We start from the raw sequence: 205,000 nt of genomic DNA, 5'->3' as shown, positions 1-205,000 counted from the left end.
CATTGCGTGTGTGTGTATCTACATCCGATATTTTCGGCATTGCCTGTCACCTATTCAACAATATATCAGTCTGACAGTCATGTGTGCATAACGCCGAGAAGCATAATCTCCTGGTCTTTATAGTAAGAGGACTATCGTATAATGGGGAGGGGCACCAAAACAATTATGTTACATAGTGGGTGAGTGATATTGTTCTTATAATGGCAATGGTATGTATTGTTGTTTAGCCATGGGATATGATATTGACGTATAAACTGAGTCATGTTGTATCAGAGAGTTATCACACGGATATATATTACAGTTCATATTTACATAAAGGTATCATTATTTTATAAAAAGAATAATATATGCTTCATACCTTTTCTTCTATCTTCACTGTTGAGCCCCGTGATGAAACATGAAATGACCAACGTCATAACCAATTGAGACATCTGTCCTTCCTTCTTTTGTGAAACCACAGAACAACACTTTATATTTTTTAAATATAAATCTATTCCAGCAGTCTCAAATGGTCTTCACAAAATGTCTGCATTTCATATCTACATGCTTGTTCTTCACAACCTCACTTCCTGGCGTGAAGCACGTTTGTTCCTGGTCCTGGATATGACCTAAAACTATATCCGATGGTGAGGCCCACCTTGCAGGCCTTGGGGAGTGTGGAGCCACCTTTTAATTGCCATTGCTCCCAGGTCCACTCTGATCCGGAGTGGTAGTACCTGTTAGGGTCCTAACTATGGGTTAAATAGAATCCGACTTAAAAAACAAATATACTCCATTAAAAATCGTTCCTCAAAATAACTAGATTCAGCATTAAATAACCTGAAAAAGGTTGATATGCCGTAAAACAAAAACAACCAACGTCTGTTCACTTCCGTGACCAAACTCAAACTCTTCCCTCTCTCTAACCTTCTCGACCTCTTGACCTCAGTTCCGTTATGTCATCATTCCAAAAAGCACACGTCTCTCAACTTGCGACCTTTCCACGTATACCTGCCCAAGGTTATTTTGTTTATATTTAACCTAGCTAATTTATGTAAACATCTTCAGCTAAAACCCATTGCTATGCTTTATTCTCTAAACAATAACTCCCAATATAAACTATTTTAACAATATCACTGGATAGATAGATAAATAGATAGATAGACAGATAGATCGATAATAACTAATTTCATTTTTAACCATGTTATTTATTTTTTTTTTTTTTAATTACATTTTCACCCCAAACAAGGCACATTGCCACTTTGATGTAGGGGGCTACTATCAGGGACAAAAGCTATAGGGGTACTATGTAGGGAGTTGGGCAGCAAGATGTCGGTTCACGTTACACTTAACTTCTGCATGTCAGTACATTTAGGGAAACAGGGACCCGGAAGGGAATTCCAAAGTCTAGCAGTTCTGGGGAAGAAACTACTGGAGTAGAAGGCTCTTTTACATCTAGGGATCTCTACTGTGAAGGGGTGGGATTTAGCTGCTTGTCAGATTTGTCGGGGGTATTTATGTCGGGGAGGTACAAGTGCTTGCAGTTCGTCAGAGCAAGCACCGTTAAAATACTTGTAGAACAGGCAGAGGGATGCAACATTTCGTCAATGGGACAGAGGCTGAAATTTAGATAACAGTTCAGGACCTATTAGATTGGCGACTCTCTTTTGAATCTTGTCTAGGAGCGAGAGACTAGTAGCAGATGCACCAGCCCAAATATGACAACAGTACTCCATACATGGAGTAATGGTGGCCTTATAGAGGTACAGGATACTTTCGGGCATTAGTAGCTTTCTAGCACGGTAGAAAGAACCTACCTTCTTCGCAGTGGTCCTGGCAATACTCTCAATGTAATTGTTCCAATTCATGTTTCCTGTGAACATTAGGCCAAGGAGTTTAAAGGATGTATTTTCAGATAAAGAGTCATTGGCCATTGCTATTGGTGGTAGAGAAGGTTTCTTGTAATTATTGAAGGAAACAAGTTTAGTCTTGGCAGCATTGAATGTGACCATCCATTTTTGTCCCCATTGCACTACAGATTGGAGGTCATCTACAGATTTGAACCTTGGTATATGGGAGATTTGGATCTGTTGAACAAATTTGATTTGGTTTTGGTAAAAATAGCTACTAATGGGTCGAAAAATAATTGGAACTTGCCGACTTAGACTAGATGAGTTATTTCTACGCACAAACGTACATTTATATCTTTAACAATTTTAAAAAGTTTTTGAATGTGTATGAACTTAGCTCAAACAGTAACGAATGCGGTTGAAGCACTAGTTGTGGTTTCGATTTTAGCTGATGGTACCCAAGTCATTTTTCTTTTTAACTTTTGATCTCATTACTATATATAGGGTACAATATAATAATCAATAGAGAATTGCCTCTAAAATAACAGATGCAAAGTCTGCATGAATTAGAATATCTTATTTAAGTGTATTATACGACCTGGCAACGACGGGCGGCCCACGAGTATATATATATATATATATATATATATATATATGGAGAGAGAGAGAGAGAGAAATATAAAGGAACAAACTGAGTTATAAAACATCGCTCTCTCTCTCTCTCTCTCTCTCTCTCTCTCTCTCTCTCTCTCTCTCTCAATATATATATATAAATATATATATATATATATATATATATATAGGGAGAGAGAGATAGATAGATAGATAGATAGATAGATATGTTATTATTTCAAAAATATTCGTTAACTTTTCCTGTTTTATGTTTAAGATTTCCAAAATTTTTCTTCATTATCATTCACTTATTTTTTGTTTTATTTATTTTATTTTATTTTTTTTTTTTGCATGAAGGCGATTGCTTGGACAAATGCAGCCCATCGGTACAACCCACGTCTTTGCCCCCAAAGTCCAACAACACCCATCCATATCCGAACAATGCAACAAGCCACGGTTGCTTCCCCAATCGAAACAAAACCTTCTCGCAGTAAGTAACAATTCTAGAAAAATAAGCTTTTTTTGAACAACAACAAAAAACTTTTGAACAACAAAATAAAATAAAAAATATTTTTAAACAGCAAAATAAAATAAAAAACTTTTTGAACAACAAAATAAAATAAAAAACTTTTGAACAACAAAATAAATAAAAAACTTTTTGAACAACAAAATAAAATAAAAAATATTTTTAAACAACAAAATAAAATAAAAAACTTTTTGAACAACAAAATAAAATAAAAAACTTTTTAAACAACAAAATAAAATAAAAAAACTTTTGAACAACAAAATAAAATAAAAACTTTTTGAACAACAAAATAAAATAAAAAAACTTGAACAACAAAATAAAATAAAAAAAACTTTTTGAACAACAAAATAAAATAAAAAATATTTTTAAACAACAAAATAAAATAAAAAACTTTTTAACAACAAAATAAAATAAAAAACTTTTGAACAACAAAATAAATAAAAAACTTTTTGAACAACAAAATAAAATAAAAAATATTTTTAAACAACAAAATAAAATAAAAAACTTTTTGAACAACAAAATAAAATAAAAAACTTTTTAAACAACAAAATAAAATAAAAAACTTTTTGAACAACAAAATAAAATAAAAAAACTTTTGAACAACAAAATAAAATAAAAACTTTTTGAACAACAAAATAAAATAAAAAAAACTTGAACAACAAAATAAAATAAAAAAAACTTTTTGAACAACAAAATAAAATAAAAAATATTTTTAAACAACAAAATAAAATAAAAAACTTTTTAACAACAAAATAAAATAAAAAAACTTTTGAACAACAAAATAAAATAAAAAACCTTTTGAACAACAAAATAAAATAAAAAACCTTTTGAACAACAAAATAAAATAAAAACTTTTTGAACAACAAAATAAAATAAAAACTTGAACAACAAAATAAAATAAAAACTTGAACAACAAAATAAAATAAAAAATATTTTTAAACAACAAAATAAAATAAAAACTTTTGAACAACAAAATAAAATAAAAAATATATTTAAACAACAAAATGAAATAAAAACTTTTTGAACAACAAAATAAAATAAAAACTTTTGAACAACAAAATAAAATAAAAAATATTTTTAAACAACAAAATGAAATAAAAACTTTTTGAACAACAAAATAAAATAAAAAACTTTTTAAACAACAAAATAAAATAAACACTTTTTAAACAACAAAATAAATATTTTTAAACAACAAAATAAAATAAAAAACTTTTTGAACAACAGAATAAAAAAAATTTTTAAACAACAAAATAAAATAAAAACTTTTTGAACAACAAAATTAAATAAAAAACTTTTTGAACAACAAAATAAAATAAAAAAAACTTTTGAACAACAAAATAAAATAAAAAACTTTTTGAACAACAAAATAAAATAAAAAATATTTTTAAACAACAAAATAAAATAAAAAACTTTTTGAACAACAAAATAAAATAAAAACTTTTTGAACAACAAAATAAAATAAAAAACTTTTGAACAAAAAAAATAAAATAAAAAACTTTTTGAACAACAAAATAAAATAAAAAACTTTTGAACAACAAAATAAAATAAAAAATATTTTGAACAACAAAATAAAATAAAAAATATTTTAAACAACAAAATAAAATAAAAACTGTTTAAACAACAAAATAAAATAAAAACTTTTTGAACAACAAAATAAAATAAAAACTTTTTGAACAACAAAATAAAATAAAAACTTTTTGAACAACAAAATAAAATAACAACTTTTTGAACAACAAAATAAAATAAAAACTTTTTGAACAACAAAATAAAATAAAAACTTTTTAAACAACAAAATAAAATAAAAAACTTTTTAAACAACAAAATAAAATAAAAAATATTTTTAAACAACAAAATAAAAAATATTTTTAAACAACAAAATAAAATAAAAAACTTTTTAAACAACAAAATAAAAAATATTTTTAAACAACAAAATAAAATAAAAACATTTTAAACAACAAAATAAAAAATATTTTTAAACAACAAAATAAAATAAAAACTTTTTGAACAACAGAATAAAAAATTTTTGGAACAAGAAAATAAAAAAAAAATTGGAAGTTTATTGGGGCTTTTTTATTTAAATATTTATTTTTTTATTTTAATATTTAATTTTATTACAACTGGCATCACACATGCATTTCATGCAAAATTTGATGCAATTTGACCAAATAGTTTTAAAGTGTATATTACTATCATTACTATTGAAAATTGGGTTATCTTCAAGTTTAGTCACCCTGTGTTTACGAAGGCTTTGTGCAGAGTTGTTGGCTGCAAAATGAAACAAGTTTTTTTTTCATTGTTTGTTTTCAACTATCAAATGAACAAAAAATTGAGTGCATCGAATCTTCAATTTTTCACAGAAATAATTTTTGCTACAAATTCAAATTCTATTTGTGTCTCCTCCTTCCCATCCTCCTCCTCATCATCATCATCAGCAGCATAATCATCATCATCAGCAACAACATCTTCAATATCATCATCATCATTAACAACAACATCAGCATCATCAACAACACCATCATCATCGTCGTCATCATCATTAACATCACCGTCACCATCATCATCGTCATCATCAACATCATTATTAACAACATCATCATTAACATCATCGTCATCATCATCATTAACATCATCATCATCATCATCATCATCAACACCATCATCATCATAATCATCATCATTGTCATCATCATTAACATCGTCATCATCGTCATCAACATCATCATGATCATCATCATCCTTATTAACAACATCATCATCATCATTAACATCATCGTTATCATCATCATTAACATCATCGTCATCATTGTTATCATCATCATCATGTTTAACATCTGCTTTACATGCTAACACATTTCTTAGGAATTGACTTTCAAACTAACCGATCTCTGGCCAACTATTATTTAGCTCTTTTTTTCTCTTATCATTTCCTCGCATGTTTTTCTTGTTTTTTTCCTCCTTCAATTTAACCTGTAACCTCAACTGTTCTAAATCTACTAACGCAAGAACTCTCATCCATTCTTTCAACGTGACCATACTATCAAAGTCTCCTGTTTTGCTCACATCTTCCTATACTCTCCAAATTTAAACTTCCTCAGGGTTCATCAGATCCAAGCCTGTCTTCAAGACATAATATCATTCTCATATTATTTCTCTCCATGCAGCGCATGTCCTCAATCCTTACTGACCAAATACATTTGCATACATCATCACACTGCGTACACATGCCTGATAAATCCTTCCCTTCATTGACAACGGTAACGCTATGCAAGTTAGTAATGACACAAATTCTTTGAACTTACACCATCGTTTTTTATTCGTTTGTTTTTTATTCATTGTGATCGTATGAAAATTAAACTTATGATGATGATGATGACGATGACGACGATGATGATGATGACGAAGACGATGACGATAATGATGACGATGATGATGACGATAATGATGACGATGATGATGACGATGATGATGACGATTATGATGATGACGATGAGGATAATGACGATGGTGATGACGATGACGATGATGATGACGACAATGATGATGATGATGACCTATAATCGCTATTTTTTCTATGTGTTATTCGTTAAAAATGAAAAACGAAAATTGATTGTATACTGTTTCTCTCACAGGAAATAAAGTTGCTCTCGAAGTGCGGACACCTTCTCATGCATGGAACAAGAATTCAATGTTTCTAAAAAGGTAAAACTGATCAATTTTGTTAGAATGCAAGACTAAATAATAAAATCAGAGAAAGTAATATATATATATATATATATATATATATATATATAGAGAGAGAGAGAGAGAGAGAGTCATCCACATACAGTACTGTTTCACTGTTTCGCAGCTCATCAGTGTGGCTAGACAGGCAACTGCTTCAAGCCAGGATCGAAACCCGACCTCCCAAATGACAGTCAAGGCTTCTCACCATTACGCTATACGGCTACTGCTGTGTGGGTAATGAATTAACAATGTTTTCACGTTGTCCAAATGCCTCCGCTCAATTTGTTTACACGCTTAATACGCTAATGGCAGTTTGTTTATCACTTCCCAATATGCTCAACTCAAGATAGGGAGCATTATAGTCATCCACATGCAGTACTGTTTCGCTGTATCACAGCTCATCAGTGCAGCTAGAAAGGCAACTGCCTCAAGCCAGGATCGAATCCTGGCCGCCCAAATGACATCATAATAATAAATCATAATTTAGTAATTTAAATTTTATGATTTGAAACGGTTAATTTTAAATCTAGAATTTTTATTGTATGCAAAACAAAGAATACGTTTTAATAAATATATTTCCTTAACCCATGAGTTTTCGATGTTTATTCATCTCCTCATAGGAAAATATTAGCAAATATTATAAAGGGTTTGCAACTTATTGGCTAAAGGTAATAAATAGAGAAAAAAAAAACAATTTGGTCATGATTACTGTAATGATTTTGGGAGAGACGGGGAACAACTAGAGAAAATAATAATAATTAAATAAAACAATATCAATGCAAATAGCAAACCCCCTCCTCCTCCATATCAAGCGTAAAGCCAGATTCAACTCTCCTTTCCTCACGCTCAACATCGTCAGCAGTGAGATCTTCCCCCCTTTCACTGCTATTCGCCTTTCTTTTGCTGACCCCCATTTTTTCCTCTGTAAAGCATCACGTGCGAGAAAAAACTCAGAAAAAAAGAGGAAGAAAATATCTTAGCGGGAGAAATCAAAAAAAAAAAAAACCGCCTTCATTTTGGTGTGAAGTAGCCACAAGACGAGATGCAAAATTTATTGCTCCGTCATTCCGATGCCAGGATGGAGAATGTCCATCGTCCAACCGGGGAAATAAATGCCACAACAATTCACACAAAGGTGATTAAAGAGAAACGGACAGATACCACATGTCTTAAACTGGACGAGAAAATTAAATTTCAAGTTGCCTAAAAGAGAAACTACAAGAAATGTTCATATAAAAATGTTACTCATAAGAGACGATATAAAAACGATACACAGCGCGTGAAATTCTCATGTTGGTGAAAACCGCACCAACGAAACAGAAGAGAAACTGGTATATGGTGACATGTTCGCATTTACAGACTTTTATAAAAATCAACACTGGCCATTTTATTTGGTTTATCTGCAGATAAGTACCCCTTTATAATAACCCATCTACCAAACCCCGGCCTAACCCCCATCCATGAAGGATTTTCACGAGATTGGTATCATTTTGAAGCTCAACAAATATCAAAAAATTGGCCCCAAAATATTAATTCCTTAACCCTCAACTGGGCACTTTTCTATGCCGATATTTTCAAAAGTCATTGCCTCTTTTCGATTGTCTAACACTAATTTAAACCTATGTCACTTCCGGTTTGGCGATGGGCGCAACAGCTAACGTGTCATTTTTTTTTTTTTTCACTTTCTTTTCTGTCTTTGCGGTATAGGTTCAAGCTTGCATGCCTACTACCACTTTTTTTTTTTTTTTGCTCACAATTTTCCTTTTTTTTTTTTTTTGTTCAACCAACACCTTTATACGTACTTCCACTTTCCTTTCAACCTTCGCGTCACAGGTTCAAATCTGCCTACCTATTACAACTTTTTTTTGTTTTGCTCAACACACACCTAGAAATACCCGGGCAATGCCGGGCACTCAGGCAAGTTATTATTATTTCAGAGTAGTCTCAACTTTTGGATGCTTTTAGTTGGATTGCTTTTTTTTTTTCTTGAACATCAGGTCAATTCCTTTGACTTTAACGCAGCAAAAATGTAAAGGTACAGCTGGAATGCCTAAAATCAAAGGAATTGATCTGATGTTCCAGGAAAAAGATCCAATTAAAAACATCCAAAATTTGAGACTACTCCGAAATAATAATCATAATACTAAATGGAAACTATGTAGTTATAAGTTAACTCCCCAGCCCCCTCAAAAACTATAGTGCCGGTATCAACTGACGACACACCAAAGGGTCGAGGAGGATGGAAAGACCGAGGAGAGAAAGCACGAACCAGACCTCCACTGGATAAGTGTGAAGATAATTGGGACCTTGCGGAGGCTTATTGTCACCCAAATTTCAGTGATGATCAATGGTCGCTAACGAGGGATACAATGTGCAAGAACATTGTAGCATAAACTACTATGAATTAGGGGACAGATTTACAAGAGCATTCTAAGGGAGGAATCGAGATATTTGTTCACATTACATTTAATTTTCTACAGGTGTGTACAGTCGAAGAAACCTGAAGCAAGGGGGGACTTACAAAGGCAACATTTTTTATGAGGAAGTCACCATTTATCAAGACCCAAAGGCCACTAGAGGATAGGGGTTAATGAGTGTAAGGTAGTCATTGAGACAGCAGCATAGTGATTGGTAGTGATGGAAATTAAGGGGACGGCTCTACAAGAACTTGTTTACATTAGACTTGAACATGACTATGTTGTAGTAAGCTTGAAAGCAGGCTAATGGAACAGAGCTCCACAAGTGAGCACTTCTAGGAAAGAAGCTTTGTTCATGTAATTTGTATTTAGATTTAGGCACTGATAGAGAGGTGTGGAAATTGTTGATAGTGGTTGTAGAAAGTTGAGTGCTTGCTATGAAAATCTGTTGGGGAGATCATAGATTGAAGCTAACTTTTGACTAGCGCCAACCCACGTTACCTCAATCATATATCATCCTCACCCTCATCACTTGATGTGAAAAGCTGCATTTTTATTTTTTTATTTTTTACTAGGATGGCCATCACTTATTAAAGGACAGAGGTCATCTATAATATAAATCTCACCTGTCTGTTTAAATGCATGTATGTATGTATGTTTGTATGTATGTTTGTCACTGGCGACTAAACTGGTTCCCCCACCACACTTGTTTGGTGAGGAGGGCGGCTAGTCTCCCTGAAGGATAAAAAACAATACCTTCCAAAGGGCGAATGAACTCTTTTTCGGGTCAACGGCCAACTAGCACGGTGTATATTTGTGCGTGTGTGTATATGTGTATTGGGGTGGAGAGGGCTCCCGTAAGCCGTGGTGAAGGCAACCTTTCTAGGAGAAGCAAATCTCTGATTTAAAAAACCATAAAGCGGAAGACCATTACCCGCATTAAGCTGGTCTGCAGTTTAATTTGTTGCTGGCTATCTTGCTCTTGCTTGTTGCTGGATCTCAACATTTTGAACCGAGAGAGAGACTTAGCTGTCGTACAAAGCTAAGACTCTGTAACATCATATTTGTATAGATACTCCCTCAGGCATTTGGGCTCATGAATTTTAAATGTCTGAGGCAGTGGCACTCGTCTGACAAGACGTTGCAATCATCATGTTTGTCTAAAACTTTTGACAGAGGCGACGGATCTTCATGAGATTAGTATCATTTTGAAGCTCGATATCGAGGACAACAAATATCGAAAAATTGACCCAAAACATTAATTCCTTCACCCTCAACTGGGCACTTTTCTACAGGAAGGGGTCGCTTTTTCGTCGATATTTTCAAAAGTTATCCCCTCTTTTCGATTGACTAGCCTTAAATTGTCACTTCTGGTTTGGCGATGGACGTAACAGCAAAGGTGTCACTTTTTTTTTTCACATTCTTTTCCTCCTTAGCGGTACGGGTTCAAGCCTGCCTGCCTACTACCACTTTTTTTTTTTGCTCAACGCACACCTCCAACTACCCGGGCAACGCCAGGCACCCAGGCTAGTTCTAGTATAAGGGATAAGTGTAAGGTAGACGGTGAGGCAACAAGATCTGTAATGTTGGAACTTGAGTAAGGCTCGATTATTTAACTGGGCGACTCCACAGGAACTTATTCACAGTAGATGTGAAAATGGCCGTGTTATAGTCAGTCAAGAAGCAGACCCATCTTATCACATTCCACAGACGGATACTTCTAGGAAAGAAACTCTGCTCATGGAATTTTTGTTTAGTTTTCGGCATGGATAAAGAGTGAGGGGAGTTGTTGGCAGTTGTTGTAGCAAGGCAAGTATTTGTTGCGAATGTTTTACCACTTGTTTCTATGCAGTGATATGCACAGTTTATCCACCTTTGATTTGAAAACGACCATGTTGTAGTCAGTCGGGAAGTAGACACAGAAATGTCGACTTTATGTACTTTTTTTTTCTTTTCAGGGAGAAACAGATCCCGACTCGAATGTCCTGTGCGAAACATCCTTACGGATTGTCTCCTGAGAATTACGCTCATCCGTGTTGCACGAGACAAGACGACAGAGGATCGCTGAGCGATGCTTCCATTCCGTCCACCATACCAGAACGGACAAAACCGTCCAGCAAACACTTAGCTCAGCGTTCCAGCAGTAAGTGAATTGTTCTAAATGGATGTTAATGTTAATTTCTGTTAATAAAAATCCGTCAATCGACACTTTCTGAAGCTGGGGTTGCACCAAAAGAAGGTCATGCTGACTGTTTGGTGGTCTGCGACAAATCTCATCCATTATTTTTTTGAATGCAGGTTAAACAATTAGAGCGAAGAAGTACTGTCGATAAATGGATGAAATGCATCAGAAACTTTAACAACACCCAGCATTAGTCAACAGAAAAGACCCAATTCTCCTCCAAGATAATGCCCAACTGCACGTTGCTAAACTGACCCAGCAGAAATTGAATGAATTAGGTTTCAAGCATCTCGACAACTTTCTGCGTAAAAAATGCTTCAAAAACCCAAGTGATATCAAAAACATCCTCAGCGTCTTCATCGGTACCAGAACGCAAGACTTTTATGTTACTCACATAAATACATCGGCAAAAATGTGTTGATTCTGACGGTGCTTATTTCTATCAATGAATTTTTGTTTGAGCTGAGATATGTTCATCTGAATTTCAAAGTTAAAAACCACAGGAATTTTATTGTTAACCTGATATATCCCACAAAAGAAAGGAAAATCATTAAGGAAAAATGATGAATTGAGTCAAGATGAGAAGATAGAGCTTTTTCTTTTTACATGGAGGTCACCACTTATCAAGGCCTGGAAGCCACTCGGGGATAAGGGTTATTGCATGTACAGTACAGTAATCAATGGGATAGTATTGTAGTAATCGTTAGTATTGGAGATTTGATAAAGTGTCTTACTTAAGGGGGTGGTTCATCAGGAATTTGTTTATGTTGGGCTTGAAGACATCCAAGTTGTAGTCAGGTGGGAAACAGGCAAACGGAACAGAGTTCAACAGGCGTGCACTTCTAAGAAAGAAGCTTTGTTCATGGAATCTACGTTTTGATTTAGGCACAGATAGAGAGTGGGGAAAATTATTGACAGTGGTTTCAGCTAGACGGGTGTTTTTCGTGAAAGATTGGGAGGGGGAGCAGAGATTGGAGCTCAGACGAACACTTCCCATGGAAATAACGAAGCTGAAAAAATTGACAAATCAAATGATGCGGGTATCTACCCAGACTCAACTAAATGTATTGTCTGACGTATGTAGAATGAGTAATATTGAAAAATCTTCTAAGATGAAGTTACTCTTCAATGCAAACAAATTATTACTGAAGTTAAAATCAAGGACAGGTTCAAATCTTTATCCCGAGCTTGAGAAACCTTCAAATCTGATGATTATTGTTTTAAAATAAAATAAGTGTCTCATTAAACGGGTGTTTACACTGAGAGCTTGTGTGATAATAAAACTTCACCTCAGCAAAAATAACCTTCTTAGTAATATGCAACATGGTTTTCATTCTGCTGGATCTACAGCAAATGTGCTAACAGTTATATCTCATAGGATTAGCGAATCTCTCGACGGAAGCTTCCTTTCTTGGGCAATTGCTCTTGACATATCAAAGGTCTTTGATAGGTTATGGCATAAAGGTCTACTCCACAAGATCTCCAGCTATGGGCTATGGTATAGCTGGAAATGTCTTTTCAATTATTAAATCATTTCTATCTATAAGAGTAATGGTTGATGGGCAGAAATCAGAAGCTCACAGTATTAATGTTGGAGTCCTTCAGGGGTCCATCCTGGGCCTAACTCTCTTCCTGATCTACGTCAATGATCTCCCAAATCACATCCTAAGATCATTTGTAGACATTTATGCTGATGACACTACCATCTATAGCAACACATCGAAGGATGTAAACGACCAAGTTCTCTCTGATTCTCTCTCCTGATCTTGAGCACGTGGTACAATGGGAAAAGAGGTGGCTGGTTACTTTTAATGCATCTAAGACCAAGCTTCTATCTTTACATTATTTATTCTCTGATCCCTGTCTGGCATCAATTGAAATGAATGGCTCTCATCTTGGAGAGGATTCATATTTTGATAAATTTCTTGGTCTGATCTTTACTCCTGATCTTAAATAGAATATGTATGTCAAACTTGCTGGAAAAATGCTGGGATCCTTCTACCGCTCCAGTAGATATCTCACTGCTGATGCAATTCTCTACATATAAGAGCCAGGTAAGGATGGAGTACTGTTGCCACATCTGGGTAGGAGCTGCTAGAAAGGTCTTATCCTGCCTTGATAGAGTTCAAAATAAACTTTGTAGCCTAGTGGAGGATGCCCTTTTCTCTTCCCTGCAATCACAGAAGAGACGTTGCAAGCCTGTTTCTGCTTTATCGTTATTTTCATGACAAGTGCTCGTCTGAACTCTAATCTATGGTCCCCTCTCACCAAATTTTCATAAAAAACACTCGTCTAGCTGAAACCACTATCAATAATTTTCCCCCACTCTTTATCTGTGCCTAAACCTAAACGTAGATTCCATGAACAAAGCTTCTTTCTTAGAACTGCATGCCTGTGGAATATGGTCATCTTCAAGTCCAACATAAACAAGTTCTTGATAAGCCATCTCATTAAGTAATCCAATTTACCAATTTTCACTACTAACGATTACTACAATATTGTCCCATTGACTACTGTACACTTATTAACCCTTATCCTCGAGTGACCTCTGGGCCTTGATAAGTGGTGACTCCTTTGTAAAAAAAAAAAATGCACTTGTGATGTTAGGCTGTGTAAGGTATTAACTTTGATCAAAATTGCTTGTTCCTTCTTTCGAAGATATTCCAATACAAAGCCTATTTAAGAACACTGCCGGATACATAAAGTGCATTTGTGTGAAATTTCATAAAACCTGCTCAACCATTTCGGAGTCTATAGAGAATAAACGCACACACAAAGTTCCTACTATTAAACAATAGTAGAGATTCTAATATCGGAGAGGATTGAACGTTGCCTAAAGTAGCAAAATGTCAGTATCCGATACTCTTCAAAACTACCATTCGTCCATGCATAGAGGATTGTTGCCATGTCTGGACTAACTTCCCTCTCTGACAGGGTCCCTAAAAAAGAACCTCTAATCTAAAAGATCCCATACTGTCTAGCAAGCTCCAGTCCCTGTCCCATCACCACAATGTTGCATCCCTGTGTCTGTTTTACAAGTACTCCAATGAAATGTGCTCCAATAAGCTTGCTATACTTGTGCCAGCTCAACCAACCCGACAAGCAGCAAAATTGCACCCCTTCACTGTAGAAGTCTGCAGATTCCAGAAACATTTCTATTCTTATAGCTGTTTTTCTCAAACTGCTTTTGGAATCCTCCTACTTCTCCATGTTTCCCTGACTGTACTAACATGCAGAAGTTTAAATGTAATGTGAACAAACATGGAAGCAACTAAAATGGCAATACCAATTCTTAAAACTTCCACATCTCTCTCTCTCTCTCTCTCTCTCTCTCTCTCTCTCTCTCTCTCTTTATATATATATATATATATATATATATCGGCAGCCGTGTTAAACGCATATGTTATTTTTCTTTCATTAATATTATTGGAATTTTTTCCCCTTTTCCTTGTACATATTTGTGAATTATTCCACGGAGTTCGGCCTTTTGGATTATTTTGGACCATCTTCCAATTACGTGATTTCCTTGGATTTTACTTGTGCGAATGGAAATTCAATTAACTTTCTTGGAGTTATATTTTTGGATTTTACCATCATCGGATTGTTTAACTTTCACCAGACTATCCATTCACGTGAAATCACCTTTTTATTCACCATGTTCTCTCTGCTTCACTTTTTGTCATCAAGTAAGATCTTTGCCTTACTTGCAGTTTCATCAAATACTTTTGTATGCAAAATCCGATCCTGCATTTTGCTAATTCCTGCCCTCTGATGAGAAACTCCGCGGATTAAGGACTATCCACTTATCAAGTGTTTTCTTTTTCAGATTAAATATGTTTTTAACTCTTTTTCAAAGTGTTTTTAACGTGTTTTATTAACTATTTGCTCATATATATATATATATGTACAGAATGGGGTCTCTATCAATCAATTTTTGGTTTAAAGACTTGAAACTTGATATATAGAAGATTTAGACGTGTGGAACAAATTCGGTTTGGTTTTTAACCAACAAAAATAGCTGTTAAAGGGGTAAAATCGAAAATATGAGAATTTGCCAGGCATAAGTCGATTGAACGTATTACTTCTACACATACATAAATATACATTTTAACAATATTATTTTTCTTAAGATTTTATATGTGTATGGATTTAACACTGGAGAGCTAAATATTTTGGTTTTGATTCTAGCTGATGGCACCCAAGTCATATATTTTATTGTACTTTAGAAATCACTAAAATATATTTGGTACAATATAATAATCAATAGAGAATTGGTTCTATAATAATAAATACAAAATCTGCATAAATTAAAAGATACTTTGGACTACTGTCCTCGTCCTGAGTGTCAAGTTTTGATGTAGCCTCCGACCTTCTTCAGGTAGAATGTTTCCGTCAAACTTGGGAATTTGGACGGAATTTTGAGCAGAACCCTTTATTTACTTCACAGGGGGTAGCATGTTCTTGTTCCATCAGCCATGACTGGATTAGCGGTTTTAAGTAATTTGCAATTGTATTTTTTTTTTTTTTTTTTTGTCGGCCACCCACATTGAGAATTGAACCTTCAACCTTCAGGAGAATGTCACCTTTGCAAAAAAAGGTCCAAAATTACATCGAACTGAAACATTGTGAAAATGATACTCACGATGAGAAGCATAGTTCAAAGAATCCAAATAATACGAATAACCAATCCTCATTTGAAATATCCAGAAATGTAATATTTTGTGACCGGGCAACGCCAGGTTTCCCTGCTAGCAATTTACAAAACTAAGATCATACAATGCATGAAAAGAAACATCAAAAACTTGTCTTCCTACCACAGGTACAAAGAATTTTCTTTTCTACTTCCATGTGTCACATCTGAGGAGATGCCACTCAGCACACTCTCTATTGCCTCGACAAAGTACAAAATCGACTTAGAAATCTAGTGGGAGAATGATTTTTTTTTTCTTCTCTCCAGCCCATTTCTCACAGAAGAGATATTGCTAATTTTTCTCTACTTTATTGTTATTTTCATGGAAGGTACTCGGCTGAGCTCCAATCTCTTGTTCCTACTTATAAGACATTCACAGCAAGAACTCAACTAGTTATCATAACGATATCTTCTCTCTCTTTCTCTCTCTCTCTCTCTCTCTCTCTCTCTCTCTCTCTCTCTCTCTCTCTCTCTCTAACATCAAATGGAACTTCCATTAACAGAGATTTTTTTTTTTTATTCGCATTCACCCCTAACAAGGCATATCGCCGCTTGGACGTAATGGGTTACTATTTGGGACCATGCCTAAGAAAGATTAACAAGATGTTGGTTTACATTACATTTAAACTTCTGCATATCAGTACAGTAAGGGAAGCAGGTAGCAGGAAGGGAATTCCAAAATCTAGCTGTTCAAGGGAAGAAGCTATTAGAGTTGAAAAAGAGTTTCTGATTATAGTCAGCTAACGTACTTCCTAACTTCCAGCATAGTGCTACCGGAGGCATTGACAAGGCAAATCAGTTGCTTCACTTTAATTGTTATTCAGTATTTCGATTGTAAAACGATTTATTGAAATGAAATACAAGAAAATGGACATTATTGAAAAGTATAAAATAAAAATTAACAAAAATTAGAAAAAGATAAAAATAACACAATTAGTCTTTGCACCTTTTAATAACAAAATTAAAAATAAAACTTTTTATTTTATTGGAAATTTTATAAGAAATATGTTTATGAAATTATAAAAATGAAAGTGTTTTATTTTAAAAATAAAATTTGTATTATTTGAATTTATATAAGAAAGTATAAAAATAAAATTACTGAAATCAAAATAAACAAAATTTCAAACACAATTAGTCTTTGCACCTTTTAATAACAAAATTAAAAATGAAAAGGTTTTATTTTTGAAATTTTATTAGAAATATATGTTTATGAAATTATAAAAGTAAAAGTTTTTTGGGTTTTTTTTATTTATAAAAATAAAAGTTTTCTATTTGAATTTATCTAATAAATATATGTTTATTAAACTAGAAAAATTAAATTATTGAAATCAAAATAACAAATGAAATTATTGAAATCAAAATAACAAATTAAATTATTAAAATCAAAATAACAAATGAAATTATTGAAATCAAAATAACAAATAAAATTATTGAAATCAAAATGACACATGAAATTATTGAAATCAAAATAACAAATGAAATTATTGAAATTATAATAACAAATGAAATTATTGAAATCAAAATAACAAATGAAATTATTAAAATCAAAATAACAAATAAAATTATTGAAATCAAAATAACAAATGAAATTATTGAAATCAAAATAACAAATGAAATTATTAAAATCAAAATAACAAATGAAATTATTAAAATCAAAATAAAAAATTAAATTATTGAAATCAAAATAACTAATAAAATTATTAAAATCAAAATAACAAATGAAATTATTGAAATCAAAATAACAAATAAAATTATTGAAATCAAAATAACAAATTAAATTATTAAAATCAAAATAAAAAATTAAATTATTGAAATCAAAATAACGAATAAAATCATTGAAATCAAAATAACGAATAAAATTATTGAAATCAAAATAAAAAATTAAATTATTGAAATCAAAATAACGAATAAAATTATTGAAATCAAAATAAAAAAATTTCAAACATCATAAAAGAAAATAAAAAAACGTATCCAATACATAATATTCCCTTAATAGTTGGCTCTGATTCTCCACTGTCACAGAAATTCTTGCAGATGACTATTTAAAAAGACTAATTACTACAGAAGTTAGGAAGTACTTTAACTGACTATAACCAAGTTTCTTTCCAAAAACACAATGCCATGAGCTTCCTTGTTAACTACAACATAATCGTCTTCAAGTTTAATGCCAACAAATACTTCTTATGCCCTTGGCTTAAATAATCAAATCCTTCCCTTTTTTACCTATCACTTCAAATTATCAAATCGTATTGTTTTGTATTCAATTAGCAATCTCATTGATCCTTATCCTCGAGTTGCCTTTGGGTCTTTATAAATGATGACTCATTATTATAGCACAATTCAGGGTGCTCCTTTGTTTGAAGCTGGATTTCTCCACATTAAAAGCTAACTCTGTGCTCGACTTTGCCCTCAGAGGGAGGTAAATATCTTGTGATTATCATAAAAAGTCTGGTGTCCTACTGATGTAGGCTCATCAAGAGAGATTTATTTCGTTCCATTAAAGCATCGTTTTAATCAATTTTCTAAATTGAAAGTTGTTTACAATATCGAATGCTTCTGAGTTCATCGAAAGGACAAACTGTCAAAACCTGATAGCTAATGCCAGAGACTTTTTGATAGAATTCAACTAGTGACTTTTGATCTTTTTCTCTTTCTTTTTTGCTATGTATTCTTGTTTTGCTCTTTTTGTTGAGCGTTTTCTTCCTCACTGTCTCTCTCCCTCCTTTTTTGGTTGCCGTCAGGGAGAAGCAAGAAAGTAGTTTGTGGGATTTCTTCATATGTAGCGATCAGTCACATGCCAAATCAGTCAATTGATTTTTATGTTTTTCAGAAGCCAGGATGAATAAATAAAATACTATTTTTTTTTTTACTTAAATAAGTTGTTTGTTCATTTTTTTCTACTAAAAATTCAAATTTCAGCACAACTAATTAATTCTCTGGAGAGAATTAATTAGTTGTGATTAAACTTCATTAAATATAAATATGGCTTCGATTTGAATTCATTTATTTAAAAATAACTTATGTTAATTGAACTATCATTCGTATCTGTGTTTTTTTTTGTTTGTTTGTTTTTTTTTTTTTTTTGGCAGATGTGACCTCTAACCTTATTCAGGTGCATCTTTTCAAAATTGGAAATCTTCAAAAGGTTTGATTAAAAAGGTTCCAAAGTCCAGATAAAATGGATATTTCTTTTTGTATTGGATAAAATGTATGGAAGAAAAAACTTTAAAAGGCATTTCTGTTCTTTCACCACCAACACTCGGATCCGTGTTCTGCTCCGGCTAAAATGAAATGGTCACTCATTAGGGAAGTCTCCTACTACAGATTTAAAATTTAAACTGACGGGTTGGGTGTTCCCAAATTCGAATCCAGTTTGTTCTACAAAAATCACTATCAATTAGTGTTGCATAGGTGGCAGACAATGCCGGAAAATATCGGAGCAAAAGCAGTTGTAAATCGGATTGCTAGTAATGACATCAACATTATATTTCAATCAAAGAATTGAGATCATGAAACAATGAAAGAAATATTTAACCCTGGATTGGAATTGCTAAAAATGCAAAATGCATAATACAATAAAACAGGAATTTTAAATATGAATATTAGTCAAAACAAAGGTAATGATAGAGAGAAGAGAGAGAGGCTAGTGACACACTTCTGCCTTTGTCTGACCGACCAACCATGTACTATCTCTTATACTGACCCAAACTCTCTCACTTGTTAGATTATCACCTGTAAAATAAATAAAACTTTGTTGATTTAACAAGTTGTTGTTTGATTTAAAAAAAACAAAAAAAAACACGATCATCAGATTGTATATTCTTTCGTATGCATTTTGTGAAAGACCATCTAAAAATTATGTAGACGACAATCTAAGAATTATGTAGACGACAATCTAAAAATTATATAGACGACAATCTAAAAATTATATAGACGACAATATAACATTAGGATGTTGGCAACCTTCTTGTGCTCACTCCTGTAAGTACCCAATGTCTTTCTAGAAAGAATTGTGACTAGAAAAATATTGGGGAAACCAATGCCAACAATAGAATCTTTTGATTCGTACGATGATGATGATGATGCTGATGATGAAGTATTGTATCACTTTGGTATAAAAAAACAAAAATTTTCATCGTTTCTAAGTTTTATTTCTTGATGCTGATGTACCATTATAAGTAGTGATGGGACGATTCCAATATTTTTCCCAATTCCGATACAATTATTGATTCCAATTCCGATTCTTTGTAAATCTCTAAATATTTAATTATAAAAGTGTTATCTTGTCCCGATTACCGTAAAAACACATCTTAAATATGCCTATGTTTTCTCAAACGTAAAAATACATTTGTGGGGTGGAGGGTGATCTAGAGATTTTAGTCTTACTGAAAGTTTAAATCAATAAATATTTATTATTTTATTATTACTACAAACAGTGGAAAATGTTTTTTTAAACCAAAATTAAATAAAAAAATAATTTAAGGAATCCGTTTTGGCATCGGAAAAAGGCTAAAATTTTTCCGATTTCGATACCCAAAAAAGCTCCGATTTTTCTGATTTCTGATTCCGATTCCGATTAATCGTCCCAACGCTAATTATAAGTAGTGTCGGGACAATTAATTGAAATCAGGAATGGGAAAAATCGGAACTTTTTAGGGTATCAGAATTGGAAAACTTTGTATTTATTTTCCGAGGCCAAAACCGATTCCTTAAATTATCTTTTTTATTTGATTTTGGTTTAAAACAAAATCTTGTATATATGATAGTAATTATATACTGCTAAATATCTATTTATTTTAAACTGCCAATCAAACAAAAATCTACGACCGCAAGTGTATTTTCACATTTGAGAAAATATATGCAAACTTAACACATGTTTTTACGGTAATCGGAAAAAAATAACAACTTTACAGTAAATATTTAGAGATTTATAAAGAATCGGAATCGGTAATTGTATTGGAATCGGGGAATTTAGTAAGGAATCGGTAATTGTATTGGAATCGAGAAAAATATTGGAATTGTCCCATCACTAATTATAAGGTTTGTGTTATGGGAGCTCATCAATAGTAATGATTAATTTCTGAGAGAACCATACCTCCTTCTCCTCTGGGAACATTTTTTTTTTACAAGGAAGTCATCACTTATCAAGGCCTGAAGGCTACTGGAGAATAAATGTTAATGGGTGTACGATGGTCACTGGGACAAAAGCATAATAATCGTTAGTGGATAGAAGAGGAAATTGAGGAGAATTTGATTATGCATTAGAATGAAACAAACTCGAGTATGCTAACAGACATGTGACCAACATGTCATGACCATGTGTGCTAAAAATAGTGACGATTTTTTAACAACAAAGAAAATACATAAAACATCATTTTTGTTCAAACTAAACAAAGACTTTTATTTTGAACCGAGATTAATATACATACAGACAATAAACACACACAACATTTTTGCCTGTAAGAAATTTGGTCTGAAATAGTCATTTGTTTGTTTATCAAGCCAATTCCTGTAACTTGAACATCTTTCCATGAAGTCAGTGACTTCACAGTAAATCTTGAGTTTGGCCTAGGAGCTAGGAGACTCCCATCCTAACTTGACACGCTTGTAACCAGGGGAATAAGAGGCAGCAGCAGCAGTACCCAAACACTCCTTTTCAGGATTAACTACCAAACTATTAATCAGATTTAAACCGTCCTTTTAAGGATGACTCAAAAACTATCAGTCTCTCTGCTGCCTGCCTCTTGGGACTCCCTCACAATTCCTGCAGCTGGCGGTGACTCCAGTAGCTCCAACTAGCTCCTGCATCTTCTTTTCAGCGGTTTCAACCACTAACAGCAATTCTAGCTACATGTTCCAGTGCCCATTGACATGTAAACTACCCATTCCAATGCCCGCTGACGTTCAACTATCTGTCCTAGCTATCAGTTTCAGTGGCCACTGATGTCCAACTATCAGTTTCAGATTCAACATTCCATTACCAAGGATGTACAAATTTCAACACCACAAGACACCCGCTCACTCCAAACGATTTGGATTCACAACCCCTATTGCCATACAATCTACCGCTTTCTCTTGATGAAATAAAACAGATATCTATCGTCTTTTACCGATCATCAGTGTTTGTTATCGTTTTGCTATTGCCATTTCTCTTTGTCTTGTGTCTACTTTCTTAGTTGTATGGTCGATTGGCACTTTTATCTTTTGACCCTCTGCAACGAGCTTAACAAGAACTTGTTTATATTGGATTTGAAGAAGACAATGTTGTAGTCAGCAGTTTTAAAATACAACTTATGTCTAATTACCTCATCAAACTGAAAAACCCCATGAAAATAGTTAACATATTTTGTCTCCAAAGATTTATCTGAATTTTAAAGTATTCTTTGTGTAAAGAAAAAGAAGGAATTATTTCTTTTATTGTGAAGACATTTTAGGAAAAATGAAAAGCTGTTCTTATTTCATAATAAATGAATCAATAATTAATCAGGCTAATGAAGTACAGGTCTCTGTTGCATGGGAATAGAAATCCAAAATCAAATGAGCTTTTTCATTCATTCCACATGAACAGCCATGTCATACATCTCTTCTTTTTCTTTTAGTTTTCATTCTGGACGTCTTGTCATCTTTCACATTAGTGATTGCTGAGGGTGCGAACACTGGCTTACGAGTATAAAAGTAGAACAGCGCAAACTTGTATAAATCAGTTGTGGTTCTAAATGCATGTGTGATAAATGACCATCAAATATTGTCTGTTAGCAAATGTCTGTCCAGGTATGTTTGTCGATCAATTTATTTCCTGATCTGCTCTGAGCCACAAACTGTCATCAACTGAAAACTGTTTTAAACTAACTCAAAATTTCTAGTCATCTAGATTGGAAATCCTATGTCTGGATCTTTTGTTTTGCTCAACTACTCCCAGCTGACTACCAATCTTATTTCCAATACTCATCCCCCTGCCTTTGTGAATTATTTCTAATCATTGTCATGACTTTTTCTACTTCTGACAATTTTTCCCCCCTTTTTTTGTGAATCAATTCCTAACACTCCCTGAGATCCTAGCACTCACGTCAGTGATCACTGAAGACAAGGGCATTGGTTTACAAGTATAAAAAATATATATAACAATGCAAAATCACAAAAGAAAACACAACTCCATACATCCAAGCCACAACCTGTCATCAAATGAAAAACTGTTTGTAAACTAATTCTGACTCCTAAATTTATTGACTTAAAATCGGAAATCCTATATCCGGTCTTTTGTATAAGAGTGACTGGTAATTGGAAAATGACTCAGCCTATTGGCCACTCCCAGCACTCATCCCATTTTGACCGCCTTTGTATATCTTGATGAATTATTTCCTATCATTGGCTTTATTTCTTTGTTTGTTTGTTTGTTTACTTCTAACAACTTTTCCTTTTTTTATTCCTGACTCTCTTTCTTCACTTTGAAGGTGGGGAAACGTCCATAGTAATACAAACAGAACAAATAGAAAACTATTTACGCCTGACAGTATCCTATACCTCTATAAGGCAACCATTTTCCCATGTATGGAGTACTGTTGTCACATTTGGGCTGGTGCATCTGCTGCTTGTCTCTCGCTCCTGGACAGAGTTCAAAAGAGAGTCGCCAACCTGATAGGTCCTAAACTGTCATCTAGGCTTCAGCCTCTGTCCCATTGACGAGATATTGCATCCCTCTGCCTGTTCTACAAATACTTTAATGGTGAATGCTCTGACGAACTGCAAACACTTGTACCTCCCCGACGTAACTACCCCCCCCCGACAAACCCGACAAGCTACTAAGTCTCATCCCTTTACAGTAGAGATCTCTAGGTGCAAGAAAGCCTTTTACTCCGATAGTTTCTTCCCCAGAACTGCGGGTCTTTGGAACTTCCTTCCGGGATTCTGCTTTCCCAACTGCACTGATATGCAGAAGTTCCAGTGTAATGTTAACAAACATCTTTCTACTCATCCCCCTTCATAATGACCCCGCTAATTAAGTCCCTGATAGTAGCCCCCTGCTTTAAAGTGGCACTGTGCCTTGTTTGGGGTGAAAATTGAATAAAAAAAAAAAAAAACATAAATCTTTGGATTGTCTGCTTTTGTCTTCAGCGATCGCCAATATGAGTGCTAGGACCTCAGGGAGTGTTAGGAAGTGATTCACAAAAAAAAAGGGGGGAAAATTGTCAGAAGTAGAAAAAGTCATGGTAATGGTTGAAAATAATTCACAAAGTAAAATAAGTTTCAGTCATTCTAGTATTTCCACAATATCATCGTTTGAAAACTTTTTCCACATAGATCCTTTCTCCATTCCAGGTGCTAAAGGAAGACTGACATGCAAAACTCCAAGCTGCAATGATATGTACTCCATAAACAGAATTAACTCTAATGAAATCGACTGCAAAAAGCTGGTGAGTAGGCCATTAACTTAATAGAATTGTTGGTTGTGGAATTATTTGAGTTGTCTCCCTTGGATTTATTCTGGCTAACTTCAAAGCAGATCGGCAGTATCGCTTTCATTTTATAAGGGCTTCTTTGCTGTCAGTCTGGGGTATAGTTTTGGTCAACTCTAGGAGGTCCCTATTCCCAAGCTTTACCTTCTCACTTTTTTAAGAAATGGGTTAGTTTATTGCTAATCCTCTGAGGCACCCTACTGGAAATGCCAACAGTGCTGCCCGGGCAATTTTTCTTAGACCTAAATGCTCTTCCATTTCAAATCCTATTTTCATAACCTTAAGTCTAATTTTCCCCTGCCATCGTAGAGAGATAGATAAAAAATCTCTCTTCAAAAAAAAAAAAAAAGAAAAGAAAAACTCAAGAAATATTTATGCACATCTACATTTCCTATAGGACACTTTCTTGACCTTGTGTTACATCTTCCCTGACCAGGCAATCAACAAACTTCAGAGAATACGCTCTCTTGCTTTTTTTTTTCTTGCTTTTTTACACGGTGGTCACTACTTATCAAAGCCCGGAAGCCACTCAGGGATAAGGGTTATTGCAAGTACAGTACATTAGTGTGGAGATTTAATAAAGTGTTTACTTAAGGGGGCGGTTCATTAGGAATTTGTTTACGTTGGACTTGAAGACATCCAGGTTGTAGTCAGGTGGGAAGCAGGCAGACGGAACAGAGTTCCACAGGCGTGCAGTTCTAAGAAAGAAGCTTTGTTCATGGAATCTACGTTTTGATTTAGGCACAGATAAAGAGTGGGGGAAATTTTTCACAGTGGATTCAGCTAGACGGGTGTTTTTCATGAAAGATTGGCGAGGGGGGACCAGAGATTGGAGTTCAGACAAGCACCTGCCATGGAAATAACGATAAAACAAAGATAGGCTTGCAACGTCTCTTCTGTGGGAGAGAGGTTGCAGGGTAGAGAAAAGGGCATCCCCCACTAAGCCATGAAGTCTGTTTTGTACTCTGTCAAGGCAGGATAGGCTGTTTTTAGCAGCTCCTGCCCAGATATGGCAACAGTACTCCATCCTTGGGTGTACTTGGATTTTATATTTTATTGGAAGCCAAGAAAACTTGTTCCGCCCAGATACCGAATTTAAAATGTAATCTTATCCTTATTCTGGCATGGTTTTTAAATTTCATTAGACATAGGCAAACCAGCCGTCAATCTTTGCATGGTCGTTATGCACCCTCTATCTAGGACCCTGGTGCACAACAAAGTACTGCCTCTTAACAACCACCACCTCCAATGCTTGTCTGCGGTGATTTTGTTTTTCTTCATTTTCTATTCTTGATATGTCTTCTTGTCAACCGCCAAGGACATGGGTATTGGTTTACAAATATATAAAAAACAAAACAATACAAGAGAAAACATGAAATCATATCTCAAGGTGCATATGTGTGATGCCATCATGGAAAAACACTTTTCAAATGCTTATAACCACATCTGATACACTGAAATTTAACCCTAACCTAACCCTAACTCTAACCCTGAACCTAAATTAATAGAATTTCTCTGTCATGGTCATTAGTGTTGCTTGGTTGGTTAGCTCACAAGTTCATCAAAATCTTGGATACAATACGTAAAGGGAAAACATTAAGAAGATTGTCAAATTAATATATAGAGAATAAATGACAAAAAGTTATATTCCAAAATTCATTATGTTGACCATCTTATAATTTATTCCTTTAATTCAGTTGACTTGTACAATTTGGAATAAAGGAATAAATTATAAGATAGTCAACATCATGAATTTTGGAATATAACTTTTTCTCACTTATTCTCTATATTGCTCTGCAATTACATTGAGCTTCTTATATACGGATTGATATATATAATAAGAAAATATATTTCTACAGAAATATGCATATATATAAAGTGAGAATGTGTGCGTGCATGAGGACACTTCTCAACCTATATACTCAACAAATTATTGATCGACAGACTTGAAATTTGGTATATAGGATATTCAGACATGTAGAAAACTTTTTAATTCGTTTTTATCCATTAAAAAAGAGCTGCTAAAAGGGCAAAATTGAAAATTGAAAATTGGTACGTGGGGGGGGGTCATCTGACTTTTATCTGTTTGTCAACTGTTTCACAGGGTTCGAAAACACTTTTTAAAGATCGTGGCAAGCTGGTCTAATGGTTATCGTACTCGACTCACTGTGTTTTGGTTTTGGTCTCAGCTTGCATATTTTTTTTACTTACAAGAATTGAACTGTTTAGAAAAAAATAATCCTTGTATGCACATGTCTTAGTTTCTTTCCGTTTTTTTTTTTTTCTTCATTTTTTTTAAAAGAATTTAATGTTATGTTTTATACTGGGCAACGCTGTGTACATTTTCTAGTATATATATATATATATATATATATAATCATGATACCTTTCTGTCTAATAAAACAATGGCGTTCTACATCTAGTCTGGTGCACTGCAGCATCTGCTGTGGTGCACTACAGTTCAAAGCTTGAATTGGCTCTCCGGATGTAGGTGTAGGCGAGCAATAAGAGGCCTAGGTTTGACCAGTTACCAGGCTCCCTCTCTCGGCATTGCAGACAAAGTCCGATGGAAAGGCAAGCCAATACGGTTGGAGCCAACACAGCTGCAGGAATTGCTTGAAAGATGTTGCAGTGCTTCACCATCCACCTATTGGAGTCTAATATATATATATATATATATATATATATATATATATAGAAATAAAAATTATATATATATATATATATATATATATATATATATAAATAAATAAAAATTACAATAAGTTTACCAAGGTAATCAAAATGATAAACTTAAAATATATTATAAATATTAAAGAGTTAATATTTACAAGTAAAATAAACTCAGCCAGATGTAAAAGCTCAATAAAACCGAAAAGGAAATAAAGCTTATAATATGAACAAATGATTAATAAAACATGTTAAAAGACATCTTGAAAAAGAGTTAAAACATATTTAATTTTAAAAAGGAAGCACAAGATAAGTGGATAGTCCTTAATCTGCAGAGTTTTGAAGAAATACTCTCCTTCTCATCAGAGGGCAGGAAATAGCAAAATATATATATATATATATATATATATTATATATATATATATATATATATATATATATATATACATATATATATATACATGTTATAATATAATACATAATATATTATAATATACATTATGTTTATAATTAAATAATAATGATTCTCTTACACCTATAAACACTAGTGTTTCATACTTATGCAAGTATCAATGTAGGAAGTGACAATTCCTGCCAGTCAGGAAATTCGAACACAGCTATGAAGCCACCTTTGACTCCATTTGCTAAGCTTTTACCTCCAAGCCACAAAACAGTTGCCACGAAAATGAAGGGAATTAATAACTAATAAACACACATTTCGGGCACAAACATTAGACAATCCAGAGTATTTGAACGAGTGTAAGTCGTGAACGTTGCATAAACACTAGCTGACTACCTCTTAGTTTAGATACATATATATATATATATATATATATATATATATATATATATATATATATATATATATATTACAGCGTGGCCACAAAGTCACGCACCAATGTTATTATTTATTTTTTATTAATATATAAAGAACTTTGAATTTGAATAAATGTTACTACTATAACTTTTTTAACTTTTTTAATTAACATTGGTGCGTGACTTTGTGGCCACCCTGTATATATATATATATATATATATATATATATAGAGAGAGAGAGAGAGAGAGAGAGAGAGAGTTAAAGAATTCAGATAAATTCTTTAGTAGGGATTCATCAGGATATATGAAGCTCAACACTTGACGGTGGTCCCAAAGGGTTTTATATGTTTGTTCATTATTTATATGTATGTTCTTTTTTTTTTCATTTCTATTCCTCTATTCAGTATGACATATTATTTTCCCTTCTTTCTATTTCAACCATTTTCTCTATAATATTTTGCTTTAAATCCCCTCCTTCCATCCTTCTAGTAGAACCCAACTCATAATATCCTTTTGCTGCCTGTTTGCCTGATTTACTATGCGGCACAAACTGCCACAAACATAAACTCCAAACTTCTAAATATAAAGAATCAGGACCAGAAATACTATGTTCAGTCTTTTGTCTTAGTCACTGCTATCCTTGATTAATAGAAACTGACTACTTCCGCGTGCTCGACCTATCAGCCATTCCTGGCTGACTATTCTTCCCACTGCCTTTATGCACTATGGTGCATTATTTCCTACCATTGTCATGAGTCATCACTTTGTGCTTGCCTGTGATGGCATTCACCCAGGGATAGGTTGAGCTAGCACCAAGTGAATTCGCTGCATCATGAATCAAGGCAGTCCATCCAGATCTGTCCGCTGCCAACTTTTTAGCATATCTCAGCCATTCGCAATTCTATCATAGCCCGCCAAAGATGCGAGGGCCAGTCATAGCTTCTAAGTCAGCTGTGTTATGAGCCACGGGCCACCTCCTCAGTTGCCATTGTGTTAATGTTATCACCTTGCAAATCAGGTCAATTGGGGGATGATCAAAAACGTGTCCAAACTATCAGAGTCTCCTGATAAAAAGTGTTTCTTTAAGTTTAGAAAGCTTAGGTTGTGTGTGGATTGTGGCATTTTGGACGTGATCAGAGATACAACTCCCGAGAATGCACTGAAGACACCACCAATCGAAGACTTCCAACTTTTGAATGCCTGCTACTCATAGTGGCCAGGTCATGGCTTGTACTTCTGACAACTTTTCTTTTTTTTTTTTTTATAAATCACTTCCTAACACTCCCTGGGATCCTGGCTTGGATGGAGGGAACATTTATAGTATTATGCTCATAGCATATGTTCTTTATTGATTTCAAAGTGTGTCAGATGAAGCCTCCCAGAATAATCGTTTTTCACGTTTGTGTGGGTAGAGAAATTAAATTATTTCTCGACACACATGAAGGTTGCTAAAACTTTCATATGTAATATTCACATGGTCCCCCGCTTGGCAACATCCAACTGTTTTCATAGATTTCTTCTTTTTCATCTCCTATTCTGGTCGTGCTGTATTCTATTCCACGTTGGCAATTACCGAACGGGGGGGGGGGGCAAACATTAAACAAAACTAAACAAAACAAAATACAAACTTTGACACATTCTTCAAATATCAGTTGCACTCTGAGAGTGGGTGCATGTGTGACACCATCAACCCTCTACACGTTAACGTCTACATCTTAGTTGTCTGTCTAAGCAGGGTTATTAGTCTGTTGGTCAATCCATTTCCCTATCTGCTCTGAGTCACAACTTGCGTTCAACTATGTCCAAACTGACAGCTCACATCAATTTCTGGATTTTATAGATGAGAACTGTCATCCAAAAAACCCAAATAACTCACATCAACACTAAAACTGTTATCAACTGATTCTGATTGTCGTAAAACCCATTGTCACTCCTCAAAGTGCCAGCCAACTAATTCTAAATTACAATAGAAAACTGTGAGCACAAAAAGTAATATGGTTAAGCTTAAACATGGAAAAGTAAAGGACTAGTTGTTAAAACTGGAAAAGAAAAGGACAAGATATTCTAGTAAAAAATATAATAAATTTATAACTACTTAAAACATTGCAGCATTAAGAATTGATTATATAATGTTATAAATTAAATTTAAAAAATTCTTAACGCTGCAATATTTTAAGTTATAAATTTATTATATTTTTTACTAGAATATCTTGTCCCTTTTCTTTTCAGTTTTAATAACTAGTCCTTTACTTTTCCATGTTTAAGCTTAACCATATTACTTTTCATGCTCGCATTTTTCTATTGTAATCCAGGATTTTTCCAAACTTCCAATAAATTCACTTCTTTGTTTAATTTCAGTCTTACTTTTTTGCCCCCATAAACATAATATACACATATATAATAACAATGTACGGCACTCGTCTGCTTTCAATAAAATCCACCCAATTATCTTCCTTTCATTCTTTCATTCTCTCTGTTTCACTTGTTACTTCTCGTTTCGCATGCACGGGGAACTGGTAGCAACAGTAGTCGCTTAAGCGACGTGGTTGCTATGGAAACCAGTCATAAAAAATGTTGTTCACCTCCTTATGTTTTTTTTTACGATGTTGAACACCAATAAATTGATCATAACTTTTGTTTTGCTGTCTGGTCCTTTTGTTTCTGTTCATCTCCACACACTGATTCATAATCCTACCTCAGCTTTCTTTTGTGTGTATTAGTGAACAAATTCCCATTCATTGTCTTTCTGCCAACCCTATTTGCTGGTTTTACTAATAACCTTATTCCCTTTTGTCTTCTGTCATTTCTTTTTCTCGTTCTCTTCCCAACATTTGACTTCCTCCGTGACTTCCTTAGGGGAGGACAACATTTTGGAATTCAGCACCACTTCCATTGTCTTCCCCCAGGAAATTTTATCCATATGATTTCAATTTCAAGTTTGCAATTATAAAAAACAAAATAAAAGCAAAAGAAACAAAAGATTCCAACACTTTCTGTAAATATTCGTTGCATTCTGCGTCTATGCATGTGGGGGGGGGGGGCACCATCAACCCGCTAAGGTCCGCATCTTAGTATTTATCAAACGGAAACCTCAAAAACATATAGTGAATTAATCACAAGCACCATTTAACTGATTAAACGATTTCATTATTTTTAACTGTGGGTGAAAGGTGATAACATATGTAAATGAAATGTTTTAGCCTATTTTTATATGGAGTAGTATTTCCCATGGAAAGTTCATGGAATGAGAAATATCTTTAATCAACAAATGTCTTGATAAAGCTGATATTTTTTTGAATAGCATAAAAAATTTGTTTTTTTGACAGAAAAATCAATAACACACAGCAAATATGAGTTTATTAACATTTCTAAGAAAATAGTGTCCATTGTATTTTAAACTAGCGGGGGTACCCGGCGTTGCCCAAGTGTTTGTTTCCGGGACGGGGGGGGGGAGTTTTAAAAAATGTTATGGTAGGTAAGTAGGAAGGATCAAACCCGGAGTCATGAGTAAAAGTAGGAAAATAAAGTGTGAAAAAAAAACAAAAAAAAAAACATCTGCAACGTTAACAGTTCGGCCACCAAGAAAAGTCCATTCCAGTTGTTTAGTAAAAAAAACAAAAAGAAAAAAACGACTACGGTAGGTCGGCGCGAACGTGAAAATATAATGTGAATTGTCCAGCACGCTAACCACTACGCCACAGAGCACTGCAGCTTAGTTTAGTGATTTTAAATAACTTCACATGAAAGAACTACGAAGCCAAACCGGTGTTCTCTTCTCAACTGTTCCTTGTGAACGGTCCCCAAACGGTGTTAAGTGGTGGCAGGGGGAGGAGGAATTTATTAGAGAGAAAATATTTTACCGCTTCCATTGATCTTAACCGATTTTGGCCGTGACTTCTCAGCAGAAAAAGTATAGAAATCTAAGATTATCGAGGAATTTGAGAAATAATAAGCCTATAACACACCTCAGATATTGTTCTGCCGTTTGTGCATATTATATTTGCATGAAATATCTTGATTTTTAATCCTATTAATGTCAAAATCCGACGGGAAAAAATGAGTTCATTTTATTTATATAGAGATATAGAACTGATTCAAATGATATAAATCAATAAATATTAATAAATACTCAGAAAGTAGTATTGTGCTACATAGTTCAATACAAATAATAAAATCACATTGTAAGAGACAATTTTTAATTTACAGTGCAGCACCTCTGGCACACAATGTTCTTTTTTCCCCTGTTTCTTTTGAATGTTCCCTTTTATTATGTAATGTTTTGCTGATTTCTTTCTTTGGTGAAGACTTATTGCATATCAAAATTATTACAAGTTCCTTCCTAACACCTTTACAACAATGATCATATATTATAATTATAATGATATTCGAAAACGAGGCTACATCAAAGGGAGGTCTCTCATTCTTGTTCAGGTTTGCCAGATTGGTCTTTATGGAGCCAATTTTCATGAATTTGGCCTTTTTTTAAAAGCGGGTTAGCTTTTAAAAATTGTATTTAGCCTTTTTCAAAGCATAATGTGAGTATTTATAGGGCTGGATTATAGGGCTGGAGTATTATAGGTTCAAATGAAAAGATTTATGATTGATTGCCTTGACTCTATTTTCTACCCCCTCTCCATCTTTTATAGGATGCTGCTTTCATGAAACCCTCATCCCAATTGCGACATGGCTTGAAACTAATCCAATCCCAACACAACCTGAATTTCAAACCACCCATGCCACGCCTCTCACGATCAGCTAGGTGACCCACATGAAGCCGTAAGGTATGAAGTGTAGCAAATATTTTTCCATTTTTTAATTCTTTTTTTGTGATTTTCTCTTTTACTTTTTAATTTCTTTCACATTGTCGACTGAAATATGAAGTTGAAAAAGAAAGAAAAAGTGCTCGTCTGAGCTTCAATCTATGGTTCCCCCTCACCAAATTTTGACGAAAAACTTGTCTAGCCAAAACCACTATCAATAATTTCCCACACTCTTTATCTGTGCCTAAACCTAAACGTAGATTCCATGAACAAAGCTTCTTTCTTAGAAGTGCACGCCTGTGGAACTCTCTTCCGTTTGTAGTCAGCTGGAAAGCAGACAATCTGATTGTCTTCAAGTCCAATGTGAACAAGTTCTTGATGAACCGTCACCCTAAGTAATCCAATTTACAAAATTTCCACTACTTATGATTACTATGCTATAATCCCATTGACTAATGTATACCCATTAACCTTTATCCTCGAGCGGCCACCGGGGCCTTCCTTTGTAAAAAAAAAAAAAAAATCCTAATCCCATGGAAATTCAACTGTAAATGTAAAGTAAATACCCAGACGACATTAACCGGAATTATCTCCCTTTTAAATCATCCAAATATGTGTAGAAAGATTGTGTGCTCCGGTTTCGGCTGCTCATTTGATTAGATAATGAGACATGGTCAAGAAACCCATTCTTAACATAAAAGAAGGAGAAGGGCTTTTTTAACTATTCTGTACTTTCATCTAACAATTTAATAAAGATATCTGCCACAGATAAACTGTCATATATGCCTGGATTGTCCACCAAATTCCAGCCATTAATATCCAACTGTCTTTGTGCTTTATTGCTGTTCAATGGTAAACACAATTGTCAATAACTAACACACTCCTCTCTTGGCATTGCTCTCATTCAGGATGTGATGACTCGTCTGTTCATGAAAATAGTTTGAGGATTGTTTGGAAATAGTCAAGATTGTTGGCTCTTTTTGACTTCCTGTTTCTACTGTCCGATCAAGTCGATAAGAAAGCCATTCTTAACATGAGGAAAGTGAGAAAGAGATTTGACATTATCTAAGAGGAAGATAATCATTAAGAAAAAAAGGATCATATCTTGCTTGTTATCATCATCCCTCTGCGGAGAAGAAACCAGAAGTCAAAAAATGCAGAAAACCTTGATTATAACCAAATTTTTATTTAAAAACGTCATTTATCTGCAGTTGACAAGCAACCATTTTGTTTTCTCTTTCAGTTTTCAAAGAGGATGCTCTCAAGCTGTCCACAGGCAAAACCATGCAACGAACACTAACAAGAGTACCACCTTAATGTGAAATCAGATGCATTTCATAAAGACAGAACAAGAGCAGGAGTTTTAGTTCTGCTAATATTTCAATTCTAGCATATTCAAGTTTCTTATTCAGCAATGTCAAATACTTCTAGTGATTCTTTAATTTTTTTTTTTTTCATTCTAATTTCTACAAAAAAAAAAAAAAAAAAAGTTTGATATTTGCTGTCAGAAAAATTTAATCAAGATATCTTAGAAAAAATTTTTTTAAAAAACTTCCTTTGAAAAAAATTCTCATTAAAACAAATTTAAAACCTAACTTAAATAACTTTTATTGTTTGACAAATTTCTTTGTTTTTTTGGTGAAGGTCGGCATAAATGTGCATAATGGTCATTCCAGACTATGGGATTGGTTAAATTGAATTTGAATTTTTTTTTTTTTTAAGATCATCATCGTCGTCGTCATAATCATCATCACGTTTCACTCCATCTCAAGATCAATCGTCGCACAGTATCTTAGTAATCCTCTCAAGCCCACATCGGAGAATGCCTTGCTTAGGGGAACGGTCTGTGAGGATATGTGATAGTCTGCATGTCGGTGCTACAGGGACACCAAGTGTCCTGTACATGGCCTCACTTGTGTAGATGGTTCCGTGTTTTGAAAACCTTCGCTCGTGCCCAGTTGAGTGCTACTCACTCTTTCCGATCTACATTACAAAGATTAATCAGACAATTCAATGTTATCTACACGTTTCAGTCACTGTAACCTCCGACAGGTTACAAAGTCACCATGTTTTTGGCATCAGTATTAGCTCTGCAATCTAAGGTTTCGAATTTTCGGATCTTGTTGGAAGTAAGTTTACACAAGTTAATGGATTTGGTTAAAAATTTAATCATAAGATAAAAATTATATCTCTAGGCTTCCCTGATTATTAAATTATCTTTATAATTCGTGTAAAATTTACTTCCAACAAGATCCAAAAATTCAAAATCGAATGCAGAGTTAATCCCCCTTTTATCCTGCTAAAATATGGCGACTTTTACACCTAAAACAAAGTTAAAGGTTACATCAACCAAAACGTTGTGCAGATAGCACTCAAGGTGAGAACAATTGTCTGAATAATCGAAATAAAACAAATAGTCGTCTTCTTGTTGTCATATGTTGTATTTCATTGATTCATCTCACTAATAATGCAGGTGGAAGGATGCTGGTATTATTAATCCAAAACCTACGACAGTGACAAAACTCTTATGAGATGGTAGTTACTGCGACGTCTCTTGATGTCCAAATAGGTCATGTGTACATTAAACGAAAGAGCTCCACTCTAGAATGAATTATGGAAAAGTTAGTAAAGCACGTGCCTTTTGCTAGGGTTCAGATGAAAGTATTTGAAATAGTGGTTTGGTTTGGTTGTTTTTGTTTTACGGCATATCAACCCTTTTCGGGTTATTTAATGCCGAATCCAAAGATTTTGAAGAAAAATTTTTTTAATAGAATATATTTGTTTTCACGTCAGTTTCTATTTAACCCATAGTTGGGACCCTAACAGGTACTACCACTCCGGGTCAGAGTGGACTTGGGAGCAATGGTAATTAAAGGGTGGCTCCACACTCCCCAAAGCCCACAAGCTGGGGCCTCACCACTGGATATAGTTTAAGGTCATATCCAGGACCTTGAAATAGTGAGGAAACTGAGAAAACACGAGACAGCAAATAGCAAGTCAGACAACCACTTCATGCCCACTGTTACCTGAAATACATTCCAAAACAAATCCTACTTAAAAAAAAAAGAAATAACGCATTTAAATGCAGTTAGTTCATTCAGTACAAGACTTTTGTATTCATTGTTACGTGTCACTTTGAACTTCCTCTCCACAAAGCAACTTCCTGTACACATAATTCTGATTTTACTCTCGATTCCTAATAGAATTTTCTACTCACTTTAACTTTACTTATTCGAATATTCTGGAGAGCTTTGCCACATGCTTGAAAACAAAATTCCACCACTTATCACAGTGTTGAGCCAGTCTTTCAGCTGTCATAATGGCAATGTCAGTCTCAACCTTTAACTTGTCGGCCCAAACTCTTTGGTGGTTGTCTTTTTGATCTTTCTTCAATAAAATCTTGATACAGTTTCTTTACATAGCTGAAGTTTTATAGCCAAGGAACTTTTCTCAAATAAGGCACTAATTTTATTTCAAACAAGGTGCAACGTTACTATTGTGTGTCTTCAAAAAAAATGCATTACAGAGAAAAACACTACATACTTACAGGTCATGTTGAAATAAGTATAAATTCCAAAAATTATGAAAATTGGTCTTGTAGAAAAATAATTAAATAAAAACAAATTTTTTTTTTTTTTTTGAAGTCGCGATTTTTCAGAAACTTGAAATCAAGGGGAGATAACTGATGCAGTATTTTTTAAGGAAGGTTGCCATCTTGCTTTTTATCGAAAAACTGCACCATTTTTTCCAAAATTTAACCCTACCATATTTATTTCTGGACCATTTTTCGTAATTTTTGGAATTTATACTAATTTCACCATGACATGTACGTATGAAAATGTTTTTCTCTGAAATGCCTTTCTTCAAAAATAAATGATTGGGTCGGACAACACGCTATAGTAAAGATGCACCTTCAAACAAAAAAGAACATCTCTTGGGTGGTCAGATTCCAACCAGAGATATTTTCAATTCTCTGTGCCTCAATCTTTTTATCTTTTAACTAAGTAAATATTGCTTGCAATGTCTACCATTGCTATGCATCACTAAACCATGCAATACTTTATTTAATGGATTGCCCCCCTCCCCCCATCTCTCCATGTGGCTGGGACCACTAAGAAAATACAAAAAAAAATAATATAAGCATACAGGTGTACTGCTACACATGTTTACATGTATGGGCCCAACACGTAGTAGACTCCATCACAAAAGAGATAAAAACAAAGAACAGGAAAGAAATTCAACTCACTGTTTCAGGTCTTAAGAAAAAAAAAAGAAATCTTCATTCTTCAGTTACACGTGACTTCTCATTCTGGCTGTGACGTCACCCACGTCTATCATGATCTTCGGTTTGCACACATTTTTCTTTTTATAATCTTTTTCTTTTTCCTTGCCTTGACGTCACTTTGCACACAGCTTGGTTATTTGCACACAGTTGCCATACGCTCGTCCACTGTTATACAAGTGTTAGAGAAGCCAGCAAATATATTGACGGATAGTGTTTTGATCATTAGTGAACAGTTAAGGGCATAGCCAGGAAGGACCAAAGGGAGGGTCCAAACTTCCGTAGCAAAAGTTTTTATAAAATATAAGGTTTCGTTCATTTTGTAAGGTTTTACTTTTAATAAAGTTTTTAGTTTCATTCGTTTTTTATCATAATTAAAGCAACGTAAAAATTGCAATTAACGCATGTTCTTATAACGTCAAATTTAAATGTTTTGATTTCTGTATTTTTTATATAAATTACTTTGTCAAATTACTTAACCTGATTGATAAATGTAATTTTTGGGTTTTCCTAATTATAACTTTTCATGTTTCATAGTTTTTTGTTTAAACTTGGTATCTTTTGCCACATTCTAATTGTAATTAAATACTTATAGATGTACGAAGCAGAAAGAAAAATTAATGAAATGAAACGGTACGAAAAGTTTCGTTTCGTAAAAAAAGAAAAAAAAACAACACAGGATGAAACGAAACGAATCCAACCCTGCAAAATTTCCTTATAGGTAGATAGACTTTGAGGCATAATTGTGAAATAAGCAAAATTGATTTGCAAGCAGTAAATAATTCCTCCCCATTAGCAGGCAAATTATGTAGAAGGCAAATACCTGCCTATCTCTGGCTACCCATACTGGCACTTTAAGTTAAGGAAAAAAATTTCTGTTGACTTCTCCGAGAGGAGGGAGGGGTGGGTGGGTCTAAAAGGCACAGAAAGCATGTGAGCATTTCTGGATGGTCAGATAGTGGTGGGACTAGAAAAGAAATTAATGTAGTCAGTTCTAGTAACGAGAAAAGTGACTGAGAAAAAAGATCAGATATTTAGGATTTCCAGTCAAATGTGAATATAAAAAGGAGACAAAGCAAACAAAGGTCAATCAGTTCAGGTTAGATTTAGATCAAGTCTAACACAATAAGATGCTTTTGAGCGAGTGAGAATGATGGTTTCAACAAATTGTCAGTTTTTATATGACATATTTTAGGCAAGGGATGAACTTTACTTTAAAAAGGTGAACACTAGCAACAGGGCCCCAACAACACACACACAAATACACATCCATTACAAGCAAATATGCATTTGTGTTCGCACTTTTATTATGTGAGTGCATCGTTATTGCTTTGAACACAACTTATAAATTAGAGCATGTGTCTTCTGCGATCGGCAATACAAAATGACACAATCAGAACAAGAGAAGAAAACCATGGCACAAACGCTAGGGGTTGATGGTCATCAGAGAACGGTAAGTCTTGCATGTTTTTGACATTATTGTTACATGCTCGAGTTCACTATCGCTGCATAACGATTCCACAGTTCTACTTGAATTAATTTTTTTGACATTTGCTTTAATTTAATTAATGATTCCAAATGCGGCAAAGTTGTACAAACATCACACCCTGCGTAATTTGTATACTGATAGGTTTTTTGAAATTTTTTCACCGGATTATTATTGATTGAACACTAATTAATCAGATTATGAAAAAAAAAAAATTTGTATACTGATAGGTTTTTTGAATTTTTTTCACCGGATTATTATTGATTGGACACTAATTAATCAGATTATGAAAAAAAAAAATTTTGTATACTGATAGGTTTTTTTGAAATTTTTTCACCGGATTATTATTGATTGGACACTAATTAATCAGATTATGAAAAAAAAAAAATTTGTATACTGATAGGTTTTTTGAAATTTTTTCACCGGATTATTATTGATTGGACACTAATTAATCAGATTATGAAAAAAAAAATTTTTGTATACTGATAGGTTTTTTGAAATTTTTTCACCGGATTATTATTGATTGGACACTAATTAATCAGATTATGAAAAAAAAAAAATTTGTATACTGATAGGTTTTTTGAAATTTTTTCACCGGATTATTATTGATTGGACACTAATTAATCAGATTATGAAAAAAAAAAATTTTGTATACTGATAGGTTTTTTGAAATTTTTTCACCGGATTATTATTGATTGGACACTAATTAACTCGATTATGAAAAAAAAAAAAAAATTGAAATCCTTATTTCGACATTTGAAAGGGGTGCTCACTTTTTAGTTACAATGTTCTGGTAAATCGGTCACCCATTTTGTAACCAATAAAACATGGGAATATCAAAACCATAGAAAGTAAAAATAATTTGAACCTACCAGCATTTGTAAGTCAGAAATATTTTTGTTCCTCAAAGAAAAAAAAAAATAGAATGAACATGATTTTTTTTTTTTAATTTTTTGTTTTTATGAAAATGAAGTTTCAAATTTTTTTTTTAACTTAGTTTTTGGTTGATGAAAAGTGAGTTTGTGGGTGTTTTTTAATTTGTTTTTATGAAAGATGAGTTTGTGGGTGTTTCTTTACAATAATTTATCTGTTTATATGAAAGGTTTTATTTTTCATAACTTTTTATTTTTTTTATTTATTATAAATTTCACTAACATACTCGAGAAATGTTTCATAATTCACTTTCGTGTTTTGAAAAAAAAAAAAAAAAAATGGGTGACAGATTTACCAAAACGTAACTAAAAAGTGAGCACCTCTTTCATGTCGAAATAATTTTTTTTTTTTCAAATTTTTTTTCATAATCTGATTAGTGTCCATTCAATAATAACGCAGTGAAAAAATTTAAAAAACCTATCAGTATACAAATTACGCACGGGGTGATGGTTGTACAACTCCGCCCCAAATGCAAAAATAAATTAATTCAATGCATAAAAATAAATTAATTCAATATGTAAAAATAAATTATTAATTCAAAAAAATAAAGAAACAAAACTACATAGATGTATTAAAATTTATTTCTGTAAAGAAAAAAAAACAAACAAAAAGTCCTGATCAACTGAAAAGAGGCAAAGCGCCAGTGATCATCATCGCAGCAGAGAGCGGACAGACACGCCACAGCAATAGGCGTGCGTCCACTACAAGCGAAGCATGTATCAGTACAAGCGCAACAACAACAGGAAAGCCATCTCCCGAACAATGGAGAAAGCAGGGGAGAGGGACTATTTTTTTTTCTCCCCTAGAGTGTCGGACTTTTCATTCACCACAAAGGAAAATGTAAGTCATCTATTGTTTGGGAACGGCTACTCCATTGAAAAGAGCAGATTCGGAAGTTGTCACGATTGCAGCGATACGTACAACGACGAAGAGTGGAGGTTGCGCACCTCCTCCCCACTCGTAACGTCCTTCACGGGAGAATTGCCGTCAGCTGTCGTACTGAGTTTTACTTTCTTCTTACCATTCAAACCAAAAATGCTTTTTACCTGAAAAGCAAAAGACAAAGTTTAGACATATTGGAAGACTTGCTTTCAATATATATATATATATAAGGCAAACGAGCGATTAAAACAGAAAAACGAACGAACGTTACGTGAAAAATGGCTTAAATAATACAGGGTTCAATATTTAAATTTAAAAAAAAAAATCGAAAAAAAAAAAAGACATCTCACGATTCGAACACAAAACGTTTAGATAATAAACCAAGGCCTTAACTACCTGCGCTAAAACGGAGTTATAAAGTTTGTTCGGTTTATCAACTATTTAAAGTAAATGAGGTCATGATGTCATCTGACGCATGCGTTGTAAAAAGTTAACGTTTTTCTCGTTTTCTGTCTAGACATCTCTCTCTCTCTCTCTCTCTGTTTTCGTCTCTCTCTCACTTTGTCTGCCTTACTCTAAAGACTGGAAAATGGCATCTGGCTGGTTTTATTTTTTAAAAAAACTTTGATCGTTAATATTTTTGTAAGTATATATTTTTTTTTTTTTTTACTTCACATGTTTGGCTTGTTACCTTCGTTTAACTATCGTATCTAACTATTTTGAATGTGGTAATAACTTTGGTAGAAGTTCATAGTTTAGCTTTAATTAATTTTTTTTTCCCCGATAACAACATTTTTAAATTGTAAATTCAGACCGCCATTAGAGCTTGCTGATGTCAAGATCACGTGACATGACTCAGCGGGTTTTAAATACAAGTTGACTCAAAATAAACGGCCGCGTGTATACTTTATGTAGAAGAGTTGGCGGCCGTATTTTTGGGGGCAGTTATAAATCGATTTAAAAATATGTAATGTTTAACATTAAAATGTCACTTTTTTGCCCCCCCCCCCTGCAGAAAATCAATCAGTTGACGCACTTCTGATGGTCACTTTGGGCCAATTTTTCGATATTTGTCGTCCGGAAGGTGGGGCTTTCATATGAGACCAAGTTTGTGAATTTTTGCTGTGTTTGTCGAAAGTTTTTAGCAGACACACAAACACACATACATTTTCGCTTTTATATTTATAGATAGAAGATATGTCAAATTTTTTTGTTGATTTTTAACAGTACTTAAATCTATCTATATTCCTATAAATTCGTTTCCCTTTTGTGTGTATTGATATTCATATTAAAAACCCTCTTTTCTATTTATTTAAAAATAAAATACATTTACATATTCTTTTTAACATTCATTTTAATTAATTCCCTATTAGTTGCTTTGGTTTTCTAATGGGATGATCATCTTTAGTTTACTATAACATGTAATTATATTCATGCAGATATTCTACATGATTTATAGTTGCATAATATTTGTGTATAAAGTTTATAGTAAACACAAAATTGGTTCCATATATATTTATGTACACGTATATATTTTTGTTTAACAAATTTTGCCTACCGAACTCCTCCAAGAGTTTTTGGTCTACAGACATGAAACTTCATATGTAAGGTATTTGAATCCATGCAAAACTTTATATTTGGGTTTCAGCCCGGAAAAATCGGTGCAAAAGTGTGAAAATTAAAAAAAATGAAAATTGCCAGGTGAAGGTCGAAAGCCGGCATTACGAATGCATGACATAGTAGCTATTAGTTAATGTTTTAATTTTTAACCTTGCAGTAAACATGTTTCCATAGCCCAGTCATTGACGGCAGAGGCAAAACAAATCATGAGCTGAACGTGTTGGTGTCGATTCTCGGTGGTGGCGCATGAGTCTTCTTTTTAATACTTTTTAAATCATTACTATATATTGCATCCAATCTGATACAAGTGAAAATTTCCGTCTGTCTTTTCTCTACGGTAGTTAAGGAAAACTATTATAAAGAAAGGCATTATTTTACATATTCACAATTTTTAATATATACATATGCACATAACCTTAGTACATAGGGCCCGAGCAAAGCCGGGCAGAACTGCTAGTATATCTATAAAAGTGAAAGTGTGTGTGTGTGTGTGTGTACATTTCCCTACACAATAACTGTCAATTTTAAGTCTACAGACTCTAAATTTGATATACAGGCTAGTGAGATTTGAGAAAATCTTTGTCATCCATTTTCGGCTAGAAATTTGGCTGTTAAGGGGTCAAAGTTCAACAATTTGACCTTTGAGAACTCTACCAAACTCCTCCACCAATTTTGGGTATAAACAATTGAAATTTTAGATATAGGTTCCTTGGACATGGATCTAACTTAACAACTTGATTTGAGCCCAGGACAATAAATTTTAAGGGGGTCATAATAGGGGGTCAAAGTTAAAAAAAAAAAATTGACCTCTACAGTCTCTACCAAATTACTCAGACAATTTCTGGTCTAAACATATGAAATTTTACATAAAGGGTATTCGGAGATAGGGTAAGCTTTTTAATCGGTTTGGGTTGAAAATTTGAGCTACCAATATATAAATGTATGTATGTATGTTTGCATGTCTGCCTAAAACTTTCAACAAAGGTGACAAATTTTCACAAGATCAGTATCGTTTTGAAGCTCGACCTTTCAGACGACGAATACAGAAAAATTTGTTAAAAACATTAATTTCTTCACCCTCAACTGGGCACTTTTCTACATGGAGGGGGGGATCGCTTTTTTTCGACGATATTTTCGAAAGTCATCCCTTCTTTTCGATTGTCTAGCCTTAATTTAAACCTACGTTACTTCCGATTTGGTGGTGATTGTAACAGCAAAGACGTCACATTTTTTTCCTCGTTCTTTTTCTCCTTCGCGTTACGGGTTTCAGCCTGCCTTTCTACTTTTTTTTTTTTTTTTGCTCAACACACACCTCCAAACACTCGAGCAATGCTGGGCACCCATGGTAGCATTCAATATTAGCGTCTTCTTCCTAGGGGATCAAGAAAGATCGCCCATATTTTTGGGACGTAAACAAATATTTATTATTTATTTATTCTACTTATAAAACAGAAATCTATGTACATGTGTTTCACAGTACAACAACTCAGTGTAGCTAGACTGTACTTGGGCTCAAACCTTGAACCATAGGTTCTATGAGTGCATAAACTGTTACACTGCAGGCTCCAGCTGAAATTACGTACTATTTTTACTGCTTTAAAGTTAAGTTGATTTTTTTTTTTTTTTTTTTTTTTTTTTAATGATAAATATTTGGTATTAGTGTCTGGGTTAGGGGGTTAGGAAAGTAGTAAGTGCACTTTTTAAGGGAAAACTGCTTCCCTCATCTAGAAAGAAGATGCTAATGCCGAATTCTTTCTTTTTTGAAGGTTTGTAAATGTTGTCCCCAATCTCCACGATTAATTTTTTTGTGAATAAATTTTTTTTTTTTTTTTTTTTTTTTTTTTTTTTAGATAAATCGGGGATGAATGTGGAATTTTAGTGAGCGGGTCTAGTGTAGGGTAAACTCAAAAGTTTCTGACAAAATTGAATGACTGTTAACCGCCCCACCACCACCACCTCCAAAAGGATTCAGGCTTTATACCAATGGCAGGCAATGAACTTTATGATCATTATTAATGAGAAAACTCAAGATGAGAACATTAATTCAATCAAAATAATACAAACAATTTCTCATCTAATGAAGCCGAACATCCATATAATGGAAATACTTTCAAGTGTGTCTGTAGTATACAAACAAAAAATAAATTGTGGAATTTCCATAAGCCCCGTTGTTGCAACGAAGTACAAAACATAACGCAATAGAAAAAGAATGTCAAAATAGACAGTAATTCCAACCAACAGAATTTTTAATATAAAAACAAATCAAAACAAAGACATTCATACAGAGAGAAGTGAGAGAATCCAGCAATACACTTATGCAATCGTCCAACCAACCACACACCACCTCGTACTGACCCAAACTATCATCTGTAAAATAAATAAAACTTTGTTGATGTGGCAAATTATTGTTTGATCACAAACCCTGACAGTCATCAAAGTGCATATACTATGCTTTTTATAAAAATGCATCTATAAAATATATAGACAACAATATAACGCTGTTAGTTCTTATATTATTACCATACAATTTTATAACCCAATTTCTGCCTGGTTAAAGATTCTAAAGGAGAGCGATGTGATCTTTAAAGGGGCTGAAATTCTTCAGGATACAAAACCATTAGGGAAAGACAAACACGCTAGAGGTCCTACGCCACAAAAAGGGCACAGTGCTATTCAAATCTACATGAGGAAAAGTGCAAATTTACCTGAGATTCCAGTTGTTTAAGGTTGAAGAAACTGGATTGCGGATTTTCCAGCAGAATGGTGCCTTTTTTGCCATTTGCCGGCTTGTTGTCAACGAGTTCCACGTTAGCAAAATGGCAGATGGGTGAAGTTACAGGGCGATTCGCAACAGAGTTTGCAGGAGGCGACGATTTATTTGTACCAACGTAAAGTGTTCGAGAATTGAGAAATTCCGTGAGATGTTGAGGTTTCAATTCATCCGTCAATGTAGGGTCCAAATAAACAGAGATATCCCGACCCCTCAGGCCAAATACCGACTGGATCTAAAAAAAATCGAGAAGAACAAGCAAAATGTATTGTTTTTGGATAACCTGATAGTCATCAGAATGATTAAAGTGTAGTATCCGCTATTTTTTGCTCTTAATTTATTTTTTTTAAAGTAGGACATGGTTATAGGGGGAAAAGTTTCAAAAACAAAAAATAAATAAAACTAATAAATTTAAAATAAAAATTAAATTTAAAAAACTACAAAATACGAAAACTATAAAATACGAAAACCATAATAAAATAAAAATATAAAATACAAAAAACAAAAGTATAAAAAAATATAAAAAACACATGAATTTATTGTTCAACAGAATGCTCAAATAAGAAATATTAAGATTTTGAAAATCGCAGATTAAGGAAATCTTAATATTTCTTATTTGAGTAGCCTATCAAACAATAAATTCATGTAAATTATAATTTACAGTCTTTAATTGCGTTCTTCTATGACAAGCTCTATTTCCTATTTTGGTTGAATTATTGAAGAAGTCAGATTGGTCGCGTTCAATGCCGCCAAGACTAAACTAGTTTCATCCAATAATTACAAGAAACTCTCTTTACCACCTATAGCAATGGCCAACGGCTCTTTCTCTGAGAGTACATCTTTCAAACTCCTTGGCCTAACGTTCACAGGAAACATGAGTTGGAACAATTACATTGAAGGCATTGCCAGGGCCGCTGCAAGAAAGGTGGGCTTTCTCTACCGTGCTAGACAACTACTAACACCTGAAAGTATCTTGTACCTCTATAAGGCCACCATTCGCCCATGTATGGAGTATTGCTGTCACATCTGGGCTGGTGCATCTGCTACTAGTCTCTCGCTCCTTGACAAGGTTCAAAAGAGAGTCGCAAACCTGATAGGCCCTGAACTGGCATCTAAGCTTCAGCCTCTGGCCTATCGACGAAATGTTGCATCCCTCTGCCTTTTCTACAAGTATTTTAGTGGTGAATGCTCTGACGAACTGCAATCACTTGTGCCCCCACGACGTGAGCACCCTCGACAAACCCGACAGGCTGCTAAATCCCACCCCCACACAGTAGAGATCCCTAGATGTAAAAGATCTTTTTACTCCAATAGTTTCTTCCCCAGAACCGCTAGACTCTGGAATTCCATTCCAGGTCCCTGCTTCCCCAACAGTACTGACGTGCAGAAGTTCAAGTGTAATGTGAACCAACATCTTGCTGCCCAAATCCCTACATAGTACCCCAGTAGTTGTTGCCCCTGATAGTAGCCCCCTACACCAAAGTGGCAATTTGCCTTGTTTGGGGTGAAAATGTAATAATAAAAAAAAAAAAAATATTGATATAATTATAAAACTCAAATGACCTTGTAACGGGTGTTGTATGTTCCAATTGCACATGCGTACATAAACAAACCCATAACAGCGTAAATAAATAAACACAAATCGCTGGACCAGTTTTGTTCAAACAATCAGATGTCCTTAGAAAAACGAATATCTTAAATTTATTGAATAAAAAACTTCAAGATATGGGAAGCAAACACAAAACGTGATTACAAATACGTATAATCATCGACCTGTTTCATATATAAAATATATTTTATACTAAATAATCAATGTGACAATAAAACATAGTTTTACTGTGTACATTTTCAGCATCCCAATTTTTTTTTTTGCGTTTTAATTATCCAAATTAACAATCGTTAATACTTTCTGCTTTTTTTTTTTACATTGTTCATTTCCATATTACGTTCAAGTTATTTTAACGCAATTTTCTTGCAAATAAATCTACTTTAACCCATTGACAACCATAAGAGTATTTTACAACGGCGATTTACCCACTGCCTTCAATTTTTTAAAAAATCAATTCTCCATTTTTTAATACACCTTTTTTAAAAACATTCATACATTTTCTTCTACACTATAAACATAAATAAATCACCCAGAAAATGTTTTTTTTTAAAAATTGCATTACAAATAAATAACCAACGCGACAATAAAACGTATTGTTTTACTGTGTACATTTTCAGCGTCCCACTTGTTTTTTTCGCGTTTAAAGTAAAAGATATATAAAAATTTGAATTTAACTTTAAGTATTATGGTATCTGTTCAGTGCAAATTTACCGATAAGTATGGCAAACCACTTATAATTCAATGGCTGTATTTTTTTTTTTTTTTCAAAAATAAACAATTATAAACAAAACGACTCATAGAAATCTATCTATATTCTTTTTTCATTTTAATATACTTTCATAGAAATGTTTGTTATGTCACAAAAAACTATTTTCTTTACGTCACAAGTTGTTGCATCGGGTGTTATTTTTAGAAGGTACCATTGTGTGTATGTTACGCGAGTTCTTACTTAGTGTTCATATTTGTGAGAGTCTTAGTAAGATAGATTAGAGTCTTAGATGTGTTCATGTGTTGTAAGAGATGGTATATTGGAGACATAAACAGGTATATATAAAGAGAAAGACAATTCTGTATATATATAATAGACAGCGTACATGTTACTACAAGAGAACCAATTCAATGAGAGGATATTTATGAATATCTTGACAGATAGACCGAGAGACTTCTGTATATATATAATAGACAGTGTGCATGTTACTACACAAAGTTCATATTAATATTTGTGAATATCTTGATAGATAGACCGAGAGTTGTAATGATGAACACAGAAGATGCAGATACACAAAGATGATGACGTCCTTTATTCATGACCGGTCTATGATTTCGCATGAGGAATTCAAAGTTTCTTTACATGGTTATTTCTAAAACACTCCTCGCTTCCAGAGGGTGCCAAGAATCGGTCTGAACCTCTTTGCTCCCCTGATCTGACTGATCTAACTCTCCCTAACTTCAAACTCTTTCCTAAATTGAGAAATCGTCACATCATCGCATGATTAAACATGTGCTCACGTTGCCAAACTTGACATGACCCCCCCGAGTTCAGTAACCTATTTTCCAAATAACATTTTTACAAAATATGTTTACAATTTCAATTGACGATTAAATTCCTTAACAGAAACAAATTTCATTATTACATTCGTTTTGCATATACAGTTCTGTTTGACGGGAGTGTTTCTATAACCAATGACACATATATTTCTTACCTATTTTTGAGATGATTTTTACAAAGTTCTTATAATATAAATGGACAGTACCTTTTCTGTTGAATTACAACATGAAGACGCAGATACACAAAGATGATGACGTCCTTTATTTCATGACCGGTCCATCCATTTCTCTTGAGGAATTCAAGTTTCTTTACATGGCTTTTTCTTCTCTAACCTTTCGCTTCCAAGGTTTAACGTCAGCAGCCGTTTCTGACCTCTCTCTCTCTTGGCTCTTTCTCCCTGACTCTTCTCCTCTTCTCTAAGACTGCATCAAAAACTCTACCTATGTTGAGAACTCGTTACATCATCGCATGATTAAACATGTGCTCATAAAGCATGTTGGATGACATGCGTCACGTTGCCAAACTTGACATGACCCCCCGAGTTCAGTAACCTATTTTTCAAATAACATTTTTACAAAATATGTTTACAATTTCAATTGACGATTAAATTCCTTATTTTAATTTTCACAGAAACAAATTTCATTATTGCATTCCTTTTGCATGTACAGATATGTAAGCTAAACAATTGCAATTCCTTATTTCAATAACATTCTGTATTTATTTTAACTTATGATTGGAATTTTCAATTCCAAATCTAGCTTCGCAAGTTCGAATCCTTGACTATCCTATTTCATATTTACATTTAACTAATTCCCTATTTTTTTTTTACTTACATGAAAAGGGGACAGCCCTTTTATCATGTAACAAAGTGTCACGCTCATACATTAATTCCATAGTTAACATACTGACCCAACGGGTCACTGTAGTCTAGTATTTATATAAACATTAATATTCACGTTAAATTTACAGAAGCTTTGGCTTATAAACTTAATTTTTACTTGTTTATATATATCTCATTCGTAAACATTTCAAAACCACAAATAAATTCATATAACATTTATATTTTACTAGCGTCGTTGCCCAGGTGTTTTTAGGTGTGTGTATCTAGATTGCTGGAATTGTACATCTTACATATGTTTTACTGAACGGTATAGATTCACCAAGCAATTGGATCAGAGACACATATAAATCCATTAGAAAAATTATAGTTATTTTTTTTCTTTGGATTGAAAATTAAAAAAGGTGGGAAAATGGAATAGAGTTCTTTGAAAGTCATGAGAGTAAAAGAAAAAAAATTTTCAAACCTTACTTGCTATAGGTTATTTAGAGATCTTTCCAGAAAAAATACTTTAACTATACATGCCATAGGGAAAAAAAAAATTAATGTGTTTATGCCGCCATTCAGGCCATCAAGAATTATCACAGGAAGGAAAAGAGAATTGTGAGCAAATGGATACAGAAAGCTAAAAAGATCATTTTCAACAGCATTTTTGTTTTTATAAAAAATTTGATCGATTGTCCATTTGTTCTGACATCTACAATATAAATCTCACCTCTGTTTAAATGTATGTATGTTTGTATGTCTGCCTAAAACTTTCGACAGAGGCGACGGATTTTCACAAGATTGATATGGTTTAGAAGCTCAACCCTTTGGATGACAAATATTGAAAAATTGGCTAAAAACATTAATTCGTTCACCCTCAACTGAGCACTTTTCAACAAGGAGGGGGGGGGGTCGCTTTTTTCGCTGATATTTTCAAAAGTCATCCCCTCTTTTCAATTGACTAGCCTTAATTTAAACCTTCACCACTTCTGGTTTGGCCATGGATGCAACGGTAAAGACGTCACATTTTTTTTTCCACATTCTTTTCATCCTTCGTGGTACGGGTTCAAACCTGCCTGCCTTCAACCACTTTTTTTTTTTTTTTTTGCTCAACACAAAACCTCCAAACACCCAAGTTAATCTGATATATAAAGAAAATAATTCTCTTTCTCTTCCTGCAATAACTCTTAGTAGTCTGGGTGCTGAATACTGGACTGCAGAGTCAAAGGTTATTTTGTGTGCCTGAATTCGAATCCTTCAACTGGCAGTAATTATCACTTCCTACATTAATGATGGCGTAAGTATGAAGCGCTATTGTTTGTAGGTAATTAATATTCACTTATAAAAATATAATTCATACACGAAGAGGCACAGAAATTATTCAGGATTTTTAATCCTAACCTGTTTTACAAGTTCCTTGTACTTGACGGGGTAACAACCGCTCGGATTCTCCAAGAGTAGAGTGCCTCGAGATCCACGGCGGCGGCTCTCATTTGTGGTCACGCCACATAATTCCAGGTTTACAAACTTGCACGTGGGGACAATTCCATTTTGCACCGGGGCGGCTGTAGGCAAGTCACTGGGAATATTCTCACACTCCTCGTGGCGCTTGATAATAGTCATTTTTAAATCGTCCGACTTTATCTACAAAAAAAAAAAAAAGAAAAAAAAAAAAGAAAAAGAAAAAAAAAGAAAAAGAAAAAAAAAGAAAAAAAGAAAAAAAAAGAAAAAAAGAAAAAAAAAGAAAAAAAGAAAAAAAAAGAAAAAAAGAAAAAAAAAGAAAAAAAAAGAAAAAAAAGAGAAAAAAAAGAGAAAAAAAAGAGAAAAAAAAGAGAAAAAAAAAAAGAAAAAAACAAGAAAAAAAAAAAGAAAATGAGGAAACAAAGATTAATGCAAATTGAGATGCGGATGACTGATGTAGTAGTCATTCCACCCTCTCCCAACTGAGGAGTTATATCAGAAATTGAGGCAATATTCAATGGTTCAAATAAGATAAAGGGTTCGTACAGATTTTCAAGCTTTTTCAAGGTCTTCTCCAGATAAAATTAAAGTTTTTCAAACAAAGTTTGAAATACAAAATTCAAACTTTAATGGTTTTAAGACCAAAACTAGTGCAGACATTTTTAATTAATATATTTATTTATTAAAACAAATTCAATTTTCGAATTATAATAAATTCTTTATCAGGAATATCCAAGAGTTTTATTTATTTATTTTTTTTTTTTTTTTACATCACATGGTGGTGATAATCCTTGGGGCATGTTCATTATAGTCTGAACATTCGAGACTTCAACAACATCTGAAGACGTCCCAAGAATTATCACCACCATGCAACGTAAAAAAAAATAAATAAAAATAAAAACACATGGATTTTCCTGATGAAGAATTTATCATAACTTGAAATATTGAATGTGCTTTAATAATTATTTTTATTTATTAAAAAAAAAATGTCTGCAACAGTTTTGGTTTTAAAACTGTTAAAGCTTGAATTTTGTATTCCATATATCAACTATGCTTTAAAAAACAGTGAATTTCTATATTAAATTTTGATATATAAATAATGATATAACAAACCAAAAAACACTTAATTGACAACAGGAAAAATCATTTTCATTTACATACAAAACAATGTCTGTGTACATTCCCTGGCCAACTTATATTTGGCCAACCAAGCACAATTAAATATTATTTTCTCCGTTGTAGATTGGTCTATGCTGTGTTCATTTTACTTTTCAATTTCGTATATTGTGGAAAGAGTTATGTCCCTTTATCAGAAAACTACCAGATGTTATATGGAAAACGTTTTTGCAATTTCAGAACAATGTATTTTGATTTTATATTCAATATTTAAAAAATATCTAATTAATACTTAAAAAATAATTTAATAGCATTTATTTTTATTTTATTTAAAATATTGCAACTCAAATTTTTACTGGATATAAAGAATACCATTTTCAAGGTCTTTTCAGGATATTTTTCATATTTTTATTGGACATAATTTTTAAAGCTTTTCAAGGATTTTTCAAGGTAATAATAGAAATAAAACGTTTTCAAGACAAAAGTCAAAATTCAAGAACTTTTCAAAATTGTACAAACCCTGAGATATTTAACTTGAATCTGTAATCATTTTTAAAACTGTAAATTCAATACTAAAATAAACAAATAAAAATAAAGAAACATATCTTTTTATTTGGATACTTCAGAAACTACCGCTTTCATTGTTAGTTTCATTTTATTTTCACAACGTTTCAGTCGACCTTCAAGTGTGTCTTGTCAAACTCGAATCTGCATGGAACCCTTTATCGATTTTAAATCAACAATAAAATTAAATTGTTTAAAACTTATCTTTAGTCCCAGCAATATAAAATTAAAATGATAAATATTTATTGAGTTTGAATTAACAATAAAATTAAATTGTTTAAAACTTATCAGGAGCAGCATGTTCTCGTTCTATCAGCCATAACTGGATAGAAGTCCTAAGTAATTCATAATTTGGAGTGTGGCCCACACTAAGGTTCAAGATACTTAAAATTCATATTAGAATGGTCCACAAGAACCCATGGCATAGTGGATAAAATACTTTGTAAAATCTAGGTATAAATTACACACTTCTGGAGGTTGAAGGTTCAATTCTGAACGCAATGGATACTGAAAATACTAATTGCAAATTGCTTAGGGCTTCTACTTAGTTACGGCCAATGGAATGAGAACATGCTACCTTTTTGGATTAAATAAAGGGTTCCATTTGAAATTCTGTGCTGATTCCTGAATTTGACAGAAAGATTTCAGAGTTCGGCAAGATACATCTGAAGAAGGTTGGAGGTTACTTCGATTGAAATGTTGTGAAAATAAAACTGGAGATGACAACAGTAGTCCGAAGAATTCAAGTAATACGAATAATCGATTCTAATCTCAAATTCACAAACATTGTTCTATGAAGGAAAGTCATTTCTGTTTGCACGTCCGACTTAAAACAAAGAATTAACACAGAAAAACGTGGAAACTATTCTCCTGAAAATTGAAGGTTCAATCCTCAGTGTGGAGGACCGAAAAAAAATATACATTTGCGAATTACTTAGGACCTCTATCCAGTCATGGTTGACGGAACAAGCGCATGCTACCCTTGTAAAGTAAATAAAGGATTTCGTTCGAAATTCTGTCTAAAATCCCGAGTTCGACAGAAACATTCCTGAGTTTTACAAAATACACCTGAAGAAGGTCGGAGGTTATATCGACCGAAACGTGAAAAATCACACTCAAGATGAGAACAGTAGTCTGATGAATAATAATATAAATAATCAATCCTCATCTCAAAAATTCAGAAAAATTCAGAAACGTCATAACTGTATTCTGCTTTAGTATAACTTCACAAAGACTGATACAAAAACAAAGGTGCTTATCGAGAATTCCCTTGAAAAAAAAAAAAAAAAAAGAAAAAAGTCTGTACGATGAATGTATCTGATAGAACTCTAAAATATCGTATTCCTATAATCGAGTAAATTGACCAACTAGTTTTATGGTTAAACCAGGGAACTACCATCTCATGACAGCACCTTGAAAGCAGTCTCAAGTGAAAAAAGGCAATAACTCAACAGAATTTAAATTTGCAAGATTTACGTTGTAATGCCTATGGATTCTTATTAATCGCTTAAAGATTATTTTATTTATAAAAATAAAACTACTTGATAAATTAACATGATCTTTGAAATACAATAATTTCTTTCTGTTATAGATATGTGCATCATACAGATTTTTTTTTTTTTTAAATAAGGGGACAACTACCAAAAAAATAAATAGTAATATTCATTGACTTGGGGGAGGACTAAGTTTTATTTAAAAAAAAAAAAAAAGAACACTGACAGTAGGTCAAACAAGCTGATAGGTTTTGAACACTTGTTTGGAATAATAATGAAACTCAAAAATTTTAATTTCAACTAAAACCAATGGTATCTACTTAATTGCCATGTCGAAATTAGTAACATATCCAAAAATTAGGAAAAACGATAAAGTAGAAAATTATTAATGAAAATAGTTTTTGAAGAAATTGCAAATTTTAATTAAATAACAAAGAGGAGAGTTGGTAATTACATGCAATCAGGAGATAATTGCAGCCTGTCTCACTGCCACAGCCCACTCGAAAATATCCTTAATTTAATTAAAGAACTTTACTTGAACATAAATTTAAAATAAATAAGACAATTCAAACAGTTATTTTGATATAATAAAAAATTTCAGTCATTTTGATAAACAAAAAATTCAATAATTACCTAAAAAATTGTTTACTTTGTTATTTCATATTTTATTTTTATTTTGATTGATTCTCGCTTCATTTAAATTCCAAACTAGGAGTTGCTTCCCTTGTTTCAGTTAGATTTAAAAAATAATAATGGCAGATCAGTGGATTGTGAAAGTACATGTCCTACAGGCACAACAATATTATAATAGCTAAATTTGGAAAACAAAAAATTGATTAAAAAAATAAATAAATAATGATATCTATTGACTTTTTGTGTCAATTTCAACAAAAAGCGATAATATTTACTTAATTATTGGCAGAAGTACTTAAATATTACTGCATTATTTAAAAAAAAAAAAAAAAAAAACGAGATTTTGATCTTTATCATAAAAAACTCGCCATATTTCTTTGGGAAAATGTGATAATTACAAGGGAAGTAACTCAGTTATGCTAAAAACAAGGCAAGTATTACATATTTGTGTTAAAGCACAATTTACTAAAATAATTGGCCATAGTTACACGCTACTTACCTCCCTTTAAAAATCTCTACTATTTTTTTTAGCCAAACATTTTATTTTTGCTAGACAATTGAGTAGCTACGATTGGCTCGCTTGAAATTCAATATTAAAAATTTACAATTTTGCTTTTATAGTGCAAGTTGGAATATGATTGCTTTTAGATGAAATTCAATTTTTCGAGTTTCATTATTATAATTTTGAACAAGCACAAACCTATTTTCAAAACAAAAATACAGAAAAATCTTTAAAACTCTATGATGTAAATACCCATTATGGAGTGACGATGTCATATTCCAAAAATCATATTAATTGATCAAGTAGATTTTTTTTAATTAAGAAAATCAAATTTTATGAGTAAACAGGATAGCTTGATTGAACATATTTTATAAATAAGGGGAAATAATTCAAACTATCAAGATTAAAATAACCCTTGTAATGGCTACAATTTCCTATTAAAAATAGCTAAAAATCGTAAAATAATGATTTTCTATATTAAAAGAAATACTTAAGTTTGTAATTTGTGATTTTTGGAATATGACATCTTTATTCTGTACACATATGTAAATAATAAAGATTTTTCCGCAACGTTTTTTTTAAATGGGTTGAATAAGCACAGAAATTTTGTTGTGCTTACTGACCTTCATAGATTCTTCGATGATAATGTCAGATTTCTGGTAGGATTTGGACGAATCAGGCAACAATGGCTGTTTGATGGTTGTGTAAATAAAATCTGAAAATTTGTCGATGATGTCAGCCAAATTCGGACTTGCTTTGTAGAAAATGGTGATAGGATTTGACGGCACCAAATGAGCCTGAAAGAACACGAGACAGATAAAAAAAAATGGGAATATATTTGAAAAACAGGATCGGAAAACCCTTGGGTTTTCTTTTTTTTGTTTGTTTTAAATGCTCAGATTGTCACATGAAAAAAAAAAGATCAATTGAAACGATAAACTAATATACGATGTCATCGAATAAGAATAACAGTAAACAAAATTTTGTTTATTTAATCCAATTGTAAAAACAAAAACGTTGTCTTCTCGTTTCCATAGCAACCGGCAAGAGTGTCCTCGAGAGGGTTGGATGTGATACAAAATAGATTTAAAATATGGGAGATACCAACTAAATAATAATTTATGTAAATAAATCTGTATTCCTTCACTAATATATAACGGTATATTCTCGTCATAATTATGCGACCGTTGCTTTTCAAATCACCCTACTATTCAATTCATTAATTTACATAAACAGACCATCCTGTCCTCCTACAAACGTTTACAATTTTACGTTTGTGAGTACTAATCATCCCCGAATGTTTCAACAATACATATTTTCAGTGATTTAATAATATGTTCAAAAACTTTCTTCCAAATTTTCTAAAATAATTATCTTTAGAATCATTAGGACTACAGATTCTGGAATATTGTTTTTAACGTTATGCAAAAGTCATCATGATGAAGCTGAAGATGAGGATGAAGAAGACGAAAATGATGAAGATGAGGATGAAGAAGACGAAAATGATGAAGATGAGGATGAAGAAGACGAAAATGATGAAGATGAGGATGAAGACGAAAATGATGAAGATGAGGATGAAGACGAAAATGATGAAGATGAGGATGAAGACGAAAATGATGAAGATGAGGATGAAGAAGACGAAAATGATGAAGATGAGGATGAAGAAGACGAAAATGATGAAGATGAGGATGAAGAAGACGAAAATGATGAAGATGAGGATGAAGACGAAAATGATGAAGATGAGGATGAAGACGAAAATGATGAAGATGAGGATGAAGACGAAAATGATGAAGATGAGGATGAAGACGAAAATGATGAAGATGAGGATGAAGACGACGAAAATGATGAAGATGAGGATGAAGACGACGAAAATGATGAAGATGAGGATGAAGACGACGAAAATGATGAAGATGAGGATGAAGACGACGAAAATGATGAAGATGAGGATGAAGACGACGAAAATGATGAAGATGAGGATGAAGACGACGAAAATGATGAAGATGAGGATGAAGACGACGAAAATGATGAAGATGAGGATGAAGACGACGAAAATGATGAAGATGAGGATGAAGACGACGAAAATGATGAAGATGAGGATGAAGACGACGAAAATGATGAAGATGAGGATGAAGACGACGAAAATGATGAAGATGAGGATGAAGAAGACGAAAATGATGAAGATGAGGATGAAGAAGACGAAAATGATGAAGATGAGGATGAAGAAGACGAAAATGATGAAGATGAGGATGAAGAAGACGAAAATGATGAAGATGAGGATGAAGAAGACGAAAATGATGAAGATGAGGATGAAGAAGACGAAAATGATGAAGATGAGGATGAAGAAGACGAAAATGATGAAGATGAGGATGAAGAAGACGAAAATGATGAAGATGAGGATGAAGAAGACGAAAATGACGAAGATGAGGATGAAGAAGACGAAAATGACGAAGATGAGGATGAAGAAGACGAAAATGACGAAGATGAGGATGAAGAAGACGAAAATGACGAAGATGAGGATGAAGAAGACGAAAATGACGAAGATGAGGATGAAGAAGACGAAAATGACGAAGATGAGGATGAAGAAGACGAAAATGACGAAGATGAGGATGAAGAAGACGAAAATGACGAAGATGAGGATGAAGAAGACGAAAATGACGAAGATGAGGATGAAGAAGACGAAAATGACGAAGATGAGGATGAAGAAGACGAAAATGACGAAGATGAGGATGAAGAAGACGAAAATGACGAAGATGAGGATGAAGAAGACGAAAATGACGAAGATGAGGATGAAGACGAAAATGACGAAGATGAGGATGAAGACGAAAATGACGAAGATGAGAATGAAGACGAAAATGACGAAGATGAGGATGAAGACGAAAATGACGAAGATGAGGATGAAGACGAAAATGACGAAGATGAGGATGAAGACGAAAATGACGAAGATGAGGATGAAGACGAAAATGACGAAGATGAGGATGAAGACGAAAATGACGAAGATGAGGATGAAGACGAAAATGACGAAGATGAGGATGAAGAAGACGAAAATGACGAAGATGAGGATGAAGAAGACGAAAATGACGAAGATGAGGATGAAGAAGACGAAAATGACGAAGATGAGGATGAAGAAGACGAAAATGACGAAGATGAGGATGAAGAAGACGAAAATGACGAAGATGAGGATGAAGAAGACGAAAATGACGAAGATGAGGATGAAGAAGACGAAAATGACGAAGATGAGGATGAAGAAGACGAAAATGACGAAGATGAGGATGAAGACGAAAATGACGAAGATGAGGATGAAGAAGACGAAAATGACGAAGATGAGGATGAAGAAGACGAAAATGACGAAGATGAGGATGAAGAAGACGAAAATGACGAAGATGAGGATGAAGAAGACGAAAATGACGAAGATGAGGATGAAGAAGACGAAAATGACGAAGACGAGGATGAAGAAGACGAAAATGACGAAGACGAGGATGAAGAAGACGAAAATGACGAAGACGAGGATGAAGAAGACGAAAATGACGAAGACGAGGATGAAGAAGACGAAAATGACGAAGACGAGGATGAAGAAGACGAAAATGACGAAGACGAGGATGAAGAAGACGAAAATGACGAAGACGAAAATGATGAAGACGAGGATGAAGAAGACGAAAATGATGAAGACGAGGATGAAGAAGACGAAAATGATGAAGACGAGGATGAAGAAGACGAAAATGATGAAGACGAGGATGAAGAAGACGAAAATGATGAAGACGAGGATGAAGAAGACGAAAATGATGAAGACGAGGATGAAGAAGACGAAAATGATGAAGACGAGGATGAAGAAGACGAAAATGATGAAGACGAGGATGAAGACGAAAATGATGAAGACGAGGATGAAGACGAAAATGATGAAGACGAGGATGAAGACGAAAATGATGAAGACGAGGATGAAGACGAAAATGATGAAGACGAGGATGAAGACGAAAATGATGAAGACGAGGATGAAGACGAAAATGATGAAGACGAGGATGAAGACGAAAATGATGAAGACGAGGATGAAGACGAAAATGATGAAGACGAGGATGAAGACGAAAATGATGAAGATGAGGATGAAGACGAAAATGATGAAGATGAGGATGAAGAAGACGAAAATGATGAAGATGAGGATGAAGAAGACGAAAATGATGAAGATGAGGATGAAGAAGACGAAAATGATGAAGATGAGGATGAAGAAGACGAAAATGATGAAGATGAGGATGAAGAAGACGAAAATGATGAAGATGAGGATGAAGAAGACGAAAATGATGAAGATGAGGATGAAGAAGACGAAAATGATGAAGATGAGGATGAAGACGAAAATGATGAAGATGAGGATGAAGACGAAAATGATGAAGATGAGGATGAAGACGAAAATGATGAAGATGAGGATGAAGAAGACGAAAATGATGAAGATGAGGATGAAGAAGACGAAAATGATGAAGATGAGGATGAAGAAGACGAAAATGATGAAGATGAGGATGAAGAAGACGAAAATGATGAAGATGAGGATGAAGAAGACGAAAATGATGAAGATGAGGATGAAGAAGACGAAAATGATGAAGATGAGGATGAAGAAGACGAAAATGATGAAGATGAGGATGAAGAAGACGAAAATGATGAAGATGAGGATGAAGAAGACGAAAATGATGAAGATGAGGATGAAGAAGACGAAAATGATGAAGATGAGGATGAAGAAGACGAAAATGATGAAGATGAGGATGAAGAAGACGAAAATGATGAAGATGAGGATGAAGAAGACGAAAATGATGAAGATGAGGATGAAGAAGACGAAAATGATGAAGATGAGGATGAAGAAGACGAAAATGATGAAGATGAGGATGAAGAAGACGAAAATGATGAAGATGAGGATGAAGAAGACGAAAATGATGAAGATGAGGATGAAGAAGACGAAAATGATGAAGATGAGGATGAAGAAGACGAAAATGATGAAGATGAGGATGAAGAAGACGAAAATGATGAAGATGAGGATGAAGAAGACGAAAATGATGAAGATGAGGATGAAGAAGACGAAAATGATGAAGATGAGGATGAAGAAGACGAAAATGATGAAGATGAGGATGAAGAAGACGAAAATGATGAAGATGAGGATGAAGACGAAAATGATGAAGATGAGGATGAAGACGAAAATGATGAAGATGAGGATCAAGACGAAAATGATGAAGATGAGGATGAAGACGAAAATGATGAAGATGAGGATGAAGACGAAAATGATGAAGATGAGGATGAAGACGAAAATGATGAAGATGAGGATGAAGACGAAAATGATGAAGATGAGGATGAAGAAGACGAAAATGATGAAGATGAGGATGAAGAAGACGAAAATGATGAAGATGAGGATGAAGAAGACGAAAATGATGAAGATGAGGATGAAGAAGACGAAAATGATGAAGATGAGGATGAAGAAGACGAAAATGATGAAGATGAGGATGAAGAAGACGAAAATGATGAAGATGAGGATGAAGACGAAAATGATGAAGATGAGGATGAAGACGAAAATGATGAAGATGAGGATGAAGACGAAAATGATGAAGATGAGGATGAAGACGAAAATGATGAAGATGAGGATGAAGACGAAAATGATGAAGATGAGGATGAAGACGAAAATGATGAAGATGAGGATGAAGAAGACGAAAATGATGAAGATGAGGATGAAGAAGACGAAAATGATGAAGATGAGGATGAAGAAGACGAAAATGATGAAGATGAGGATGAAGAAGACGAAAATGATGAAGATGAGGATGAAGAAGACGAAAATGATGAAGATGAGGATGAAGAAGACGAAAATGATGAAGATGAGGATGAAGAAGACGAAAATGATGAAGATGAGGATGAAGAAGACGAAAATGATGAAGAGGATGAAGAAGACGAAAATGATGAAGAGGATGAAGAAGACGAAAATGATGAAGAGGATGAAGAAGACGAAAATGATGAAGAGGATGAAGAAGACGAAAATGATGAAGAGGATGAAGAAGACGAAAATGATGATGAGGATGAAGAAGACGAAAATGATGATGAGGATGAAGAAGACGAAAATGATGATGAGGATGAAGAAGACGAAAATGATGATGAGGATGAAGAAGACGAAAATGATGATGAGGATGAAGAAGACGAAAATGATGATGAGGATGAAGAAGACGAAAATGATGATGAGGATGAAGAAGACGAAAATGATGATGAGGATGAAGAAGACGAAAATGATGATGAGGATGAAGAAGACGAAAATGATGATGAGGATGAAGAAGACGAAAATGATGATGAGGATGAAGAAGACGAAAATGATGATGAGGATGAAGAAGACGAAAATGATGATGAGGATGAAGAAGACGAAAATGATGAAGATGAGGATGAAGAAGACGAAAATGATGAAGATGAGGATGAAGAAGACGAAAATGATGAAGATGAGGATGAAGAAGACGAAAATGATGATGAGGATGAAGACGAAAATGATGATGAGGATGAAGACGAAAATGATGATGAGGATGAAGACGAAAATGATGAAGATGAGGATGAAGAAGACGAAAATGATGAAGATGAGGATGAAGAAGACGAAAATGATGAAGATGAGGATGAAGACGAAAATGATGAAGATGAGGATGAAGACGAAAATGATGAAGATGAGGATGAAGACGAAAATGATGAAGATGAGGATGAAGAAGACGAAAATGATGAAGATGAGGATGAAGACGAAAATGATGAAGATGAGGATGAAGAAGACGAAAATGATGAAGATGAGGATGAAGAAGACGAAAATGATGAAGATGAGGATGAAGAAGACGAAAATGATGAAGATGAGGATGAAGACGAAAATGATGAAGATGAGGATGAAGACGAAAATGATGAAGATGAGGATGAAGACGAAAATGATGAAGATGAGGATGAAGACGAAAATGATGAAGATGAGGATGAAGACGAAAATGATGAAGATGAGGATGAAGACGAAAATGATGAAGATGAGGATGAAGACGAAAATGATGAAGATGAGGATGAAGACGAAAATGATGAAGATGAGGATGAAGACGAAAATGATGAAGATGAGGATGAAGAAGACGAAAATGATGAAGATGAGGATGAAGAAGACGAAAATGATGAAGATGAGGATGAAGACGAAAATGATGAAGATGAGGATGAAGACGAAAATGATGAAGATGAGGATGAAGACGAAAATGATGAAGATGAGGATGAAGACGAAAATGATGAAGATGAGGATGAAGACGAAAATGATGAAGATGAGGATGAAGACGAAAATGATGAAGATGAGGATGAAGACGAAAATGATGAAGATGAGGATGAAGACGAAAATGATGAAGATGAGGATGAAGACGAAAATGATGAAGATGAGGATGAAGACGAAAATGATGAAGATGAGGATGAAGACGAAAATGATGAAGATGAGGATGAAGACGAAAATGATGAAGATGAGGATGAAGACGAAAATGATGATGAGGATGAAGAAGACGAAAATGATGATGAGGATGAAGAAGACGAAAATGATGATGAGGATGAAGAAGACGAAAATGATGAAGATGAGGATGAAGAAGACGAAAATGATGAAGATGAGGATGAAGAAGACGAAAATGATGATGAGGATGAAGAAGACGAAAATGATGATGAGGATGAAGAAGACGAAAATGATGATGAGGATGAAGAAGACGAAAATGATGATGAGGATGAAGAAGACGAAAATGATGAAGATGAGGATGAAGACGAAAATGATGATGAGGATGAAGACGAAAATGATGAAGATGAGGATGAAGACGAAAATGATGAAGATGAGGATGAAGACGAAAATGATGAAGATGAGGATGAAGACGAAAATGATGAAGATGAGGATGAAGAAGACGAAAATGATGAAGATGAGGATGAAGAAGACGAAAATGATGAAGATGAGGATGAAGAAGACGAAAATGATGAAGATGAGGATGAAGAAGACGAAAATGATGAAGATGAGGATGAAGAAGACGAAAATGATGAAGATGAGGATGAAGAAGACGAAAATGATGAAGATGAGGATGAAGAAGACGAAAATGATGAAGATGAGGATGAAGAAGACGAAAATGATGAAGATGAGGATGAAGAAGACGAAAATGATGAAGATGAGGATGAAGAAGACGAAAATGATGAAGATGAGGATGAAGAAGACGAAAATGATGAAGATGAGGATGAAGAAGACGAAAATGATGAAGATGAGGATGAAGAAGACGAAAATGATGAAGATGAGGATGAAGAAGACGAAAATGATGAAGATGAGGATGAAGAAGACGAAAATGATGAAGATGAGGATGAAGAAGACGAAAATGATGAAGATGAGGATGAAGAAGACGAAAATGATGAAGATGAGGATGAAGAAGACGAAAATGATGAAGATGAGGATGAAGAAGACGAAAATGATGAAGATGAGGATGAAGAAGACGAAAATGATGAAGATGAGGATGAAGAAGACGAAAATGATGATGAGGATGAAGAAGACGAAAATGATGATGAGGATGAAGAAGACGAAAATGATGATGAGGATGAAGAAGACGAAAATGATGATGAGGATGAAGAAGACGAAAATGATGATGAGGATGAAGAAGACGAAAATGATGATGAGGATGAAGAAGACGAAAATGATGATGAGGATGAAGAAGACGAAAATGATGATGAGGATGAAGAAGACGAAAATGATGATGAGGATGAAGAAGACGAAAATGATGATGAGGATGAAGAAGACGAAAATGATGAAGATGAGGATGAAGACGAAAATGATGAAGATGAGGATGAAGACGAAAATGATGAAGATGAGGATGAAGACGAAAATGATGAAGATGAGGATGAAGACGAAAATGATGAAGATGAGGATGAAGAAGACGAAAATGATGAAGATGAGGATGAAGAAGACGAAAATGATGAAGATGAGGATGAAGAAGACGAAAATGATGAAGATGAGGATGAAGAAGACGAAAATGATGAAGATGAGGATGAAGAAGACGAAAATGATGAAGATGAGGATGAAGAAGACGAAAATGATGAAGATGAGGATGAAGAAGACGAAAATGATGAAGATGAGGATGAAGAAGACGAAAATGATGAAGATGAGGATGAAGAAGACGAAAATGATGAAGATGAGGATGAAGAAGACGAAAATGATGAAGATGAGGATGAAGAAGACGAAAATGATGAAGATGAGGATGAAGAAGACGAAAATGATGAAGATGAGGATGAAGAAGACGAAAATGATGAAGATGAGGATGAAGAAGACGAAAATGATGAAGATGAGGATGAAGAAGACGAAAATGATGAAGATGAGGATGAAGAAGACGAAAATGATGAAGATGAGGATGAAGAAGACGAAAATGATGAAGATGAGGATGAAGAAGACGAAAATGATGAAGATGAGGATGAAGAAGACGAAAATGATGAAGATGAGGATGAAGAAGACGAAAATGATGAAGATGAGGATGAAGAAGACGAAAATGATGAAGATGAGGATGAAGAAGACGAAAATGATGAAGATGAGGATGAAGAAGACGAAAATGATGAAGATGAGGATGAAGAAGACGAAAATGATGAAGATGAGGATGAAGAAGACGAAAATGATGAAGATGAGGATGAAGACGAAAATGATGAAGATGAGGATGAAGACGAAAATGATGAAGATGAGGATGAAGACGAAAATGATGAAGATGAGGATGAAGAAGACGAAAATGATGAAGATGAGGATGAAGAAGACGAAAATGATGAAGATGAGGATGAAGAAGACGAAAATGATGAAGATGAGGATGAAGAAGACGAAAATGATGAAGATGAGGATGAAGAAGACGAAAATGATGAAGATGAGGATGAAGAAGACGAAAATGATGAAGATGAGGATGAAGAAGACGAAAATGATGAAGATGAGGATGAAGAAGACGAAAATGATGAAGATGAGGATGAAGAAGACGAAAATGATGAAGATGAGGATGAAGAAGACGAAAATGATGAAGATGAGGATGAAGAAGACAAAAATGATGAAGATGAGGATGAAGAAGACAAAAATGATGAAGATGAGGATGAAGACGAAAATGATGAAGATGAGGATGAAGACGAAAATGATGAAGATGAGGATGAAGACGAAAATGATGAAGATGAGGATGAAGAAGACGAAAATGATGATGAGGATGAAGACGAAAATGATGAAGATGAGGATGAAGAAGACGAAAATGATGATGAGGATGAAGAAGACGAAAATGATGATGAGGATGAAGAAGACGAAAATGATGAAGATGAGGATGAAGAAGACGAAAATGATGAAGATGAGGATGAAGAAGACGAAAATGATGAAGATGAGGATGAAGAAGACGAAAATGATGAAGATGAGGATGAAGAAGACGAAAATGATGAAGATGAGGATGAAGAAGACGAAAATGATGAAGATGAGGATGAAGAAGACGAAAATGATGAAGATGAGGATGAAGAAGACGAAAATGATGAAGATGAGGATGAAGAAGACGAAAATGATGAAGATGAGGATGAAGAAGACGAAAATGATGAAGATGAGGATGAAGAAGACGAAAATGATGAAGATGAGGATGAAGAAGACGAAAATGATGAAGATGAGGATGAAGAAGACGAAAATGATGAAGATGAGGATGAAGAAGACGAAAATGATGAAGATGAGGATGAAGAAGACGAAAATGATGAAGATGAGGATGAAGAAGACGAAAATGATGAAGATGAGGATGAAGAAGACGAAAATGATGAAGATGAGGATGAAGAAGACGAAAATGATGAAGATGAGGATGAAGAAGACGAAAATGATGAAGATGAGGATGAAGAAGACGAAAATGATGAAGATGAGGATGAAGAAGACGAAAATGATGAAGATGAGGATGAAGAAGACGAAAATGATGAAGATGAGGATGAAGAAGACGAAAATGATGAAGATGAGGATGAAGAAGACGAAAATGATGAAGATGAGGATGAAGAAGACGAAAATGATGAAGATGAGGATGAAGAAGACGAAAATGATGAAGATGAGGATGAAGAAGACGAAAATGATGAAGATGAGGATGAAGAAGACGAAAATGATGAAGATGAGGATGAAGAAGACGAAAATGATGAAGATGAGGATGAAGACGAAAATGATGAAGATGAGGATGAAGACGAAAATGATGAAGATGAGGATGAAGACGAAAATGATGAAGATGAGGATGAAGAAGACGAAAATGATGAAGATGAGGATGAAGAAGACGAAAATGATGAAGATGAGGATGAAGAAGACGAAAATGATGAAGATGAGGATGAAGAAGACGAAAATGATGAAGATGAGGATGAAGAAGACGAAAATGATGAAGATGAGGATGAAGAAGACGAAAATGATGAAGATGAGGATGAAGAAGACGAAAATGATGAAGATGAGGATGAAGAAGACGAAAATGATGAAGATGAGGATGAAGAAGACGAAAATGATGAAGATGAGGATGAAGAAGACGAAAATGATGAAGATGAGGATGAAGAAGACGAAAATGATGAAGATGAGGATGAAGAAGACGAAAATGATGAAGATGAGGATGAAGAAGACGAAAATGATGAAGATGAGGATGAAGAAGACGAAAATGATGATGAGGATGAAGAAGACGAAAATGATGAAGATGAGGATGAAGAAGACGAAAATGATGAAGATGAGGATGAAGAAGACGAAAATGATGATGAGGATGAAGAAGACGAAAATGATGAAGATGAGGATGAAGAAGACGAAAATGATGAAGATGAGGATGAAGAAGACGAAAATGATGAAGATGAGGATGAAGAAGACGAAAATGATGAAGATGAGGATGAAGAAGACGAAAATGATGAAGATGAGGATGAAGAAGACGAAAATGATGAAGATGAGGATGAAGAAGACGAAAATGATGAAGATGAGGATGAAGAAGACGAAAATGATGAAGATGAGGATGAAGAAGACGAAAATGATGAAGATGAGGATGAAGAAGACGAAAATGATGAAGATGAGGATGAAGAAGACGAAAATGATGAAGATGAGGATGAAGAAGACGAAAATGATGAAGATGAGGATGAAGAAGACGAAAATGATGAAGATGAGGATGAAGAAGACGAAAATGATGAAGATGAGGATGAAGAAGACGAAAATGATGAAGATGAGGATGAAGAAGACGAAAATGATGAAGATGAGGATGAAGAAGACGAAAATGATGAAGATGAGGATGAAGAAGACGAAAATGATGAAGATGAGGATGAAGAAGACGAAAATGATGAAGATGAGGATGAAGAAGACGAAAATGATGAAGATGAGGATGAAGACGAAAATGATGAAGATGAGGATGAAGACGAAAATGATGAAGATGAGGATGAAGACGAAAATGATGAAGATGAGGATGAAGAAGACGAAAATGATGAAGATGAGGATGAAGAAGACGAAAATGATGAAGATGAGGATGAAGAAGACGAAAATGATGAAGATGAGGATGAAGAAGACGAAAATGATGAAGATGAGGATGAAGAAGACGAAAATGATGAAGATGAGGATGAAGAAGACGAAAATGATGAAGATGAGGATGAAGACGAAAATGATGAAGATGAGGATGAAGAAGACGAAAATGATGAAGATGAGGATGAAGAAGACGAAAATGATGAAGATGAGGATGAAGAAGACGAAAATGATGAAGATGAGGATGAAGAAGACGAAAATGATGAAGATGAGGATGAAGAAGACGAAAATGATGAAGATGAGGATGAAGAAGACGAAAATGATGAAGATGAGGATGAAGAAGACGAAAATGATGAAGATGAGGATGAAGAAGACGAAAATGATGATGAGGATGAAGAAGACGAAAATGATGATGAGGATGAAGAAGACGAAAATGATGATGAGGATGAAGAAGACGAAAATGATGATGAGGATGAAGAAGACGAAAATGATGATGAGGATGAAGAAGACGAAAATGATGAAGATGAGGATGAAGACGAAAATGATCAAGATGAGGATGAAGACGAAAATGATGAAGATGAGGATGAAGACGAAAATGATGAAGATGAGGATGAAGACGAAAATGATGAAGATGAGGATGAAGACGAAAATGATGAAGATGAGGATGAAGACGAAAATGATGAAGATGAGGATGAAGACGAAAATGATGAAGATGAGGATGAAGAAGACGAAGATGAAACTTAAATGATGGCAATTTTGCCGAAACTGATTACAAAAAGATTTGTACTGTATATACATATGAATGAAATGACGAAAGCAAACTTACTTTTTTACGTAATTTTTGAATACGGTTAACGACTTCTCGCGCAATTCCTTCATCAAGCATGGATTGGTCGGGAGTCACATCAAGGAGAACAAGAATCTTTCAGAAAAAAAAAAAATCAAAGTTTCATTAACTTTTTTAGCAAAACATTTAGTGAAAAAAAAAAAAAAATCAAGGTTTCATTAACTTTTTTAGCAAAACATTTAGTGAAAAAAAAAAAAAAATCAAAGTTTCATTAACTTTTTTAGCAAAACATTTAGTGAAAGAAAAAAAAAAAAATCAAAAAGTACAGATGAAACATTTTTTGCCATTAAATACAAAGTCTTTATCTTATTGAACCAAATACTTTTTTCTAAATTAAATAAAATCCAAGAAACAAGATCCATTTTTGGAGTACAAAACTATCAAGCTTTCCTGAATGTCCGTAGCATTTTTAAATTACATGTTTGTGAAGGTTCTTAACAAGCTTATAAACTGTTTACTTAAATCACAAATGAAACTTAGCATGTGTTACGGGTATTTTTTGCGATTGCTGACAACATTTTTCACTTTTAGTTTCACATGCCCTTTATAAGAAAATAAACTGCTACAAATTTCATGTTCGGATAAAAGATGAAACTGTTGATAAAATTTAAAAAGGAATTTGTGAAGTGTTTTTTTTTTTTTTTTTTACACAGTGATCACCACTTATCAAGGCCCGGAAGCCACTCAGGGATAAGGGTTATTGCAAGTACATTACGTTAGTGTGGAGATTTGATGAAGTGTTTGCTTAAGGGGGCGGTTCATTAGGAATTTGTTAACATTGGACTTGAAGACATCCAAGTTGTAGTCTGGTGGGAAGCAGGCAGACGGAACAGAGTTCCACAGGCGTGCAGTTCTAAGAAAGAAGCTTTGTTCATGGAATCCGCGTTTTGATTTAGGCACATACAGTGTATCGTGATGGTGCTATAGGATAATTGTTCGGAAATGTTTTGCAAAATTCAAAACGGAGAAACATCAGTTTCCTAGATGACAATTGCAGTGGAAGACCCTAAAAAATTTTATGTGCCTGTTTTGAAGACAAAAATTGAAGAAAATCCAAATATCACAATTAGAGCATTTGTGCAAAAGTTGGAAGTTTTAAAAATTACAGTTCATGATCATGTTTACTGAATAAATCTTGCTAAGAAAAGAGAAAACTTTCCAGACAACGTAATATTTCATTATCAGATAGTCTTACTGCATGTTCATAATCATCTAATATATAAAACAGGAAGTTTGTATGTGTGTCCTAAAGCAATGAATATGGGTACATGGAACTTTTCACAAGGAAGTTAAATATGTACATGAAAACTACAAACTAGTACATAAAGTGCTCATCCCAATTGGCGGGATCATCGTTCGCCCCTGGATATTGATGTGCTTGTACCCCTTCAATGTAAATACCACTAACCAACCTGACAGCAAGATCACACCCCTTCACTGTAGAAATTCCCAGATGCTGGAGGGTTTTCTACTTTAATACTAGTTGCCTTTGGAATTCCCTCCTGCCCCCCCCCCCGACTGTACTAACATGCAGAAATTTAAATATAATGTGAACAAACATCTCACTCCACAACTACCAGCTTAGGATGCTTGTATAAATCTGGTTCCTAATTCATAGTAGCCACTTACATCTCATTGATAATGTGTATATTATGTGTACTAGGTGAACGCCCAGTGTTGCCTGGTCATAAAATTTACTTAAATGTTTTAATTCAGAGATTTCATATTTATTATTATAGTCAATTTTTGCATTCAACATATATAGTGGTAATTTAAAAAATAACGATGACTTGAGGTAGAATCAAAACCAAAACAGTTTTAATCATTTGAGCTATTGTCAGACAGATAAAAAGTAGTTACAAATGAACTGATTTTAACATAACTGTATATTTGTGCATGCATACAAATAACACGTTTAGTTGACTTACGTATTCCAAGTTCAAATTTTTTCAATTTTGACCCCTTAGCAATTATTTTTACTGGCTAAAAATCATAAAAGAATGGCTCATAAAAATGCAATCATTAGACCCTCCTCGCGCCGCTTTGTGACCTTGCGTCTCGGAGGAGATGCAATTTGAAAAAAAAAATAAACAAGCTGCAAGTGTATAGTTATTTTTATTAATCGCCTTTGTTTCCTTTATTTCCTGTACTTTAATAACACAAACATGTGTCTGAATGTGCAGTGTTTATCAAAGAAATGAAATTCTTTTGTCATTAAAAACAAACTTTATTTTGACAATTGACACATGTGGTTGTGTAGGAGAGAGAGAGAGAAAGAAGTGAGAGACATGGTAGCAAGCAAAAATTGTTCTTCGTAACTGTTTCTCTCTGTCCGACTTTAAAGCATTTGTTTTTATTACAATTGTATCTTTGTACCACTGACGTTTCCATCTAGGTCATAGGTCAGAATTTGGGCTGGTTTCTCTCATTTGCCCATTTCTGGAGGAACGTGGCATCGTTCAGGATTTACTTCAATTCCCAAACCTGCCCATTCCGGTGTTGCCCGATGTTATTATTTAACTTAAATTAATTGTCCTATTGTTCTCATTTAACATCATATCTTGATGGTCGGTTGTTTTTGTTTTACGGCATATCAACCCTTTTCAAGTTATTTAATGCCAAATACAGTGATTTTGAAGAAAAATTTTGGAAAAGAATATATTTGTTTGTTTTTTTTCAAGTCAGTTTCTATTTAACCCATAGCTGGGACCCTAACAGGTACTACCACTTTGGGTCAGATTGGACCTGGGTGCAATAGCAATTAAAAGGTGGCTCCACACTCTTCAAAACCTGCAAGCTGGGGCCTCACCATCAGATATAGTTTAAGGACCTTTCATTTTGATACACTTAACTATGCAATATATATATATATATATATATATATATATATATATATATATAAAAAGCAGAATCTCCTTGGAACTAGAAGATTAGCATAAGTTGCATGGCTCCTATTTTACCCCCAACATAAAACCCAAACAAAGTTTTTAAAAATTTATATATATATATATAAATAAAAGGGGGAAAAAAATTGAAAACTATCGCCTCTGTCTCACCTGATCGTCTGAATGGGCTTCATATGAACTGCTTGAACCGGAAGATTTGGAATCAAATTTATACATCAGATGCAACTCTCCTTCTGTTAAGGTATTTCCAAGGACTTCAACCGTTCCAGTCTCTTGGTAACGTGACAATTGCTCATCTGTCAGAGATTTTATTGCAGTGATCAAGTCTTTGTATTCTTTTTTATATTTTGTGCCCAATTGCCTGTGGTCAGGCTCAGCGGATAAATGCACGCCATATTTTTCTTTGTTATTCGTGATGGTCAGTTGTCTCACATTCAGTTCCTGGAGATAAAGAAAAAGAAAAATTGTAATTTTAATTTTTATCAAAATAATTTTAAAAAAATGTAAAAAATATAATTTTATTAAATTTTTAAGATAATTTAATAAAAATGTTAAGTATAATTTTATTAATTTTTTAAATAATTTAATAAAAATGTAAAAAGTATAATCTTATTAATTTTTTTTTAAAATAATTTAACAAAAATGTAAAAAATATAATCCCATTAAACGTTTATCAAAATAATCTACAGTGCAAGGACAGATCCATGATCGGATGAATCACGAATATGAAATCTCATCAAATCCAACGCATCAAGTCAGACGATTTGATGAGAGCTCTACATTTGTTCATGTTTGTCGTAAGGATGAATCATTTATGCTTGTATAGTCATGTGGAAGCATGAATGTCCTAAATCGCAGGAAGAGTGGTCAACCAAGGCAAACTTAGAAACAAGTGATTAGACAAGATCAAAGCATAGTATCATAAAAACATCTGACCGCTGAACATGGGAAAAGTGACGTTATTAAAAAAAAAAAATTAGCAAATTTGAATACAATTTTACACTTTTATCAAAATAATTTAAATTACTTTTTGTTCATTTCTGTTCGTGTTACTTTGAGAAGTTATTTAAATGTATCGACCAATTTTGGTAGAGTAGAAAGTGGGCATTGGCAGCGTTGTGTACTCTTGCTTATCTTGTTTTAGTCTTTAGTCCTTATATTCTATTAGCCTGGTGTTTGGAAGTGTGTGGTGAGCAACAAAAAAAGTCGTAGTAGGCAGACAGGCTCGAACTCGTGGTGCAAAGGCAGAAAAGAAAATGGATGTGTGTGTAAGGGTGTTCGTTGAGCAAAAATAAAAGAAAATTGCAAGCACAAAAAAAAAAAAAAATACCTCGAACTCTTAACGCGCCAGAGGAAAAAGAGGTGGAAACTCAAACTGTCTTAGCGATGTACCTGCTGTGGTTGTGACGTCACAGCCGATCGAAATAATGCCTTTTAAGCAACGTCATGAATGTGAGGGTTGAAGGACTTGCAAAAAATGTCAGCAAAATAAATCAACCTTCCTGTACATATGTGCCCAGTTGAGGGTGAAGAAATTAATGTTTTTGGCCAATTTTTCAATGTTCGTCGTCCGAAGGGCCGAGCTTCAAAATGATACTGATCTTGTGAAAATCAGTCACCTCTGTCAAAATTTTTAGGCAGCCATACATACATACATTCAAAAAGACAGGTGAGATTTACATTATAGACTAGTGGGGGGTACCTGGCGTTTGAAGGTGTGTGTGGTTTTAGGTAAATTAAAACACCCGGGTGTTTGTGTTTCGGTAGGTAAGCCGAACCCTTGAGTCGAAGTTGGAAATTAAAGTGAAAAAAAAACGTGCGCCGTTAGCCACTGGGTCACCACGAAATAATAACGGAAACATATTTGAATTTATTTAAGTATTAAAACTTGGCAGGTGCCCGTACTTAATAAGGTCAACTTTCACTGTGGGGCAGTATTTTATTTACTGCGGGGCAGTATTTTATTTACTGCAGGGCAGTATTTTATTTACTGCGGGGGCAGGATTTTTTTTTTTCCCCCCAAGATGTTGTGGGGAAAACCAGCTCCCCATAAAAAACAGATTGTCCAAATTGAATAGCAATTGTCTGATATAAGGAGAAACTCCACATTGATCAAATCTGATTGCTTTCGAACATTTCCGGAAAAATGCCGCCAAAATTAGTTTCGCTTTTTTTTTTATGAAAAAGCTTAATGCACATGCGGCGATCGAAAATTGTTGAATATTTATCTTTTGAAAGTCGAGCAAATTAAATAGACAGGCGACCCCCGTTGTTAACTCGTAGATATTATCATTTAGACGTGATATAAAAGTTTTAAAAAGTGAGTCAACCGATCGCTTCTCGGAAAAAAACCTTTCTCGAACATACACAAAAAGCATACACACCTTTTCGCTTTTATAATTTATAGATGGCCGATGTTTTTGACATTGAAGTAGTATTTTTTTTAGCTTCTTATATCAAGTAGATTCATGCTTTGTCTCAAGTGATTTCCATAAAAATTAAAAAATTCATGCAAACCTCCAAAATATAGGGTTCCAATGACTTGACATCATTTAAGGCTTCAGAATCTTTATGGATGGCAACGATTTCTTTTAATGGATACTGAAATTCAAAATTGAAATAAAAAGATGAATAATTTAAAAAAAATAAAAATCAATCAAAAAAAAAAAAAATACCTTAAATAATATTGGTGGCCACATTTGCTAGTATAAATACTAATTAGAATATACATTTGCTCATAAGTCATCAATCAAGCACCACGACCAGGCTAAAAGAAACGTTGCGGTGGTGGCCAACTCAAAACCTGGCTCAAGACAGTGAAGCAGGATGCTGAACTGATTCTGGGCCATCATCTTTTCGGTGTCCATTGCTGAAACCGTGAATGGTTTGCACTCTTAACAGAAGCAGTCTTGAATCACTGTGCCTGGTAAGCCAGTGTTCGGGATGTGATGAATTTGTTGGAAAAAGTTGACCCAACCGACCCAGGGTAGATACCACAAGCATAACCAAAGAACTACATAGTGAACACAAAATTCACTGTTATCTTACGTGAGATTAATAATTTCTTAATCATGATAACACTCAATTCAAAGTGGCTGAACTTCTGGAATCTACATTAAAGATCAGTAATTTCTTTATAATCTATCCATTTATTGTCTTCTCTATTGCAATAAATCTTCATTCTGTTCTTTAGTAAGCGGGTACATTTGCTAGTATTCATTTTGTTATTGTAATTCACGGGCCAATATTGGCATGTACACAGGTCATCAGGTACACTTTGAAAACAAATATTGAACCACTGTGCCACAAAGAGATAATAGCTAGAAGCCATTTAATTTCATTTTGTTTAATAAAGACATTAACCATGGTGACACCGCTCAATTAAAAAATTATTGAATTTCTGAAATCTAAACATTTCATGTACACTAACTGGTAAGATTTTTTTTATGGTTTATATTAGTGATGGAACGATTAATCAGATTATGCAGAAACAATATGGAATATCATCCAAATGAATGTATTCTAACTTGTTGGTGGTTTAAACTGTGAACAAATTTTTTTTTTAAATGATCATTTACACAGGCTGTAATTTTTTTTTTTAAATGATCATTTTACACAGGTTGCAATTTTTTTTTTTTTAAATGATCATTTACACAGGTTGTAATTTCTTTTTTTTAAATGATCATTTACACAGGCTGTAATTTTTTTTTTTTAAATGATCATTTTACACAGGTTGCAATTTTTTTTTTTTAAATGATCATTTTACACAGGTTGCAATTTTTTTTTTTTTTAAATGATCATTTACACAGGTTGTAATTTCTTTTTTTTAAATGATCATTTACACAGGTTGTAATTTCTTTTTTTTAAATGATCATTTACACAGGTTGTAATTTCTTTTTTTTAAATGATCATTTACACGGCTTGCAATTTCTTTTTTTTAAATGATCATTTACACAGGCTGTAAATTTCTTTTTTTAAATGATCATTTACACAGGCTGTAAATTTCTTTTTTTTAAATGATCATTTACACAGGTTGCAATTTCTTTTTAAAATGATCATTTACACAGGCTGTAATTTCTTTTTTTTAAATTATCATTTACACAGGTTGCAAGACAAAAGTTTTTTATGTCAATAAAAATTCTCCTTATATAAGTTTTTTTTATTTTGTTGACAAAAAGACCTTATGAGCAGAAAATATTTATTTTTGGGGCAAAAATAAACAAGCACTGAATCTTTTCCAACCAACTTAGCACTAAACTCACAAATTTCCCTCCCACCACCACCCCATCATTTACAATCCTCTCACAGTATAACTCATCACTCAATTGACAATCTCATTCACACATATTCTCGAGTGCCTCTTGGGTCTTCGTAAGTAGTAACTCATTAATATTCAAAAGAAAAAAAGTTGCATCAAAAATGTTCTTTTTATCTAGTAATGTGACTATATTTGGTCATTGTCATCCTACCTTCAGAGGTAAGGTCTTGCGGTCTCGGACAACTCGGCCAAGTTCAATAACAGACTGCATTCGGAGAACAGCTTTTTCAACATCCGGTTTGATGAGATTTTCTCTGAAAAATAAAAATTGATTATTTTAAGAATTCAAATAAAATTGATTTTAGAATTTTTAGGATGAGGATAGTTTGGATTATTCAGACTACTTTCCCTTTTTTTTTTTTTTTAAAAAACATTTTGACCGATATAAGTTCCAACTCTCTTCAGATGCACCCACAGCCTTTATTAACTTCATGGAGGGTAGATTGCTCTCATTCCATCAACCATGACTGGGTATAAGTTTTAAATAATTATGTTTTTACTACCACCATGAGGATTAAACCTTCAACCTTGACAAGAGTGTCACTTAGAGATGATTATTACTTGGTATGGGTTAGGCATGTACTGATTTGCAAATTGGCTGATTATCGATTAATTGGCCTTCGATAAATGTTTGTGTGCGTGTGTGTGTGTTCATTTTCGTGTATGTCCAAGATTGGCTGATTATCGATTAATTGGCCTTCGATAAATGTTGGTGTGTGTGTGTGTGTGTTCATTTTCGTGTATGTCCAAGATTGGCTGATTATCGATTAATTGGCCGTCGATAAATGTTTGTGTGTGTGTGTGTGTGTGTGTTCATTTTCGTGTATGTCCAAGATTGGCTGATTATCGATTAATTGGCCTTCGATAAATGTTTGTGTGTGTGTGTGTGTGTTCATTTTCGTGTATGTCCAAGATTGGCTGATTATCGATTAATTGGCCTTCGATAAATGTTTGTGTGTGTGTGTGTGTGTGTGTGTGTTCATTTTCGTGTATGTCCAAGATTGGCTGATTATCGATTAATTGGCCGTCGATAAATGTTGGTGTGTGTGTGTGTGTGTGTGTTCATCTTCGTGTATGTCCCAGATTGGCTGATTATCGATTAATTGGCCTTCGATAAATGTTTGTGTGTGTGTGTGTGTGTGTTCATTTTCGTGTATGTCCAAGATTGGCTGATTATCGATTAATTGGCCTTCGATAAATGTTTGTGTGTGTGTGTGTGTGTGTGTTCATTTTCGTGTATGTCCAAGATTGGCTGATTATCGATTAATTGGCCTTCGATAAATGTTTGTGTGTGTGTGTGTGTGTTCATGTTCGTGTATGTCCAAGATTGGCTGATTATCGATTAATTGGCCTTCGATAAATGTTTGTGTGTGTGTGTGTGTGTGTGTTCATCTTCGTGTATGTCCAAGATTGGCTGATTATCGATTAATTGGCCTTCGATAAATGTTTGTGTGTGTGTGTGTGTGTGTTCATTTTCGTGTATGTCCAAGATTGGCTGATTATCGATTAATTGGCCTTCGATAAATGTTTGTGTGTGTGTGTGTGTGTGTGTTCATTTTCGTGTATGTCCAAGATTGGCTGATTATCGATTAATTGGCCTTCGATAAATGTTTGTGTGTGTGTGTGTTCATTTTCGTGTATGTCCAAGATTGGCTGATTATCGATTAATTGGCCTTCGATAAATGTTTGTGTGTGTGTGTGTTCATTTTCGTGTATGTCCAAGATTGGCTGATTATCGATTAATTGGCCGTCGATAAATGTTTGTGTGTGTGTGTGTGTGTGTGTTCATTTTCGTGTATGTCCAAGATTGGCTGATTATCGATTAATTGGCCTTCGATAAATGTTTGTGTGTGTGTGTTCATTTTCATGTATGTCCAAGAAAGGCTTTTTTCTGAGAACCGATCGGTCGCCTCACAACTTTTTATATTGCGCCTTAATGATAATATCAATGAGTTAACAACCGGGGTCGCCTGTCTATTTAATTTGCCCAGAGAGATATGCATCGTCTACACCATATTATCAAATAATGGTCATGATGCATAAATGTTGATGTGTCAAAGCTATCTGATGAGTCACTTAGTAGTGATGAAATGATTTAAATTTAATAGGAAGGAGAAAAGTAATTAATCGGGTGATTAATTGGCAAATCAGCCAATTACCGATTAAGTGGTACATTTCTAATATGGACTGATGATGCAACAAAGTAATAATCAGTGACAGTCTTATGGAGGCCGAAGGTTTAAGCTTCAGTACAGATAATACTAAGAATGATTTTTAAAGCCAAATTTCACAAATTTGGCTTTAAAAATCATCAATAAAAAGCCAAATTTCACAAATTTGGCTTTTTATTGATGCTGTTTAGCCTTTAAAAATTGTATTTGGCTTTTTTAAAAGCGTAATGTACGAATTGCCGAAGAAAGGAACAAGCACAATATTATGTAGATAAGTGAGATTACAAAAACACCAGAAAAACTCTACGTGAATTAATTTAATGATTTAATCGTCTTGTCAGGGGTTCAACTTAACAGTGTGGAATGTAAGTCAATCCGCACAGGTTTTTCCAATGTTTACATAATTTTTGCTTGTAAAAACTTTGTATTGAGCATTTTTGTTTTTTTACATTGTTTTCTTTTAATACATTTGAACTTATTATACATATATTTCCATGTATTTTATTAGTTTTCTTTGTTTTTAACTTGATCCTGTAAATAAAAAGACTGAGGCAGAATCAAAATTAAATTTTACAAACATAATTTTAGATTTCCACATTTTTTTAAAAAAAATAAACAAAAACGCGACTTACTGTACTTTTGGGAATAAAAGGAAGTGAACACTTCTCGTATCAACTTTGGAGTCTTTCTTTACTGCCACTAGGTGGCGCAAGTTCTGGTACATGTGTTCTGTGAGGAACGGAATAAATGAAGCCTAAAAGAAATAAATAATTTTTAGGCAAATTACATAAAAAATTGTCAGCCAAATATTTGGGATGATGGCATCAATTAAAATAGTGGTACTTGTACAGTTTAGTGAAGACATTAAAAAATGAAAATATCGAAAAAAAAGGTTATATTGTACGTATCCGTTTTGGACTGAAGATCTCTGAAAAAAAATTTAATTTAATTTGATTGAGTAGTTTTTATTTTACAGCAGAAAAACACGTTTTTATGAGAGCGCGTTGAAGCCAGCCATTATGAGATTTGTTGAACACGCCACGGGGAGATAACTCCAGTTAAAGCGCCGACACTCCCTCCCCATCTTTAATATTAGCTTTTCTTCCTAAAAATCGAACCCTTTGCTCGGTATCATAAATTGTTTTTTGCTGTAAAATAAAAACTACTTGATGAAATTAAGTGAAATTTTTTTTTCGGAGAACTTCGTTCCATAACGAATACGTACACTATAACCTTTTTCAATATTTTCATTTTTTTAATGTCTTGATTAAACTGTACAAGTATCAAAATAATAAATAAATTCAAATAAAATTACAACTCCTGACTTAATTAAAGAAAAAAAGGAAAAGTAAAAAGAAAAAGAAAAAATACCAAAAAGAAAAAAAAAGAAAAAAAGGGGGAAAAAAAAGAAAGAGCAATCGGTTAAAACGTTAACATCAACATTCACACACACATATATATATATATATATATACATATATATATATATATATATATACATACACCCCCACATATACATACATACATTTTTTACTGGCTGCATCGTTTACTTACCATGACTTTAGTCATTGTAAATAAGACACTAAATAATGTCTCCAGTGCATACATGCAATCTTGGACACCTCCATCGCCCTAGAAAGAGAAAAAATTAAATGAATGAAACAAAAATGTGTTAATTGATTTATAATTAAACGCGTTAAAGATCAAATCCTGCTAATAAACAAACAACTGATGAAGACAAACTTTGTCATTACTGTACCGAAGCAGTTCTCCTCACCCAAACAGGTTGAACCAGTTTCCTGCGAAGGAGGAAGTTTCATGAGAACAAATTCATAAGTGATCCCCAGTTCCTTGTATATGCCTATTAGGGGACATGATGTTGGGTTTTTACAGTTTCTGCAGGGCAGCGTTGACATCCTCCTACATACAGCACCTGGTATTCGCAAATGGTTGCTCATCTGGTACTGACCACGTTTACAGTTGCTTAACTTTGGTGATCTAGCGAGAACCTGTGTGTCCATGTGAATATATCATTTGTCATTACTTTTGACTCCCTTTGTCCATGACAAGTACAAAACAAAACGCTGTCTTAAGGGGAAAATCAAGAGAAAAGATTTTTTTTTTTTTTTTATTAGCAACAAGATTGAATAAATCAGACTGGAAACTGTAATGAAAAAAAAAAAATTTGATAAGATGCAAACAAATCAGAAGTAATTGATTTTAAATACATTTTATTGATTTTAAATATATTTTATTGATTTTAAATACATTTTATTGGTTTTAAATATATTTTATTGGTTTTAAATATATTTTATTGATTTTAAATACATTTTATTGATTTTAAATACATTTTATTGGTTTTAAATATATTTTATTGGTTTTAAATACATTTTATTGATTTTAAATATATTTTATTGGTTTTAAATATATTTTATTGGTTTTAAATACATTTTATTGGTTTTAAATATATTTTATTGGTTTTAAATATATTTTATTGGTTTTAAATATATTTTATTGATTTTAAATATATTTTATTGGTTTTAAATATATTTTATTGGTTTTAAATATATTTTATTGATTTTAAATATATTTTATTGATTTTAAATATATTTTATTGATTTTAAATATATTTTATTGATTTTAAATATATTTTATTGATTTTAAATATATTTTATTGATTTTAAATATATTTTATTGATTTTAAATATATTTTATTGGTTTTAAATATATTTTATTGGTTTTAAATATATTTTATTGGTTTTAAATATATTTTATTGGTTTTAAATATATTTTATTGATTTTAAATATATTTTATTGGTTTTAAATATATTTTATTGGTTTTAAATATATTTTATTGGTTTTAAATATATTTTATTGATTTTAAATATATTTTATTGGTTTTAAATACATTTTATTGGTTTTAAATACATTTTATTGGTTTTAAATACATTTTATTGGTTTTAAATACATTTTATTGGTTTTAAATATATTTTATTGATTTTAAATATATTTTATTGATTTTAAATACATTTTATTGGTTTTAAATATATTTTATTGGTTTTAAATACATTTTATTGATTTTAAATATATTTTATTGGTTTTAAATATATTTTATTGGTTTTAAATATATTTTATTGATTTTAAATATATTTTATTGATTTTAAATATATTTTATTGGTTTTAAATATATTTTATTGATTTTAAATATATTTTATTGATTTTAAATATATTTTATTGATTTTAAATATATTTTATTGATTTTAAATATATTTTATTGGTTTTAAATATATTTTATTGATTTTAAATATATTTTATTGGTTTTAAATATATTTTATTGATTTTAAATATATTTTATTGATTTTAAATATATTTTATTGGTTTTAAATATATTTTATTGATTTTAAATATATTTTATTGGTTTTAAATATATTTTATTGATTTTAAATATATTTTATTGATTTTAAATATATTTTATTGGTTTTAAATATATTTTATTGGTTTTAAATATATTTTATTGGTTTCTGTTAAGGGAGATAACCAAGATTATAATTCAAACCAACATTTTTTTTTACTGCCAACAAAAAAACAAACGAAAACATTATTGAATGATTTATGACTAACGATTATTAAGACTAATCCAATCATATTAGAGACAGCTCTAGTATCTATATATTAATATCATAGTACCTATAATATAGGTGTGCCACGGTTTCCAGATTATAAATTATTCGATCAGGAGATCCTATTTATTAAAAAGGAGTGACAACATAATATGAACATTAAATTAGTAGATAGATACGCTAATTTAATGTTCGTAGTACGCTTTCATCTTCTATCCTCCTTCTTAATAAATAGGATCTCCCGATCACCAAAGATGCAATGTGAAAAAAAAAAAAAAAATTTAAACAAAAAATAAATGATGTTGCTTTTGAGTCGTACATGCAACTAAAATATACATTCTTGGTTTTCTAGCTAGGATCCAAGGATAGTATCTGTTCTGTCTAAAGATGGTATAATGATATTGTGGTGTTTTCATTCACGCTGGGCATCCATACAATGGGAATATGTCACAGACTCCTATAAGGATATTGGAGATAAACTGTAATAAGAAAAGATATTCTTTACACTACATTAACCAGATTGCTTAGATAAATATTTTTTTTTATATAGGCATCACAACTTATCAAGGCCAAGAGGCCACTCGAGGATAAGGGTTAAAGAGTGTACAGTAGAAATTGGACAATATAGTAACAAAAGCACTACAATAATATTGCGGGGGCCTCCATTCATGGTGAATGTCCACAAAATGCCCAGCAGCAATATATTATATATGAAAGATGCCGCTGTGAAATTTCCACAGGTCCCAGTAGTTTGTATTGATCTAAGAATAAAAAAAAATAAAGAATGAGCAACAACGAGACATTTGCTTACCTTTAATCTTTTTCTGTTCATGCGGACATACCAGTTGGTAAGTTGGTCCACAAATTTAACAAGACGTGGGATCACAGTATACAAGTGATATGCTACAAAGAAAATGAACAAAACATTTATTACGAACCTTTTTTAATCGAGAATTTTGTTAATTTGTGAATTAAAAAATGCATTTTGATAAAAATTGAAAAAAAAATTTTTTTTGTTTGATGGTTTGACTGTTTTGTTTATGGCATATCAATCTTTTTTTAGTTATTTAATGCTGAATCCAATAATTTTGGAAAAAGTGGGTTTTTGGGGTTTTTTTTTACAAAATAGTCACCACTTACACAGGCCCAGAGGCCACTCGAGGATAACAGTTAATGAGTGTACAGTAATTAATGGGAAAATATAGTAATCGTTAGTAGTGGAAATTTGGTAAATTGGATTCTTTAAGGGGACGGTTCATTAAGAACTTGTTTATGTTGGACTTGAAAACAATCAAATTGTAGTCAGCTGGAAAGCAGGCAAACAGAAGAGAGTTCCACAGGCATGCAGTTCTAAGAAAGAAACTTTGTTCATGGAATCTACGTTTAGGTTTAGGCACAGATAAAGAGTGGCGGAAATTATTGATAGTGTAACATGATCGTCTTGAGGGAGCGAATTGCATGGCTGGCTTTGATTGGTTCAGCAGATTTCCAGACCCCAACCCGTAATCATACTATAAAAAGCCAATAACCGCTCGAATCAGACAAATTTTGCGCCAAAATCTCAGAAGAAATAGCTCCTAACACCTGACGACCCCACCCCCATCTCTGCCATCCTGATCAGCATCCATTGACAAAGAAGAGAGATTTGTGAAACTTGAAATATTTTAGTAACTAAACGTTGTACATATGTAAAAAAGATCTGTAACTTTTGTGAAATTAACTTTTAGTAGTTAGGAAACTCTGATTTTGTCTGTCTTTCTTGCCGACGCATGCAAAGCTTGTTTTTGCTTTTCAGCAGAATTCTACACAAAGGCATTGAAAATTCAATGTGGAGGTCTCCCGGTAGATTTGACATCACGAGCCACAGTTTCCGAAGAAGTTAGAGGTCAGTTGCTTGACTTGAGCATAGGAGGTCCAACCATAATAGTGGTTTCAACTAGACGAGTGTTTTCCATGAAAGTTTGGTGAAGGGGGGGGCATAGATTAGAGCTCAGACAAACACTTGGTATGAAAATAATAAAGCAGAGACACGCTCGCAACGTCCCTTCTGTGGGAAAAAAGTTGCAGGGAAGAGAAAAATACATCCCCCACTAGGTTACAAAGTCTATTTTGAACTCTGTCAAGGCAAGATAAGCTGCTTCTAGCAGATTCTGTCCAAATGTGACAATAGTACTCCATCCTTGGACGTACTTGGCTCTTATAAAAGTAAAGAATTGCATCAACAGTGAGATATCCACTGGAGCGGTAGAATAATCCCACCATTTTTCCAGCGATCTTGGCAACAGATTTGATATCTATGTTCCATTTCAGATCAGGTGGTAAAAGTCAGACCCAGAAGCTTGTCAAAACATGGAGCCTCCCCAAGACGAGAGCCATTCATTTCGATTGATGCCAGATGGGGATCAAAGCATCGATGATGGAAAGATAGAAGCTTGGTTTTAGATGCAATAAAATTAACCAGCCACCTCTTTCCCTATTGTACTACGTGATCAAGATCAGAGAGAGAATCCTAGAGAACTTGGTCATTTGAAGTGTTGCCATAGATGGTAGTGTTGTCAGCATAAATATCTACGAATGATCTTAGGATGTGATTTGGGAGATCATTGATGTCAATCAGGAAGAGAGCTGGCCCAGAATACACCCCTGAGAAACTCCAGCATTAATATTATGAGCTTCTAATTTCTGGCCAACCACTACTCTTATGAACCTATCAGAGAGAAATGATTTAATAATTGAAAAGACATTTCCAGCTATAATGTAGCTAGAGATCTTATGGAGTAGACTTTCATGCCATACTTTAACAAAGGCCTTTGATATATCAAGATCAATTGCCCTAGAAAAGAAGCTGCTGTTAAGAGATTCGCTAATCCTATGAGATATAACCGTTAGAACACTTGCTCTAAATCTAGCAGGATGAAAACCATATTGCATGTCACTAAGAAAATTATTTTTGCTGAGGTGGTTGACTACTTCTCTATTTAACACACATTCCAGCAACTTACCCATGACGTACAGGAGACTTATTGGTCTGTACTGAGAGGGAGGTGACCGATCACTGAATCCTTAAATGCAGGGCAGCATTATAATTGGAATGCCGTCAAGGCCAGTTGCTTTACTGGAATCAATGTTTTTGATTAGCTTGGCAACATCACGCACAGATATTTGTATGTTGCATAGCATGATATCAGATACAGGAGGACGTTGGGGGGGGGGGCCTGATCGCATACGGTAGAATTAGTTGCAAAGTTCTTGGCAAAGAGTTTGGCTTTGTCCGATGGTGACGAGATTACCTCACGTTCATTGATGATGCTAGGGATAGAGCACACCTTCAAATATTTATTCATAGTGTTTGGTTTTGTTGTTTGGGATTATGGCATATCAACCCGTTTTGAATTAATGCTGAATCCAATAATTTTGGAAAAGATTTTTTGCTTCAAGTTCATCATATCATGAAACACAGAATTTGGTTTTGTTGAGGAAAATTGTTAGTTCTGACCTGCAAAACATGACCTAGTTTTGCAAATGCAAATGAAAAAAAAAGAAAAAAGAAAAAAAGAAAATGTTTGCTGCATTTTAGGTTAAGCCAGTATCTTCAGACAGCCTGATCTAGTATGAGCAAGTATTGTTTGATGGAAATTCTGGAAAATGGATTAAGTAAAGTTACTTCTTTTAATGGCATATAAATTGTAAATTCTGAAAAAACCTTTTTCATTAAAGACTTTATGATTTGGGAATAAAAATGAAAAAAATTCTGATGATAACAAATAAAGTTTTAATGAATTTAAACCTTGATTGATATATGATCTGTGAAATGATGAGGTTATGACTGACAGAATGAGAATAATCTACCCCAGTGGGTTTAGTTTAAAATTCTATTTGAGATCCCAAAATCAACTAGAAGGTTCGTAAGTTTGAAGAGATGCACCTGAAGAATGTTCGAGTTAACATTGGCCGAAACGTGAACATAAGTGGAGAATAGTAATCCGAATAAGGGGCTTCTTCATTACGAGAACGAAATTCGAAAATCAAAATATTGAATTTCAAGTAAAATCAATGGTATCTACTTAAATTGTCGTGTCACAGTAGTGAACATATTCAAAAATTACAAAAAACGATGAGGTAAAAAATTAATTATTTTCAAAAGCAATTAACTAAAATTTAATTTTGCTAAATCGGCCCAAGATTTCAGAAATTAATTACCTCCCTTACGTGACACGACAATTTAAGAATATACCATTGGTTTTAGTGGATATTCAATTTTTTACTCTAATAACAAAGAAGCACCAAGACTAAAAATAAAAAAATATTTCCCAATTACCTAATAAGGAAAAGTTGGGAGGGGGGAGGGGCAACAAAACTTACCTGCCATCTCTTCCCTGACAAACTTGACAAGGGATTGTGTGAAAGACAAGATCCAGCTATCCATATAATTTGTTGAAGGTTTCACCACAGCTTCATCGTATAAGAACTTTATACCTTCTTCCTATAAAAAAATTTAAATCAAAATTTGTAAATATGAAATCGAAAAAAAATTTGATGCATCAAAATGTGGTGAAGATGTGTGTTCCTATTTGGAAGGAGAGAGTTGAAGGGGGAGAGAGAGTTGAAAGATGAGGGGGGGGGAAGAGAGTTGAAAGATGAGGGGGGGGGAGAGAGAGAGAGTTGAAAGATGAGGGGGGAGAGAGAGAGAGAGTTGAAAGATGAGGGGGGAGAGAGAGAGAGAGTTGAAAGATAGAGGGGGGAGAGAGAGAGAGAGTTGAAAGATAGAGGGGGGAGAGAGAGAGAGAGTTGAAAGATGAGGGGGGAGAGAGAGAGAGAGTTGAAAGATGAGGGGGGAGAGAGAGAGAGAGTTGAAAGATGAGGGGGGAGAGAGAGAGAGAGTTGAAAGATGAGGGGGGAGAGAGAGTTGAAAGATGAGGGGGGAGAGAGAGAGAGAGTTGAAAGATGAGGGGGGAGAGAGACAGAGTTGAAAGATGAGGGGGGAGAGAGACAGAGTTGAAAGATGAGGGGGGAGAGAGACAGAGTTGAAAGATGAGGGGGGAGAGAGACAGAGTTGAAAGATGGGGGGGGAGAGAGACAGAGTTGAAAGATGGGGGGGGAGAGAGACAGAGTTGAAAGATGGGGGGGGGGAGAGAGACAGAGTTGAAAGATGGGGGGGGAGAGAGACAGAGTTGAAAGATGGGGGGGAGAGAGACAGAGTTGAAAGATGGGGGGGGAGAGAGACAGAGTTGAAAGATGAGGGGGGAGAGAGAGACAGAGTTGAAAGATGAGGGGGGAGAGAGAGACAGAGTTGAAAGATGAGGGGGGAGAGAGAGACAGAGTTGAAAGATGAGGGGGGAGAGAGAGACAGAGTTGAAAGATGAGGGGGGAGAGAGACAGAGTTGAAAGATGAGGGGGGAGAGAGACAGAGTTGAAAGATGAGGGGGGAGAGAGACAGAGTTGAAAGATGAGGGGGGAGAGAGACAGAGTTGAAAGATGAGGGGGGAGAGAGACAGAGTTGAAAGATGAGGGGGGAGAGAGACAGAGTCGAAAGATGAGGGGGGAGAGAGACAGAGTCGAAAGATGAGGGGGGAGAGAGACAGAGTCGAAAGATGAGGGGGGAGAGAGACAGAGTCGAAAGATGAGGGGGGAGAGAGACAGAGTCGAAAGATGAGGGGGGAGAGAGACAGAGTCGAAAGATGAGGGGGGAGAGAGACAGAGTCGAAAGATGAGGGGGGAGAGAGACAGAGTCGAAAGATGAGGGGGGAGAGAGACAGAGTCGAAAGATGAGGGGGGAGAGAGACAGAGTCGAAAGATGAGGGGGGAGAGAGACAGAGTCGAAAGATGAGGGGGGAGAGAGAGAGTCGAAAGATGAGGGGGGAGAGAGAGAGTCGAAAGATGAGGGGGGAGAGAGAGAGTCGAAAGATGAGGGGGGAGAGAGAGAGTCGAAAGATGAGGGGGGAGAGAGAGAGTCGAAAGATGAGGGGGGAGAGAGAGAGTCGAAAGATGAGGGGGGAGAGAGAGAGTCGAAAGATGAGGGGGGAGAGAGAGAGTCGAAAGATGAGGGGGGAGAGAGAGAGTCGAAAGATGAGGGGGGAGAGAGAGAGTCGAAAGATGAGGGGGGAGAGAGAGAGTCGAAAGATGAGGGGGGAGAGAGAGAGTCGAAAGATGAGGGGGGAGAGAGAGAGTCGAAAGATGAGGGGGGAGAGAGAGAGTCGAAAGATGAGGGGGGAGAGAGAGAGTCGAAAGATGAGGGGGGAGAGAGAGAGTCGAAAGATGAGGGGGGAGAGAGAGAGTCGAAAGATGAGGGGGGAGAGAGAGAGTCGAAAGATGAGGGGGGAGAGAGAGAGTCGAAAGATGAGGGGGGAGAGAGAGAGTCGAAAGATGAGGGGGGAGAGAGAGAGTCGAAAGATGAGGGGGGAGAGAGAGAGTCGAAAGATGAGGGGGGAGAGAGAGAGTCGAAAGATGAGGGGGGAGAGAGAGAGTCGAAAGATGAGGGGGGAGAGAGAGAGTCGAAAGATGAGGGGGGAGAGAGAGAGTCGAAAGATGAGGGGGGAGAGAGAGAGTCGAAAGATGAGGGGGGAGAGAGAGAGTCGAAAGATGAGGGGGGAGAGAGAGAGTCGAAAGATGAGGGGGGAGAGAGAGAGTCGAAAGATGAGGGGGGAGAGAGAGAGTCGAAAGATGAGGGGGGAGAGAGAGAGTCGAAAGATGAGGGGGGAGAGAGAGAGTCGAAAGATGAGGGGGGAGAGAGAGAGTCGAAAGATGAGGGGGGAGAGAGAGAGTCGAAAGATGAGGGGGGAGAGAGAGAGTCGAAAGATGAGGGGGGAGAGAGAGAGTCGAAAGATGAGGGGGGAGAGAGAGAGTCGAAAGATGAGGGGGGAGAGAGAGAGTCGAAAGATGAGGGGGGAGAGAGAGAGTCGAAAGATGAGGGGGGAGAGAGAGAGTCGAAAGATGAGGGGGGAGAGAGAGAGTCGAAAGATGAGGGGGGAGAGAGAGAGTCGAAAGATGAGGGGGGAGAGAGAGAGTCGAAAGATGAGGGGGGAGAGAGAGAGTCGAAAGATGAGGGGGGAGAGAGAGAGTCGAAAGATGAGGGGGGAGAGAGACAGAGTCGAAAGATGAGGGGGGAGAGAGACAGAGTCGAAAGATGAGGGGGGAGAGAGACAGAGTCGAAAGATGAGGGGGGAGAGAGACAGAGTCGAAAGATGAGGGGGGAGAGAGAGAGTCGAAAGATGAGGGGGGAGAGAGAGAGTCGAAAGATGAGGGGGGAGAGTGAGAGTCGAAAGATGAGGGGGGAGAGAGAGAGTCGAAAGATGAGGGGAGAGAGAGAGAGTCGAAAGATGAGGGGAGAGAGAGAGAGTCGAAAGATGAGGGGGGAGAGAGAGAGTCGAAAGATGAGGGGGGAGAGAGAGTTGAAAGATGAGGGGGGAGAGAGAGAGTTGAAAGATGATGGGAGAGAGAGAGAGTCGAAAGATGAGGGGGGAGAGAGAGAGTCGAAAGATGAGGGGGGGGAGAGAGAGTCGAAAGATGAGGGGGGAGAGAGAGAGTCGAAAGATGAGGGGGGAGAGAGAGAGTCGAAAGATGAGGGGGGAGAGAGAGAGTCGAAAGATGAGGGGGGAGATAGAGAGTCGAAAGATGAGGGGGGAGAGAGAGAGTCGAAAGATGAGGGGGGAGAGAGAGAGTCGAAAGATGAGGGGGGAGAGAGAGAGTCGAAAGATGAGGGGGGAGAGAGAGAGTCGAAAGATGAGGGGTAGAGAGAGAGTCGAAAGATGAGGGGGGAGAGAGAGAGTCGAAAGATGAGGGGGGAGAGAGAGTCGAAAGATGAGGGGGGAGAGAGAGTCGAAAGATGAGGGGGGAGAGAGAGAGTCGAAAGATGAGGGGGGAGAGAGAGAGTTGAAAGATGAGGGGGGAGAGAGAGAGTTGAAAGATGAGGGGAGAGAGAGAGTTGAAAGATGAGGGGAGAGAGAGAGTTGAAGTGGAGGTCTTTATCTTTCAGGTCCATTTTTATCCCTTTCTAAATTTACTTTGGCTGTCTCCTGCTGTCTGAACAAGTTATTTGAACGATTTAGATGTAATATCATTGCTTTTAATAAATAAAATCAATTAAAAACATTTTTTTTCTTCATTCTGATAGTGAATCGGCGCCTTGTCGAGAGTGCAAAATATACGTCCGATCTTGTTGATAGTTGTTGTGAAGTTTGAATTTGACATGGTTGACAATAATTTTGAATGGAAGATAAACATCGGATTCAGAATTTACAACAACTGTCAACAAGATCGAGCATAATCATGTTGACACACCTGTTCTCACCAGATCACCAAAGTTAAGCAATATTGTGCCTGGTCAGTACCAGATGGGTGACCATTTATATATACCAGGCACTTCCCTGCAAAATCTGCAAAAACCTGATGTTGTCATCTTCCTCGACGAGTGATGTACATATGATTGGGGACCGCTCATGAATTTCACACTCCCATGAAACTTCCTCCTCAGAAGGAAGCCAGTTCAACCTGCATAGTGTGAGTGCTGCTTCGGTACACTCTCGACAAGGTGGTGCTTACTACCAGCAGAATGAAGAAAAAATATCTTTGGAAGGGAAAAAAAAAAAGTATACATTCAAAAATATCAAAATAAAATTCATTTAGTAAAACAATTATATCTATATATATTTGTTTTCCTAAATTTTTCAAACAAAATTTTCAAAACATGTGACCAAACACCTGCTACCTCAACTGTTCTATATATTTATTGAAATTAAAATGTTCAGTTTAATGACCATTTTTTTACATTCTGACACATGTTGAACAGCTTTTAAAAAATCGACTTCCGAACTTACCTATCTTCGGCTAGATCTTTAACACTTTTATGACCTGAATTATGTAGTGGATTAGAAAAATTTTTATTGTTTACTTTAAACTAGCGAGGGTACCCGGCGTTGCTCGGGTGTTTGGAGGTGTGTATGTAGGAGAGGGTGACCCTGTTTTAATATTATAAAAAAAAAAAACACAATGTTAAAAAAAAAAATTGGAAAAACCAAAACAAAGCAAAACAGCGATTAAACATTTAAAAAAAAAAAAAAAAAAAAAAAAAAAAGGTGTAAAAGAGAAAAAAAATTTAAGTAGGAAGATAGGCTCGAACCCGAAGCATCGAGGCTAAGGCGGAAAAAAAAAAAAAGCCTGACACATTACTCCTATGCCAAACAGACAATTGAAAACGAATAAAATTAAACCTTTAAAAACACTTGCAGGTGGTTTAAACTAACGTCAATGTTTCTAGGTCAAACATGATGTCATTGTCGAAGTAGCAGGAGGAGAGAAAATGAAGGAATGATTTTTTTGGCACCCCTGCTTGTAGAAAAGGGTCCAGTTAAGGGTGAAGGAATTAATGTTTTGGGCCAATTTTTCGATATTTGTCGTCCAAGATGTCAAGCTTCAAAATGATACCGAACTCATGAAAATCCGTCGCCTGTGTCAAAAGTTTTTGCGAGACATACAAACACACACACACACACATTTTCGCTTTCATATATATAGTTTACTTTAAATGGCAACATACTAAACGTAAGCAATGGACACTTGCATGTTTTAATCAATTCCCACTTTATTTATGCCATTATATTTATTTACGACTGAATGAATTAGTTCAACCAGACCATACAGGGTTAATTATCCATTTTACCGTCAGGTCCATGTTTCCCTTGCTTTCCTCTAACAATTGACCCTGCTATATCATTTATTCTACATTTATTAACCCAAAAACTCACATCCATTTCTTTGTCAATGTGACCATACCATTCAAGTCTAGGCTTCTTCACACATCTCCCTGTACTGTCCAGATATAATCTTCCCACATTTAAAAAGTGGCATTTAAAGAAGGTCAGAGGTTAGATCGGATGAAGCATTACAAATATAACATCAAAAATAAAAATGGTAGTCTAAATAATCCAAATTATCAATCCGTACATCTGGGTAGGAGCTGCTAGAAGCATCTTATCCTACCTTGACAGAGTTCAAAATAGACTTTGAAGCCTAGTGTGGGGAATGCCCTTTTTTCTTCCCTGCAAGCTCTTTCCCCCCACAGAAGAGATGTTGCGAGCCTGTCTCTGTTTTATCGTTATTTTCATCGCAGGTGCTTGTCTGAGCTCCAATCTATGGTCCCCCCTTGCCAAACTTTCACGAAAAACGCTCATCTAGCTGAAACCACTATCAATAATTTCTCCCACTTTTTATCTGTGCCTAAACCTAAACATAGATTCCATGAACAAAGCTTCTTTCTTAGAACTGCACACCTGTGGAACCGCGTTCTGTTTGTCTGCTTTCCAACTGACTACAATATGGTTGTCTTTAAGTCCAATGTTCCTTTAAGTTATCCAATTTACCAAATTCCCACTACTAACGATTACTACAATATTTTCCCATTGACTACTGTACATTCATTAATCCTTATCCTCAAGTGGCCTTTGGGCTTTGATAAGTTGTTACTACTTTAAAAAAAACAAAAAAAATTCAAAATCAGATATTTATCGAAAATTTTAATTGGAGATTAAAAAATTTTTTTTTAAAAAAGCTTAACTTTGGATTATATGAGATTAGCAATCTCAACAAAAAAGTTACATTCTACTAATCTGGGTCAAATGAAATAATGGACCAAACAAAATAAGGTGCTTGTTAAGATTTAGTCGACAAATATAAAATTAAAATTTTTTTTTTAATATCGTTTTAAACAAAAACATTTACATACTTTTCATGTTGAAAATAGTAATATACCCAAAAATTACAAAAATTCATCAAGCAGAACCACTGTTGTGTTTTTAGTAAAAAAAAAAAAAAAAAGTCTATCGATATAAACAAATATTGCAGTCATGCCACAAGTAATCTAAAATATTCCTTTCAGAGTTATGTCGCCTGTGTGTGAACTCTTCACCGTCTTTATAAAATCTAAGAAAAATGCGAATTTACCTAATTTTCCATAAAAATGACTTATCTATAAATAACTTTCTACTTAATGATTTTTCATAATTTTTGGATATATTACTATTTTCAGCATGGCAATCAAGTATGTAGTATTATACTTGCTTAAAACAAGATTATTTAAAAAAAATCAATCTGTCGACTGTCACCCAAAATGAACAGTTGCAGAATTTTTAAAATTCTTTTTCAAGAAAAAACAAAACAAAGAAAAGATAAAATTCTTACTCGTTCCAAGCGTTCTACATTTTGCATAAGGAAACGGTACGCATTGTACCATGGCAGGAATACATCTTTTAAAATTTCGCGTACACCTTCTTCCTTGAATTTGAGCGTTTCAGCACGTACAACAGGCGAGTTGATCAAGTACAATCTGGAATAAGAAGAAGAAAAAAAAAAGAATTAACGTTGACAAAGGATTGAGCTAATACCATAATACTCTCTCCAACTCTCTCTCTTTTTCTCTCCTCAACTCTTCCTCAATCGATGAACCCATCTTCTGCCAATGCTCACATCAACTGCATCAGCTTTGTGATCATTTCAATTTTTTCTGCAATAATTATCTTTTAAAAATCAAAAAAGTAAAACAAAAAAATTTTTTTTTATATTTTATAGGATTTATACAGATTTTCAAAGACTTTTCAAAATTTTTTCAAGACCTTCTCCAGACAAAATTCAAGTTTTCAAAACAAAATTTGGGATTTGTTTTACAATCTACAGTGATTCAAAAAAGTGGTAAAAAAAAAAAAAAAAAAAAAAAAAAATCAAATGCGCAACAAATAAAAGTTATTTTGCAATCTGCCTGCATCATTTTTGGAGTTTTTAAGTCGTTTTAAATCCTTTTTATTTCATCACAAATATTAACTCTCTTTACAGCTTTTAATTTCCGACCAAGATGGCTGCCATCTTGTCCATTTTTGTTTTTGGCTTGGCTGGCCTAATCATAATTTTTTTTGGGGGGGGGGGGGGGATCTCCATTAAAGAGTCTCGTCCACGCAAAGTAAAGTATTTTGTACAATGTGGAGGGGAGATTTTTTTTAAATATTTATGGCAGTCGCCACTACTCCTAAAAAAACATTTATAAGATTAAATTATAAATGAGAACAAAAATAGACAAAGATTTCAATTTATCACAAAACTACCTCAGATGTATAATTTGATGTCGTTCTTGTATCCACAATACTATGCAATTTCAAAACAATGTATTTCGATTTTATCTTTAATATTTAAAAAATATTTTAATGTTATTTTTATTATTTAAAAAATACTTTAATAATATTTACTTCAATTTTATTTTTAATATTTCAACACAAATTTTTACTGGACATAAAGAATACAATTTTCAAGGTCATTTCAAGACATTTTCCATATTTTCAAGGATTTTTCAAGGTCATAATAGAAATAACGATTTTACATGGCAAAAGGTCAAAATTCAAGGACTTTTAAAGTTTGTACGAAATCGTGTTTCAAATCTGCCAAAACAAAAATAGGTGATGGCCGATAACATTGCAAATAGACTTCAGTAATTAATCGGTTTTAGGCATGTGGGGTGGTAAGACAAAATGTCATCTTTGCAATCACATTTTCTGCTAATTTCACATCATTGACAAAGCATGAAGCCACTTGATGTAAGGTCAAAGCCTTTCCAATGATAAGTACTAGATGAAATAGATTTTGAACCAGAAAACAGAAATTCTTCTCTCTTTGTCAGAAATGTCACTTATGGAACGTGAGGACTAAAGGACATAATAAGGGAAGCGAGAGTTACGTGGCTGTCGAAAGAAAACCCAAAAAACATGAAAACTATATTTTAATAAAGTTTCTTTTCCTTTGCATTAATTTTGAACTATGGCGTAATCTGTAGAAATAGTTTTTTGTTTCCACTCAACATAATTACAGGATTGGCCTGTGTGAAGACCAGTTTTACCGAGATATTTGTGGAGGACATGATAACAAAACACCATAACAATGAAATTAAACTTTCAAAACACTATTTTTAATGAAAAATAAAAATACATACTAGACTTGTTCGCAAGGACCTGTGGATAGTGTCAGCATTAGTGATGGATTGGGGAGCTTGGTCAGCTTTCATGCGACATGCGTTGAATTCATTTGAAGGAGCGTTAGGCTTAACCAATCTGAGGTGAACGTCACCTCAAGACAAGAACAAGACCTGAGGTGTAACGGATAAAAGTGCTCAGAAATAATCCGTTCCAAGTGACAGTCTTCTGGAGAGTGAAGGTTCAATGCTTGCATGTGGGCGATACAAAAAACAAAATTACAAATTAAGAATTCAACCCAGCGATGGCTGATGGAATGATAGCAATCTACCTCCATGGATTAAATAAAGGATATTGTTTGAAATTCATAGAAATTTCTTAGTTTGACAAAAAAAATCTTAAGATTAAGAAGATGCACCTGAATTTCACATCATCTGAAATGATTTGAAAACAACATAATAGTCTTATGTAATTTGCAACTGTAATTTGAGTGTCGCCCGCGCTAAGGATTGAACCTTCAACCACCAGAAGAGTGTTACTTTACAACTGAATTTTTTCCTCGCAATGACCCATGGCATAGTGTGTAAAATACTAGGATTTTTCTGCATAGTCACCATCATTCTCAATGCACTTTTGCCAACAATAGGGGTGGTGGCTGTACATGGGTGTACCGAGTGAGTTTGGTCACTTTACATCTGTCACCACTCTGAAATCGATGAACCCATCTTCTGCCAGTGCTCACATCAACTGCATCAGCTTTGCGAATGCTGATCGTTTCAATTTTTTCTGCATGGAAGAATTCAATGAAGCATCTCCAGGATAGAGGTTGTTTTCTTAGTCTCACACCATCAACAGAGAGATGAAATTTTCAGATCATGAATGCATAGGAGCAATCATCATAATGCAAATTTGCAATCCCCTTTCATCCATTCGGACAGAATATGAGAATAGTAGTTCAAATAATCCAAATTATCAATTTCCATTGAAAAATGAATAAAAATAAAAAGAAAAAAAATATTTGAAAGAAAAAATAAAAATGAATAAATAGGCTAATGTTTAAAATATAAGTAAAAATATATAGGCAAAGTTTTAAAAGAAAAAAGAAAAATATATAGGCAAAGTTTTAAAAGAAAAAAGAAAAATATATAGGCAAAGTTTTAAAAGAAAAAAGAAAAATATATAGGCAAAGTTTTAAAAGAAAAAAGAAAAATATATAGGCAAAGTTTTAAAAGAAAAAAGAAAAATATATAGGCAAAGTTTTAAAAGAAAAAAGAAAAATATATAGGCAAAGTTTTAAAAGAAAAAAGAAAAATATATAGGCTGATGTTTGAAACGAAAAGAAAAAAATAAAAATTAATAGGCTTATATTTAAAAGCAAAAAAAAAAGTAGAATCTTACCGAAGGGCATCAGCACCAAAGTTGTTGACAATGCCAATTGGATCCGGATAATTCTTTTTCCGTTTACTCATTTTTGAACCATCTCTTTGAAAAGGGAAGAAAAAAAAAGCAAAGTTATTATACAAGAACGGGTTAGACAGACACAGACAGACGGAGTGCATGCATTGGGCGGGTCCAGATGGGTAGGGCACACGTATTGGGTAGGGACGGATGGGCGGGGCGCATATTTTTGATGGGACTGGACAGAATAGTTTTAGTAGTACCAACCAGAGAGCAAAAACGTGTATGCGAAACAGGAACAATACTTACTCGGCCAGAACCAATCCATTGACAATCAAGTTTTTGAACGGAGGTTTTCCAAATAAAATGGTCGACAAGACAAGCAATGTATAAAACCTGAAACAAATCAAAATAAAATTAAATTTAAAGAATTTAAATCAGAAATTAGATATCTTTATTTATTTATTTTTTTTTTAAATTAACTCTCAAATAGAAATTCGAAAATCAAAAACAAAACTAAATCTCTAAAGAAACAAGTCGGGTTGAATATCCATTCTCAATATGAAGCAGATGAAAATAAAATGGTATTTTTTTTTTCAACTCCATTAAGTCTATCGTCATGTTCACTCCAAACAAGGCATATCACCATTTGGACGTAAGGGGCTACTATTTGGGACCTTACCTAGGAAATATTAACAAGATGTTGGTTTACGTTACATTTAAACTTCTGCAGGAAGGGAATATCAAAGTCTAGCAGTTTAAAGAAAGAAACTATTAAAGTAGAAAACTTTCTGGCATCTAGGGACCTCAACAGTGAAGAATGAGATTTTGTTGCTAAGTGGGTTTGTTGGGATACGTATGTCGAGGGGGCACAAGTGCAAGGAGTTCATCAGATCATATTCCATTAAAATACTTGTAAAACAGGCACAGAGATGCAACATTGCGGCAATGGAGAAGGGGTTGGAGCTTAGTTGACAAAGTGGGACCTATTAGATTGAAGACTCTTTTTCGGACCCTATCCAAGAGGGAAAGACTAGTGGTAGGTGCACCAACCCAGATGTGGTAACAATACCCCATGCATAGGTGTATGATGGTCTTGTAGAGGTACAGGATACTCTCAGGTGTGAGTAGTTTTCTAGCATGATAGAGGGAACCAACCTTCTTTGCAGCAGCCTTTGCAATGTTCTCAATGTATTTGTTCCAGTTCATATTGCCCATGAATGTTAGGCCGAGGAGTTTGAAGATAGAATTCTCAGATACGGTGTTATTTGTCATGGATATTGGTGGTGGAAAGGTGTCTTGTAATTGTTAAAGGAGAGCAGCTTAATCCTGATTGATGTGCAACTTACCATCCTCTCGTCTGGTCAATTCCCTCAGCAATGAAATCAGCGGGGAAATTGTTAAGAAAGATTTCTTTATTTTCAAATGGGAAATGCACTTGGGCATAAGGCATGCAACCACTCTCGAACCAGCAATCAAACACTTCGGGAACACGTCGCAGGACACCTTTACCCTGCGTGGATGGAATTGTCAGATGATCAATGCTGAAAGTTTTAAAGAACAGAACATTAAAAAAAATGGTTAAAATAAGAATTTAAAAGCATAAAATGTTTCATGTTTTTTTGGGGTTCTTTTTGTATGTCTTGAATTAGAAAAATCAAAATGGAGGAATGAATGAATAGGAAAATGAATAAAGTTTTTGGGTTTTGCGATAAATAAAGGAGGAATGAGGATTCATGCGAAATTTTTTTTCTTTTGGTCAGTAATCAATCTTTTATTATATAATGAAAAATCATTTTTTTATTTTTTCTATATATGTTAGACTGAAACTCAGATTAAATATTACATCATTAAATTATATATGACATGAAGTTGAGGAAAAAGAAAAGGAAGAAAGGGAGAGAATGAGATGGGGGAGAGAGAAAGGGGGAGGGAAAGAGAGGAGGGAAGAGAGAGAAGGGGAAGGAAACGGGAGGGAAAATAAATATGACTGGAAGGAGGGAGTAGAAATATGGCGGGAAAGAGGGAGTAGAAATATGGTGAGTTGGGAGAGAAGAGAATTCAATATAATGATCAATTCCCATCATTTCAACATATCATTAAAAAATAAATTTTAAAAAAATTACTTTTCCCTGTGAAGATCCTCAACATAAACACCAGTCAGCTCTTCCAACTGCTCACGGCTCCCAACACACACAACCTGAAAAAAAAAAAAAAAAAATTTTTTTTCATATATCTTCTACAAACCATTAAAATGAACTATGGAGAATTTGTAGAAAAAAAAAAAACTTATTATCCGTTAGCCATTGAATCATAAGTAAAATGATCGACACATGGATGAGAAGATGCGATAATGTTTTCTCTTTTCAGTTCTTTCCATTTTTTAAAAAAATGTTCATGAGTAACATTATACAAACAAAATTGAAATTATTTTATTAAAAAAATTTTTGAAACAATTTCTCATCTACATGAGTCACATTTTTTTTTTTTTAATATCAATTATTTATTGGACTTTTTTTTTAATATCAATTATTTATTGGATTTTTTTTTAAACATCAATTATTTATTGGATTTTTTTTTAAACATCAATTATTTATTGGATTTTTTTTTAAACATCAATTATTTATTGGATTTTTTTTTAAACATCAATTATTTATTGGATTTTTTTTTAAACATCAATTATTTATTGGAATTTTTTTTAAACATCAATTATTTATTGGATTTTTTTTTAAACATCAATTATTTATTGGATTTTTTTTTAAACATCAATTATTTATTGGAATTTTTTTTAAACATCAATTATTTATTGGAATTTTTTTTAAACATCAATTATTTATTGGAATTTTTTTTAAACATCAATTATTTATTGGAATTTTTTTTAAACATCAATTATTTATTGGAATTTTTTTTAAACATCAATTATTTATTGGAATTTTTTTTAAACATCAATTATTTATTGGAATTTTTTTTAAACATCAATTATTTATTGGAATTTTTTTTAAACATCAATTATTTATTGGAATTTTTTTTAAACATCAATTATTTATTGGAATTTTTTTTAAACATCAATTATTTATTGGAATTTTTTTTAAACATCAATTATTTATTGGAATTTTTTTTAAACATCAATTATTTATTGGAATTTTTTTTAAACATCAATTATTTATTGGAATTTTTTTTAAACATCAATTATTTATTGGAATTTTTTTTAAACATCAATTATTTATTGGAATTTTTTTTAAACATCAATTATTTATTGGAATTTTTTTTAAACATCAATTATTTATTGGAATTTTTTTTAAACATCAATTATTTATTGGAATTTTTTTTAAACATCAATTATTTATTGGAATTTTTTTTAAACATCAATTATTTATTGGAATTTTTTTTAAACATCAATTATTTATTGGAATTTTTTTTAAACATCAATTATTTATTGGAATTTTTTTAAACATCAATTATTTATTGGAATTTTTTTAAACATCAATTATTTATTGGATTTTTTTTAAACATCAATTATTTATTGGATTTTTTTTAAACATCAATTATTTATTGGAATTTTTTTAAACATCAATTATTTATTGGAATTTTTTTAAACATCAATTATTTATTGGAATTTTTTTTTATCAATTATTTATTGGAATTTTTTTTTATCAATTATTTATTGGATTTTTTTATCAATTATTTATTGGATTTTTTTATCAATTATTTATTGGAATTTTTTTTCTATCAATTATTTATTGGAATTTTTTTTCTATCAATTATTTATTGGAATTTTTTTTCTATCAATTATTTATTGGAATTTTTTTTCTATCAATTATTTATTGGAATTTTTTTTCTATCAATTATTTATTGGAATTTTTTTTATATCAATTTTTTGGGGGAATTTTTTTATATCAATTTTTTTTGGAATTTTTTTATATCAATTTTTTTTGGAATTCTTTTTTATATCAATTTTTTTTGGAATTTTTTTTATATCAATTTTTTTTGGAATTTTTTTTATATAATTGTTTTTATGCGAAGAAGAAAATTCTAGAAATATTTCCTTACTTCCTGTCCATCGTCACTGACCCACAATGGAATCGGAGTTCCCCAGTACCGATTTCGGGACACCGCCCAATCTCTGGCATCTCGCAGCCAATTAGCAAATCTCTTTTCTTTGACAAAATCAGGAACCCTAAAAGAAAAAGAAAATAAAAATATGTTTAATAAAAAATATTGTTTGAAGAGACTCAACACCACTATCCATGGGCCACAAAGACGATCACAGTTGGATTTTGTGGTCTTATAACAACTATGAAGATAAAGATAACAGTCTAAAAAAAATAAAAAAATAAAAATCAATACATAAATTATGAAGCTTGATCTTAAAGGATTCAAAATAAAATAAAAAATAAAATAAAAATAAAATAAAAAATAAAATAAAATAAAAAATAAAATAAAATAAAAAATAAAATAAAATAAAATAAAAAATAAAATAAAATAAAAAATAAAATAAAATAAAATAAAAAATAAAATAAAAAATAAAATAAAATAAAAAATAAAATAAAATAAACATAAAATAAAATAAACATAAAATAAAATAAAAATAAAATAAAAATAAAATAAAAATAAAATAAAATAAAAAATAAAATAAAATAAAATAAAAAATAAAATAAAATAAAAAAAATAAAATAAAAAAAATAAAATAAAAAATAAAATAAAAAATAAAATAAAAAATAAAATAAAAAATAAATGAAATAATAAAATAAAATGAAATAAAATAAAATGAAATAAAATAAAATGAAATAATAAAATAAAATGAAATAATAAAATAAAATGAAATAATAAAATGAAATAATAAAATAAAATGAAATAATAAAATAAAATGAAATAATAAAATAAAATGAAATAATAAAATAAAATGAAATAATAAAATAAAATGAAATAAAATAAAATAAAATAATAAAATAAAATGAAATAATAAAATAAAATAAAAAAATAAAATAAAATAAAAAATAAATGAAATAATAAAATAAAATAAATAAAAATAAATAAAATAAAAAATAAATGAAATAATAAAATAAAATAAATAAAAATAAATAAAATAATATAAATAAAATAAATAAAATAATATATAATACCATTCAGTACAGACCCAACAATGGAAGATCAGATTAAGTACAAAAACTTGGATTTATAAGACAATAAAATCCAACCTGGATCCCTCTTCGAGGCCCATGGCACAGCGGATAGTGGCATTGAGTCTCTATGGTTCCAGTTGAATACTGTCTTAAGATAGCAGTTTCAATCCTATCCAAAGCAGGCCAGACAATTAGTTGGGCAAAAACATACAACAACAACCATGGAAGGATATAGTTACAAGACTCAGCATTCCTGTCTCGTCGAAGTTAACCACCTGAAGAAGGTCAGAGGATGAGTTGTCTTAAACGTAGCGAAACAACTATGAAGATGAGGATGAAAGTTCACAATAAAATCAAGGCAAAGGATTGATTATTATTTCAATATCCGTGTACCGTGTTTAGGAAAAGAGTGGAATCCAAGGCCATGAAACAGTCTACATGCATTATAGATCAACAAAAAGTAAAAATGCTTATCTGGAAAGCTGATACGACTATAAATGAAGAAGGGGCCACTTGATCTCCAGCCTTGACTGAGGTGAAGTTGGATGATTCCCCTGTAGAAGTGGTGGATTCCTTTGGTTATATTTGCGATATACTCACTGCTGTAGGTGACGGAGAATTTAGATCTCCCATTAAGGTAACATTGGCATTGGGTATCCTATAAATTATTGCAGATTATTCCTCCCACTTTTTGGAACATGATGCTGTACGTACAGCATCATCTATCGAGATACATGATGCTGTATGGACAGCATCATGTATGGACAATCCTAACTTGTGCTCTCCAGCATAATAACAGACGATATGCAATGTCGGAATTTTTTTTTTTTTTTTTTTTTTTTTTTTACATAGGAGTCCCCACTTATCAAGGCCCAGAAGCCACTCGAGGATAAGGATTAATGAGTGTACCGTAGTTGATGGGAAATTATTGCCGTAACCGTTAGTAGTGGGGATTTGGTAAATTGGATTACTTAAAAAGGAACGGCAGCATTAAGAATTGATTTTATAACGTTAGAAATTGAATTTAAAAAAACAAATCTCAATGCTGCAATATTTTAAGTTATAAATTTATTATAATTTTACTAGAATATCTTGTCCTTTTCTTTTCCATGTTTAAGCTTAACCATATTACTTTTCATGCTCGCATCTTTCTATTGTAATCCATGATTTTTACAGGCTTCCAATAAATTCACTTGTTCTTTTGTTTAATTTCAGTCTTATTTTTTCGCCCCCATAAACATAACATATGTAATAACAATGTACGGCACTCGTCTGCTTTCAATAAAATCACCCCAATTATCTCCCTTTTATGCTTTCATTCTCACTTGTTACTTCTTTTTTTGAATTAGTAGCAACAGTCGTTACTGAAACGACGTGGTGCTACACAAACCAGTCATAAAAGCGTCGCTCACCTCCTTACATATTTTTACGATTTTGAACACTAGAAAGTTCATCATAACTTTTGTTTTACTGAACAGAAATTGAAAAATTTTTTTTTTTTCACAATATAGCTGAGAAGGTGATTTATAAACTGTAATGATTGTTTGAAATTTGGTTGAAAAATGAGTGAGCAGTGAAACTTTAAAGCAGTTCTAAATGAGTAAAATTGCCACTTAACCATATATTCAAACACAGTAGTGTTTGAATGATAATAAAGGTTCTAAGTAATTCACAATTGTATTTTTCGGTCGCCCACACGGAGGATTGAACCTTTAACCTACGAATTTACAGGCGTTTGTGAACAGTTCTGGTACGAATTTTGGAAAGAATCCAAATAATACAAATAGTGAATACTCATCTAAAAAATTCAGATGTAACTTTGCAGTTTTGTCAAAGAATAAAATATCAAAAAAGCACACGGCATCATCATCATAATCGGTTTAACATCTGTTTTACATGCTGGCATGTGGTGGACAACTCTTAGAAATTGACTTCTAAACTAACCTATCTCTGACCAGGCCTTTATCCTCTCCTTTTCTCAAATCTATTCTTATCAATTCCTCCTGTTTTCCTTCACCTTCCACTGTGGACTGAACCTGCTACCTCAACTGTTCTACACCTACTACCCCCCCCCCTATCTCTCATCCATTCTCTCAACATATTCATCCCATCTGAGTTGCCTCTTCGGCACACATTTCCATACATTGTCTAGATTTAAATCTTCTGTGGTCATCAGATCTAAGCCTGACCCCCGACCCCCATTAGATATCTATCATATCAGTCTATCATTTCTCTCGATGTAACAACCCTTACTGGCCAGGTTTCACTTCCACACATCATCACGCTGCATACATTGAACAAAAGTGTTGTTTACATTTTTGTTACCACATTAAAGCTGAAGACAAAAACTTTGGCTGCTGCATCATCATCGACCATCTTTACAACTAAATATCACCACTCATTGAGCCAACTACTTGTAAAACGTCAACAAAAGACAACTGTTATTATGTATTAACAAGATTATAGCCCATCTATTGTGGACTAAAGAGGTAAAGCTTGAGTTGTGTCCCTTAGTTTTAGACTAGCCTGGGTGCCTGGTGTTGCCCGGGTGTTTAGAGATGTGTGTTGAGCAAAAAAAAAAAAAAAAAAAAAGTCGTAGTAGGCAGGCAGGTTTGAACCCATGACGCAAAGATGGAAAAAAAAGTGAAAGAAAATCTGACGTCTTACTGCTACTCTATGACACGACCGGAAGTTCGGAATGTTAAAATTAAGCAAAGTCAATCCAACCGATACGATGACTTGCAAAAAATCGACCCCTTCTTGTAGAAACCTGCTCAGTTGAGGGTGAAGGAATTAATGATTTTGGCCAATTTTTCGATATTTGTCGCCCAAGATTTCGAGCTTCAAAATGATATCGATCTCATGAAAATCCGTCGCCTCTGTCGAAAGTTTAGGCAGATATACAAACATACATTTAAACAGACAAGTGAGATTTGTATTATAGATCTGTTAAAGAATTTCAGATTTGCCATCTTTAAAACTAAATCTTCCTCTTAAGATTACCAGATCCAAGTCCGTCTTTACGACTCACATTTCACATCTATCGTACCATTCTTATATCATTTCTCCACATGCAACGCATGTCCTCAACCCTCATTGATCACATCAACACCACTACCACCTTTACAACTAGATTTCATTATTCATTGAGCCAACTATTTAAAATAACAAAAGATGACTGCTATTTTCTGTCAACAATATTCGATGATAGGCCATCCATTGAGGTCCAAAGTGTCGATGTTACTGAACTTAACAGTTGTGTCCCTTGTCTCTATATTGAGTTGTATTATGCCTGAATGTTAGAAACAGTTTATTAGTGCGGCACATTACCTGGAATCTGCTAGCGAATATCAAACTGATCATTGACCATTTTTACAACTAAATGTCACTACCCATTCAGCCAACTATTTGTAATACTGATCACTTCATTTAATCTATTAATTGGTAATCAATAGATTTTTTTGCTATTTTCTTTTTCGATGCTTGATCAATTTACTTGAAGAATGTAACATTTCTCTGTCATTTTCCACGTAACACGATGTAGACTCGCAAGGTTCTTTGCCGAAATTTCACAAAATACGTACCAATAAGTTTCTTGGTTGCATTCCAGAAGTTTTGGAGCAACTTCTGCCACCCGGATGAAGATGCTTGGAACAGCTTTGTAGATCAAAGGAGTATCAGATCTGGATTGAAAGAAGATAATTTTTTTTTTTTTTACAATGTTTTTATACAAATTAAAAAAAAAAAAAAATTTGGATGGGAAAAAAAAACAACAAAAAAAAGAAAAAAATCGATTTTTACGAGTTCAACAAAAAAATATTGTATCAAAATGTTGTAAAATGATGTAAATTAAACTAATTTCTCTCCGTCACATCCGACATACCAAGTTTATGAACAATGATTCTTCCGCAAACTCCTTGCAAATCAATTCTATACAGTCATACGTTATGTACGATATGTTGCATATTCCATCGACTTTGTAGTATTTATGTGATGTATTCATTACATGGCACGGACAAGTTCCAAATCATACACTGTTTCATACTGTCAGAATAAAGTCCGTTTCGCAAATTTTATATTTTGATCTCGTCTTATAGTTCATCAGTCATCCATTTCATGTACACAATCATTTTTCCTCTTTGCCCCTCCCCCTCCCATCTATTACTTTTCCTAATTCATTTGTAGCGCTTTCTCTCACGGGCAATACATTTTTGTGAAACAACATTGCCAACACCATCATCCTACAATGCCCATCACTGCCTCCTCCCTCTAGTGAGGTACGATATGCAATGAAATAAAGACAGCCCACCAACCTCCAGCAAAATGGGTAACTATGCAACACGGTTCCTTGATGCACAAGACGTCCTTCAGATTTCAACCATTTTATTATCTGCTTGTCTGCATCCTATAACAAAAAAAATCAGATTAAAATGTACACAAAACAAAGACGGTCAACCATGATTTCAAGGCATTCGTTTTAGGATCCCAGATACAATAAACACCTCTAAAATGAGATATTCAAAAACAAAAATGGTTACCTTGAATATTTTACTCATATTTTTTATTTCTCATTAATTTGTTAAACAATGCAGTGTGCAAATATTTCCAATGCAATTTCTCCACACAGAGTATTTATTTTAATAAAGAATTTAGGTACTTGTACAGTTTAATCAAGACATTAAACATTGAAAATATCAAGAAAAGGTCATAATGTACGTATCCGTTTTGAACTGAAGATCTATGAAAAAAAATTTCACTTAATTTGATCGAGTAGTTTTTTTTACAGCAGAAAACACGTTTTTATGACAGCATGTTGAAGGTAGCCATCTTTGAATTTTTTTAACACGCCACGGGGAGATAACTCAATTAAAAACGCCGACACTTCCTCCCCATCTTTAATACTAGCTTTTCTTCCTAAAAATTGAACCTTTTGTTCGGTATCACAAATTGTTTTTTCGCTGTTAAAAAAAAAAAAAAAAAAAAAAAACTATTTGATGAAATTAAGTGAAATTTTTTTTTTTTTTTTTTTTCCCGGAGAATTTCATTCCATAACAGATACACACAATATAAACTTTTTTCGATATTTTCATTTTTTAATGCTTTGATTAAACTATAGAAGTACCAAAATTTAAATCACATTTTTATATTTTTTAATAAAACATAAAAATATGTCATCATAGACCAATATTAGCCATTTATCATCAGTTGCAGCATATTTTGTAATGAAGTTATTGATCACAATGACACAGCAAAGTAAAAACAGATTTTTTTTTACGCTTATTCACTGCAAATAATGCCACTTGGATATAAGGAGCTATTTGGGACCATATCGACAGAGACACTATATAGGGAGTTGAGCAACGAGATGTCTGTTCACACCACAATTAAATTTCTGCATGTCAATACAGTCAAGGAAACAGGAGACTGGGAGGTAATTCCAAAATCTAGCAGTTTGAGGGAATAAATTATCAGAAGACTTTCCAGCATCTACGGATGTCTACAGTATAGGGTGGGATTTTGTTGCTTATCAAGTTGAGGATATTTATGTCAAGAAGGCACAGGTATTAAGAGTTTATCAGAGCACATTCCATTAAAATAACTTGTAAAACAGGCATAGAGATGCAACATTGCAGCGATGGGACAGAGGTCGGAGTTTAGTTGATAGTGCGGGACCGATTAGGTTGGAGACTCTTGCTTAAACTATTAGTGAGAAACTAGTGGTAGGAACCTTGCTTGAGAGGGAGAGATTGGTTGTGGTAGATGCACCAGCCAAGATGTGATAGCAATACTCTATGCATGGGCAAACCTATGCATGGCCTTGTAGAGATAAAAGATACTCTCGGGTGTGAGTAACTTTCTAGAAGGGTAGAGGGAGCTCAACTTCTATGCAGCAGCCTTGGCAATGTCTTCAACCTAATCGTTACAATTCATGTTGCCTGTGAATGTTAAACCAAGGAGTTGAATGAAGAGCTCTTGGTGGTTGAGAAGGTTTGTTGCAATTGTTAAAGGAAAGTAGCTTAGTCTTAGTAGCATTATTCATTTTTTTTTTTTCTTTACATGGAAGTCACCACTTATCAAGGCTCGGAAGCCACTCAGGGATAAGGGTTATTGCATGTACAGTAATTAATGGGGTAGTATCGTAGTAATTGTTAGTATTGGAGATTTGATAAAGTGTCTTACTTAAGGGGGCGGTTCATCAGGAATTTGTTTATGTTGGACTTGAAGACATCCAAGTTGTAGTCAGGTGGGAAGCAGGCAAACGGAAGAGAGTTCCACAGGCGTGCACTTCTAAGAAAGAAGCTTTGTTCATGGAATCTATGTTTTGATTTTGGCACAGATTTATGTCCCCATTCCATTACAGTCTGGAGGTTTTCCTCTAAGGTTTTAGCTATTGCCTTAAATATGTGTAGATTCATTTTCCTCTTATGTCTGTTATAGAGCATGATGTCATCAAAAGATTTTGGGGATGACGATTGTGTTAAGATTAACATTTAAAGATTTTAGCAAGTTCAGAAACACACAATCAAAAAAAAAGTGTTCAATTTCGGTTTACTTTCGGCAGCCGTGTAACTCTTGCTTCCTTTGGCCTTTAGTCTTCACTTTCCAGGAGCAATGTTTCTGACAAAGAGGAAAGAATTGCTGTTTTTATTTTAATCAGAATTTATTCCATCTAATACTTATTGTTAGCAAGTTTTTAACCTTGAAGTAGTATTTTTAGTTCCTATATTAAGTGGCTTCATGCCTTGTTTGGAACGATTTCCATTAAAAAAAAAAAAAAAAAAAAGAAAAAAAAAAGAAGAATTTGAGGGTCTCAGACTATGCAACATTCGCTCAAGTTTGAAAGCACAAATAACCTTAGATACTGCGGTATGTTCAAAATGATTAAATAAGATCGGTGGAACGCAATGAAAAAGGGATTCCGGGGGTCACTTCTACTCATATGTCACTGCCGTACATAAATTTTAGTTTTTTTTTAAATCTTACCTTCACGTACAATCCCTGGAAATCTTTCACTTCCTCTGTAAATCTTCCACACGAATCGACTGGACAGATACTGGACATTTCTTTCGTAATGAGGCCATTTTCAAAACACACTCGGTAATCGTCCTGGAGAGAAAAAAGAAAAAAAAATCATAAAAAAGATTTTATTTGAAGCAAACTAATAAAGAGAATATTTTTACGTCTGGACAAAAAAGCCAATACAAAGTTGGGTACTTATCCAGATTGGCACTTATGGAAGTAATTAAAAGTAAAGAAAATACAGAAAGGTTTGTAGGATATACATACCAGTCATGGAACAAAGATTTCATATTCCAAAAATCACAATTTGAACAAGTAGTTTAATTTTTTTTAATTAAAAAAAAAACAAAAAAATTTATTGTGTCGATGAGAGGGAAAAAGTAGCAGCTTTAGCATATCAAGGGCAGACAACCGACTTTCATTTCATTTTTCTTTTTTTGATAATATTGAAAAGACAACCAAAACATAAGATTTAAAACCAAACAATTTATTAACATGTGTATTTTTTTATTTTTTATACTAATTTTCATAAAATAAAATTTTCAAATTATGAAACAATTTTTTAGAATGGTTATTTTATATAAAAACAAAATTTGAAGAATATTAAAATGGTCTTGGCCTTCACTTATCAGTAAAAAACAGCAAATTTGTTTTTTGAAAAAAAAAAAAAAAAAAAAAATTACTTGATCAATTTATGTGATTTTTGGAATATGCCATCTTCATTTCATAACAAGTAGGTACACGGTAAAAGTTTTTCTTCATTTTTGTTTATCACCATAAGTGCCAATCTGAATAAGCATCTAAAGTTTATATTGGACACCACAAGTGTAAAAGATTGAATACAAATTGCCCAAATTGTTCACATTGGCAATTTGTTTGTTTTTTTTGTCATTCAGCAATTAGTGATTGGTTAAAGAGAAACTTTGAAAAAGAAAATTAATTTGAGTTTTTTTTCCTTTTTGCAACTCTTAAATTTAATAAATTATACAAAATTCTTATATAGAACAAGCAGCATGTTTCCGCCTGACAATGTAAGAATGAGAAAAAGTCTTATCTCAGCCTTCTTTCTCCATATTGTATTAAGTATTCCCAAAGTTATGCCATGAAAACATTGATGATTGAAAAATTATTTAACTAGCAGGGGGCACCTGGCCTTGCCCGGTCATAAAATATGCTTAAATTTATTTTAATTCATGCAGATTTTGTATTTATAATTACAAAGCCAATTCGCTATTGATTATATTGCACCTAATATATAGTTTTTTTTTTTTTTAATTCAATTTTCACCTCAAACAAGACACAGTGCCACTTTGAAGTAGGGTAGGGTTACTATCAGGGACATAAGTTGCAGGGATATTATGAAGGGAGATGAGCAGCAAGATGTCTGTTCACATTACACTTGAACTTCTGCATGTCAGTACAGTTGGGAAAGCAGAATCCCGGAAGGGAATTCCAAAGTCTAACAGTTCTGGGGAAGAAACTATTGGCGTAGAAGGCTTTCTTAAACCTAGGGATCTCTGAAGGGGTCGGATTTAGCTGCTTGTAGAGTTTGTCAGAGGTATTCACGTCGAGGGGGTATGAGTGCTTGTAGTTTGTCAGAGCATTCACCATTAAAGTACTTATAAAACAGGCAGAAGGATGCAACATCTCGTCAATGGGACAGAGGCTGAAGCCTAGATGACAGTTCAGGGCCTATCAGGTTGGCGACTCTTTTGAACCCTGTCCAGGAATGAGAGACAAGTCGCAGATGCACCAGCCCAAATGTGACAACAGTACTCCAAACATGGGCGAATGGTAGAGAGAGCCCATCTTCTTTGCAGCAGCCTTGGCAATGCTCTCAATGTATCTATTCCAGTTCATGTTTCCTGTAAACGTTAGGCCAAAGAGTTTAAAGGAAGTACTTTCAGGTAAAAAAAAAAATAAATTGGATGCCATCAGTTAGGATCAAAATCAAAACATTTAATGCTCCAGCCACGTTCCCGACCGTCCGACAATTAGATAAGAAAGATATAAAATCAAACCACTTCAAACTATGATTGAATTGCGCACATGCAAAAGTAATAGAAATATATCGGCACATTGAAATTAACATTTTGCATTTCCACTTGCATTTTTTACGTGTTATTCATCCAAACAAAGATTTTACTTGTTATAACTCGTCTAGCTGAAACCACTATCAATAATTCCCCCCCACTGTGTCTAAACCTAAACGTAGATTCCGTGAACAAAGCTTCTTTCTTAGAACTGCACGCCTGTGGAATTGTCTTCTGTTTTCCTGCTTTCCAGCTGACTACAATCTGATTGTCTTCAAGTCCAACGTAAACAAGTTCTTGATGAGCCGTTCCACTTAAGTTAACAAATTTACCGAATTTCCATTACTAACGATCACTATATTGTCCAATTGACTACTGTACACTCTAAATCCTTATCCTCGAGTGGTCTCTGGACCTTGATAAGTGGTTATGCCTATGTAAAAAACAACAAAAACATCTTTGGTGTATGATTTCCTGTTAATTTCAGTGTTATGTGACCAGTAGTTTAAGTGTTTATCAGTTAAATATCTTCACACAGATACACACAGACATATACATACATCTATTGCTTTATTTACATAGATTATGCTGAAGTTTGGCATCAACAACATAAGGATAGACCAAAGCTTTACTTCAGTCTTACTTCTGCATATTATATGTAGTCTTCCCAAAGCCATGGAAACGTTGACAATTGAAAAATGATTTCATTATGCTGAAGTTTTGCATCAAGATTGAAAAGCATCAGATTTAAGCATGAAATTTCAAAAACTTGTACATTGAAATTCTATCAAAAGTTCAATCTGATACAGACTTCATTGGCTACAATGTGGGCCAGGCAGTGAGTCTCTGAAATGAGCAAATGAGATGTCAAAAATGCGACTTTTTTTTTTTTTAGATATCCTAAAATCAAATAAGTTCTATGCTAGACCAAGACCGATATTTTGACCAATTAGGAGTCAAGTGATGCGGATGCAAGGATGCACACAAATATAGTGCCAAACAAACCCAATTGAAAACATAACCTCCTACGCAACATTACTAAAGTTAAAGAAAATTTTCTTAAAAAGAAATAAAAAAGTTGGGGAAAAAACTTACTTCTCCAAAATATGGCGCCTGGTGGACAATTCCGGTACCACTCTCTGATGTGACGTAGTTATCACACATCACTTGGAAACAACCCGTTTTCTCTCGCATCTAAATTAGAAAGATGAAGAAAAAAAAAATGTTCACAAAATTCAAATTTAAATTCATCGTCATTTGCTTATTGTAGTTAAAGCGAGAACATACTAAGACCTCCTTAAAGGTATTGAACTCCCTCCCCCACAGAGATGCAAGTAGCTGATGACAAAAACAACTAAAATCAAGATGAATTTCCCAATCATGATGGGTGCGTGTATATGGGGGGCAGACAACTCAAATGAACGTGTTTTCCTAATCAACTGAATCGAATCGGTTTCAACTAAAAAAGTAAAAAATAAGAAAAAGACACCACGTGGATACGAATGTGGAGATGAGGAGACAGGAAGTCATTCTTTGCTAAAACAAAATTAATCTAACACTTCTAACCCATCATGAACTGAAGTTTTAACTTTCATAGAAAAATTAACTATTTCAGTTTTAAGAGAGAACTGTCATACAAGAGAAAAGGAAGGCAAAAAAAAAAAAAGACAGAAAAGAGAGAGGAAGAGGAGGAGAGAACAAAAAGAGAAAGAAAGAAATGGCAATAAAATCCAGCCAAATAACAATGGAAAAATAAGGAGGTAAAGCTCTAGCAATTTGGCCGAAATCAGATTTAAGAGAATTTCGCGCAAATATTGGTGAATCCACAAGAAGCACAAGCAATTTAAGCAAAAATCCACTTTTTCTGAAGTTCTAGAAAATCAGAATTCTGCTAAAAAGTGGAGAAACCATACATCTCTTCTCATGAAAAGATGTGACACAAGGTCATTAGGTGGGAATTAAAAATCTAGTATATAAGAGGAAGTGCACTCATCAAGTCTGAATATCCCCCGAAAGGAATGCCTCAGACAATTAGATAATAAACTACTCTCTTCTAAAGAGAAGGAGATAAAGCCTGGGATGGTGGACCTCCTAGAGCTGCACAGTCTATACTTCAGCTCAACAAAAGCAAGATAATCACCTACTTAAAAATGATTCAGACTCGGTAATTAATTATAAAGAATTATTTTTTTCATGTTTTTAATTATAAAAAATTTTTTATATATTTTTTGCAAGTAAATATAAAAAATTTTTTAATATTTTTTGCAAGTAATTATAAAAAATGTTTAATATTTTGTTGCAAGTAATTATAAAAATAATTTTTTGCAAGTAATTATAAAAATTTTTTATATATGTTTTGCAAGTAAATAAAAAAATTTTAATATTTTTTGCAAGTAATTATAAAAAATTTTTAATATTTTTTGCAAGTAAATATAAAAAATTTTTAATATTTTTTGCAAGTAAATATAAAAAATTTTTAATATTTTTTGCAAGTAAATATAAAAAATTTTTAATATTTTTTGCAAGTAAATATAAAAAATTTTTAATATTTTTTGCAAGTAAATATAAAAAATTTTTAATATTTTTTGCAAGTAAATATAAAAAATTTTTAATATTTTTTGCAAGTAAATATAAAAAAATTTTCAATATTTTTTTGCAAGTAAATATAAAAAAATTTTCAATATTTTTTGCAAGTAATTATAAAATATTTTGTTAAATATTTTTTTGGAAGTAAAAAAAAAAAAAAAAAAAATGACATACCTGCTCAAAATACCTGAACAAAGGTTTGTATTGTTTTCCTTTCAGGGTTTTACCTTGGAATCTAAATACGAAAAGAAAAAAATTATTTAATTTCAGAAAAATCAAAATCTTAATAAAAAAAGATAATGAGCGAGTTTATTCCTGATGCATGGCGGATCATACGCAAGGTTGTACAAGATAGCTAACCAATCATGGTTACACCACTGAAGATTGACCACTTGTAGACCTAAACATTTTGTTTTTATTAACAAATTATAATTTATCAGTGCTCTAAGGATAAATTCATCTTCAACTGACCTTTGACAACTAAATATTTATATTTACTGGCTAAATAGAAAAATTACTAGCCGAACACCACATGATTTTTGGAATATGACATCTTCATTTTGTGACAAGTACGTATATTAAAGATTTCTCTGTTTTGTTTAAATATGCACTAAATTTTACATTCAACATTCTTCAGATATTTTTTAAACAGCCTTCATTAAAAAAAAAAAGTATATTGTTCCGTTAAACCTTTTGTTTAAATAATTTGACTTTAAAAAAAGAAAAGTTGAAAAGACATTTCTTATTCAGTAATAAACTTCAGAAGATTATTGGTGAAAAAAAAAAAAAAACATTGCTAAAAAGTATTTTATTATTTCTATCTTTCATTTGGAAAAAAATCATTCGCAAATGCGACTGTTTCACTCGCAACGTAAAGCCCTGTTTATCAAAGTTAAAATTTCATCAAAGATTAAAGAATTAATGAGATTAATGATGAAGAATATCATGAGAGAATTGAAAATGATGAATGGAACAAATAAAATTTACTTATGTGGACGGTTTATGTCAAGTATTTGTTTGCATTGGCCTTGATTTTTGTCTAGGTCCTTAGCTGGCCATCAATATGCATGCATCATCCAGGAAGACATACAAAAAGACATAAGAAAAAAAAACTCACTTTTCCAAGACTGTATATTCTTTTGGGTTCTTGAACAAAGCTTCTAATCGCGCTTCCATCATGATGTAGATCCGTTCTGTGGAATTGTCTAAGACAAAAAAAAAAAAAAAAAGTCATTTTTGCCATAAAATTCAAATCAAATCCAATTTATTGCCAAAAATAGCAAAGTGCAATGAGCCATGTAAAAAGAAGCATACATCATACATGAATGTTGTCCAAGGCGGCTTTAAATTTTGCTATCATACGCATTAACATGACCTTCTCTGATAGGCTGTTTATAGAAGCAAAAACACAGAGAATGCTGCCTTTCTTCTACTGAAATAAAAGTGGAAAGAGGACATCTTTTGCTGGCGTTCGTACAAACCATGACTTTGCATTGGAGTGAAAACTGCTCGAAAAGGTAGATTTAAATTCACTTCAGTCAACAGAATATTTAGCTTGTAAAATAAAAAATGGCAGTAAATAATCCTGGATGTTTACTTCTTGTTAACACTCCCACTCATCTGTGATATATAAGGCAACCCTCACCCCCATCTTAAGTGTTGGGAAGCAAAAGAAAAAAGAGGGAAAGAAATGATAAAAGAAAAAAAGAGGAAAAAAGAAAAAAAGAGGAAAAAAAAGAGCCAAAAAGAAAGAAAAAAGAGCAAAAAGAAAAAAGAGAAAAAAGAGCAAAAAGAAAAAAGAGAAAAAAGAGAAAAAAGAATAAAAGAAATAAAAGAAAAAAAATAAAAGAAAAAAAAAGAAAAGAAAAAAAAAGAAAAGAAAAAAGAAAAAAGAGGAAAAAGAAAAAAAAGAAATAATAGAAAAAAGAAATAGAAAAAAGAAATAATAGAAAAAAGAAATAATAGAAAAAATAAAAAAGAAAAAATAAAAAAGAAAAAATAAAAAATAAAAAAGAAAAAATAAAAGAAATAAAAAAGAAAAAAGAGAAAATAAAAGAAAAAAGGGAAAATAAATAAAATAAAAAATAAAAGAAAAGAGAAAAAGGAATAAAAAAATAAAAGAAAAAAGAAATAAAAGGGGAAAAAATAAAATAAAAATAAAAGAGGAAAAAGAAAAAAGAAAAAAGAGGGAAAAGAAAAAAGAGGGAAAAGAAAAAAGAGGGAAAAGAGGGGAAAAAAAGAAAAAAGAGGAAAAAAGAAAAAAGAGGAAAAAAAGAAAAAAGAGGAAAAAAAGAAAAAAGAGGAAAAAAAAAAAAGAGGAAAAAAGAGGAAAGAAAAAGAGGAAAAAATAAGAGGATAAAAAGAAAAGAGGAAAAAAAGAAGAGGAAAAAAAGAAAAGAGGAAACAAAGAAAAGAGGAAAAAAGAAAAGAGGAAACAAAGAAAAGAGGAAACAAAGAAAAGAGGAAACAAAGAAAAGAGGAAACAAAGAAAAGAGGAAACAAAGAAAAGAGGAAACAAAGAAAAGAGGAAACAAAGAAAAGAGGAAACAAAGAAAAGAGGAAACAAAGAAAAGAGGAAACAAAGAAAAGAGGAAACAAAGAAAAGAGGAAACAAAGAAAAGAGGAAACAAAGAAAAGAGGAAACAAAGAAAAGAGGAAAAAAGAGGGAAAAAAGAGGAAAAAGGCAAAAGAGGAAAAAGGAAAAAGAAAAAAAGGAAAGCAGAAAAAAGAAAAAGAAAAGCGGAAAAAAGAAGAAGAAAAGCAGAAAAAGGAAAGAAAAACAGGAAAAAAGAAAAGAAAAAGGAAATAGGATTTATAAGTAGACAATTGATAGGAAGGGAGACAAAAGAAGCTTGGCATGAGATTGTGCAGACTAAGGCTATAAGACCATAAGAAGGTAAAACAAAGAAATCCATGGCACACAATGTTGTGCCTGTCAAGCAGGGGACATTTACTCTTTGCTTGGCCGCATGTGTCCTATGGATAGCAATCAGAACAAGATATGACTTTCTTTACAAAATTATGAAGGTCCCATTGCTTTTAGTGCCTCGCGGATTTCGATGCCTCATTGGTTGTGGTCATCTTTGATAAAGTCATTTTAACTCTTACCCCTTTCTCGCTTATCCTCATAAATGTGCTTTTCTATTTAAAAGTTAAGAAAAAAATTTTTTATTTTTTTTAATTCAGAATATTTATAAAAAAAAAAAGCCATTTCCCGCAACGGAAATAATCGTGCTATCACGATTCTGACATTTCCTTGCAAAGAGACATTTTATCTATTTTTTTAATTATTTTTTTCTTCATTCATAATGTCCATACCAGCTGACTAGAGTGCAGACACTTTCAGAGTCAGAACTAACGTGCACACAACAAAGCCACTGAACAATAACTATGACAGTGGCTAAATGGTTAACAAGACAAACCAAAAACTTTGGCATGTCAAATTAATGATCTTCCAAATCACATCCTTACATCATTTATAGACATTTATGCTGACGACACTACCATTTATGGTAGCACATCTAAGACAGTAAACGACCAAGTTCTCTCCGATTCTCTCTCCTCTGATCTTGAGCACATAGTACAATGGGGAAAGGAGTGGCTGGTTACTTTTAATGCATCTAAAACCAAGCTTCTCTCTTTACATCATCAACATTCTGATCCACATCTGGCATCAATTGAAATGAATGGCTCTCGTCTTCAGGAGGCCTCAAGTTTTGACAAGCTTCTGGGCTTGACCATTACTCCTGATCTTAAATGGAACACGTACATCAAATCTGTTGCCAAGGCCGCTGGAAAAATGGTGGGATCTTTCTATCGATCCGGTAGATATCTCACTGCTGATGCAATTCTCTATCTATATAAGGGCCAGGTACGTCCAAGGATGGAATACTGTTGCCACATTTGGGCAGGAGCTGCTAGAAAGGACTTGGCCTGCCTTGATAGAGTTCAAAATAGACTTCGTAGCCTCGTAGGAGATGTCCTTTTCTCTTCCCTGCAACCTCTATCTCACAGAAGAGATGTTGCTAGTTTGTCTCTGATGTATCGTTATTTTCATGGAAAGTGTTCAACTGAGCCCCTCGCCTAACTTTCACAAGAAACACTTGTCTACCTGAAAACACTATCAATAATTCCCCCCACTCTTTCTTTATCTGTGCCTAAACCTAATTGTAGATTCCATAAAAAAAAGCTTCTTTATTAGAACTGCACGCCTGTGGAATTGTCTTCCGTTTTCCTGCTTTCCGGCTGACTACAACATGGTTGTGTTCAAGTCTAACATAAATAAGTTCTTGATGAGCCGTTCCATATAAGTTATCAAATTTACCAAATTTTCATTACTAATGATTACTATATTGTCCAATTTCTACTGTACACTCTTTAACTCTTATCCTTGAGTGGCCTCTTGGCCTTGATAATGTGGTGATGCCTATGTAAAAAAAAAAAGTTCAAATCCAGTTCCACAGAAACATTTCATCAAATTAACAATTAATTTTGTGTCTAAGGAGAGAAGGAGCATGATCACGTTTTATTCTGGAATGTACCCGGAAATAAATATCGTTTTTCAAAAAGAGTTGAGTTATTACTTGTTCTATGTTCCTTGCGACATACTTTGCTACAATGTGTTGAGTCCCGGGTGTTTACATGCTAATGCACGTGTAAACGTGTGTAACGTTACACAATGAATGAATAAATAAAAGTGTAGTATCTGTTCTGTTCTTGGTCAGAGAAAAAGAAACGCTTCTAGATTAAGACATTTTTTATATCTTTATCCAGATTTACGAAGTTCAGGATTTTTCATCATTTTTAATATCAGCGTTGTGTCAAATTTTGCCATCGTAAGCTACACAGATTTACACCGAATAACCAATGTCTTTGGCAGGATTAATTTTTAATGATAAGTCTTCGGCAGGTGCCCATCATTTCGGAACTCGCTGTGAATGTTCCCGGTGGCGCTTGTTGCCAGATTTGTTTTCTTCTAACTGATACTAATTACGCTGTGTTTATCTGATTTGTTTGAGATATTCTTTGCGGGCATTTATTTCTTTAGCCACGCTAGTGTGTTGGTTGGTTGTTTTTGTTTTACGGCATATCAACCCTTTTCGGATTATTTAATGCCGAATCCAAAGATTTTGAAGAAAAATTTTTTAATAGAATATATTTGTTGTTTTCAAATCAGTTTCTATTTAACCCAAAGTTGGGACCCTAACAGGTACTACCACTCCGGGTCAGAGTGGACCTGGGAGCAATGGTAATTAAAGGGTGGCTCCACACTCCCCAAAGTCCGCAAGCTGGGGCCTCACCACTGGATATAGCTTAAGTGGGAGCCCAACATTCATTCACGTGTAACATGCTGCTATGCACATATACACTGTTGTAAATTCAACCTCCAGTAACAAGTGAGGGTGAAAAACAGAATAAGATGGTAAGAATCTCACCAAACTTCCTTTATGCACTTCATACACGCAAGATCAAACATTATTCACATCTCTGACGAGTACATATCATATTGCGAAGATAGTGAAATGAATTCACAAATTCTAACTTCTGTACGTCTGACTTTTAATGGCACATCAAAGCTAAATCTGAAAAGACGTTTCAATTATACCAGTCATCATAGGAGCAACTGGGCTTATGAAAAAGAATTTTAAAAAGTACATAGCAAGCATACCCGGTGAACCAAGTGCAAGTGAAATACAAACGATTGCACTGAAAGGGACGGCTAGAATCCTGAAAAGATCTCTTGGTTGGACTCATTAAAATAGGGGTAAATGTCAGACATCTGGTTGGATGTCCTATCCCCTAGAAGAAAAAGTTTAAGAAAAATGAAAAAAAAAAAAAGATATAAATCTCACTTCTGTTTACATGTATGTATGTTTGTATGTATGCCTAAAACTTTCGACAAAGGCGACGGATTTTCATGAGATCAGCATCATTTTGAAGCGCGGCCCTTCAGACAACAAATATCGAAAAATTGGCTAAAAACATTAATTCCTTCACCCTCAACTGGGCACTTTTCTACAGGGAGGGGGGGTCGCTTTTTTCACCAATATTTTCAAAAGTCATCCCCTCTTTTCGATTGACTAGCCTTAATTTAAACTTTCGCCACTTCTAGTTTGGCGATGAACGCAACGGCAAAGACGTCATGCTTTTTTTTTCAAGTTCTTTTCCTCCTGCCTACTACCACTTATTTATTGTTTTTGTTTTTTTTGCTTAACACACGCCTCCAAACACCCGGGCAACGCCAGGCACAAATATGATGAAATAAATGGATGAAAATGATTATCAACAATATAAATTCAACAATTTTACAGAATTGAGAGAATTACTATGAAATGAGGTTTTAACTGTCATTTCCTTTTTGTTAGAACAATTCAGAAAACGGATTCAGTTCACAGGTTCAGGTCAAAGAAAGCAGAAATGATGAGGATAGATTTGAGTGAAAGAGGAATAATGACCTGGTCAGAGATAGGTTAATTTAGAAGTCAATTTCTAAAAGCCGTCCAACACATGTCAGCATGTAAAATGGACGTTAAACCGAATATGATGATGACGATATTAATCTGTCACACTCGAGTTTGAAATAGTTGATTTGCTGATTGGTTGGTTTAACCAGCACATCAACCTTCTTTTTGGTCATACCTTCCAAAGAAATCTAATCAGAGATGAGTTCGAAAGTCAATTTTAAAAAGCTGTTCAGCATGTGTTATTTATCCCGCTTCATCTCATGTTCACCCTAATTACTTCCGACCAGGTTTTCGTTCGCCTACACAATCTTAATTGTGTTACATATAGTAACCAAAGAACTCTCATTACTTTGCTCTTGGTAACATTCATTCTCAGACCAACAAAAATGCTACATAAAACTTAAGCAAGATAGTTGTTGTTGTTGTTGTTGTTGTTGTTGTTGTTCATCCACGAGAATGATGAGGACCATCTAATTATTCTGGAGGCATGGACGGTGTGGAGAGGTCATCATTGGTGCGTGCAGAGATGGCCAATAAGCCCAATCTTCATTTGGAAAGTTCCGCTGCAGTGATAACAAGAAATGGTAGCAGATGTTGCTGACTTCAAAGTATTATTCTATCTGTCTTGCCTGCGCTTTTCTGCGGCAACTTTCCTGTCACTTTCATATTGGCAGACACCGTTGTGAACAGTTGGTTCTATTTGAAGCTGTATGCTTCTGCAATGACAGATCTACATTGAAGGCCTTCGGTGACCCCTTCCAAGTGTCTTTCAATAGGCTTCTCGTACTGGAGATCACCAAAGAGAAGCTTCTTGCAAAGTTACACTTTCATCAAGACAGTAAGGACGGTTCATAACTTGCATCCATAAAGTAGAGTAGGGTGATAAGTAGGACAGTTTTGTAGAATTTAATTTTTAATGCCCCTTCTTTCCCATACATTCTTGTGGAGTCTGCCAAAAGGGAGCACTTTGCTTCGGCAAGTTGGGTGTTGCTTTCATCGTCAATGACTACATAGTGAGACAGTGTAATGCCAAAGTAGGCAAACTTGTCAACCGCATTGAGTCTTTGCACCTTGAAATGTTGGGTTCGGCAGGATTGTAAAAATCACTCAGATACGCAAAGATCCCTCTCCTTTAAAAAGAAAAAAAAATTGTCACACTCACCTTTGATCTTGACGTAATCCATATCAGCATTGACACAAAGCGATAAGTTACTCGGAAGTGTCCAAGGTGTGGTTGTCCAAGCAATCAGGGAAACATTTGGATCCTCCAACAGCGGAAAAGCAACAATTACTAAAATGAAAAATTTTATAAAATTATTTAGGAAAATTTGACAAAAAAAGCAAACATACAAAATAGGTTGCTGCATAACATAATCTAAGTGATTTTCACATCAGCTGAAATCAAATTATAAAAAAAAAAAAAAAAAAAAAAATGGTGCATGTTCAGAATAAGAATGAAAATCAGAAGTAACAATATTAAATTTCCATTAAAAAGCAATGTTATCAATTTTATTGTTGCAATTAGTGACACGTTAATGCATCATTACATAAAACATAGACGGCATAATCACGTTGACACACAAGTTTCCATTAGATCACCAAAGTTAAGCAACACTGAACCTTGTCAGTACTAAAATGGGTGACCATTTTGAACACCAGGTGCTGTATGTGCTCTCATCTTATCTTGGCATTGTTTCTAGTCATCCTGGACTTCTCTTTGCCACTAGACTCGAGCTGTGCTAATTCAGGAGAGGTGTGGTTGGAGATTACACAACCTTTGCTTCACAATTAAATGTGCAGCTATCCATAGAGGGTACCCATTGTCGTCCCGGACTGAACAGAAGAATCGATCGGCATTACAAAAAATATACTTTCACAATATGTTGATTGGCTGTTATTATTTTGGGAGATGTAACTTAAACAAGGGAGGTAACTCATTATTTAAATATAACGTGCAATTTTCCTTTGAAAACTATTTTCATTGATATTTTTCTATTTTATCATTTTTTTGGTAATTTTTGGATATATTACTAATTTCGACATGATAATTAGATAACATTGCTTTTAGTCAAAATTCAATTTTTCCATTTTTGTTCTCATTCAAATAAGTGCCAACAAAAATATTTGAAACCCGATTTTAAAAGGTGCGGGTGATATTTGTTTACGAGAGTAATTTTTAGGAAAAATAAATTTTATTTTTCAAGATTTGTTCATTGAACACCAATGAATATATAAATCAGCTTAGGTTTCTGAATTTTTGAGACGAGGATTAATTATTCTTATTTGGATTCTTCAGACGACTGTTTCATTTTCACTAGGTCAGAGGTTACATTGACCAAAACATTGAAAAAATAACACTAAAGATCAAAATAGTAGTTCAAATAATCAGATCAGTTTGTCTTCATAGCTTCGTCTGTTGATTTCACTCAATGATTTGATTTGTTTTATGGCATATCAATTTTAAAGATGAATAAAGTTGTCAGATCAAATCCTATAAGTAGTGATTATTTTTATATTTTTAAAAACATTACTTCTAGAAATTTCCCGCCGAGAGACCCCACGGCAGACGTTTTTATCCGTGTTATATCAATAAAAATAAAAAATTAAGAATTCAAAATAATTGATTTGAAAAACAGGTCACCATTTTACTTTGGGAGATAACCCTGTACATGGGGTTGCAGTTGGCTTATTCATGTCCATGCTTACAGGGCAAGTGTCACCGCCATTGGCTTGAATGACAGCCTCAAGGTGATCACATATCAGGTGACAAGTCATCATCACTATGTTCAAATTAATTGGTTAAAATCGTTTAAAAATGATTATCTTTATAAAAATAAAACTACTTGATCAATTTACATAATTTTTGGAATATGATCTTTTCATTCAGTTATGGGCATATACATCAAGATTTTTCTGTATTTTTGTTTTATATAGGGGGAATTCTGGACATTCACCAAAAGGTAGCATCATCCCATATTATAATAAAGGTGTTTATACAGAGAAAAGCACAGATGAAAATCACATTTCAAAATAAAACCCTTTATAACCTACTTACATATCAAGCAACAATAAGTATCCTCACCAAAAATTAGGGAAAATTATCGAGTAGAATTATAATTAAAAGTAAAATCAATTTTACCATATTTTGCATGATTCATCATTGGCCCAAGAGCAATTGTTAAGAGTTATGTAAAACAGGAGATTAATTTTCTAAATGGTTGTACTCCAAAGTAATTTGAAAGCCCTTCCTTCATCATTCTTAACATGGAGAAGGGTATATGACTTTTCTTTTTCAACTATTCTGAACTTTCATCTAACAATATAATAAACATTTTGAAATTTTCTTAAATGATAGACTGATTTATCTCTCCTGTTTTACAAAAATTACTTGCGTCTCATAGGAGTGTTTTGATGCATAAGCACTGAAATAAATGTTATTTATTGTGTTCGCCTGTGACTCTTGTGAAATAATATTTACCTGCAGGATCATTCACCTCTTTGTAGTTTTGGCCGACCTCAAAATTTGATAACGGAGTGCTGCAAGCTGTAGAGAACGGCATCACCTTGAAATGGGGAAAGAAAAGAAACAAATTGATGTGATCATGTCGATTACTAGAGTGACAAGACATAAGACGAATATACGAAAATTAATTTAAATGAAAAATCTCAGATATAGATTGACAAATAATATTTATTCATATATTTACAAATGAAATAAGAATTTATTATTTCTTTTTTTTGTTTGTTTTCTTTAACGGCATATCAACCCTTTGTGGATTATTTAATGCCGAATCCAGTTGTTTTGGGAATAGTATTCGATGTTGTATCCAGTTATTTTAGCGTTCCATTTGTTGGATTGATGTGAGTGGCTTCTTTTTGGTTGAACAAGCATAGATTATTTTTATTTATTAGATTTTCAATTGTTTTTTTTGATCCGTTTCCTTGCATCCCTATAAGGTGTTGTGACTATTCAAGTCCCCTAGGAAAATAAAAGGTTTGGGTATTTGCCCTATTAAATTCTCCAATTCATTTTCATCTATTTGTTCATATGGAGGTATGTATAATTTACTTTTATAATGAGGATATTAACTGAAACTTCTGTGATGCATCTTCACTCAAGTCTACATTCTGAAAATGAATGCAGGGGACATAACTCTTCTCAAAATGAGAAAAGGAACAATAGTTCCTATTTACAATGCCTCCCCACAGGACAGAGTTAGACATCAGGGTCGTTTTTTAATGTGGAGAAAAGGAACAAAAATAAAAATGTCTGTCATGAAACAAGAAACTGAAGTGCAGCATCTGAAGAACAGATACTACACTTTGATCTTGAGTTACTTTCTTTTATTTCACAAAAACGTTTATATTGATTTTCTAGATTAATCTGTTTTCATCTAACACAAAAGCAATAAAAAACGAAATTTGATTACAATTAAAGAAATACGAATTTAATTGAATAAAAATGAGAGGAGGAAAACATTTCGCACTAATACACTTGAATTAATTGGAATTTTTGATTTAAGATTCGGAAGAAGTAGGGAAAAGAGAAGACAATCGAAAATTTAATGATTTTCTAAAAACAATTTTTACCGTAATTCAAAACAAGTTCATTAAAAACGAATTACAACTGGAAGAAGAAAAAATTATTTAGATGAAAAATGCCAAAAAAAAAATCAGTATATTTTAGAAGGGTTGCAGTTTGTTTTTTTTCAAATTGATGAAAGTTAAATTATGTTTTTTCTTTTTAAAATTTCTTCAATAAAATAAATCTCTATGATGTATGTGCCAGGAAGAAAAAATTATTTAGATGAAAAATACTAAAAAAAAAAAAAATCAGTTATATTTTAAAAGGTTTGCAGTTTTTTTTTTTTTCAATAACTTTATTGATGAAAGTTAAATTATGTTTTTTCTTTTTAAAATTTCTTTAATAAAATAAGTCGTGCTCATGCAGTTTAGCAAAGATATTAAAAAAAACAAAGATAAAAAAAAATCTTTATGATGTATGTGCCCGTTTTGGAATGAAGTTCTCATAAAAACATTTTTTAAAAAAATGGATTAATTTGATAAAGTAGTTTTTTTTTTGTTTTTTTTTCAGAGGAAAATCAAGTTTTAGCTAAACTCATTGTAATGCAGTCATCTTGGCAATCTCAGCTACGAAGGAGGAGGCATGAGGGGGGATATCTAATTATTTAAGTTTGCCAAAATACACATGAAGTTGTAATAATTTTATTAATAAATTTAAAACGATTTTTGGAAAGAAAAAAAACAAAAAAAAAAAACAAAGAATTAAAAATAATCTCATCAAATTTTGGCAAACTTCAAGAATTAGATGCAGTTATCTCCCCTGGTGCCCCTCCTTTTCGTAGCTGGAAATTGCCAAGATTGCTTTGTCGTGATCGGTTTCATTAAAATTTGATTTTTCTCTGGAAAAAAAAAAAAAAACTATTTGATTAAACTAAGCAATTATTATTTTTTTTTTTTTTTTTGAAAACTTCATTCCATAACGGACATGTAGGTACATCAAAAGGATTTTTCTTCATCTTCATATTTTAATATCTTTGGTAAACTGCATAAGCACTAAATTAGTCTTAGGAATTGTAAGTCATTTTAAAATATTTCGATTGTCTCCTCCTATCCCTACCATAACACTTCAGAAGAAAAAAAAAAAAAAAAAAAAAAAAAAAGGAAAACACTTCAGGTTTGCTAAATTTGAATTTATGTTTCCTCTCCAAGTTTGTTAGAATTTTAGAAAAACTCATCAACTAAATGAATACTCCCTTACGACATAAGATGGTGTTGCTTTTTTTTGAGGAAGAATCGTATTTGTGTAGTAAATTCACAAAGCAAAAGTTGAGCTCCATTTAATGATTATTAAATGAAAATGGATTGATGGTGATAAAAAAAGTGAAATTTGTACAAATCTCAATTTTCTCTAAGTTTTGTGTTCCCAGCCTCATAGATAAATTTCCATAATATATATATGCAAAACAGTTTCACAACAAAAAAGCAGCCTTATATATATATATATAAAGTGAACGTGTCTCTGTGTGTGTGTGTTTACATTTCCCTACACAATAACTTTGTCAATTTTAAGTCTACAGACTCGAAATTTGATATACAGGGTACAGAGATTTGCAAAAATCTTTGTGATCAGTTTTCAGCCAGAAATTTATCTGTTAAGGGGTCAAAGTTCAACGATTTAACCTTTTGCAACTCTACCAAACTCCGACAATTTTTGGTCTAAACACTTGAGATTTTAGATATGGGTTCCTTGGACATGGATCTAACTTAATAACTTTATTTGAGGGCCAAACAATAAATGTTAAGGGGTCAAAATTTAAAAAATTGACCGCTTTTTTTTTTTTTGCTCAACATACACCTCCAAACACCTGGGCAACACCGGGGTGAAATACTAGTATATATCTAAAGTATCATTATATATATGGTATCTGTGATCATGATACCATACCACCTCACCTGGGATTAACTTCTTTTATATATAGGGGGTGGAGGGAGGGATTGTGTAATATCTGTTCTGTCGTTATGATAGCATGCTCCCAGACATTACCTTTTCCTTGGGAAGGGCTGTGTAGTATATGTTTGTTAGTCATATATACTAGCAAAAATAAATGCAACTTATCTAGATATTTTACTGCAATTTCACAGGCTATCCAATCATAAATTTCACTATTTCGTAATGAATTTTATAACAGGATAATTTTGTAAATTTTCATTGTATACTTTTCAATAATGTCCTTTTCTTATTTTTTTATTTCAATAAATCGCTTCACAATAAAAATACTAAAAAACAATAAAAGTGAAGGAACCGATTTGTCATTGCTTGCGAAAGTTAGGAAGTACGTTAGCTGAAACCGTGTCTGCATATAGAGCACATGCGAATTTTGGTCAGTTGCGAAAAGCCGGACACTTACCTTATAACCTTTGTAAACCATTCCTTTGAGGTAGAGCTGTCGGAACATATACCACACCGATTCCATAAACGATGGATACAGTGTCTTATAGTCATTATCAAAATCTATCCAACGTCCAAGACGGTTGACAATGAACTAAAATTAAAACAAAAATTATATAAAGTTGAATTTTTGTTCTTCATTTTGCTTTAATTCATGTTCATATAAAAACAAAAAAAGAAAAACAGAAAAGGAAAAAAAAAACAGAAAAGGAAAAAAAAAATAGAAAAGGAAAAAAAAAATAGAAAAGGAAAAAAAAAATAGAAAAGGAAAAAAAAATAGAAAAGGAAAAAAAAAATAGAAAAGGAAAAAAAAATAGAAAAGGAAAAAAAATAGAAAAGGAAAAAAAATAGAAAAGGAAAAAAAATAGAAAAGGAAAAAAAAATAGAAAAGGAAAAAAAAAATAGAAAAGGAAAAAAAAAATAGAAAAGGAAAAAAAAAATAGAAAAGGAAAAAAAAAATAGAAAAGGAAAAAAAAAATAGAAAAGGAAAAAAAAAATAGAAAAGGAAAAAAAAAATAGAAAAGGAAAAAAAAAATAGAAAAGGAAAAAGAAATAGAAAAGGAAAAAAAAATAGAAAAGGAAAAAAAAAATAGAAAAGGAAAAAAAAAATAGAAAAGGAAAAAAAAAATAGAAAAGGAAAAAAAATAGAAAAGGAAAAAAAATAGAAAAGGAAAAAAAATAGAAAAGGAAAAAAAATAGAAAAGGGAAAAAAATAGAAAAGGAAAAAAAATAGAAAAGGAAAAAAATAGAAAAGGAAAAAAATAGAAAAGGAAAAAATAGAAAAGGAAAAAATAGAAACAAGAAAAAATAGAAACAAGAAAAAATAGAAACAAGAAAAAATAGAAACAAGAAAAATAGAAACAAGAAAAATAGAAAACAAAAACAAAATGAAATGACTAAGAATGGTAGTCCAAATAATCCAAATTATCACTCTTCATCTAACAATTTCAAAATAAAGAAATTACATTTTTCTGCAAATTATCAAACTTCAAAATGTTATGAATTAATTTTAGATTAAAAAAAAAAAAAGTTTTACATCAATTGGTATTTTATGAATACAATTCATCATCATCATCATATTTAGATTAAGATCCGTTTTACATGCTAACTTATCTTCTGACCCAGTCTCTGTTTACTCCTCTGTCTCCGTATCATTTCCTGACATGTTTTCCTTGACCTTCCCCAATGAACTGGACCTGCTACCTCAACTGTTTTACATCATCTAACTCAAAAAGCTTTCATCCATACTTTCAATACCATCAAAGCTTCTTGTTCTACACACATTTTCCTATACTGTTCAGATTTAATCTTCCCTGGAGCTCTCAGATTAAAGCCTATCTTTAAGACTCACATTACACATCCAGTATTCTCCTAGTATTTCTCTCCCATGCAACATGTCCTCAACCCTCATTACCCAGATTTCACTTCCATACATTGTGATACTGTGTACACATACTTAAGAGAATTTTCCACTGGTCAACAGTGGTAACGCTCTGCTGGTTAGTAATGGTAAAAGTTCCCTGAACTTACTCCACACATTTATAATTACTTCAATTACACTAGCACTTGTTCCTTCTTGTGCTCCAATCATACTAATAAAACTTTAACAACCTCGATAACTTTGCAAAATTTAAATTGTAATCTTTGCGTCATAATTTGTCCATTCATATGAATATTTAAATCTTTTCCGTTATAACACAAAACAGTCGAAAACTTGAGTTTTCATTAAAATACAATGATATTTATTTTTATGCCAATTTCAACTAAAAATAATATTACCTACCTGTCATGTCACATTTAATTAAATATTACTGGAATATTACATAAAATAAGCAATTCTAAGATTCAACAAAAAAACGATTTCACAATATTCGTTCGTAATATGTGCCGTAAACACAAGGGAAATAACTCATTTCCCCAAAATTGGCCAAAGTTTTGTTTTTTTTGAAGTTTCAGAAATTAATTACCTCCCCTGCTACTATGAGCGCAATTTAGTTTAGTTTAGTATGTAAGCAAAACTTGCAAATAACAAAGAGCGGTCAACAGGCCAAAATCAAAGTGAAGTATCTGTTCTTCAGATGCTACACCAACTTTGTTCTCTCTCAGTAGAAAGGTAATCCTTTACGACTGAGAAAATTTTTGTTTTTGTTCTTTTTCCTCCACGTTAAAAAAGCAACCCTGGTGTCCAGCTATCTCGTGGGGAAGCAAAGTAAATAGGAACAAAAACTGAATAAGTGGAGAAATAAAGACGAAAACCTCATTGGAATTTTCATCGAAGTTGGTTTAGCATCAAAAGCAAAACTTGATTGTATAAAAATTACCTGTTCATGCTCAGAGGTTTAAGATCAAATCGGCAGGGTTTTTTTTTTTTGGTTTTTTTTAATGTAACATCGGCCTTTTAGAATGATCAACAGGGGGTGCAAAAAAAACAAAGCGAAGAAATAATTTTTTTTTTTTTGTCTACCTACCCGCCATTCTTTAGAATAGCGCATGACGATTTTTCGACATTCTGCGTTGTAAACAGCAATGCCCATCTTTTCCACATCTTCGGGTCCTTTGATGTCCAAAAGTTTATCAATTTCAAATTCCTGCAGCAAGGAAAAAAAAAAAAAAAAAAAAATTTTTTCTCTGATAAAATCTTGCACAAAATTGACAATTTTTTTAACAAAGAGAAAGGCGCATGCAAAGGAAGAAAAACAGAGGGCCCGTGTTTGCTTAATGCAAAGAAAGATACTGTATATGCCGGGAACAGAGAAAGAGAGAAAAGGGAAAACAGGTGAGACATACAAGAAAAAGGAGAAAAAAGCTCGGCATGTCAGTTATAATTGAAAAATGTATATTTGTTGACTAAGAAAGTGATAAATTAAAATTGGTAAGTCAGAATTAAAGTTTTTGTGGTTAAATACAATGACCCCACTCAATCTTCACTCTTCAATCCTGCAGTCCAATGCACTTCTGACAGCAATTGCTTCTGCCAAACAAAAAAGACACCCTCTCTCCCAAATACAGGCTTTTTATAGGACAAAACCGTCCAAAGTTATTTGCATACTCTTCCCATGATCTTTAGTCTATAAATAGACGCAGCGGCCATTCTCTTCTTCTTCTTTCTTCTTCTGAAGCGGGCGTTGCCAGTGGTAAAAGGTTTGCACGATTTTTTTTTTTTTTTTACTACAGTTTTATATCTCAGCTTACATGCTTTTTAGGTCCAACTTCTAAAATCTCACGATATATATATATCACAGAAATAAAATCATCATAGGTCATACTCATACAAGAGCTAATATGAATTATTGGTGCTTATGCAGTTTAGCAAAGACATTAACAAATGAAGATAAAGAAAAATCTTTATGATGTACTGCTTGTAAAGAAATGAAGTTTTTGTAAAAAGAATAAAAATTTAATGAATTTTAAACATTAAATTAAAAAAAAAAAAATGAAAAAGAAAATCGCTTCATTTGATAAAATAGTTTTATTTTTTTTACAGAGGAAAATCAAATTTTAGTGAGACTGATCATGACGCAGCAATCTTGGCACTTTCTAGCAACAGGGTGAGGGGAGCCAGGGGAGATAACTCCATTTAATTCTTGACGTTTGCCAAAACAATTAAGTTCTAATTAATTTTATTAGTAAATTTTGAAGTGATTTTTTGCAAAAAAAAAAAAAAAAAAAAAACTGAAAGAAAAAAGGAATACCTAAAAAAATTTAGTCTTATTGCATTTTCACCTCAAACAAGGCATAGTACCACTTTGATGTAGGGGGGCTACTATCTGGGACATAATTGCAGGGATACTATGTAGGGAGTTGAGCAGCAAGACGTCTGTTCAGATTACACTTGAACTTCTGCATGTCAGTACAGTCAGGGAAGCAGGAACCCGAAAGGGAATTCAAAAGTCTAGCAGTTCTGGGGGAGAAACTATAAGAGTAGAAGTCTTTTTGGCATCTGGGGATCTCTACTGTATAGGGGTGCGATTTTGTTGCTTGTTGGAAGTATTTACATCGAGGGGGCACAAGGGCATGTAGTTTGTAAAAGCATATACTATTAAAATACAAAACAGGCAGCGGGATGCAACATTTCATCGATAGGACAGAGGCTGAAGCCTAGCTGACAGTTCAGGACCTATCAGATTGGTAACTCTCTTTTGAACCCTGTCTAGGAGTGAGAGTAGTAATACACATGAAAAAATTGAAATAGCTTGAAATATTTCAATATTGGTATGCATAGAAAGAACTTGATGAGCTAAGAAAGAATCTTTTTAAATTTTTTAAATCTGATTAAAATTAAGGAAGTTATGGCTATTTTTGTGCCTCACACGTTTGGATATTTTCCCCTCTTTAAGACCATATGCGTTTCGTCACATTTTTTACACTACTTTTTCAGTAAAAATGTCATATCTTTATTAAAACACAAGACTAAGAAATGAAATTTACTGTATAAGTGTATTTTTGTACAAGGAATCAGAATATGCAGCTGAAAATCTCCCAAAGTTTATGGTTTCCAAATAATCTGCAGTAAATGTGCATAAATATGCAGCAATTCCTTAAAAATGCCATGTAGCCATAAACAGAAAAGAAGTTGGAGAACTCAAAGTTGAATTGTAATGTGCTTTATGTACAAAAAACTTAAATCTAAACATAAGACCATTTAAAAATGAATATATTGCAATATTTCTTTGGTATTATTGTAGATTAACACCTTCTGTTTAACCCCACTCAACTCCTTCTGAACACCCCTCCAAAATGTGATTCTACCTTTTTAGGAAATTATGTATAAAATGTCATGAAAAGCTTTAATGAAAGATAAACAAATTATTTTAGAATGGAATGTAAAATAATTTCCTATTACAGATCATTCTAGCATTTTAGGGCAGTTAACTGTTTTTTTTTCTATGGGGAAAATATGCAAGCTTTTTTTTTTTTTTTTTAAGACGATTATGTGTGGTTTTAAAAGGGTTTCTATGCAATGAGAATATGGGGAGGGTTGCCATTCGGACTTTGAATTAATTGTAGGGCTAAGGAAAATTATGTGTGAACATACTAAAAACTTGACAGAGACAAAGCTAACAAAAACAATATTAGAGGGGGGAGCGGTTAGTTTCACAAAAATTTAATGTAAAATAATTCACCATTTCCTGGCCATTCTAGCATTTTAGGACAGTTAACTAATTTATTTTTATGTGTATTTTTCTTTAAGGAAGGATCTATTTTTTGTTTGTTTGTTTTAGATGCTTGTATGTGGCTTACAGAGGTATTTTGTTGGGGGGAGGGGGGCTTGCCACTCGAACTTAGTGTTATTGTTAGGGTTAAAGAGTGTTTTAGGAGGAGACTTGCCACACATAATTTGGATTAGAGGTGAAGTTAAGAGAGCTTTTTTTCAAAGAGAGCGTTCATCACTCATATTTACTGTTAGCGGTTCATAATTATTGGCTTTATATTATATATTTAGTTTTAATTTAATAAGAAACTGCGTTGAGAAATTTCAAAGAAAATTCCATAAATTTGTTGATTTCTATTTTCGAGGTTGAAGGTGTTAATTCCATAGGCCGTTTATACTACGCTGGAGCAGGTTGTAAAAATATCTTTCGCTTAATAAGTAGAAAAAAAAAATTAACGAAATAAAAAGCTTCCTAATTGTAGTTTGATGTGTTTTCTAACTGCTTTTAAAATTTCAAGAATATTGATATAGATTTTGAGGGTTTGTATTACTATACACATAGATTCGAAAAAGTTGTCAAAAAAACAAATATATAACAAATAAATGTTATCAAAAGCAAGTTACTTTTCTACCTAATTGGATAATTTTTTAGTGTTTTTATTTAATGTAACATGTTTATTCAGCTTGAAAACAGTGTTTACCGATGTTTTGGAAAATTTTAAATGGCGCCCGCCTCTCTTGAAACGGTAAGTTTGGGGAAAAGAGTTAAAAATAAAAAAGTAGACAAAATACTGCTAGAAACTCGCTCAATATATGTTACCGTGACATAGGCTGACATATATTCGGTGAGTTTTTAACAGTATTTTGTATAGTTTTTTTTTTTAATTTTTAACTCCTTTTCTCAAACTTACCGTGTCAAAGAGAGTCGGGCCGGGCGCTATTTTTAATGTTCCAATACATCGGTAAACACTGTACGTTTTTCGAGCTGAATAAACATGTTACATTAAATAAAAACACTAGACAATTATCCAGTTAGGTAGAAAAGTAACTTATCTTGCCTTTGATAACATTTATTTGTTATATATTTGTTTTTTGACAACTTTTTCCAATCTATGTATAAACGAGATTTTGATACTTATTTTGATTTTGAAAAAAAACATTTGTGGCTGTTCGCAGTAAAACATTGCTTTAATTCGCTGTTCAAAACTAATTTAAAGAATAAAAGTGCATGCAAGCTATATATCTACAAAAGTTTATTTTGTTTTTTTTTAACCATGTTTTTAAATTTGACGAAAAATGTGAGAAATTGCAACAGATTCATACTGTACACTCTTTAACCCTTATCCTTGAGTGGCCTCTTGGCCTTGATAATGAGTTGATACCTATGAAAAAAAAAAAAAAAAAAGAAAAAGTCCAATGTGAACAAGTTCTAATTGAATCGTCCCCCTAAGTAATCCAAGTTTCAAAATTCCCACTGTTTACTATGCTAAAATCACAATGACTAATGCATAACTATTAACCCTTATCCTCGAGTGGCCTCTGGGCCTTGATAAGTGGTGACACTCTTGTAAAAAAAAAAAAAAAAAAAAAAAATAATGCCGAATTGGTTGGGATTGTTATTATACATTCTGAAAACCGAATAGTTCTAAACTAATGTTATTCTGATAACAAAATAGCTCTAATTAAACATAAGAACATTTATATTCATATTTTCATGTTTTTCTTAATTCGTTCTTGAATAAAAATTAAAGAACGCGTGTTGTTTACACTGTGCTATTACTGATTCTACAGGCTGGAGCTGCTGCTGCTTCTAGTAATACTAACTTCATTTGACCAAATTCGAGAAATAGAAACAATTTTTTTTTCGGGTAGGTCCTTTTAAATTATCAATTACCGCGGTCCTACTCAACATAAAATAATACTTTTAATTGATAAAGATAGTAAAAAGATTGATTTACTTACTACTGGGTGTCCGAAGAATTTTTTTTTCAAAATGTTCGATACTCGGCATATTAAAGTCTTATTTTTAACACGACAAAAAAAGAAATGGTCAAAAATATTTCGGACACTTGACAGTATTAAGATTAACACCTCTTCTTATTGATTCCCAAATTTCATGATGAAATTCTTCACACAATCACGGTACGGACCTTTAGAAAACGGGGGGGGGGGGTCATTACAAAACCTTACCGAAAACGCCATTTTATGACGTTCACATTTTTATCACTTTATTTGCTCAAAACTCTTAAAATATATAATGTACATTCATATTTATTAATCCATTTGAAAGTATATTCATTTCCGAACAAAACAGTAGTAATTTGAAGACTTGAAGTGCTTTGGTTTAAAAAATATGGCTATTTTAGTAGAACTACCTTGAAATCTGTGATTATCCAAAGCGTTTTTTCGTCCGTGTGTATTACTAGTGAGAGACTAGAAGCAGATGCACCAGCCCAAATGTGACAACAATACTTCATACATGAGCTAACAGTGGCCTTGTAGAAGTATAGGATATTTTAAGGTATAAGTCGCTTTCTAGCACGGTAGAGAGAGCCCATCTTTTTTGCAGCAGCCTTGGCAATGATCTCAGTGTATTTATTCCAACTCATGTTCTCTGTGAACGTTAAGCCGAGGAGTTTGATTGAAGTACTTTTAGGTAACATATCATTAGCCATAGCAATCAGTGATTGAGAAGGTTTCTCGTAATTATTAAAGGAAAGAAGCTTAGTCTTAGCAGCATTCAATGTCACCATCCATTTTTATCTCCATTCCACTATAGACTGGAGATATTCCTTTAAGGTTTCCCCCATTGCCTTAGATATGTGTTCATTCATTTCCCCTCGTGCCTGTTATAGAGCATCGTGTTATCAACAAATATGCCCATCTTAGAGACAATTTGATCAGGAAGGTCATTTATGAATATCAAGAATAATAAAGGTCAAAAGATCGACCCCCTAAGGTACACCCGCATTTATATCATATTGTTTTAACGTATGACCATCGAGGACAACCTGGATTTTTCTCTCATTTGAGAAGGATTTAATTATGTTAAGTATTCGTCGAGTGATACCATATAATCTGATTTTCTTGAGAAGACCCTTATGCCATATTCTGTCAAAATCCTTAGATATATCTAGGTCTACGGCTCTACCTTCCCCTGCTTTGTCCAGTGCATGGTTTATACGTTTAGAGATTAGTTATATGCAATAGAACGAGCTTGCCTAAATCCATACTGTTGGTCGGACAGAATTTTAGCAATTGTAAGGTGATGGACTAGAGCTTGTTTAATTATGGACTTAAATATTTTGGCGAAAAGTGGGAGGAAGTTAGTGGGGCGATAATTTAATGGGTTATTTCTTTTGCCAGAATTCTTGTAAACAGAAGCAGTTTTCTAGCAGTCAGGAAAGCAAGATTTGTTAAGGCATTTGTTGAAAAGTTTGGAGAGAACTGGAACAACCTCAGCGGAGTATTTTTTAAGAGTACAGCCAGGATGAGATCAGGTTCACATACTTTTGAAGTATCTACGTTTTTTATATCATGTACTTGAGAAGAGGTGATTTTCATATTATCTAGTGTGATTTCTGTCCGCAAAGGAAAATCAGGAAGGGAGTGGTTTGCTGGGTCCAATATAGAGTTTGAGACAAACCAACTGGCAAGCATGTTAGCCTTCTCAGTTGCCGTACAAACAACCTCATGATTGTTTGATAGTGGGAGAATTGTTGATTGCCCATTATTTACTACATTATTGTTGGTTGGTTGGTTGTTTTTGTTTTACGGCATATCAACCCTTTTCGGGTTATTTAATGCCGAATCCAAAGATTTTGAAGAAAATTTTTTTAATAGAATATATTTGTTGTTTTCAAATCAGTTTCTATTTAACCCATAGTTGGAACCCTGACAGGTACTACCACTCCGGCTCAGAGTAGACCTGGGAGCAATGGTAATTAAAGGGTGACTCCACACTCCCTAAAGCCCGCAAGCTGGGGCCTCACCACTGGATATAGTTTAAGGTCATATCCAGGACCTACATTATTGTAGATTTTTCAGAAATCATGAGTTCCTAATTTCTGTGCTTCAATGCGTTTTCTGGTGGTTTTGGTGTATTCTCTCTTAGCTGTCGTTATTTTTTTTTCTTACAATTACTTCTAGCTTCTATATACTTCTGTTTGTTTGTCCTGGACTTATGCCGGATAAATCTGCAATATGCATGCTGCTTTTGAGTAATGGCAGCTGCGCAAGTAGAAGTAAACCATTGGGGTAAGTGGGGTTAGCTAAAGAACTTCCGTGTCAGAACATGTGCTTCAACTGCCGCTTTGAACCATTCTGATTTGTGCACTGTTCTGCAAAAAGAGAAAAGATATTTCCCCATGGGGCATCTGAGGTCAGTAGGCATCTCCAAACCATTGTATAGAATGTCATCATTGTACAAATTAATTAGTGACATCATCATTTTGTGTGTTTACTATAGTCTGGGCCAATTTCTATGGAAGATCATTTATGCAAAAATTTATGAATAAATAAAATGTACAATAAAAATGGATAAAAAACAATATAAGACATCTTTTGTAAAACAAATAGTTTCTTTAATAACAAACTACACAGATGATAAAATTAATTTTAACCTGTTCTGTTGATACATATATCTAAAAGATGCTTCTGCTTACAGGCGTCCATACTTTTTTTTGAAAAAAAAGTGCAAAATATGATTATAACCCTATTTCATTTTAAATAATCAAATCCAAACAAATTTTTTTTAGTCAATTTTGCTTTTGCAGTTTTTATTATCTCAAGAGTCATATTCTTTATGAATATATTTTTTTATTATTGGAAACCTGCTATATAAAAAAATCTGTTTAAACTGAAATTAATATCATTTAAAGCTTTTTGAAAATAATTGTTTTTTAGAAGTGATTTTTTTTGTTGTTGTAATTCAAACAATTATATTAGAGAAAAAAAAAAATTATCAAGGAAAAGTGTTTATTTTTTTTTAACATAATAATATTGATTTTATCAATGTAGAACACCTAAAAAAAAAAAAAATTCCTCTAATATATTTAATGAAACCTACTTTTATAATGTAAATTTATTTAATACTGAATAAGTATCGAAAATTTCAGGAAAATATGACAATTATTTGATTTTTGGTAGATTTTTAAAACATGGGTATGTCTATGGCTTAAAAAACGTCACTACAGAGGAATGTTGTTTTAAAGTGTCGATAATATAAACACGATTTTTGTCTCGCATTTTCATTATTTTTGTATACTGTAAAAATTTTTTTAAAATATATTAGTTTATTTGAAGCTTCTTTTAAATGGTAAAAAAGTTAAAATGATATTATTATATTAAATTATAGTTACATTGTGTTACATACAGCGGGGGTTTAAACTGTGGTGCACATTGGAGGTACCTAGAGGTCAGAAATAGTCAAGGGAGAGTGCTGTATCTATGCTGTCAGAGACTTGGTTGATTAGCATACAGCCCTGGGTCGAGGGACAGCGGTAAAGAAAATATAAGTAGCTAATGCTATATTGCAGGTTAAGTCTAAAGCACATGAAGGCCTGGTCATTCGATTCTAGATTTGATTCTCTAGTCAAGGGGAGGGCGTTTCAAATATAGAATTCAAGTTTGTGCATATGTCTGTCAGAATCCTTACAGGAAAGTGGGAGATAACCAGGCATGTTAAAGTGATTAGAGAGGATGGAGGAGTATAGGTTAGTTTCACTTAGCGCCAAGATATCCGGGGAGTTTGCTAGGAGAAATGATTGAACATCATCTAAATTAGTTCTAATTCTAAGCTCGTGTATATTTGTCAATGTAAGCCATAACAGAGGAGGCGAATTGATTTTGTTTGAGTTTATGCCTGGTTTGTTTGTAATTTTTGAATGAACTGTAATTTTATTCTTTTTAAAAATTTCAGTTTTAGTGTGAGAGGTGCTAGACAAAGTGATTGTGCAGAATACGAAACATGCAACATCAGCTGACTCTTCATCTGGATTATGGCCTCGGGAAAGCCCACCAGAGATGGGTGCAGGGCCCCTTTCCATGCACAACATAGCACTACAATCATTCTGATATTATACAACTGATGATGGTGCAACCGCTCTACTAAGGAGTTAGGGCTTGTGTACTGTTAGTCAGAATACAGCAGCAAGACAAACTGTCAAACCGGCACCCTCAATTCATCAACCCAATCCAATTGCATTGGCATATATGACACTCAAGCACCCCCAAGATGCCCAGTTTTGGGGGATGGGAATGTGGCGGGAGTGGGGAACGGTGTTTATCGCCCTAGTCAGAAAACAAGGTCTAACATTGGGTGTTTTTGTAGAGTCCCTGTGATCGCATCTCTGCGCCTGGTTAATATCTATTCCTTAAACAGTTTAGATTTGCAAACCAGTAATTTGTTAGAATCACCAGCTCTAGGAAAGGTCATTGATCAGGACTGAACAGACCTCCCTCCTCCTTTATTTAGTTTCTAGTGAGGTCAGTAGCACAGGTTTAGCTTTATAGTTTCCCTTCTCATAGGCAGATGATCTGAGAAGATTTATGGGTCCATCGGTACCAAGAGAGTTAGCACTGCGCCTGGGTCCTAAAACAGGTATTTCTGCGACCCCACTTGGGTAGTTATGATTGAGTTATTACTAAGGTCATATATCTACGTAAAAGTTACTCAAAATAATTGAAAAGCATTTTACTATGTTTTCCATTTCATTGTTAATGGAAAAGAGGGGGGGGGTAAGTAAAAAAGCAAGCGATGGAAGCATCTAGAATTGCAATTGGTTGATTTTAAGAGAGGAGTTAATATATGGTTAAAATATTGTTCATATATTAGTTCAAGAATAGGATAAAATGTTAAAGTACGATTCAAAGTGATTAGGAATTAAGACAAACTCTGGATATTTAAGTTGATGGAAAATAAAAATGTATCTATTCAATATAGATTTAAGTAAGGATATAATTATTATTAAAAGTACATTTCAATACACATAACTGTAAGTAAAGTATAAGCTATGGAAAATTCACTATGAATAATCTATATATATAAAAGCGAAAATGTATGTATGTACGCTTTTCCTCGATGTCCACAAAAGGCTTCTTTCAAAGAAGCGCTCGCTCGCTTCACAACTTCTTAAAACTTTTTATATCATCTATAAATTGTAATATTTCAGAGTTATCCACGGAGCTCGCCTGTCTATTTAATTTTATTGACTTTCAAACGTTAATTATTTGACATTTCCTGCATCGGCACGCGTTACATTCGGTTTTCGGTATAAAAAAAAGCGAAACTCGACTCTAATCACAGGCCGAAAGCCAGTTGTCTCAAGAGAGCTAAGTAACGTTTGTTCAATGTCGACTTCGTCATATCAGACTGTAGCTTTCATTTCACTCCTCCTAATAAACAGGGAGCGGGTTTTTAAAAACAAACAAGCCGATTTATTCACCTCATTCAAAACTGTCCCACACAAAATCTGAATACCTATAGCCGTCACGTCAATCAAAAACGCGCACCTGTTTGTTTTTTTAACTCTTTACTATATTCCAACTGCGCGTCATGAAGGCTTCGTTTTTTTTTTCACATTTTCGGGTTTTTTTCACATACCCCGAAAAACACCTGGGCAACGCTGGGTACCCCTCGCTAGTTAGATATAAATAGCAATATGGGCATATTTACAGTAGATACGAACACAGAAATTGTAGATATTAAGTATATTACTGAAACAAAGTTCTTCTGGCTTCTAATGTTTAAAAATACATCCTCCTTTAATTAAAATTCTATTTTCAAACTAACAAAAATTAAAAACTGTAAAAAATAATCTTGTCAAATTTTGGCTAAAGAATTAGATGGAGCAGTCTCCCCTGGTGTCCCCCTCCTTTTTGTAGCTGGAAATTACCAAGATGGCTGAATTGCAATCTGTCTCACTAAAATTTGATTTTTCTCCATAAATAAAAAAAATAAAAAAGTACAAAACTAATTGGTTGGTTGTTTTTGTTTTACGGCATATCAACCCTCTTCGGGTTATTTAATGCCGAATCCAAAGATTTTGAAGAAAAAATTTTTTAATAGAATATATTTGTTGTTTTTACGTCGGTTTCTATTTAACCCATAGTTGGGACCCTAACAGGCACTACCATTCCGGGTCAGAGTGGACCTGGGAGCAATGGTAATTAAAGGGTGGCTCCACACTCCCCAAAGCCCACAAGCTGGGGCCTCACCACTGGATATAGTTTAAGGTCATATCCAGGACACCCATTGAGGGACTTTTACCCTCTGCAGGGGGGCAGTCGGCGTATTCTAATGCCCCACTAACAGGGCCACAAAACTAATTGATCAAATTAAGCAATTTCTTAAAATTCATTCCATAACAGGTAAATACATTATAGAAGTTTTTCTTTATCTTCATTTTTTAATATCTTTGTAAACTGCACAAGTACCAAATTATATTATTTGAATTTTTTTAAATTACTGGGTTTACTTGGGATAACCTAGTTTCATGTACCTGATGAGGCTAGAATTAAGAAAAATTTTGGTTTCTCTACTCTTTATGAAACAAATATTTTTAAAAATGAAACTTAGCAACATCAATGTTAGTCATTCGATTTCCAGTTTTAAACATTTCGCTTTAACGAGACTTATGTATCTCTCTGGTGAAAGAACAAGCCAGAATTTTTCATAATTGCATGATAACCAGATGGACGAAACCCATGTGTAGTCGTTACACGTTAACACTCGAGACCTTTTTTTTTTTTTTTTTTTTTTTTTTTTTTTTTTTTACACAGTGGTCACCACTTATCAAGGCCCGGAAGCCACTCAGGGATAAGGGTTATTGCAAGTACAGTACGTTAGTGTGGAGATTTGATGAAGTGTTTACTTAAGGGGGCGGTTCATGTTGTATGCATATAGTCGCATGGAAAAAAAGACAAAGAAAGAATTTGACTTTTTTCAGTTTAAACAACAGACATTTATTTACAGGTACTTCCAGAATAACGCCTTGTCTCTTGCTCAAAAGTCTTCTTGTATTCCAATGTACTTAACAAGACTGCCATGTCAAACACTTAATACTTTGTCTTTGTCCGACCATGCTTAGGGCACATCTTTCCCTGTTGCTCTCAGCCCATATGTGTAACACATTGATTTCTGTCTTTTATAATGTCTTTCTTTCCTTATTGCTTGCTGTGATGTCACCTCACACATGGCTAAGCCATTTGCATACAGCTACTGCTGGCAGACACGTTGTTACACATGCCCAGTGGACACAGTAGTGTATATTAAATATAACAATTATATATAATTTTTTAAAAATTTTTAATAGGAAAGTTTGGCTACACATTTGCAGCTGGAAATCAACCAACTTCTTAGGCATCTAAATATTAAGAACTTGGTCTGAGGAAGCTGGAACACGTGGTGGAGCTAAAACATGTCTGCAAATGTGTAGTAAAAATGTTTGTATAAATTTTTTTATTATCAAATATTCTTATTATTATCATCATTATATATCATAAAGGGGGGACACATTCATGTACCTTGTTTTCTAACAACTTAAAAATAAAAAAACAACAAAAAAAATCAATATATATATTTATTTCCATCAGCAAATTTTAGAAACTGATGTACTTACAACTGGAAGTCCGTGGCAATCCCATCCAAATCGTCTTTCCACATAAAAACCATTCTGAGTTGCATATCGGGTAACAATATCTTTGATGGTTCCTGCAAGAATGTGACCATAATGGGGCAAACCAGTGGCAAATGGGGGTCCGTCATAAAATGTATATCTGGAAAACAATGGAAGAAAACAATTAGTCTCAGTTTCAAACATTAGATGAGTCACAGGCCATTAAGACATTTAGGACACAAGGACAATAGTCCGTTAAATACACAGTTAGAACTCACCCAGTTAGATAACGCACCCATATTATAACACTATGTAGATAAACTACCCTGGTTGATGACAAAGGGCCTACACAACCATTCTAGATGTCTTATCAAAGGGAGTTCATTTTGCAGCAGAAACACACTGTTCCATTAACGACAAAATGCTGTCATTAAACATTGAGGATACTAGTGGCATTTACCCTAGGTGGGTTGAATCTACTTCCTTCAGGGGAGGAACTGTCAAGAGAATTCATAAGCAGTCCTCCATTGCATTTATATCCCAGTCTGGAGAGATGACAACGTTAGGTTTTTACAGTTCTTGCATGGAGGTGTCAACGTCGTCCTACAAACAATGCCTGGTCCCCCATCTGGTACTGACCAAGCTCAGCATTGCTTAACTTCAGCTATCTAACAAGAAGCTGTGCGTCAATGTGATTATGCCATATATTGAGGATGCGACACAGGTAGTAGTGACCAATAGTTTTTAATCACTCGGCCAGGACTCACTGCTCTAACATAGGATATTATACTAAATTTTCAAGATTCTATGACAATTTTAAATGACTGAACAAAAAATGCCTGGAAACTTATTAAGGCACCTCGTATATATAATTATTATTTCAGGTAAGAAGACAGCAAAAAATTATGCCCGAGCAATAAAAATAAAGGATTTATTTATAAACACAAAGATTATTTTGAACATTTATTTATTTATTTATTTTTTCTAATTTTATACAAAATGGAAAAGTCTTTCTTGATTAGAAAATATAACTTTTCTTCTCAAATAAAAAAAAGTCATTTTCTTGCTTCTAAAGCTAAAAAAATTATTCCGGTTAGGAAGACCATTACAATGGCAAAAGTTTTAAATAAAGAATCAAATAATGTACGGAAGATAAATCTTTGCAGTTTAAAATATTTACTTCCTTACATTATTTTAATTATTATCAAACATGTTTGTTTTTTTTTACATCTTTTATTCTCTTCGATTTAAAAATGTGCAACCAATAAATCCCTGGCAACACCGGATAGCTACAACTAAGTTCTAATAAATAGTTTGCACTGTTCAAGACAAAGATCAATCATTCCGAACTTCCAATTTCAAAAATCTTGCTCTGGCTACTCTTCTTGCCTTGGCAGCTTGTACTTCCACATGTGTTATTTTTATCGATGAACATAATTGGCTTGCTTCCCGCAAACAAGATGTTCCACTGAATCCAATGTACTTAGAAAAGTCAGCGAATTAGTAAACTTGCCACACCCAATCTTTCCACCACCCTGCTTCCTAATCACCAAGGAAAGAAGTCTTTGCCAAATTCCCAACCCACCTCGCCAGAGGTCAGAAAAAGCAGCCACTAAAGTCAATAACTGTAGTAGATTTATAATCTTTTAAACCAATGAATTTCAGGTAAAAAGATTATGTACTTACATGTTATGTCAAAATTAGCATAAATTAAAAACATTATGAAAAATGATCCAGCGAAAACAGTAATTGGAAATAAAAACAGAATTTACCAATTTATCAAGTTTTATCGCATGTTTTAAGGTGGAACGGTTGTGCTACCAATTCAGTATGATAAACTGATTTATCTCCCTTGAGTTAAATTAAGAATCCACCATTTTTAAACAGAACGTAATTGAAGATGAATTTTTTGTTAAAAATACATCTAGCACATCTACTGGACTATTTTTCGTAATTTTTTAAAGTTATACTAATCTTCACATGACATGTAAGTGCGTAATAATGTTTTTACCTGAAATGCGTTGGCTTAAAACATCACCAATCCACACAAGCACCTTGCTATCATTTGGTGATTGCAGAAAGTTTACACACAAGAATTATTCATTTCCACTGAAGTCATGAGGAGAGAAAGAATCAATCGTTTTAATTTTTAACTAAAATTAAAACAGAGAAGTGCCTATTTACTTGCTTCCCCCACGAGGTCAGAGTTAAACACAAGGTTGTTTTTTAATGTAGAGAAAATCTCAAAAAAAAAAAAAATAAAATAAAATAAAAATAAACAAGCACTCAGATCTTGACAAAAATAAAAAATGCCTCGGTTTAGAAGGATTTTTTTCTCACTGACTGAGAACAAAAAAGATGAAAGGTAGGATCAAAAAATATACTACACTTTGTTTCTAGCTAAAAAGCCCACAGCCAAGAAGTCAAGGGTTAGAGTTGAAGCAAATTTATTGGAGTCTGAACCTTTATAATTTCATAAATTGCAGTTAGACTTGAGTGTTTGGGTTGCTGACATGACAACCTCGTTTTCATGTTCATTATTTTTATGGCATGTCAACAGTCGTTAGATCATTTTAGCAGTTAGTGGAATCATCAGAAACGCAAATTACAGTCGAGACAGTCATTATCAAAAATCTTGAGCTTTCACCAATCCACCACTGGCAATGTCAGGAAGACTCTTTGTTGATATTCTTTTTTTACTTTTTTTTTTTTTACCCCAAACAAAGCAAATTGCCACTTGGAATATACATTCTAGAAGTGTAAGCCATTTTGAGTTTCAGAACAGTTTCAGATGGTTCGCTGTTACACACAAGTCCTGGAAGGTGACTTGTTTGTAGTAGACAGTTCCACAGAACAAACTATTCTTACAGTGTCGAAACCCGGGAAAAGAACATGTGAAATTGCTCCAGAAAAGGTTTAATATTTATGAAGCAATTCTGGTTTCTGATTGGTTGGTAGCAGAACGTGAATTAATTTGATTCGTCAGTTCTTAGCAGCATCGTTTATAAATAGAATCGTCCGACTGTGTGGGATCATACCCCATTAAAAACACCAAAATATTGCAACAGGCTACTATTTGGGATCATATCTACAGGAATATTATGTTGGGAGTTGAGCAGCGAGATGTCTGTTTACATTACATTTAAACTTCTGCAGTTTAATAATCAGGGAAACAATAAACAGGGAGGGAATTACAAAGTCTAGTAATCTGTAAGAAGAAACTATTAGAGTAAATGACTTTCCAGCATCTAGGGGTAGGATTTTGCTGCTTGTCGGATTAGTCTGGAATATATACGCCGAGGGGACACAAGCGGCACAAGTTCATCAGAGCACATTCCATTCAAATACTTATAAAACAGGCACAGGGATAAAATATTGCAGTGATGGAACAGAGGTTGGAACTTGGCTGATAATGTGGGACTTATTAGATTTGAGACTCTTTTTGGACCGTGTCTAAGAGGGAGAGACTTGCGGTAGATACAGCATCCCATATGTGACAATGCTTCATGCGTGAACGAATAGTTGCTTTGTAAAGATATAGGATGCTCTCTTGTGAGAGTAATTTTCTAGCATAGTAAAGGGAGCCCACCTTCTTCGCAGCAACCTTGGTAATGTCCTCAATATATTTGTTCCAATATATGTTGCCTGTGAATATTAAGCCGATAAGTTTGCAAGGTGCTCTCAGGTAGGATGCTATTTGTCATGGCAATCAGTGGTTGAGAAGATTTTTTGTAGTTGTTAAAGGAAAAACGCTTAGTCTTAGTATTTAATATTACCATCCATTTACGGGCCCCATTCTGCTACAAGTCGTTTCCTGGGGTTTCAGCAATTGCTTTGAATACATGTACATTCGTTTTGCCTTCATGTCTATTATAGACATGTTGGATGCTGTAATGCGAGTTTAGAGAAAGGTATTAATTCATACTTAGAGATCATCACCATCATCATTGGTAAAACAGCTTTTTTTTATATCTAGCCATTATCATCAGGTTAATGTCCGTTTAACATGCTAGCATACGTTAGATATACGTTGACACACAAGTTCTTGTCAGATCACCAAAGTTAAGCAACGTTGAGCCTGATCAGTACCAGATGGGTGACCATTTGGGAATACTAGGTGCTGTACGCAGAAGGACATCAACACCACCATAAAAGAACTGCAAAAACCTAACGTCGTCATTGCTCCTAACATGAATAGATAGGCGACTGGGGGCCACTTGTGAATTTAATATTCCCTTGATACTTCCTCTATTGGAAGAAACCGGTTCGCAACCAGCCTGGGATGAATGCTATAAAAAAAAAAAAAAAAAAAAAAAAGGAATACATCGGATGCGTTTTAAAATTTTAAAAATTAATTTTTAAACTAATCTAACTCTGGCTAGGCATTTATTCAGCCTCTTTCAAGTCCATGCTTATCACTTCATCACGTGCTTTCCTTGGCCTTCCTCTGAAAACTGGACCTGCTATCTCAACTGCTCTACATCATCTAATCCAAGAACACATTTCTCTATACTGTCCAGATTTAATCTTCCTCTGAGCTCATCAGATTAAGTTTGGCTTTAAGACTCATATTATATATACAGCATATCATTCACAAATCACTTCTCTCCATGCAACGCATGTCCTCAACTCTCACTAATCTGGTTTCACCTCCATACATCAACACACTACATACACATGCATTAGTCTACAAGGGTAATGCTCTGCTAGTTAGTAATGACAGAAAGTTTCATACCTAATCTTTGCAATCACACCAGCACCTGCTTTTCTCTGCGCTCCAATCATATCACCAAGATAACAAAATTTCTGAACAACCTCAATAACTTCACTATATAAATATACTAGCGGGGGTACCCAGCGTTGCCCGGGTTTTTAGAGGTGAGCGTGTGTGTGTGTGTGGGGGGGGGGTAAAATGATTACAAAGCGAAGTAATAACTCTGTTTAAATATTAGGTATTTTCTTTAGATTAGGTCCACCTCCACAAATTTTTTTTAAATGACGACTATTATAAGTTTTCGACTATGCTGAATATGGAAATCGCATTGAAATTTTGCAGAAAGAAGTAGTTATTGAGATATAAAAAGTTGCATTGTATTCTTTGGTGGCCATCTTTGTTACACGCGTAGATTTGTTTATGGCGCGTGCGAACAAGCGTAATACAGATGGCCACCAAAGAATACAATGCATAATACAACTTTTTATATCTCGATAACTACTTATTTCTGCAAAGTTTCAATGCGATTTCCGTATTCAACATAGTTGAAAACCTATAAGAGTCGTCATTTACAAGAAAATTGTGGAGGTGGACCTAATCTAAAAACTTATCAAATATTATATAAAACAAACAATGTTATAAAAAAAAAAAAAAACGAACAGTCCGGCGGTATCCGGGTGTTTGAAAAACCAAAAAAAGTTTGAGGGAGGGGAGGTTCGAACACGAATACTTGAGGCGAAAGCGAGTTTATGAATAAACTAAAAAGTGAATTAGGTCAAATATCAATCCCGCAGTCAAGTTTGTTTTGGTTTAGTTTCCCAACATGTCGGTCCCATAAAAAATAGGGGTGTCCATATGAAAGCAATTGTCTGATATAAGGTTTCCATCGCATTGATCAAAAGCTGATTGCTTTCTTGATGTTCCGGCGCGAAAGCCGAGAACACACTGTTCGTAATTAGTTTCACCTTATTTATACTAAAATGCAGGACAAACAGCGAAATAGCACGATTTTTATAAAAAATCGATGTAAATAAATCTAGACCCAACACGCGTTCCCAAATCCTAGGTATTATTATCTAGGGGGGTATATAAACACTTCTAAGCGATAGTATCCCCCCTCCCCCCCGGGAGCGTCAGCGAAAAAAGCCTTTTCGAGACATACATAAAATGATCACACACATTTTGCCTTTTATATATATAGATTTTCTTAAAAAAAAATTTAAAAAAAAAAAAATATATATATATATATATATATATATATATATATATTTACCTTGGTCTGCCTTCTGAGATTTTCAAAGAAGTCTGAAAAGCGTCGATATCATTCCAAAATTTAAGAATCTTTTCTTCCTCTTCAGGAAAGTTGATGTTCTCTGGAACCGGAGACGCCATAGGTTGAACTGAGAATAGAAAATAAGTAATTTTTTTTATGTAACTTAGTTCCAAAACAAAAAAAAAAAAATTAATGGGTTAGGGTTGTAATGAATGGATTTTTGGTCAAAGTACTGCTATCTCAAGTCAATTCCAGAAATAACTGAAGCAGTTCATAAGTTTAAAGCTAAAAAAAAAAAAAAAAATAGAAAATAATTTTTTAAGACAGGCAACATTAAAACTTAAAAGGTTATTATATTTTAGCCCTCAAAACATCCATATATAGAAAAGCAAAAATGTATGTATGTATGTATGTCCACGTTTTCTGTATGTCTGCAAAAGGCTTTTTTCACCGGGCTTCTCGGTTGGCTCACTCTTTAAAACTTTTTATATGCTGTCTAAATGATAATATGTATGAGTTACGAATGGGGGTCGCGTGTGTATTTAATTTGCCCGACTTTCACGCGCTATTTTTTCCAGATTTTTCAATTGCCACGTGTTTCTTTCGCTTTTCAGTATAAAAAAAAGGTGAAACTGGATTCGAATCGGCAGTTTCCTGGCCCACTCCGGAAAGTGATGTAAACGTTTGATCAATGTCGGCTTTTCACCTTCATATCAGATAATTGCTTTCGTCTGAACACTCCCCTAATAAATGGGGGAGCTGGTTTTCCCCAAAGTTGGGTAAAAACAAACAAACCGGATTTCTGACCTCATTAAAGCTGAAAATATTAACTGTGGAATAGCGATTGCTTATGTCATTGTAACGCTCCCTGGCCTCAAGGCTCCGAGTTCAAGCGTACCTGCCACCCCTCCCCTTTTTTTCTTTTATACCTATAAAAGATTTTTTTTTTTGGTTTTATATTTTTAAGTTTAACATCGTTTTTTTTTAATATTTAAATAGGGTTAAGTTTCATTTTTGTTCTGCTTTACCCCCTCCCCACACACACACCCGGGTAATGTCGGGTACCCCCGCTAGTTAAAGTTGAAAAAATTCAAAAAAAAAAAAAAAAAAAAAAAAAAAATGGTAGCTTTAAAGTCATAAACTGCTTTAGCCATTTCTAGAACTGATTCTGAATTCTGTCAAAGTAACAAACTCCCTGATCCATTAGAATTTACTGATATTCAGGTACTAAAAAAAAAAAAAAAAAAGAAAGCTAAAATAAAATATTTAAATTTGTATTTACCTTATATACTTCTGTATAAGTTGATGTGCATTTTAAGACCAAAAATTATGTCATTTTGGGTATTACCTGTGTAGAAGTCGATTGTAAATTCTAGATAAGTTAAATAGTCCGTCTCATGGCTCTTTCTTGCACAGAAATTTCCTTTTTAGTGTTTTTTTGTAAGAATTATTATAAATTGTTTTGCATCATCCGTAAGCAATAATACGTGCATTTACTCAACTGTGGTCTATTCGATTTTCACATAATATAGAACCAACCCGCGGCACACTTACATGCAACGAACGCAAATGTTGCTAATCAGACATTCTGATCGATGACATGCTGTAGATTCCAGGCGCAGTTACTCTTTTTAGACATAATTTATGTCATGTACGATAATAATGTAAACGTATACATTGCACGAGTAATAATGTGAATGCATGCATTAAGTGTCATTAAATGGTTTCATTAAACAGTTGTTAAATTGTTAAAACTTGTTGAACATAAGGGAGAACGACATACCGCAAACACTACATTTCCTAACATACTAAAAAACCCGTCACACATCATCACCGAATACATCATATCGAACTTAGGCCTATAGCCATGTCTAGAGTGTGAACATTGTGAGAGCTATTCCATTAAGCCTCCCACTGAAAAACCATGCATGTGCTTATATGCTGGCAAACACACTGCAGTGGGGTTCAGAAGGAGTGTGATTAATTACTAGAATTACCGGTATATACCGAGTGCACAAACAAAATGGCATTTTCTATGTTATGATCGAGCGCCGAGTCACTTTTTAACAACATTTTTAAAAACATTAGCCATGTATAAGTCGACCCCTTCCCCCGCAAAAAAAAAAAAAAAAAAAAAAAAAACTTAAAATTGTCTCCCAGAAATTCGACTTATACACAAGTACATATATTTCAATTTTCTAATAAAGATTATCTCCCCTTTTCTTCTATTTTATTCTAATATCAGGGATGAAAGTGGCCAATGGAGAAAAAAGCTGAAATAAAAATGAATTACCAAACCCACATTGAGATAAATAACAAAATGCGAGACATAAGGCTTCAGAGATTCAACAGAAAAAAGTTTTGCTTAAAAATAAAAAAATAAAATAAAAAAAATTAAATTAAAAAAAATTTTTTAAAAATTAAAAATTAAAAAAAAAAAATACTTCGAAGGATAAACAATTTGATATATTCATCCATGTCCGTTCCAAAATTTCAACACCAATCACAGTTATGTGTATGGTCATTTCTGAGACGATATGGATTTTTAGTCGCATGCAAGCGACTCTATAAGTCACTCTGTCGGTCCGTAACACTTTTGTGCTTGGCCTTTTTGGTTAAGATCAAAGGTCTGTTGTTAATAAATGCTGTTCTTAGCTTTTTAAGCTTTTCTTGGCCGAATGCCGGTCCGCACTTAGAGCGTTGCCGGGGACCAGTGTCCTCGAACAGTCTAGGAACAGGCTTTATCGGGAGCTAGTGGGGCGTAGCAAAAAGGAACCGCTAGTGAAATGGACGGGGATGTCGTTGGAGGAGGTCCGCTCCCAGTGGAGTTGGGCGCCGGGACAGGACTTTCTTACAAATTCGGAATTTTCCCTTACCTGGCGACTTGTCCAGAACGCACTGCCCCTCCTTGAGGAACTAAACCTTTACAATGAAGAAACCCGGATCTACTGCCTGCGCTGCGACGAAGACATGAGAGAAACTGTCGGTCATGCCTTTTTCCGCTGTAGCAGGCTCAAGACCCTCCTAGAGTACGTCAACGAGGTAGCGGCTCGCATCGATGCCAAGCGCTGGCTTGAACTCGACGAATCATATTTTGTGGAGAACATTGATCCGCCGTTGCCTAGGGAGAAAAGAATGGTTTTTCTAGCGATACTAGCAGTAGCGAGGATGGTCATATGGATCACACGCCTCAAGCGAGTCCGCGAAGGGATATCTGTTCCGGATCGGGATCTGATAGTCTACTTTAAGCATCTGCTTAAAGTAAAGATCAGATGCGATTGGAAGAGGTTGCCTCGAGTGGCCTTTGACAAGAGGTGGGTGCATAACGCTAGCTTGTGCATCCGACGAGGCGCCAAGTTTGAATTCGTGTTACCACCATAGGCATGGCACATGCGGTACTGGGTCCTACGGAGCCCATCCCGCTAGGTTAGACAAATAAAAAGTAAAGAGACTCTTGACTGGTGGTACAAATGAGATCCTGTCCCTCGATTTTTTGGTTTTTTGGCACTAGAGAACCTTCCGAGGCAACCCTACCACTACCCCCCCCATCTTTTTGTTTTATCATCTCCTGATCAACCCCTACTCGAAGGTCGCCACCTAATATATTCCCCCCTTTTGTTTTTAACAATCTATTTATTTTACTCCCAACACCCGATATGAAGTCTTCCCAATCCCCATTAGGGATCTCCCCGCTTGTTTTCGGTGCCCCGGAAAACAGTAGGCGATCTAACTACTTAGATTAGCTTAGGGAGGGACCTTACTAACAATGCACTAGGCAATTTTATTTTTTGTACATTTTTCCTATATTTTCCACTCCCCAACACGAACTATTTTTCTTCCAAATTCAAGAACTTTTTATTTTTTCCAATGAATTGAACTTTGTTCACACACACACACACATTTTAATATATATAAAAAAAAATTAAAAAAAAAAAAAAAAATGCGCACACACACACACACACACAGAAATTGTATATATATATATCCTTTTTGTAAAAACGCTGGGGTTTTCATTAGTTAGCTTTAGATTCCACAGAGTGAATGAGGTATTGTGGTAAATTTTGCCAGTCAAGAGTAAAGTCGCCACAGACGCCATTTTTACTTTAGTTACAAAGACCCTGCAACACTCCCCTCCCCAGATCTTATAGGGCCTTGTGCCTAAATTTGTTTTGTCTCTTGGAGAATTTACTTTTTTAAATGTTTTTATTTTATATTGGAATTTTTTTTAATTGTAATTTTTTCTTTAAACAAAATAAATTAAATATAAAGATCAAAGTGTAGTATCTGTTCCGGCAGATACTGCAAGCAAAACCATATGTGGGGGCAACCTCACATATAAGACCTTGGTCAATATAGGGGCAACCCTTCATACCAATTGTCACTATCCAGCCCCCCCCCCCGGGGGAGTCGGTCCCCATTTCCCCTTCACTCCTCACATCAAAAATCAGCCCTGTGCCTAATTTGCTCAGTAGAGGAATAAATAAATACCGCTTTTCTTGGACTTTTGGCCAAGATCAAAGTGTAGTGTCTGTTCTTACTACATGCTGTACTTATGTTTGTAACTTTTCCTTGGCCACATAACTAATTTAACGTTTCGAATTCCCTAAATCAAATAATTTTTGTGATATAAAGTGGGGGATCACTTTTCTTTATTAATTTAATGTAAAATGATCACCCACTTTACAACCAGTCAGTCTCAAAGCCATTCAAGTCATTCTCCAGATCATTCAAGTTGTTTTTGAAGGATTCCAGTTATTTTTTAAGCATTCAAGTCATTCTTAAGGTCAAAGTCATTCTAAGTCATTTACTTTTTATTTATTTAAGTCATTTCAGCCCATTTTTCGGTCATTTTAGTTTATCTTTAAGAATTTCATGTCAATCCTACATTCACGCATTCATTCATTAAACGAGAGCACGCGACTAATAGCTATCGGCCTTGTTATTGATACTACATCTCTTAATCAGTACAGGGTATAGGCACCAAAGCTTTTTTTTTTTTACATAGGCGTCACCACTTATCAAGGCCGATCGGCCACTCAAGGATAAGGGTTAAAGAGTGTAGAGTAGTCAAAAGGACAACATAGTAATCAAGCTTGGGTCAAATAAAACATCAAGCATTGTTCACCCCCAATTATTTATATTTGAGCACTTTTCTGTGTTAATAGCGTTTGTAAAAAAACAGATGTCACTAACTCATGGTTCATTGTCGTAGATCGCCTAAAAGAGCCAACCATGAAAAAAAATAAAAATGTAGTTTTGATGTCTATATGACTAGCGAGGGGTACCTGGCGTTGCCCGGGTGTTTTTCGGGGTATGTGAAAAAAACCCGAAAATGTGAAAAAAAATAAAAATGTAGTTTTGATGTCTATATGACTAGCGAGGGGTACCCGGCGTTGCCCGGGTGTTTTTCGGGGTATGTGAAAAAAAACTCCGAAAATGTGAAAAAAAAATTTTTTTTAAATGTAGTTTTGATTTCTATATGATGTGTTTATGCATCTGGATTTGCTGAAGAGCTGGGATTAAAAAAAAAAAAAAAAAAAAAAAACTGTTGGTGAATTTGCAATAAACTTATCTGAAAATCTTAGTTATAAGGAATAGAATAATGAGAGTGACAGGGAAGCTGGATGGGGTGCGTGAGAGATTAAAGAGGAGAAAGAAGAGGTAATTTGAAGGGGGGGGGGGATTGATCAGGGAGATGTTAATGGAGATGAACCGGAAGTCATTTCAGTAGCAGTTCACCATAAAAAAAAAAGGTAATAAATAATGAGAGACTAGAGGAAAAAGGCAGAAATAAAGAGAATTACAAACACAAAACAGAATAATGATTGAAAAATAAATGAAACGGATATTAAGATAGGGGCTGTTCAATGTTAATCAAGAAGAAAATGCTTTTGTCTAGCAGAAACCCCACAAAAAACTGCTACTTCAGCTGGAGTGTGTCAAACCACCATCTAAAACATTTATGTAGCTAAAGACTGCCCACGCTAACAAGCAAGATAATAACAGCATCAGAGATTTAGTAGCATATTAAACCACCTGTGACTCGTTGAGTCAGCATTTATCTTATATCTAGAAAAGTGAAAGTTTCTGTCTGTCTGTGTACATTTCCCTACACAATAACTCCGTCAACTTTCAGTCTACAGACTCGGAATTTGATATACAGAGTAGTGAGATTTGGGAAAATCTTTGTAATCCGTTTTCGGCCAGAAATTTGGCTGTTAAGGGGTCAAATTTCAACGATTTGACCTTTGAGAACTTTACCAAACTCCTCTGCCAATTTTGAGTCTAAACACTTGAAATTTTAAATATAGGTTCCTTGGACATGGATCTAATTTAATAACTTGGTTCGTTAGTTGTTTTTGTTTTACGGCATATCAACTCTTGTTAGATTATTTAATGCCGAATCCAGTGAGTTTGAAGAAAAAGTTTTTAATAGAATATTTTTTTTAAGTCGATTTCTATTTAACCACTAGTTAGGACCCTAACAGGTACCACCACTCCGGGTCAGAGTGGACCTGGGAGCAATGGCAATTAAGGGGTGGCTCTACACTCCCCAAAGCCCGCAAGCTGGGGACTCACCATCGGATATAGTTTAAGGTCATAATTTAATAACTTGATTTGAGCCCAAAACAATAAATGTTAAGGGGTCAAAATAGGGGTCAAAGTTGTAAAAAATTTGACCTCTGCGGTCTCTACCAAACTACTAAAGACAATTTCTGGTGTAAACATTTGAAATTTTACATAAAGGGTATTCAGAGATAGGGCAAGTTTTTTAATCAGTTTGGGTCGAAAATTTGAGCTAAAAATATATAAATCTATGTATGCATGTTTGCATGTCTGCCTAAAACTTTCGACAGAGATGACGGATTTTCAAAAGATCAGTATCGTTTTGAAGCTCGACCCTTTGAACGACAAATGCCAAAAAATTGGCTAAAAACATTAATTTCTTTATCCTCAACTGGGCACTTTTCTACAGGGAGGGGTTGCTTTTTTCGCCGATATTTTCGAAAGTCATCCCCTCTTTTCGATTGGCTAGCCTTAATTTAAACCTACGTCACTTCCGGTTTGGCGGTGGTCATAACAGCAAAGACGCCACGTTTTTTTTTCACATTCTTTTCCTCCTTCACGGTACAGGTTCAAGCCTGCCTTCCTACCACTTTTTCTTTTCTTTTTTTTTTTTTGCTCAACACACACCTCCAAACACCCGGGCAACGCCAGCTACCCATGCTAGTATGAAATAAAGTGAGATTTTATCCTCTTTGCTTGCCGCAAATAACAGAAGCTGTGTACAGAATTATGCTTTGTATGCAGATTTTTCAAGAACTTTCCAAGCCTTTTTTTAAAGTTTTTCAAGGCCTTCTTCAGACAAAATTCAAGTTTTCAAAAACAATTTGGGATGTTTTACAATCCAAAGTGATTCGAAAAAGTGGTAAAAAAAAAAAAAAAAAAAAAAAAAAAAATCAAATATACAACAAATAAATGTTACTATAGCGAATAAAAGTTACTTTGCAACCTACCTGCATCGTTTTTTTTTTGTGTTTTTTGAAATAGTTTTAAATGATTTTTATTTCATCTCAAATATTAACTCTACGGTTTTTAAATTTAGAATCAATATGGCTACCGTCTTGTTCATTGTTTACAACCGGGTCAGCCTCGTTTTAGGTTATCAACAATTGTTTTTTTTTTTTTTTTTGTGGGGACCGCACTACTATCCCCCCCCCCCCCCTAAAAAAAAGATTTATTTTGATTTTATTTTAATATTTCAACAAAAATTTTACTGGATATAATTTTCAAAGATTTTCAAGACATTTTCCTTATTTTCAAGGGTTTTTCAAAGTAATAATAGAAATAAGGCCTTTTCAAGGCAAAAGTCAAAATTCAATGACTTTTCAAGCAAGTGCGAACCCTGGATAAATGCAAAAAGAAAAAAAATTTTTTTTTTTTCAAATTCAATAACTTCTATATTTTATCCAATCACTTCGTTTCTCTTTGCTTAGTTATTGCAGCCCCAAAATAGGAGTTACTAAGCCTCACTCTTTCCCCTCAAGTCCTCATCCTTTGACTCAAAATAATCTTAACAAAAAAATGGTAGAAATCTATGGTTATTTTTCTGTATTACACTACCTCTCTGCTTATTTCATATTAACAGGAAAATCTGATGTTGCCCGGGATTGAATGATGATCGACAAATGTTTCACACTCCCATATTTTTATTGTCATCAAAATTGGTGAACTAACCCATTTTTCAATCATATCGATTGATTGATTGTTCTAGTTGGGGATCTATCGCGGTGTGCTTCCCCACACTAATTTAGTCCATAATAAATTGTAGTTTACACTGCACAGTAGAGAACCTACCGTTGATTTTATAAAATTATTTTTATATATAATGATTTGAATTAAAGTTTAAAATGAAAAACTCAAACATCATGGTTCAGTTGTGCTCTAAACAGAAACATTCATTCCAAACGCACTCCTATCATATCAAAGAACCTACTATTGATTTTATATACCAGGCCTTTCTGCTTGTGCAATAATAAAACTTCTTAAATGCACTTGTGATGTTAGGCTGTATAAGGTGTTTACTTTGGTCAAAATCGCCTGTTCCTTCTTTTATAGGATTTTTTTTCAATTATCAATACTTACCAAAGACATTCCAATAAAAACCTATTTAAGAACACTGCCAGATACATAAAATACATTTGTGTGAACTTTCATAAAAATCAGCCCAGACATCTCAGAGCCAATAGAGAACGAACTTACACACAAATTTCCTTTATTTGTAATCGTAGATAATCAGTAGAGCTATGACAACAGAATATTCTTATTGTTTTGACTCCCAAGTATATATCCGATACAGTTAAATACAGTTAATCGACCGAGAACCACATAACTTTATATAAAAGCATATAAGATATCAACAGATACACACTGGAGTCAAAACAATGAAAAGAAATGCTGTTGTCCTAGCCCCTAATAATCAGCAATGATACAGATAATAAAGACTTTCTAAAGTAATGTTTTCTTCCCAATGACATTTTTAGAATATACATAAAACGTTCCCTACAATTCTTTGTTTTAAACTCATACTTAATAACCAGTACATACTATTTTGTATTTTTGGTTGTTACACATAAGTATTTCAGTCCTTAATCTACTCAATGAAAACAAGAGAAACGATGCATATTCATTATAGTGGTAGCTAATTGTTTTGGACGTGAACATTCTTCATGTACTGATCTGAGCAAGCAAATAGTTCGTAGCAGTCAATTGTCATAGAAACTAGATTTTGTGACACCATCATATAGCACAAGTAGATTAGTTGCCATTGAAACGTATATTAATTCGACCATGTTAATTCTTAGTTATGACATAATAAAAACGTTTCAAGGTTTATTTTTATTTTAATTGAATTTATATTTTCATCATTATCACAATCCAAGCTTGATTTTTAGCACAAAATGTTACACTTCAAATTAAATACTTTTCTTCTGAAAAAAAAAAAAAAAAAAAAAAAAAATTGAAAAATTACTTTATTTACATATTTTATTCCTATAAAATAGTAACTTCCTTCCAGTGTTTGTGTATAAACTTAATACAAAAACATCCTTGCCTCTATATTCATCTCAGCAAAAAAAAAAAAAAAAATGCCATTCCCTTATGAAATCATACAAGTGTTTAAATGTTTTAATTATTAAATTGAAAATAACCAAGTACATTTTTGAACAGGATGCCAAAAATAATCTCTCGACTAATTTCTAGAGAGGAAGAGACATAAATGAAAGCGATAGACCCAAGTCAAAATAAGCGGAGGATTGGGGGGGGGAGGCAAGCAACATACAGTGAGAGAGGGCGAACATGATAGATACTCAAGAGAGATAGGTGACCTGCTGAGTTAATTGCAAATTACAAGTAATTAGAGCAATTAAAAACGAAAGTGTTTTCAAACATAACTCAATCCTGAAACTAAAGCATATTTTAGCATGTAATTTGAGCGATTAAACTATATTTAAAAAAAAAAAAAAAAAAATGTTGATTAACTCAGCTTTAGTATGATAGACATATTTCAAGAACGAAATCTTTAACCTCCTTGTGTTGAGAAAAACAAAAAATATTCAAGGAATGTCAAATCGATTTCTATAAGAAATCAATCAATAATGAAAACAAATCAATAAAACAAATAGCGAATTATTTTTAGATGCAACTTTTAATCTTTACTAGTTTTATTCATTGGACCATCTCTCAGGCTTCGGACTGAAATATTTTCATCACTAAACGAATCTTATTTTACATAGTGGTCAGGTTTAGTCAGCTTCCTTAAAAACAAGTACAGCATTTCTGACCACCGCAACCCTAAAATCCAACCTCTCCTCAGCCTGACATGGCAGTGCCAACATGAGATTATCAAAGCTATATCATTTTGAACTTTTATTCCTGGTAGTGCCACCCTAGTGGGGTTGGTCAGTGATATTTGAACTGCAACCTGGCCAAAGGGTCTCTGGTGAGAATCGAGGAGGTGACTGTTCCAGAAAGCAGTGACCTCGGATCATTATGTGTTTGTATCTGTAGAGAATCCACAGCAAACAGGACGTTTGTTAGGGCAAGGCGAGGCAAAATATCAAAAGAAGCACTAAATGGGGTCAAAAATGGATGGGCACATTTACTGCTACTAAGACAAAGCTCCTTTCCTTTAAAAAATTATAAGAAACATTTTCCAACCATCAATTATCATTGATAACAGTTCTTGAGAGCACAAGATTTCAACTCCTTGGCCTGAAATGGTCAAGTAACATGACACGGAATAAGTACATAGAAGATGCAACAAAATATGTCACAAAGAAGGTAAACTCCCTCTACCAAGCTAGAAAACTCATCACACTTGCTAGTATCCTATTTATCTATACAAAGTTACCATTTATCCATGCACGGCATATTGTTGTCACATTTGGGCTAGTGTATCAACCATTAGTCTCTCCTACTTATTAAATTCTATGAGACGGCATATTTACTTCAATATGATGTAAAACACAAGGTCTGGTATGGTTACTAGGATATCGTGTCAGTATTCCCTGATAGGGGTGCCTTAGGCAATTAGTAATAAACTCATCCCTTCTCAAAGAATTAATTCTATAATACAACATATATTTGAAATACCATATATATATATATAGTAAACTAAAAATACTCACAAACACCGTTTAGACCTTCTTGAGTTGCATATTTATTTTATAAGCAATTTTTATTACGTTAATATACGGTTCTAATTTTGCGTTGCCATATTTTCTTATATGTGAAATACTTTCATTAATAAAAAAACGTTTGATGATACTGAAATTGAGTAGATATGAATTAATCTCAGAAATAAATCAAAGAAAAATTTTTTATATAGATTTTGGACTCCTATAAAAGATGGAAATTCCCATAGTCGACCAGAACTTAGGCATTTTGGGACCAGTTCAATTTTCAATTTTGTAAATCCTCTCTATCTGGCCCAAAATATACCCCTATTTTCTGAGATGCAACCATAAATCGTACTCTACATGAATCCTCTCTATCTGGCCCAAAATATACCCCTATTTTCTGAGATGCAACCATAAATCGTACTCTACATGAATCCTCTCTATCTGGCCCAAAATATACCCCTATTTTCTGAGATGCAACCATAAATCGTACTCTACATGAATCCTCTCTATCTGGCCCAAAATATACCCCTATTTTCTGAGATGCAACCATAAATCGTACTCTACATGAATCCTCTCTATCTGGCCCAAAATATACCCCTATTTTCTGAGATGCAACCATAAATCGTACTCTACATGAATCCTCTCTATCTGGCCCAAAATATACCCCTATTTTCTGAGATGCAACCATAAATCGTACTCTACATGAATCCTCTCTATCTGGCCCAAAATATACCCCTATTTTCTGAGATGCAACCATAAATCGTACTCTACATGAATCCTCTCTATCTGGCCCAAAATATACCCCTATTTTCTGAGATGCAACCATAAATCGTACTTTACATGAATCCTCTCTATCTGGCCCAAAATATACCCCTATTTTCTGAGATGCAACCATAAATCGTACTCTACATGAATCCTCGACGTAACTTTATGCTCGAACATTCTCTATCGAGGTAGTTAAAGCCAACAAAAACAAAAGCATTGTTAAATTAAAAAAATAGATAAATAAAAATACAGAACCGAAGATGCCACCCCTACCCCCCAACACTTCCCCTTTAGTACTCGGCATAAACCAGTTAGGACGACTAGTTCTTCCCTCATCCTCGATATGAACTCAAGACCGCACGGTCAAACTCTTCCAAAGCTAAGTTATGCCACTTTCTATCTATAATTTAGAAATCCACCTGTCTTGATATCGCAAAAACTTATGTATTGCAGACATTATTTTCTATTAATTTATTTTTTTTTTTCCAGGTTTGACTAAATTTCTGAGCATTTCAATTGCTCTTATTTTTCTTTTGGCTCTTTTTTTTTTCTACAAATTATAGCTGCACTATTAACTAAACACTAAAAAATGCTTTTTCTCAGCAGTATGCATTATTTCTTAACCAGTCTAAACTTAGTACCTAAAGTACCTAAGTCAAATTGTTCTACTCTAAACCAGCTTTTAAACGGGTTCTTCCAAACTAAATTAATACAAAAAAAAAAAAAAAAAAAAAAACTCGCAAATTGAAAGTTCCAACTTCCATTACGGTATCTTATAAAGGTAAAGCTCGAATGCTCAAATCATTCTCTATCGAGGTTAGATAAAGCACAAAAAAAAATAATAAAAAATAAATATTCACGCATAATTATGTGAAGGAAGATTATTTTCAAATATTCTCCTAAACTGGGAACAGAGTAACGGACTTATATTAAGTAGATATTAATAAAGCCTTACATTTTTATTTATTTTTTAATTTTTTTTTTTTAAATGGAGAGTAGATAATACACTGTGGTTGTGTTACCGGCAGCTCCAGTAACTCTCGCTTCTCCTTTTTTGTCCCTCAGTCCTCATTCCCAATGAGTGATTTTTCTGACAAAGGGTGAAGAAAAAGCTGCTTTCCAGGTCGGTAATACTTCGTGAACAGTAGCCTGAGATGTCGAAAATTTTTCTGTTTCTATGTCTATCCTTGTGGCCACATCACTAGTAAGGGTGCTGGAGGTAAACGTTTCATCTGGGCTGACGTTACCCGCTTGATAGCCAGGGACCCGAACCTTGGCTGTTATCATCTTGTTTTTTGTTTTTTGACTACTAAAAAACATAATTCTACCTTAAGTACAAATAAGTTAAACGCATGTACTGAGTACATTCTGTTGTTTTTTAACGCTTTTAGTGCATGTGTACTAAAAGCATTAAAAACAGCAAAATAGTATTGTTTAAAAATCAAATTTGAAAAACTTGAAAATAATTTTTTTAAATTGACGAACTCAGAATAAAAAATGACTAGTCTAGTAAGACGGTTTTCTATTTTTAAGAGAATACTTTACATGACGCGCTTAGTGACCGTTTTTCTGTAAGCGGATTTGATTTCTATAAAAAGATAACATTTTAAAGAAAATTCTGCGCAATTAATAATTATCAAATATTTACATATTATACATGAAAATAATTCTGAAACTATTATCTATATGAAAATGGATGATATATACCGATTTATCTTATCAATTTTGAAATATCTTCGTCTGGGCTTGACCTTTACTCCTGATCTTAAATGGAACACGCACATCAAATCTGTTGCTAAGGCCGCTGGAAAAATGGTGGGATCCTTCTATCGATCCAGTAGATATCTCACTGCTGATGCAATTCTGTATATAAGAGCCAGGTACGTCCAAGGATGGAGTACTGTTGCCACATCTGGGCAGGAACTGCTAGAAAGAACTTGTCCTGCCTTGATAGAGTTTAAAATAAACTTTGTAGCCTCGTAGGAGATGTCCTGTTCTCTTCCCTGCAACCTCTATCTCACAAAAGAGAGTTTGCGAGTTTGCTTTATCGTTATTTTCATGGCAAGTGCTCGACTGAGTTTCAATCTATGATCTCCCCCCCCTCGCTAAACTTTCACAAAAAACACTCATCTAGCTGAAAACACTATCAATAATCCCCCCTCACTTTTTATCTGTGCCTAAACCTAAACGTAGATTCCATGAACAAAGCTTCTTTCTTAGAACTGCGTGCCTGTGGAACTGTCTTCAGTTTTCCTGCTTTCCAGCTGACTCCAATCTGATTGTATTCAAGTCCGACGTCGTTCCACTTAAGTTAACAAATTTACCAAATTTCTATTACTGACGACTACTATATTGTCCAATTGACTACTGTACACTCTTAACCCTTATCCTCGAGTGGTCTCTGAGCCTTGATAAGTGATGATGCCTATGTAAAAAAAAAAAAAAAAATCTATTGGTCTGTCGCATTTTAGTTTGAAAGTCAATTTCATTGTTAAGCGCCCAGATTGAATGAACACGTCTTAAGACTGGATTTATTCTTGTTTAGCGAAGAATTTATTTAAAGAACGAAAGCTTAAACATCTTTGGATTCAGCAAAACTAAAAATATTCTTTGAATTTCCAAAGTCATAGTCAATACAAAATCAATACGATAACAAGTGTGCAACTGGAAATTATTTTTAAACTCATTGTACTTAGCCATTTTATTTCACTCCTTTTTTTTTTTTTTGTAACTATGCAGTTCTTTGTTTATTTTCAAAAAATAAACAAAAAAAAAAGAAAAAAATTAATGAAACTAAATTATTAGTTTTGTTTAGTAATTAAAATACGATATATGCTTGCGATTTTTAACTGTTAATTTTATGCATATTTATTCATATCTTCTCTCCCAGATTTATCTTCATGGAAACAGCAAGTATAGTTCGATCTTGCTTCTGCAGAATTGATCACGGACAATTTCAAGACTCAATATTTATGGAAAAAAAAGTTTTCCTTAGAATACACACTAGAAGGACAAAGAATTAGATTTTTAGATCTCTTCAGCATCAGCAGAAAAAGATGCAAGAAAACATCATAAAGTGAAAAATTCAAGATTCAACTATAACGCAACATAAAATAAGATTGACAATCTGAAGCGATCAGAACACTGTAATTGTGCCACATCACTTCTTTCCTCGGGGTCCTTATTAATTTATCATTAACTAGTGTGCTATTTGCCTCTAGATGAGCTGAACTGCATTCCTCTGAAGAACAAAGTTTCTAGGGAATAATAAATTCACATGAAGTCCACAGATGCATGTCTATACCCTGGTCAGAGAAGATGATATCCAGTGTTTAGTATTTATAACCATCCAGTACTGACCAGACTCAATAGCATGTAACTGCAGCAAGCTAATGAGCGCCAGTGCTTCCTGAGGCATTCTTACAGGGATACGAGTTGCCAATGCGAAGATAAGCTGAAATCAAGATGAATTTTCCAACCTGTCACACCCTCTTTGTGTGAGAGTGTGTGTGTGTGTGTGTGTGTGAGAGAGTGAGTGTGTGTAAGAGTGACAGTGCACATGTGAGACAGCATATGAGTGTGAGTATGTGTTTTGTTTTGTGTTTTTTTTTTTATTTTCTTCCTTTAAAGATTGTAATGCTAGGTATGGGGCAGCCAAACCAGCTGCCAACACTGCCCTACTTTTTATTGAAACCAACCGAAAGCTCTTTTTAGTATCCTTGTTGTTACCTTAAGTGCAATTGTCTGGATCTCTTTTGTACTTGGTTCACCAGGAATATTAGTTAGGTAGGACTTCAGGTTCTTCTTCATAAGCCCTGTGGCACCTATAATAACTGGTATGATTTATATTTCTCTAAAATGAGTGTGAGAGTGTGTGTATGAGAAAACAGCAGAAAAACCTTTTTTACTGAAACAACTTCACTCAATTTCAACTAAGTTGAATCCGATAGAAACATACAGAGTGTGCATTGACGGAGAAAGGAGACAGGAAGTCATTCTTTGATGAAGCAAAAGTTATCTAACACCCTTACTCTATCATGAATCCCTTTGAAGTCTTAGACAATGTTAACATCAAGTTTTCAGAGAGAACAGCTGCAAGAGGAAGAAGGGAAGAAAAGAGAAAAGGAAAGATAAATCAAATCCAACTAAAATAGCAAAAAAAAATAAAATAAAAATAAGGAGGTAAGGTCCTAGCAATTTGGCAGAAATCAACTTTTTCTTATTTAAAAAACAAGTCACCAAGCAGATTACAATGGTTTTCTCTAACATATATTGATACTAAAAGGGAAACTTTAAGAAAAAGAAAGTTTACAAAAGGAAAATGTCATACTTTTTAACAAGGTTATCTATGTTAACCATACCAGCCAATAATATTAATCATTCGCTTACATTTTAGTCCAAAATATTTTTGTCTTAATTCTTCTAAATTCTTCACCTGTTTGAAAAATTTATTAATAGTCTGAAAAGATAAATATAGAAATACAGCAGTTATTCTGATAAAAGTCTTTTTTAACCCTTTTTCATCCGAAACAAGGCATACTGACACTTGGAACAAAATAGAGTTACTATTTGGGATCATGTCTAACAGGGGACTGTGGGGAGTTGAGCAGCAAGATGTCTTCACATCACATTTAGACTTCTACAACAGTGTTTCCCAACCTTTTTTTGGTCAACACCTCTCAAGATATTTCCCCTCAAACCTCACACCCTCTAAATTTTTTGAAGTCTCAGTCAATGATCTGTTGGATTAAATCTATTCAGCCATGTATTTAACGGCTACTTAATAGCAATATTTAACTCTAAAATGAAAGAAAACACACACAAATAACATAACCAATACCTTATTTTTCATGTAATTTTTTCTCGACCCCCCCCCCCCCGAATATAGTCTTGCACCTCCAGAAGGTGTGAGCACTCTAGGTTGAGGAACCCCTATTCTACAGGTTAGTACAGTTAGGAAAGCAGGAAACAGGGAGAGAATTTCAAAGTCTAGCAGTTCAAGAGAAAAAACTTTCAGGGTACAAGATCTTTCGGCATCTAGGGATCTCAATAGTGAAGGGATGGTATTTTGCTGCTTGTTGGGTTAGTTGAGAGAATGTATGTCAAGGGGCACAAATGTGAGGAGTTCATCAGAGCACATTCCATTCCATTAAAGTACTTGTAAAACAGGCATAAAGATGCGATATTGCAGCGATGGGTTAGAGGTTGACTGACAGTGTAGGACCTATTAGGTTTGAGACTTTTTTTTTTGCACCTTAAAAGTGACAGACTAGTGGTAGAATTTTTTTTTTTTTTTTTTTTTTTTTTTTTTACAACTATTTGTCCTCATCATCCACACACATTTTTTTTTAAATCTGAAGACAAGAGTATCACCCTCCTCCCCAGATATCATTGATTTTCTGAGAAAAGGTTTGAAAGATTTTCTAAGAAACTACAGCAAACCGGATGACAATAGTGTGTTCAAGGATGAAAACAAAAAAATTATTTTTTTAGGTCAGCAGGACAAGCGTACAACTCTAATAAAACATTTTGATTAACTTATGCGGAAAAATAAAACAAAAATTAGATTTTTTTTTTTCTTTCTTCCGGGCTCATGACGCAGTGGATAGAGCCGTTGAATCTCTAACGGTTCCAGGTGAGCATTGTCTGAAGATAGCGGTTTCAATCCTACACAAAGCAGGTCAGAGGATTAGTTAGCCAAAGCGTGGTGAAACAACAATGGCCAGCAATAATTACTAAGGATACAGTTAAGAGACTCAGCATTCCTATCCAGTACTTTAATCGAATGTGCTCTGATGAACTCCTCACATTTGTGCCCCTTGACATACATACTCTCAACTAACTCAACAAGCAGCAAAATCCCATCCTTTCACTATTGAGATCCCTAGATGCCGAAAGATCTTGTACCCTAATAGTTTTTTCTCTTGAACTGCTAGACTTTGGAATTCTCTCCAGTCGCAGTTAAGCACCTGAAGAAGGCCAGAGGATTAGTTGGCCAAAACGTCGTGAAACAACAACTATGAGGATGAGGATAACAGTCCACAAATAAAAAATTAGCTCACAAACTTTTTTTAGGATTTTATATTTTTGTCTTTTGAAATACATCTGGAAATTATACCTCGGCATGTTTGAATTTTTTTTTTTTCCCCCTTAGAAAAATTACAGTAAAAATTGATAATTCAAACATTGAGGAGTTTCTATAAATGAAAAAAGAAAAAAAAGTGCAGTTGAGATTGAAAAGTTTTAGAAATTAAGGATTAAATAGTTAAAATTGTTTATATATTTATAAGTTTAAGAAATTAAAAACCATTTATTAAATTTACGGCCAAGGCATCAAGGCTCTTGTTCATCGCTGGCATCCAGTACATTGAGATTCATGGTGACTATGCAGAAAAATAAATTCAGGAGCACAAAAGGTTGCTCGTGATAATGGTACCACTTTCATCTTTGTAGCTCTTCAACTTTTCGAGTTAAAAAAAAATAGGAAGCTTTACTTTTGAAACAATTATTTATATTAAAATAAGACTTTATTAATTTATTAAAAAGAGCATCCATTACTTGAGTCAAGAAGTAAATATATCTTCTAACTAATTACACTCTGGTGAAGTTGATCACAATTAAAATGTTGCTAAATAATATTATTTTAATTAAATTATTATCATATAAAATTTCATCTTTATCTGAAGGAATACATTTAAAAGTTGAGACTATAAAATCTCTGGAGGATAAACTAATAAGTAGTCAACCATAGTCAAGGTAATCTGAAGGCTCACTTTTAATTAGTGACTACACCCAGATGTAAGGGAAGACGTCACTGCTTTCCAAGATTACTCCACTTACCTTTGATCCTCACCTTATAATGAAGGGAGCTTAGCAAAAGCGGATCAAGTTTTATTTTGGTATGACTTTACCAAGGATTGAACTTGTCTCCCAGCACACCAGCAAATACTCTTACCATGATGCCAAATAGTTCAGTAAATAATATGGATAAACACGAAAAGTTAAAAATTAAAGATAAGATCCCAACTATGGAATTAAGAGATGGAGAAGGAGTGAAAAATTAATATAGACCAAATGATGATTGGATTTAATATTACTTAAAGATTGTTTTTATGTTAATTTTATAAGTTTTGAATAAGTTTCATTCTCACATATCCTAACTGCTATTCTAGACAAAATGCTATTATTGTGTACAGAACCTTTATGTTAGAAAATATAGCAAGTTCCAATTATTTATGTTGTCCCATATGGTTCATATTTAAATTTTCTTTTATGCTGGCATGTTGAGATGATTTCAGATTTTCTGTTTAACAAGTTGGAGTCAAATTTCATGATAGTTGACGCCTGAGAACTGTTACAAAATTTAAAACCAGGCTGATACAGGGATAGCTCTTAAGGATTAATATAATAGTAAGGTATTTATATTTAAGCTCTAATATGTACTTCAAATAGTGAGGTGGGTCTAATATATTTCTCATTAAAAAATGCTGATGGATCAATATCCTATGTCTAACCAATGTAGTATTTGAGTAAATATAAGTAAAAGCATTCCTATCCAAGTTATTGCTTTTAATATTATTGCTAAAGTTGCTAGATTTATTGTGACTAACGTTGCAAATATTAACATTACTGTTATTGTTATTACAATTAGTAAATACAGTTTTACCTTTGACAAGGAACTTTCATACTTTTGGCCGAGTTTATTGGTTTATCACCGTTTGTTTCTGTACAGCCTAGAATCCACATTACTTGACAAATTGTCACCAAACTTGGTAAAAATAGCAGTCATGGTCTAACAGAAATTATTTCATCTGGGATACCTTGGTCAAATGTCATGTAAATGGAGAAGTCACACTTTGGATGATAAATTAAGTTCTGTCTATCATAGAGATTTATTACTTGGTCCATATTGTAGCCAATGAAGTCCCACATCTTATGTAACCCTGAAAAGTTCAGTCATGATAAAAATTTTGAATCCAAAGCGGCGTTGTAGCTAGGTTCGAATCTTCTGAATGGCAGGAATTGTCACCTACACTGATAATTGCATAAGCATGAAACACTAGTGTCTGTAGGTATAAAAGAAAATTTATATTTATATATATATATATATATATATATATATATATAATAAAGATAAGATAAATATATTTTACCTAATCCTATTGAAAACATTTAACTCCCCCTTCCAGAAAAGTGGTCCATTCTAGATGAAGTGCAAGTCCAGACGAAAGCGATAACCATCAACCACAAATAACCAATTATTGATTGCAGCGGCCAATAAACTTGTTTGCCCTGCCCTGGTCAGATTACCAATGCCGTTATAAGACAACTTAAAATAGAATGGGGGAAAGTTGCCAATTCCAATCATCATTAGCAGCAGAAAAAGACCTCGAGTCAAAGACAAAACATTGGCACCAAACAATTGGTCTCCTCTTCTATTTAACCATTATTGATTTCATTTTAATTGAAACAAACCCTCACTGAAATACAAGATGTCTCTAAATATTTCAAGTTTTAAACTAAAGGAAGTAACTCTCTATGATGATCATCATCATGTTCATTTTATATTACTATGTTCATTTTATTCAATGCCTCCAATCAGTCTCAAGAGACAATGGATACCTTCTGTAAGGATAACTGTGCAAGTAAATGTGAGGCAAGGGTTGCGCAATTCCTCAACCACACCTCTCCTGAATCAGCACTGCTTGGAGTCCAGTGACAAGAAAAAACCCAGACAACTGGAAACAATGCCAAAATAAGTGAAGAGCACATACAGTGCCTGGTATTCCCAAATGGTCACCCATTTTAGTATTGACCAGGCTCAACATAGCTTGACTTCAGTGACGTAACTAGCACTGGTGTGTCAACACGATTATACCGTATATCATTTTTTTTTTTGTTATGTTCATATTATTATTATGTTTGTTTTCTTTTGCAGATGGAATTCATATGAAAATAATTCCAACTTTGTCAAATTATTTTCTGGAAGTAATCAAATCGAATTAGATTTCTTGAGTCTAAGACTTCCGGTCTGCAGCTTTCATGGTTTTTTTTTGGGGGGGGGGGCTGCAGAGTTGTCTGATCATAAAAATAATTTATATATAATCTCACATTAAAAAAAAAAAAAAAAAAAAAAAAAAAAAATCGAATATGAATTTGGTCATTGGGTTAGCTTATTTAATGACATCGTTCTGGCGAGTGATAAAATCCTACTTGTGAGACACTGGTCTGGGATTTTTGGTTGGTTGGTTGGTTGTTTTTGTTTTATGGCATATCAACCCTTTTTGGATTATTTAATGCCGAATCCACTGATATTGAAGAAAAAAAATTTTTAATAGAATATATTTGTTTTTTTCAAGTCGGTTTCTATTTAACTCATAGTTAGGACCCTAACAGGTACTATCATCCGGGTCAGAGTGGACCTGGGAGCAATAGCAATTAAGGGGTGGCTGCACACTCCCCAAAGCCTACAAGCTGGGGCCTTACCATCGTATATAGTTTAAGATCATGTCCAGGACTAGGGATTTTTGGAATTGGATGTCCAGATCCATTGTTTGAAGAGTAGGTATATCCATGGTTAGCTTTTTGCTGGAATTTGCCTAATGTGTCAAGAGACTAACTTGTACGTAGCATGATGGCTCAGGTGACAGAGTACTCACTTCACATGCAAGTGACTCGAGTTTGAATATGTTCATTGATAAGCCCAAAGGAGGGCGAAACACTAGTTTAAAACCATCTGATCTGCGACTTTCATGGTTTGTGCAAGACATGGAATTGTAGGATTTAAAATAATCTATATTATATTTGTGTGTGTGTGTGTGTGTCCATTCCATTTTTTTTCTTCGAAACTACAGAGCCGATCTGCTTAAAATTTTGCATGGACTTTTTTTTTTATAAAATGCAGTAAACTAAGTAATATGATATCCATTCGATGTACAGTTAGGGATTAATAGGGATTAGTAACCACAATACCACATGTACTGTAAAAGTTTTCTCTGAAACTACTGGGATGATCCGGTTGAAATTTTGTATGGACATTTGTGATAAGGTGCAGCAAATTATGTATTATGGTAACCATTTGATGCAGTTACAGATTAATAGGAATTAGTATTTAATCAAAAAATGAGCAGAAATGTAATCATATTCAACCATCAATTTGACATAAACCACTCATTCAAAATCAACAGACTATAACTTTTGTGCCTTTTTAATGGGCTAAAAAATCTGGTTATATATAATTTCATATTAAAAAAATAAATCTAATATTCAATTGTTTACATGCTGCAATGATTTATTAAAAAAAATATTTTTGAACATAAAATATTAATAGAAGGAAAAAACTATTGATGACAAAAATCAAGATATACACCAGTTTTTGTGTCACGTTTGATATGAAGAAAAGGAGGTGGAATAAGACAGAAACTGTAGAGAGGGGAGTATTTGCATCCTACTCAGACAGAAGGCCCTAGCAAGAGAGGGGAGTATTTATTCCCTACTCGGACAGAAGGAACTAGCAAGAGAGGGGGTATTTATTCCCTACTCGGACAGAGGAAAGCACTAGCAAGAGAGGGAAGTATTTATTCCCTACTCGGACAGAGGAAAGCACTAGCAAGAGAGGGGAGTATTTATTCCCTACTCGGACAGAGGAAAGCACTAGCAAGAGAGGGGAGTATTTATTCCCTACTCGGACAGAGGAAAGCACTAGCAAGAGAAGGGGGTATTTATTCCCTACTCGGACAGAGGAAAGCACTAGCAAGAGAAGGGGGTATTTATTCCCTACTCGGACAGAGGAAAGCACTAGCAAGAGAAGGAGGTATTTATTCCCTACTCGGACAGAGGAAAGCACTAGCAAGAGAAGGGGGTATTTATTCCCTACTCGGACAGAGGAAAGCACTAGCAAGAGAGGGGAGTATTTATTCCCTACTCGGACAGAGGAAAGCACTAGCAAGAGAGGGGAGTATTTATTCCCTACTCAGACAGAGGAAAGCACTAGCAAGAGAGGGGAGTATTTATTCCCTACTCGGACAGAGGAAAGCACTAGCAAGAGAAGGGGCTATTTATTCCCTACTCAGACAAAGGAAGGCACTAGCAAGAGAAGGGGAGTATTTATTCCCTAATCGGACAAAGGAAAGCACTAGCAAGAGAGGGGAGTTTTTATTCCCTACTCGGACAGAGGAAAGCACTAGCAAGAGAGGGGAGTATTTATTCCCTACTCGGACAGAGGAAAGCACTAGCAAGAGAGGGGAGTATTTATTCCCTACTCGGACAGAGGAAGGCACTAGCTAGAGAGGGGTGTATTTATTCCCTACTCGGACAGAGGAAAGCACTAGCAAGAGAGGGGAGTATTTATTTCCTACTCGGACAGAGGAAAGCACTAGCAAGAGAGGGGAGTATTTATTTCCTACTCGGACAGAGGAAAGCACTAGCAAGAGAGGGGAGTATTTATTCCCTACTCGGACAGAGGAAAGCACTAGCAAGAGAGGGGAGTATTTATTCCCTACTCGGACAGAGGAAAGCACTAGCAAGAGAGGGGAGTATTTATTCCCTACTCGGACAGAGGAAAGCACTAGCAAGAGAGGGGAGTATTTATTCCCTACACAGACAGAGGAAAGCACTAGCAAGAGAGGGGAGTATTTATTCCCTACACAGATAGAGGAAAGCACTAGCAAGAGAGGGGAGTATTTATTCCCTACTCAGAGGAAAGCACTAGCAAGAGAGGGGAGTATTTATTCCCTACTCGGACAGAGGAAAGCACTAGCAAGAGAGGGGTGTATTTATTCCCTACTCGGACAGAGGAAAGCACTAGCAAGAGAGGGGAGTATTTATTCCCTACTCGGACAGAGGAAAGCACTAGCAAGAGAGGGGAGTATTTATTCCCTACTCGGACAGAGGAAGGCACTAGCAAGAGAGGGGAGTATTTATTCCCTACTCGGACAGAGGAAGGCACTAGCAAGAGAGGGGAGTATTTATTCCCTACTCGGACAGAGAAAAGCACTAGCAAGAGAGGGGAGTATTTATTCCCTACTCGGACAGAGGAAAGCACTAGCAAGAGAGGGGGTATTTATTCCCTACTCGGACAGAGGAAAGCACTAGCAAGAGAGGGGAGTATTTATTCCCTACTCGGACAGAGGAAAGCACTAGCAAGAGAGGGGAGTATTTATTCCCTACTCGGACAGAGGAAAGCACTAGCAAGAGAAGGAGGTATTTATTCCCTACTCGGACAGAGGAAAGCACTAGCAAGAGAAGGGGAGTATTTATTCCCTACTCGGACAAAGGAAAGCACTAGCAAGAGAGGGGAGTATTTATTCCCTACTCGGACAGAGGAAAGCACTAGCAAGAGAAGGAGGTATTTATTCCCTACTCGGACAGAGGAAAGCACTAGCAAGAGAAGGGGAGTATTTATTCCCTACTCGGACAAAGGAAAGCACTAGCAAGAGAGGGGAGTATTTATTCCCTACTCGGACAGAGGAAAGCACTAGCAAGAGAAGGTATTATACTCAGACAGGTTTTGTTAGGAATATAATTTGTAAGAAAAGTGTCCAATTAAAATAAATATAGAATGCTGAATTTCTTTGATTGAACCGGAAACAATATTTTGCAAATGCCTGCGGAGACTGACTTGCGGATGAAAGACTAATCAAAAAGTAGATTTAAATTACTGTTAATGACACTGTACGCCAGAATCAAGTCTCCTCACATCGTCCACTGCTCAAGTGAAAATAGATTTAGTCTTTGAAGCTGTTCTTTCAAGGTAAGTATGGCAAGTTTTGTCATTGTTCTACGTGCACAGTGTTGAGCTATCCACTGTGATCTGAACCTCATACCTCAACTGTTCTACATTTAATCTTTCTCTTTGAGTAGATTTTGAGCCTTGATATGTTGTGACTCCATAGTGGAAAAAAAAATCTAAAGCAAAAATTCTCATCCATTCTTTTAAAGTGGCCATACCATCAAAGTCACCTGTTCTGTACACATATCCGTATACTTTTCAGATATGAAAACTTATTTGAATTATTTCCAACCAGTAACATCTCTACCCCAGCAACGCCGGGTGAATATAGTGAGTATTCTTTATTAGTTTATCAAGGAATGGTATACAAAAAAAAGATTTCAAACAGAATATGTTGACCAACAAAAAAAAAAAAAAAAAAAAAAAAAAAAAAAAGATTCAGAATTGCAGCAACAAACAAACAAATACACTTATAAACAAACACACTTATAAAAATACACCACCAGATCTAAAAACTAATCCACTCTGGTCTGGTTCATGAAAATAAAAATTTGTAATTCAAAATATTATTGCATCATCCATATTCACTAATATTTTGACAAAAACAGGGAGAAGTTTTTGTTTTTTTTCAGTTGAACAACACACAAAAAAAAACAAAAAAAAACGGCTGCATAAATTTCTGATTTGCTTATTTGGCCTAATTAAGGAAGCGTGAACATTTTTTTTTTTTTATTCATGAGTCAATCGATTTAAACATGTTAGAAAAGTTGATGTGGATTTATGAAAGCTTGTAACAAAAGTTATGCATATTTTTTTTTTTTTAGATTTACATATACTTATCAAGGCCCCAAGACCACTCGAGGATAAGGGTTAAGAGTGTACAGTAGTCAATTGAACAGTATAGTAATTGTTAGTAATGGAAATTCGGTAAATTTGTTAACTTAAGTGGAACGGCTCATCAAGAACTTGTTTACGTTGGACTTGAAGACAATCAGATTGTAATCAGCTGGAAAGCAGGAAAACGGAAGACAGTTCCACAGGCGTGCAGTTCTAAGAAAGAAGCTTTGTTCATGGAATCTATGTTTAGGTTTAGGCACAGATAAAAAGTGGGAGAAATTATTGATAGTGGTTTCAGCTAGATGAGTGTTTCTTGTGAAAGTTTTGTGAGGGGGAACCATAGAATGAAGTTCAGTCGAGCACTTGCTATGAAAATAACGATAAAGCAGAGACAAACTCGCAACATCTCTTCTGTGAGAAAGAGGTTGCAGAAAAGAGAAAGGGACATCTCCTACGAGGCTACAAAGTATATTTTGAACTCTACCAAGGCACAACAAGTCCTTTCTAGCAGCTCCTGCCCAAATGTGGCAACAGTACTCCATCCTTGGACATACCTGGCTCTTATATAGATAGAGAATTGCATCAGCAGTGAGATATCTACTGGATCGATAGAAGGATCGACTATTTTTCCAGCGGCCTTGGCAACAGATTTAATTAATTGCAAATATGTAGTTTAGCGGCGTAAATTTATTTGACAGACAAAAAATTATAAAAACTATTTTTATATAAAACACATTATTAGACCCTAAGGTTGAAATAAGACCCGAAAAAATTTCATTTTATTATTTTTTTCAATATTTTTTATAACCTAAATGTACGACAATCGAGGCAGCCATATTGTTTTTAAAATTTGGCCTTTCTAAGGTTTGACAAATTGGCCCTTTTTAGGCAAAAATTGGCCTTTTTTACGCTCTTTCATTACAAAAATGGCAGCCAAAACAGTTCCAAGAGCATAAAAAAGGCCAATTTTTTATTTAAAAAGCCAATCTGTAAAACCTATGAAAGGCTAAATTTTTAAAAGCAATTTGGCAGCAGCGATTGTCGTACATTGAAGTCTAATAAAATGATGAAAACATAAGAAAAATGAATTTTTTTCAGGTTTTATTTTAGCCTTTGCATCTAATAATGTGTTTTATATAAAAATAAATAATTTTTATAATTTTTTGTATGTCAAATAATTTATGCCACTAAACTACACATTTACAAATAAAATTACCCAAAACGAAGTTTTGCGCCATTTTTTTTCTCCTTACAAAGATTAAAATCAAAATATGATGCTAAACCTTATGTCTAGAATTCTTATTACATGATTTTGATTCTACAAAATTCTCCTAAATCTAGCAATAAAGATAAAGGGGGACTTGTGAAGAAATTGAAATTCAGGGAATCTTGTTTAATTGGTGTTAAATCTATTATATATAATAAACTGTACATGTGTGCTCACAGTCGCGAGTTCGTTCCCTATAGACTCCTAAATGGCTAGGCTGATTTTGATAAAATTTCACAAAAACTGTACCTTATGTGTTTGGCAATGTTCTTGAGTAGGTTTTGTAGCGGAATAGCTTTGATAAGTATCGATAATCGAAAAAAAAAAAATCCAATAAAAGAAGGAACAGACGATTTTTACTTGAGTTAAACACCTTATACAGCCTAAAATCACTTGTGCATGTGAGAAGTTTTATTACCACAAAAGCAGAAAGGCCCGGCATATAAAATCAACAGTAAGTTCTTTGATATGACAGGAGAGCATTCGAAATGAATGTTTCTCTGTAGAGCACACCTGAACCGTGATACTTGCATTTTAAACTTTAATTCCAAATAATTTTATAAAATCAACAGTAGGTTCTCTACAGTGCAATGTAAACTACAATGTATTACAAACTAAGTTACTGCGAAAGGCATGTGAAGCTTCCTCCTGGTGCACTGTGATGGGTCACTGATGACTAAAGCAGGCTATTACTCGATTTGATTGAAAAATGGGCGATTTCACCGATTTTGACAATAGAAGATGAGAGGGTGAAACATTTGTTGATTCTTATTTAATCCCGGGCAACATCGGATCTCCCTGCTAGTTTAATTTAAATCTGAATAAGTTTGCGTAACAGAATCTTAAATTTTTTTTTTTTTTTTTTTTTTTTTTTTTTTTTTAGATAGGCATAATTATGTGCCTTTTTAATAGGAAACGTTATATTCACACACACACACACACACACACACACGCGTCATAGCGACATATCGAATCACCAAAGTTAAGCAACGTTAATCCTGGTCAGTACTAAAATGGGTGACCATTTTTGGAATTCCAGGTGCTGTATGTGCTCTCTTCTTATCTCGGCATTGTTTCCAGCCGTCCTGGATCTCTCCTCGCCATAATGAATATTACATTAAAAATAAAAACCTGTCTATATTTTGTCTAGGTGATACTGAAAAAGAATACACCAACTTTGTGCGTATTTTGTGTAGTTTCTAACATTTAGGTTAACACACACACACACATCACCTGACATTGTGACATGAAACGAGGGAGAAAGTAGCAACCCTAATCAAAGTCAGCATCCCTAATAATGCCAAGAGTAAAAAACATAAAATATCAAAATTTAATGTAAAAAATTAAAAGAAACTGGAATCTTAGGAAGATCTCCATTATCCTATTAATTTTAGTAGCAATCAAACTCATGAAGAAGAAGTTCAAAAACTACCTGGCAAATATACCCAGTAAACCAAGTATGAGAAAAATACAAACAACTGCACTTAAAGGGACGGTTAGAATCTTATGATCTTTTAGTTAGGATAGCTAAATAGCAAATGAAGGTCTGGTATCCGGTAGGATGCACCATTCTCAGCAAAAATAAGAATATTGAAAAGGGGGATATATAACAATTACATGTTCTCATAAAGTCTTAACTATTTATTTCAATTAGTATCATCTGCCTAGCACAATGAAGAGTCAACAAATTCGGGAAGAAACCATCAGGCTGCTCAACACTCCTGATGGAGGGGTGGGGGGCTAAACAGATACTCAACCTTACTCAAGGGCCTACCACTGGCTAGCGGAGGGAAGGAGGCACCTTATTGCTCCTGATGGTGGAAGTGCTTTCCAATCCACCACCCTATACTGTGCCTACTATTGCCAAATTGTCACCCATCTGGTAATGGCCAATTAAGTGATTAGAAATTTTAAAAAAAGAAAAAGAAAAAAAAACTAGTAAGCATACAAATGAGCTGTATCTAGTTGGAGAGAATTTGGCAATGGGTATATATATATATATATATATATATATATATATATATATATATATATATATATATATATATATATATATATACTAGCAAAAGTACCTGTCGTTGACTGGGTTCAAAAACAGCCTACAGAAAATGGACTCTGATTTATGAAAGTATGATAGGTTATGAAAAGGAAGGGTTGTAAAGAGATAGCTTCGAATTTGGGGGTATCAAAACCAAAGCAAAATATGATGAAAGTAAAAATGAAATAGATAAACCCCATAATTTATTATACCATACCTGTTTACAATGAAACACTTATCACAATATTTTGTGGATCTATATTAAAAAACCTTGTTAAACTTTGTGACATATTTCCATTCTATGCGGTCAGGTGTGAACGAACACCCCATAATTTTATTATACCATATTTCTTCAAACTGAAACATAATTATCAAAGTATACTTATGCAGATAGATATGAAAAGTCTTTATCAAAGTTTGTGCCTATTTCCATTCTATGGAGGCCAGACGCAAACGCAGACCCCACAATTTTATTATACCATCCCTATTTAAGTTAAAACATACTTATCAAAGTATTATTATGTACATCTATATCAAAAACACTTGTAATCGTTTTTTTTTTTTTAATTTTTAAATTCTTTATTTCCATACTTTGTGGACCAGGCGCGTACGCAGACTCTGCAATTTTAATGAATCATCATTATGCCAGATCAAACATACCCATTCCTGTGTCTCGATACATCTGTGATCAGTTATCTATAATAGTGAACTATATAGGAGCCTATTCGTGACCAGACACACACACAGACGTTCAGCTTATAGATATATATATATATATATATATATATATAAGAAGTGTACGAAAATGGGGATTGATGAGAACTCTGATATACATAAAGTATATTTTTATGGCGAAACTACTGATGCTGTCAAGAAGTCTTGTTACCTTGGTGATATGATTGGAGCAGATGGAGCAGGTATTGGTGTGGTTGTAAGACTTAGAAGTGTATGGAATAAGTTCAGGGAACTTCTGCCATTACTAATCAGCAGAGAGTTATCACTGTTGGACAAGAGAAAAGTCTATCAAACTTGTGTACTCAATGTGATGATGTATGGAAGTGAAGCCTGGTCAGTGAGGGTTGAGGACATACGTTGCATGGAGAGAAATGGTAGGATACAACGGATGTGTAATGTGAAACTTAAAAACAGGCTTAGAGCTGATGACAAAGTAAGATGAAATCTAGACAGTGAAGAGAGATGTCTGCCAAACACGAAATTTTGTTGGTTTGGTCATATTGAAAGAATGGAGGAGACTTTGATGGTATGGCCACATTGAAAGGATGAGAGTTCTTGGGTTAATAGATGTAGAACAGTTGAAAACTGAATTTGGACATTGTAGGAAAATGTGTGTAGAACAAACAGGAGACTTTGATGGTATGGCCACATTGAAAGGATGAGAGTTCTTGGGTTAATAGATGTAGAACAGTTGAAAACTGAATTTGGACATTGTAGGAAAATGTGTGTAGAACAAACAGGAGACTTTGATGGTATGGCCACATTGAAAGAATGAGAGTTCTTGGGTTAATAGATGTAGAATACTTACGATAGCAGACTCAGCTAGCAGGGGAAAGCAAGGAAAAGATCAGAGGAACTGATAAAAATGGTGTTGAGGGAAAGAGGGAGAAATAAAGACCTGTTCAGAGATACGTTAGTTTGGAAGTCAATTTCTTAAAGCCATTCAACGTTTAGTAATCGCTGCTGTCATTGTCGTTTCTGTCATCCAAACGTTCGTCACGCATTACCTCCTTGCACTCCAATGTGTTTAACAAGACTCTGGCGTGTCGAACACGTGATACTCTGTCTGACCATGCTTAGAACACGTCTTTCTCTGTCGCTTGCGGGCCACGTGTGCAAAATGTCTATTTCCACTCTCACGTGTCTCAAACACGTCTTGAATTCTCTACACCTGGAACACGTTCTCTCTGAATACACGTGTCCTTTTTATCTCTCTTTGTAACAAGTCGTCTTGGTCATCTGCATATGGCTGCTGCTGCTGCTGCTGTTATACACACGTCCACGCTCTGTTACAATTATAGTAAAGTTAATTAGGGTAAGGAATAGGATTTGTGTGTAGATTCACAATTTTTGGAATATGACATCTTAGTTCCACGATAAGTACTAGAACTGCACAAGACCATACCCCGAACCGATCACAAACAAGACTACACCACCACAGTATACCCGACCGTTAGTCTGATTGAGGTATGAAACAGCCATCCTGGAGGGTGAGTTGAATTTTAAACCAACCTCACATCCACTCCACTCTCCATCAGAAGAGAGAGTAACTTGCCAGCCATTTTTTTTTATTATTTTTACTAATGGATCAATTAGGTTTTAAAGACCCCAGAAAATAAGCAAAATGAAAGAAACAATGTTGGGTCGATGTTAGTTGATTTTCTACACACGTGACATAAATATTCAGATAATAAACTCAAATTGTTTGGCTTTTCATTACAATTCTTTTAATAAATCCATATTTCTTGAAGTCCTTGAAACCTAATTGATCCTTATTAATTAGCTTGGGTGCCCAGCATTGTCAGGGTGTTTGGAGGTGTGTGTTGAGCAAAAAAAAAATGTAGTAGTAGGTAGGCAGGCTCAAACTCATATCGTGAAGGAGGAAAAGAATGAAAAAAAAAAAAAAAAAAAAAAAAAAAAAAGTGACGTCTTTGCTGTTGCATCCATTGCCAAACCGAAAGTGACAAATGTTTAAATTAAGGCTAGTCAATCGAAAAGAGGGGATGACATTCGAAAATATGTAAAAAAATAAAATAAAATATAAAAATTATTAATATTATTATACATTATAACAAAATAAAAATATCATATAATAATAAAAATAATAAATTACTTAATTAAAAGGAAATAACAATAAATGATTATATAAAATAATATAAAAAATAATACTTCAGAATTTGAATGTAAAACTTTTTAGCGTCTTTGGAGACTTTCAAAAACATGAAACAAAAAACATTCTAAACCGTTTGTTCCCGAACCTTCTCTAGTGATAGCTATAAATAGTGAACGCTCGTTCTTTTTAACTCCATTATAACACGACATTGGGATGCAATGAGAGGCAACCACCTATTATAATTTCGACCAAAGGAAAACACAAGAAAACTCGAGTCGTTAAAATAACAGATGAACTAAACAAGATACAGAGAAAAATCTTTCATTAAAAACTGGTAAATATAGATGTTTCTGAATCATATTTAACCAAAAACCATTTATATCTAAAAGATAAAAACAAACATTACTATAAAAACATTTACTTCTATTAAAAGGGAAATAACTAGAAAACAGAGTTATCTCCCTTACAAAATCGATTATAAACAGCTTATTAGACATTTGTTTTCTTTACTATTTTTGATCTTGTTTCTCCTTTTCTCTGTAAATAAAAATTTGTTTTTCTTTTCAAATTATCCTTTTTTAACTCTTATTTTTCATTGATATGTTTGCACTGTTCCGTTACCCCTTAGACTAGGACCAAATCCGTAACACATTAACGCTCTGATCCCTGTCTGGCATAAAGTAAAACAAATGACTCGTCTTGGGGAGGGTTTTAACAAGCTTCTGAGTTTGACCTTGACTCCTGAGCCGAGATGGAACATGTACATCAAATCCATTGCCAAGGCTGCTGGAAAAATGATGGGATCATTCAACTGCTCCAGTAGATATCTCCCTGCTGATGCAATTCTCTACCTGTAAAAGAGCCAAGTATGTTCTAGGATAGAGTATTGTTGACACATTTGGGCAAGAGTTGCTAGAAGCAACTTATCTTGCCTTGACAGAGTTCAAAATAGACTTTGTAGCCTAGTGGAGGGTGCCTTTTTCTCTTCCCTGCGACCTCTTTTCCACAGAAGAGATGTTGCAAGCCTATCTCTACTTTATTGTTATTTTCATGGCAAGTGCTCGTCTGAGCTCCAACCTATAATCCTTCCTTGCCTTACTTTCATGAGAAACACTCATCTAGCTGAAAACACTATCAATAATTTCTCCCACTCTTTATCTGTGCCTAAACCTAAACGTAGATTCCATGAACTAAGCTTCTTTTTTAGAACTGCATACGCGTGGAACTTTGTTCCGTTTTCCTGCTTTCCAACTGACTACAATATGATTGTCTTCAAGTCCAACATGAACAAATTCTTGATGAACCGTCCCCCTAAGTAATCCAATTTACAAAATTTCCACTACTAACGATTACTACGATATTGTCCCATTGACTACCATCGAGTGGCCTCCAGGCCTTGATAAGTGGTGATTCCTTTAAAAAAAAATAAAAAATTAAAAAAAAAAAAAAAATTTAACAATGGTTAGAGTCTTTTTTTTTTTTTTTCAATTTTCTTATCAGCTTGGGAATGGGTCATCCTACCAGATGCCAAACATTCACCCATTTTAGTATAATGGTTAATGTGTATTCTTAAAACTAAAGTAAACAATTTGCAAACTCTTTCTACTCTTTTGTAGAATAGTGGCTCCTTATAGAAATAATTGTTTCTTCTTTTAGTTTAGGGGCACATATCGACCAGGGTCTAGTATTACTGTGGATGATAATCCCCAGCTAAATATCCATCCCTTTTCCAAAGTAAGATTCTACTTTCTTTTAGACAGTTACGTATAAAGAACACTTAATAAAACTTAGTAAAAAAAGAAAAAATGTAGAATTTAGTGGGGGTGATCAGTTTCGCATATAAAATTGATGTAAAATAATCACCCACTTTCCAACCACATAGCTTTTGAATGACTTGTAACAATTTTAGTTCAATTTTAGATGTAAATATTTTCGTGTTTTGTTGGGGATTGGGGGGAGGGGACATATAAAGTCAACTGTAGGTTTTTTATATGGCAGGAGTACGTTCGAAATGAATGTTTCTATTTAAAACACAATTGATACTTGACCTTTTCATTTTAAACTTAAATTCAAGCCATTATCACAATCACAGCACAAGCAAAAGAACCTGGAATATAAAATCAACAGTAGATTCTTTGATATAACAGGGGCGTGTTAGAAATCAATGTTTCTGTTTAGAGCACAACTGAAGCATGATACTTGATTTTTGCATTTTAAAGTTTAATTCAAGCCATTACATACAAAAATAATTTTATAAAAACAGCAGATTCTCTTCAGTGCAATGTAGATTACAATATATTATGAAATAAGTCACTGCAGGGAGACATGTGAAGCTTCCTCCTGGTGCACAGTGGTGGGTCCCCAACTAGAGCAGGTAATCAATCGATTTGATTGAAAGATGGGCGATTTAACCGATTTCAATGACAATAAAAGTATGGGAGAGTGAAAAAACATTTGGCGATCATTCAATCCAATCCCGGGCAACGTCAGGTACCCTGCTAGTTTTAAAATAAAACTACTTGAGTAATTTACGTATTTTGTTTGTGTACTATATTTACTTTTCCGTTATGGGTATGTACTAGTGTTGGCCAATTAATCGGAATCGGGAATAAAAAAAAAAATTTTGAATAAAAAATTTAAAAAAAAAAAAAAAAAAAACCGACAAATTTGGGGGTGTCAGAATCTAAAAAATTGGTGCCTGTTTTTCCGATGCCAAAATGATTCTTTTGTTTTTTTTTTTATTTGATTTTGTTGAAAAAATATCTTTCATTGCTGGTAATAATGATAAAATAATAAATATTTATTGATTTTAAAATACCAGCAAAGTTAAAATCAATAGAGCATCCTCCACAAGCGTAATTTTACGTTTAGGAAAATATCTGCACATTTTAGATGTGTTTTTTTTACAGAAATCGGGAAAAATAACAACTCTAATATTTAGAGATTTATAAAGAATCGGAATCAGTAATTGTATCAGAATCGGAAAATATTGAAATCGTCCCATCACTAGTACGTACATCATACAGATTTTTCTTTATTTTTGTTTGTTTCATACGGGGAGGGGGGGGAGTTGGACAAGCAGCTATTTTTCTTTTTTTTTTCAAAAAAGTTTTTCAGGCTATTTCTTGGAAATTGTAAAGTGAAACTGCTGTTTTTTTTACTGCTTTTTATTTCTAATTTCTTTTTTTATAATTTTTTTTTATGATGAAAAGTTATTGCTCCATTTTTATGATGAAGTTTTCAGCATGACCGAAAAAAAAAAAAAAAAAAAAAAAAAAAAGGACAATTCAACTCCTTTCTGGTTATTATATATGCACTAAGACGCCATCCAATAAGACCTAGATTAGGTGATCAGTTTACATTAAATTTATATGCAAAACCTGACTAAACTGATTCTCCACTTTTGATTCTAAAATAACCGTTTCATTTCTTTTTTTAATTCCAATACCCCACCCAGTTTCTCAAGCTGTTCACACAATCTATAATATAAATCTCACCTGTCTGTTTAAATGTATGTATGTATGTATGTATGTATGTATGCCAAAGACTTTCGACAGAGGCAACAGATTTTCACGAGATCGTTATCATTTTGAAGCTCAACCCTTCGGACGACAAATATCGAAAAATTGGCCAAAAACATTAATTCCTTCATCCTCAACTGGGCAATTTTCAAAAGACTTAATTTTTGGTCTCCCGACTTGAAACTTAATATATTGGATTCTAGATCTTTGAAACAAATTCAATGTATTTTTTAGCCAGTAAAAATAGCTGCTAAGGGGTCAAAAGTGAAAAAAAATGGAATTTGTCAGGCGTAAGTTCACTAAACACTACTTGTACACATGCGCAAACATATATTTATATCGTAAAGTCAGTTAATTTTTAAAAGTGTTAGCTCAGGTGGTAACAATAAGGCAAGAGAGCTCTGTGTTTTGGTTTCGATTCTAGCTGATGGCACCAAAATCATTTTTTCAACTTCTGACATCACTGACATATTGGGTACAATATGATAATTATAAGCTCTATAAAAATAAATACAAAATCTGCATGAATTAAAATATATTTTAGTGTATTTTATGATTGGGTGGGGGGAGGGGGCACTATTATATATTGGGTATAATATAAAATCCAATAGAGAATTGGCTCTATAATATGAAATCTGAATTAAAATATCATTTAAGTGTATTTTATGATCCGGGTAGTGGCGCACTATGTGTGTCAGAAAAACGACATTAAAAATGCGTGATAAAAAATTGAATAATTCCACCGCCTATCTTTACAAGCTTATAACTACTTGAAAAATGTAATTCAAACCCTAAAGTTTTTTTCAATTAAAGGAGCAAAGACCAAATTTAAAAAAAAAAAAAAATAACAGGTTTAATACAATTTATGCAATATTTGTTTTTTTAAATCGGTTTTCTTTAAAAAGATTTTTAAAGAAAATCAACGAATTTTAACTTGCTTCGACAAATATATGTATATATAAATTCCAAGAAATCACTTACCTATAAAAAAAAAAAATACTATTCAATGGGTACTTCCATTTTTCATTGTTAAGAATTTATCCATATTTATATTTTAAATTCCATGTATTTTTTAAATAACAGAATTTTTTGTTAAACAACTATTTGAAAAAGCTGCCATTACATAAGCATTGTTACGTGTTAGTAAAAACGCTGGAAGTGGTGTTTGTTCTTGTTTTGAAATACGGATGGACAGAATGACGTAAAAACCACACGTTCGCATTAGCCTTCTAGTCTTGTGCGTGAAGAAATATGTCCCCATAGTTAAAAACTAGTCACATTTTACTTATAAGTTTTTGCCTTAAAAAAAAAAAAAAAAAAAAAAAACAATCAAAGAATTTTTTTTCTTTTCTCAAAGAAATACATGAATTTTTGATTTAATATATTTTAATTCTACTTTATCGAATGAATTTTTTTTTAAATATCTGAAAAAAAGAAAATATTGACCGAAATAGAAAAAATTGTCATCAGCATCCAATATTTACTTGACAATGTAAGCAGACCATAAGCTTCCACTTAAAAAAAAAAAAAAAAAAAAAAAAAGTTTTACACTTTGGACTTTACAGGTAAATTTGTGATATATAAAACTTGATGCGTAAATTATTAAAATTTTAATAGACATTTCAAAATGGGGGGGGCTAAAAAAAAAAAAGAAACGTTTGTCTAAAATGTTATATTCAGTTTATTGGAAAGAGCATAAAATTTCACATTGACACTGAAAAAAAAATCGTAAAAATTGAACCAATAGAAAAATTTTGATAGATTTTTAAAGTTTAAAAATTGAAAAATATTTAACTCGTAAAATTCAATTGATTTCATTACGTAAAAAACATGGCTGCATGAAGGCGCGCCGGCACTTTGTAAACACTGTTTGATTTTTTTAATAATATTTCTATTATGTTTTAAACAACTTTAATAGTTTATTTTGGAAGTATATTCCATAAAGAAAATAAACAACCCACTTTAAAAAGAGAAATTACGAGTTTTTTTTTTTATTTTATTCGCAATTTTGTGTTAGGGGTGTCAAAAATTTCCCCCCAAAATTCTGATACACCTAGTGGGTACAATATAATAATCAATAGAGAATTGGCTCTATAATAATAAAAAACGAAATCTGCATAAATTAAAATATATTTAAGCGTATTTTACAACCTGACAACGCCGGATGGCATATTAGTTGCCTAAAAAAAAAAAAAAAAAAAAAAAATTGGGAAGAAAGGGGCTCATCTACAAATTTATCGTGAATCTTGTTTACTTCGTGCACATTTGATGACGTCATCTACTAAAAACAGATGGAGGATAACCGTGCAGAATGTATGACGTCATCTATCAAATCCGAAAGAAAAAGTGAGAACGTCAACGAGAACCTTTTATTCTATGACCCTCCGGTTGGTTCACGGGGTCATTTACGTAGACGATCGTCTAGACGCCTGGTATAGAGAGCGGGTTAGTAAACTTTATGGACAGAAATTGCTACCCAACAGTTTAAAGGCTTCAGAGTGCGAAATCGCCGGAAATAAAAGATAACCACAATAATGATGCAATACTTTCCCTGTGTTGCGTAATAATGATAACTGGTTTTAGGGAGATAAAACAGTAAATATCTAAACAGACTGGGAGCGAAAGCGACGACCGTCGTAAATAGCTGTGGGAGAATTGGATTTTCCTCATTAAAAACTGACCTTGTGTCTAATTTTGCCCTCTTGGGGAAACAGGGAAGCAGGAGATGATGAGATTACAAATTTATTAAGCATCGTGTGTGTTTTTTTGTTTTGTTTTTTTTTTTTTTAAAGAGGGTGGAATTAAAACAATTTATCATTTAATTTTTAAGTTTAGACTCTTTAATCACGTGCAATCATTTTTTTTTTAAATAATATAAAATCCAATAGAGAATCGGCTCTATAATATGAAATCTGAATTAAAATATCATATTTAAGTGTATTTTTTTACGTGCCCCAGCATAAACACCCTAAACCACCCCATGTTAAGAACGGCTTTAAACACCCTCCAACCTCTCCATGTTAAAACAGCTTTCGAGGTTGGGGGTGTTTATTCCGGAAGCCGTTCTTAACATGGAGAGGCTGGGATGTTTATAATACACTGAGGAACGTCGAAAAATTTACCTTTCTTTGGAGGGGGGGGGTACTTGTGTATTTTTTGGTACCGCGCTGAAATAAATGAAATATTTCGAAAGTTATTCTTAACAAAGGGAGGGGAGGGTGTTTTGTGCTTCCAACTAAAAAAAAAAAAAAATATCGTTAAACTTGAATTTAACCTGAAAAAAATATTTAAAAATAGCGCGGTACCAAAAAACATAAGCACCTTTTTTTTTTTTTTAAATCAAACAAAAAGAAAAAAAACGGAATATTTTCAGTTTTTCTTTTTTTTTTTTTGTCTAGCCGATAGGACCTTTGAAAGCCTTTATCAGCACGGGGTCGGGGATGCTAAACTTGAAGATAACCTTAAATTATTAAATGACATGACCGGCTATTTGATTTTATAGAATCACTCCCGGGTATTATGACAGAAAAAATACTTTTAACCCTGCCACTAACTCTAAATCCGGAGTAGGCAGTGTGTGTGTGTGTGTGAGGGGGGTCTGTTGTCACCCGAACTTAGGGTTAACAGTTGGATTAAACATAGGGTGTTTGTTTTGGGTTGGGGGGGGGAAAACATCCGGTTGGAGACGGGGGGGGGGGGTACTATGAAATTGCAGCAGTTTACTATATATTACAGTTTAGTAGAGAAACAGAATAGTTAACAAAGGACCCTCATCCTCCTCAGGTTAGAATGGGTTGCGTCGTATGTTATGGTTAACAAGTCATTATCACGAGGAGGGTGGTGGTGCTGGCTGGTCTGGTCGTCTTTTGTTAACTATCTTGTACTTTTACCGTAAATGCATTTAGCCTGGTGATTTCTCTTGGAAATGAAACAAACGTTTCTGTTTAAATCACTTGCCATAAGTAAATACCACTACGAAGGTCTACTCAATATTGAGAACTGCTGAAATATACATATATATATATATATATATATATATATATATATATATATATATATATGAAATGTAATTGTCCTTGCAATTTTTTTAAACACGTCCACATAAAATCTGCCCGTGTACGTTTTCAGCGTCCCAAATTCTCTTTTCAAAAAAGATATACGAAATATTCGATTTGTAATTCGATAATTACGTTGCAATTTAGGAATATAAGTAATAATGTTTTAAAAAAATATTCAATAAAGATTTAATTCAATTAAGAGAACATGGTATTTTTTTTAACATGTTTTAAGTGCGAATTTTGTACTTTCCAATGTTTTTTTTTTTTATTCCTCTCCCCGATTATCGAGTTACTTTTTTTCTATTAATAAAACAAAACAATAAATGTTTTATTTAGTGGGGGAAAAAAAGGAGAGAATCGACGTTAAATTTAATCTTTTATAAGTATTTTAAACTCTTTTTTATTGTATCTGAAATTTTGATATAATTTTAAAACGGCAAATCCTGTTAGAATTAACGTCGGCAGTTTTGTGTAATTTACGGACTGCTGAAGTAATAACGTCATTATTTAATGTACCTATTTACAATGCCTCCCCACGGGACAGAGTTAGACACCAGGGTCGTTTTTTAACGTGGAGAAAAGGTTACAAAAATAAAAAAAAATATTGTCTCAGTCGTGAAGGACTGTGCTCCTCCTCCACTGAAAGAGAACAAGAAATGGAAGTGCAACATCTGAAGAACAGATACTATATTTTGATCTTGGCCAAAAGTAGTCAGTATTTAATGTAATTAACAAATGATAACGTAAAAATTGGATTTAACTTGAAAATCCAGTCGAAATAAAAAAATAGCAAGGTTGGTAAACTGCACGAGTACTTTGCGTCTTTCGAAAAAGGGAATTTGGGACGCTGAAAACGTATATTAACACACGTTTCTCTTTTTTCTTTTTTTTTTTAGAGAAATTACAAGTTATAACAACTTTGTCATTTTTTTTTTAAATAAATCAAATATATGTATACTAATAATAACGAATTACTTTTTAAATATATATATATATATATATATATATATATATATAACAACGAAAAAAGTTATTGTTTAAAACAAAAAAGGGAATTTATTACCTTAAAAAGATGAGCTACGTAATTGATTTGGGTTTTATATTTCAAGTACAAATATGAAACCGGTCAGCTCCTTCTGGTCGTACGAATCGTTGTGGTCAGTTATAAATAATGTTAATGTCCGAGAAGGCTGAACACTTTCGAAGGAATCGACAAAAACGTGATTCTTTCTGGGGAGGAAATTGCCTGTTTTCGTGGCGATTTCTCCTCCGCTCCAATGCCAGCACATGGGATCGACAGGGGCAGATAACTCGCGATTTACTTCGCTTATTTTCCTTTTTTTCTTTTTTTTTTTTTACTATCACTGGACTTTTTTCTTTTCTTTTTAATTGTTAATGAGTCATCACTGATCAAGGTCTAAAATCACTCGAGGATACGGGTTAATGATATGAATAGATTGACTGCTAAATAATGAGAGGATTGAAAATCTCAACATACCAGCAACTCTTTCTTATTCCTGGGACTAAGGATAAAGTGTAGTATCTGTTCTGATACTACACTTCATCTTGTGCAGAGGTGCAAATTTTATACCAATGTACCTCTCTCCCACAGAAGAGACGTTGCAAGCCTATCTTTGTTTTATCGTCATTTCCATGGCAGGTGCTTGTCTGAACTCCAATCCCACGTCCCCCCCCTCGCCAATCTTTTACAAAAAACACCCGTCTAGCTCTATCCACTGTCAAAAACTTTCCCCACTCTTTTCCTATACCTAAATCAAAACATAGATTCCATGAAAAAGCTTCTTTCTTAGAACTGCATGCCTGTGGAACTCTGTTCCGTCTGCCTGCTTCTCTCCTGACTACAACTTGAATGTCTTCAAGTCCAACATAAACAAATTCCCGATGAACTGCCCCCTTAAGTAAACACTTTAAATATCCATACTAACATACTGTACTTACAATAACCCTTATCCCTGAGTGGCTTCCAGGCCTTGATAAGTGGTGACCACCTTGTAAAAAAAAAAAAAAACGGCCTTGATTTGGGTTTTTACATTTCGAGTGTAAATGTAACGTAGTACATGTTTACACCCGGACCCAACACATTGTAGTAGAGTACATCGCAAGGAACATAGGACAAGCAATAACTAGACCATTTTTTGTTTTTTTGTAATAGCAACATTTATTTCCGAGTACTTTCCCAAATAAAACGTGATCGTGTTCCTTCTCTCAGACCTCTGTCCTCTCGAACATCATCCGCGTCTCTAATGTGATCATCTTGTCTAGCGTGCTCTCGATCCTTTTTATAGACTTTTTCTTTTTCCTTACTCTGACGTCATTTCGCGCATAATTCTGCATTTGCATATGTGTGTTTGCACACAAATACGAAACCAGGCAGAAGGTAGATCATTGTGTGATCTCCTTCTGTCCCGGCTCTGTCAGGCTGAGGTATAATTCTACGCAGTTCTAGGAGGTCCATTCTCTCTGACTTTACCTTCTTGAACTTTCAGAAGGGGTTAGTTTATCACTAATCACCTGGGACGCCCCTATAAAGGAACACCAAGAAAGCTGCCCAGGCATTTTTTGTAGATCTAAGTGCTTAGCTGTTGGGTGCTGGCTTTTCAATCCCAAATTTCCGACCTTGTTGTTATTGTCTTTGACTGACTCATTCCACTTGTGCAGGCGAAAGATGCTGGTGTTGTTTATCCGAGGTCTGTGATGGTGGCAATCTCTTGCATGATCGTAGTTGCTGCAGTATCTCTTCATGTTCATATAGCGGATGGCAATTGTTGTTGCTCTGGCCTCACTATTGCCTCTCTATGAATCTGTAGACATCCTGTAGACGGATGGTACTTTGGTCAATTTCATCCTGTATGCCTTGTTGAGCTCGACATTGACCTTTACAGCAAGGGGGGGAAATAGCCCATGCCGCTGCGCAATATTCTGCAGTCAAATAGCACAGCATCAAACTGACAGGCATAGTGTCTGCGCCTCAGTTCTTAAGATCTTTCGCTAATTGGGTTATAGTGGGAGGGAGAGAAATAAATCCATTTTTTCTGTCCTCGGTCAGTAAGAGAAATCCTTCTAGACTGAAGCAAATTTTATTTTTGTCTCAATTCAGAATGCCTTTTTTTGGGGGGGGGGCTCACATTAAAACCAAATATTTGTCTAACATTTGCCCTTGTGGTTAGGTAAGTAAATAGGAAAAGCTTATCCTCGAGGTGTTCTTTGGGCTTGATAAGTGATAAAACACGAGTAAAAAATCCACTCATTCATCTCTTGTTACTTGGTACATTAGGACAGTATTTTTTTTCTCTTACACATGTTTCATTGAACAGTAGGAATAATATCTTTTCTTTTCTATTGCAATTTATCTTTTCCATTTGGCGTGCCAATGTTCGGACGTTCTGTTCAAGTGTAAAAAAAAAAAAGAAATTCGCCACAGCCACAAGTGTTTTCAACTCTCATGAATCGTTTTCAAGCATGCAACGAATTAAAAAATTGCATTTAGTGAATTTATTGAAAAGGTCAATTAAAATCATTTAAAAGCACCTAAGTGTACTCTCTCCCTCATATTGATCCTGACTGATGGTCGATTTGTTTTGTTTATGCGAATGAGTAGGGCTTCTATGATGGAGAGGCTCAGGTTACAATGTGAGACGGCTAAAATGGTGGTATTTTTTTATTAATATATTTCTAAATTCATTTTTGTTGTTACTTGTGGATGGTGACTGATAACGGTTGACGACGACCTGATATGCAAATTACAAGAAAATGCCGAAATAGCTTGCAGATTTTTTCTTTATCTCATTTGGCCTTCCATGTCGACTCAAATAAGTAGTCTATCATGCTTCAACACTGTACATATGCACAGCTCGCCTTCTTTAAACAAACTCCCCTGTTCTTTAAACGCATCCCAGAATCATCTTATAACAGGCATATGAAATATGAAATGATGTCACTGTAAGCTTAAGCCAGCAGCAGCAGCCAACTGCCACCAACCTCACACCAGTGACGTCCGTAGCAGCTATCTAGACTACCCTTGCTTCACCACCAACTCTCAGAGCTTGCTAACCAACGCCGTCTTTGTTTCAAGTAACCGACTAACATTCCTGTCACTGCCACTGCCACCATTACTGGCACATCCTAACAATATCAACTGTCAACGCCATCCTTGTTTACAGGCAGTTGACCAACATTCCCAGCACTGGCACTGCCACCGACACCAGCATATCCACCAACATTCCCGTCACTGTAACTGTCACCGCGACTGCCGCCATCACCAGTACACCTGATCAATATCAACAGCATCTACTACGATCGCTTTGACCTTTAATAAAAGTTTGAACTAAACTTCTTTGTTTGTCCTTCTTGTTTCCATGCGTTCATTTTTGTAATTTAACACCAACTTTGGTCATATTTTAATAGGATGTTAGTCTTGATAGAGTTTCTACTTTCCTGAAGAAGACTGTTGGTGTTGTATCATATCCATTAATCATGATGCATCTCCTCCCCCCCCCATCATATTTTTTGATCAGAAATCAAAATACAAAATACACAAGGTTACAACAACTCAAAGAAAAAAGGACTTGGCCTGCCTTGATAGAGTTCAAAATAGACTTCGTAGCCTCGTAGGAGATGTCCTTTTCTCTTCCTTGCAACCTTTATCTCACAGAAGAGATGTTGCGAGTTTGTCTCTGATGTATCGTTATTTTCATGGAAAGTGTTCGAATGAGCTTCAATCTATGGTCCCCCCTCGCCAAACTTTCACAAGAAACACTCGTCTAGCTGTAAACACTATCAATAATTCCCCCCACTCTTTATCTGTGCCTAAACCTAAACGTAGATTCCATGAACAAAGCTTTTTTCTTAGACCTGCATGCCTGTGGAATTGTCTCCGTTTTCCTGCTTTCCGGCTGACTACAATATGGTTGTCTTCATTTTTGGTTTTGTTTATTTTTTTTTGTCTGTTTAAACTGTAAACGATAATGAGAAAAAAAAACAATAAAATAAAAACCAAAAAAGGGAAAGATGGCGTAAGTACCCATTGGATTAGGTAATAAAAGAAAAAGAACAATAAATAAATACAAAAAATGTAAAAAAAAAAAGAAAAGAAAATGGAATAAGTAACCGTTAGAATAGCTCTATGCCAATCCACTTTTTTTAAGCAATTACGAACACAAACAAGTGATTTCTTGTAATTTTCTACTGTGAACGGTCAAGTCCAGTGTAAATGGGTGGCGGTGGAAGGAGGAATCTAATAGAGAGAAGAGTTTACTACTTCCATTGATCCTAAGTGATTTTTGCAGCGAACTCTCACCAGATGAAATATAGGAATCTACGATCAGCGACGTTATGGAACGCTAATATGACTATAACACACCTCAGATATTGTGCTGCAGCCTGTGTGTAATAGATTTGCATGTAATGCCTGGATTTTTAATCTTATTAAGGTCAAACTCAGATGGGAAAAAATGAGTTCATTTTATTTATATAGAGAAGAGAAGATATATATACAGGTTGACAAAAAAACGGGCTCCAACTCTAATTAGGCCCCGTTTCTTAGTGTTTTGTCCGAATGAAATGAAACTTTAGTCATAACTAGTTTATTATATTCAAAACATCACATCAGAACACTAGGGTCTTTGGCTTTTTTTTTCTCCGTTCTACAGCATAGATGGCGTCCATTTAGCTTTTGTTTTTTTTTGGGTCAGAAAAATATTTTCATTATACAAATATAACGTTTATTCTCAAGATTAATTTTTGGCATTTATCATTGAAATACAATTTCAGGCATATAAATCACATGTATATGGCGTAATTCTAGAGGTCAAGTTTCACAACTCTATGCATTCAATTAGATTGTATTTTGGTAATAAAAGATTGAATGTTGTCTTCCAAGTAGCCTATTGTGTCTGGTTTATCAGCATAGACACGGGACTTTACATATCCCCAGAGAAAATAATCTAATGGGGTTAAATCATAAGAACAAGATGGCTAGTTGACAGGTTTATTTCATGAAATTATTTGTTCATAAAATGTTTCCCTCAATAAATTAACCGTATTGCATGCTGTGTGGTATGTAGCTCCATCCTTATGAATCAACATAATGAATTGCCAAACCAAGTTGAACTCATAATAACCGATAGTTGTCAAATCTGCAATTAAAGAAAATAGATATGTCAATTTTAAATTTCCCATATCTAAAATAACATGACATAACATAACATGACATGACATAACATGACATAACATAAATTGACATAACATAAAAACATAACCTACCATGACATAACCTAACATAACATAACATGACATAACATGACATAAGATAACATAAGATAAATAACATAACATGACATAACATAAATTGATATAACGTAACATAGCATGAGATAACATAACATGACATAGCATAACATCATATAACACAACATAACATAACATAACAGGACATAACATAACAAAACATGACATAACATAACAAAACATGACATAACATAACATAACTTAACATGACATAACATAACAAAACATGACATCTCATAACATAACTTAACATGACATAACATGACATAACATAACATGACATAACATGACATGACATGACATAACATAACATAACATAACATGAAATAACAAAAAATGACATGACATGACATAACATAACATAACATAACATAACATGACATAGCATAGCATAACAGAACAGGACATAACATAACATAACAGGACATAACATGATATAACATAACATGACATAACATAACATAACATAACATGACATAACATAACATAATATGACATAACATGACATAACATAACATAAAGTAACATAACATAACATAACATAACATGACATGACATAACATCACATTACACCACATAACATAACATGACATGACCTAACATAACATAACATAACATGACATTACATAACACCACATAACATGACATGACATAACATAACATAACATGACATAACATAACATAACATAACATGACATGACATGACATAACATAATATAACATCACATAACACCACATAACATAACATGACATGACATGACATAACATAACATAACATAACATAACATGACATGACAGAACATAACATAACATGACATGACATAACATAACATGACATAACATAACATAACATAACAAAATATAAAATAACATAATTTAACATGACATAACATAACATAACATGACATGACATGACATGACATAACATGACATAACATAACATAACATAACATAACATGACATAACATAACATAACATGACATGACATAACATAACATAACATCACATAACACAACATAACATTACATAACATAACATAACATAACATGACATAACATAACATAACATGACATGACATGACATGACATGACATAACATAACATAACATTACATGACATAACATAACATAACAAAATATAACATAACATAACATAACATAACAGGACATAACATAACATAACAGGGCATAACATAACATAACAGGACATAACATAACATAACATGACATAACATAACATGACATAGCATAGAATAACATAACAGGACATAACATGACATAACATAGAATAATATAACATAACATCACATAACACGACATAACATAACATAAAATGACATAACATAATAACATGACATAACATGATATCACATAACATAACATGACATAACATAACATAACATCACATAGCATAACATGACATAACATAACATAATAGGACATAACATAACATAAAATAACAGAATATAACATAACATAACAGAACATAACATAACATAATGTGACATAACATAACAAAACATGAAATAACATAACATAACATGACATAACATAACATAACATAACATAATAGGACATAACATAACATTACATAACAGAACATAACATAACAAAACATGACATACTATAGCATAACAGAACAGGACATAACATAACATAATCGGACATAAGATGATATAACATGACATAACATAACATAACATAACATGATATAACATAACATAACATAACAGGACATAACATAACATAACATAACATAACAGGACATAACATAACATAACAGGACATAACATAACATAACATGACATAACATAACATGACATAGCATAGAATAACATAACAGGACATAACATAACATAACAGGACATAACATGATATAACATAACATAACATAACATGACATAACATAACATAACATAGCATAACATGATATAACATGACATAACATAACATAACATAACATAACAGGACATAATATAAAATAACGTATACTCTTATCCATCTTCTGCCAACGACGATATATATATATATATATATATATATATATATATATATATATATATATATATATATATTTATATATATATGATTATCCACTGACATGTGTCATCTACGACTCTTCAGAGTGACTGAATTTAGCAAGATTCGAAATCGGTATCCCATGGAAAGAAGCGTAAACCTCTACTACTAGGCTATTTCGCATGACTGCTGGAATTTATTGCAAGATAGCCTAGTGGTAGAGGTCCCAATTTCGAATCTCGCTAGATTTTTTCACTCTGATGAGTCGTAGATGACGAGACACGTGTCTGTGGATAATAATATTTTAAAAATAATACATATGCAGCTCCCTATTTGGGGGTATCAAATTGGTCAATGGGAAAATTATTCCCAAGTCGTGTTTAAGTAAAAATGCACTTTTGTATAATTCAAAATTATCGCAAAAACAAATCACACACACACGCACACACACACACACACACACACATATATATATATATATATATATATATATATATATATATATATATATATAAAGAGAGAGAGAGAAACAGACAGATAGAGAGAGAAAAGAAACGCAAAGAGAGAAGGATAGAGTGAGAAAGAAAGGGAAAGAGAAAGAGGTAATATCAGGTGTTTGAAATCAATTTAATATTTTGATATTCTTTGATTTCAGAATCATTTGAAGTTTTCAATAAATATGTGTGTTCAGTAGTTTGTGGTTGTTGCTGCGTGCATCCGGCCAATGGCTGGGACACTGAAAGAAACTGGAAAGGTGTTTGTGCGCGCGTGTGTGTGTGTGTGTGTGTGTGTGTGTGAGAGAGAGAGAGAGAGAGAGAGCTGGCCTATTTTATTTTTATACTAGCAGGCTGCCTGTTGTTGCCCGGTCTTAAATACACATAAATATTATATTTTAATTAATGCCGATTTCTTATTTATTAGAAACAGAAATACCGTAGGTATTATATGTAATGTCAAATTCATTTTAAAAAATTGAAGTAAAAAAAAACGAAACATGTGCATACAATTGAGATTGTCCGACTGACTTCCTCATCTTGGTTGTTATGGTCACAACGTTTCGGCCGTTTTACCCTCCAGCCTTTATCAGGTGTTTTGTCTCGAACTGGGGAACCGTTTGTTAGGAGTCTCCAACCCAACCCTTTATTATTATTATGGTGGTACCGTGTTCGGACTCTAGCTAGGCTCTGGGACATAGTTGCTGATTCTCTGTTTTGAATGTTACTTTTTTACTGCCTTCGTTCAGGATTGAACTCAGCACCTTTTGGGTATTTTGGGTAACTGTAAACTTTGATACAACGTCTAGGACCACTCGGCCATATGTCACTAGGACAAGTCTTAGTTGATTTTTGTTAATGTTAAACCTATGTTGTTATTCAAGGTTTTCTCTCTCTATCAGAGGTGTCCAAATTGCATTCAGCTCTATGCTTGGTTTGCTCAGTAGGTTGTTATGTCCGAGCATGTGAGCTGTTTCTTTAAGTTTTCTCACTTTCCAGTGGGTCTCTCTGTTTATTATTTTTACTTCATCCCAGACATGGTTGGCTATACTCGATTTTTCCGTCTCCCCTTTAGTTACCGCTTTTCGGTGTTCTTCCACCCTTACTTTAAGGGGGCGGCAGTGAGAAAACTTAAAGAAACAGCTCACATGCTCGGACATAACAACCTACTGAGCAAACCAAGCATAGAGCTGAATGCAATTTGGACACCTCTGATAGAGAGAGAAAACCTTGAATAACAACATAGGTTTAACATTAACAAAAACCAACTAAGAATTGTCCAAGTGACATATGGCCGAGTGGTCCTAGACGTTGTATCAAAGTTTACAGTTACCCAAAAGGTGCTGAGTTCAATCCTGAACGAAGGCAGTAAAAAAGTAACATTCAAAACAGAGAATCAGCAACTATGTCCCAGAGCCTAGCTGGAATCCAAACACGGTACCCCCCCCATAATAATAATAAAGGGTTGGGTTGGAGACTCCTAACAAACGGTTCCCCAGTTCAAGACAAAACACCTGATAAAGGCCGGAGGGTAAAACGGCCGAAACGTTGTGACCATAACAACCAACAATGTCAATCAATGAAAACACCTCATCTCAAAAATACAGACAATTACTATGTGCATGCAAGTATTATGTCTTTTCTAAACAGTTAAATTCGTGTAAGTAAAACAAATTACTTGAGCTGAGGTCGAAATCAAAACCTAAAGACAGTGAGTCAAGTACGATAACCATTATACCAGCTTGACACGTCTTTAAAAAGTATTTTCAAACTTACTTATTCTTAACATAAGGAAGCTGTCATGTTCAATGACCGTACATGTGCAGTCGTGAAACAAGCATGCAAGTATTATGTCTTTTCTAAACAGTTAACTTCGTGTAAGTAAAACAAATTACTTGAGCTGAGGTCGAAATCAAAACCTAAAGACAGTGAGTCAAGTACGATAACCATTATACCAGCTTGACACGTCTTTAAAAAGTATTTTCAAACTTACTTATTCTTAACATAAGGAAGCTGTCATGTTCAATGACCGTACATGTGCAGTCGTGAAACAGTTGACAAATAGATAAAAATGTGAGGACCCTCAAGCCTAATTTTTAAATTTTGACCCCTTAGAAGCCCCTTTTCCTGATTAAAACTGATTAAGAAGGTTTCCACATGTCTGAATACCCTACATACCAAATTACATGTCTGAATACCCTACATACCAAATTACATGTCTGTAAATCAAAAATTTGTTGAGTATATTGGTTGAAAAATGTCTTCACACAGTTGCGCACACTGTCACGTTTATAGATATATAGATTACTAGCAACCATAACCATTGACTTTGACCTTGAAAAATAGTGTGCACCATCCCTAGGTGGGAGACCATCATCATGTAAGGTTTGATCATGATCGGTCCAGTGGTGTTGGCTGTAGTAGAGTATATATACATAGGCTATTGCCCTTGACCTTTGACTTTAACGTTGGAAAATGGTGTGCATCATCTGGGGATCAACACTTGTATAATATGGGAGGAAACTGTAGTGCTACAAGCCCACAGATGAAGACTTGACTAATAGTCTACTTGTGTGAACTTATTGGCATCAAATAAATACCCACTTGGTCAACTGACTATACCCAAAAACTAAAATATGTCACTACAATAAAAGTAACAAGTTCAAACCAGATACCCACCTGAATGCAACACCTCTTTCATAGAGGCTTGCATTCACAAATGTCTGGAGGATTAGAACCAACATTGATAATCGAGGTTGTCCAGACAAACCACTGTACAGAGATATCGTAGATACGTAAGGATAATGTCTAGTAGGCATTCATGTTCTCTTCAAGAGTACAGTTTTGACAGCTGTTTTTGTCTGATAGTACAAAGCCTTAACTCTTAGATAGCTCTAGGAGCGGCTGTTCTATCAACAATTGTATAATATTAGAATAAATATAGTGCCAGAAATGAAGACTCGGTTAATAGTTTACCTGTGTGAGCTTGTGAGAAGTAGATAGCCTCTGTCTACTGCTCAGCTTTGCACTCCTTGTGTATTAGCAAAGCAAAGAGGTACCTTCATAGAGACAATTCAATAACACTCAATATACGGTCTTGTTTCCTTTTTAGAACAATCAACACCATTTCATTAATCTCTATTTTTCTATTTTGTCATCTAGTTTCACATGACAAGCCGGGCTGCTCTTTTTCTGAAACGTTTGACAGTTTGTCTGGCTGCTATTTCCAACTGGTAGTACAGAAGCCCTAACACTTAGGAAGTACTAAGTATGACTGCTCTATCAATACTTGTAGAATATGGGGACAACTGAAACGCTACAAGCCCATAGATAAAGACTTGTGTGAACTTACTGGGATCAAATAAAGACCCAAGTTGCGTTACATACTATATATATATTATCCAAAAAATAAAAAAAGGATGTTGCAAAAAAAAACAATTCTGAATTTTTTAGATGAGGGCTGATTGTTTATATTACTTGTATTGATCAGACTATTGTTCTCATCTTGTGTGTTTTTTATGCAACGTTTCGACCTTCATCAGGCATGTTGGTTGTTATCTTGGAAAAGAAAGGAGAAAAATTACTGGCTCTGTAAATGATTTCGTATTCTTGGAGTTGTTTTTTGTTTTTTGGACATGGTTTCGTATGTGTGAAAAAAAATTAGTTGACAAAGGGGAGGTAGCTCTAATAAAGTTTCACAGGGGATTATCACCCTTTTATCATTGAAATTTTAAGGAAGGGGGTGTACAAATCTTTGTTTTTCCTACAATTAGAGGTTCCCAAATGCTATTAATTTCTAAGCTTGATTTGCTTAGTAATTTTTCTTTTTTCAATATATGTGCTGCTTTTTAGAGTCGTCTGACTCTCCATCTTGCATCTCTGTCAATTATTTTGACCTCGTTCCATAAAGGGAAGTTTGTTCCTTTTTTTTCCGTATGAGATCAGCTAGTCCTGACTTGTTGACCCCCCCCCCCCGGGTCACGGCTTTACAGTGTTAGTCTTACTTTTAGGGGGTGGCTGGTCTCACCTTTGTATAATTTTCGGCATTTGCAGGAAATCTCATATACGCAGTTTTTTCGTTATGAGACTTTCGGTTGGGGGCTTGACTCGTACTAGGTGTTTTTGAGAGTCAAGTCACTCTTGAATATTGTTTTGATTTCATATAAACTGCATAATGTTTTTAACTTTTTGACTAAAATAAACTGTGTATATGATATTTCATGCAAATGCGTCTCATGGCAAGTGTTTGTCTGAGCAATCTATGGTCCCTCCTTGCCAAACTTACACAAAAACACTTGACTAGCTACAACCACTATCAACAATTTCCCCTACCCTCTATCTGCACCTAAATTTAAATTCAGATTCTATGAACAAAGCTTCTTTCCTAGAACTTCCCACCTATGGAGCTATGTTTCACTGGCCTGCTTCCCAGAGGACTACAACATGGTAGCCTTCAAGCCCAATGTAAACAAGTTCTTGTTGAGCCGTTGCCTTAAGTAATCAAATTCTACTCAACTTACACAATTAACAATGACTACACTACCCCCTTACATTCATTAACCCTTATTCTCAAGTGGCTTTTGGGTCTTAATAAGTGGTGACTCACTTGCAAAAAAAAAAAATTACTTCGTTTCAGAAACGCTATTGTATTTCTATTTGTATAACGTTAGCTATGTGTTTACGTGTTTATGTTTGTCCTAAATTAATTAACCGATCATTATGAGTTTATTAAACAGCTGCTAGGCATAAGGGTTCCAGATATGGGATATATTTAATTTAATTTGATTTTATGCAAAGAAAGTAAAAAAGGGGGAGTGATTCCTTCTTAATAATTCAAATGCCTCCATTTTTCTTTTTTTTTTGTGTGTGAAATATCAACAACACATATTAAACATTAATTAATAGATTTTCCTCAAATTTTCAGTTTCTTTAGAGAATTAAAAAATTTTTTGAAGGGGATGGATGGTATAATATACGCTCAACCTCCCAGTAAATTTTATTAGTTGATAAATACTAACCAAATTTCAGGGTTTTTTTTAGGTTATGCTAAAAGTTTTTTAAATTGCGTTATATGGACTTTATATTTGAAAATTTTAAATATTTCAGATTTACATTTAATTTGGGTCATGGTCGTTAAACACCAATTAAGCAAAATTCCCTGATTTTCAATTTTTTTATGCCTTAAATTTTAAACATTTTTTAGAATCAAAATCAATCAAAGGCTTTTCCAGCACCGAAAGAAAACCTCCCAGCAGACTCTGAACTCCTCTGCCAAAACATGAAGCAACCTGTACAAGTGCGGCTATCTACAGGATGCTTGGTGCCCCTGTGGCACCGATGTCCAGGCTATTGAACTCATCCTCACAGACTGACACCTAAGCGAGACATGCTCAGATGTAGATCTGAGGAATGCCTCAGACGTTGCCCAATGATGGATTTCGAGATGGAGTGAAACGTTATAATGATGATGATGATGATGATGATGATGATGATGATGATGATGTGAGCACTCTTATTATTCCTTATAAAAGTACTACCACTGTTTTCCTCAGTAAATGTTATTGGACATCAATAAATAAATATGACCCAAATTTCAGTTTATTTGGGTTATGTTAAAAGCTTTTTTAAGGTGCATTATATGAAAACAATTTCCATTTAAAAATTTAAAATATTTCTGATTTACATTAAATTTGATCCAACACCATTAAACACCAATCAAACAAGATTCTTTGCATTTCAGTTTCTTCTTAAGACCTCTTGAGCTTATGCCTTACATTTTAGACATTTTCTAGAATCAAAATCATGTAAATGGACTTTGATCAAAATTAGACGGTGAGTAGTAGTGATAGGACGATTCCAATATTTTTCCCGATTCCGATACAATTACCGATTTGGATTCCGATTCTTTACAAATCTTTAAATATTTAACTATATAGTTGTATCTTTTCTCTGATTACCATAAAAACACACATGTTAAATATGCAAATATTTTCCTAAACGTAAAAAATACACTTGTGGAGAATGATCTATCAATTTTAGCTTCACCGGTATTTTAAAATCAATAAATATTTATTATTTTATCATTATTACCAACAACGAAAAAAAGAAAGAGAATTGTTTTGGCATTGGAAAATCAGTACAAATTTTTCTGATTCCGATACCAATTCCGATTCTAATTAATTGTCCCAACACTAGTTAGTAGTATCATTATATCTTGATTCGTTAGTAGTATCATTATATCTTGATTCGTTAGTAGTATCATTATATCTTGATTTGGTGTAAAACTTATAAACCAAAAACAACGAATGGATCCATCAAAATCGACCTTGTTTTTTTTTTTCAATATTAAAATAATAATATCTCACTTAGGTGACTCGACGCCGCCCGGGAGTGCTAATGTACAATAGTATCATTATATCTTGATTTTAATCTTGGTAAGCTTATATAAAAGTGGTGCAAAACTAGAATTCTAGAAATAATTAACAGGTGATAAAATGTCAATTGATGTACTGTAGGGATATGCAACATTTTGTGTAAACTGCCATGTGTATCGACATACGTGACTTGTGTTGCCTCGTGCACAGCACGTCATCTCAACAACACCGGGTTTTTAACTTCATAATGATGTTAAAAGATAATCAAGCTCAGCGACATCTTATGGCATATCAACCCTTTCCAACAACAAATGTGACAAGCAAACTCACAAGCACTTTCCCCGAACACTGTAAACTCCTGAAATTGAAAACGACCTCAACGACAGAAGTTACCCCAGTCGACATGAATTAAACTGCAACATGCACACTACGAAACTCATTCCTAGGCATTCAAAATCCAACCAACTCACTGGTTACACCAATCATCTGAACAATATTGACACCACGCTTTCAACAGAATGGAATCATTTTTCCTCGCAGATTCACTTGTGACCGTACGCGACTAATTTTGACTAAATTTGACCAACTGTGCTGACTAACCACTCGCGCACATTTCTTAGACTCAGCAATACAATGCAATCTATGACCGTCAATCTCTCACACTTGTCACGTCCTGTGACCTTTCCACGCAGTTACGCAGGCTTCAATCTCTCTTTGTTGATATCTTTTCTGTCGCAACCTCGTTTCTCCTTAGCTTCTGGCTATCTGGTAGGGAGTATTATGGGCAGATACTTTGCAAACCGATATGCTATTAGATATGTTGCGCACAGCCACACACAACCATATCTCAATTACATGCATATGCACAACATACTCCTTAGCTTCTGGCTATCTGGTAGGGAGTATTATGGGCAGATACTTTGCAAACCGATATGCTATTAGATATGTTGCGCACAGCCACACACAACCATATCTCAATTACATGCATGTGCACAACATACTCTGTTATTGTTCATAACTTTTCTCTACAAATAAATATTTCTTGCAGATATGTTGCGGGGCCGCGACAGATATGTAACCCTGCTTTAACGTTCTTCCTTTTAAATCTTTCATTTAAATATGCTTATCTTAATGTTGTCGTTCCCTTTTATTCGGAGTCGGAGGGACACGTGTATTTGGCGTACACAAGATCGGTGATGAATATCTCTTTTCAACATACTTATCGACGTTGCACAAACTGGCTAACAGCCTACGCTACAGGGCTTAAATCTGTGGCGCGCGTTGGAGGTATGTTTTTCAGTTTTAAATAACTTTAAAAAGTTGATAGGTTGTAAAACAAAAACATTAATGAATCTGCTAAAACAGACATTGATTTTTAGCACATAAAACTTAAAGAGGATTGATATGCCGTAAAGCAAAGCAAAATAATAATAATAATAATAATAATAATGATGATAATAACAATAATAATAATAATAATAACAGTGATAATAATAATAAAAATACTACTACTATTACTAATAATAATAATAAAAATAATAATAACAATAATAAAATAATAATAATAATAATAATAATAATAAAAATAATAATAATAATAATAATAACAATAAAAATAATAATAACAATAATAATAATACTAATAATAATGATAAAAATAATAATAATAATAAACAATAATTTTTTTTTTTTTACATAGGCGTCACCACTTATCAAGGCCGATAGGCCACTCAAGGATAAGGGTTAAAGAGTGTAGAGTAGTCAAAAGGACAATATAGTAATCGATAGTAATGGAAGTTTGGTAAATTTGTTAACTTAAGTGGAACGGCTCATCAGAAATTTGTTCACGTTGGACTTGAAGACAACCATATTATAGAAAGCTGGAAAGCAGGAAAACGGAAGACAATTCCACAGGCGTGCAGTTCTAAGAAAGAAGCTTTGATCATGGAATCTATGTTTAGGTTTAGGTACAGATAAAGAGTGGGGAAAATTATTGATAATGTTTTCAGCTAGTCTAGTGTTTCTTGTGAAAGTTTGGTGAAGGGGGGGGACCATAGATTGAAGCTCAGTTGAACACTTTCCATGAAAATAATGATAAAGCAGAGACAAACTCGCAACATCTCTTCTATGAGACAGAGGTTGCAGCGAAGAGAAAAGGACATCTCCCACCAGGCCACGAAGTCTATTTTGAACCCTATCAAGGCAGGACAAGTCTTTTCTAGCAGCTCCTGCCCATATGTGGCAACAGTACTCCATCCTTGGACGTATCTGGCTCTTATATAGATAGAGAATTGCATCAGCAGTGAGATATCTACTGGATCGATAGAAGGATCCAACCATTTTTCCAGCGGATTTGGCAACAGATTTGATGTACGTATTCCATTTAAGATCAGGAGTAAAGGTCAAGCCCAGAAGCCTGTCAAAACTTGAGGCCTCCCCAAGACGAGAGCCATTCATTTTAATTGATGCCAGATGGGGATCAGAGCATTGATGCTGTAAAGATAGAAGCTTGGTTTTAGATGCATTAAAAGTAACCAGCCACTCCTTTCCCCATTGTGCAACGTGATCAAGATCAGAGGAGAGAGAATCGGAGAGAACTTGGTCGTTTACTGTCTTAGATGTGCTACCATAGATGGTAGTGTCATCAGCAAAAATGTCTACGAATGATGTAAGGATGTGATTTGGAAGATCATTAATGTAGATCAGGAAAAGAGTTGGGCCCAGGATGGACCCCTGAGGGACTCCAGCATTTATACTGTGAGCTTCTGATTTTTGCCCATCAACTACTACTCTTATGAATCTATCAGAGAGAAATGATTTAATAATTGAGAAGATATACCATAGCTGGAGATCTTGTGAAGTAAAACTTTATGCCATACCCTATCAAAGGCCTTTGATATGTCAAGAGCAATTGCCCTAGAAAGGTTGCCTCTGTCGAGAGATTCGCTAATCCTATGAGATATAACTGTAAGCACATCTGCTGTAGATCTAGCAGAACAGAAACCATATTGTGTGTCACTAAGAAGGTTATTTTTGCTGAGATGGTTGATTACTTCTCTATTTAACACAGATTCCAGCAACTTACTCATGACGCACAGGAGACTTATTGGCCTGTACTGAGAGGGGGATGAACGATCACCTGAATTCTTAAATACAGGGCATACTAATGAGATTTTCCAGGGTGATGGGAAGCAATTCTCCTTAAGACAACGTTTAAACAGTTTTGTAAGTATGGGTGCTAGTTCAGGTTGAAGTTTTTTGAGTACTATAATTGGAATATCGTCAGGGCCGGTTGCTTTACTGGAATCAAGGTTTTTGATTAGCTTGGCAACATCACATACAGATATTTGTATATCACATAGTGAGTTTTCTGATACAGGAGGAAATATTGGGGGTTGGCGGCCTTGGTCGCAAAGGGTAGAATTGGCTGCAAAGTTCTTGGCAAAGAGTTTGGCTTTGTCTGATGCTGACGAGATTAACTCGGGTCCATTGATGATAGTTGGGATGGAGCACATGCTTCTGTTCAAGATTCTGTTTGCAATTTGCCAAAACTGGTGGGAACCAAGCCGCTGCTCAGCTACTTTGGACTTGACGGACTGAGCATATAACTCTCTTGCGTTCTTTATTACTTTCTTACAATGGTTGCTGACAGTCCTGAAAGCGTCTTTAGTTTCCATACATCTATTACGTTGGAAGCAGTGGAAAAAGTGATTTCTGTGCGCAATAGCAGCAGAACATTCTGGAGAAAACCATGGCTGGCTGTTAGGTTTTTGCTGGAACTTTTTCGAGGGTATGAAATTGTCTATACCTACAATTAACCATTCTGTCAGGTCTGATACTATAGACGACACATCCTTTTTAAACATGGAACGCAGAGGAAGATCCGATATAAATGTACGGAAACTATCCCAGTCAGCCATAGTGTATTGATATACTGTACGATGGAGAGGTACAAAAAAATAATAATGATAATAATAATAAATAATAACAATAATAATAATAATAATAAAAATAATAATAATAATAATAATAAAAATAAAAATAATAATAAAAAATAATAATAATAATAGAATAATAATAAATAATAATAAATAATAATAAATAATAATAATAATAAATCCCTTAAAAATCACATTGAAGTAACTAAAAAAAAAAAGTTGGTATGCCGTAAAACAAATCAATTAAAATCGACATTGTTTTTCAGTATTACATAATTTTAAAAAATTGTTGCTTGTGCCGTAAAATAATAAAGCATATGTGAATATATGTCGAAAAAACGAGTAAGCCAATTTAACCGTCCCTCAGTTTCCTGAATATGGCGATTTTTCAAACGATAGAAATCCAAAATTGAATTATTGTTCAACACAATGCGCATTCGGCGAAGCAAAACTCAAGAACTGAATCGAATCAATACCCTAACCCTAACCCTAACCCTTCTTTCCACCCCGCGTGCGCAAAAACCGTTTCTGAAATTTCATTGTCTTTTCTTTTTTTCTTTTTTTCCGGAATTACATGAATACCATTTTAATCAGAAAGTGAGTTCAACATAC

General features: G+C 33.9%; 2 protein-coding genes across 5 annotated transcripts in view; one reads left to right on the top strand and one right to left on the bottom strand.

Annotated features, from left to right (window-relative positions):
- The window catches only part of LOC145256497 (uncharacterized), a 108,137-nt gene extending 73,863 nt beyond the window's left edge, over positions 1-34,274 (top strand). For 3 of the 4 annotated variants that reach the window (XM_080115451.1, XM_080115448.1, XM_080115449.1), the window contains exons 10-15: positions 2,799-2,931; positions 6,597-6,666; positions 11,066-11,250; positions 24,296-24,390; positions 32,566-32,700; positions 33,923-34,274. In XM_080115451.1, the coding sequence (XP_079971577.1) occupies positions 2,799-2,931; positions 6,597-6,666; positions 11,066-11,250; positions 24,296-24,390; positions 32,566-32,682 (600 nt within the window). In that variant the 3' untranslated portion in view covers positions 32,683-32,700; positions 33,923-34,274. The remainder of the gene's footprint in view (positions 1-2,798; positions 2,932-6,596; positions 6,667-11,065; positions 11,251-24,295; positions 24,391-32,565; positions 32,701-33,922) is intronic. The other variant, XM_080115450.1, reaches the window with a different exon arrangement.
- A 5,669-nt stretch (positions 34,275-39,943) lies between these two features.
- LOC145256495 (isoleucine--tRNA ligase, cytoplasmic-like) lies at positions 39,944-186,572 on the bottom strand. The gene is made up of 31 exons (XM_080115445.1): positions 186,323-186,572; positions 146,013-146,139; positions 140,029-140,185; positions 127,725-127,844; positions 125,216-125,350; positions 121,762-121,846; positions 119,446-119,574; positions 112,937-113,024; positions 111,994-112,054; positions 110,329-110,427; positions 107,165-107,287; positions 104,494-104,585; positions 103,765-103,863; positions 99,108-99,234; positions 97,184-97,257; positions 96,407-96,601; positions 95,367-95,453; positions 95,058-95,141; positions 91,888-92,032; positions 85,078-85,198; positions 81,527-81,618; positions 78,650-78,727; positions 77,728-77,849; positions 75,076-75,178; positions 73,124-73,207; positions 70,757-71,047; positions 67,680-67,775; positions 55,026-55,199; positions 50,035-50,277; positions 44,588-44,887; positions 39,944-40,426 (listed from the first exon to the last, which is right to left on the bottom strand). The coding sequence occupies exons 2-31, from the start codon at positions 146,129-146,131 to the stop codon at positions 40,280-40,282; spliced, it is 3,870 nt and encodes a 1,289-aa protein (XP_079971571.1). The 5' UTR covers positions 146,132-146,139; positions 186,323-186,572; the 3' UTR covers positions 39,944-40,279.
- Positions 186,573-205,000: the final 18,428 nt, after the last annotated feature.

The sequence above is a fragment of the Euprymna scolopes genome, chromosome 32 (genome assembly GCF_053919585.1).
Source record: "Euprymna scolopes isolate OS-2025 chromosome 32, ASM5391958v1, whole genome shotgun sequence".
NCBI lineage: Eukaryota > Metazoa > Mollusca > Cephalopoda > Sepiida > Sepiolidae > Euprymna > Euprymna scolopes.
This window is presented reverse-complemented; position numbering and strand designations above follow the sequence as displayed.

Coding starts and splice junctions, on each gene's coding strand:
- LOC145256495 (XM_080115445.1), bottom strand. CDS start 146,131: ATGGCGTCTCCGGTTCCAGAGAACATCAACTTTCCTGAAGAGGAAGAA. Junction 103,864..104,493: donor AGTTACCCATTTTGCTGGAG/GTTGGTGGGCTG, acceptor CTTTCAATCCAG/ATCTGATACTCCTTTGATCT. Junction 44,888..50,034: donor ACAAGGAACTTGTAAAACAG/GTTAGGATTAAA, acceptor GATTTTTTTTAG/ATCCAGTCGGTATTTGGCCT.